Source organism: Halichoeres trimaculatus, unplaced genomic scaffold (genome assembly GCF_033239565.1).
Source record: "Halichoeres trimaculatus isolate MK-OKI-2021-1 unplaced genomic scaffold, fHalTri1.1 fHalTri1_scaffold_15, whole genome shotgun sequence".
NCBI classification, from domain to species: Eukaryota; Metazoa; Chordata; class Actinopteri; order Labriformes; family Labridae; genus Halichoeres; species Halichoeres trimaculatus.
This window is the reverse complement of record NW_027437193.1, coordinates 17270158-17515373: the sequence shown is the minus strand read 5'-3', so window position 1 is coordinate 17515373 and position 245216 is coordinate 17270158. Positions and strand designations below refer to the sequence as shown.

Genomic DNA, 245216 nt, shown 5'->3' with positions numbered 1-245216 from the left:
CCATAAGTCACTGTCTCAGACCACACTGCTAAGGAAAAAAATGACCACCTCTGCAGGTCTAAAAAAGTTGTAAAGTTAAAAGATTTTTAGAGTAATTGGGACATTTCATGTGAAGTTTCAGTCTGGACCAAAATACTGGAGTGCACAAGTACCTGTGCAGCTAGAAAGGGAAAAATCAGGCAGATTCCAAACAGCCCAGCAGCTCCTCCTCCTCACTGATGTAAATGAGGATCTATAAACCAAGCTTTCAAATCATGTCAGAGATTATTTATCTGCTGGAGAAGAAAGGATGCGCTCACAGCACCAAGGGATGCCAGCATTCTGATTGAACAGCAACATTTCAAACCACCCTTCCAGCACAGAGCTGGAAAGACGGATGATGACAGACAAATGAAGGATAAAGTGTTTGTGATGTACATGGAGCACTAATCCTCCGTCTAGACACAGACTGAGGGGTTGTAGGTCCTGACTTCACTGCCTCACTCTTTCCCGCTCCTCTCTCTCACTCTCTTTCTCTCTCCCGCTCTGCATGATGTCACCATGCACCAATGAGGTATGCTGGATGCTGTCTTTGTTTCTGTAACCAGTTTAAAATGACGAACTCATCCCTACATTTTCTCCATGCTCTCTTTTTACCACTGTCGCCTTTCTCTCTGAACCCCACAGGCCGACATATCCCTCCATGTTAACATAGCTCTCAATGTGATCCTTCCTGCAGCATTATTCTTTATACACACAGGTTTACACACACACACACACACACACACACACACACACACACACACACACACACACACACACACACACACACACACACACACACACACACACACACACACACTGACACCTCCAAGCTGCTTCTTGCTTTAACACATTTCCCTCCTGATGGACACTGAGCAGCTTCACTGGAGCAGACAAGTGCCTTGCTTAAGGGGACTTCAATTTTTAGATTAGGTCAGATGAAACTTTAATGATCCCTGCGGAGACGTCAGGTCATTAGAGCAGCAGAGGATAAGAATAGCTCAGAGTAGAGTGTTAGAGCAGAGCAGACTCACATTACAGCACACAAGAGGTCTTAAGGATGTCCACTGTTATACTGTAAACATTATACTTATATATAAAGCCACATGTTGAGGATTTTTATCAATACAGTGCTGGTTCTTAAGGCTAACATTTAGTTCTGCAGAAGCATCCTCAGTGGGGTGGAGCAAACAAGCTCATGCTAGAACAATGTGTGCAAGATTTAGTTTGCTATTGATGCCTCTGACTGTGGCATTTGAAAATAGCTTACAGTCGAGGGAACAAAGAGATTTCAACAAAGAGAAGCTGAAAGGAAGAGCGACGCAGATCAAGAGAGAGACAAATATAGACACCGCCAGAAGAGAGGGAGGAGAGAAAGCTCAGATCAACTGGGTTACAAACTTTTCCAAGCTTCCTTTTCTGTTTCTCCCTCCAGTAAAGGATCCATCCTAATATGAAACATGTGTGCATCTTTAACCTCATGTGTGAGATGAATATAAGCAACTGCAAGGCATTGATTTCTGTAATTCTGGCTTTTTAGTTGCATTTATTAAAACTATGTTAATATCCTGACTCAATGATGCTCTGGGAAGTAAAACTCAGCAGTGTAATCAGAGCCCTTTTAGGAGGAGCTGGAGCTTTGTTAAAGCATTGCTTTATTGAGGGGATAGGACAGTGGACAACGGTGGAATCAGGGAGTAGAGGAAATGGCCTGATTTTCAGCAACACACCAGTTGAATAAATCTGAGGCTTAATTCAGCTGTGAAGCCAAGCAGGAGTCAGTTTTAAATGGTTTTGTATGAGTCTAGTTGCTTGTTTGACAGAACCACGTCCCTGATGCAAGGTTATAATAGTTTTGGATTTGTCCTTATAGTTTAGTTTTAGTTAGTTTTGAAATTTTTTCCCCATTACAGTTTAGTTTTAATTAGTTTTAGGGCAGGCATTCTAGTTTTTATTTAGTTTTGATTTTTGCAACAAGGCTTAGTTTTAGTTTAGTTTTAGTTTAGTTTCAATGTAGTCTTAGTTTTTCATACCCTATTAACCAGGTGCAGGATTGAAAAAGGTCAGAGTAAATATTTTGTAATACTGTTTATTTTCCAGTCCAACCTAGTGCTCACTGCTCAGTCAATGCTGATACTGAACTGTTGGCTGCTGCCTCCATCACAAAAAATAATATGAACTTAATGTAAAAATATATATATATAAATTATATGAAAAATAATGTTAACCTAAATTACATGAAAATAATATAAACAAAAACTATATAAAACAATATAATATGAGCTTAAATCTTTAGAAACTTGGAATCTAACAAGACAGACAGACTTAAAAACAATTCAAGTTAGACTCACATGCCATTAAACCATTACAGATGCGCTGATTCATTGCTCCACCACGTTTTGTCGCAGCACAGCACACAGCCAGTCAGTGCAGTAAACAAGCACGTCCCAGTACGTCACTATGATGGTGCCGTACGGCGCTGACAACTGCCTAAACTGTCGTAAAATTGGTTGGGAAAATGTGTCTGATTAATTTGAATCCTAAAGGCTATTAACATTGTCAAAAACTAAAACTAAGGGCCTTTTCTCTATAATTTTAGTTAGTTTCAGTTAGTTTTGAGAACACATGATACAGTTTTAGTTTACTTATCGTTTTTGTTTTCTTTTCTAGTTTTCATTACTTTGAGTTAACTGCAATGTATTTTAAATTTTAGTGTTTTCGTTTTTAGTTTTGTTTTAGTTAACTATCATAACCTTGCTCTGATGCTGTGTAACACTAAAAAAAAAACAGAGAATGTGTTAAAACATAAACTGAGTGAAGCCATAATGTATAGTCTTCATTCATGTTGGGCTGTAAAACCTCAAACCTGTTAAGTCCTGGTCTGGCTCCGCTCATTATATCCGTTTGCCATTGTAGTCAAGCTAAATACGAACTGATTTTGACACAGTTTGTTTTATTTTGAAATTCATTGGGTGTTTTTAGGTAGTTTCTGATCAGGGTTTCCTGTCCCGCTCGATCTTCCCTACGCTGACTTTATGCGTCACAGCTCCGCGTCTAGCAAAAGGATGGGTGCGTATCACCTGCGACATGACGGACCAGCCACGCAGACGTACTACAATGGATCGGATCCAGTGTAAGTTGACTCATGACCTGAATGGAAACCTATCTGATCAATTTGCCGTGACAGAACCGAGACGCACTGTGTATTTCAGTCGTGACTGTGATATTTTCTGGGCTGCAGAGTGGTGCACTGGTTAGCGCTGAACAGCAAGAAGGTCATGGATAAGTAAAAGTAACTTACTAACTACTGCATGTAGATTGGAGTGAACATTATCACAAACAACTTAACCTGTGTTTTAGCCTGTGCTCTATCACTCTCTTGTTTAGCTTTTTCTGCTCTGACCTCAACTGTCCACCATTGCAACAAAATAAGTTAAAATTAACTTATTGACTATCTGAAACAAAGTGCTATGCTACAACCTATAACTAAATTTAGCTAGCTAACTAACCATGGTTAGTCAACAGGTAGGTACAAACTTCAGTGCAACTAGATGAACTGTTACAAAATTGAGAAGACACCACAACTTTAACAATTCGCCTCTTACCTGAAGAGCACAGTGCAAGTAACTGACGTTAAAGGAGCAGTGAGGAGTTGGACAGTAATCTTGAAAAAGTCTCCCTTCTAGATATATGTCTGATCGTAATTCACACTTTAAATGAGATCATCAGCGCCAATATTGCTGGTTACAGGTTAAATAAGGATAAATTGCTACTTCTTAGCTTCCTGATCGGGCCAACCAGGACTGGATTTCTTTACTGCATGACAAACCACGCTGGCTGGCAAAGTTAAGTAGTGAGAAGAGATAAAACACAGAGATCTGAGCTTTCCCTTTTAAAACAATTTCTATGACTAATTTTGTTGTGATGGTGGACACAGGAGCCAAAATGTCAGACGGAAAAGGACAGAAAAGCAGAAGAAAGCTTATCAGCCTTTAGCTAGGGCTGTATCACTCCACAACACTGGGGCTAAGCTGTTTGTTGATAACATACATTCCAACCCACAGTCAGCAGTTTATTCTGCAGTGGTCTGTTCAAACTTGAGAGTCTACCAAATGAAGAGTGAGGTTACATCAGCTCTGCTTGGTAGATGACTGGCAGGACATAACTAGAATTCAGTTAATAGAAAAGATATCTGGAAGGGATTCACTTTTTAGTTTTATAGCTGATGGAAAAACCTCTCCCATATAATCCAGGTATGATTTTAAAGATGTGAATTAGTGGTTTACATGGGCCAAATTTGCAGAAGTAAACACCTCTTTTACAACTAAAAGTGACAAGATTTACCTGTTTCTTTTGCATCATTTAACTTTCTCACATCCTGTCTAATGTTAGAGTTGTTGTATTGTTGTTATAATGCCGACTCATTCCAGTAGGTGGCGGTAATTAACCTAAACCTGCCACCCCGAACAGTGTAAGAGTCATGCATTGTTGGAAACAATATGCCAGGTAGACTGGTACCTTGCATACTGAGAAATTTTCTGGGATCAGCAGGACATCCAGGGATGTAAGGCATGCTGCAGATTTTGCAAGTTTGTGCATACTGCCCATTACATACTGAATTTTGGCCAAAATAGTTGGCACTACTGGTGTAGTAAGTGGTTTGGAAAACAGCCCAGATCTTTTTTTAAATACTACTTTTCTATGAGACAACTTTTCCCAGGATGCAAAGTGGCGAGGTAATGTATTTATTTTTAGTTGAGTTGTGCTGTTGTTTGAAACATGACAATCAAACCTTTTAAACTCAGTTTGTTGCTGCACAAGCGAGAGAAGCTTTACAAGGTGTAGTTTTGTGGCAGGCTTTATTTAGGGCTAGTCACAGCTTAACATGTAATGTTAGTGGTGTGGCCATACCAGTGCTCATCTACCAAGCAAAGAAAACTCTACCTCTTTATTTTATTGATAGACTTTCAAGTTTGAACAGACTACTGAAGAATAACTGCTGCACCGTTATCACAAACAGGCTCATGTGAGCTGATGAGCTCGTGTAAATATATGGACTATGATCAGGCATATATGTGTAAAAACCTAGAAGAAAACGTTGAAAACCTTGACAGGGATTTTAAATGTATCTCAGTATGATTACTTGTAACATGTACTTTATACAAACCCATTTCAAAACTGAAATATCCCTTTTAAGATTGTATTTATCAGTTCTGTATACTATTCATGCTGCCACAGCTTTCGATTGTTTTGTTGAAGGATAAAAGAACATCTATTCAGTATTCAAGACTTCCCTTTTGATGTCTCTTAACTCTTGAGGCTGTGCATGAGTGGCTCTATAATTAGGGATACATTCCAGGTGTACAAAAAGTGAAAAAATATCTCTTTTTTTCTGATTCTATTTGATTGCAAATTATATACATTGAATGTACTAAATTCATTAGTTTGCAAGCTCAAGCTCAAATAAATTCTTAAATATTTAGGTCTTAAAAAAATTGGAAGCATAATTTTGTCAACATGTTATGGACAAAAGTTGTGACTACTTTTTCAACATAAATCCATATTGTACTAAATGTAGAGTTGGATAACATTTCTATGCAAGAAGACGTGCCCTAGACATGTTCTTCTATACTTATGTCTCAGTTTGGCCAAAATTTAAAAGAATCATGTCACAAAAATCACATGTAACACAGTTGACAACACAAGGTAACATGACTGATGAACAATCGAAGTGCACCATCTACAGACAATCATTTTGATGAAATATTGATGAGGAGGAGTTAAACATGCCACACTTTCTTCATGGTTCCCACCAAAAAGGATATGACTTCAACTGATTTCAGTCATGTGACTTTGGAGCATACCAATGCTGATTGATGGGCCTTTTTTCATAGATAACATGGTTGACGCAAATTTCTCGGACACACACATAGTGAATTTATTTATCCATTCAAATTATTAAAATATTTCAACACACCTTTGTCATGTTTTAATGATTATTTTTTTAAAAAATGATACAGAAAATAATATTCACAAACATGTATTCTAGTGTTAACTTTGAAGAGCAAACTTGACATTTGAGAAATCGAACAGCACAAAGACTGCAAAGACTGCAAATTCCAATACATGTTTTGAATTTTTAGCTAAATAGATTATGAGACTTGATCACTTTTTGTATTAAATTAAAGTGAAAAATCACCCAAATGACCAACTGTAAAATTGGTCATTGCTTGAAATTAGTATTTTGTAAAATTGATAAGTATATCCCATGGACATGAAATGTACCCCTAATAATAGAATCACTCACATGTGTTTTTTTGGTGGTGTTCTTACTTTTTCCCTCTACATAATAATTCATAATTCTTGTTTGCTGAGCCTGAACATTTACATGAGCAGGAGCACATACTGGCCCACAAAGATACTGCTTTTCTTCTCCAGCTGCTGCTCTGTAAAACGTAGGCTATAACTCCACATGCAGTAATTCCTTCCATCGCCGGTGGGTGTCGCTGCTGGTACTGGTACCCAAAGCGTCTGTCGGTTTGTCTGGCGGGGATAGGGGGATGTTGTATTGTGAAGTAAAGGAGAGAGAGGGAGAGCACACACTGCCGCTCTTCCTCCCTCCTCCTCTCCCTCTGGTGTGTGCGCAGCGCCCCGGCCCGGCCGCTCCTTCCTCCCTCATTTCCTCCACACAGCTGGCTCTCTCCTCTCGGATGCTGGCTCGCCGTCTTCTCTCCCTCATACACACACACCGCGCTGGACCAAATACTTCGCAGGGTGGAGATGACTGACTACTACCTGCTTTGCATGGTCTGAATATCGGGGAATTCGCTCGTCGGAAAGGAGGGGAGTCAAGAGGGACAAACGGAGGCTCTCCATCCACCAGAGGGAATTTATTTTACAGTAAGCAGGCGCAATGTCATCTCAGTTTCCTCATTCCGCTCGTCTCTCACCTCCCATCTGTGTGAATGCTTGAAAAACGCCAGAATGAGACAGCCTGTTGGGAATATGGCTGTCTGATGTGTTTTCTTCGGAGTGTGTGCCAGATGTTTCGCGGTTTTATGTCAGTTAAATCCGAGGTGTGGTGAGAATTGTGTGTGTGTGTTTTTTTATTATGATGATGCGCTAAAGGGCTGTGGTGCGCTCGCGCTGAACTGAAAATGGACCCCCCCCCCATTCCAGCTAGACTCACCATCCATCCATCTATCCATCTATCAAGCAGAGGCCGGGGTGTGTGGGGGTCGGAGGAGGAGGAGGAGAAATAGGGGCTTGAGTGGGGGTTGGCAGATGTGAGAACGCTTCCAGATTAAGCGTAATTTGGGAATTTTGTTGTTGACAGCGGCGCATCGTTGCTGTCTTTGTGTTGCTGTTGCAGGGCGATGCGTGGACGATCAGGATTTTTGTTTCCCCCAGCCATCGTCAGGCATGTGAGCTGTGTGAAGAGCACCTTGCAGCCTCTGTGCAGCTCCAGCTCCGGCCTCAGCTTGCTGGGACGGCTCCATGTTGATCACTAAAAACACCACAGTGTGTTTCTTATCGCCTCCATGCTCGTTCTCCTCCTCACTGTACATTAATTAATCCCATTCATCCCATTGCAAAAATGAGAGGAGCTGTGTTTGAGCAGGGAGACTCATAGCAGTGCTAATTGTCTGTAGATTTCTGCTCTGTGACCTGGCAGAATTTTGGGCCTTGCATGTGCCAGCAGAATTAGCTCTCAACATAGCCTCACAGCGTTACTATGGGTTTATGACAGCTCATTTGAAGTTAATTCCTGTTTTTTTCTTATGAGCTTTGGTGCTGTAGATCACAAATCACTCCCAAGATGGAGGAGCTACCCAGCTTCAGTGAGAAGTTGAATGTGAGGGATGTTGAGGGGGGCAGGAAGGCGAGAGAAGGAGGGGGTCTGATTGGGCCGGCAAAGCAGATTACGTCCAACAGTGAAATATCTTATTAAGCTGGTTAACAAACAGCGGTCTGTTTGTGCATGAAGAGCATGGTGCGGCAGATGTTAATGACAAAGATCAGTGGATTTGGACTTGGGTTCTCGAAAATGTTCTGACTTATTTCAGCTTTCTTAATGATGTTTTCATTTACTAGGGTGGACAGCGGAAGGTTAATGGTTGTTGAGTCTGTTGTACGAAGGAGAGACCAACATCCCAGTTTCAAGATTAAGCACATCTCTTCATATAGTTTCTACAGTTTTTTGTATTTGTGTTTTCAGGCATGTGTTTGAAGTGTATTGGCAACCATTTGATGAGATAATGTTCATACGTATGCAGTTATTGTAAATATCACTTAAAGACAACACAACTCTCTTCCTTGTATGCTGATCAGAAAGCTACATCAAGCACATGACTAGCGTTGAGTTGTATGCAGAGGGAAACTAGTGGACACATTCAGGTAGGGATTAGCATGATTAGTAGATTTAACCATCAACTTTTTTCAATCTTGTTCATCCACAACATTTTTACCAGTTGTTTGTTTGTTCTGATTATTATTATTTTAGCATTGTAGGTCTGTAAAGTTGTTAATATTTTGTATGTGAGCTGGTTCAAGGCTTCTACCCTGATCCTGCAATGCTGTACTACCTGGATGTAAACAAGTGCAGATGATTAATGTCATCTTGTCTTAATCTATTAACAGAGTTGAAGTGGTTTTAGGGCTGGGCGATAGGGCCTAAAGATAATATCTTAGATTTTTTAATATTTTTTTTATTTTCCTACTTTCAAAGAGAACAGTACAAACAAATGACAGATATAACTCAAATCAAGTTTTCCTTTTATTTTATCAAAAACTTAACAAAAGTAACCCTTATTTCTGTCCTTGAATTAAAGTGCGAGCTGTTCTTTTCCTTTTAAATATTCTCTTTGTAGTTTGAAAGGAGACAGACTTGTTCACATTCACACTGAAGGCTGCACTGTTTTCAAAAACATTACTAGGAAATACACAATTACATTATTCAGTATCTTTAGCTTTAAACAATGCCACAACTAGCAGGGACACAAGTACGATTCACTCTGCTTTGCCGCGCTCTGAAGAGGTGGGCTATAGCAGGGTTTACTTCATGCACGAGCACAAGCATGCGGACAGCGTGTCATGATCCATGACATATGATCGCCGTGACTGCCCCTCTTGTCAATCATTTTGAACAATAGCAGGGTGTTAGAGGGCTTTGTCAGACCAAAACAACATAACATGAGCCAAAAAGTCACTAAAGATGTAGCAGTGTTATCTGTGTCTCATTGTGCTGACTCTGATGTGATCGTGCTTCGTGTAAACAGACTCTTCATGATGACATAGGCGGGCCATGCGTGTGATACCCGCTAAAGTATGGATCATATTTGAGTAGTGTGACCGCTGGTCGTACTCTCTAGTGAGGGGACAACATTGCAGGGGGCATTCGTTTTCAAGTATGGCATAGTTTGTATAGCCAGTTTGACTGCACCCTTAGTTTGTTGTGCTGCTGTCTAGGAGGACTAAAAAGAGGACTAAAGCTAGCTCAGCAAACATAAGCCAAACTTGGTGAACCGATTTCACGTGGTCAAATCAGATTCTCTGGCCTTATGTTTCGATATATATTAAATAAACTGTGCTCAGTTCTCACTTCTTACTTACTTTTCGATTTGGTAGTCAAATTTTTAATGACCCTTTGAAAAAAGGAACTAAGTTGCTTCAGAACATCACTAGAGCTAGCTTATATTTACAGCTAGTCAGAGAACTAACCCCTTATAGCATTTAAAAAAAAAGTTTTTGCTACTATTTAGTCCTAATGAAAATATTAGGATTTTAAAGTCTTTGTTTACTTAAAAACACACATATATGCCTGAGATTTGATTCAGGTTACACTTATGATGGAGACCTAACATTTCAGATTATTAGTGACATGCAGGAAGCATGCTAATAGTGTGATGCAGACTACTTCAGTCTTTTTTGTGTAAACTGGTCAAAATTAATCTTTGTTTTGTAATAAAAAGGCCAAATGATTTCAAAAACATTTACCTGTTTGGACTGTATAGATTGTTGTTTGTTTTGGGAACCAGGAACCTAACATTTTCTAGCCCCTAGCCGAAACAGCAGTGTTCCTAAAAAGAGCCCTTTGCTCATGTCGTGACTCGTCAACAAACCTAAAGACGGTCTCAGCTCTTGTCTCCGGTGTTCATTTGCTCTGCAGGAGTGAACACAAACAGTTTACCCACCACAGCTACATGTGCAACATCTCAAAGCAGAGCTTCAAACACCAAACACACAAACAGGTGAAACTGCCAGACAGTGTTTTCGTCACAGCACATTTAACTGATCAAAGAGCCGCTCCTCACAAACATGACTGCGTGTGTTCCTGTAACAGCCCAGGTAGCATTAGCACAGGAAGTCTTTACAGATAGATAGAGACCCCCACCCTGTCTTGCATACCCAAACCCTTCTCTCCATTTCTCTGCCTAATTGCCAATGATTCATGCTGCATGCTGGAGTGACCCCACAGCTTCGTCCCTGGTGAAAAGTCTGGAAAGTGATGCTCACCAGCGCGGTTCAGAGAAGTGTTAAGAGCGAGTTATCATCCATCTTTAAAGAGTCGCCTCGGCTTCTGCGGCCTCAACAGGCTTCATTAAGCTCTTACATTAAGGAGTTGATGTATGTGATGTGGACAAACACTTCATAAATTCTCACTGGGACAGGTACGAGACATGAATTACTACACCTACATCTTACCTTTAGTCTTTCTCCTGCTGTGGTTATTTACCCCCGGTCGAGTCAGATTAACCCTGACATTTCTGCACTAAAGTCACTCATTAGTATGTACATCAGTATTTATCTCATCCTGATGTTATTACTCTGACATTTTCTGAGAAATTTTACACCTTAAGGCAGTGGTTCCCAACCTTTTCCAACTCAGGGCCCACTTTTAAGTCTAAAGATTTTCGCTGCCCACCCCAACAATATGGGGGCTATACAATGCATCCTCAGAGCACCTTTTTTTTAGTGAAGATTAAACATAAAGGACTGAACTGACTACTGCTGTCCTGCTGCAAAGTGGTTCGTCCAATGGCAACAAAAGTTCCTCTAATACTTGAAGCAAAACAAACAAAAAATAATGAAAATAATTTTAAATATTTGAGTAATTTTTAAATGTTAAAACAGAGTTTTAGCCAGACTGTAAAAAAATGGACGTCATCTTGCTCATCTCAAAGTGAGGTGCCACAAAAACTGCTCCCCCTGTTGACTGGCTGCAGTATAGGTAAAAAAAATCTGGCTTCCCAACCATTCCAGCAGTGGTCAAACTTTAAAAAGTACTTTTCTTAGAAATGTTTCTCGCATCTGATTGCTGTGGTGACTCTTGAAAGAAAAAGAAATATTATTTTTGTCACCTGGCCCAACTCAGATTCTCCTAGAGTCCCTTATAGTCTCTACTGCACAGACTCTGGCTGCACAATGGCAGCACAGCTGGGGGGTATTTTGTCTTTAAAAAGTCAGTCATAAAAGGCAGAGCCATGCTGTCTGTTCTATGGTTTTAACATCCAAACTTTATTCTGTTTATTTTCAATTTTATTACACTCCCCTAACCATACACAAGAATCACTGCCTTATGAATCTTCAAAAACCCAAGCATTAGCGAGCATAGATAATAACTGTAATAGGTACTGATAAAGATAAATAAATAGCTTAAAGTATCTCTGTTTAGTAGTTTTGTAGGATGCAAACATATTAGTGGGACAATTTTTTCAGTTGGTCATCTATAAATCTCAGATTAAGTGTCAATTAAAAAAAATACTGATTAGCTTTGAACCCCCCCCCCCCCCTGCAGTTTGGATAGCAATATTCTGGTTTGATATTTTACAGCCACTACTCACACATGTGCTTCATAAAGTGACCAGAATAAGATGTGGGTGCCCACATGAACATTTCACCAGAATAAAACCATTCTGAAATGTGCAGAGTCATTCCCTTGCTTTCATGTACAGAAAATATCAAAAGAGAGTATTATTCAATTCATTATTCTATTCTAAGGCTATTTGTCTCAGTGGTTGGATTGTGTGACAGAGGCTGTTGTCCTCCAGGTGAGCGTCCTGGGTCTGATTCTGACCTGCTGCTTTTTTACCAACTCACACTCCCCAGTTTCTCGATCCATCCACAAACGTCTCTCATTGAGACATAAAAGCCACAGAATTGATTTTAATACAAAGATTAAGATTGCTCTGGGTTTTTCTATTATTTATTTATTAAACTGCCTACGTTGGTACTTGGTTAATTTGTTTTCTTGGCCTACAATCAAATGCTGGATACAAAGGATATGTGTGCAATGCTCTTGCTTGAACAGATTTTATCTAAAATCAAATTGAACAGAATCCCGGGGACAACCGTCCTTATCTGTTTTGTATCTGGCATGATGTAACACAATGACATCATTAAAAGATGTATAAAAGCAAGAAAAAATAAAAGAGACCTTAGCTCTGTGCTACAGAAAGAATGGATGCCCAGGCTATTGTTTTTATTTTGGATCAGTTTAATCTGGATTATGCAAACAACATTATCCCGTGTCCCTGAGAGAGGTCCATTTTCTTAAGTTCAGCTCAAAAGATCAAACAGAGTGGAAGGACAAAATGATAAAAACCATTATCATGAAAACATTATAAGCACTTTAAGGGATTTTTCAGGTTGATTTCCATTGTAGTGTTGTTTTTTAGGTTTGGCAGTAATTTTTATTGATATATAATTATATTTAACTCCAAACATGATTGATGATATTTTGGAAACAAAGCGATTACTTAAAAGAGTTTGCAGAGTACAAAAACAGAGCAGGTCATGCTGGTTTATATGACGATTAGGTGAATGCTAATCATGATTCACAGATTTATCTGAATCAGTCCCCAACAGCGAAACAAATTTGGACAATTTTTTTTAAACCATAGCATGCTCCTAGGTGAAATGAATGCACTTTAAAGTACTTGTGTTAATAACCATGAACAGTAATACTCTAACCTTAATCTAAAAACCCTCATTTAGCATTGACACTAGAGGTCGACCGATATGGGTTTTTTGGGGGCCGATGCCGATGCTTTCCAAATTTGGGCAGCCGATGCCGATATGCATAGCCGATTTTTCCAATTTGATATTCAGGCCGATTGTTAAATAAATATATATTTATCATATTTTTGTGAAACGCAGCAATTTCTGAGCAACTAAAAGAAATCTATTACAAGTCGTGTCCAGTCCTCTGAACATTTATTCAGCTTTCAAAACAATGACATATTTTGTCTGAGTAAACACACAATGTAACAAGCAGTAGTAAACATTCAAACTCTTCTTAAAATGTCAAAAAAGAAATTTAAACGTATTAATATAATTTGAACAAAAGTATGTAATGTATCCAAGTGGTTCCACAAATTTGAGGTGCTCATCTTTTTTGTGCCTGATCAAAAATTGTGTCATTTTATACAACGGATCAAAAATCGGCTTTTTAAAAGAATATATGGCCGATGGCCGATAGAGACAAATATCCAAATATCGGCCCGATATATCGGCCGGCCGATATATCGGTTTACCTCTAATTGACACCACCTTTATAGCAGTCCAGCCACTGGCTAGCATCCAAGACCCCCTGTAGTTTAAGGGTTTACATTTACAAACAAAATGTCATAAACTTTCTACCAGTGCAAGTACATCATCCAGAGTGGCAGCCGATCATTTTCAGTTCAACACAAAATTAATGTTACACTCAGTATGTTTACATGCAGTGATTAGCTTAGTCAGCACAATATTGGACTATTAAGATACATGTAAACAGCTTAGTTAGCCAGAGAATGGACTGTAGCCCTGTGGACACATGTGGTAATGTGATTGCTATCGGACTGTTTTTGGATTCAGCAGGACTTAGCAGGTCTTGGTATGCTTTGGTGTTCAGCGCCGTAGCTGCATTTGTCTTAGCAATCATTATTAGAATGTTGCTTCTTCTTTGGGTGAACCGAAATAAGCTTTGCTTATCAAAAAAGGACACAGCGCCACCTATTGAAGCAGCATGAGACATTCTTGGCCAGAAGTCAGAAGTTTTGTCATTTCTTCATGTTTACGCTGACAAGACAAGATTCCCCGCTGTGACTTTACTTTACCTCATTGAGCTATGACCTGAGTTGTACCGCTGTATGCACGCCAAAGTACTGACTGAGAGTTCACTCAGGCTTTCTTCAACATTACACATGCAATCCCCAGAATCTTTTTTTTGTAGTTTACCAAAATTATCAGCGTCTTGATTTTAACTTTTAAAATACAAAAGCACAAACCTTAGGTCAGGCTTCAAGATGATAGGAGAACAACTCCTTTAATGTGTCTGTTGAACAGAAGGCTAATTGATCATTTCTGATAGTATGATGGTTAATGGGAAATCACATCACTGAGGAGCTTTTACCACAAAAGGTAAAGATGAATTTTAGCTTGAGTCAAAATTGTTGATGCAAAGAAGATTGTTAGCTGTGCTTGATGAAAAACTGTAGATGAATAAATCTGTCTTATAAATCAAGCAGCTCAGCAGCCGTGAGAGCCAGGAGGTCATTGCAGCAGAAAGTGTTTTGCTCTCCTGATGGGCTGTTTTTCTAACATACACCAAGGCCTGCAGGTCACTGATTGGTCAGTGCTTCTTTAACTATTCAAGTATAAAAATCTGCAAACTTTACATGCTGAGTACAGTCTACATTTACATATCAATCTGTGGTGATCATAACTTAGAGAAATGATGACCAAACCTGTAAAAAGAATTGCTAAAATCTGCCTTATCCTCTGAGACTGCAGTAACTTTGTTGCAGTCATAGCTCCAAAATTGCATCACTAGCTAAGTTTACACATCAGCTTGCAGTGTGTGTGTTTTTTTTTTTAAATCAATAAGAAGGTGAAGCAATCAGTGCTTAACAGTGAGATGGATGTTTAATGTCCCGAATAACACAACATTAAAGCTAGTTTGATCACATGTGTCTTACCTGCCCATTGATTCATTCATCACCTTGAAGAGTATAGTGTAAAAAATCAGCAGTTAGTGCAGCAGGGCCCCAGTGTGTGCATTCATACCCTATGTAAAGTATACAAATACTTTATTAGTATGGAACATCATGACCCACTTTAGTAGCGGCATTAGCATGCTTTAGTAACTTCAAAGTTGTTTTCACAAGTGGTTATGCTATTTCATCTCACCCCTGCAGACCATATTACAGCTCATACAGAGAAAGCTGTTTATAAATGAGGAATTTATGATGCCCAAACTGATACTTCTGCTAATAATCTTGAGTATGTTAACAGCTAACACATTTGTAGAAATGGAAACTCTTTAATGATGTTTCATAAGATTATCGCCCCATCACTGAATAACAACCAGTGCTGCAATCAGTAATATTGAAATACCAGAAATATCTTCTGTGTTTCATGTCTTTGCTAAATCTTTTCCTCTAAAAACAGGGATAGTCCCATGTAAAGTGGATTGAAAATTAAGGACTAAGGCTTAAAAATAGATGTGTTTTGTGTCCAAGGCATTCCTACCTATTTGAATCACTCGTCTATTGTCCTAACCCGATAATCTCTGCTGATAACCTTGTTCAGAGCCAGAGACACAGGGAGAGAGGGAGAGAGAACGACTGTGTGTGTAGCCAGGTCATTGTATTCCAATCATGGCAGCATCTGATTCATATCACAGCTGGCGTCCCTGCCCCCACCTCCACCCACCCCCTCCCTCACTCAGTAGATGGAAAGATCCACCGCCTGGTCAACAAGCACTTTATTCCTTGAACCGTTAAGGGTGGATACTTAGTAGACGATGAAAACACAGGGCAAGTCACTGCTGCCAGGCACTGGTATGGGAACATGTTTTTGTTTTTTTGGCACCAACACAGTAAAAGACAGTTATCTCAAATAGTGTACATAACTGTGCTGTAAAAAAGGTGAATTTAGCAACACTTCAAACAGACAATAAACTGATGAGTCCAACAGAACAGATCAGGGTTGCAAACACGCATGCTGCTGAATAACTGCGTTCCCTTTGCGCAACAATATAATCCACCTCTATCCTGTTATAAAACCTCTTCGTAGGATTGAACTGTGTAACTTCACAGCGTGGGGTCATGATGGTTATGGAGTCCCTTAAGTCCAGCCCAATCTTGATGTCCCTGAAATAAAATGCCAGTCATCACATTTCTGAATCAACTCATTTGCAGATGATACTCTTACGTTGGGTTTGTCATATGTGGGTGTCGACAGCTAACCCTGGATTTCATCAATGAATACACGTTTTAAATATCAGAGAATCTCTGCACATTGCTCAACCCAGAGATTAAACCAGGCTTTTTTTCATGAGGGTACATGGTTCTGATGAACTGCAGCTCACTATGAATTGATTTTGTTGTATTACGCTGGATTTTCAGAGAGACGTTGAAAATATCTGTCAAAAAATCACTTCAGTTTGCTTTCCTGTAATCCTTCACCTATATCCCTTTGCTAATAACTTGTTTTTTATCCAACGTGCAATATGAATCTTTAGATAGTTTGGGAATTTTACCGGAGAACAATCTGAGATCTGACTTAAATGAGGATCAGCTGGAAAAAAAATGTAAACAACATCAAAATTCATCAGACATGGGTTGCTTAAGCTTAAAGTTCAATGTAAACTTAAACTATGACAGACATGGTCACTTCCCCGCCACAGTCTCTCATATGTTTTGACCTTTAACTACCACACTAATTAAATTCTATGTCTGGCATATTACTGGATGTCTTTGAGCAGACATCAGCAGCCTTATTAATTGACATATTTAGTGTCACTGTAGAAGGCTGGGAGCTACAAGGTAAGCGTTTGTATAACTATTAGCCATGCTTAGTCAATAAAAAGGCTTTAAACTAAAAAAAAACAAAACAAAACAACACTCAAATGTTTAGTCGTGTGTCCTGATTACAAAGGCTACAGCTCTCGAGGCCACAGGTGCCACCCTTGGCTTTTTGCTCATTCCCTTCTCTCCACCTTGTTCCTGATCCACTGTCCACTGTCCTATCTCAGAAAAACACAGGAGTGCTCTCGTGACACCACCCTCCACTGATTTCACTGCACAGACCAGTTGACAGGAGGGAAGCGTCCCTTAATCTCTAAACCCATCAGCTAATGAAACAAAGCCTCAAGGAGCCCGTGTTAGCAGTACGGGATTTTTGGGAGACTTTCTGTTCCATGTATTGCCATTGTGGATAGTTTGATGAGGTTATCATGGAGTTTATGTTGAGATACAGCTTCTAGTAGCAGATAGATCAGTTTAGAGACATGAGCTAAAGCTCAGTTGTACTCCAATGTCGTAAGAGTGCGTCATTGATTGAAATGAGGTGAACTGTGTTTGTCCATCAACTCTTACAGCTCTGTCCCCCTGTTTAAAACTGAAGCCACAAAAACATTAGTAGATAGCTACTTAAACTACATAAAGAAACTGGAAAGTTGCCTGTACATAAATCCCAGTCAGCAGTACACATTTTGTCGACACAAATACTCGTCTCCTTTCGTGACTTTACGACCAACATAAAACCACAATGGTTGAATGCTACTCAGCCAAACTGGCTGCTGAATCAGCTCTGGTTTGATGAGGATTTTAGAAGAAAGGAAGTGCCTGTGGTAAAGTTAGGATGAGCTGTTGGTCTTTATCAGTGCAAGAGTGTTTGCCTTATACTCAGTTTTAGTTTGTTTCTCACTCCATCAAGAGCTACTTGATCCTACTACAGCTGAATCTTGAGTGAATGAAGTCGTAAATTGTTGACCCATCGCTCTGTGCTCAGTATATTAATACTACAGTGCTGATCAGGAGCAAAAATCAGCTGGCAGAATGACCTTTGACCCTCTCTTCTCTGCAGTTTCTACTCGTGTGTTCGACTGGTCTGCTAATGGATGCTGACAAATAGCAGCTGCACTTTGCCTCCCAGTCTGAGGCGCTGAGTGCTTTACCCTCTTCATCCTCGGCCCTGAGAGGAGCGGGCGGCAGAACGGGAGCTGTGGAGAGGGTAATGGTTGTTTGTCGGACATGTCGTTTTGTCACTTGAGTTTTGTTCATTTCTCTCGATGGTTAAGTGTGCACTTGGCGGCAGGAAAACAGTGCTGTGAAGTCACTCTGAACCTATAGTTACTATGGAGATACGTTAAAGAGACACTGTGATCACTTTAAAAATGTTGTTTGGATCATTTTAAAGATGGAACCTATGCATGGAGCTATTCTGCTACACTAATGGAAACCACTACAGGTATAATCACAGCAGCACATCAGTTTTTTCAGAGTAGAATGTAAACAATAAGGATCTTTCAGCTCTGTGTGAAGCCAAGTTCAGGTCAGGGCTCATCATCAAGTCCACCATCCTCTCTGTGTCTGTCCCTCTGCAGCCAGGGAGCCAATAATACTCCTCCTAATCCACCTCTCACTGCATTGCTCACCCAATCAATCCCCCGCGGAGTGGGACGTTGCCAAGTTGCAGTTGCCAAGTTGTGGTTGCTGTGGTAACAGGGACTCTGGTTTTGCCGTGATGTCAGCCAGGTGCGTTCTGGCAGTTTGGGCTCTAACAAGGCCGACCCTTGTTGGGGATAATGAGCGAGACTCTGCTGTCAGGGCGATGACTCTTTCTGTGGACGCGACGAGGTCAGCGAGGGTCGACTCCCAATTATTTCTAAGAGAGAGACAGAGCAAGAGAGACCGGGGAGCTAGAGACGGGCTTGTATGAGTAGGTGGGGAGTTTTCTCCTTCTGGTTTGTTTGTTTGTTTGTGTGGACAATTGAACATATCCATCTGTCATCAATATGAGAAAGCAAACGAACTCTTGTGACAAGCAGCATACTGATGAGCATTTACGTTGAGTGCTCCTTTACAATCACTTATTCTCGTAACAACAGCAAATACCTTCATATCTGCTTCATTGAAACTGATGACTCTGAGGCCAAAGCATTCATATTTAAACAGTTTAAATGTTGACAAACACACTGTCTTTTATTTTTATAAGAAACGAGAAGAAAAAAAATGAGAGGCTGTCTTTTTAAAAACATTTTTAGTGTCTTTGTATTCATGGCATGGTTGTTCTAAACCTTTAAATTAACTTAAAAATTTCAGCATTGAACCCAAACCAGTTTGAATTCATGATAAAGGCTGAACGCTAAACTATGAAAAACTTAGGTGACACAATCACACTTTACATCTTCTCAATGCATTTTACTTGTCTAAAAAAATACACTGCAAAGAGTCGAAACTAAGCGGGTGTTTTTGTCTTGTTTCTAGTTAAGAATGTCTTGACAGACTTAAGTAAAAAAAATCAGTTAAACAATACAAATTTACTGTTTAGTGTACTTTGGTTAAGTCTATTGGTTTAATATACAGAGACAATGCACACTGATGAACATGTCCGTAAATATGCTGGTTTAGCCAAGTTGACTGATTTTCACTGTAGTCTCTCAGGCAGGTGACATGAGTACTACAATGAATAAAATGCATTAAAAAATAGAAAAAAACACTTTTATATCAACATTATCAAATGCAGTGTTAGTTTAAGTTTCTTAAAGGGATGGTTCAGTTTTTTTGAAGTGGGGTTGTATGAGCTCTATGTGACCACTAAGGACATTAGATACAGTAGAAAGTTGTCTCCTTTCCCTCACTAAGACAAACTGTAATCGCTGGTGACGAGGAAATAGGCGCTAACAGGGAGAGACGGTACCAAATTCAAAGGCTATTTTCTCTGCCTACAAGAACTAAAATCAAAAAGTAATACCATAGTTTAAGAGTACGCTACATAAAATATTTTTTAAGTGCATTAAGTCTTCGGAAATATAAACATTTATCCAGACCTAACTAACTGGTCATGTATCCTTCCGCGCAGCGCTAGTGTGCTCTGTCCCTCCTCCTCCTTTCAGCTGTAGGGAATGTAAACAAGCTATGCTTCGGGCGCCACTTGTAGCCTCGTGTAAGTTTGATCAAGTATCGTAATTCTTTTGTTTGTACTCTAAGGATTGTGAGGCAGCGTAGGAAATTCAAAATGAGTGACTATGACAGCGACGATGAAGTTTCATTCACTTTGGAACCAAAAGGATACCTGTATGAACCGGAGTACACAGAGGAGGAGCTGCTACAGATGGCGACTGAAAGGAATACAGAGGAAACATCCACAGACACTGGACATCAGTATACTATCTCCTATCTCCTCGTCACCATCGATTACAGTTTGTGTCTTACTGAGGGAGAGGAGACAACTTTTTACTGTATCTAATGTCCTTAGTGGTCACATAGAGCTCATACAACCCCACTTGAAAAATACTGAACTATCCCTTTAAATTGGGATATTGCCCACAATTTAAGAAACTAGATGTGTCAATTTTTTTCAACCGATTTACAGATTGATTTTTACTCACTAGAAGAAACCTAAGACTTATTTTTGGCCTCTAATACCTTAGTATGACTTTTTTCCTGGTGACTTATGTAAAGTCTAGGTGGTGATTTTTTTTTGTTTTAGAAGAAGTTGGTCCAAAAAAAAAGAAGAAGAAGAAAAAAGTGGATTCAAGGTCTGAATTTTTGTTTTTGAATCTTTGTGTTTTGTTTAACATGACTGCTTGTATCCCAATCCAAAGAGCAACACAAACCCTGCACCTGAGTCCTGAAAGAGCTCCTCTTTGGGTGTTTTCTGTGTGTAAAAATGACAAACTCCACCATTTCCCCCATTAAAAACATGCTTACAGCAGCAGTCCTCCACAGCCTGGACAAAAACACAAACGTTGGCGGCTCTGCCTTTAAATTGGTGTTGTGAAGTGCAGCCAGATGTCCACTTCTTTTAAGCACTCATAGTTTTGTTACATATCTTTTCATCATTCATTACTTTTCAACAGATCCTGAATGTATGTCGTATCAAGAGATGCAGCCGACTGCGGGGAGTCTTCTAAAAAGAAAAGGGTTAAACCACCTTGCTGCATGACGCTTCCCATTGCGTCTTAAGAAAAAAAAAAAAGACACCTGTTTTTGACACATAGAGTTTGCAATCCTGCCAGGACACTATTTGAGCTTAGCCTGAGGTTGTTATCATGGATGCAAGTACAGGATCACCTCCAAAGTCACCTAGAGTCATGCTATACACCCTTACTTGTCTCTTTTTGTCTTGAGTTGAGGAGTCCTTTAACTCAAAAGATCATTATCTCACAATATACTGCTCCTTTTGAAATGCATGCATTATTGTGTCCTAATGAGGGAGAAAAGCTCTCTAAGAGTAGCTGCTTGCTCTGCACAATAAATGAGGATGAGTTTTCAGTAGCGTCAGATTATGTCTGGTGGGTGATGGTGGTGGCTGCAGGAACATTTGTGATAGTGACTGCTTATAATGAAGCTAGAGTAGCACCATCTTCTTGGTAGAATACGGTAATGGCATAAATACCACTCACTGCATTCACCACTGGGATAACGTTGCACTAAAATACGTCGCAGCCTGGATGAATAGAAGAAGAAGAAGAAGAAGACAAAATGTTGAGTTAATTCTCATGCTTCTCTTCATCAGTGGTGCTGTGAAGGTGTTGTGTGAAGGGTCACTCTTAATAGTGGTTTTGCAGTGTTACTATAGAAGCTAAAAGAGCAATTGACTGTGATGTCTGTAAGGCTGCTTGTGACAAACCACCTACTCATGCAGTTCATTAACACGTGCTGTGCATATGCTGACAATAAGTGACACTGCTAAATGATGAAACTGTAAGTGTTAAAAGTAACATTCAAAAACAACTAAATCGAAGAGTGTAGATTTATCAATCCCTCTTAGTTTGCTCATGATCTGCTCATTTCTCTCCTTGGATTTCCTTTTTCATTTTAATACACTTAAAAGAAGTAACCTTCAGGTCTTGCAGACCTATGCACCTGCTCACTCGCTGCATTTTACTGCAGAAACTAGTTCGTTCTTTCACTTTGTGTGCCAGTATGTTAGGGTGACTTTGCATGCCCTTGTGTGTGTGTGTGTGTGTGTGTGTTTTTTTTGCATGTGTGCTGTGTGTGTGTGTGTTGTTGACGTGGTGGGCGTTGGAGCACTTGCTGCAGCCTCACAGCCGCTCTTTGTTCTCACCGGCGTTTACTGACTGCTACATGTAAGTGGGCTTTACATAATTACAAATGAGCTTCTTATCCATAATGATGCTGAGAGAGGACCATTATGTCCTGCAGAGCTTTTGGAGCTGTGAAGTTTTGTGGGGGGAGAAAAAAAAAAAGGCGGATTGTGGTGGTCAAACAGCTATTCATCACTTATCACCTTGATGGGAACAGTTCTGGCTCAGCTTTATTTAACTGCCTGTGGTCTCTGAGCATGGCAGCAGATGAATTCATACAGATTGTTCACACACAGTGGCAGAGAGAGAGACTTTTCATCTGGGTGTGAAAGTAATGGGTTTGCAGGCGACGTTTTTTTTTTTAAAGCGTGCTCCTTTGTGTGTCCACTTTAATAAAACAAAAGATTTTTTACTCCTAACAGAAAATAAATGCTGAAGCTACACTTGTTGGATCTTGTTTGATTTCTCTCAGTGATTGAAATTTGTAAACTCTTATTTTCATCTCTTCCAGCCTCCTTGGTGCTATTGTTTAGGTTTTTTCCAACCCTGTTAGTTGTTTCATTTCTGCTGACATGGGGGTTTGTGTGAGGTTTGGTGCAGACTGCACAGTGCCAGTGTAATCTTTTTGCTTCAGGCTGTGTCCTTGATTGTTTTCTGGCCAAAATCGCCTCCATTTATCCGACCTCAAATGCTCTTAAAGAGATTCCCTGGAGTGAACATTTAATAGGGAAGAAAAATATCTCTCAATCCTTAAGATATAAGAGAAGAATCTGAGTGGAGGCTATCTTTTCCATGTCTTGGGCCTTTTTTATTTCATAAGCAGTTTTAAACTTTAAAGGGCATTTCGTTGCTCTGAGCCGTCATTAATTGCTAACCTTATTGAAGCATTCGCTTGCTTGCAGGTTTTGCAGGAGTAGGTTTTGTGTGTATGCGTGTGTGTGTGTGTGTGTGTACGCGTGCATTAGAGGAAGTGGCGTCAGGCCAGAGCAGCCGAGCTTTGTCTGGCTTTAATGCCTCTTCATTCACTGTCCTCACATGCAGCCAGCGCCCTGACACCAACTAATCTCCTCTTTATCTTAAAGGTTTGCTCAGCACTTTGCTGTTCCATTCAGGCGGCTGCAAACCAAAGATTTCAGGCACCAGAGCGGCACTCTTCGTTGGCTGCTCCACTGTGTCCGTTGGTTGTCATTGTGCTCTTGGATAGGAAGGTTGGTGGATATCCAGACCGGCCTGAGGAGCGTTTTCAGACATGTGCAAACACATGATAATTATTATTGAGAATGGGATGTTTCTGTGCTTGAGAATATGTCTCTGTATGTGTGTGCCTTGCATATTCATGGTTCCCAGAGGATGAATCTGCTGCAACTATCTTAAGCCTATTTCCCATACAAGCTTCTGAAACTTTCTAGAAATTCTCAGGAACCAGGGACATTGTAATTCAGTATAAGTTTATACCCTTATCAGTATGAAGGTTTAAGTAAATAAGAGAGACTGGGTGTACTTCTGCTTGTGCTGACTTCTTCTTAATTTGGTTTTATTGGCGTTTGGCAACCGGCTTAATGGTGCATTGTAAAAATGAATAGAAATAATTCTTCATAAATTCCATACATCAGTTGTTTTCTTTTCCCAATATCAAATAATATTTTGAACAGTAAAGTCAACCTTTGCTTTTTTTAAATTTTCTCTCTTTTTTGTCCATAACTCTTAAACATCCTACACTCCATTAGTACATACTTCAGTGATTCTGGATGATTACAGTAATGATGGCTGCCTCATCTCTTGGATTCCTTCCCACCTTCCTCCTTGTACCAACTTCTTTTTGGGTGTTATAAAAGTGCCACCCAATATCACGATGTCCTGAAATTCTTGCCAAATTTTGTATGTTCTTTCCTCAATAATTGTTTTAGCCTCTGCTTTACTTTGTCCAATTTAGGATTCTACTATTTGCACCTTGAGTGCTGACTTTATGGATTTAAATGTGGAAATAGTGATGGAAACATTTTTTTTATTTTCTCCACGGCTCACAGGATATTTACGTTGCGACATGTTCATCCTTTTAACAATTAAAACAGTGAAACAAGGAACAAAGTAATATAACTGGTTTATTGAAAAAAATGACTTTAAGGGACTTTTGTTTTGGCTTAGAACAACATAGAAAACAAGAAAATTGACTTGGCCTTCAAGGGTAGGGGCTAGGACAGATGCCATTTAGATGCCCCCCTAATAAAATGTGAGGTAAAACACTAAATTAAGTAGTTTAAAGAGTAAAACATCCCAGCCTTACACATCGAGTCTGACTCCCCCTTGAGGCTTTTACTATGATTCTGAAAAGTAAAGTCAGAAACACTCAATCAGTCCGATAACTGGCTATCCTGTCAGCATCACCCAAAGGTCAACATTTCCACTTCTCCACCTCTCCAATAAAACATCTGATTCCATGAGTTCATGGTGTTCAGATTATCACTCATTTTCATTTGATTTCAGGACTTTAGCTGTAATTCCACCTTGGTATTGATACTTTGCGAGTGTGCCTATGTTCTCACAGCCCAATTTCCCACGTCATGTTTTTCCCGAATTATGGTTTTGTTTTTCAGACTTATGGAAATGAAATCAAATATTCAGCATTTGTAAGCTCTGCTACAGCTAAAACCCTTTTCAATCAGCCTATTTATTTTCTTGGTATAATTGTGATTGGGATAACTTCTTATCATTGGGAACATAGGGCCTAATTATCCATGGAAAAAAAAAATACAGTCTTGGAAAAGTGGAAACATGGGGCTGTGGGAACTCAGTGCTGACCCTGACATTTTTACGTTCGGTTAAAATATGTCAGAGGCTGACTTATAACTTATTTATAACTTGAACAACATATGGTGCTTGTGCACAGTGAGGTAGCTTTTGTTGTTAACTTTAACTCAGAGCTCCCACATGCTAAGTATAGCTTCCAGCCTTACAGAGCTACTAGCGCCACTGTAGCCTCGGATCAGACTAGGCCAGGATGGTGGGGATCATTTTTTCTTTGAGGGGACACACCTGTTGACAGAATGAAAGATGAAGTCTGCGTCTGTGTGAGTCCATTAGCTTTATGCACAGACAAATTGATTTTATTTCATCACAATACCCAGCATGAGATCATGGGTGAGCAAACATTGGGACCTTTTGTGCTTAAAGATAACAGGAGTCATGAGATTTGCTGGTCTGTCAAACAGCACCAGCAATTAGTGACCACTTGAATGTGCCGGGTCAAAGAAAACTCCCTTTTTAGATCCTGAATCTAAGTACATGATGTTTTTCTACTCCGGGGAGTTATCCACACGTGGAAACATTAGCAGAAGCAATTAGCTGGAAAGGTCTCGTAATGAGATATGTGGACTCAAAATAAGCCGGGTAAATAATGAGGATGTTGTTTCCGGTCACAGCCTGTGAAATTACACATGGATCATAAATTACGCCCACATGTTTGGAGCAGCACTCTAGGGTTTGGGATTAGTTTGGTTGCTGTCATTGATCAAACAACAACCTCAGATCAGATGAAAATGTTTAACCCCGAGTTTTGTCACATTTGGAAAACTTATTAGAGCCCATACTGAAGTTTTTGAAGTTTATATTTTAACGCCTGTTCATCTGGGATTTAAGTAAAGATCTGAGTATTTTAATCAGCTTTGATGTGCGAAAGAAAGAGAAGACTTTTTACACTTGGGAAATAGAACAAGATGGAAATGAAATGAAATCAAAGCAGCTTTTTATAGCCGTAGTGAATCAGCTATCGGACACTGCTCTCCCTCTCTTTCTGTCTGTCCGTCAGAAGTTTTATGCTGTTAATGTTTTTTATCACTAGACTCCATGGCTTTGGCAGTTTCTGATTTTAAACATCATGCTCTGCATCCTTTAACACGAACGTGAACGCGGCATGAGCTTGTGAACACAGCTCAAAGGAAATATTTTCTCTCAGACCTTTTAACGTTGACTAATGAGGATTTGTCAGGGAGAGCTGAGCGTCTGGCTGATGACTAAGCATTGTGTCTGACTAAGAAATGAGGAGACTTTGCAGTTTATTGGCTGAGGGTCAAATCCTTTGGAGATTTTCACTCAGCTGGCTAACATACTGCTCTCCATGTGCTCAAGTATCTGAGTTCAGGCGGGGAATTCCTTGTTTGCACTCCTCACGGCTGATCCAGTGAAACATCAGCGTGTCCTTACTTATCTCGGCCTTGGGGCTAAATTAATGAATCTCATTGATTTGTTGCAGGGAAATAACTCTGTGTCATCAGTTAACTCGCTCTGGGCTTAATTAATGGAAGCCATTGATCAGTCGATGATAAGCTGGATGGATGTGTATATGCCGAGCTGTATATAATCCTGCATGCAGAGGACTCCTGCTTTCTTCTTCCTGATCTGTACTCTGCATGAGGAGTCATGTAGCATTTACAGGTAATAGGAAAAAATGAAAACTTTTGTTTTATTTAGTATTATGTGTCAGCTTTATCCACAGACTTGCACGTTAAAACAGATAATTCAGAGTTTATTCATCTAAAAATAGCACTGCAGTAGATGTAATTTAAACTCTCAAAGTTGCATATTTTGTCGAGTGACAGAATAGAATGAATGGAACAGAGTGGAACTTTATTGTCATTGTAACAAGTACAACGAAACTGAAGTCACAGCAGCAATCAAGAGAACAAAAGTAAGAAAGTGTATAGAAAGTGCAAAAGGTCCATAAGAAAATAGATGATGACAGCTTGTCCATCATTCTCCAGATCAGCCAGCCTCCACCTCCACAGGGTCCAGGACTGAGCTTCTTCAGTCATGCCCCATCTCTGTCTCCTAGATCCTGTCTGCTCACAGCAGGTGAAGCTCTTCCAATGTGGGTCTGATGTTAGATCCGTTAGCCATGTCTGTGAATAGCATGATATAGCATGAAAAGCATGCTCTCTGGTATTCCCTCTGTTACTGGGTTAGTATGGCTAGCTCGTCCATCTTATTGGAGATAGATGGATGGAAGGACAGGTCCATGTAGTCACTTCTTAGCTCACACTTGAGAACCAGCACATCGTCCTCACCTCCTTCTCCTCACCTTGTGGGAAGACATCAGGCCTTACACCAGTTCGCATCAACACGCTACAGGCTGCTGACAGCTGAGTTTACATGTAAACAATGCAGCCATGGTTGCATGTGAGATCTCCAGACAAACACAGGAGAAAAAGTAGGAAAAAAAAACAGAAGCCACAAAAAGTTTGGTGTCCATGACCAACAAATGAGCCATACAAAGTAATGATCCACTCCAAATACAAAGATTACGAAAAAGAGATGAAAACATTACAAGAAACAGACAAAAAAGAGAGAGCAAACCACAAAGACCCCCCCAAGGCTGTAAACCTAGGTGAAACACTGTTAGGTCATGTGTATGCAGACATTTGTCCCTACAATGTCATGTCAATAGAGCCACAGAACAACGCAAAATCTAATTACTTAGGCTTCATACTGTCCCTCTGGTAGCTGCACTGGTGTTTTCATGTGCACACTCACACCTATGGGCTATTCAGAATCACCAAGTAACCTGATGAGCATGTTTTCAGACTGTGGGAGGACACCAGAGCACACAGAGAGAACCCACTAATGCATGAGGAGAGCATGCATACGACACAGAGAACCACCTTACCTGAACCAGGTTTCAAACTAGTGACCTTGATGTCCGCTAACTTCTGTGCCACTGTGCAGCCCATTGGTGTTTTAAAAAAACCTTATTTTAGCCTCTGCTTGAAATGCTTCTGTAGATGCTGTTTCTGTAAGACTCCCTGCTTCTCTGATTGGTCAGCCTTTTGGAGACCTCTCAGGGGTAGAGCTATGGGACGACCTCAGTGTTTGAGGCCCGCCCCACCAACGTGTCATAAAACAGTTAAGAGATTCTTATGAATGAATTCAGAAAGTCGCTTTTGGTAATGGATCATTTTGAACAGTTTATAGACAGATTCAGGGATTTCTATAAGATATGAATATTGTTACATGTTTAAAATAGGGGACAGCAGAATATCCCCTCTTTAAGGCTTATTTCGCAGTGAGAGATGTAAAGTAAATGGTCTTTAGGTGTTTGTCACAGATCCAGTTAAATCATTGACACATTTGGCTTAATACAACAGTTATTTTTGTATATTTCATAGCTTGATCATGTGTGGTTGTCAGGTCAGATGGAAACAGGAGGTGCTGCTGAAGGCTGCCATGCTCTGGGATGTTTTGCTCCACTCTCTGACGGGGTGTGTCCCGGTGTGAGGGCATCATCAGTGCTCCCTCTGTATCACATGCTTTCTTTGTCTCTGTGGTCATGTTTGCATGCTGATGTTTGAATTCAGAGCAAAGCATGCTGGGCTTACATTAGAATGGGCACCGACTGGTCCTTTGTTGCATGGAGGAAGAATAATGAGCGGTAGCTGAGGATCAGAAGAGTTTTCAGCTCATATATTTTGATTTTCTTCTTTAAATCTAGTTGTAGATAGATTACAGGCTAAAAGTTTCAAGTTTAAGTCCAAGAGTCAATATCTTTTTTTTAAACCTCACGTTAATGTGTTAATATGCATGTTGTTAAAGAAACTCCAGTTTGTGATTGCTAGATTTAGCTTAATTATGGAGGGTTTGTTAATTTTGCTCCCATGCAGCCTGAGGGGTTGGTTGATTGTTACTTCTTTTTAGAAAATAAATGTTCGATTGGAGCGCAAAATGAAGGATGCAGGTAATTAACGAGGTAATTTGACAGTTGGGTAAATAATGATTGGGAGCTGCTCTCAAACAAGCTTGTGTCAATTCTGCTTTCTATTCAAGTCTGAAGTCTGAACAGTAGCTTCAAGTGAAAGAATTTTGTTTTAAGGCTATTTTATCGCAGTAGAGTTTCTTATATGACTGAACATCTATTACTCTGCTTTTCACATGAAATTGCCTGACATTCTGAATTAAATCACCTGACTCATGAGACTCTTAAGGCCTGGGCCCAAAGGTGAAAAGGAGAGGAGTCGAAACGAGGTAAGGAGAGGAGAGGAGGAGAGATTATTAGATGGCAGTGAAGCGAGTGAGGAATTGGAAACAAGTGCAGCAGGAGGCAAGAAGAGGCTTTCTGTATGTACGCAGTGAGCATTCTTCACCAGTGACTGTGGGAGCCAGTGACACATGAAATATGAGAGACAGCAGCACTCTCCACTATTTATAGCCCCGCGAGAGAGAAAGGGAGAGACAGAGAAAGCAGCCACACCACATACACTCCGGGGCAGAGCTGGCATCATTTCTTCACTCACAGAGAATTTGCGCCCAAATTTCTGAGCTCACATGCAAGGCCAGTGCGTATCTGTGAGTGTAAAACTCCCTTTAATCGTGGAAGGCTGAGTCAGTCCGTTTGTTTTTTGTCTCACGGAGCTAAACAGATGCTCTGAGGGGGGGGAAGCGCTGGTTGTGGCTTTGTGTCATCGCTTTGTGATGATAAAAACCCATCTGTAGCTCTGCACTGTTTAGCACAAACTGCAAGAAATGTCTCAGCCCCGCTCGGGAAGTAACAGCTCGTCCTGTTCTGCTGCAGATAGGGATGAAAAGAAGCCAAAAGGGAGCCCAGTCAAAGTTGGCACGCAGCTTGAAGGATCTTTTTAGTCATGTTATCTTCTGTTTAGCTGCAACTTTGACCTGTGAGTAAGAATCAAAGAGGCAGCAGATCATCATTTGATGCTTTTGTAGAAGCATCTCAAGCTCTAGAAATAGGTAAATGCTGCTTTTGCTAGATTAATAAGGTCTGAGAGGTCACTGTGATCTCCTACAGTGCATCACTTTTGATGTAAGATGATTAAGATTGATGTGACCCAGAATTGCGTAACATGCTGGCACTGTCAGGCCAAAGAAGCATCAGAGCATCAGATAAAAATAACCAGAATTGAAGACTTTGACTTTGATTTGCGATGGGAGATAAAGAAATAGCATGGCCTACAAATCTCACATCAAAACGCCAACATTACAAAAGCCAGTCTCTTTGTTTTTCCTCGTAAAGCACACACTGCAGCCACATAAATCCTGAAAGCTGACATTTTGAGTGCTTTTAAGCAGCTTTCTTCTTGACATTTGATTTTTTTTTTCTCACAGTGTCCGTTCTTGCATCACGCTCTCCTAACCACAGTCCTCTCAGCTGTTTCAAGTTTCTGTTCTCATACTTGGACTGCAGCCATGGTCTTAAGGCATTTTCACCTCCCCATCCCTGCCCTCTGCAAACTATTTTTTCAGTGACGTGGTTTCTTCTGAGAAAAGCCCATCAAAGTCAGATGGATGTATTATGCATGGGGCTACAGTAGCTAGCCGGTGTGCCTGTAGTGCTCTGGGTGGTAATGGTGATGCTTGCAGTGCCGAGAATAGCAGCAGGAGGCCTTTGTACCGTGGGCTGAATCTCTCTCTGGTCAATTTTTTCCCTCCTTCACTGTATGTTCTGTTTAAATCATGCATGAGTGCAGTGCTATCATTGTGCAAACACAGAGCAGAGATGTCCACAGGCTATACTCACATTGAAGGAGAGTATTCTGCACACCGTGGAGCACACTTTCTGCATTTACTGAACTGTTTTCCGACATATATTCTCAGTTTATCTCTGCAAAATTTAGAGACCACAGTGAAGTATCATGGGGAATATTAGCATAGAAAATTAAATATGTTTAATGTTTAAATAGAATCAGCAATTTGAGATTGAGATGGTAAGGAGCTGGAAGAGCCTCACAAACATATTTAATGTCATAACTGGACAACTCTTTGGAGCTTGTTGTGATCTTTCAGTGTCAGTAGCTTTAGCGCCCCCTGTGGACAAGTTGACACCCCTTGACTCTTTTCTGACACTCACTGGAAACATTCAACTTGGACAACATGTTAAGAAAACAGCTTTATTTGTGAGGAGTCAGTAAGAATTTCAGATGAAACAAATTATTTACAACTGCAAAATAATAACTGGAAATCTCTGTTATATCGGTTTTATTGTTACAGTAATTATCTTTGACAAAAAAGAATAGAGGCTCAAAGTAATAAGAGAAATACAATATTAAACATGACTTCTTCCAGACATGAGAAACAAAAACTAGGGCTGCACGATTTGGGGAAAAGGTGCGATTTGCGATTAGGTGGACAATATTGTGATTGCGATTGTGCTTGCGATTTAATAAAAAAAGTTGTGTCATGATGAGTCTACAGACTTGCTTGGTTATCATGGAGAAAAATCTGAATTGCATGTGCTGACATTGCGATTGCGATAATCGTGCAGCCCTAACAAAAACCATTCAGTCTATTGTCATTGTCTTAATATTTCCGATCATCCTGTCCCACCTTGTATCTTGTATCATCTTTGAAATGCAGATATTCAGTTTGTGTCAGGTGCCTCATCTCTGTCCACATGCTGATGAGTTCATATTTATCATAGGAATGAAAGAATAAGAATATATCATGGTTTCCACTGAGGTGGACATTTTTCCTGGCCTCTCCAAACAGACAATGCAATCACATGAGTTTAATCCTGGGTGACAGGATTCCCAGGAAATCTGAACAAATCCATTTCTAGATTCCCTGGAAAGGTAATGATGGGGAAACAAAAACATCAAGTGGTATGGTAACATTGAAGCAGGCTGTGGTGCCACACTGTATACGTTAGGCTTGCTCATGCGGCGGTTGCCACTAGCTACCTACCTCAGCTGATGATGTCTGCAGCGAGTTCTGCCAGGGGGCGTTTTCAAAGACTTGGGAATGAAAGAGCAAAGTGCACGGTGTGTGACCAGGGGGGTCAACGTGGATGGATTGAGTAAACATTTACAATCTCAGCATAAAAAAGTTGCTTGAAAATCTGTGCATACATTTCTGTAAGCCATGTTTTCTTATTTATTTAACTTGTAGGCTTTGTGTTTAAAGGATAAGTTCGGTTTATACAGCTTTTACATTGTTTATAGAATGAAGTAGAACAAAATACTCACCAAGAAGGCTTTCCTGATCCAAGCAGTGCTTCGGGAGATATTTAGATCCAAAATCGTGCAGCGGACGTCCATATAATGGGATCCATCGGGGCATAGACAGCGCCGCTCCTAAAACTGCATTAATCGTCCAAAAACTCGTGTTTTTCACCAATATTCCATCATGGTCCGCTCCAAGTTAGTGCTCTGCTGCAGTCTGTCACTCCAGACAGCGCTGTGTGGCTGTACTGACCTCTGAACTGACAAAGACTTTGTTTACGATTATATTATACGGACGTCCGCTGCACAATTTTGGATCTAAATATCTCCCGAAGCACTGCTTGGATCAGGAAAGCCTTCTGAGTGAGTATTTTGTTCTACTTCATTCTATAAACAATGTAAAAGCTGTATGAAACAAACTTATCCTTTAAGAAAGAGAACTATGCCTGTCCTGCTCTAATAAAGAAATCTTTTGTTAACTACTAATCATAATTGTTAGCAAATTTTGTTAGTTTATACATTGGGGTTCTGAACAGTATTGCTAATGATTGCTTTATGCTGCTTATAGAAGATGAGTCGCAGACAACCTGTGTGGTATTTCATCATAATCATTGCAGCAGGTGTCACGCACGCAGCACACTTGATCATGCAGCACATTTGATCAGTGTAACAGACAGCTTCTCGATAGACATTGACTTTGCTCTTTTGTCCTAATAATACAAAGAAAAACATACAAAAAGGAGTTTGATATTTGGGAACACATAGACCTATTGGGTTTTTTCTGCTAGAAACAAAACCAACAAAAACATTGCTATTTCATGGGTCTTTTCCCAGAATCATCCATCTAATTACGGGGGGAAGTATTAAACCCTACTCTCATTCACACAGTTGGTATAAGAGGCAACAAATTTACAGATTAAAAACGGTTCATGTCATTTCTGGGATTAGAGCTCAGAGGCTCAGACTGGCAGAGGGTTGGATATATCTGAACTGATGCTTTGGGCTTTCTTCTTTATCCCTTCGGTAAATAGTTTTAGCTGAGGCAGTTTGAGGTTTGCCCCCTCTTTTACCTGCCATTCATCAAATTCTATAATGTTTAATAGGATATCAGTGCATGCTAACCTGCTAAACTAACATAATGCACCTTAACTGCATATTAATATGAATGGCATATCTCCATATCCAAAATGTAAAAGTGAAGTCAAAATAACCTTGAGCAATGACCTCTGAAATGTTATGCTTAGTGTTGACTTTGGACCCAAGGCGAGCCCAGAAGTGATCTGGCTGATGAAGCCTCTGACCTGACATCACTCACAATCCCTTAGGTTGGGAAAGTGTACAGCAGAACAAATGCTAGTGTTGACTTGAGTTAAATGACTCTGTTGGTGTTCTTATACAGTTTCTCCTCTCCTCTGATAGAAGTTTTCTGCCCGTGCCCAGCCTTGTCCTCAGAGCTGTTGGACAATCACCACTAAATTTCATTGAATGTTTTATGATGAAAGAGGCAGAGCTTATAGCCTTAATTGGTGGAGCTCTACTCTACTAGTTTTGGCTTTACTCTGAGGAAGCTGTTGTGCTGTCCATGTGTTTCTACAGTCTTTGTGCCAAGCATGTGATTATTGTTCATGTAAGCATGCTGGATTTCACATCAAATTTAGAGCTCCCTTTGCCTCACTACACTGCAGTCTTCTGGAGACGCTAGCATTCAGAGTAAAAGTGTGCTTATTGACACAGAATAACACAATTAAAGTGAAGAAGACTGGAACAAAAGGTCATTAGTATCAGCATTGTTTAGCTCACCATTCTGTTATCAGAAAGGACATATTGCTAACAGCTGTGAGTTCAGAGGAGGTCAGGAGCACAAGATCATTCAAAGCAACACAAATCAACAGTGAAACTAGCCTGCAGCATCTCTGGGAAAGAGGTGTACAAATGAAACAGAACAGAGGGATAAATAAAGTTTCTTTTTTTCCCTCTCTTGCTTATGAGGATTTGCACGTGCAGCTGCAGTGTAGCAAGCTGTGTTTACATAGTTTTCAGACAGATTGTGGACTGCACACAGGAAGTCTTTACTGTGGACAAGAGCAGAAAAAGCAGGTCATGTGGCAACAAATGGATAATTTGAAGAAACCAGAGAATGTCTGTGATGATAGCAACTCAAACTTTTTCAACGGGTTTTTAATAAGCAGCTGTAAAACCGTATGGTGCGGTGTGTATTTATCAGGATTCACCAGAACAGACTTGGTGGACATGGAACATAATGTTAGTTTCTACATATCGTTAGTGTAAAATGATACATAGTCTTTTTTATAACTTGGAATAAGCAATGAATGAGACTTTCTGGGTTTTCATTAACGTGAGTTCCCGTCTGTGTTTCCACAGCAGCAAAAAATGAACAAACTTTGAAATCCATGGTCAAATATTAAGTGCACGACTGTCTGAAATACACTGTTTGGAAAGCGATGGAAGTTGTTGCAAAAGGGGACAGAGTTAGGGTCATACCTATACAGAGTTTTACTAACAAGAAAGACAAACAAAGGAGTGTTTGATAAAGAATCTGACTTCATGATAATGGTTGATGTTTCCATTTATATACATTTAATCAACCAATCAAAAAATAGCATAAAATACAAACAAAATAAAGCAATGGCAAAAACCTGTTTGAAAATATTTTAGAGTAGAGACCAGTGCACACCTTTAAAAAATATCCATTGAGGAAGTTTAAAATAAAAAATATATATAATAAGCTGAAAATACAAAATAAAAATAAGAATGTAAATCATTTAAAAATAAATTTCTGTTTAAATAAAAATGGCAAGAACAGTATACCTTTGGGCTAATGACTTTAACATAAACTTCTTTTGTTTCCATAAGAACAAAAGCTACTTATTTAACAAGTTAACTTTCAATATAACTTCTAATTGTTTTTGTGCTTTGCTAGTGAAATATTACCATTCTGATTTAAGAAAAAATGTTTTAGTTTTAGAACTGAAAGCACGACTGAAATGATTACATGAAAGTGTTAGTGAGTCTATTTTTTTGGTAATTGGAATTTAAAAATGAGGATTGAAAATGAAAATTATTGGATTTTAATGAGACTGTTTTCTTTCTTATGGTCAGTAAAGGATAAAAAAATAATAATAATTGAATCAATTTTTATTTTTAAGTTCATGCAAAACTTTTATCATTCCTAGATAGAATCAAACGTGGCCCAATTTTATTTTATTTTATTTTATTTTATTTTATTTTATTTTATTTTATTTTATTTTATTTTATTTTTTACCAATTCTACCTGATTGGGTCGGTTGCAAGTGTGGAAGGAATGACAGGCAAGGTCCCAGGAAAGAGGTCTGCTCTGCAGGCGCTCTAGCTGGGCAGATCTCAGCTCAGCCTCTCTCTGCTGGAAGTCTGGATCATCTCTTACCTGTGCTATCTTTTTATTGTTTGTTGACCTACATCAGAGAGATGGTTAACCAATTCTTCTTCTGCAAGCCAAATGTCAATGTCCTCCTCATGACCAGCTTTTAAAACATGTCACTACTCCTCATCAGTCAGGCATCCACCTGATCCCCTAAGCTCAAACCAGCTGGAGGCAGTAATGGGCAAGTTATTATTGAAGAACATTCTATCACCTGATGTTTCAAAATAAAAGCTTTTGTAAATTTTAAACAATGGTTGGTACCACAGGACCTCAGTGGCCCCACAGCTGGTAGCAGTAGAATTGTTTTTCTTCTACCATTTTTCCTCAGCCACACGACTTTAAAGGACAAGGGACACAAAGCCTTCTCAGACGTGTAAGGCACTAATAGTTGAGTTTAGAGTCAGTTTTGTTTATTTCTCTTGATGTGTCTTGGGTATACCATTGTGGAAATGCTTGATCTAAACCTGTGAATTTCAAATCAGTTCTGTCCCTGCAAATAAAACTCTGTCTCTTTATTTTTTTTTAAACTCCACTGACAAACATGTAAACCCTCAGGAGTTTAATCCTAACAAACACTCTGACAGCTTTTCCCCCTAAAATGCTGCAGTTTGTCTAACACAGTTAACTTTGAAGTGTCCCGGCGTGTAACTTTCCCTCTCCAATCCTCTTGTTCACAAACAGCTTCGTCACGATGCAGAGTCTTCAGTGCATTCCTCTGTGGTGGAGGAAGGCAACGTACGTTTTAATTTGCCTTTGCAATGTGTTTATTGCCAGCGTTGTAACCTCTGCAATTAAGGCATGTGGTGAAGCCGCTCACGAAACACAGCTCACCCAAAGGATCAGTGGAAACATGTTTAATTCATGATGTCGATCGTATTTTTAGCTGCACCGGCTTGTTGTTTAGAGATAGGGATGCTGCATTTTAGTCGGGTTACTTTGTATTAAAGATGTGCCTCAGATGAACGGTTTATTTTTTTCATCTTCTAGCTTTGGTCCCGCTGCCTGCTGGGAGGCTGCACTGAAGGGTGGGGCCTCCAGAGATATAAATATCAAAACCAGAGTCTGCGTTAGAGTCACATTTACATCTTTTTAAAGTTAATACCTCTGAAAACTAAAACACCAAAATCCCTCCAACACTCAAAGCAGTGCTGCAGACATAAAACATAAAAAGTCTGGAGCTCTGAGTCACATGTCTCTGTTCATTAGAGTGGGTTTATTTTTAATATAAAGACTGAGTGTGCCTCGTTATAACTCAGAGTGGAAACAACTGATTGCATGATGACCAGAAGTCTGCTCAAAGCATGTTTAATAATACTCTGCTTATACCAGTGTGTGTGTGTGTGTGTGTGTGTGTGTGTGTGTGTGTTAAAGGCTGAGAGAGAGTGCTTCAAAGTACATGCAACAAAGCTGACTTACACTCACCACAGGTCATCACTAATGTGCTCTTATTGATGAACACACACACACACACACACACACACACACACACACACACACACACACACACACACACACACACACACACACACACACACACACACACACACACTGGCCTTGGGTAATCCAGAAGAGATGCTCCCAGTTATTGTTCTCCCATCAGTGAGCCAGCAGGGGTCTCCCATGTCAACTCAACACTCTCAGCCAATCACAGGGAAGCTCTCTAGCAGCTATGACAGATATAAGGAGAATTTGTGTTGAATTTTTATTGAAGTTTTGAAGTTTTATTAGTGAAATCTCTGTCTTGAAAAGTTTGTATTATTTTAATTAAGCAGCAAGTGGTGTGTTCTGCAAGTACACTTTGTGGTCAGAGTGTAAGAAAACAAGCTTTGCAGGTTTCATTCTACCATCATCGATATTGATCTGCTGCCCATGTAAACCACATCTGTTTAACCATTATTCCAGTTGTGCAGCTGAGAAGCAGTCCATATATTGACAAAATCAACCTTGTGTAAATGTCACGTTTAGGGACACCCAGTGTTTCTCCACCGACTGGCTCTCTCGACCGGTTAAAGGCTGGAGCTTGAGTCACAGAGAGAGTTATCAGAAGATTCATACTGTGCAAGCAGCCACTTCTTGCTGTGAGAAATGAAGCAATGCAGAAGTGTTAAAAACCACAGATCCTCAAGTGTCTCCCTGATGTCGACTCAGGAAACCACGTACACACCAAGCCAAAAAAACAGACTGACAACTTTTACAGCTAAATTTAACATATTAACAGCCTTCACTCTGGATATCTTCAGACATAAAGTTCACAAGTTTTTCCAATCAGAGGCACAGCTCGCTTGACTGACAGGTCTGGCACTCTGTAGCTGTTGGTGAGGCTCAAAGCCTGCGCCATTTCCAATATATGATTTACTTTGAAACTGCATTTCAGAAACAGGTCATTGACCTCTAGGATATTACATGCACGTATTAAAGAGTCTATGGTACTGTGCTGCTTTGAAGTGAGGTTGAATGTAAGCATATTTTAGGCTGTCTCTTCTAGGGAAATCGTGAAAACCTCTTGGCCCCACTCTTATTTTTTGAAGTGCTGCTTGACCCTGCCTTTCAGAACAGGCCAAAAATTTCACCCTTCAAATAAGTGAAATACTCTTGTTGTCTGAGAAATAAAAAGTTTTTCTGACTGATAATCATCAGTGGATTTCAGTATACATGGTCTTGCGGCTAGTCAGGTGGTGACCTCTGTAATTGCTGCATAAGTCAGGAGATAAAGGCAGAGTTCAAAAGTTTTGGAACCTTGATTTACCTCTTTCACAACAACATGTTGTGAAATAGTGACTAAAGATAAAGACAAAGAACAACTACCCAAAAAAGATCAAAACAGAGAAGATCATAGAGATACTGGGGTTATAGTTTTACAGTTGGCAGAGAGAAGGTTTTCAGTCCGGATATCGTTTCTTAAAGCAGAGCAGCTTCATCAATAACCTCATTCAGGTGTCATTGTGAGTTTGTTTTTTGATGGACTAGCAAGGTTTGTTGTTTTTGTAGTAACAGACAGCAACAGACTGAGCATTTAGTTTGGTAAACTAGGACCTTCCCTCGGTTGTACAGCTTTGTGTCTTTGAAGACATCCATTGCAACAGAAATAAGAGATAAATCTCTTTTATATCCTGATTTCCCTAGGCTCTCAAACATTTCCTGCTGTAGAATCAAACCAAAAATATGAAATAAGTTCTGTTAAGTTTTCCCACACTTAGTGAATGACCTTAAAAGATCCAACCTGAAGTATGAGCCTCAGATTCATCAATATTCCTCATCTCCCTCCGTCCAGGGATCAACACACATCCTGGGGATAAACCTGTGATGGAGATTTGCATTGATATGACAGCAGTTTTAAAAGTCTTTCCTCAGGGTTTCTGCTTTTGACAAGATCCTGAGCAGAGGTGAAATCAGGACAGCTGTAGGGCCATTCACTGACAACATTAGAAAAAAACATTATCATTGCTACAAGAATTTATGTATAGTTTTAAAACTAAATTATTGCCTTGTCTCCTGTGGACCTGCTCTCTCACTTATGTGATATCAAATTATCGCAACCTTCCGCAGCATTCCTCCAGAATTCGTTGTCTCTCACAATCATGACTTTAATTTGGATTCATTTTAACGTTACGCCTCATATTTATTAAAAACCGACACAGAGGAGGGTAAACATGCACCAAAGTCAAAGCGACCATCTCTGAGTCAACAGTTCAGTTAATTACTGGTTGTCCTGGTGATTGCTTTTAATTAGCACTGTGCCTGTAACCAAGGAGAGGTGGCACTGAGCCTGTTTCAACATTTCACACTCTGTACACAGATCAGTCATTAAGGTTAGCGATGTTGTGACAAGATGCTTTCTGATTTCATTTGACTCAGTCCCCAGCGGACTGACTCATTGTGCTGAGGTGAAGCTTCGCTGGCTGCAGAGACGCACTCACTGTCACCGAGGAGCATATGGCGTGTGTGTGTGTGTGTGTGTGTGTGTACTGATTCTTAAACTCCCCGACAGCTCTGAGATGAGAAAAGTGATAATTAAAACGGTTTAAAAGTGATAACAGAGTGTGGTGAAGGTCTTCACTGAGCAGTGTGGGCATATTTCGATATATACTTCCTCATGTACATTAAAGGCAGTGTGATGCTTTCCACATGAACGTGACACCTGGAAATGAGACGCATAAGATCCGCATGAGAGAACTCGTAAGGCTTTTATGCTTTTTAACACCCCACGCCACGTTCGTTGGTGACCATTCTCAAACTGAAGGGGGCGGTGTATCCCAAACCTGCTTCTACCAGAATAGTAAACGAGAGTTGAAGAAGTTTGGCTTTGTTTACAACACATTTTACATATCTGTCTCTTAGCTTTTTCCAGGTTATTATAGGGGTGGACTGTATACCCGTTTCATCATCATTGCCACAAAATGAAATTTGCTATACTGTAATTACAGCAGTAAAGCATTGGTACACATAATTTAGTCCAAGTAGTGGTTAATCTATGTAGGAGATTTATATCTCCTAACGTGAGAGGTCACGTTTCTGCCACAGTCATTCTGAAAAAACACCTTTAAGGCCAGTAGCACCGAGTCAGTGACGTGACAAAGTAAACACTTAGAAAGCAAAACAGCTGGTGTGCATGATGACTGCTCCCCTGTTTTAGAAACAGGTTGTACATCGCCACAGGTAAGTATCTTACAACCCTTTTTTAAACAAAAGTAGTGGCATCAGAATAAACATTTTGAAGCAAACTGAAACTGTATTTTGCAGACTATGAGCCGCTACATTTTTCACGTTTTGAACCCTGCAGTTTAAGCCATGGTATGTCTAAATTACGGATTTTTTACGGTCTAACGAGCTTCATAGCCTCGTAGCATCAAAACCAATACATTTCTTGATTGTTTTCATTGATAAAATACATGCCAACAAAAAATATGAGTTTTGCAGAGCTTTGGCAGAGTTTAGGCATAAATAGCCAGCCTACTCCAGTGTCAGGACAAAGTGGGCGCTGTCATGTCAGCAGGTGTTTCTGCTGATGGGAAAGGTACAACAAGTGTTGTGCTAGTTTGCTCTAAGTTTGGTTTCACTTTTTTTTTTACCAATACACATGTATCTACAAAATGCCTTTGATAGGCTCTTGCTCTGAGGATCGCCCACCCCTAGGTTCTCCTAACAGATTCCTCTCCACTCAGTTATGGTAATCTCATTGTGAAAAGTCCTACAGATGCCTGTATTTCTGCATTTTGACCACTTCCGCCATCTTGTCTGCACGTCTCTGTCCAGTAGGTCAGAAATATTCGAGTGTGCGTGGCACAGAAATTTTCCAGGTGAAAAGACTGCGCAATGTGGCCTAGGTGCGAAAATGACGTCATTCGTCCACACAAAGCAACCTACCTCTGAAGTGTGAAGCATAAATAAGCCTTAAGAGATTAGGGATAGGGATAGGGATTTGAGTGTTACTTGAGTATTGTTGCTAACCGTGTCCATTCCTTTATGAGCAGAGTGTACCCATCTTCTGACGTAGACTTCCAGGAGGATTAGCTCCATGTCACAAAGCTCAAAACATCTCAAACTGGTTTCTTGAGCATAACGATGAATTCACTGGACTCCAATGGCCTCCATGGTCACTGCACCTCAATCTGTGACAACCTGAGACAATCCCTGTGGTGGGGATTGTTATCATGGATGTTCAGCCCACAAATCTGCAGCAACTGTGAGATTCTAACATGTCAATATGGAGAAAAATCTTTGAGGAAATTTTCCAGCTCCTTGTTGAATCAAAGTCCCCAAGAATTAATTTAGTCCTGCAGACACAACTGGTATCAAGCCAGTACCTCATTGAGTGGCCAGTGAGTGTTAACTTGACATACAGCTGTAGTTGTAGTTCAGTGGCGATTGCTCTAAGACTGCAAGGGAAGCTCAGCTTCCCCAAAAATGTCCCCCCAAAAAGTGGTGATATGTACTGCTGTGTGTACTGCTAGAATTCCTTCATCTTTTGTTCAGAATCAGCTACCTATCACAGGTAACTGGCTCCACCTCCTTCTCATTCATCTCCGCAGCGTCTCAGCGCTTTATCACAGTCGGACGCTGAGCGTCTTCTGACTTCAGCGGGGAAGTGTAGAGTGGGTTGTTCCACTGTGGAAACTGGACGGTCATTGGATAAACACTGGGCTTTGTCCCGCCCTCGGACGCTCAGCGTCTCTGGGGGTCTATGAGGCAGTGGGCTGGCCTGGACACTGGGCTTATGCATAATGGTTGGATGATCTGCCTGAGGCCAAATCCCTTTTTGATTGACAGTGAAATGAGCCAGTCAGCCATCTTGAAGTATAACCCTCCACCTGGGCATCTTCTGAGTTCTACATTCAGTTGTTCCGAACTGATCCGGAGGCTTTATCGATCCCCAGCAAGTTTACCTTTCTAAAAAATGATGAGCGTGGTGTTAAAAGATACCCCCCTTTTCACCAATAAGCAGCTACAGCTACAGCTGTGGAGCTTCTCCCCCTGTCACTCACACTTACAGCCTGCAGGTGTAGAGAGGAGCTTCTCCTGTTGAAAGCGGCTCAAGTCTTACACTCGCAACACAGTGGGAAAAGGCCGTTTAAGCAGTCTAACTCTGCTGGCCATTGAGAGAACACTGGTAAAATCCTTAGACTCCTTGACTGACCAGCAGCCGTAACTGTTGTAGTTATAGGTGTAGTAGGGGACTGATGGTGGTGGTAGCTGTGATCATCTGTAATTCAACCTTTTTGCTAATACAAAAGTGATACCATTTGAAAAATGTTATTAACACGTGGATGTGTGATCAATCTTGTGAATGAAGGGTAAGAAAACTGGCCTAAATATAGTTGTTCAATCAAGTTGCATCGCTGTTGAAAAAAAAAATCCTTTTCACCATCTTGTCAGCTGTGACCTTGGGCTTCTTTAAAACCTTTTTTCTCACAGGGGAGGAAATGCTTAGTGGGAGTATTTCTAGCTCTTCTTTAGACCATGAGTCACAGCCACAGCCTGCTGCTCTCAATCCTCATGGAGTTAAGACAGGTGACACATCAGTGAGCACACCTTCAAGCAGAGAGAGCTGCAGTTATAGAGTTATGAGCCCCAGCTCCACTGGGCTTAAGTCAGACCAGCTCAACCCAAAGCCCTAAACTTACTGAAAAGATGCACTGAAATCCAGTAAAAGAGCTGTTGTGCTGTTGCTCTCTGTCATCAAACTTGGAAAACACTCATGTTCACCTGCCACATTTCACATTCATCGTAAACACTGCCTTTTTTCATGCTGTTGGTCGACACGCTTTTGTACTTTCACAGTAATCCCAAACAGTGAAACGTTGGCGCCTTCTTGTGTGATTTCTCATTGCATCTGATTGCACCTGATTGCACACTCTTAGACACACACACACACACACACACACACACACACACACACACACACACACACACAGACTGTCTCTCCCTTCCCACGGCAACACCGTCTCACCTATTTTACAACTGGTTGGCTCCACCACCACGCCTCTCTGACACTTAACTTGAAATAGAGGCGTTAGGAGGCGTTGGTATATCACCTTGAATTGGAAATGTGAAACGGACTAGTGACACCTGCTTTGACATGAGGAGGAGGCAGTGCCCTTTGAGTTAGTGGCCTCCTGTCACTGCTTTAGTACCAGAGCAGAACAGGCAAGATATCACTGCTGAAAGTCACAGATCTCTTTTATACGTCTCTTATTACCCAACAGTGGGTAGGAGGTTGGGAGAAATTCATCCACAATTGTAAGAAACCACCAGCATTTGGCAGGTTACAGACGCACCCCACTTTGGAAGTGGTGGAAGTGAATTTCCCTGTGGGCACTAAAGCCCTAAAAGTGTGCAGTAAAGACAAAACCTCTGTTTGTTTTCAAATAACAGTGTCACTAAATAGGTGGTGTAGCAGAATGTGAGGCTGATTTTTATATTCATATGTTGTGGATGCCCTCAAACAACAAGCTCTGCCCCTGACAGGCAACCAAAGGGCTGGCCAATCAGAGGAAAGGGGGTTTGTGGAGTGGGGAGCCTTAAAGAGGGGGTATTCTGCTTTCCCAAATTTTTTAACACTGATATAACGTAACAGTGATGGATATTCATACTTAGGGTCAGCATATACATATTCATATTTTGGAGAAATCCCTCAAACAACAAGCTCTGCCCCTGACAGGCATCCAAAAGGCTGGCCAGTCATAGGGAAGGGGGTTTGTGGAGTTGTAAGTCTTAAAGGGAAAGCAGCTGAAATGAAGAGTTTCAGAGGCCTAAAGTTTTTTAAAACATAAGTGAGAAAAATGGGGATTTTTCTTTTTAGCTGTAAATCATATTTTTTATTACTTTCAATAGTGCTCCATTTATTTATTTTAATTGCTAAGGCTTGATAATATATGTCACAGCTACAGTTACAAAAAGTCCACTCACAAAATAGCATAGAGCATATTTTACCTGATCTTTATACTGTTTTTTGTGATTTTGATTTTTGGTATCAGCTCCTCTTTAGTATTATATATATGTATTCCTTAATGCTTCAGAGCTTCTTGCGTACAGACAGAAGTAGAACAGAAGAAGCAGCCTTTGAAGCCTCTGGAGAGGTGTGTAGCTCCTTCTGTGGCATCACTCCTTAAAGAGCAGACTCAGATCAGAGAGCTAAACGAAATCCACTGCTGGATGTTTATTTTTGGCTGTGTGAAGTTTAAATTTAGGATGAATACACCTGAGACTTCAACTACATTACTGTGAAATCAGAAAACTCTGTAACAAGGTACAGTTTCCCTGCATGCTGTATGGTTCAGCCAAAATTTGATGAGTGGGTGTGCTTTATTTTTCAGTTTTGGGGGTTCTGCACAAATCGTGTTTTGAATGGGATTAAAAATTAGTTGATTCAAAGTTGGCTCATTTTTGGTGTTTGTTTAAGAAGATAATGGAAATAAATTAATGGAAAGAGAAAGTCATGCACACAGGGACAGATCTTTAAACCCAGTTTTACAGTTTTGGATTTATCGGCAAAAATAACCCTCTTACAGGATCTGCTTTCTTGTCAGATTGATTGGGGTTAGCTTTTAGAGCTATGATGCTGCAGAATGGCTATGAAAAAAAAACAAAAAAAACAAACAAAACAAAAAGGCCATTGGCCCAGTTTTGGGCCCACTTACCCCCTTACCACCTAAGTCACCATAGTTTCAGTTTTTTGATGCTTCAGACACTAATGTAAGGGTTTTTCCTGTTGTGTTTTTTTTCAGTTAAGACTGAGATACTTGGAAGTTGTTGTCTTTGAGTGTTCACACCAAGAGTTGTAAAGAGTTGATGAACAGAGAGACTGGGATGAGTGTAGCTGGTAGCCAAAATTTCCAGTTTGGATTGCATCTGTAGCGTTTGATGTGTTTCGTTGGCCAACCCGTTGTGCTCCACACACTTAAAAAAAAACCTGTCAGATTCACCAACATGCATGTAGCTTCACATTTTCAAAATCTGCCAAGATTTTTGAAAATCCTGTAGTGTGCCAGGCTTAAGTTGTGTTTTGTGTTCTTCTTTAATGCGCCTCTGACCTTGAAAAGCAGCGACTACAGAGGATGTGAAATGAACTTCTTCTTCCAGATACCCCAGTGCCCTCAAAATGTATTTCCAGCTCTCTCACTTTGATAATCATGCCTCTGCTCATGAATGCGTCTGTCTCTTTTTAATAGCTCCACCAAATCCTTCTGATTCACTGCTAATCTGGCTTCTCCCTCATGCTAATGAGGTCTTTGTAATCAGTGATGTAAGTATCAGTACATGAGGGCTTAGAGGTGAGCATTAGTTCACACCAGAACACATTAAGAATACACTAAAGTCAACACAGAGCTTAAAGTGAATGAACTTTACTTACACAAACAAAAGTGGAAGTCTGCAGTCCTGCTGGCTCTGCAGAGCCCTGTGTTTACTCGGTTTAATGTCCCACAGGACACAGAATCAAATCCCTGCACTGATCAAACCTCTGGATCGGTGGAATCTCACAGCTCTGGTTCTAAATGGAGAAAGTTTGTCGTGAGTGTGAGGAGGATGTCTTCAGTAAATTGACATAACCTGCTCTACAAATTTCATGGCTATGTGCCCATGAGAGTGTGAGACAGTGTGTGTCTTGTATACAGAGTTGGTATTTCGTCTGGCTGAGGCAGGAGAGGAGTGCTGGGGGTGTTTTAACAGAAACAGTTTGTCCTGGAGGGAGATAAGACAACTTCTAATATTGACTTCACATCATCTTCTGGGAACCATGCACTCACACATGGCTTTTCTTGTTGTGGTGAATGCATTTCTTGCAAATGAGCTCAGCTTTATAAAGGTATGGGAAACATGAACTAGAATTCTGAATGTAAATAGAGTGGAGTACAGGTGGATAGAGAGGGAACACAGGTACTCTGGCTGCCTCCTGTGGTTTGAGGAAATGCTTGTGTTCATTATTCACATTTATTAATAGGGTGAAAAAAGGGAATTTAGAGATAAACACCATCTCCTACTCAGGACCATGATGCTGGTTTCCCAGTGGTATGTTACTTTACCAGCAACCACTAGTCTTTAAAAATGAAGCAAATGCAGAAACATAATAAACTGCAGTTCATCAAGCGTCCACTTGAGGCTAGCTACCAATTTAAAAAATGATGATCTTTAAATCAACATAAACATGTGTAAAGCCGGTCTAAAAAGGCCGGCCTCAACTCCAAACTCTTGTCGACTGAAGTTAGGCTGTTGTTTGTCTTCTATTAAACTCCTGTGTCTATGCCCAAGTCTTGTGTGAATCTAAATTTCCTATTATGCTTGTTTGTCTCTTTATTTTGAAGTTTATTTTCAGCCTTGACTCAGAGAAATGATGTGGTTAACAAGTGGCAAACTCTGGCTGTGAGAAATGAAGCACAAGCAGAAGAGCTAAAAACGACAATACTTCGAGATTCTGCTAGAGACTGGCCTCAAAAATCACCACAAACCACAACCACAGACCACTTCAATCAGAGGCACAGTTCAACAGTCTGACAGACCTGTAGCTGTTAGTGAGGAGGCTCAAAGCCTGCCCCAATTTAAAAACGGCTTCCACCTAAACACCATATTTGATGCAAATAGGAGATGTCAGATGTTAAGTGTATTTATTCATATTATTATTCAGGTTGCTAGACACCAGCCTGTTGGCTATGGCTGCCCTCTGGAGCAGCTGTCTTTTCTTTGTCTGTTTCTTGTAATTTTTTTCGTCTCTTTTTCGTAATCTTTGTGTTTGAAGTGGATCATTACTTTGTATGGCTCATTTGTTGGTCATGGACACTAAACTTTTTGTGGCTTCAGTGATAATTTTACTACTTTTTCTCCTGTATTTATCTGGAGATCCTACATGTAACCATGGCTGCATTTACATGTGAACTCAGCTGTTAGCAGCCTGTAGCATGTCAATGCTAACTGGTGTAAGGCCTGATGTCTTCCCACAAGGTGGGGAGAAGGAGGTGAGAACAATGTGCTGTTTCACATGTGTGAGCTAAGAAGTGGAGACATGGACCTGTCCTTCCATCCATCGTTATTGGGAATGTGAGATCTATCTCCAATAAGATGGACGAGCTAGCTGTGCTAACCCAGCAACAGAGGGAATACCAAAGGACAGAGTAGCATCATGCTAACACCAGACACCAACGCCACATTGGAAGAGCTTGACCTGCTGTGAGCAGACAGGATCTAGGAGACAGAAACTGAACAGACTGCTGAAGTAGCTCAGTCCTGGACCCTGTGGAGGTGGAGGCTGGCTGAACTAGAGAATGATGGACAAGCTGTCATCATCTATTTTCTTATGGACCTTTTTGCACTTTCTATACACTTTCTTACTTTTGTTTCTTGATTGCTGCTGTGACTTCAATTTCGTTGTACTTGTTACAATGACAATAATGTTCTATTCTATCCTTATTATGCAGTCTATTGCAATTAAGAGCTACAGATTGAAGTCAAACTCAGACCACTGCCTTGAGATCTGTAGTCTTCAATATGAACGTCTGGGAAAGGGATGTGGTTGGACCGTGGTTGAAAATGTGATGATGTTGAGATGTATAGCAAATTTTGACTTAAGAGACACCGTCACTGCAGGCCATATTTATTGTTATTTAGACAGAGTACACATGTGCAGCTGGAGTTTGTTAGAATGAGGGTTTCCGGGAAGTTCTGCACCTGCCTCACTTTCATGTTGCAGATTGTTAATTTGGTGATTTTTGGCAGTTGTGCACGCAGCTAACACTACAGCCAAATTGTGCAGGCCCTGTTGTAGTAACAGGAGTAAGAGGTGTGGTCACTGTGAGCATGCAGTGCTAAAAAGCGCTGTGTGTGTTCACGTGCTTGTTTGAATATGTTTTTATGTGGAGCTCTTGCTGTGTGTTTTGCCACTTGTGCTTCCGCAATGTCAGAACACAATGTGAAACCACACACTGGGACACCAGCATTGCATGACATTACACTAAGATGTTACGGTGCTGATATGAACTTGCGTCTCAATAAGTGCCTCTTTATGAGTCAGCCTAGAGCTGGGAATGTATCCAGGGTAGCCCCACCTCTGATGGAGCAGGATGAGGCCAAATTTTAAAGAGTTGCCTCCTGTCATGGCTGAATTCAGTGCCGAGTCTTTCAGAATTATTTAGTGCATAATAAAATTTGGCCATCCTGATCCATGAGAAGCTTCTTCTCTGTCATCCTTCCAGTCTGTCGGACAGTCTGTATGTTTTTTTCTGTATCGTCCAGAGGGTGTTGTGTTGACTGTCTGCTGTCTACCATCTGCCTGTGTCCCAGTGAATGCAGCGTTGAAACATACATGAGATGGTATACTTGAGACGATATGGATGCACTTGATTTATAGTTGGATTGAAAAGGGCATCCCTGCTAAATGAAATGGAGCATCATAATCCTGTTATCTCAGTTATCTTGTTTTCATGACTGTTGTGAGCAACAAGGTTCACAACATCCGAATTTGCCAACATTTGTGCAGTTTTACACACATTCCTATTTCCAGCAGGTGTAGTTTGGGGGCTGGCCATGTTGTAAATTGTTATCATCATCCAGTATCATGCCCTCACAGCTCTAATTACTCAGCAGCAGACGAACTCCAACCATCTGAATCATTGAACCAACTGGAGATGAGTCAGTGATCTGGAAGCAGGCTTGTCTATGTTGAGGCCTCATACTGTGACTTCATTCGAGATGCTGATTCTTCGCTCCAGGTTTCCTGCTTTGGCTCCAGCAGCTTTCTTCAACTGAGAAGAAGGAAGCACCCTGTTGATAACAAAGCTCTCCCAGGCACAGAGACGATTTTAGCTTGTTCACTTGCGGCTGCTGTACGTTGATTGCCTCCTAGTCGAAGCCTGACGCTTTCGTTTTCTGTTCTGACACTTTGGATTAAATATAGCTCAGTGCTCTGCTGCTGCTAAATATGTCACAGGTCTGATCAGCCACATTAGCTGTGTTGTTTGTTTCATCAGAAGCCTGAGGGTTTGTCAGATCATAGCATCATAAAGTTCCTGTCATTCCTCAACACCTCCCAGAAGACTCTGCTTGGAGGCCTTATTCATGAAGGACAGAGTGGCAGGATTCACGCTGAACAGGTCAACAGCCTATCACAGAGAAAGGCATCCATTCACATGTACAGGTGGTTCAGAGCATCCAATCATGAAAACTGCGCACAGAAAGGCTTCTTCCCAGATGGGGAACTGAACCAGGAACCATCTTACTGGTAAACAAGTAGATAAGCTCAAGTTACAGAATAATGCACTTTAGTCTTTTTATCCATCTCGTTAGTAAAAAAAGAAATCTGTATTTCAAGTAGTTGGTAGAACATTTTCTTCTCTATATAATAGGGCTGGGCAACGATTAAAACTTTTAATTGTAACTAATCACATGATTTCCCTGATTAATCATAATTAATCGCATTGTGAAAGTGCCATAACATCTGTCATGCAAACACTAAATCAGTACTTGTTATACAGTAATAGTTAAATCACGTATTTAGTCCAAATCAAATTTACAAAATGTAAATACAAAATTAAAGCTTATTGCCACTGTCAGGGCATTAAAGTGATACTCCGGGATGGAACAAGTTGGGTCCTATCACAAGGTTTAGGGCAGAAATTACCCCTACAGCAGTGTTTTTGTGCAGCAGAAGCCCAGAGCGCTCGCACCAAACACCCCCTCCCTGCTCGTCAGACGGTTTCCTCTGCACTCAGACGGGGCCATATTTTACTTGACCAAAAACACAAATAAACGGACTCCCACCGAAAAACTCTGATATTGGTCTGCATTTACACTTTATTTAGAGAATTTTCAGCGCGTTACTTTCACACAAAACACCGCTAAATAAGGCTCTAGTTCTCATCGTGTCTCTTTATCCTGGCAGACTACCTGCGTTCGTTTATATCTGGCACGCCGTGCACGCAGACCGATACACTAAGCGGCAAGTGCCTTTAAGTTCCGTGGCGTTGCCCCTCTTCTCCATGCTTGTATTGGTTACTCATCGTGTTTTTCCGCCAATTTCACTACCGGTTCCACCGCGGTCAGCAACAGACATTTACAAAATAAAAGCATGTGAGCAACATGCACTAATGTGCGATAAAATATTCAACGGCGTTAATAGATTGACTAGTTAACGCAAAAATAACGCGTTAACTTGCCCAGCACTACTATATAAATAACAGGAGTAGGGACTGAAACTGAGCCTGGTATGGTTTGAAATCATCTACTCTAATGCTGTGCCTCAAATCAGATACTACTATTAGGATATTTACATAAAGTGCGTGAACAGGAGATGCTAACCACTCATCTCCACCAGATGCAACACAAGAGCGCACGGAATGAATCTGCTTTGTAAATCGGCCCCTTAAGCACAGCAGATAGGGGGACAAGGATGCAAAATTCTTGAATAACAGCCAGAACCCATTCTCAGTGAATTCATCATTCAAAATCCTGTCCTTCAGATTCTTTTGATTCCATGCTTGTCATCTGCTCTTCTTTCCCCCTCAACAATAAGCAATATGATGTGTGGCGATGTTTAAAATAAGTGAGAGGTTTCAGTGTCCCCACTATTTTTACTTTAGGTTCTCTATGGAAGGTATTTGATTGTATAATCAGTCTTTTTTTAACACACAAACATAATTCAGAGCATCATTAGCATATTTGCCCGAAATAGAAAAGCCATTTGAAATGAATACAATCATTAGGACTCGATTGAATGGTAATTTATGTTCACTGAATCAAGCATCCAGGCAGTGAAATAAAATGGCAGCAGCTCTCTTGAGTGGCTTGGCAACTGTCTCCCTGCAGTGTAACAGGCTTTGTGTTGAACATTTTTATTAAATAATGTGTGATGATTGAGGCCAGATGACTCTGAATGGTTTAAAATCAGAGCTGCTTTTCTCAAGTGACATTAAGAGGGATGCACACTGAACCAAAGAGGTACAGAAGATGTGTGTGTCTGTGTGTGTTTTTTGTGTGTGGCACTGAGTGTAGATATCCACTAGCATCTGGACGTTTACTGTGGACAGTTCTGGGTGATGGGTGATTAACCCTTAATGATGCTTGTAAGCCCATCTGCCATTATCTGCCAGTGACAGCTCTGTCAGGGACAATCCTTCACATTTAAAGCCCTGCATATGCTTCATCCACATTTTGGTTGAATGCTTCCTCTCTTGACTGTGTTCGGCTGCACAGAGTGTTCGACTGACAGCTCCTTCACTCTCCTTTTGGCTTTGATGCATCTACAAGGATGAACAAATTGCACCTTGATCATTCTTCACAGTACATGCAGTTCAGAGCCTTCGTGTAGTTCTCTGCTAAGATCCATCACTGTGTTACTTAAGCAGAGATATAAGCAGCAGCTAGCAGTGACTCGGCAGCCTAAATGGTTTGAATAAGGCTCGTCTGTTTGCGGCTGTGGAAAATGACATTGAAGTCAGAGATGGTAGAGAGATTTCATTACTAGTGTGGTGCTTCAATTTATACAGGAGGTCAGTTGTTTTATTGTTGTTGTATTTGCTCAGCTTGAGGGCTGGACTCTGGGTTGGTATGAGTGAGAAACACTGAATAGATTTTGTTGATCAAAGACAAACAAAAAGTATATTTAAAAAAATATTTGATGGTTCAGCATGTGTTTGTGTCTGCATGTTGATGTATTTGATCAAAAAAACCTCTGGTGAGCTTTGCTTTTGTGTACATAAGGATGAGGAGGTTAGCTTCGACTTTTTTTAGATTCAACACTGAAGAGTGTTTTTCCTGAACATAAAAGGAATACAGAATGTATATATCTGTCTGCAAGTTTTTTTTTTTTAATCTTTCTTTCTTTTATTCTGTATCGGGTTGTGAAAGTTCATTTTATTTGTTGACTTTGGCACATCACCACAGTGCTCCAGTGGAGATTGATTTGCCTTTGGAGCCAGACTAAGGTCGCTGTTAAAAAACTGGATTTGAATTCTTGGCTCTTTTAGTAAAACCTTGAAAAACAAGCTAACAAAACACTAAGGTGTCCAAAGTAGGGATGTTCAATACCGCTTTTTATGCAGACCGATAGCAGTACAAGTACTGCTTCTTGAGTACTCACCGCTACCGAGTACCGATACTCGGTAGCGGTACTCGGTAGCGGTGCGTCCCCAAATGGGTACTTTCTAATGTCAGGAAATAACTCACTGATACCAGATCAATGTGTAGAAAGAAATCTGGTCATGTTACTTCAGTTTGTCCACTGTGGAAAAAATAAAAGGAATTAAAGGACAGGAGGGGTCATACGCACAAAAAGTTGAGGGTGAAAATCGATGAAGTTGAAGATGAGGCATGAAGTCGAGCAACACAGTGTGATGGTTGAAAGAAAGACGATGTCATGGACTCTGTCACTGTCAAAGCAGAAAATCCCAGTCAGGTTTGCGTAGCTCTGTTAACTTTGTTTTACTTCATGATGAGCAGAACTCCTTGGTTCATTGTGAGTTTTAAGAGCTCAATTAGCTAACTTTTAGAGACTACAGGTTTAGATTTAACCTTTACTATGGAAACAGCTGAAACTGTTGCTGTAACAGACTTTATTCAGCAGAATTAATCATTTAAAATCAAATCAGTTTTAGATCAATATGAATTGAAACTAATCCTTTGTTAAATGAGACTCTGTGTATGAGAATTATTATTTACAATAACCTTTAAAATTATTTTCATTATTATTATTATTTATTTATTTAGAGTCATGGATTACCAGAGTTTATGTTGAGGTCCTCACTCCGTCATGATCTTGTCATGGACTCTATCATCCTGCAAACAGAGCTTTTTGCCCTCTTCAGGTCAGCATTCACAGTTTAGAGGATTTGACTCTGAACCTTTGGTGTGCTGTGTTTCATTTCCTTTGTCTTATTTACTTTTATCTTTTTTTAGACATCAAGGTTAAAAGAAAATCCCTCACACATCACTCGGCTCTGAGGGGTAAACAGATCTAAAGATACTCTGCTGCTCTGGTCTCCAGGACTTAGTAAATACTCAATGAGACACAGACAGTGCTAATTACATTGTTAATGCAAGTGTTGGAGTGTTGTTAATTTAGAAAGCTGAGTCGTGGGCACAGGGTCTAGACAAAGGGACAGATGACTGGTGAAGCCAAAACAAAACACTGCGGCAAGTTTTAATGAGGCGGCGGGGGACTGCCCGTCAAACACATAACAAACTATCACATCCCAGAAGGAGGACACACAAACAAACACACACGCACAAGAATGCTCCAGTGCTCTCTGCACACGCTCACACAAGTACACACAAGTACACACAACACATGCATGGAATAACATTTGTGCGTGGACATTGGCTGATTTTCAACTGATCAGTGATGAATTCTGTCTTCACCAACACATGCCTGTCTCAAACCTGACTGATGAGCTTAAAAGGTCAAAAGATTAAACTCAATATTCCCCGCGTCAGGCACGTCAATCAAGGCTGAATTTACAATGTAACAGCGACATCAGAGATTAGCGCTTCGAAATGTGGGGCTAAATACCCCCGCATTACGCCGCTGAAATATAGACGTAAAAATCCAAGATTATACATGAGTGAAATAAAGCCTTTAGGCCTAATCCATATTCAAAGTCTTGTCTGTATCTGGGCTCTGGGCTTCCATAACCTAGTTCTGACGGCTGTTATTGGGGAAAGCAGCTTTGTACTGGTCAGTTGTGTGATGAGGGCTTGGACACGGTCTGCTGAGCTGACCTATATTTGGCTGCCTGCCCTGTTTGTTCAGTCCAAACCAGAGCGGCTCTCTTGTGTTGCTCTATAGGCAAACTGGGCCGCAGGATACTCTACATAGTCTCTGATCCACTTCAAAGACCATATTTGAAGTATTTGTACGCATCTCTGTGAAGCTGATGGAGAGAAGTCGTTTAAACTGGAGTGTTTCAAAACTTTATTGACTGTCAGTGTGGAGGACTTTGAGCAGGACTGTATTGACAGCTTTCATTACCATGCACAAAACATTACTGCGAGTTAGATGCTTGGAAATAAAGGAAGGAAATGTTAACCAGAGGCAGAATAAAAAGTAAAATTTCGTGAAAACTCTATTAATATATTCAGCCCCATTTCCACTAAGTGGTCCGGTTTGGATCAGTACAGTTTGGTAGAGGTTGGATCTGGATGCTGATGGCCGCATCAGCTATGTAATAGCGTGATGGCATAGCAGCACGACACAGTGCACCCAGCTAAACGCGAAAAACACAACACAGTAAACAAAAAGCAACGATGGAAGAAAACCAGTAATTCATCTTCTTTGGGATTTCCATGTGGCCTTTTGTTACAAAGCCCTATCACGCTTTGTTTCAGAGAAGGCTGGTGCCATGAGGAGAAATACAGCAACTGCTGTTGCACAGAAGGTGACTATTCTTTTGACCAATCACCAGACTGCAGCGTTTCTAGCTCCACCTTTTGGGGTCGGATCAGTATGTCTGGCCTACCAACAGAAGGGTAGTCAAAGGAAAAGCCACAACCAAGATGAATCAAAATGAACCCTCTGTAGGGGTTAAATTATATATATGCACTTATATAAAGGAAAGAATAAAATTGAAAAGATAATATTACACACATTTGATTAGGTATATTCTCATATCAGCATGCTATCATGTTAAGTCACATTTCTTTCTCACTGATGTTAAAGCTCCTATGAGGATCTCTGTCTTTGTGTTTCCTGTCATCATAAATATTTGCGATGAAAAGTATGAAAAGGGGTTTTCCTTCACCATGCTGTGTTTCACTTTGTCTGACAGCTCCCTCCTCCATGTATTATTAAAAATAGCTCTTGTTCATGACGGCCTTGTTTGCATTTGCAGCTCATTCGGAAACACCATTGTTAGTTTCACTCTGCTCTATTTTCTGGCTTTCCTGCTAAACTGGTGTGTAAGTTACTTGGTTGTGATTGGTCGAAAGCCTTGGACAACCTCCTGACGGGGGTCATTAACTTTCACTAACACAAGCAATGCCAGAGGCAGACTGATCACACGTCATGTCTAATTAATTCACAGAAATTAAAGTTCCTCTTGCTGATTTTTCAGGGTGAACAATGTGGATATTTTTATGCTCATGCTCAGAGTTTAAAAATGTGTGTGATGTTTCTGAAGATGTGTGTAGAGTCACATGACCTACAAACTTTGACCAAGACTCCCATCAAAGACCTCTTGAGATATTAAGTGCACCCACTTAATGCCTGTCTTTGCACACAGCCTGTGGTGCTTCAGGGGGAGCTGTTTACTGTTGGGTTAGAATCAGTGGCGTTTTCTCCCGGGAGGCCAAGGGAAGCCATGCTTCCTCTCTTTTATCAGACTGCTGCTGGGTTTTAATGAAAACCCTCCTTTTTAACAGTTTCGAAAATTCTTCTGCGTTTCATCACTATCATCTCTTCCTTATTTCTCTCCTCTACTTATTGAGCATTTTGCGATGTGTAAAACAGCGCCCTCCTAAATGTTCTGTGGCGAATGCGTGGTGAAAATACGATACTGCACACTGTTGTCTACAAGGAGGCCAAGCCGAGTTGGCGTCCCTTGGTGAAAAAAAACAAAAATGATTAACCAATCAGATAAGGCTGGGGTCATGACACTGCTCACCTGTGATTGGCCAAGACTGTGTCAAAGGAAGCCACCCCGTCTTTGGCCTCAAACCAATCAAATCACAGTGTCGTCATCGTCAAGCCATTGAATGAAAGCACATTAGCAGTGTGCGGTTGGTTGTGTGTTTAAGTGGGCAGTTGAGTAAATTAATACGATGTTTAAGATAAGTCAAGAGGATAATGTACGTGTGCGAGTGAGTGACTGAGGGTGTGAGAGTGAAGGGGCGTGTGTGTTCAAAGTAAGTAAAACGAGCGCTCTCTGGGCGCTCCAACAGGTCGTTCCGTTACATGAAATAGCGATATACAAGCTGCAACATAGTCTTTTCTGTACCCCACTCCCTAAAAATCAAACAGATTCAGAGATACAGAGGCTTTGTCTCACTTGGCTTCTTCAAAAAAAATCCCCACACCACGCCACTGGTTAGAATATTTTTTTATCCTCTGGGGAACATGCTAGGCCATGATAGTCTGTTTGAAAGTCAATAAACTCCATCCAAGTCTGCATACAGGAACAGGAAATGCCACCAGAGAACAAACCAGCACTTTTGATAGCACCTTCAGCAAAGAGAAAAGAGGCGATGAGTTCAGCGTCCTTTCATAAAGCTCCAATATTTCACTCCTAAAACAGTGATTTCACAAACACTCAGTTGATATTGTTTGAACTTTTTCTGATTTTTCCTGAAGGTAAAGAAATGAGTTTTCACAAACCTCATTTTTTATCTTCTCTGATGTAATCTCACACTGCAGCTTGTGTTCCTGCTGCAGAACGATGTGTGTGTGTGTGTGTGCGTGTGTGTGTGTGTGTGTGTGTGTGTGTGTGTGTGTGTGTGTGTGTGTGTGTGTGTGTGTGTGAGTGAGACCCTGTACAAACATCATTGATGCAGGATGATCTGCAGTCAAGACCAAGTACAGACTAAAAGCAAATAAATTCATAAATGGACTTGACGCTTGAGTATCATGCACTGTATAAACTGTCACACTGTCAGGTCATGATGTGCAGGACAGCTTTGCTCAAACTAATTACTGTTTGCTGTCCACCAGGCAATTAAAAAGCAAAATGTCATGTCTTAAGAACATGATACTGCTGTTATCGTTACGTTTTTAAGTGCTTAATGAGAAACTGTCATGTAGCTGTGTCACTATTTCCTTCTCCATCTGATTGAGCATCATTGTGTCTATTTCTGGATGTATGACTCAGTCCGACTCCAGAAGGTGCCAATCAAAAGAAAGCTGTTCAAGAGTGAGCTGGTTTCAAACTTCTTATAAACAAGTGCCTTTGTCTCTGTTGTGTCTCAGTGATTCACTTATTTTATTTATTTATTTTTTTGTATGTGTCGAACCAGGGAAAAATTCAGGGCAAAGTTTCATTCAAAAGCGCACACTGCTGTTTTTCACTCCTCAGGGATGATTATCTAGCTTGTTTAAATGACCCCATAAAGTATCAGAGTGAAATTACTATAATTACGACTTGGTTACAGGAGTGACAGAGGAGGAGGAGCTAATTCATTGAATGTGTTTTCTGCACATTAAATTGTCTAACACAGCCAGTCCAGGTTTACATGGAAACATGAATATGTGGAGATAAAAAGTGCCAACACAAATTTAATCCTGCTTTAACGTGTATTTTTTTAGTGGATATCCAATATAAGCCGTGGAAATAGCTGCAGTGATAGGACCAGTTGCTTACTGATTAGATTCATCTTGTCTTCTTTGAAATCTTAATTGTCTTAGTGTTCTTTTTAGAGACAAAAAGGTATTTTTTACCTTGACATGTTTCGACGTACACGCTGCCATCTTCTTCAGAAGCTGTCATCCAGACAGCTGTGTGGTGTCTTTTTGTCAGCTGTTTCCGGTAGTAGCTGGTGGGACAATATCAGACCACTGCAAACGTGAAAACCACATAATGGACTGGGACAAATCAACAATAATCGGGTCAGAAAGCAACAAATACAAAAGATGGATAAAAGAAACAATAGAGATCAGAAAACGCTGAAAGGACACCATCATCAGGGATGAAGGAGCCTTCCAGCTCTTGCACACCTGGGACACACTTCCCCAGAGGCCGTCAGGCAACAGGGGGCGTAGCTGGCGGGACAGACCACATGATCAATCTGTCCCGCCAGCTACTACCAGAAACAGCTGACAAAAAAACACCGCAGAGCTGTCTGGATGACAGCTTCTGAAGAAGACGGCGAAACATGGCAAGGTAAAAAATACCTTTTTGTCTTTAAAAAGAACACTAAAACAATTAGGACCAGTTGCTATTTGGCTGTCTTAATGTTTTCATTTATGAAGCCACAACTTTGTTTGGACAAAGGACAAATTATTGCCATACCTTCACTTTATCTGGTAGCAACTCATCAATCACTAGATGCCATGCTATCTGTCACATCCTACTTTAAACTCTGCTTGCCTTCAATTACCGCCCTTCAAAATGACAACATTTTTAAAACAGAAAAACTTAAACTAGTGGATAGACACCAAAGTTTTTGCTTCATCAATCAATTAATTATTTAATTAACCCATTCATTGAATTATTCATTTGTAATGGAACCATGCACATAGTAAGACAGAAATGTTACCATCTGATGCACTCTACCATATTTAGCTTAAAGCTAGTTTACATCATAGACTGTAAAAAAAAGTGGACGTCTGTTTGCTCGCTCAAAGTGAGGTCTCCACTAAAACTGCTCCCCCTGGTGGCTGGCTGCAATATAGGTTCAGAAATCCGGCTTTCCAGCCATTCCAGGTGGGCTGTAGTCAAACTTTAAAAAATTAATACTCCTCATGGAAATGTTTCTCACATCCGATTGTTGTGGTGATTTGAAGATATCATTTGGCTGTCTTTTATCCAAGTCCTCTTTTTTCTGAAAAGTTTTGTTTTCATTAGTTATAAGAGGTTAAAAACAAGGCTTTATGTAACGTTTAACGATGATTGACAGCTGCCATTCCTGTGTATTTTTTCTGGGATTGTAAAATATATCAGGAGGTAGAGTCAGGAAGTGATTAAACTCTCAAAAGAAAAAAAACATTATTTTTGTCACCCAGCTCCACTCAGATTCTCCCAGAATCCCTCGTCTCTACTGCGCAGACTCTGTCTGCACAACTGCTACCAATGGCTGCGCCTGTGACGGGGGTATTTTGGCTTCAAAACCGTACATTGATAAATGGCAGAGCCACACTGTCCACTCTATATACAGTCTATGGTTTACATCTGCAGTCCCTTGGCAAATTATTTTTTTGACCACTGTAACCACCCCCCTGCTGGTCATAAGAGAGAATGCACTCAGGCTCTTCCACGGAGACCTTTTTTTCAAAGCTAAGAGTCTACGTTCTCTTTTGATAAATATTATAAATAACACAAAGACTAGATAAAGGTAAACATTTAAAAGACGGGGGAAGAGAATATTTTTCATCATTATCAATGACCAAAAGCCTCTTTGTATAAGAAAAGAAAAAAGATGAGCCTCATGGATTGTATTCTAGAGAGAAAGCATAATGGATTTACAGATGAGGATGAAGAGTTGTGATAATGAGTGATGACACTGTGAACAAAGTGACAAAGAGACAGAAGGAGGAGCAGTAAGGGATAGAGGCTTTGAGGAAGGATGTAAGTCTGCAGGGAGGTGCTATAGATTCAAGAGGAAGGTGTAGAGGGAGGATGTGAGACACATGCGAGCACATGATAAGCTAAGCTGGCGACTGAAAAACTCCAGGAAAGAAGGAAAGAAAAAAGGAGGATGACATGAAGAATGTGAAGCACGCAGCCGTGTCAGCGGGCCAGAGACGCAGTCGAGTGTGCACCTTGGAGAGGGAAGGTTGGGTGGGGATGCTGGGAGAGCTCAGGTGCACCGCAGCGTTGCAGGTTCAAATCTGAGCCGCTACGTTTCGGGTCATCCTCCTTCTGCCATCCTCCACTGCGTGCTGCCTAATAAAGCAGAAACCTGCTGAAAGATGAGGAGACAGTGAAATAGGTCAAGTGTGGAGAAGTGGGCGGAGGGAGGGGAGGAAAGGAGAGGAGAGCAAGTTTAGAGGCATAAAAGAGGAGGAGAGGGATGCAGACAGGGAGGAGGAAAAAGATGTAGTGTAAGTAGAAAGGTGGATGGTTATGAAAAATTTAGTTTGATTGGTAAAAAGGGAAGAACACTCTCCAAAATGGAAGATGAGCAAAGCCAGGTCAGCCATATTATCAGCCTTCAGTGACCACAGATTGTTGCCTAGCAGCCTGAAAGAGAGGTTTTTCTATGCTCCTCTTCCTTCTCCCATTTCTCCTCACACCGCCTCCTTCTCCATTTGTTTCTCTCTTTTCTCCTCACATCCCTGCCTTCTTTTTATTTTCTCTCCTGCCTCCCTCTTCTCCTTTCACCTTTTCCTCTCTTTTCTCCCTTCCACAAATATCCCTCCTCTCTGCCTCCCTCTTCAGTTTTTCCTCACTAAACCAGGGGAGGCCGGGACTGCCTCATGCACAAAAACTGTCCTCTTTTCGTGTGTGTGTGTGTGTGTGTGTGTGTGTGTGTGTGTGTGTGTGTGTGTGTGTGTGTGTGTGTGTGTGTGTGTGTGTGTGTGTGTGTGTGTGTGTGTGTGCATGTGGCAGATTCCTCATGACAAGCCTTTCATCAGTGTGTAAAGCTGGCTGATGCAGCTGTTACACCAGCTCTGTGCTGCTTCAGGATTACACGGCACATGAGAAACCCGTGTCCTCCAACGCTGCAGGTCCAGGACAGGATGACACATGGTATCAAGCATGCAAGTGTGTGTGTGTGTGTGTGTGTGTGTGTGTGTGTGTGTGTGTGTGTGTGTGTGTGTGTATGTATGTGTGTGTTTCTCAGAATCCACAGCTGGGTTTTTCTGGGAATGAAAGCCAACGTAAACCCAAATCCAGAGTGTCTAAGTTTGAAATTTCAAGACATCTGAACAGAACAGTTACTATCTAAAATTCTTTAAAAAAAGACTTTTTTTTTTTTTAACCAAATTTAAAGTTCAATATTAATAAAACTGGGTTTGCCACACAAAGGCAACCTTGAAAAGTCGAACTCTTAGCTGCAAAAAATGATTTTAAATTTTGTTTTCTGATATTATGCATAATCATTTTCCTCAAAAACCCAGTGACTCTTTGATGGGAGTTTCAAGCAAACTACTCAGAGGGTTTTCTTTTTCAAGCACCTGTTTTGTTCTTACATTATTGGATGAGGCTGACAATGCAAAGAGAAAAAAAAAATACAAGAGGAAATCAAGTCATTATTGATCATAATATCACGATGATGTGGCAAGAATGCTGTGAATGACAGAAACCAGACTGTTCAAAGCATCTTACATCAGTGTGCTAAGGGCTCTTATATTCAGGATGAGCAGCTAACGAAGAATCTGATAACTGTTAGCCCACAGCTCGTTTCTTCGTGTTCAGTGCTGTGTTTAGATTTCATGCAGGGCTGAACATGCTCAGGATTAATTACACCAAAATAAAAAGTCAAAGGCAGACTTTGTGTCTTTGGAAGAGAGGATTTAGCAGGAACCTCTAGTAAGAAATGGACTTGAGAATATGCACTTCCTCGAGCGCCCGTTTTTAGCAGATGTCTTCAGGCTGAAGAGCCTTTATTTAAAGTCTTGTTTTTACAACAGCATACATGTTTGTGACCATGTACAGAGAAGCAGTGTTGGTTTCTAAAGCTCATTTCTCTTTGAAAGACAACTGACAGATTTATTCAGTGTTTCCATTTATGGCTGGTTATCTGACAGTCTGGTGTGTTGTAATTGTTTAGCAGGATGCTTGAAGCCCACCTTGGCTCGACCTGTTTGCAGTGACGCTCAAATTGATGCAGAGCTCGTTTGATTCATCACTTCCTTTATCGCAGCTACTGCTGGTCCACTGGTTGGCTGCTTCAGATGTTGGGCTACATCACGACCTCTACTGCGACTACTGCCCATGTTATATATTGTTGATATAATGAACTGGCAGCCGGTGGTGGGGTGATGAGTTTAAAAAAGCTGTAAAATAGATTTGGTAGAGAAAAACAAATTTCAATTGTCCAATGAGTATGACCCATGTTCAGCCTAATCTGTAGTTTTGTTTGCGTTGTGACAGAAAAACCTGCCTTGGGAGGGGAGCAGGGTGTTCTTGCTTGTGTGGTGATCTCAGGATATTTTGCCATGGTATAACTGAGAATATTGACAGAGTCTGTTGTCTCATTATCAGTGTATCATTCGTTCATTCCATATCAGTTTTAGAAACCAAAATCGGGAAACAGATAATGACTTGTTATATTTCATTTCTCGTTTTCAAATCAAAAATTGGAAAACAAATAACAGCCTATTTTTCGCTGTTTTGATTTTGTTTTGAAATTTAAAACAGAGTATAAGAGAATGGAAATCTCATGGTATTTTTGTTCTATTCGTTTTTGGTTTGTATCATTTTCGATGTGTCGTGACCCATAACCTGTTGACTTTTGTCTCAGGGAGGCCAGTCTTTAACCGTGTGGATCTTGAAACCTGTTCAGAGATAGAAAAGGTGATATACAGTGAGTGACAAATACATAGACCACTATGGCCGCACTAAAACAATAGGCGGATGTTACTAAGCAGTAGTTCAAATCTGGTAAGACCCACACAGACATTTCAGAGACGTTGCAGGACATGGGTGTCCAGGCATGCTCTGCAATGAGTGTCAGACATTTCTGCATCAACAACCTCAGGTGGAAATGTCATGTTACTGATGCCTCCCTCCGTGTGACACGCTTCCCCTGTTTAAAAGCACGTACTCGTCCGCCAACCTTGACAAAAACGCGAACTAATTATAATTGTAAAACGTTAGCTATCATGCTGCTTGATTCACCCACCAATGGAAGTAGAGACTGACTGACCTTCCTGAAAAAAAAAGTCAAAAACTTCCGGGTCACAACACATCAAAAATGATACAAACCAAAAACAAATAGAACAAAAATCCCATGATAATTCTATTCTCTCATATTCTATGTTTAATTTGAAAACAAAATCAAAACAGGGAAAAATAGGCCGTTATCCGTTTTACGGTATGGGATTCTAAAACAGATATGGAATGAATAAATGATACACTGATATCTCATCATTCGACCTTTTTTACTTAAAGAAAGTGCCAAAGAGATGTCTGTTTTTACTCATTTTATTTGTCGTCTTTATTTTTCTGGCATCTTTACTTTGACATGGGCAAATATGCATCAAGTCTTGACAGCCAAGATGGTCAGAGGGTCTGGTTATTTTTCAAAATAAAAGACCCTGGGACTGAAATTTAGAACAAGGATAGTTAAAATCTAGAGTTATTTATTCTGTGCAGCACTATATACCTGCATCCAGTACTGGTTCACACTGATTTGTTAATGTTTATTGTTTTTTGTTTGTGCAAACTCAAGTCTTGACTCAAGTCAAAACAAAATGTGTTGATTCAAGAACCTTATTTACACTAGATTTCTTCTGTTGCCTAAAAACAACCAAATATAATTTCAGCAAGACATTCTGTGATGTTCTTTTGTTGTCATTAACAAACTGGATTTTAGTTTCTGCGGAGGCTGAATACACTCATCTATGACTGAAATATTCACTAAGGCACAAAATGTCAATTCATGTGCATGAAAAAAAAAATGGTTTGCAATACATTTCCCTTCTGTTTGAGTAACTTCTGCTAAAAGCCAAGGTACCCATCTGTTAGAGGAAGTTTTCTGGTCTCTTTCTTGAAAACTTGATGACACGTTTTAAATATTAAAGTCTTCAGTGGGCTTGTGGCTGAGAGCCATGGACAGCCGGCAGACCAGCTCACACACTGATGGTCTTTTTAATGAAACTGTTAGCATCAACATTATTAAATACTGCCAACCTTATGCTTTTAAAACGTCTTCGAAGAAATGCCATAATTGAAAACCCTTATCATGGAATACTACAGGAAAAAAAAGTGCTTTTCCAGCCATGCTCCTCTAAGTTTTATTTGTGAAACAGGAGCGTGTTTGTGTCTCTGGGAGTACATGGTTATGTGGACTCTGCTTGTATTGTGTTACTCTGTAAAGACTCAGGTACAAATTACTCAAGCGCATCGTAGCGACTAGATGCCAGATGTGCACCTTTTTTTGTAGAAATGAAAACACCCACCTGTGTTCTACAAGGACTTACTTTTCTAATATATCGACCTCTGGATTACCAAAAAAGTGTTGTTCTTGTATGCTTTTGTTTTTTTTTTGTTTTTTTTAACAATTCTCCTTTTTTTTTGTTTCAAAACATCCATTAATCGTCCTCCTTGTGAACAGTTTGGCACACGTGCTGCAGCTACAGCCTCAGGTGTATGACTTCCACTCTTTGGAGTCTGCAAACTTTCCTCGCTGACCCAGATTTCCAGTTCTAAAGATGTGTGCACGCACCTGACCAGGATGTGCCACTGACCTTTGCACAAATGCATGCTGGAAAAAGCTCCAGTTGCACACGAGCCTGCATATGAATACATGCAAGGGAAATGAAAATACAATGGAAATGAATTAATCAGTCATTACTAAAAGACTGAAGTGAAGAGTTAGGAGTCAAAATGTGATCAGAAAGCACCCTGTTTGTTATAATGTGCAGTGAGTGGCTGGTTATGCAAATTAGGATCCCATCAGGGTGACCTCGCCCTAACGAAACAAGAGTCTGACATTTTACATTTTACTGCAAGGTTGTGTTTGAATGCCTGCTTTTACTCTCCTCTTCTACCACCTACCTGTGTGTGTGTGTGTGTGTGTGTGTGTGTGTGTGTGTGTGTGGTCACATAAGATTGATGGCGAGTGTAGGTGTGACAGCCACTCAAACTAAACCTTGACATGTCAAAGTGTTTTGAACAATTATTAAAGAGTTGCATGTTTCCTTGTTTTCCAGGAGGTATGCCAGTGCCTGAGGTGGCGTCTGACACTGCCAGCGCTGCCGCCATGTTGAGCCCCGTCCTCAACGCCTCCAACGGAGACGGCTCCGAGTCTGAAACCACCTCCGCCATCCTTGCCTCGGTCAAGGAACAGGTTAGGACTGTCTGTAAATGCAAACGTAGATGTGGGTGTACGTCTGTGCAGCTCATGACGAGGTTCATCACCATTAATGAGACATGAACACCAGAAAACAGTGATGATTACTCCCCTCAGGTCTTCTCAGATGGTAACAAGGCGACAGGAAACACAGAAAACAGAAACAAATGATGGAATCATCTGAGCTAATGTGTCACACAAATGTCGCCACATTTTTATCTGTTAGCTGAGAGCCCGAGGCCACAGCCGCTCAGTGTAATTTTGGATCTGTTCTGATGTCGTGGGAGGCATGACTTCACTTCTGTCAGTCTCTGAGCAGATTTGTTGGAGGTACTTTTAGTGAGAAAGTAAAAAGACAAAGCCAAGACTCTCACTTTGTGTGGAAAGCTAACTTTAGGCTGTATGGCTAGACTTTGTGTTCTGTGCTAAATCTGCATTCATGAAGGATGAAATATGCATAACCCTGCTGGATGTAATCTGTTTTATTGCCTTTTATTTTTGATTCGTGGATTTTCTTTACTGTTTCGGCACAACTCAACCTAAAGACTGCACCTGATGGTTGCTGAGTTGTCTGGGCCTTATTTAATGTGTTTTGATAACAACATAATAAATATAAGCAACAGATTAATTTTAGAGAATAAATAGTAGTTATCAAAGTCAATATATAAACGGTACAGGCTTCCTCTTATCATGCCCTCCCTACTATATAAAACCAAGTATTAACAAGATGCTTCAAGCAATGCAGGTGACTGGCTGCTTCTATTAACATACATGTGAACTTTTAACAACAATTATAACTTGTTCTCATAATATCAAGACTTAATCCCCATAAGTTAGCATTATTTTTTAACATTACAACTTTTTCCTCAAAGTATGAGGACATTTTTCTTGTTAACATATTTACTCTGGGAATCTCTTCTTTTTTTGTCCAAAATGTGGCCGTAATCATCTATTGTTACAAATTTTAAAATTTCACCAAAGGTGCTCATACTTACTTGTTTCTCTTCCCTCAAACAGCCAAAATGCATCAGATGCCTCTCCAGCCCAGTTCAGCTCTGTCACAGCACCCGATCAGATAGGTTTCCATTCAAGTCATTGTGTTGACTCACACTGGATCCACTCCACTGCTAATCGGCTGTGTCCTTGCTTCGCCAGGTCGCATCAGATATGCAAACCCCCTTTTTTAGCTGGATGCTGTAGCTGCTGTGTCATGTTAAGAAAAAGCAGGCTGTGCGAGACAGGAAGTTGTGCATGGGAACCACATAAAAAAAAAATCCAGTGTCAAAAACAGCTCGTATTTAGCTTGACTACAACAAATGGATATAATGGGCTCTAATTTCGTAGACCAGACACAGGCGCAGGCGCGCCTTTAATCTGACATCAGATGTGACGGGACAATTAGTATAGATATAAATGTATATGCTGGTTCAGACGGTTATATTAAATAGCGATTACTGTGATTGTTTACTGCATTAAAATGTGCCTGACACTCTGGAAACCTGCCTCTGAGGCTTTGTTGACATGTACGCACATGTGCGCCTGTCACCAAATTACAGCTGCGGAGGGTGCGCTCCGCCTTGCGCCGAGGATAGACCAGGTTGGAGCTGGGGAGCTTTCAGCGCACTTTTTTGGCACAAAATTGTCACTGCGCCAACATGAATCTGCTGACACCTCCCCCTGGTGCGCCGTCAACTCCCCCTGGCCCGCAGTCACACCCATCTCTGCGCAGACGGTCTACCAAATTGTCAAATTGGAAGCGCACAGTGGTGTGCCGCACGAAATTAGCACTGCGCAGGCTGCGCCAGGCTTGCGCCCCCTGTGCTGCGCCACAAAATTAGAGCCCAATGAGTGCAGTCAGGTCAGGAGTCAACAGGTTTGAGGTTTTACAGCCCAACATGAATGAAGAGAGAGTCATCAATGGAGTGGGAAGTGAGGTAACTCCTCGACCTGTGGCTCCAGCTGATTGGTGCCCTGCAAGGAGCAGGATTCAACACGCAGCCCGTGTGAGTTGACAGAGTAGAGCTGGACTGCAGAGGCATCTGGTGATTTCCCGGCTTAATGCGTACCTGGAATTTAATTTCTCCACATGGCTCATTGAAGCAGGGTGACTGAACAGTACAGTCAGTTTCGCTGCTACAGTTAATTAATTTTGAAAAACCATCATGGCCATAATTTAACCATAATTCCAACTTTTTTTCTCCAGAATCGAATGAACAGAATAAATAGCATGATAGCAAACCCCCCAAAAGAAGTTTCTGTGTAAGACGCATTTGTAGATTTAGATTTCATCTTTCACACTCAAATGTCAGATTTATGAGGATTTAAGTCTTCGGCAATGTCTACAGCATATTGTTTGCTTCAATCCTAACTCTAAACCAGGGAACTAAGTTTATGAGAAGCAACAAATCTGACCTGTTCTGTTTGCTGAACAAAATCATAAAGTCATAACATGAATATTATTAATCTGTCTGCTAAATTTAGTGTTAATCCAACCAAAGGACATGCAGAAATTTAAATCTGTACAAAAGTGTTGAACAGATGGACTCCAAACCCACACTAGCACTGTGTTTTACTTCCATCAGCTTACTTTTACATGAGATTAGTACCAATTGACATTCAGTAAATATAGAAGAGATTAAACATAATGTTTCACTGAGATCTCATTATGTATTTAAACTGTTTACAGGTTTTATCGGGGCTACTGTGTGAGATTAATAAAGCTTTTTGTGTATACAGAGAAAAGACTTAAATCAGCATCTGTTAGTGCTTACTATGACCACTGTGAAGAGAAATGCCAGGGTTTGAAGTCTCTGAACGTATTGTTGAAAGTTAAATTGCATCATGGGTAATGTAGTTGCATGGTTTTGACATGTGAGAGGAACGCGCAGAATAAAAAATGACGATACATCTAGTCTTGGCATCAATTTTAAATCCTTTCTCAAAAAGTGCTCCTGCTATGCTGAATAAATGAGCAACTCTTTTAGCTCTATGGTCGACCGCAGTGCTGCGAATGTTGGCTCTGAATTGAAGATGATCCTGCTCCTGTGTGTGGTTGTGCATGTGTGGGTAGGCGGGGGCAGAGTCGAGTGGATACTTGACACTGTGGACGCTGTGTGTGTCCTTGAGTACAACAGGATGCGAGGAAATGTTCTCTGAGGCCGAGACGCTAAAGATAGACGGTGAAAATGCTGAGCGTTGAAGAATAATGGATTCTGCATGTTACAGAGTGAAAACCTCAGTTTGAGCTACTACAAAGTTCCGAAAGTCCATGTCTAGCCTAAGTGGGTCAGGTTAAGTTGGACAGACACGCACATGCTCACACACACGCGCATACACACATATGGTCCATGCAGGGCTCAGTAATGGCCTTCTGTTGAAAATGTGTAAAAAGAAAAAGTGAAGAATGGTGGGTGTGTCGGCTGCTCAGAGTGAAGACGAATGGTCCCCTCTACCTCCCTTCTTCATCCTCTAAAAGCTGGAGTCGTTTTATTTCACGCCCCTGCACCACAGTGAAGTTATTATATTTTTTAAGCCAGTCATTTGTCACTTCCTTTCACACTTGTTTCTGCTCTGTGTAATTTTTCAATATGTTTGGGCTCCTGCCAGTGTTTGTTGCCTGGCTGTACAAAGGCAGCAGCCTGCACACAGCTTCCTGTTCATTTGGCGTTATATAGACAAGGTCATACATGAGAGACCAAGAAAAGGCCTCACACACACTCAGATACACAGACGTGCTCGCATGCGGTCTAAAGACACACACACACTTGTGTACACGCTGCCAATCAGACTCTTTCGCCTCTGCTGACTCACACCAGGGGATCTCTGCTGATGTTTTTTCCCATTTCCTTCGACCCACATGAGATTGATTAGCCATTGGACGTTGTATTTATCACATCTGTCAGCTTTTGTCGTCATATCATTCATCATCTCTGCTGTCGACACATCTGCTGTAGGGGAAAGCAGTGTGAAGTACCCGCTCTGAAAGAGTTTCACGCCTGTGTGAGATGTGCCTCTTTGAGAAATCTGACATATTGTCAAGACTGAATGAAGGATAAAGTGAAAGCAGCTCACAGTATTGATTAGCTGCCGTTTGCTCATTGCCTGGTAACGTTTGACAATCAAGTCAGTCTATAAAAAATCAAAAACTTCAAAACATGTTTATCTATCTGAGGACAATGGTCTTAATCCTGTATAAAATGAAACCCTTAAGAAATGATCCCCAAAAGGTTTTTTTTACAGCCCTTAAAGTGCAGTGTGTTGAAGCGGGAATACAATATCTATATTTTCCAGTTGTCAGAATTTCACCATTAAAAACGTCTTTTTACACAGATTGTTGTGCAGCAAACACACCCTCCATTTTCATCTTCTGACCAGTGCATTTTAGATTTTTACACATCAGGGCCCTGACATGTTTGTTCTGTGCTGTAGAAACGTAATACTGCGACATGTTGCAACTGCTTCTTTTGTAGAAATAAAGCTCTTATCTTAAAACAACCAAAACAAAATTATCTTTATTCTTAGGTGGTAATATACCCACGTAAACATAGTTATAGTTATGATATTCCATGTCTACTTGGTCTGTTTAATCATTTTGTCTTAACTTGTGGTCTGTATACCACTAGTGGTCTGTCAATGCCCCCTAGTTACCCTCAATAACCATGAGTAAGTTGTGTTTTTTTTTCTAAATTAGATAAAAAGAAAGAAAAGAAAAATAAAAAAAAGGGGAAAAAAAAGGACAAGTTGGTTGGGACCAGTCAGAACAACATAGATTATTCCCATTAAGTTGGAGGATGATGGGTTAATAGGTCTACCTATATAAGCTGTGCTATTTGTAATACTGGCTGTTGTGTTAATGATACTTTTGAGGTTTGTGGGTAGAGGGAGAGATGGAGGGGAAAGGGGATTCACGTGTATGATGCAAGTTGAAACGCTATAGCACCTTGCAGGACTGCCAGACAACTGGAGTTGTAAGAATAAGGAGTTCCTGCGCTTCCCCCTTGATGAGCCTCTCCTCATTCATGTTGGGCTGTGAAACCTGTTTGCTGCACTCATTACGTTGGTTTGTTGTGATAGTCAAGCTAAAAGTGTTTTGACCATAGACTGTAAAAAAATGGACGTCTGCTTGCCTTGAAGTGAGGTCTCCACAAAAACTGCTCCCCACTGGCTGCAGTATAGTTTAAAAATCCAGCCATTCCAGATGTGCTGTGGTCAAACTTTAAAAAATTAAAACACTTTGTAGAAATGTTTCTCATCTCCAACTGTTGTAGTGATTTAAAGATATCATTTGGCTGTCCTATATTCAAGTCCTCTTTTTTCTGAAAATGTTTGTTTTCGTTAGTTATACAAGGTTAAAAATTAAGCTGTCCGTAGCGTTTAACGATGATTGACAGCTGCCGTTCTCTTTTATTTTTTTCGGAGATTGTAAAATATGTCGGGAGGTAGAGTCAAGAAGTGATTAGACTCTTGAAAGAAAAAAAAATACTTATTTTTGTCACCCAGCCCCACTCAGATTCTCCCAGCATCCCTCATCGTCTACTGCGCAGACTCTGTCTGCAATTGCTGCCAATGGCTGCGCCTGTGATTGGGGTATTTTGGCTTCAACACCATACAATGATAAATGGCGTAGCCACACTGTCCACTCTATATACAGTCTATGGTTTTGACACAATTTGTTTTATTTTGAAAGTCACTGACTCTTTTTAGGTTGTTTCCATGCATGACTTTCTGTCCTGCTCAATCTGCCCTATGGCGTACAGCAAAAATAGAACTGTTGCATATACTGTATGCTGCAACCTGCTGGAGCAGGGATGCAGCCAGGCCCTCAACGGACCAGATCCAGTGATCCAGCGTGAGTTGACACATTGACTTTAATGGGAAACCTATCTGACCCAAAAAATCAAACCAGAGACACAACATGTATGTTGCAATTTATTTATTATTTATTAATTATGCATCAATCTGCTATCTGGGCTGTTGTTCCAAGGCAATTTGGCTTGGTGCTTCATTAGTTATGTGTCCTCGATGGCGCTTTGTAAATTTAACTAATCACTACACACTGTTCCTTTAAGGTTCCCTTTCAGCTTCTTCATGAGTGTTTTGAAGTGATATAGCCTTTAACTGTGCTGACTTAAAAAGCATGAATGGTGTTCTTATTTTAGAGCACACTAAAACAAAAACAGTGGTATATATAGATTAAAAGTAGCCAGTGGAACTGATCTGAAAATACTGATGGGCTTATGCTGTTTCTGCAAAGCACTGTTTGAGCTGGGAATGTTTAAAACATGATAAATTGGTGCAATGAACTATAACCAACAAACTGTTCAAATCTACAAATCTTTACAGCTCTCCTAGTGACTTGCTGTGACTCAGTGTCCAAGTCAGTCATCTCATTATAAAAAGGTCAGGGATTTGATCCTGGGTTCTGCTGCCCACATACCCAAGATTATGAGACACTTATCTCCAAGCTGCCCAGTGCTGTGCCATCAGTTTGTAAATGGGATTACTTAAGACTGATGGTGCTTTCCGTAGCAGCCAAGCAGGAGAAATTTGTTTTTGAGCCTTTCTCCTTCATTTTTACAGATGGAACATAGGTCAAGCAAAAAAAAAAAAAAAAAAAAAAGATTTTCTGAAACATGATTGCTGTCATAACAGCTGGTTCATACTGACCCGATTTATGTGCGAAACAGTTCCTTTTGAGAAGATTTTGAGAAGTTTTTAAAGAGGATGTGATATCATGACTGACAATTTCATTGAGAAATTAGGTTTTTATTCCTCACTCGGTTAGCAGAAGAGTCATATAACTTTCCGTAACTTTGACTGTCTGTATCACATTGTAGGCATCTGCACTGCTGTAGATTTACTGAGAGGTCTTTGACGTTTCATTTTTAAGATAGTTGGTCAACAACTGCATCAACCAGCATCCACCATCATCACATCTGTGCATGTCTTGGCTCAAGAAGAGCTCTGTGTCAGTGCCCAATGACATGCTACTGAGGCCTCACTTCTTGTACTGGGATCGGGGTGAGCCGTCCATACATGACAGCAAACGACAAAGAGAGCAGCTTACTGTCCAGTTCTTTTTATTCCATGTATGGGAAATAGTAGCCTTCCTGGTTCAACCTTCACTCCTACCACGCTGGGAACATAACTTCCTGCTGTGTTCATTCACATCACAGTTTAACCTCTCACCAAGCAGAAAACATGAAAATACATTTAAGAGCGCTAAAATCCTAAATTAAATGGTGAAATTAATGAGAGGGTAACCTGCTGGCCACAGAGAAGATGGCTTGAAATTAACGACAACAAAAAGAAGTGTTTCTTAAAGCTAGAAATTTCGATGTACTGAAGCGTCTCTGCAGCTCCACTTCCACGTAATGATAATTAATGTGAATCATGGCGGAGCCGCTGGCTTTAATTGGCAGTGCAGCAGGAAGCAGTTCCTAGCAGGTCTGACCTACAACTCGTTTGAGGCCAAATTGAAAGCTGAGCTTTAATTAGGCTTACAGAAAAAAAACACCAATTCAACCTTTATTTTCTCTGTGCGCCTAATTAAACTTCTCCTCACCTAACACATCAGTCACATTTTAACGTAGCACTGGTACTTAAACACTCACTCTGTTTATGATTGGTGTAATGACATATGAGATGGTATAAAACAGCAGGATTAATAGCCTTTTTAAAAACAATCAGCTTTGCGCTAATTGTACTCGCCCTCGGATGATTCACGAGTTTTGTTTACTGCTGTTTTCTTCAGAAGCTCAATAATAATAACAGCTGCCATCAGCCTTTCCTCGATCTCCTGTCGTTCCTCTCTTTATTTATTAAGGATTAATTAAGATTTGCTTAGCAACGGATACCTCATTAAATCACCAAATATAGTTCCCCCCAAAGTTCACAGCAGTTAGATATTCATAAGAAGAGGTTTCAAAGTAGATCAAATATTTATTCTGTGTTACTTCTTATTCAAGAGGGCATGCAGAAAAAAGAGGAATATTTATGGGATGAAGGGGGACAGGAGGGATTTAGGGAGAAACTGTGTGTGTGTGTGTGTGTGTGTGTGTTCATGCTTTGTCTCCCCCTCTCTCTTTGCTCTGTCAGGCAAAGTGTTGGCATTTGAGAAAGTCTTTTACTTTTTGTTATTTCCAGATGAAGAAAGTCTCCAGGCCACAGCACAGTGGTAGAAATAGGACAAAACGTCTTATTTTAGCCTGGGAATGTTGCAGTTTGAGGAACCTGCGTGTTTGTCAGAGTAGTTTGTGAGCTGGTGAATAAAACTCACTTTTTTTATTTCTCTGCTGGTCAAATTCTCTATTTCCTCAAATCTTTTTCCTTTTTTTGGCAGGGGTAGAAAAATATACTGTACACAGCACTTTATATTGAGCGAAAAAAAACTGCCTCACATGACTTTTAATTGTTTAAGGTAAAAAAGAGAGGTCAAGGGCAACAAGTCTGCATTGTCACCAATGATTTGGTTTGCTCTGTGTTTCTGTTCATGCTTTAACAAGGTCTGACGATTTCTCCTTTTTAGATTAATTTTGTGTTCTTCTCTTTCAGTCCTTTCTTCCACTAATCCTGAACATTTGAGCTCAGAGTTTGTACTTTAAGGCAGATTATTCTGTTTTCATGAGATTTAAACCCCAGAAACATGGGTCTAAGATAAGGAACACATTTGAAATCCACACAATCCTTTGTATAATTCATACTTTGTTTTAGATAGTTTTAAAATTTGTCTTTGAAACCTGAGCTTTGTACCTTTTCTTGTTTGTAGGGTTCTTGTTGTTGCTGTGGTGCACAGGCTGTGTGAAAGCAAGGGTGAAATGAGGCACTGGTGCTCAGAAAATATTGGTTAACAGGGATTTGCCTTATTTTTAGCATTTTTAAAGGGTATTTGAAACATTCTGGATAAGCAACAGGCTGAAGGTAACCTACATACCATTAGAATTGCCAAATCTTTTGGTGCTGTGTCCATATTCTTGGTTTAATGCAGGGGTGGCCAACCAGTCAGAGACCAAGAGCCACAAAAATTACCGTGGTACTACAAAGAGCCACACCACACACGTGGTCTTACAAAACACATTTCCTCTTAAACATGAACAAAATGACATAAAATGAAAATCAATACATTTCTGATTCTCAAACCAAGATTTTTTGTCTTGTCATCTATCTATCTATCTATCTATCTATCTATCTATCTATCTATCTATCTATCTATCTATCTATCTATCTATCTATCTATCTATCTATCTATCTATCTATCTATCTATCTATCTATCTATCTATCTATCTAGCACATGAGAGATTGAGAGGATCACATGTAGAGAAGAGAAAATGAAACTTAAGTATCAATCTCATCACCTGAATATTGATCAATACTGGATCCCAATGTTGGATGAATGGATCAAAGAGCCACACACCGAAAGGCAAAAAAACACATGCGGCTCGCGAGCCACAGGTTGGCCACCCCTGGTATAATGGATAGCAGCTAGTAGCTAACTAGTAATGCTGCTTTGTATTGTGACGTAGCGCATGCCAACACACATTTGAAACATTTATGATATTGAAAAAAGGATTTACTCATGCATAATGACAATTATGCACTTCAGTCTTTAGTAACTCTTGTTACTGTTGGTCTAAAGAGGTTAGGGTCTTGAAAAGAAGGTGCACCTCAAAAAGAAATCAGCAAATCTGCTACAGTTTACTGCCAAAGGCTCAGAGAAGCCTTCTGCACCCTGAGGCAGTTTATGCTCTTCCAGACACATTTCCAATCCTGTCTCAGGATTTCTGGGTTTGCTCCAGGGGTAACCATTTGAATGTTAGCTGGGCCCTGCCACCCAGAGCCACCCCTCTGGACACATTCCTGCTCAATATCAGTTTTGGGTTTTTTTTCAATCAGGGATAAAACACATCCTGTTAAGACGAGGACTGAAACTCCTGGATCTACAGCTGCTGTCATTGAGAATGAGACAAATGTGAGCACTTTGGGTTGAACATTTAAGTAGTTTTGGTATCTGGAGAGCGCTAAATCTCCTTGATTCTGTCTTCTCCTGTTCAGCTTTCTCCTCGATCTCATTTCACCCGTCTTTCAGTGCTCCCCGGTCTCTATATTTCTATCACACTTCACCTATCTATGTTGACTTGTTTATCTCTGCCTTGGGAACAACTTTGTGGCTGGATTTAAAGAGTAATTCTCTAAAACTAGAGCCCCACATCGCAGCGGCCTCAGATATACAACCTGTGTGACATTTTCTTATTGAGCAGGTTCTCTTCTGAAGCAACCAAATGCCAGGCAGACACCACAGGGCTCAATTAGACCACTTTACACTGGAGAGAACCACACACACACACACACACACAGCGTCTGCAACTTTCTCTCTCCTTGCTCACCGCTGTCCTACAGTCATTTATTCTGCTTTACTAATTGCTTTAATGGTTTTTCAGGTTCCTCTATGCTGGTGGCTACTCATGGACTCTCCCTCTGTCTCCCTCTGTCTCCATTAAAAACGCTGTGAAAGGAGCTGAATCTCTCCTAATGCAATCAGTTGACAAGCACTTGATTGTAGAAGCTGCTCATTAAGACATAGTTAATTGTTGTCCTTTTACTCACTTGACAAGCAGGCTATGATTACTCCTTGTACACACATGCGCACACTCTTACCTGCACACACACACACACACACACTTGCACATTAGGGATGGGTACCGAATTAGGTACTTTTATAGATACCTGTTGAATTCTGTCAAAAGTACCGGGTATTGGTTCATGTAAAACCAAAAGGTACCATGTTTAGGTACCTAAATGCATCCTTGTGACTGAAAGACAGTGGTAGAGTAGGTAATTTTCCATGCTGGACATGAAAACAGCATTGCAAGGTTATATATTGAAGAATCAATATATTAAATGTAAAAAAAATAAGAGATTTGATTTTTAAACAAATTGATTTTTTTTAACCACATATACATGAAAAAAGTACAGAAAATTGGTACAGTTGAGTACTGGTACTGATTGCCAGGTACTGGGCATTGGTACCGTATCATTTCAAATATGAAAGGTACCCATCCCTATTACACATGAATGACACAGTGTTTTTGTTCAGCAGTGTTATGAGTGTAAGAATGTTCCTCAAAATTTTTATTCTCATGTAAAATTTCACTTGGAAATTTTAGTCTTTCACACTGAAGAAACATACTAAGGTTAGATTTGGACAATTAACAGAACATACTGAGATGAGCTCTTTCTAACCATAGACTATAAAACATGGACGTAACCAGCTACAGGGCGCGCGTCATTCACATGACCTAAGCTGTGTCTTTGATTGGATGATCAAATAATCCTTATAACTTCTAAACCACAGAGATAGAAAAAAAGTCACTCACCATAAAATGTGTGCCATTAGTGAAATCAATGCTTAAGACCCAAGCTGTTTTTTGAATCAGGCTGTAAATATGCTTTTTAATGCCATAAAAGTCTGTTTTCATGGCTGGATGTGTATGTGACTTCCTGTCTTTCTGCAGCCAGCCTCAAACGTATTCTTGATCAGCAGCAACTTTTAGGGCTTCCGCAAAGGCTTCATTTTTACTATCTGGATGTTGCCCCTTTGTTCTTACGCTATCACATTTCAGAGTAAGATGTGTATGCTTCATGTTTCATAGTATAATCTACCCTCAAACATATTTTCTGGAGTGCAGACTTCATAAAATGCTTTGATGTATTTAATTAAGTCGCTTGCATTAATTTCCTTCTTCACCATCATCTTTGAGACATGTTGATGTGAAGGCTGGAAAACAAGGCACTTTCTTGGCACAATTTAACAACTGCTTTTCAACAATGACTCTAAAAAAGGTTAATGTCAATTTTCTCTATACCTCTTAGAAGTCAAGCCCTTTCTAATTAAACCTCCCCAGAGGGTAAAATGTTGTTTTGTTTTAGACTTTTGCTATGTTGACTGATTGTTGAGTCTGATTTGACTTCAGTGGAGGGTGAGATTAGTGCCTAAACTTGATATATTGAGCTCAACCCTTTAAGCCCTGGCAGCTTTTTTGGTCCCTTTGCTCAGTAAATGACAGACCCATAATAAAATGAGTATAATCTTGGTATCAAGATAATGGGAACACTAGAAAAATGTATTTAGAGGTGTCAGGATTGGTATTTATGTCGCTGGCTCAGACTCAAGAATTTATTTTATGCCTTCTGGGGGTGCCTCCGGTCGTCCACAATACTTTTTTTGTTTGTTTGTTTGAATCTTTTTTACAGTTCTGTTTTTGTAAATGCTTTTCAAACTAGAAAATTGGATCCTTGACAATTTACTGCACAATGTCACAATTTCCCCTAGCCTTTTTTGTGGCTTTGTCGCATTTCAAAACCAGCATGAAATACAAAAGGACAGAAACGTTTCAATGAAGGAACAGTAAAATCTGTTCAAGGCCCATCCCTCCAACATGTCATTAATCAGTTAGTTGGTCCTTAAGTGATGACCTCATTATTCATCCATCAAGCCTCATGAAGATCTTTTTAGAATGGACTGTTTTGATCAGTTTACAGACAAACTTGTCATCAACTACAGGAGGTCTGGCCAGGGATCTTCACCCGATGCGAGTGTGATTCATAGTGAGGACGTACAAATTGTGGACTCCTACAAGTATCTTAGAACTGTATTTGACTCTGATCTGAAGTTTGTCAGAAACACAGAGTCTATAGTTAAACGAGGTCAACAGAGGATTCTCCTGTTGCAGAAGCTGACTTCTTTTAGTGTCTCTGAGGGCATCTTATCCTGCTTTAATCATTCCTTTACTGAAAGTCTTTTAACATTTTCTTTTATATGCTGGTTCAATGGATTGTCTGTTAAGGACAGAAACAGTCTGAATCAGATCGTTTAAGTCTGTTCCAAGATCATTGGAGTCCAGCTGATGGACTTGAGCTCCCTCTGGAAGAAATGTGTGGTCCAGAAAGCCAGAGGAATAATTGATCAGCCTGGCCACATCCTTGCATCAGACTTTTCTCTTATGCCCTCTGGGAGGCTCTTTTATGCACCCCCAAGAAAAACAAACAGATACTCTCATTCATTCATCCCTTCAGCTATCAGGCTGCTAAATGCTGAGCACTAAACTGAACTCCAGGGTTTAAGCTCACATGGATTGTTACTGTACGTCTTGTCATTGTCCTTATATTTATTATTTATTATTTATTCATTGCATGTTCTACTGTGGCACTGACAGGTGAAAGCGAAGATTGAATGTGTACGTGATCAGGGATGGTCACATTAGGCTGTGTATGCTTCCATTTGTTTGTTTCGTTTTAGATGATGTACTCAACAAGGCAAGGGTAACTGCAAACTGAATTGCTCTTCGGGGATTAATAAAGTTGTCTGAATCTGAAAAATTCTACAATATATGAATATGTAGAGGTTTGGAAATGTGAACATCTGGTATGAATGTCCAGCATTGTTACTTAATGTTTGAAATATGCAGAAACATAGTACCCACTCTTTGATATGAACTGTGTTATCAGCAGGCTGATGCAAATAAGGATGGCCCTAGGATGATGTCATACTCCTCTATCGTCATCAATTGATGACTCCCCAACATCCTTGCAAGGTTTTACTGACTGATTTCTATTTCAAAAGGAAGTTACATATTTCTATGCTGTAAATGATGGACGTTCACATATTGAAGCTCTGATGCAGAATATTTAGTCTGGTTGTACTGTAACAGACAATATTGCAGGCTCCCAGAGCTCTTCACTTGTGGATTCACAGCTGAAATTTAGGAAATAATGGTGACATTATCACAGTTTTTTTTCTGGCTAAGGATCCACTTTGTGGTTGTATTCCCAAGCTGAGTTGGATCCATCTTTACAAACAAACTGACCTTTATCTGCAGACTTTGTTACAACCAACCTTTAATGTCTAATTTGTTACTGGAGCAATATCCCATGAGGCAGTCTAATCTGTTTCCTATAAACACAAAGGTCTTATGGTAACATCAAAATGTGCACATACACACACACACACACACACACACACACACACACATGCTAGCATGCAGAGAGATGTGTGTTCAGAGCAGCAGTGTATTCACAGCTTCATCTGTAAGTTCATCGTTGTGCTCTGTCTGTTTTCAGCCAGACGCTCAGTTGTCGCCCGTCTTATCTCTGTGATTAAAGCTGCACTCAGTCAGTCATTCTGCAGCCAAACACACAAGTAAACTGAGCCGGTCCACATTTGAATAAAGAAATGACTGGAGGCTGCAGCTTTGCATGTGCAGCATGGATTTGTTAAGGGGTCCTTTCTAGACTGTGTCACTCTAAGAGTCGATGGAGTCAGATAAAGGAGAGCCATAGTGGATAGTAGTAGCACAAGCCGGAGTTCTTCACCTTCTTTGAGCTACAGAAAGAAACTGGAGAAAGCCATGGGTTGTGACTCTCAGTGTGATTGTTTTTGGGTAAGGCCTCACTGAACAAGCTTTTTTTTTTTTTTTAGCAATGTGACACTTCTCTTTCATGTATCACCTAAACTTTGTTCCTAGTTTATGTATTTTCTTAATGAATACATATTCTTGACTTCTGAACTCAGGGTCTAAGCTGGGATCCCCTGGTTACAATACATTTATACTTACTTGACAAATACCTCAGACTACCCAACATAAAATGACAGAAAACAAACTATGCCTGTGGTGTTAAGGAAATGACAAAACTAAAAACGTAGGCTGCTGTTGATGCTTGTCTGACTGGACTAGAAAATAATCATCCCAAGGCTATTGTTAGTTTTGATAATTCCACCTTTAGTTGTGTGTTATTTTGTTCAAGAAAACTAAGACCATGAACGGTGGTCAACTTTTGACGAGCTAAAAGAATTCAAAGAAGACTAAAATGTGTCCAAACTTAATTGAGTGTGTTTACAGTGTTGGGGCGCTCTACCCCCCCTTGAGAGTGAACTCAAAACCAGACTTTAGTGGTTATCACACACACATGCATGGCCTGCATCATCGTGAAGCGTCTGTTTACATGAAATGGGATCTCATCAGAGTAAGCACAATGAGGACACTGTCACACTGGCAAACTGTACCGTGCTTAAGCACGCTTCAGCCTTCATAACCGTGACCATAACCGTGCCGTGCTTGAGCACGTTTCACTTTGGCACACTTCAGGGAGGTGGGCTTCGGCACGGTTTACTTCATATACGAGCACAAGTACAACGATAGCGCATGTGATCCATGACGTATTATCGCCGCAAGCGCACCTCTTGACAATCATTTGAACAAAACAGGGGTGTTAGCGAGCTGTGTGGAACCAAAGCAACATAAAATCAAAAACTCTCTAAAGTTGTAGCAGTGCTCTCTGTGGCTGGTTTCCAAACTGCCTGCTACACTAGCAGTGCCTACCATTTTGGTTGAAAGTCAGCATGTAGTAGGTAGTATACGAAAACTTGCAAAATGTGCAGTATGAAATGATCAAAGAAAATTTCTCGGTATGCAGAGGACCAGTCTACCTGGAATATTGTTTCTCTCAATCCCTGCAAGTGGCCGGTTTTGGTGAATTACTGCCATCTACTGGAATGAGTCGGCGTTATAACTACAATACAACAACACTAACGTTATAGTCCTTGGGATAGAAGTGAAGTGATGTGAAAGAAACACAAGTAAATCTTGTTACTTTTAGTTATAAAAGAGGATTATACGGAGGTTTTTTTTTTTTTAATGAGCAGTAAAAATAAAAATCCCTTCCAGATTTATTTTCAGTTCACAATGTAACTTTTGGTGTAAGATTAAAAATCAAATATGACAATTCTGCTATGATATAATTGACAAAATAACTAAAATGTGAAGATCTACCCAATGTTTGTTTTGTACATTTATAATAAAGGCAAAATAAAATCCATTACCTGAAACTTATACTAAAGTAGTATACCGCAAAACAGACCCAAGAGAACAGTTATGCTAAAACAGTAGGCTGTATGCAGTGCCTACTACATACTACATTCAGTAGTAGTATGTAGTAGGCGGTTTGAAAAACAGCTAGTGTCTCATTGTGCTGACTCTGGTGAGATCGCACTTCATGACGCTTCACAATGATGTAGGTGGGCCATGCATGTGTGTGATACCCGCAAAAGTCTGGTTCATATTGGAGTAGTGTGACTGCTGGTTGTACTCTACAGCTAGGGAACGGCCCTGCAGGGGGGCATGGCGCAGTTAGGATGACCAGGGTGACCGTGGCTTCAAACAGTCAAGTTTTAGACACATTTTAGTCGTCTTTGACCTTTGATAGTTTTAGTCGACGAAAGCACAAAACATTTTAGTCTTGTTGATTTATCATAGTTAATTCATCTTAATCTGTTTATTTAATAACAAAAAGTGATCCATGAGATACAAACACACTCCTTCAAGCCATATTTGGGTTTCTCTGAGGCCTGTGTGTGTGTGTGTGTGTGTGTGTGTGTGTGTGTGTGTGTGTGTGCATGTGTGTGTGAAGGTATGACTCTACTGTTTTGAAAGTGTTTGTCTCCATCCATCTTCCGCCTCCCCCTCTCCTTTCAAAGTCCCCCTTTGCTTTCCAGTGATGTAGGCAGAGCGAGAGGGAGAAGAGGGGAGGAGAGGGAGGGGTGCAGATGGTCTGGTCAGAGCGAAAAGGAGAGAGAGGCAGAGAGAGGCAGAGATTGAGTGGCGAGCGGCGGGCTTTTTTGGCAGGGTCAGCCGGTGGGAGGGCCCATTGTGATGCAACGTTGCATAAATAATGCCACGGGGCTTCTAAATGCTCCGTTGCCATGGGGACCTTTGTGCCTGAGTGAGCACTGTGTGTGTGTGTGAGTGTGAGTGTATGTGTGTGTGTGTGTGTGTGTGTGTGTGTTGCATGTCCCCTGAGGAGGCAGAGAGAAAGAGGCAGAGACAGAGGGGCTGAGTTGCAGTCAGCTCAAGTGACACTTGTAGTCTCTCTCTCCCTCTCTCTCTCTCCCTGTGTGTGTGTGTGTGTGTGTGTGTGTATCGCTCGCTCTGTTTGAGTCAGGACAGATGAGTGTTTGGAGGACTGAGGGGGAACATTGTTGCTGCTTTTTGACCAGAGGGGAGAGAAGAAGAAGAGCGGGATAGTGTTTGACTCTGTGTGTCTCTGTGAAGTATGGTCCATGTGAAGGTATGTGTGCTCGCTGCCTCCTCTGTGTTTTCTTTTTTAGCCATTTTCTCTCTGTTTATGGTCACCATTGCATTCCATCAGGCCCGAGCCTTGTCCTCTGCAGTAACAGGTGTCCGCCTGTCAGCCCTGAATTGGAGGGAGCAGAGATGAGGGGAGAAAAGGGAGGGAGTGATGGCTTTTGTTTGCTTGTTTTCAGGAAGCCTTACATCTGAATTTCTCACAGCTCCTACATTCAGCTAAGTTAGTCAGCTTTCTGAGCTTCAGCTGCAGGGGCGCCTCACAAACAAACAAACAAACAATGAAAAGCAAAAAGTGTTTTGTCTCATCCTGCATCTGCTGTGGTGATGTTTCCCCCAACTCAGTTCGTCTCTCCTCTTGTTCTCACATCGGCTGATTAGATTGATTTGACTTTGCAGAATTGGAGAACGTGAAGTTGAGTTGTGTCGTGTTTCAGATGGTGCATTTTAACTCTGATTGATGGAGTTCTTGCAGCTGGTTGCCAGTTTGGGTGAAAGGATTACAGCTTTTATCTTCATTTGAACCTTAAAGCGATGAGATCGCAGCTCCTGAAAATCATCTCTGTGCTCCTTACAGATGATTGGCTGCTCTCTAAAACTTGAGCAAACACCATGATGATTGATCTCAGGCCAGTGTAAGCAGTTTTACTACATGGCTTTTATTTGTGTCCATTCCAAGCATGATTTATGATCAGCTCAGTAAATACAGCCAGCTCCGCACAGCTGAAACAGCCAGGTGATTTTTTATGACTATTTCTGTCAAGCAGCTATATTTTCATCCTTAGCGCCGAGTAAACATGACTATGTATCATCATGTTGACATGGTGTAAACAGGGAAGAGTCTGCATGTTGCACTCTCTGTTTAACAGCATTTACACTTGAGAGACTTAGCAGCAGCGTGTGTGTATGTGTGTGTGTCTGAGAGTGTGTGTGCAAGCATTACAGCATCTCACAACCTTTTCCACATTTAACGTTTTATGAGTGAACATATCTGCTGTTTGGCAGCCACTCAAAGCACTCAGCTGTGTCATGAAGTCAATGGGAAACTTTCCATAGCACTGTCATTGTAAGAGCATCGATAGACCCACATAATGTCACAGCAGCAGGTCTTATCGGCACATAAGTGTAGGCAGAATCAATGCAAATACATTTACACGTGCTTTTGCTCAAATGTGTGAAACTGCTCGTGCACATGTTGTAGACGTGTTTCTTGTGACCATATGTGTGTCCAGTTTGCAGGAATGGTGCATAATTGTTGTCAAATTTGCAATTTGATTAGTTAACTCAATTGCATTAGTGATTCATTAAAGTCAAATGGCATCATTATGTTGGAGAGCCTGAAGCAGCCGCAGGCATCATCAGCGTTAAAGCTCTCACAGTCTAGCACTCTGCTCCACATCAGTGCTCTGCTGCTCAAAATACACATTGCCTAATCACTATGAATTGAATTAAAGTTCAGTCTCAAACAGGAAATACATTGTTGTGTTCCATTTTTGAGCTATTATGACTTTTAAAACTACTGTAAAGTAAAGTGCAAACAGAGCAGTCTGACTTTTTATGAGTTTTTAATGACATTTAATCACTTTTTTTTTGGCTCTGTGAGGGTTTGCATGCACATTCACCATCTGAGCAGCAGCTTAGTTCAATGTGTTGTGAAGTCTCCGATAACCCTCATTAAGATGTCAGATGAGCGTAAGAGTAATAAATAAAGTCCATGATAAATAACTTCAGAGATACTTACAGGGAACCACTCGAGTCTAATTTTGTTGGAAACCATTCAAACTGGCATTTATAATGATCCATTCACCTTCAGATACCAAATTTAGACTTTTATTGCTTTTAGATGAGCTCCTCTGTATTCAAATGGTGTTTCAACAAAACTGATCCCATTAACTGTTCTGACATGACTGATCGTAACCTCATCAGCTTTCATTTCTGAGAAGTCTTCAGAAAACTGGTGTGAACTACTCAAAGATCTGAGCACTGCAGTGAAAATGAACCGTGTATTCTTTATTGGAGTTTTAAAGAATCACTTTTTTTCTTCTTGTTTATGTTTTGGTACAAATTGTTAAACCCAGTGAAGTGTAATGGGCTGTAATGAACGCAGCCGCTGCAGCAGACATAAACACTATAATCAGCTGTTGGTTTGTTGAGTTCAGGTAATTACTGGTTATTCATCCCTCTGTGAACTGCATTAGTTATTCACAAACACAATCAAAGAAGCACCAAAGGAACTGATTCATCCCTCACTTATCAGTAGACCAAGATAACTTGTCACTTTAACCAGTTTCCTCATTTTTTTTTAAATTTTACTTTAGTTCATATTTCTGCTGTGTGCACCTAGAGATGTAATATCTCCACTGAACATTAAGTCTGAATTTAATCCTTCATTGATACATACTGTGAAGTTTGTATTGTGTGACGGCTTCTATGATTCAGTTGATTTTAAAGAAACTGCTGCAACTGCTTCAGCTTCTTCCAGTGCAAAGACTTTTATATAGTGTTTCGTTGTCCCCCTTTGAGTCAACACTTTGTTGTAAATATTGTAAATAAGTAGTAAGTCTTTTTCCCTTTAGAGAGTCTGCTGACTAGAGCTTGGTTTATGCTTGATCAGTACACTAAGTCCAAGTGGCTTCATGCAGATTAATTACATCATTTTAGCATCCTCGCGTGGTCCTTGTCAAGTGTAGAACTTCTGCGTTGTGCACATCTGCATGGAAACACAGAGACGAACAAGAGCTCCTTGTGTCCAAAGTACAAAAAATACTGCCATTCATTTGATTCATCACGCAGAGATCACCATGAAAACTGTGTGATGAACAATTCCTGGGAAAAATAGTGGCCACACTCGCCAGGGAAGAAAAATTGGCAAAAAAAACCCTGTAAACAGTGTATACACCTTCTTCTACTCTAGTTTAAATCTGCATTAGACGTGAATTTGCACACTGCGCCCTGCAGGAATGGAATGGATGCTGCATGCGGTGTTAAAATGTTTCAAAGCCACACATTCTTTCATGCTGATTCTGCATGTCACATTTTGATGCCCTTGGTAGGTATAAGAAGAGACATATCTCAGGTTCAACAAAGAAACAGATTATCTTTGTATTTTTCCCACTGAAAATATTCACCAAATTTTTGACACTGAAATGTGAAGAAAGGCAGAATCAATTGTTTTTGATGCATGGCATGACAGAGGACTATGCAACAAATGGAAACCTGGAACAGAATTTTGGTAACGATCACATGACCTTACAGTGTATTTTATTGATGGTTTAGCTGGCACACATTAAAGAAATGTTTAACCAAGGTTTTTTTTCTTTATGAAATTAAAAAAAAAGTAGTTAACAAAATCAGTCCAGATAAATGTCATAATACCATACATTAAGCAAACATTAAGATTCATATCACTTATAATTATATGATTTACCTTCTTCAGTATGTTTTTTCTTTATCTATGAACTATTTGAGTTAAATTTACTTTAAAGTATTACAGGATACTTAAACCTCAATAAAAGAAAGAGGGACACACATAGTTTTGAGTTTTTGAGTTTTACAACATATATTCACAGGTCCTCTTTTTAGTCCACTCGCCCCATCCATCATGCATCAGCAACAATAACTGTTTCCCCCTCATAGATCGCCCTTTGATATGACAGGAATGAGTTGGGGATGGGGGAAATGGAAAGTTCACACTTGTTCAAACTCTCTGTTATTTATTTCCTATCTGAGTTTGGGTGGAAGCTTTGTAAATGAGGTCAGTTGTGAAACAATAGGAGTGTTTTTTGAATGCAAATGTGACCCCTTAAACCAGGGTGCCCTTTGAAATAACTTAAATACATGCTGCTTTACACTATCCTGCTAGTTTATGGTTTTGATTCCCATTATCTACAAAGAAGAGTGTGTGTTATCCATGGATTTTTTTAAGGTTTTAGAGTGAAAAAATACACTGCCTGGCCAAAAAAAAGTCACCACCATGAAAAAGGTCACGCACTCTAATATTTGGTTGGACCATCCTTAGCTTTGATTTCTGCATGCATTGGCTGTGGCATTGTTTCAGTAAGCTTCTGCAATGTCTGAAGATTTATTTCCATCCAGTGTTGCATTAATTTCTCATCAAGATCTTGTATTGATGATGGTAGAGACTGAACTATGTGCAAGGTTTTCTCCAGCACATCCCAAAGTCTTTCAATGGGGTTAAGGCCTGGACTCAGTGGTGGCCAATCTATGTATGAAAATGATGTCTCATACTCCCTGAACCACTCCTTCACAATTTGAGCCCAATGAATCCTGGCATTGTCATCTTGGGATATGGCTGTGCCATCAGTGAAGAAGAAATACATTGACTGAATAACCTGGTCATTCAGTACATTCAGGTAGTCAGCTGACCTCATTCTTTGAGCACAGACTGTTGCTGAACTTAGACCTGACCAACTGCAGCAACCCCAGATCAGAGCACTGCCCCCACAGGCTTGTACAGTCGGCGCTAGGCATGATGGGTGATGCCTTCATCTGCCCCTCTTCTTACCCTGATCACCCATCGCTCTGGTACAGAGTAAATCTGGACTTGCCAGACCACATGACCTTCTTCCATTGCTCCAGAGTCCAGTCTTTATGTTCCCTAGCAAATTGAACCCTTTTTTTCCAGTTAGCCTCACTGATTGCTGACTGACAGCGGTCAGACTCTACCATCATCAATGCAAGATCTTGAAAATGTATATTCCCATCCAGTGACAAAGAGAAGTGTTCTTTAAAATGAGCCCAAACTTTGTCTGTTTTCCAGTGGCACAGTAACAAATGTCACACTGGTGATAGCTTGAGTCCAGAGTCACATTTTTGCAACATATCAAACTCTTCTCTGTGAATATCTGGCAGTGTGAAACTGGCAGACAGGGTGTTATCTGGCCTGTTTTCCCCAGCACAGACGGCAGAGTCCATTTCACAACAATTAAAAATGTGACAGAGACAACGGCGCCAAAATTATGTTCAGGATGACTGTAAATGTGACAGTAAATAAGTAGACAGAATGTTTTGACAGATTTTGCCTCTCTCTTCTCTCTTCTCTTTTCCAGGAGTTGCAGTTCGAACGTCTGACCAGGGAGCTGGAAGCCGAACGACAGATTGTAGCCAGTCAGCTGGAGAGATGCAAGCTTGGCTCTGAGACTGGAAGCATGACTAGCATCAGGTGAGTGTGTGTGTTGTGTTTTGTGTGTTTTTCTCACACCAGTCAGATCTTTTTCTGTACGCTCTACCTGAGTGTGTGTATGTGTCAGCTGCACTGTTGCAGGTGACTGGCTTTACAGCAGGTCGCATTACGGGAACACTCCTTGATTTGTGTCCAAATGTTGTCTCAGTGGTTCAAACCAAAGTTCAAAAATCCTCTGGTTTTTCTTTGAGCATCAAAGGAAGACCTTGTCTCTTCATCCTTTTTGCTCTGCAGGAGCTTTTAAGTGGAGATGTAACATGTTTTCAAGGGGATGTGAGGAGTTTCTAAGTGATCTTAAAAAAGTTTCCCTTCAAGATGTATGCCTTATTGTAATCAACACTTTATAATGAGATTATCAGCATATATATGGGTTATATTGAAATGCTACTTCTTAGCTTCCTGATCAGGTTTAGCAAAACCAGACTGAATTACAGCTCATCTAAGTCTCTATAGCTGCATTACAATTACACCTAGAATTGCGCAAAACCTAAATATCTCAATAAAAACATAATATGGAAACACCAAAACTTTAAACCCCCCAAAAAACATTCTGGCAAAAAGCTTTTGTTCCATCTTGAGGTGGTTTTTTAAAAGTTTTCAATATTGATGGTTATCGCCAAAGTGCAGTGGGAACACCTTTTTTTGCAAAAAACACGTCATGTTGTCATAACAACGCACCTCTGTCACCTCCTTGTACATGTCCGCTGCCACACATATGGACTCCAGCGTTCATATTGTAACAGCTCTGCTGTTAATTTTGTGTTCAGTGCAGATGTTAGTGTTTTTGACCGTCAGCAGTGAAAGCATAAGAAAGGTTGTGAGCCGGTCAGATAGAGTGCAGCAGGAGGGAGGGGCAGAGTGGTTTTGCAGGCAACTGGAGATGGTTATTGTCATACAATGTTTTGTTCCTGCCTGTTTTGAGTTAGCAAAAAAATTGGTGAATAAAGAAAATAATGTTCATGAATCGTCATCATCATGACTGCAGCGTCTGCACAGACATTATGTATTATTTTACTCAACTTGCTTGCAGTTCTAGTTGTCATGAAAACACCAGCAAGGCTTAATTGTGCTTTATTAAAACTTCAGATGTAATGGAAACGCAGCTTATGACAACATCATGCCGACTCATGGAGTTAAAAAGTGAGAAGAGAGATCTTTGTTTTTCTCTGCTGAAAACATTTCTTGGATTAATGTTGGCTTAATGGTGGACACAGGAGCCTAATTGTCATGAGCGTGATGGAGCACTTGCAGCAGTTATTCTGCAGTGGTCTGTTCAAACCTGAGAGTCTATCAATAAAATGAAGAGTGAGGTTGTGTTAGCTCTGCTTGGTGAGGTTGGAGTTGGTAGATGACCACTGGTAGGACATAGTTCATTTACTTTACTTGTATATAGAAGACTTCTTTGTTAACCTGCTCCTGAAACCTTGCTAACCTTTACTTTTGTAACGTTATGGGATGTTACTCAAGGATAAATATAGAGTTCCAGAAGAAACAACGATTGGTGTCTGACTTAAAATACTGTAAACTTATATAGGTCTTATATATCCTTCTTTTGAGAAGCAGAAATGTCCCATTTACTTGAGGATTTACATTACAAGAGGAGTGTTATGACTACACCTCAGTAATTACCTTCTCTTTAAGGGAAAAGGACACTTCAGTGAGGCTTTAATCATTTTATTTTACACTTTTTTATATAAAAGTCTTTAAAAAGTGTAATAAAAGCTCAAAGATCAAACGTTGCAACCATGTTTTATGTACAAGGCCTGGGAGGAAGGATTTCATCTGTCTGAAACTCACCAACAGGATGCAGTTTATTGACTGGATGGAGCTACCCACCCGATGTTCTTAACTTCACACTACCTGTTTGTACTGAAGCACCTTTAAGCTCGGAGCTTAGAGCTGTAACATAACTTTGCAGCAGAACTATTTGAAGTTCAAAGAAACCTGATGTCAGACCAGGGCTTTGATGCTAACGGAGTCAAACTGACTCTGCTTTGATCAAGACGCTGAGTCATGATAAAATAATTTCACTGAGAAAGTATTTGATTCTTTTATCATCACGTAACATAACTAATCATAACCTTAAAAATCTGTGTGACATGCAGCAGGCTGCAAACACAGGTGTTATGTTCAACAAGATCATCAATAGATGGACAGAGAAACTGTGTGCAAAAGCTAATATGCAGTCTTTAAGATTTGTTCTTTAATTCACACAATGTTTTTCTCATATCAGGTGTATTGACCAGTGTACAGGAGTAATAGTTGATCAGAAGTGAAAGAATTTGTGAGCCTCTTCAGGGGCCGCATGCTTTGAAATATACACCTTTGTCACAATACCGAGTCTCTTATTACAAAGACTCCTTCAACTTTGTCCGACAAATTCTTTCCCGAGGCTAAGATGCATAAGCTACATCCTCACTTTGACCCAACATGTTCTGTGGGATTTTGGTCACCAGTTTTAATAAGACAAACTGCCATGCACTAATGTGATGTTTTTTTAGCACTTCTGTAGGGAGGTTGTATCTGGTTCTAAAACAGGCACATATATAAATACTGATGTCTCTGTATGACCTTAAAGTGTGAACAAGACAATCAACAAAAACAGTGACTGATTCTATTCAGTTATTTAAAAGTGTCTGAAACAAAAAGTGAGTGTAGGTGTCAGATCAAGCCGTAAAGTGCAGCCTTTTACACGTTACACGATGTCATAATCTCAATGATGACAGAATCATCTGTAAACAGAAAGCAGAATGACGTTTTGTTTTTTTTGTTAGAAACAAAGATTGGAACATTTACAGAATCACAAAATAATCTCAAAGGAGCTTGAAATATTATTTGTTAGGTTTGTATGTGATGCTGTGTTGGCAGATTAGAGGGGCAGTGCTATGTGACTCAAAGGTTGAGGATGAGAACAGTCAATGAGATAAATCATTTTAACTTAACCTGAGTGGACAAAGAGGCAGCTGTGGCTCAGTGGTTGAGTCATCTGTCATCTATTGGTTGTAAGGTTGGGTGTTCATCCCATATCCTGCCGTCCATATACATACCTATCATTGGGTAAACCACTTAACTTTGAGAATTTAGGATGTCAGGCAAGACTAGAGAAAGCGCTGTAATACAGTCCGTTTAACATTTATTTAAAGGCTGGGTCTATCATAAGAAGCCATCTCTGAATTGATATGAAGCTTAGGTCTTCCGTTTTTTTTTTTGCATTTATGTTTTTCGCTCTAGGGACTAAAAATACTCTGAGTGTGAAACTTTTCTTAGAATAGCTTGATCAGGTTTAGACTTACCATATTCCTTTTCTGAAGCTAACCTCATAGTATGGTGCTCAAACCTTCCCAAGGGACCTCTGCACATAATTTACTGCAAAAAAGCGCGTTGGTATTTGAGTACCAGAGATGAGAATCTACTTTTTCTCCATTTTGCGTTTACCAGGTGAGACATGACTTTCTGCTTTGCTGCCATGAACTCTAACCTGTTAAGCTTTTTGTTAAAGCATTTTCAAGATCAACATTTTCTGTAGCAGGAGAAAGAAATATAATATTCTCTTAGCAAAATATGCCAACTCTGTCAGCAGTATACTCCAGGTTGATCAAAGCTGCTTCTTTTCATAGTTTAAATGAATTTTGGCTCAGGTCTAACGGCACGACACAAATCCTCGGCTTTGCCAACATGCCGAATAATTGTCTATTAAAAACAACGATTGTGCAGCTGTCACTAGGATTCAGTGGTGTGTTCGAGGCCATCTTTCTCTTCGTGATGAGAGGAGGTAAACTGTAAACAATGTGCAGAGCTTGCTCCATTATCTGCTGCTGATTGAGTTTGGACCTGAGCCTCATCTCTGCTCTGAGCTCAAAGAACTCATTCTACACGCTCCATATGAGTCTCAATGTGAAGACAGCACTCCTGACACAATGCTGCTAATGCACTTAGGCTGCCACTCAGGACAATGTAACACGATTACAGCCTCGGTCTCCACTTCTCTGCCCGACTCCCTCACTCTCGTACACACGCATAAATAAATGCACACAATCCATCATCTTTTCTCTTCTCTGACTCTGTAAATCGAGCGGGGGATCCCATCCGTCTGGAGCTAATTACTCTTCTGCTGGTGTCGTAACTCTCGTTTCAATTTGAGGGGTGGACCAACAAAGAGTGGAGCGATGGCCTAAAACCGCTTCATTCACCAGTCTAATTAACTGGTGCATGCATTCAGATCCTCAGTGCTGTCACAGGGCTGCATTGAGGGTGCCCATTTTAAACAGCAGCCACATGGGAGATGAAGGAGGTGTGCAATCCGGAGGAGAAAAAGGAGCTCGTCCTGCACTTCATCACCATGTGGCACACGGAAGAAATACAGGCTGCCATGTTGCTTACTCCATTAGATGGGTGTATTATTTAGTGAAGAGCAGCTTGCCTGCTGAATTACACTCTTCGTCTTCCATTGCTTTTTATTGGCTGTCCACTTTGTTTGACTTGGCGGTAATTACCACACGGACAAATGACTCGGCGAAATACTCACGTCCACTGAGGCAATATGCTGGGGGGTTGTAGAGGCTGTCAGATTTATTGTCCAATTACGTCTGAAACATTAGTATCAGTGTTGTGCCGAATAGTTTTATTCATCACTGTTTGTCCTGGTAAACACAGTTGGAGGCGTTTATCGTCAGTTGCAACACTTCTGCAGAAATGTATCACTGTAGAAATCTCTGGCGAGATGCATCATTACTGTAGACAGAAATAAGCTAGAAGCTCCAACATATTTTAGCAACTTTGTTTAATTATTGTCTGTTGACATATTGTTTGAAGTTATTCTGATATTGAAAAAATGATTTGACTTTGAATAGACTGGCTTTCTTCTGTTTCTTCATCTCCTTTTTTGGGGTTTGTTAACACTAGCATAGCTAGATTAGCATGTCCTAGATGTGTTTTGTCTGATACATTTTATCTTCCTCAAAAAGTTATTTTAAACCATAAAATTTTATTTTACTTCTACATTTTGGCCTTGTGTGCGCCAGGTTGCTGGCTTACAGTTCTTCACAGTGCAGGTTTCAGCTCATATTTTATAACTGGCAAAAGCTTATTTCCAGACATTGTTCATTTTAGCAGAGCTGTTACCAGCCATTCAATCATAATACCTTTTTTCCCGTTCATATTTTATTAACGTTTTGCTTCAAACATCTTCACGGTATGCACTTGACATTGTCTGTGCATAATCTGATATCAAATGATCATATTAAGATTATTAATGTATGGATACTACAGAGTAGATACACCCATCTCTAGGAGATTTCTGCAACAGAAATAAATCTGTTCACTACCCGTATTTTCTGGAGCTCTAAGAACATGTCTAAGCCAAAGTTGTTTCTTCTTAGCTAGGGTTGCAGAAGGGTGGGAAATTTCCCGAAATTTTTCAAAAGCTTTCCAGAAACTTTCCATGGGGAGTTCAGCTTGGGAAATTTGGAAAAATTCTTGACTTTATGTCGTCCTTAGGTGGTGCCTTCAATGATCTTGTGCTGTGGGCATCAAGCATAGTGAACATAGGGAGTGTGGCCTTTATAGCCCTGCAGGAAGAAAAGTGATGCTATGTGGTTAAGGAATAGCATAGATATTTAAGTAAACTTGCATTAAATGTGGTTGTTTTAGGCAAATTTATGCTTTGTTATGCATTTCCTAACTATATTTAGATCCTTCATTTTAAATCCCCAGTTTATTCCCCTTATTCCCATTTTCCCATTCCTGTTTACTCCCATTAATTCTCTCATGAAAAATTTTGGACTTTGAAAATCCCCATAATTTTGCAAACCAATACTCAACTCATAGTTCTCCAAACAGGAAGAAATGATCAACTATTTTAACTCTCATTCAAAAGTTCATTTAACTTCTTTTTAAATGTCACATTAGTAATATCTTAAACAGAGTTCAGAATATGGCTGAACAATTAATCAAATTTAAACCGACATCCCAATGTAATAGAATGCAATTTTCAAATTGCAAAGGCTGCAATTTAAAAAACAAAGAAACAAAAAGAATTTAAAATTGCATTTACTTTAGTTTGTGTTTTGTTTCTGACAAGATATCAGTAAGATTTTTATACAGTTAATATTTACATTTATGTTCACATAGTGTTTATTTGGTGTGATACTCATAGAAGAGAGGATTCATACTAATTTTTATTTTATTGTTCATAATAGGCCTGTTGTTCTGCAGTGCTTTGTTCCTTTTTCTGATTTTATCTAAGGTAATTAATGATAATTTTATTACAGGTCTATAAGGTCTAAAGTTAAATCAACCAGTCAATATTCTACTGTAATTGTAATAGTTAAATAAAGGTATATGTTATTTGGACACATGACATGTAGACCTGGCATACAGGAAAAAATTGTTTGTGTGTTACACTATTCTTTGTTGTGTTGGTCATACTATAGAATGGTTTATTGCTTTTGTTAAGTGAATAATGTAGAAGATAAACACAACCCCCCCAAAAATCGCATGCTAAATTGCAATCACAATATTGGCCCAAAAAAACGGCAATTAGATCATTTTCCAAAATCGTTTAGCCCTAGTTCAGAATGTTGTGTTATCTACAAATGTTGAACTGCTCGGCCAGAAAGCATAATTTAATGTTACTTTGAATACTCTGTCACAGACTGTCCCAGAGGACCAGCTCTTGTTACCCCCTAAAAAACTCACAAGTTCAAAGGTCACAGCACATGAGAAACAACAACAGGACTATCATTGACAGGATGTATTCAGATTTGTTGGCTCATTATAAAAAAACAGCCTTCAATAAAAACAGTGAGAAATTGTCGAAGACATTCATTGGAAGGACAGAAGTTGTGAGTCCCATGCCTCATTTTTTCTGTAGGATTTAAATGACTTCCAGTTGACTTTAGTTGTCTTAAATAATCGGATGTGAAAAGCAGCAATGAAGTTATCAAAATAATGAACTGTGTCTCAGGATGGGCAGGGCAAGTCAGAGAAAGTTGAATTATGAATGAGAGTGACGTGCAGCGGGGGCTGGCGGCTTGGGAGTCTGCTCCTGTTGTGTGGTGGCGGATAAAGACTTTCAGAGGTGCTAATGAGACTCTCAGCTCTGCCTTTGTTTCCAGTTTTAATCAGTCACCACAGGTCACAGAGTCCGCCACCACATATGCTGCTGCTTTATCACTTCAAAAAGCACAAACCCGCTGTGTGACCCTGGCTGTGTGTGTGCTTGTGTGAGTGTGTGTGTGGTTCCATCAGTTGTACTGGGACAAATGCCTCATTCGTGCTACCATTTCAGTATATTAAAGCCCTTATCTGCTTGTCTGCATTGTGAAACAGGCACAATGGTGGGGCAGAGTTGTTCTGCCTCTGATTCTGGCTGTAACTCTTCAGCCAGCAGCTTGAACAGCACTGCATGTTAAAACATTTCTGAGTGTTAGTAAATAAAGTGCTCTTGCTGTGTCCATGTGCCATGCCTCCAGAAAGTTATATAATGGGACGTGAAATCAAATGTTAGGACCAAACTCTATGTAATACATGGATGCAGTATCTGCCAAATTTGACAATTTGGTAGACCGTCTGCGCAGAGATGGGTGTGACTGCGCACCAGGGGGAGTTGACGGCGCACCAGGGGAAGGTGTCGGCAGATTTATGCTGGCGCAGTGACAATTTCGTGCCAAAAAAGTGCGCTGAAAGCTCGCCAGCTCCAACCTGGTCTATCCTCGGCGCAAAGCGGAGCGCACCCTCCGCAGCTGTAATTTGGTGACAGGCGCACAATTGCCCACATGTCAACAAAGCCTCAGAGGCAGGTTTCCAGAGTGTCAGGCACATTTTAATACAATAAACAATCACAGCAATCACTATTCAATGTAAATGTCTGAACCAGCATGGCCATTTATATCTATATTAACTGTCCCGTCACATCTGATGTCAGATTAAAGCCGTTTGTGCCCCGCTGTTTGTTTGCCGATGTGCCCCGCTGTCCATTCTCCTGCAGCAGGGACAGCGGCTCTGACCGTCTCCGCTACCGAGTCTTTCCAGCACTCTCTCCGCGGTGCTGGTGATCACTCAGACCAATCAGACGCTGCGCCTCGGTCGCAGGGCATTTAAAGGCGAGGAGAGGCGCTCATTTGATTGGTGAAAACAGCGCTCGGCTGTGTTAAACCCACTCCTTCTCCTCCCTCTCTGCCATTTGCGCGGAGGGAGGCGTGGACGTGCAGCTCTACACTCCTTTGTGCCTTGACTGCGCCTCACTTGGCACTGCGGGAAACTTGCAATAAGCGCCGGTCACGCCCTGTCCGCACGGCGAAGGCCGGCGCAGAGCAGGTGTGCCTGCGCTTGCGCCTGGTCTACGAAATTAGAGCCCATTGACTTGAATGGAAACCTATCTGATCTGGTGCCGTGTCGGAGCGGAGCCAGACTGCAGGCACATCTGGTGTATTTTAGCTGTTTGTCACTTTAATGTTGTTCTCTCCTCTTTCAAATCCAAAATTCGAAGAACAAATTATCCCGCTAAACAAGTGCATCACATAATGTAACACCTTTTGTTAAGCACACAAAACGAGAGCTTTTCGTTTTTTAAGTTTGAGTTGCCCTTTCTCCCCAAAATGCTGCAATTTCCTCCAGTTTCTCTGCCTTTTACTTCTACAAGCCTTTGTCTTTATAGTTTTAGTTCAGTTTTTACATTGCATATAATTCCTCTCCCTCTGTTTTTCTGTCCTCCCTGGTCCAAACACATGGGCTGTCAGAGAAGTACAGTTCAGAGTTCCTATTTTGCCCCCTGAAGCGGTTTAGTTGTGTTTGGATGTATATACAAAAACACACTGTCCAGTCAGACACAGGCCGCACTCGGAGCAAAGTTTTAGAGCAATTTAAAAAACAACCCTGGAGCAGTTTGGTTGGCTCTGAACTCTCCCTGCTACATCTTGGGTTATTAGTCTCCAATATGAGTTTCCCTTTGATGATTTTGACCTTAAACTATAAGAAGGAATCGTGCTAGAAGCAAGGGAAGAATACTTCTGTTTTCTTTGCTGGTGCACCTCAGCCTGCAGTGTGTTTTTTTGCTCCCTGTTTCTTAATCGAATCATCCAAGTGAACGTCTTACAGCGAGCACAAACCCAGTTGATAAAGATGTCCGAGCGTTGGTGACACTGCGGTGGCCTCTCCACTCTGCTAGACAGGGACTAACCCCCCCCCCCCCCAACACACACACATGGCATGCTATTTGTCTTCCTCTTTTGGCTGTGCATATATACGACAGTTGTCTCATAATCAGATGCGCAGCTACATGCTTGTCTGGCTTCTGAGTATGCGTGTGTCTGTGTGTGTGCGTAAGCGTTGGCTGTAACCACAGCACCCGGCACGACCCACCACCACTTGTCTGGCGGGGAGAAAGCGACCCGTCTAGCGAGCCCAGCGAGGGCCCATTACCCAGAAGCTGTCAGGGCGCTCGGCTGCCAGCTTTAACTCGCAGCTCTGTGCCTCTCCCTCTCTCTGTATCACACACTCACTAATGGAGACGTCAGCAGCTTTTCTGAGAACTAGACCTTCATATTTAAAGAAAGTGAGAAACCATTTTCTGAGAAACACCCTGGTCTTTTGGTTCTGAAAGAAAAGCTATTTTTCATAGGGAGTCTGAAGCGTTCTTACAAAGTGCCAGTATGTGACCTGTAGAGTAATCTGACGTAGAGAAATGAGATCTAAAATCATATAAACAACACAATTAAAAGTAAAGTGACTCTAGTAAGTCAGGATATTTAAATGGTGTTGAACAAATAGATTTAATGTGTTAATCCAACTAAAACTATAGTTTTGAAAACAAGCTGTAGAGCGGACAAGAGTCCGTATACATGCCCAGCCATTAGAAATAAAAATGAACCATCAGTCATCTACCAATATGCATGAGCCAGGTTAACAGTCTGCACCTGTCTCACTTTCATGGTGCAGTTAGTCAATTGGCCTGTTTTTTTGGAGCTACCGCCACAGCCAAATGGGCCATACATAACGACTAAACGTGCCAACAGACCCAGGTTTTTAATGATGGACACACAACCAGTTAGCCTCTTGCTAACTTCTTTGTTTATTGTTTTGATACGTGATGTAATATGTAGGGATGTATGATACCACTTTTTATGCAGAACGATACCAGTACAAGTACTCCATCTTGAGTACTCACTGATACTGAGTACCGATACCACTAGCACTTTTGATACGTAAAATTTCAATTAACAATGACAGATCATTTTGATCAAAGACAGCACAGTCACTCTGCCATTAAGTCCAAATAAAACACAAACAACTCTGAGTTTAGAATAATTTTGATAAATATTGAAAAAAAGATATATTAAAAGTAAACAATAAAAATAACAACTGTCAGAGTGTAAGTATTTTTTAAGTAAACTAAAGTGCAAAATATAAAAAATGTAACTGTTTACTCTTCCTGGTTCATTCATATTGTCTGAAAAGGACCTGGCACACATTTGCTGTGTTGTTAAACCGCAGCAATTAGCAGCATCTAGTGGCAAGGTGGACTTGCTCGACGTAAGATTTTTTTGCTTAGAGTATCTGCTGCTTGTATCTGCAGCCTTCTCGAGTACTGATACCTTGAAAAAAGGCTGGTATAGGCCCGTATCAGGACATCCCTGGTAATATGTCAAGCTTGTGAAGGTTTATCAGTAACTAGCTCAAGAAGAACATACCCCAGCATCACAGGTGGAGGTGGACATAATTTCATCTTAATGTATATGGGAACAAGGACGGTGGTCCATTTAATTTACATGAGCAAACTGAAACTGAAGCTTGACTTCAATGCACATGTGAACGTATTGACTGATTTAGGTTAGACCAGTCTGGTCTATCCTCTCATTGAAAAAGACCAAAGACATCCAACAGTCAGAACTGGAAGAATAAAAAGTCACATATTTTGAAGAGATTATGGCACTCAGTCTCTTTAAATCTGTGGCTCTGGTTGTGGCTGCAACCTAGAAGAGACGCTAGCTACTCCTCTGTTTGCTTGCTTGCTAGTTTTTCATTGCTGTCGTATCTGACACTCTGCACATTACCTGTTGCACATCTCACACTGAACACCTGTACTAAACAATTCTGTAGTGAGCTTAAAGCATCTTGTAAACATGCTTTTAGCATCAATTTACTTTTTTAAGCAGGATCATCAGAGTAGAAAGTGAAAGCAGGCGCATAGAATGAGATTTAGGCCTTTTATGCTATAGCATGTTTTCTTTTTGTGTTGCATTCCTGAAAATTTCCTCAAGTTGTCCAGGAGGGCTGCATGTGCCAAATTCTGCTCACATGGCCCCTATCAGATGTTTTCCTAACAGCCTTGTACATGGTCTTGTACATGTAGTACAATTGTTCATGGTTAAATGGACCCCTCCAGCTTCTCTCCTCCTCACCTGTGAGGATGTGATGTGTGTACAGTGTTACTCCCTGCAGGGCAGTTAGAAATATCACCAGGTCTGATGTCGAGGCACATTTTTCCATTGATTTGTCTTTCTCAGAGTGTTGCCCTTCACGGTTTGGGTATAAGGTTGGTGAGGTGATGGCTGTCAGCTCAGGAAGATAAGGGTTTGAATTGTCTTAAGATCAGGGGTCTGCAACCCTTACTTTAGAAAGAGCCGTTTTGACTCCGCTCACGTGGAGGAAAGTCATTCGGGAGCCACAAAATCGACATTATCTTCACATTAAGACAAAAAAGTTTATAATCTGTTAAATAATTATATAAGCGTTTGTGTTAATAAAATTGTAAATGTGCTTTTTAATTTTTTTTTATTTTATTTTCAATAAATTTGCAAATTTAAGGAAAAAAAGAAATTTGTAATGTGATAGATTTAATAAATGTGCAAAATTTATGAAAATTCAATTTGTTAAATTTTTTTTGAAAAAAATTCATAAGATTGGAAAATAAAAAAATAAAAATAAATATGTGCAAGATTTTGCTATTTCAAAAAATTGCTGAAATGTAAAAAAAAAAAACCTGAACAATGCAATTTTAAAAATTTTGCTTAGTTTCGAATAATTGTAAAACTTTCTAAAATTGCAAAAAAAGGGGTATTTACATTGAAAAAAAAAATCAAAAAATTGTTAAATCTGCCCCAGAAATGGGGAATTCTTTTTCTTAATCTGCAAAAATCTCAAAAAATTGAAATTAAAAAAATCTCAAAAAATTGAGAAAAAAACACAAAAAATTAAAAGCTTTATTTCAAGGGGTGTATTTTAATAATATTTCAAAGCTGCAAGGAGCCACTGCAAAGGAGTCAAAGAGCCGCATGAGGCTCCAGAGCCACAGGTTGCAGACCCCTGCTTTAGATAAATGAGGGGAAAGGGGAAAGAAATCAGTGGTGGACAGTCTTCAGTGCCATTAGGGATGGCTCATAATGTTAACATTTTGAACAGTCAGGATGGTGCTAGATGAAAATGGTTTCCAAGCCACAGGTTGTAAGAAAAGAGGAAAAAAACATGCTGGCTATTGTTAGAGATGACAGACCACACATGCATTCATAAAGCTGTATCACAAAAAACAAACACTGACATAACGCTAAAGGGAGAATCAGTAATGCCAGTGAAGCAGATTTTATGTCAATGAGAGGATGTTATTCTCCTATAGGGCTTTGTTTTGTGTTTCTGATATCATTGAAGTAGCCTATCTTGGATTAGTGTCTTAAAAACAATGTCAGCTTCTGTCTAAAATGCCTCTTTCTACCTCTCCCTGCCTTTTCTGGAACTCAGCACTCCAAAAGCCTCTTCTATCAGCCATCCTATTAAATCATGTTCCTCTTTTTTGATAGAAAACTAAATTCAAAATAAATTATTAATGAAAACATTTTGGAAATCCTGTGTTTTTGACTCCAAAACTGACTCATTGAGTTGAATAATAAACTTTTTCTTTAGATTTAGTAATGGCTCATAGTTTCCTCTTCCACCATTCCCATGTCCACTGTTTGTAGTGAACCAGCCACTGAGACCAGCCGCTAGCGCCATCCAACACTTTGATCGCACCTAGTATTGAAATCCAGCATTTAAACCCAATTTGTGTTTGTGAAATGTGAAAAGTATGATAACACCTCTTTGATGTGTCCTCACTATCAGTAGCACTCACCTCACCTCAGCGGTGGCTAATCCTGCTGCCACACTAAAGGAGTGTCACAGGTGTCCCACTGAGAGTTTACTTTGGTGTCTACATCTGCAGTACACGCACACTGAAGTGTTGTGTGAGTCACTGTTGTGTCCTCTTCTCCATGGGGCTGTCAGAGCTGTGATCAGAGGACTCACATGATGAAATAAAAAATCTAGAGACCTAAATAAAGTAGATTATGATGGCATGATTGAATATTGCATGGGTCTATGTGTTTTTATCTGTTTTCTAACCCACTTGTGGCCCCGCATACATTAAATATGACATGTTATATAAGTTTGTCTTTGATAGCTTCAGTGATGAAACATACTTCATGGATTTCACACAGCATCTCAGCACAGTCACTTGTAAAGTAGGTCAATTACGCAACAGGGAAATTAATTTTGCACACTTAATGTTTGATGTTTCCAAACAACATTTTACAAGAAAGAGTCTGAGAGCCGGAGTGACGAGCGCGTTCGGCTGCATCCGACTGACTCATAAACGATGAACAATGAAGCTGCTAGCAGCCAGGAGAAATGCTGTAGAGTTGAATTCAGTTCAATTAAATTCAAAGATTCACTGACATGAAAGTTTCAGACATATTTTCACTTAAGCAGCAAATCAAAGACGTGTCTTCTCAAAGCTTTTCAATGAGAAAGAGAAATTATCCAGTTTGGTGACATTACTGTTGGATTTTGTGTAGTCACTTTTTCCCAGCTGAAACTAACGTCACTTATATTAAAATCTTTATTAAACGCAGATCATGTGGAGAGGCTGTCATTTAGCGTGAAACCACAGCATGCAGAGAAATGAAAACCTTTCACAGTACTGTGAGTCCTCTTAGGTGAATGAGGGGCAGAATCTTTAATGATGACAGTACAATCAGGAAACTCCTCGTCAAATTTATGATCAGAAACAGAAGGTGCTGTTCCTTTTAACAGCTCAATAAACCCAAATCAGCCTGCTACTTAATAACTTTGTCATTTTATTCAAATTACCTATAAAACATTTAAACAGATGACACCTTTCAGTGACTTTAGCTTTCAAACACGAAGAGATGAGTTTTATTATGCTGCCCACAAAATGCCAGTTAAAGTAATTTAGAGGAACATCTCCACTTTAGTTCAAGCACAGTCAGACATAATTCAGGTATTAATGGATGTTCTGATGCATGTAACATCTGCTCTGCAGGCTGCTTCACCTGATGCATCATTTTTCAGAAATTCATTATACTTATTCTTAAATTTTCTATTTTGTGAATATGACCACAACAATACAGGTACATTTAGTACTACTTGCAGTGCAGACTTATGAAGCTGTGTTAAACTCCCAAAAAAGAGACTGAAGTAGTTGTATCTGCTTGCAAAACTGATTCCAATTTAAATTTGGTCATTTTACTCTACTATCAGGATAATACATACTCATCAGGTTTTTGTATGTCTTGACAGACATTTTCAAATCAGTATTGAAATTAGATCTCCATGTTTTATCCCTTTTGTTTGACTAACTATTGTCTGAGTCTTGTGTAAGTGATTCCCAACTGATGGGATAGACAAGTGGTTTGTAATGGATTTCAATTAAACAGAATTCAAATTGAATAGAGATAAATTTTGGCGGGGCTGGATGTTTGTCTGAGTGTATGGACTTAAATTTGCACGTGGTTAAAAATCATGATCAGATGATGAAAATGCACTTTCAGGTTGGCTGACTGCTCCTCACTTGAACCGTTATTGAACACACTACAATCTAGATACACCATTGTGTTAATTTTAAGTCTCCCCAATCGGCACAGTTTCTGTGTTGGATTCTATAAATTTACCAAACTGATCTGTTTCAGCTACCCTGAAAAAAATTAAGTCTCAAATGTTTATGTCTTATTGTTAGTCAAAAACATGCTGAATTGACTTGGTATGAGCCACATTCACCTGACAAGAATTTACTTGTCAGGTTTCTCGAAACAAGAGTAATCTCTTAATTAGGGCTGGGCAGCGATTAAAACTTTTAATTGTAATTAATCGCATGATTTCCCTGATTAATCATAATTAATTGCGTTGTGAAAGTGCCATAACATCTGTCATGCAAACACTAAATCAGTACTTGTTATACAGTAATGGTTAAATCACATATTCAGTGCAAATCAAATTAACAAAATGTAAATACAAAATTAAAGCTTATTGCCACTGTCAGGGCATTAAAGTGATACTCCAGGATGGAACAAGTTGGGTCCTATCACAAGGTTTAGGGCAGAAATTACCCCTACAGCAGTGTTTTTGTGCAGCAGAAGCCCAGAGCGCTCGCACCAAACACCCCCTCCCTGTTCGTCAGACGGTTTCTTATGCACTCAGACAGGGCCATATTTTACTTGACCAAAAACACAAATAAACGGTCTCCCACCAAAAAATCTGAAATCGGTCTGCATTCACGCTTTATTTAGAGAGTTTTCAGCGCGTTACTTTCACACAAAAACACCGCTAAATAAGGCTCTAGTTCTCATCGTGTCTCTTCGTCCTGGCAGACTACCTGTGTTTGTTTATATCTGGCGTCGTGCCGTGCGCGCGGACTGATACACTAAGCGGCGAGCGCCTTTAAGTTCCGTGGCGTTGCCCCTCTTCTCCATGCTTGTTTTGGTTACTCATCGTGTTTTTCCGCCAATTTCACTTCCGGTTCCGCCGCGGTCAGCAACAGACATTTACAAAATAAAAGCATGTGAGCAACATGCACTAATGTTAATAGATTGACGGGTTAACGCCAAAATAATGCGTTAACTTGCCCAGCACTAAAAATAACTTTTCATATTCTAAAAATACATTGTTGAAATGTTGACTATTGACACAACATTTGGGCAAATTTTGAAATTGTGGGGTAAACTAGCTGCAGCTCTGATGAACTTGTTTGAAAAGTCACATTACTGTCCGTAAAGACGTCAGGGATTGGTGAGAAGGGCATTATGCTCTGTTTTTTGTTGTCAAGAAACGGTTTTGTCCCTTTGCAATCTTTGTAGTCCAGACCTTTGGTTGTAAACTCCGACTGCATTTCATAATGACACTTGAATCAATGATTAGAACTCTGCACGCCTACAGTGGAGGAGATTCAAAAGTGCTGGGTCCCAGTATGCTGGTGGGACCAGAAAGAGTTCAAGGAAATGTTGGTAAAATTGACAACACTGACTTGGCAGCATGGCAACAGTAGAGGAGGCTCTCAGAGAGCTGGACTATGAAAAAAATTGGGCGTGCGGGATGTGAATTTTTCACAAATGAAACATACCACAGAGCAATCAGAGGACAGTATCAGGCCTGGGAATGAGTATAATACCTCCTCTCTGTTATATTGTGTTTCTTGTGTTTTTGGTGGCGTAGTGGTTTACACTTTGGTCCCCCAGCAAGAAGTTTCTGGCTGGGCTGGGCTCTGTCTGGGTCACGTTAGCATCTTGTTATGCTTTACATGTGATCTCCTCCAGTCCAAAGACATCCTGGTTACTCTACGTTGTTTGTCCTTCTTATAAGTGAGTCTGGTTGTTTGTGTTTATATGAGTGTCTCAGCCCTGTGATTGACCAGCCAGGTGAACCCCACCTTTCACCCAATGACAGATGAGTGGCTCCAACCCTCCTGTAGCCCTGAACAGGAACTGTAAATACAACATGATACAGATACTGGTTCTTCCTCCTGCAGAGGTTTCCAGATACTCTTTGTAAGATTTAGTCTTTGTTCTAGTCTATTTTACATGTTTTTGTTTTTATTTTTTCTGTCTGGAAATATTAGAATCTATCCTCAATTATGTCCACAAACTTCATCATCCACAATCAGATTTCATGCTCCTCTCCAAATGCCAGTGCTCTGAACGATGGTGTCCTCATTGTGCATGCATGAAGCACACGCGCACACACACACTTCTGGATAAAGGCCACTACGGTCCCCAAATGTTGAGTACAGCCCGGGTCAAGCAGATGGTATTTGAAAAGTTGAAAAGACTCTGAAAAGTTTTGATAAAACTCAAAGAAAAGAGATAGGGGAAAACATTTGGACGCTGACACATCAAAATCTGATGAAACATCAGAGCCATGCTCTCATGAGTCAGTGAAAATAATTCATATTTCCCTCTGAGTGACATCAATATACTCATTTTACTCAGCACTTTATTCTCTTTTTTAATACATTGTGCATAATGACACAGTGTTGTTTCTCCTGATGAAAGCAATGAGGATTTTAATTTTTAAAGCTGCATTGATCCAGAGGAGGCTGGCTGCTTGATGATGACAGCAGTGGAATCAAGCAGGTTTTCTCCGTAATGATCGGGAAGCAAGAGGAAATAGCAAAGAAGATGAGAGCTACATTTTAAACACTGGAGCTGGGTGTGATCCATACTGAACTCTATGTATTGATCTCATGGAGGGAAATGTGGAGCAGAGGAAGAGGAGGGAGGGGAGAGAGAAGGTCAGTGATCTGTGCTGGGCTCTCCTTGCTCGGTTGGTAGCTAGATGGAGGAGAGAGAGGTGAATAAATGTCAGGCAGCTGATGTGAATGAGCTTCATCAGATGCAGGTTTGTAAAGTAGGATCATCTCTCAGAAAGATCCAGGTGTTGCTGTTTGTTTCAGTCTTAGCTACAAAGATATGCTGCCTCCTTTTATCTGGTGGCAAACTGGATGCAATTTCACACACTGTGATTCCACTTACAAGAGTGGAAGTAGAAAACTATTCAAACTACTTGTCTGTAATACCTGAGAGATTTTTTTTCTTTCCTTTCGCTCAAGCATTGTCCCATCACTTCATGGCACACATGACTGGACTGGCAGATGGACTGAGGACAGAGTGGTTGAACAAATGTGATTTATTTCATCTTAAAGAGGGGTACTGAGCTTTTTAGAATAGAATAGAATAGAAGAGAAGAGAACTTTATCGTCATTGTAACAAGTAAAACGAAATTGAAGTCACAGCAGCAATCAAGAAAACAAAAGCAAGAAAGTGTATAGAAAGTGCAAAAAGCTCCATAAGAAAATAGATGACGACAGCTTGTCCATCATTCTCCAGTTCAGCCAGCCTCCACCTCCACAGGGTCCAGGACTGAGCTTCTTCAGTCATGCTCCACCTCTGTCTCCTAGATCCTGTCTGCTCACAGCAGGTGAAGCTCTTCCAATGTGGCGTTGGTGTCTGATGTTAGCTCCGTTAGCCATGTCTGTGAATAGCATGATGCTACTCTACCCTCTGGTATTCCCTCTGTTGCTGGGTTAGCACAGCTAGCTCATCCATCTTATTGGAGATAGATCTCACGTTCCCAATAACGATGGATGGAAGGACAGGTCCATGTTGTCACTTCTTAGTTCACACCTGAGAACCAGCTCGTCATCCTCACCTCCTTCTCCTCACCTTGTGGGAAGACATCAGGCCTTACACCAATTAGCACTGACATGCTTCAGGCTGCTAACAGCTGAGTTCACATGTAAACAATGCAGCCATGGTTACATGCAGGATCTCCAAACAAACACAGGAGAAAAAGTATTAAAAATATCGCTGAAGCCACAAAAAGTTTGGTGTCCATGACCAACAAATGAACCAAACAAAGTAATGATCCACTCCAAATACAAATACAAAGATTACGAAAAAGAGATAAAAAAAGGATGAGAAACGGACAAAGAAGAGAGAGCTGCTGCAAAAGGCAGCCATAGCCAACAGGGCTGTATGCTTCATACTGTCCTGTGGTATGCCTGTAGTAGCTTTACAGGATTGACAGGTCAAACAAATCTCTGTTTCTAATACTGCTGATTTGGAAAACTCTAATTTCAGCCTCCGTCTGAAACCCTTTATTTAGGCTCCTGTCTCTTTAAGGCTACCTACTCCTCAAACCCCCCTGCCCTCTTATTGGTTAGCTCTTTGGGGGCCTGTCAGGGGCGGAGCTGTGAGCAAACCTTGATGTTTGAGGCCTGCCCCTCAGACATGTTCACTTGCCAGCTGGGAGATCCTTAAATGATGACCTCATAATTTCAGCATGTAACGTGAAGATCTGGTGAAGGTCTTGTGCTATTTTTAGAACAGACTATTTTGATCAGTTCACAGACAGATTCAAGGATTTCTTCAACATATGTACATGTAGAGGTTTGAAAATCTGCACACATTTAGTATGAACTTGCAGCACTGTCTATATTTATATCCATGTTAAAATATGAAAATGCTGAAAACTCCCTCTTTAAATTATTGCCTGTCATGTCATCCTTACTAGTAAAGCAGCTCTGGCTAAATATTTCCCTGTTGAACCAGCTGACCAAAGACAGAGGTTTGATATTAGTGACACATTATTAGTGTTAAGTGTTCTTTCTTCTATTGACTCCATTTTTAGTTTTCATGCTTTTTGTACTCTCATATGAAAGTAGTGTCACACACTGGAGGTGGATGTGTTTAACTGAGTATCGGCACAGCTGTGGCCGTCTGTGGCACTCAGCCTGCACCCTTGGGCTCATGATCACATCACAGCAGAGTTGATATCCAGTTCAACATAACTCCCTCTCATGCAATATTACTTAACTAAAAAACTTTGTTCTGCTGACACCCACCATGATCCAAACAGAAGTGAAGTCATAGACAGACATTATCTCTGGGAGGAAAGTTGGCTTCATCAGGAGTCCTTTGACGGAGAGCTAGCTGTCTGTGTTTGTGCATTTCGAGGTGGCCTTGCTAGCTTGTTACACCTACATTAAGGAAGGAATCATGAAAAGGCGCAGAAGCCCTTGAGATGTCAGTGAAAGTATTTGGTAGTCAGTTAAAAAACCCAACTCTTTAACTTAATGTTCATCTTTTTGTTTTGAATGACTTCATTTCTATTCTTGTTCCCAATTATAAAATGTGTTGGTGTTCTGCTTTGCAGTATTTTTTATGTTTACAAGGTCTGTCTGAGAAATTATCATATAATGAACACCAAGCAGCTCAATGTCAATGTGAAGACATCTGAATTCATTTTTAAACCCAGCTGAAATGTGCTCATGATATAATTTTTTATTGCTATAACAGTGTGGTCTGTAAGATAACAGCCTCTAGCTGAGCACTGACGTGTGGGCAGTGATTGAGAGGTCTAAAGCACGACTATTTCCAACCAAATGGTCTCATATATCTGCCTCCATTAGACTAAACTTCATTTAAAAAAAGATGAAGTCAATTTTTCACACTTCTCTCTGGAGCAGGTGTCTTTCATCACTTGTACTGAGGTAATCGTTCTCAGATGAAGTGTGATGTCCTTTTGCCAACTTCCATACTGCCACGGGAAAAAAATATTTCAAAAACAGAAATATTTTCAAAGCTAGAGTGGGAGAATTTTTTGCCTTTTTGGAATAAAAAAAGAGGAGGAAATAAGGTATAGGAGTGCGGAGGAAAGAGGGGACAGAGGATTGAAAAGAGGACAGAGAAGCAACATGGATGCAAGAGGGAGAGAGGAAGGGAATAAATAACAAGATGAGCCAGGAGGCAGAAAGAGGACCAAGGGGGGAGGGGGTCTCAGATGCATTCTCATGTTAAGCCCTTTTAACCTGCTACCCTGCAAACACACGCAAACACACACTGAGGGAGCATGAGTCACTCACAGACCCAGACACTACTAATAAGCCTAATATCCTCCACCGTCACAGACAGGCTCCGTCTGCCACACCCGGCTCACAATGTGTGTGTGTGTGCGTGTGTGTGTCTGTGCGTGTGTGCGTCCATGCCCTGGATCCCAGTGTTAGCACAGTCATCTGCGACTCTATTATTGATCTGCCAGCAGAACGGAGACAGAACTGTCACAGCTAAGCCCCAATGAAAACCTTCTTAGTCCACGAACACCTCATGCAAACACACACACACACACACACACACACACACACACACACACACACACACACACACATTTGGAGATTTTCACACAGACACAGAAACCAGAACTAAAACACGCAAATACATATTCATGCTGATTTAAAAGAAGCCCATGAGCATAGATACAAATTTCAGTTAGACTTGAAATAAACACAGTGCTAAGATGTTACTATGAGAACTATTTGTTTCAAGTGGGTTTTAGCTTCATCCTCATTTAGTAAAAAGCTTTATCTGTTTGGTATTTCGTCTTACGCTGGTTGTTCGTCTTCCTCCACGCTACATCCACTATTGTAGCCATTCAGGTTAGCTTCTTCCACTTGCTTATCAACATTCAACGTCACTTGTGCACTGGGAGCGCTGTGATTGGCTGATGTAACACGCTTACTCTTCACCCAGAAATGTCCTGATACAACCAAAACATCAATGTACAGGGAGAGGAGGTGTTGAGGCAGACGCAGACACTGAAACACATGTATAGAGGCCTAGGAGTGACAATTTAGCAAGATTACTGCTGTAAAGGCTGACATTTTATTTTTTAAGAAAACCTTGCAGATGCTACCTTTAAGCATGAATGACCCATGACTTTGGATTCCTGATGTTATATAAAACATAGATGTCAATAAAGCACAGTGCTCCTTTTCAGAACCAAGTATTTGTATTTGAATTCAGTGCTTCCTTTTATACTTTAATATGTGACAACTGTGACAGAGCTCTGTTTCCTCTTTATTAAAGCAAAACTCAAAAAACAACTCCTTTAATTGATTGGCTAAATGCTAGAGCTAGTCTCAGCAAAATGTATCCATGTGTCCACAGAAGATGCTTCGCTCTTAGCACCTCAGAGGCTTTTTTGGAAGATGAGCCTGAAGGAGAAAATCAAACACACTGGTGAGGTGTGCTGCTGATAGCAGAAACCTAATTAACTTCATTCCTTAAATGCAGTCATGACAGTTTGAAAGCAGGGCTCACCTGGGAGTCAGGTGCAGCAGCACAAACAGGACAGAGAGCACACCGGTCGGCCATCTTGGCTCCAAACTGATGTTTTCCTTAATTCAACTCTGGAAGTCCGCCATCTAGCAAAGTGGCTCGGCTGGACCCGATCAATGCTGATAAGGAGACCTGGCACAATGGTTCTGGTGGTGTGTGTGTGTGTGTGTGTGTGTGTGTGTGTGTGTGTGTGTGTGTGTGTGTGTGTGTGTGTGTGTGTGTGTGTGTGTGTGTGTGTGTGTACAGTATGTGTGTGCAACAGGCCAAGTCCAAATCCAACAAATTGATTTGACTTCTAGGTTGCTAGAGAGTGGATCGCACAGGCTTTGGCTTGTCAATCCGTGCAGGGAGAAAAAATACACACTCTGCACCTCGACTACAGGCCCGGCCACCCCAGCAGCTGGGCTGAACACACTGTTTTGGCACCGGGGCAGTGTCACGTATTGCTTTTCTAAGAGAGAGATCATCCAGGCAGCAGCTTAAGGGACACGAAATCCCTTTAGAAATTGTTTTTCATTGCAGCAGCTCAGGAAGGGTTTTCCTTAATTGATGTCCCTTCATGTCTTCTTCATTGCCTTTAAAGCTGCTGAATGCTTGTCTTGAAGTCATTAAAATGTTTATCCGTGCATCCTTTGAAATCAGAGTGAACATTTAGAAATGTAAACCAAAGAAGTGAGTTTATTAACAGCTTAATGTCGCCGATGTCCAAATTAGAAAATGTATTGTGAGCTGTCTCATCACTGGGGTCAGCAGTTGGGTACGATGGGTACCAAAGTCTCTGATCTTCTCTGAAAGATATCACCTCTGTTCTTATTGATGGCCCTGTATCATCAACTGTAATGAAACCAGGTGGTTATGTTGGTTATAATCCCAAATCCATGAGCAGGACTTCAGCATGGAACAGTTTAATCAGTGTGTTTACCATTTTAACATGTTGATGGTGTCTACTATAGCGTTAACAGGCAGATGAAATGTGAAGCACTCCTTCCAGTTTTATTTGATTTTACATGATTTGATCAGAGGGTACTAATGATACCTTTTCTGTCACACACAAAAAATGAAAAATATGCAGCATTTATGTCTTATTTGAAGAAAAGAAAAAAATACTAGATTTGATAGAAGCCAGATTGACCTGACAAGACTAGGAAAAATATATTCAAACATAAAAAATGCACCTTAAATATCTTAAAGAGTAAAAAAAATCTGCAAATAGTGATATAAAAAATGGTCTTGTTCCTATGAATTTATTTTTTTCTGATCCCATCAGGTTTTTCCCAAGTAATTCAGTCATCATTTTTATCTTTAGATATCTTAAAATCAAACATTTTTCTGGATTTTTCCAGGTGAAAGTGGCTCATATTAAGTCTAATAAAACATTTTTTGCTAAATCACTGTGACATAAACACTTGCTTGGATTTAAGATTAGCAGAGCTCTGTTATTTAAGGGGTTTTGACAAATTGGAATCCAACTTTTAACAGCCTGGTAATGAGTAAAACAAAAAGGTATAAAAGCTCAAACTAAACCTCTTTAGCTAAAACCAGACTGATTTGGCAGGTTTTTTTTTTTTACTCACCTGCTTTTGAGAATCACCTCTGAGCTAAGCTAACACAGGAGCTGTAATGTGACTTCTTCTAATGTTTATTTGCTTCCTGATACTTAGTGCCTGATTTTACCAACAGTTTTAAGCTTAAATACAATCAGTTCAGTCATAGTATTACAAAAACCCTTTCAGCTTGGATAACAGTTATACAGCAATGACTGAATACCATGAGGGAATTTCTTCCTCGAAACACATCTGGGAGACAATGGATGGTCTTGTGTTTGTGGTTTGGTATTCAAATGCCATTATTCATTCACAACAGTGAAACCCAAGCTAATGTATCCCTCACAGCGCTGAAGTACGCCCTGATTCACTACTTCATCACCAGGGGGACGACAGCCTGAGACGCAGTCATCATCGTAACTGAGTAGGGAAGAAGTAGGCCAAGTTGTTCAACAAGTGAGACATAGTAGCGATGCTGATGTTAAGATAATGGTTACTGGTGCAGCAGAGACGTTAAACTGCTAAAACGGGGAGATGTTGAGCCCCCAAAAAATCAATCAAAGAGACAAACCAAAAAAAATTAGATGTGTTTGTTTAATTACTAAAAATGAAAATCAGAGGTCTGTCAAATATCAGATCCGTGGTCGATCTGATAGACCGATTTTTAAGGTATTTAAATACAGAGACCGCAAACTCTACATTTAGACACATGAACATATTACACATATAACACAATATCATTCAAATGTGAAAGTTTGATTTTGTAACATTTGAAACAATATGAATCATTTTGGGATTTGGTCTTACAGAAGCCGTTTTCCTAAAATCACTCTTGAGAAGAAGGGGTTGTCTTGTGATCAGTGTTGTCTGATTTCTGGTCCAGTGTGGATTAGGGGCAGTGTTTTTAATACTTTTCAAAGCCAAACATTATAAACTGAAGCACTGAATTACATAATAAGAAGGCTATTGTGGATTTGTTGAAAACCAGATGAGAGAATTTGTTGAATAATTTATTCCAGCTGTCCATCATAAAACAAAACCTCAGCTCCTGCAGAAATAAGAAGCACTGCAGCCGTTTTAATAAATGCCCTCTGAGAAACAATCCCATCGGGAGGTTTTGTCTATTGACAGTTGCACTTATTTATAGCTCTTGACAGGCTCAATATTTTGGCCCTTGATAGCTGAAAAACGAGGGGAGGAGATGTGAAGAGCGCTGGCCCACTGAAGTCAGCACTCATCAGCTTTTGTTTGCTCGACGCCGGGCTGAAAAGATGACTGATCACGCTGCTCTGTGAAGTCCTGACGCACTGCTCCCTTACACCCTTTGTAGTCTAGATAAAGCTTCTTGTTTTTTTTAGTGTGAGTCAAAAGAATGCTGAAAAGCACCATGAGCGGGATGTGTCACAGCCAATCATTTCTGACATCATGATTGTGAGGAAATATTTCCGCTTGCTGTTTGTCTCGACTGATTGTCATAGCTGGAGAGTTTTTAGTAAATGAATAATTCATCTGCAGAGAAAGAAGGAAACAAAGCTACCTCTAGGAACAGGATCTATCTCTGGGCGGTTCTGGACAGAGCGGCTGGTTTCACACAGAGAACCAACATGTCTCCTTTCTTGTCTTGCGTTTAACTTCTGGCCTGGAGTCAAAATGGCCGCCTCCCACACTGGCAGACTAGGAAGTCAATCTGACCAATTTAGCGGGTCACAGGAGACTTCTGCTCCCCTCTGCCTTCCTCTCTCTCTCCCTCTCTGTCTAACCATTTGTTTGGAGCATGTGGACAGGCGAGCTGAGCTTCGTCCTGCTGTGCTTTAATCACTCGCTTCAAAGGCTCTTGTCTCTCTGTCTGGATGGCAGAGGGGAGGAAAACGAAGCTCTAGCTCCACCCCGGCTGAATTCCTGCACATCAGACCCAGACCAGAGTCCTATCTCCCTTCACCTTCACTGCCCCAGCTCCAGTTTGGCCCGGCTCACGCTGAGCTTTTTTATTAAAAAGCAACAGAATTTCAAGAAAATATATTATCAGCCACAGCCAGACACAGAGCTCTGCATTCAGTGTGCTGATTGCATCTGTCACAGCACTGCTGGCAAAAGAAGCATCCTGTTATTTGCATTTGCAGCTACACAGGGTTGAATATGAATTTCTTTTTCAGCTCCTTTTTTATGACACGTGTGCTTCAACTGACAGACCAATGTGTCATATAAATGTGACATGTGACTTTTACACACTAACAGCATGTGACAGACGTCTTGTTAAATGTGTTATCCCTCTTCTCTGAGGAGAGACCTTTGTAGGATTTGTTTTGGATCTTTCCCTTCTATTCAATCAATAAATCTATCCAGAAATTTACATTTTCTTTCTTTCTTTCTTCTTTTATATAGAGGAGATCATTACAGAAGTAATCTAAGGGATAAGAAGAATCTGATGCAGGTCTCAACTAAGATCTGTGTTTTATTGTTTGCAGAGACTAAATATTTATCCACCTTTGAGCAAGCACCCAGCAACAGTGCAGGAAAAGTTTCAAGGCATCCTTTGAAGAGGACATTTGGAGACTGATCACAGCCCACATAGTGTTATAAAAAGTTATTTTGTTTAAAAATGTTTTTTTTTTAAGTGGGGCTGACGTATGTTTCTCACTGTACAATGCGGTCTGGGAATAGTATCCCATGATTCTTTGAGCAACAATTCAGTCACAATGGCAGACACTCAATCTGACAGATAAATGATACTTATAAGTGATACTTATGTATCGCTCGCAATGTCAGTTAATTAGCTCACCAGTTACCAATTCCCCATGTGATGCAAGTTTATGGAAGTGAACAGCTTAAACGGGGAACCCTGGGAAGACCAGACCGTCTCATTCAGTTTGGCCTGTAGGGGTCTATACAGACTACATGGACTAGATCCTCCAAAGGATGCTTCCCCTGACACAGCTACAGCAAGAGAGAGATGCACAGAGATGAAAACAGAGCAATAACAACAGATTATAAAGCTATATGGCTACATTTCCAGTTTACATGAAACATTAACAATAAAAATTCAGTATAAGAGAATGAAGTGTTAAATATTTATGGCCCAAAATGTTGCTTGTAGTAGTTCAAGTCAAAGAGCACAGATATTACACCGCAAAAAAATAAATAAAATAAAATAAAAATAAAAGAAAAAGAAAATTTAAGCAAGTGGTTTTGTCTTGTTTTTAGGGGGAAAATAGTCTTATTATACTTGATATGATCCACCCTCAAGTTAAAAGTCCTGAAACAAGTCTTATTTCATGATATCAGAAGACAAAAATGGGGTCAAAATTGCTTGTAAAAGTAAAAAAAAATTCTGCCAGTGGGGCAATAAAAATGTGCTTTTTAACTTTCTTGTAACTAAATAATTTCTAAATCAAGAAACTCTTCTTTTACCCAATTGACAGATTATTTTTTTTACTCTTTACAAGAAATTCAGTCTGCTAATAACTTAAAATAAGACATTTTTCTGGATTGGTCAGGTGAACGTGGCTCATATTAAGTCTAAAAAGACATTTTTTTAACTGAAAATAAGACCAAAACACTTGATACAATTTCAGTTTTTTGCAGTGAAGAACTTACAAGTACAATTGTAGCAAAGCAAGTATGGCTGACAAATTGGTTGGTTTTCTTTATGTTTATTAATCAGTTAATTTATTTCATTTACAGGGACGTTGCATATCAACAAAAAATTCTGTAAATCTTCCAGTTAGCCAAGAGGTTAGGTTCCATTTGTAGTCCCTTCTCTTCTGTTTAACACTTAACCAAGAAAATAAGTTAAAGCCAACTCTCATTAGTAGACTTGAGAAGGCCACATCCTTAATTTAGAGAAGAAAAATACGGGAAAATGTAGACTTCAAGTAGGCCCAAAACCTAAAAAAGGGAGATTAAATAAAAAGATAGTATGTGTGAATTATATTCATGTTGAACAATCTATATCAATGACAAAACATAGTTGGGTCAGGATGGTCTGTTAAAAAATAAAACACACACCATATTGCCATTTTTTTCAAAGTTATTGGGTAAATTGACAAGGACTGATCATTTGTATGAAAATATTGATGTTGGCAGCCTTTGGATGCACCATGCTGGAGGTATTTTCTCCAATATTGTGCACTTTAGCAGCAAAGTTTTGGAGAAAATCCAGGGTTTAAAGGTTCTCCCTTAAGAACAACATAAATGCAAACAGTGCATGAATCCAAACCCTTGACTTGTTCAGAAGATGCCTTATGCATTGAGGTGATGAAATTATGAAGCAAAGGTAGGAAATATAAATCAAGCTCTAATTTTAAGTTTGTTAAAGTAGTTAACACAGGAGTGCATGGTGTTGGTCCCGCTTAAAGGTGCTCGAGTATGCCACGATTTGGATGACCGGTGTGACTGCGCCTTCAGTCTCTGAAACGGTCTTGCTCACAACAAAAGAAGCATCCAGAAACTTTGAAGAAAAGAAGAAAGGAAGGCTTGTTATGCCTTCCTCTTAAAGGCTCATTGCATTGCTGTAACATGTGCCTCTGAGACTTAAAGGTCATTTTTACACCATCACATAACAAAAAGCTGACATTTATCATGCACATCATGGCCATTCTGAGAGTATCACTCCTCAACACTCTCCTGAGACTGTTGACATTTCAACCTTTTGAATTCTCTCCTCTCCTGAGATAGAAGATACAGCCATGTCCCTGCACAAAGCAGCAACAGTTCGCTATTATTCCAACATAATGCATAATTAGATAAAACTGAGCTGACCTGGTAAGATAGAGCACGTAGTTACAGAGCACATAGGGGTCCTCCATCTTCCTGCTCAGGCTGTAATTAAAGGTCCACAATAGCTACTCGGGGATCTGCCTGGGCTTTCCCACTCGGCGTGCTGATGGACTGTCTGACTGCCACTGAAGCAGCCGGATAAAATTCATGCAAGATTATTTTCATCCCTACACTCAGTGTGTTGTTCCCTTCTGCTTGTTTCTTATGCATTTGTTTTCTCTGAGGATGTTTGTGGGTTCAAACTGTTTTTTCCTTTTTTTTTTTTTCAGATTGTCTTGTAACTCTCACTAGTGCTGTAAAGTATTGAGATGTAGAGCTGCATAAGGTGCATATTTAATATCACACACTTCATGTGGACTCATTCATGTCCACTGCCTGGTCTTCAATCAGCACCCTGATTAAAAAACTGTCAGTCTTAGATAACTTCTGACTTTCTGTGCCAAATTACAGGTGCTGACTGTATTGTTCCACTCATTTTAGAGTAACTACAACTGTTGTTAGCCTTGTTTGTACTCTTTTACTATGGTTGTATTGTTATCAACACTCCACCTTTCCCTTCACTCAGGCAGAAACTGCAAGGTGCTGATATCCACTCACTCCATATTCACCATAGAGCCAATATTTGTGGAGTAGCTTTAATGTTTTTTTTTTTTTTAATGAAACACTGTCATCAAATCAAATTAGAGGTCATGTAGAGGTCACCTCCAACAACACTTACTGTATGTCACATACTCAAAACTAATTTCAACCTCTATGAACTTGTAACTGACAACAAAATGTAGATCTTCACTGTGTCCTCGTGTTTGTGTCCTTATACCAGAAGGTAATGCATATTTTCACAACATTCATTGTTAACTCAATGTCTGCATCTCTGCATGTTCATATCCAGTTTTTGAAAAGGCAATATAAACCACACAGAGAAGCTCTGGCTGATTTTGGTCACATTTGCTGCTCAAGTGAGAATAAACAATGCAGCGTCATGTAAAGGTTGTAAAACAGCTCAAGCAGCATGTATTGCACCATCGGAAATTATCAACTTAATCTGCTTCAGTTGAATTATATTTTATGGTCACTTAACATAAACATAAAGCACCAGAGACACAACCTTGCTTACTTTTTCTTTGAATTATTGTACAATAAGTAAGTTTCATGTACTTTTTCATTTATTTTTTAAGGTGATTTGTTTTGGGCTTTTTATGGCTTTATCCAGTGAGGACTGAAAAGTGGAAACAGAAACAAACTGGGAAAAGAGAGGAAACCTAAGCCACCTGCCCTGAGTAGCATTTGTACATGGAGTGCGCAATCCAACGACAAGGCCAATTAAACCCATACATGTTGTAAGTTTCCATCAGAGTTTTTATCCAAGCAGTTGCGAGATACCTCCAAAATACTGAGTCGCTGTAATAATCTTCCTGTCATTTTTTACCAGAAATGCTCAAACCTATCAACTTTGATGAACACAGATGAGCATAAAAACACAAGTTCAATAGATCTGGACAATGAATCTGTCCTTCGACCATACCCAGTCTGAATTTTTGAGAGTGTGCCGGACTGATACTTGACACCAGGATTGGACTGGTGCGTTCCTAAACTTACCCACATACAGGAGACAAGGTTGGGTTGTGAGCTGCTAAAGAGAGATATGGGCTTTCTTAAAACCTGGGCAGAAATGAGTCCTAGTCATACTCACTGTTTTTTTTTTATAAACTATCATTCAGAATCCACAGTGTAACAGGCAACAGTAACCTCTAAATGAAGAAAATGTCACAAAAAAGTCTCTGAAGAAATCCTCTGAATATCTGCTCAATGTATAAAACTAAGAAAGAGATGGCATGCTTTACCCACCAAACACTCGTATAGACTCAAAGCTTACTCGTCCTATAGAGACATTTGTAGGTTCACTCTCACCCAGCACTGGAGGCGAGTGAATCTCAGCAGCCTGACTTAGTGTTTATGAGGCTTACATCCAGGCCGGTCGGTGTAGCTGCTGCTCCCACTGGGATCAGCCGGTGAATTATGGGTCTCTTTGAAGTCATTTCAACCTGAGATACTGCTCGTCCTCTGTTGCATTATGTGTCAGTATTCCTGACAGGCACGCTGCTATCATTCCCATAGAGAGGAGAAAAGTGAAATTTATACATTCGTCTCTGCGGCTGAGCTGGCTGCTTGCTATTTCACAGAGATGGGGATGTATACTCTCACAGAAAACCAGCTTCTATGGTTGTGAATGTCATATATGGAATCATGGCCTTGAACTTGATGTACATTTGCTGAAAGATAGTATGTGGAGTATCACAGCAGGCTCTTACGTATTGATGTTTTCCTGTCCAGAGAGTAACCAAACAAAATGTGAGCAGTCCAGGCTGTAGCAAATTAAGCATGTGGCATGAAGACAGAAACTGCCAAAGCAAAGGATGTCAATATTTTAAGGTAAACAATCTCTGAAGGTAAACAATACTGTTTCACAAAAATCATTTCAGGGGAGGTCTCCATTTTTTCAAATTTCAGGTTATGAATTTTGCATATGTCTTGGCAAGGCTGAGTGAGTGACAGGAGGCTTAACTGAAGCTGTAAGCCAGGAGGCTGAGAGCCCAGCACAACTCCTCTCTGTCTCTGTGAGGTCAAAGGATAGTTTGCTGCTGCAGAAATATTTATCCTCATTCATGTGCACTTCCTTGTGCAGCTTTGCTGTAAGCACACCTTTGAATATAAATGAGAAAAATCTCAAATTACATTGTAATTATTATTTTTACCACCAATGGTTCAAGTTACTTTGTGAGGATCAGAAGCTCTCAGAGATTCTTTCACCAGCTCTGCTGCTGTTGCCTGGATTGCAGGACAGGATGCTGTTCCTCTTTCCACTTTTTGAGATGTTAAGTTCCTCAGACATTCAATGTCATTGTTTCTTAATTCTCAAAAAGAAAACATTTGTTCCTTAATGTTAGCAGGACTAGGGGTGAATTAAGCTCTTTTGGATTAATCTGTTGTGATGTTCCCAAACTTTTCAGCCAGTGACCCCCAAAACAGTGCTGTCAGAGACCTTAAATCATTTAAAGAAAAAGCAAAAGATGCTTAATTTAGCTAATCAGTTGAAAACTAGGCTACCTTTGTGTAGACACTATGATTCATTTATATTTTCTAAATAATTTGTACATTATATTGAATTTGCTTTGGTCTGATAGTGCAAAAACAGTTAAAAAATACTAGAGGTGTCTCAGTCCAATATTGATATCGGATATCGGTCCGATTTCAGCAAAAAAAACAAGTATCGGTATCGTATCGGGATGCATCTAAAATCTCCGATATAAGCACTCAGATATAAGCAGTTTCTGTTACCCATTGGTTAATAATAAACGGGTCAGTTTTTCCTCATACCTACTGTTACTGACTACTGTTTTTTTTGTTTGAATAATATCACTTAATCAAGCCTTTTCTAACATGACAGACATACTACAAAATAAGTGATAAAAGTATGCATGTTTAATGCTGATATCGTATCGGATTAATATCGGTATCGGCCAATACTCAATGCTGCAGTATCGGTATCGTATCGAAAGTGAAAATGTAATATCGGGACATCCCTAAAAAATACAGATAACATAAATATAAAAAATGTTAGAAATATAAAATAAGACTTTGCTCTACGGAGTGTGAAAAAAAAAGAAATGTATACATGAATTAGATAAACATGTGGACAAAATGACAGTTTGTGAAGTCAGTTGGAGATTGTGCATACCAGTGCAAACGAGCTTTTCTGCATTAATGTGTAATGTAAAGCATCTCTGGGAGAGGGAGCCAGGGGTCCAGTTGCAGATGGGACTATAGAAACCGTTTCTGTAGCGTTAAGTTTTGGTCCTGAGGGGCCACAGCCTCCTGCCTGAGGCAAGTGTTTTAAAGAGTTTTTGTCCAGGTGGGAGCGGTCAGCCGCATTCCCCCCTGCTCGCCTCAGGGTCCTGGAGGTGTACAGGTCCAGGAGTGATGGGAGACAGCAGCCAATCACCTTCTCCAATGAGCGATTAATACACTACATACTGCCCTTGTCTTTGGAAGCAGCACACCAGATGGTGATGGACTTAAGGACCCTAAGGTTCCTCTGTTGCCACTAACATTGTCATTATCATGGCTCAGTCATTTTGGTAACAGATAATGTCTATGTTTGTTCATATTTTTACAGTATTGGATAAAATCTACAATCATAAATAGTCTTTTAGTTTGGCAGGCAATTCACAAACCCTCAGGGGAGCGCAACCACTGAATAATAGATTCTGGTAATGTTCCTCTATACCAGTCCCATTCCATCAGGTGTCTTTTTTTGCTATTGTTTGTTTAAATCATTGCCCTGTGATCACAAAGGCGCAGCTTTCATTTGATGTTAAGATTGAGTTCTGGTGTCATTTTGTTGTTGTCAGTGAACTTGGTTACATAACAGTTAATGTTTGTGTCAAGTGACAGCGGTTTTTTCTTGGGGAGAATTAAACAGACAGGATATTCAGGAGGCTTTCGAGACAAAAGAAAGTATTCTTTTAAAAGGAGAAAACTGTGAGGTGACACTTTTATGGTAGGTTGGGTTTTATTGAGATTACTTTTCAGAAGTGCAGCTTCAGGAATAAAAAGTAAAACTCAGATAGAGATGTGTACGAGTAAAGCAGGAAGGCATAAATGTTGCATATGGTGACCTACGATGAATGTTTGAATCAAATGTTTGCATAAAACAAGTCTGAGGAGTTCAAAGGTTATTCACTTTGTTTAAAGTGAGTTTTCTATGTGAAATCAGTAAAGTGGAGGGAATTAAGAAGCTAACAGTGCTTCAGCTTTTGAATGTAAATTAACTTCCTCACAGCTTTGTTATGACAGGGTGGCTCCGTTATCTTTAAGTTCATCCTAAAAGAAAGGAGGGCTCTGTGGTCAGCACAGACAGCAGATGATATGCAAGTTATCAAAATAGATGGTGTTGAGAATGTGTTTGGTGGGTATAATGACAGGGTTTTCAAACTATCTCTGGCATTCGCTCTTAAGGACTCCACACTACTCATTGGATTTAGAGGCACTCTCCCTCTCTGTCACTCTCATCTCATTTTTTCTCTTTGTCACTACTGGCCCCTCCTCTCCCACGTTTCCAAATCCTCTGTAGCTTTTCCTTTCCTCTTATCTCCCATCTCTCAGTGCAGCAGAGCAGTGATCAAGAGGAGGTAGTCAGAGAGCTATGGTTTGATCTGTGACCTTACCTGTGTTTCTCTGGGAAAATCACCAAATGACCAAATTGAGCTCTCAGAAGCAGCTGAAAATATCAGATCAGAGCATATGATGGGAGCTGATCATTATTTGAAATTACTGAGCATTATGCCTCTCATCTTTTCTTTTATCTGACAGAAAATAGCAGCCTTAACAAGTGGTGCTTTCTACTGAAAGTGTCGTAACTGGGCTCAAGTATGGCAATAAATGGCTCCTGCCCACCTTGGTGTTTTTAGACAAATTACATCTCCAATTGTGTCTTTATCTTGGTGTATATATTTCCAGTAATAGTCAAGGTGATATTGGAGTCTTAAAATGGCAGAGAGGATTCAGAAGAGGGGGTATTTGTCAGACAGACTGATGAGCCACATTTAGAGTCTGGTATCATCACAGATTCCTCTGAATGATGGAGCTCCAGGAAACTTTGAAACACAGATTCTTTCAAGACTCAGCTGCAACTTCATATACAACTTTATTCATTGTTACATTATGTCCTCTCAATACACTCTAGCCTTTTTTAAAAACTCTTTTATTTTCATGTTGCAGGTGAGATGATACTCTTCAGGTGGAAAACAACTGTTCATTTTTCCACTTATTAACCAGCTACCACTTAAAGATATGGGCTGAGAATGTCTTTGAAGATGATTTTACTGACTCAACAAAGATTTATTTGTGCAGCTCAAAAACAGTATCTCATTTTTCTTGGTTTTTGTTATTTTCTTTTTATTAAACCCGTCTTGTAACTCTGCCAAAGCCCATACTGTGTTGTTATCTGTGGTTGCTGCATGTCTGTTTTAAGCAATTTGGTCAGCATCTCTATGACTTTGCTCCTTGTGTGCTTAAGCATCCCAACTGTGTTGTTTAACGAAAACATAAATCAGAACCATTTCTGTTTAATCTCATCTCTGCTGGTTACCGGTCAGCTGGTAACCACCAACCTTAAGTTCTCTGCAGGCCCAAGCAACACAGGAAATGAACAGATATCAGCTGTCAAGATACTTTGCCATCTTTTGTTCACTAATTTAAACTTGGCCTGAAGTCATAGGGGAGTGGTTAATTGGAGGATCTGGAGACTTCCAGGTGGGATGGTCAGATTTGGGGCTGCGAGGGCTGTCGTCTATGAAATATTGAAATATACCACAGAAGCTGCTAACAGTGTCCCTGGACCACCTGCACTGGCAGCTCATAGGTCATGATCAGAAGTGGGCCGGCCTGAGACATGAGCCTCCAGGGCTGAAAATGGGTACCACTCAAGGCCTGTTGAACACCCCAATGTTTTACAATGAAACAGATATAATGTCGAAAAATTCTGAAATATTTGGTCTTTTAGAATTTAATAATCAATGCCCCAAAGATTTATTTATATAAAACTTCAAAATGTTGTAAGCTTTGATATAAGCTCTCACTGACATTTTTATCTTATAAAGTGACACAAATTGTGGCTTAAAGGTCCCATATTGTGCAAAAATCTTTTAGTGAAATTTGTGGGTCTTTGGCTTTCCTCCCAGCCCACAAAATGTGATATTTATTGACAAAACCTGTACTTTTTTTGACCAATCAGGAGCAATTCAGACCTGATTGGTCCACCCGAGCAGATATTTCTCCAGCAGCGGGGAGGAGAATGCCAAAGTTGAAGAGCCATCACTGCTCTTTTTTTGGCTGTAAACAGCCACATAGTTCCATCAAGCTTCCCATCTGAGGAGAAGACAAGACTAAGTGGCTAGTTCATTTATCAAGGAAATGTGCCAGCTACACTCAGTAAAACTGTGCATGTGTGTGCTAGTCACTTCATGGCCGACTGCTTTTCAAACTTTGGACAGTACAACAGAAAGCTAGCGAAGAGACTGGTCCTGAATCCAGGCTCGTTACCAACCATCCGCCAACAAAGGTGTGAATGAGCTTCTTTCATCCTGTTGCACATGAAAAGGTTTAGTTATTTATTTATTTATTTTACTGCATTTTTCCTGAATTTTGAAAGCCAGCCTTTCCACCCCATAGAGATAGCTTGAGGCATCTAGAGACACAATATTGCTCAACCATTCAAGGCCTTTATACTTGAGCTTGGGGATTATGTAAGTTTTTTTTTTTTTTTAATTTTGTGCCGCTGAGGATGAGTTAAATAAAATAATAACAAAGAAAGCTCTGACCCCCTTTTTTAGTCTAATGACCTGAGTTGCACATTTTTGACATTTGAACACAAAAACTAGAGTTGATCTCAGTGCACACATCAATGCACTGTCTTGTTTACACACAGCAAAGTCACACTCCCAGCTGCCCACACATGCACACACAACATTATATCATTAGTGGTGATGAAGTGCCGTGCCACGCCGTGACCTGCAGCAGGCGAGTTGATCACGCTGTCAATTAGTTCTCTCTCGGTCCACTAATTATCCTGTCACATCCTGCCGGCGTGTCGTGGAGGTTCGATGGGAAAACAACACCAGCTCCCTGTTTCCTGGGTTAACAGGTCAATGAGCCGTTTCAGATACCGAAGGCCTGATTAGTCGTACCTGGTGGCCTGGAAGAGGAGGGGGTGGGGGGTTGCTTGTGTGGGTGGAGGAGAGAGAAGGGAGGAGGAAGATGAAGGCTTCAGCTCAGGCAGACACCCCCTAGCCTTTCTTTCAACGGTGATGGCTGAATTTGGCATTTGGTGTAGACATTCCTGCTGCCCTAAGGATGAATGTTAAGGACTGTCAAGAAATACACTTATTTTCAGAAAAGAAATAAGCACATTTTTTGTTATCAGCAGTTTCCTAGAGACCACAGAGCTGGTTAAGAGGTTTTTAATACAGTTTTCATTTCAGGATAGTAATACAGACATGTAGGTTGAGGTGAGAAGAGAGGTGGGCAGGTGGTGACAGGCTCAGAGGATGAACCGTGTCTCTTGGGCTTAAAATATTAGACAAGTGAATGAGGTGGATCCTGGAGCCCAGGGGAAATATATCAGTAGATTCTTAATACACCAAAAAACATCAATCTTCTTCCTCAGTCTTTGTAGTCTTTTGTTGCTCACTGACAGACTGAAAGAATTAAAAGAATACGGTTTTGGGGGGTGACAGGTTCAGAGATCCTGGGTCTGTTTGATCAAGCTAATGTCACACTCCAAACATGTAGTGTGACTTAAATAACAGAGGCTGAGTTTCAGACTAAAGACAAGAGATAGATTTTCATTGACAGGTTACACCAGGTTTAGATTCCACGATAAATAAGTCTCTTTTTGGAGGGAGACAGTTTGGACTGTTGGTGGATAGAGGCTGAACCTTCGGTCCGTTTCCTGCACGCCACACTCTCCTCTGGAGTTTAACCTTTGTTGCTCATTCTGTCTGGAGACAAAAAGGCATTTTTATTTCTTTGTCTCATTTTTTTTTTGCCTTTTTTGAGAGATAAAATGGTGAACAGATGGGGTGAAATGCAATGAAGGAAAGGTTGTCCACTTCAAAGACTGTGTCCTCTATACATTTCACACATGGTTGAATTTTCCAGGCTAAACCTTTGTTTTAACATACAGTTATCTTTATTCTTAAGTAGGTCTGCTCTAAACTTCATTTTCTTTAAACTTTATTTTGCTTCTTCTGCACAAACTGTCTCTATTCTCCAATTCTCTCTTCCTGTCTTGTCTGTTCTGTTCTGTTCACTTTTGATCGCTCTCATTATTGGAACAAACTTTTTTATTTCCCCTGAGTGCAGACAAAAATCTGAACCCTCCGGTCTGTTTTGTATTCCAACTCCAGCCTGAGTGAATGTACCCACTTGACGATAACACCACTTGGTTTCTTTCCCAACTGTTTCCAACCTGGTTTCTAGCCCAGCACTCAGTTCGCATTTAGTTTTACCAACATCACACCCTTGGCCCTTGTAAATAACACACTCACCTCCTTTCAGGCATTTATAGAGAGCAGAGGCAACATTTTGACTACAGTTGATGCAGAAAGAGACATCGAGAACCAGTTTGCTGGCCTTTAAGAAAACAGTGACTCAGACTCCGTCATCAGTCCTGTCTGGACTCAGATAATAATCCCTTTCATCCTGCATGTCTGATATAAACATATTCCATCCTTGAGACGCAGTTCAGCCCCTCACTGCTCCCTCGCTCAGCATGATGCATTTGTGTCCATATCCCTTTTATATATATATATATATATATATATATATATATATATATATATATATATATATATATATATATATAAAATATATCCTCTGTGTGTGTGTGTGTGTGTGTGTGTGTGTGTGTGTGTGTGTGTATATACGTGCACAGGTAGAGGTGTTTTGTTTGGTATAATAACGCCTGATAAATGAGGAGTCTGCCCTGCTGACAGAGGGTCCCATTAACATGTACCGCTTGGCTCCCCTTGCAATCCTTCACACACACACACACACAAACACACACACACACACACACACACACACACACACACACACACACACACACACACACACACACACACACAGAATGGGGGTAATCAATGGGATGATTTAATAGCATCTGTTGGGTGTCCGCAGGGAGTGAACAACATTCATCGCTTTGTGAATCTACGGAAGCTTTGTGCAACAGATACAGAGGTTTTAGGCGTAAAATGTTGCACGCTTTGAAATAAATGCTGCAAAATTATTAAAAAGGAAAATATATTAACTCTTCATGCATCCACCAGCAGGTGCTTGAATATACCTGTCTTTCACATCCAACATCCAGCTAACAATCAGTTATCATTTGATGTCATCCCATTTGTTGTGGTTTCACTTAAACCACTGCTTACTCTCATAGACAGTAAAAAAAATGGACATCATCTTGCTCGGCTCGAAGTAAGGTCTCCACAAAAACTGCTCCCCCCAGTGGCTGGCTGCAGTATAGGCTAAAAAATCTGGCTCTCCAGTCATTCCAGATGGGCTGTGGTCAAACTGTAAAAAATTAATACACCTCGTAGAAATGTTTCTCACGTTTAATTGTTGTGGTGATTTTGAGATATCATTTGGCTGTCTTGTATTCAAGTCCTCTTTTTTCTAAAAAGTTTCATTTTCATTAGTTATACAAGGTTAAAAACAAGGCTTTATGTAACGTTTAAAGATGATTGACGGCTACTGTTTTTGTGTATTTTTTCGGGGATGTTAAAATATGTCGGGAGGTGGAGTCATGAAGTGATTAGACTCTCAAAAGAAAAAAAAATATATTATTTTTGTCACCCAGCTCCACTCAGATTCTTCCAGAATCCCTCATCGCCTCTAATGCGCAGACTCTGGCTGCTATTGCTGCCAGTGGCTTTGCCTGTGACGGGGGTATTTTGGCTTCAAAACCGTACAATGATAAATGGCGGAGCCACACTGTCCACTCTATATACAGTCTATGGTTACTCTGCTCAACACCCCCATTGCTGCTACTATGGCACTGCACTGTTTGGTCTGTATCGATAAGAAATTTGCAGACATAGACAAAAGAATTCAGACAATTGGCATGTATTGGGGCATAAATGAGACCTAAAGATTTTGAAAAAAAAAAAAAAAAACACTGATTCTACTCTTAAGCCAACCCTTTACACATGTTTTGTGTTTGGAAATATCAAGAACATGGAAACTTTACTGTTGAGTACACAGGCCATTAGGCATTAGCAAGACTGTTGATCTCCTGTCTTCTCTGGTTCTGATTATCTGCACTGATTTGTGCCTGTGGTCAACTTACTATTAAACACACTGGCCTGTGTTTTAATGGAGATGGCAATATTTTTAAATTATATTTTACCATTGATGACTGTAAGCAGTTGGGCTGAACAGACTGTGTAATGGTTACTCTAAGAAGTCATCATAATTACAGACAGCAGATCACTTAACTGCTATAAAACTTGGGTCATGTTGAAATCAAGTGCCTATCGCTGGACTGTAAATATAAAGCCCATGCAGAAGTGTTAAAAAACTGCTGTTCACTGAGGGCCTGCTTGAGGCTGACTGCAGAAACACAGGAAACTACAACACCAAGCTAAAAATGCTGACTTTTACAGCACTGATAAACATGTTTACAGCTTTGTCTGAATAGTTCATTACTACAGCACACACTGTGAAGATGTGAAGTTCTCAACTATTGACTTTTGAAGTTATTAAACTTCAAAGTTTTGCCCATATAAGGGCATGGCTCACTTGACTGGCAGCTAGGCACCCTATAGCTGTTCGCAAAGAGGGTAAAGACCTGCCTCTTTGCGTTAACCTAACTGGAGCAAAGATGGGTTGAGTTCAGCATTTTCAATATGGTGGGCTTTAAAACTGCATCAGAAACAAATGAGTGGCGTCACAGTGTCTATGTCCATATTTTGTACCGTCTATAATTATATAGCTTTACACAACAAAAAGTAATGACTTAACATCTACAAAAACAACAAACAGAAGGTAGAAGTTAGAAGAGGAGGTCATGTTTACAGGTTTTATTGAAAGACCCAGTGAGATTGAAACTGAAGCTGCAAAAGAGATGACGAGTAACAGGAGTGAGAATCTCTGTCCAGGTATCAGGACCAGATGATTCATTACAACTCAACAGCTGATTTTCACAGTGAGCGATATTTAAGAAACAGAAATTTCATCATTCAGCATTTTCCCTGGTCTTTCGACAGCTTGAGTTCATCTGGATAATTCTGCTGCAGTTTAAAAACTCTGTAAAAGATGAACACCAGAGATTGTTATAAAACTTTGCAAATAAGTTTTCAGCCTTTTCCCCCTTTTTCTATAATGATGCAGCTGATACAAGAAACTTTGGGATTCAGATGAGAGAACATGAGTCAGCCTGGGATAGACTGATGATTCATACAGTCGACCCTCTACAGTTCTTCTACATTGCATCATATCAGAGCTTAGCTTATACTTAACATACTGCGAAAATAATGGTGAGAATAACAATGAGAAAAAGTAAGGATTCAGAGAGTGTCAGGACTGTTAGCTGTTTTAGAAACCTATCAGCCAGTTTTACAAGAATGAACATACATATGACAAATAAAAACCCCTGATGTAGGAGTAAAGCCTGTGGTGGGGTAATGATTCAAGGTAAATCAAACAGGGATGAACATACAGTTTGTCAGAGCTCCTTCTATAAAATAATAAAAAGTACTCTTTTAAAGCTTTTGATGTGTGTTATATAAAACCTGAGAAATTTAGTGATAAATAAATAAGTTACGAATGTGAAATAAGATTCAAAAAGCCTGCTTACCTTATCTTTGTCTCCATGATTCTCCGCCTCTGCATCACAGTGAAAAGTTTTTTCAGCTTCAGTGGAAACCTGCAGCATATGGCATCAGTCCAGTAAGATAATTAAACATGTGCACAGAACCAGAGTTAACTCTAATTAAAATAAAGCCAACAGTTTCTATTACACCTCACTGACGAGTGTTTAAAACTAAAACGTTGCTCTGTGTGTTAGAGTGGTGTGTGGTTTATGACACAGCAGTAGCTCTGATTCTACTCGTACTGAGACGTGTGTGTACACAGTGAATACAGATAAGTGCCAAAAGTACCGAGACCAAAACTTTTTCTCTGAGGTGTTTTGATGCACACTCTCATAATTCATCCCATGCCTGAAAATGTTGTTGCCCTCACTGATGGGAGTGTATGAAATGCAGTGTGTATTGTGTGGCCCTCACACAGCAGCACATCAGTTCATGTGTCCGTGTGGATATTTTTCTTTCCAGTGTTGTTTTGACACGCCGTCACTTTTTTATTACTCCTCCCAGACTTTTTTCTCCAGCTTAATGTGAACTGATGTTTCCTCTGTCCAAGCAGCCTCTCGCTGTCCTTTGAAAAATGTGTCTATCTCAGAGCCCCCGTGCTCTCTGAAATCTTTCCGGTGACAGGACAAGGCTATTTTCTGATAAAATTCCTCTGTCTCAGAGAAAATTAACAAACAGCCTTGATTCTTAGACAACAACATATCTGGAGGGAATGTTTTTTTTGTGTTTGAAAAGTTTCTGTTCTCAAGGTCTCAAAGGAATTTACACAACTTCTTTTTGTTCGTGAGGCTTCAGCAAGCCTGGAAAAAGCTACAACTGGAGATGAAATATTTCAGTTGATGATGGAGGGAAACAAGTGTCTTCATACTAGTGCTTTTTCATGTCTGGTTCATTAAAAGGGATGAACAAATATTGAAGGGATAACAACAAGTCAAAGTGCACCACTCAACATGACAAAGCAGTGTTTTTGTTTTTTCTTCATATGTTTTTAACCGTTTTTCTTCTTCTCTTGTGTTTCTCTTACAGTTCAGCAGATGAGAAGTTTCGCTGGAACAACCAAGGTAATATTTCCTCTTAATTGCTCTCAGTGCATTTTTTCTGCTCCTCTATTGTTTTCCTTCCAGCACACTGCATACCGCTGACTCTGCTTATTACAGCAGTCACCACTGTAACAATCCCCCATCATGCACCAGTAATGTTATTGATGCAGTCCTGTGCTGGAACTATTGTTACTGTAGTAAAAATGCTCGATCAAAGTCAAAGTGTGTGTTTAAAAAGGCGTACGGCAACAGGAAAGAGCCATCTCTCAAACTCTCTCTTAGGACGATCAGCTACAGCCACAGGTTCACACAGCGTTAACAAAAATCTCAGTGTAGTTTACCTATCATCCATCCATCCATCCATCCATCCATCCATCCATCCATCCATCCATCCATCCATCCATCCATCCATCCATCCATCCATCCATCTATCCATCCATCCATCCATCTGTCCATTAATTCTTTTATCAGCCATCTATTCATCAGACTATCTAGCCATTTATCATTCATCCATCCATCTATCCATCCATCTGTTTATTTATTTACACTCTATCTATCCATCCATTTAACCATTTATCGGTTTAGAATAGAATAGAATAGAATAGAACTTTATTGTCATTGTAACAAGAGCAACGAAATTGAAGTAACAGCAGCAATCAAGAAAACAAAAGTAAGAAAGTGTATAGAAAGTGCAAAAAGGTCCACAAGAAAATAGATGATGACAGCTTGTCCATCATTCTCCAGTTCAGCCAGCCTCCACCTCCACAGGGTCCAGGACTGAGCTTCTTCAGTCATGCTCCATCTCTGTCTCCTAGATCCTGTCTGCTAAGCAGCAGGTGAAGCTCTTCCAATGTGGCGTTGGTGTCTGATGTTAGCTCCGTTAGCCATGTCTGTAAATAGCATGATACTACTCTGCCCTCTGCTATTCCCTCTGTTGCTGGGTTAGCATGGTTAGCTCGTCCATCTTATTGGAGATAGATCTTACGTTCCCAATAACGATGGATGGAAGGACAGGTCCATGTCGTCACTTCTTAGCTCACACCTGAGAACCAGCACATTGCCCTCACCTCCTTCTCCTCACCTTCTGGGAAGACATCAGGCCTTACACCAGTTGGCATTGACATGCTACAGGCTGCTAACAGCTGAGTTCACATGTAAATGCAGCCATGGTTTCATGTAAGATCTCCAGATAAACACAGGGGAAAAAGTAGTAAAAATATTGCTGAAGCCACAAAAAGTTTGGTGTCCATGACCAACAATGAGCCATTCAAAGTAATGATCCACTCCAAATACAAAGATTACAAAAAAGAGACGACAAAAATTACAAGAAACGGACAAAGAAGAGAGAGCTGCTGCAAAAGGCAGTCATAGCCAGGCAGCACCTGGCAACCAATCCATTATCCACCTATCTAACCTATCCATTATCCACCTATCTAACCTATCCATTATCCACCCATCCATTTATCAGTTTGTTTGATTTTTGATTTTGATTTATTTGAGGTCCTTCTGAAGACTCAAAATGCAGTTGCTCTTTCATTTGAATTTGTTGGTTACTGGTTTAATTTCTAAAACTGAAAACTGTAGACAGCTTGTTGAGAAAAAACCCAAAAGCTATGTCTCCTAAGGTAGAGAAGTCTGGTTGGTTGGTGATACAGACTGAAGGTATACTCTGATTCAGGAAGGTACTTAGTTGGAGAAACACGTCCAAAGTTCGATTGATCTCTTTCTGTCTTTGCCTGTAAGGTAGCTCTCTTTGAGCTGTTGAGGTTACATTGATTATCTGAGTTCAGGATTGGTGACCCCTGCCAACAAAGAGCTGACCGAAGGCGTGCAGTCAGAACTGGTCACACTGTGACCGTGTGGTGTGGGCTGTGGTCCACTTCCATCTGTGCATTTCTGAACAAAACTCACTGTGTGCCTACAGTGAAAACCTTTACAGGCTCCTGTTGGACTTTTTGATCCCTTTATCATTCACAAACCATTTAAAAATAAAATAACTTAAAAAAAAAAAACATACACTCTGCAACAGGCAGCTTTAGAAATGAGTTTCAGTTCATGTGTGTGTGAGAGAAGTAAATCCAGAGAAATGCCTCTGACTGCACAGGAAACCTTTCACTAAAAGCATCGACACCATCAGTCTGCTGTTGTGTCCACCCGAGTCAATAAAAATCAGCCTCCTAAATCCTCCCACTAAAACCTCTGCTATTACTGTCCCTCTCCCTCCTTCCTGATAAGAGATTTATGTTGCTCCTAAGACTCATTTGTAAGGTTTTATCCTCTCTGAGTTGAAGACTTTGGACATGTTATCAGTCTCTCTGACAGACTAACGGTCTGGTGTCAGAGTACATGAAGACGCCTCAGAGACCTAAAACCACCAAAAACATTGGATTGGACATTGGATCAGCAGGTTCTTTTTCTTTATCTTGAATTCATTTTTATTTATGTGATTTATTTGAAAAAAAAAAGTTAAGATGTGTGTAAATAGGCTAAGTTGGCAAAAACTGATCAAAGTTGTGACGGCTGAATGGACATCCTTGCAAAGCTGCAAGTGTCTTGAAAGCTCTTTACTTACTTAGAGGTGGGGTCAGCCCACAGTAGATGAGGCTCATGTCAGGTTCAGGAAATCATGGCTACAGGAAGTTTAGACTTTTGAGTCAGTGTAAGTCACATTTCCTCTTGCCTTTCCTCCTCTTCTCTATTTATCTGGTACAGAGCTCTGCAGGAGCCTTATTTTTCAATCACTCATCTTTTTCAATTTTGGTTTAGTGGAAGAAGAGTGGTGATCACTGATTGTATCTTTTTACAGCATTATCACAAGTGTTAGCTAATGTACCGTGCATCATTACCAAAGACTTTTAGTTGAACTAAAAACCAAAATGGCTCTTTCCATGTACAGTGCTAAAAACAAGAAGGCGTGAACTTATATTAAAGTATGCAAAACAAAGACTCTCAGTCACTATGGACCAGTTATTTATTTCAAAAATAATATCTTAGTCTTGGAATTTATGGCCAGTAAAATTAGCCTAAGTCTGGATTTACATGTTCAACAGAAAATCATGAATGCTGCACTAGTTGCTCCAATCTTGTGTTTACAGTAACCCTCTCAACAACTCCTGCAGGGCTTTGATACTCCTTTTTAATGTGCATTATTTTCTCCTGTCTGTTTTCTTTTTGTTGTGTAAATAGACGGGCAGAAGGACATAGAAGAGGAGCTGACGACAGGTTTGGAGCTGGTGGACTCCTGCATCCGCTCCCTCCAGGAGTCCGGCATCTTGGACTCCCAGGACACCACAGACAGTAAGGACTTCTTCTTGTCTTTGTTGGGTCCAAAGGATAGTCCAGAGAAGAAAAAAAGGTAAAATGAAAACAAAGACAAGCAGGTATTGATATTTTGGCTTAATAACGTGATGAATGTGTGAGGATCTACAAAGTACTGCTTTTAAAAAGCAGACACCATGCCCACATAATCCTTCAGAGAAATATCAGATTAATAAAAGAGTGTGGTCAGTCAGATAATTAGTAAAAGAAGACAATGAGGCCCTTTTCATAAAATGTAATCAAGCTGTTAAAATCCTCATCTAATCAGAGAAGGTACTTATTCTGATTAGAAAAGATGAGGATGATATTTCATTTGATTAATCACATTTCTCTGAAGTGCTACTTGTCAAAAAAAGATCATTTTAAGTAAAAGACTGGCTCATAAAAATAGTGATTCATGAAATCTTCACCACTCCCTCACAGTTTGCCCAGCAGGATTACGTCTTTCACAGGCTCTTTTTCTAAAGACAAGATTCTCTTTTCTGTTGGTGACACACTCTTTTGTCTGTCACGTCATGGTGAATATTCATGCTTTTGATATCTGCTCGGTTTATACCAAATATACTTTGAAAGTCTTTCCATAAATCCTCTTTTTTCTGTGCTCCAGAAAACTTTTCACAAGTTTAGGCCGCCACAAACTGAGATTTCAGAAGACAAGACAAGGCGGCTTTATTTGTACAGCACATTTCAAACATAGACACAATTCAAAGCGCTTCACATAGAAAGAAGAAAAGCTTCAGAGTGACATTTAAAACAATGAAAAAGAAAGACAAATACAGAAGCTACTTTAAACCTAACACTGAACAGAGCAAATCAACAGTAATACTGATCTCTTTCCTGCTGGTAACATTTGTGTTTGTTCGGGGGGCAGAATAGGGTACGAGATATTAGAAAAAAGTGCCTGTACACATCCTGCAGACTTCGAGAGATGTCAACATTTTTCAGAAGCTTTTTCAATTTAACAAGTAAAAGCTGTGCCAATGTCTACTGACCTTGCTTTTTTATTCACAGTAACTTCTGAGATGAGTTTGTAGCTTTTCACATGCTAAATACTTAGTTACATTCAGTCAGGCGTTTATTTATTCATTTTGTAGATAACTGATTAACAGCCCTGCTGCGGCTTTAACAGAAAGAAGAAGAATCCGGTGGTTACTCTCAGTGTTTTTTGTTTGTTGTTGTTTTTTTTGGATAATCTTTTACATTAAACAAAGACTCATTTATTAACACAAATAAGTGCCCATGCCCAACAGTGTTTTTTGCACTGACATCTATTCACTATCAATGCAATCCATTCCAGGCTTACTGACCTCAGTATCAGCTGTGTTTTGACCCTTTGCATTGAATCAACTTTTCTGAAACACTCAATCTAATGTCACTTTTCCATCTCCAACCAAACAAAATCAAGAAAGGACCCCCTGTCATTAACTTTTTCTCAAAGTGTGGAAGAGTTTCATTCTGTAATAAAACAAACCATCTTTGTATTTTTTAAGAGCTGCTGCTAATGCTACAAGTTAAAGAGAAACAGAAGTGCCAGTTAACAGCAGTGAGAAGCGCTGTAATATAGAGACCCTGGCCATCTTAAGTGCAAAAACGGCAATTAGTGGAAACAGGCCCTTAAGCAATCTCTTATGAAAAGATATTGACGCAAACAAAACTCCAGTACATTGTGTGTCCATTTGAGTCAGATTCTAACAGCCAAGAAAATTTCCTTTGGTCTCAAATTAACACTCCAACTTCCAAGGCAGGTATTTTGACTGCTTTCAAAATTTGCAACATCTTGTTGTAATAAATCCTTTGCACCAGTAAGACCCTGACTTTTCCTTAATGTGCGTATATTTTATTCTAACATAGTTTTATCATTAAAATTTCAAAGCACTGAAGAGATCTGAGTATTACTACCTAAATGACTACAGCAGTCAGATTGACTGCATGCTATGTACAGGGGGTGTCATACTTCAGTATTTGCTGCATTTTCCCGCTCTTTCTTCTGCTCGATTGTTTTTTTTTTCTTATCATTTTTATTTTTTTTAATGCACTGTGAATCGTAAATCTATTCAAAGCTTCAATCAAACCCAAAAAGTGGCATAAATGACAACTAGATGAAGAATCGACGGATATGGAGGCTTCAGCCCTGCTTCAGAGCCTTGAGAAAGATTCTGATGGAGGAGCAGGTTCAGAGAATGATGTCTCTTGATGTTTGGAAGAAGGTTCATCTAGCTCTTATTCGTTATAATTTCCTTCTTGTGCCCTGATGTGTTTCTTAACTTTCTATTAATTCATTCTGAGATCTTTATTGACTATCCAAATTATATGCAAATTATGTCTGAGCAGTCAAAATGACTGCTATGGTCATTCTACCGTTGCAAAATTCTGATAGGCTGAGTGTTAAAACACTCATTTTTACAACAGGAAACAAAAAGACACATCTGCATGCTATAGAGGGATTATTTGTTTATCAACAATGGCGGATATGCGCGCAACTTGGGTGCAGAAGCACCCAAGTTAAATAAGCAAAGTGAAATCTGTATTTTGAGTATCAGCAGGTATTATTGCTTGTTTGCAGTCAAACCTGGTTAACTGAGGTTGGATAAAGAATACACATTTTATTACACACACACAGACGTCGCTGGTGTATCAGTGTGAAGTGCGACCCTGTTAACTGGTGACTCTCAGCCGTTAATGGCATAGGTAAATCACATAGGTTTATCACGGCTGCCATTAGCATGGTCGCTATTAACGCCGAAACACCGGTTGCACTGTAACGGTCGAAACTTGACAGGAGTTGCCTCTATTGTGTAGTATTGTTTTTGACAGCTGTCAACTTGTCTAAATGAATGGAGCTAAATGCTGCTTCTGCGGTCGAGATGTGTGCACATCTTTATAACGACGTAGACTGTTAATTCTATAGTAAGTCTAAGAATTGTGCATCGATTTATATCATTAGTGGTGCAGCTAAATGACTGACTGGTGGGTGTCCCAGAGCTGTCGGCTAGGAGACCAAAAGCCAAGCAGCATCCCTGGTCTGAAAATATGAGACAGTACGGAAGTGCATAAACCTGCTGAAGTCACATACACACCAAGCCAAAAAAGGAGCGTTTTCACCACAGAAAAAAACCTATTTATAGCTTGGTACAAAAGGTCTCTGAATGGGGAGTGAATTTTTTTCTAATTCCGGAGTTTGGATGATAATAGGATTGCAAGTTCACCAATCCAAAGAAATGTCAAACTTTTCTAGTTCAGCCAAACACAGAGGTCTCACAGTACTGATCATTTCAGATTAGTTTGAATAGCTTTGAGAATCTCATTGCATTTAAATACCAAGCTTGCAATATTTACAGTGCTGTTATCACTGGTTTTCAATCTCACAGGTATGAAATAGAGGAAAGGTTTGAACTCTGAACCACAGGTAACAAGCTGAAGAAGAGCAGCATGATGTCTTTATCAACCTGTGTAAAACAGGTAAAACCACGGACTACAGGAAACCTTTTAGTCTCTTAAAAAGTAGCTCCTAGGACTAGAAGTTTCTGTTATTTTTGGCAGAAGTGCAGCTTAAGTGTAGCTTTAAAGTGGCTGGCAGAAATAGTCACTGGAGAAGTTTTCACAGAGGCTGCTTTGCTGTATTATTTCTGGAGTTCAAAGCATTTGTTTTTAGGAGCTCTCAGAGAGATCCTGAACATCTCCCCGTGCCTCTCTGCTCCACTCATCTTGTTTCATTAGGTCCCGGGGATGATCCCCACGTCTTTTGTACAGTCGACCCCAGGGGAGGGAGGTAGCTGTCAGGAGACATGCAGAGTCGTGCCAGTAGTTTGATATGCTAATCCGTCCTCACCAAGGTGTCAGCTGGCCTGCTGTTCACAGTGCAGGGAGGAGAGGCACACACACACATACACACACACATACACACATGCATGAGCTGTGTGTGCACATAAACAAGCATGCATATATAACAACACATGAAGCATAAATCATCATCAGTCATGAAGAAAAACAAGGAAGTGTATCTGCTCTCATGCTTGGTGGGCTGGTTTATGCACAAGTCTGCAACACTAACAGACACACACATGCACGGAAATGATGGAACAGTAATTTTGTTTGATGTTTTTGAAGCTTAAATAACGGTTACGTAAGAGAACACCTGACAAATCTAAAAAAAGAAACGTAAAACAAATAAAAAGAGCCAGCGGGGGACAGATGGGGAGAGGCAAAAATATGATGGGAGAAATAGAAAGTCAACATGTCAAACCCACTGGATGATTAGCTCACTGCTGCCATTGGGAGGCTGTGGAGGGATGAAACAATCAACAGTTGACTGAATCAGGAATCGAAATTAAAGATTTTCAACCGCAGAGCTCAGATTGTCTTTAATAACAACCTCACACTGTTAGAGTCTCAGCTGGAATAAATTAACAGTTCCTGTGTAGAAAAGAGAAGCCTGGTCTCGTCCTCCTTTGTTTAAAATCAAGGAGCCATTGTTTAAGAAATTACTGAGGGTGCTTGGTGATAAAACTGTCACCATCTGCCATCCGACGGTCAATTTGTTGTTGTTAAATTACCACAAAGAAAAATAAAAACGGTATACGCACTCAAACTAAGCTCATGCAGGAGACTTCATGTTATTCTGTGTGTGTTTGCAGTCATCATGGACAGTGCATGCAGCTGTGTGTATTTCCAGGCTGTGGGTATGTATGTGTGTGTGTGTGTGTGTGTGTGTGTGTCTTCAGCAAGTCTCCAAAAATAGAAACATGATGAAATATTCAAATGTGTCAATAGAGAAGGATGGCCTTGACGTGGGAGAAAAGCCACTCAACTCTTTTGCGTGTGTGAATGACAGAAGAGGAGATTACTGAGCCCCAGCAGGTCTGCAGGGTCAGACGGTCTATGACTATATTTCATGCATGCAGGTATAAGGAGGGTGTGTGTGTGTGTGTGAAAGGGAGAGTGTTAAGTTGACTCTGAAAAGATATTAAAATGTGCAGGCAGAGGCTTCCTTTTTGGCACCCCATTACTGTCTTTCTAATAAACTAATACATCCCCATCTTTTTACTGCACAAACACACACACACACACACACACACACCCTCACCATCAGATGGATTCAGTAGAGCCTTCAGTGTTTGCCATCTGACTGATAATGTATTTATGAACCCCCCTCACTCCCCTAAAGGCTCCACTAGCCATATGAAGCACACCTAAAGTGGCAAACAAAAACTGTGGAAAACATCCTCTGGCTTTGTGCACACACACATCTGTCGGTGTGTGATGTGTGTGTGTGAATCCATCTGGAACAGGCCTGCCATGCAAACACTTAAGCTGAATTATGAGTTGTTGTTCGTCTGCGTGTACATTTGACTATTCTAGACACAGAGTCCTTGACCTAGTAAACTCAGCCAGCACCCTTAGTTTAATATCAAGTTTTAAATAATTCACAATCACCAGCTTCACCGCCTACAGGAGACATCGGCGCTGCTTTAAGTGACTTTTCACTTTGGTTGAGCTTTATTTTTCCAACCCTCTCATCCAGAGCGACTCCATTTTGCCGTCAGCTGCTGATTCTATCCGTCCCACTCTGTTGATGTTGACCGCTGGCACGCTACGATTTTTCATCTTCTCTTGTTTAAAAATCACAAACAAGTGATGTTTCTTCTTGTGCCTCTCTTGGTTTGTTTCTGCCACTGCCAGCAGAAAAAAAGTGACATCAGCGGAGATTAAAGGCACAGTGGCTGTTGACGGAGGACGGCTCAACAACTCCTCTGAGAGCACAAATACTGAGAACTGGGAATTTATCGGTCTATTTGGAGCTGATATAATGTAGAGAAGTTATTTTCCAGTGCAGTGGGTTGTTTGCCAGAAAAGCAAACAGATGTGACAGCTTCAAAAATGACTAGAGTTCACTTTCTATCTGCTACATCAACATTGGACTGGGGGAAATTGTGTTTATAGGACCATTAAAAAGTTTAATGTCTGTAATTAAAGTTGTTAGTAAGGCACGTCTCTGCAATCATTGCCAGAAATAAATGAATCAAGGCTGCATCAACACTTTATGATGACTTTAATAGGAGGGATGGGAGAGTTTTGGCACTTACACATCATGTCCTCCTCTGTCCACGTTTAATCATTCAATTATAATCATTTTAAACTTTTATGGAGCCACAGAGGTATATTTACAGATTACAATTGGTAAAATGCCTTGTTTGCTCTGCAGGTATGAACAATGTCTAAATCCAGTGCCTGCAAACAGCATCAGAGCACAGAGGGACTATTTTCCTCGTTTTATACTGGCTGCATATGCGGCTGAAGCATGGCTTCATTTTTGTTTTCATCTCTGTACGCATTTGAATGGATTAGAGCTCTCAGATCATTGGCATGAGACACATATCTCAAACGCATGTCTCGCACGCCACAAGTCTCGAGGTAAGGAGGTCTTTGCCAAAGTGTCTCTTGGCTCTTGGCTAAAATAGAAACTTGCATGACCTTGTAACAGCGGTCGTTACACCTACATCTGAAGAACATCTTCAAGTGATGGAATATAAAGGGTGGTAACGCATCCTATAGGCTTTTCAAAGTAAAAGTCTGTTAATTTTCTTCTTTTTTTTTTTTTTTACTAATTGCTTGTTTTCTGATCTTTCCAGCAATGTTTTTTTTCTTCTTCTTCCTCTTATAAAAATAATGGAGAAGCTTATCAGGCAGGTCATGGGTGCCACAATAACGCAGTGACGTGTTATGAATTGTATTTCTGTTTGTGCATCTCTGCTTGCCCTGTCTGTATACTGTGGTTCGTTTAGTTCATTTTCATTCAAGACTCTGTGAGGACTTCATAGGTGATTTTAAAATAGTCTAATTTTTGTATATTTGCATGTTCATAATCCACAACTGAAAAGTAGATTGTGAAACTTTATTTCTAAATGTAATTTCTCAGTATCCAAGTCCAGGTCGCAATTTCTTGCAAGAGCCCAAAGTGATTAATGCCAGACCTGAAGTCCTTTTGTTGACACTATAGTGTCTAGAAAAGTTTCGCATTGAGTAGTGAGTTCACCAAGTAAGGATAAAATCAAGGTCTGACCTTTTTCCTGAAGAGAGGGTTTTCTGAGGACACTCTAAACAGACAGTCTGCTCACCTTCTGGACACTGAACTACGTCACAAACTGGGTTTCCAAAGTTTAATTGTTGTCACCTTTCAAACAATAGCTGCATGTAACTACAAATAACTACATTACCTTTTACCTTGTGGCTTTGCATCCTTGGATAAGTTGTCTTGAAGAAAATCAAAAATAGTTTTAGAAAAAAACCCCACTTTCTATTTATTTGCTTCAAGAACAAATGCATGCCTTATTGCATTCTAGTGATAGTGGGTGAAGATAGTGCTAATGGGAAATGGAGTCTTTATTTCAGAAAAATGCTGTTGATTCTTGCAATCAACGCCAAATAGATAGTCCTCACAGCACCTTAATTAATTACAATTTTAAGTCCTGCACACCCCTCTTACCCTTTTCTTGACAAACTTCAACATGTGGGATACCAATAAATATAATACATTCACTAACAAAACTAGTAAAGCATTCAGAGAGCGCAGACCTCCACCAAGCATATTGTGATTGTCAGGCAACACTTCAGTCCTACTTTAATGTTATACTCCCTTTCAGCAGACTGTTGCTACAGTTTGGTGTTAGTTGCAGGTTTGTATGATAATTTGTAACCTGACAGTGTGAAAAATTATGATGACCCAGTACATATTTCATATTCCAGATCTTAGTATCCAGAATATTGCCAGGATCTGGATCATACTTTTACATCTGTCATAAATTATGGCGACCTTGTCTTGAATTGTTTTGCAAAGCAATCCAACGATTTATTGTGGAGTTATATGGCCCTATCTCATAATGATAAAGAATCCTTAAAAAAAATCCTGGATCCAGACGGTGATCCGGATCACCTTCAATATTGAATCTCTTCTTCCTTATCCCATTTTGAACATTTCCTGAACATTTCATCAAGATCTGTTAGTTACTTTTTGAGTTGTGTTGTTCACAGACAAACAAACGGACAAACTCTCCCCCAAAACCTTCATAGCAACAGGGCCAATGCATTTAAACCTACACCTGTTCACAGATTTTGTCTCATTTACAGAAGTTTGGCAGCCCAAAAGCTGCACCATGTTCTTGAATAAGGCTCACAACATCCACTACTGCAAAATAACACACAAAAAATCATATTCAGTGTAAGACTTGAGGGAAAAACATGTTTGATACCTGTTTTTTAAGTGTTTGGTTTGGCACACCTTTGTTAACATCCCCAAGGTGAATCATTGAGGAATTCACTATAGGTGTTGTAAGACTTAAGTGAGAGGTTGAAAGTGAAATGAAGTGTACAAAGTGTTCTCAGAGATGCTTTTGTTTCATGCCAGTGTTCCGTGATTTACATAAAGCCTCTTTGTTATGTTTGGTGTGCCACAGTCGATGCATGGTTGCATGTTTACACTCCTAATGAAATGATCCATGTGCAAATCTCAAGACGGCAAAAAGCCTCAGGCAGTGTGTAAAATTAGAGATGAAGGGTTTTATCACATTAAGCTTTGGCAGCATGTTTGTGTATGTTATCGTCATCTAAAGCGAATCTACAGTGAATCACTTACGGTCTCATCCATAACTGATTGTGCAGTTTAGTTTCCACAAAGTGAGACGTGAAAATTTCACGGCAATCAGAGATAATGCACCCAGAGAAAATACATCACATCTCGTTACAGTGATGTATTCTGAGACATCTTAGACATTTGAAAAGTTAATTTGACGTTACAGATTCATGAACTGAGAGTTAGCGCTGACTAACAGACTGGTCTGATGGCTGACCAGCTGCTGGCTTGATAGCAGAGACTGCAAGACTGTCCAGCTGGAGCCTGAAGGATGCATCTAAAGCTTGGATGTGGAAAGGGAAGAGTTGTGGGAATAAAAGCGGCTTTTATGAAAGGTGTTATGAAGCAGTTTATGAGTTAATCTCGTCTTTAATCTTCTCTCAGCAGACAGATTATATTACAGAGTTTAGAAGGCATGTAATGAGCCAGAGACTCAGCTCAGCCACCAGATATGTTTCACAAAATAAGAAACATAACCACACAATCCACTGAAGAAAGAAAGTTTGGTGGCTTTTGTTTCGTTCTCAGTCAAAGTGAGATCAACATTTGCTAAAAGCCAGCATGCGTGTTTAAAGAAATGCTAAAGGGCAAAATGAGCTGCATGTCTGGATCTATTTTTGCCGCCACAGATGGACAGACAGTGCTAATGACTTCTTTGTTTCATCTGACAGCATCAACAACTCCACTGAGTGCTCAGAGGATCACTCAGTCCCCCTCCAGGTCAGCAAGCCACAGAATTTGTTCAACTGTGGGAGACGAATCAACAAACCCAGACATCCATCTCTTTGTTGAGATGTTATTAGACGTCACAGATGCTGCGCCGCTTTATTCCCTCTGAGGACAACCTTCTGTCGTGCCAGACATTCATTAATGTTTCCAACACCTCATGTCTGTCTGTTTGGGTTATTTATCAGCTTCAGAGTCTGCTAGAATAACAAAACAGAGCAGAGAGCTGCAAATTCATTTCCACATCCGTCGAAGATTGGTGGAAGTCATAGCTGGTTAACCACTCAAAGGGAAATTTCCAATATTTCTGACCTCTGTCCGACTGGAACCTCTTTCACACATGCGCTCAGATCCTGAAAATTTCAAGACTGTGTCCAGTGTGTTTACGAGAATTTCTGCTAACAAAGGTGGTCTAATCATTGTTTTCTACCACAGGAATACAAACCTCAGAACAATCACCTTTACCCTTCGACACAGTGCAGAAACATCCTCCTGCTATTATGGATGCATTTTTAAGGAAAAGTCCAGAAAACGTCAAGACTTCTGAAAATTGTCTGAACTTCATGTGTGAACAGGACTAAAGTGAAGAGTGAAATATTTAAAAAGAAAAACAAGCAGGTGTTTCCTTGGTCCTTTTGTCACTAAGGTGCAGTTAAGAACAGCAGCAGAATCTCTGCTCCTTGCTGAACTAGTGCTGCCGCATGACATTGTAAACAGACTTGGCAGCTTGTGTGTCTACTCTCTGCCTGGTTATGTTTGAAAAATGAACTATGCCTGAGTAAATGTTCAGCTGTGTTTATTTCAGCTTGAGCATGATGCCAAAAGCAACGCTACAGAGACCTTAAGCTGAAGCTGGCTGCACACAGTGCATCCTGGATCTACCAGGGTGGGTTAGCTCCAAATGCAGGAGAAGTAGACGTTTAGTGTGCAGTGAGTTACTATGGTTAAAGTGTCTGTCTCAGAGCTGACTGAAACTCTCTGCTCCTTTGTTTTGTGATCTTTTAGGTCTTGGTCTGACAGAGCAGGTCCAGCACAATCTTCATTTCAGATGAAGCTAAAGTTTTTGACATTTCGTCAAGATTCTGTAACAAAGTTCTGCTGTCACATCACAGCTCTACTTTTCTATTTAATCCTGTGATGGACAAATATAACCATGAGATGTGATTTGATATGATATGACACTTCAAAACATGACACATGTGATGCGATGTGATGTGATATCATTCAATAATATACAGTGCTTTTGGCAAACTTGTTCTCACAAAGCAGTTATAAAAAAAAGACCTTTTTGCAGGAAGTTGGTTTGAATTTACCTGATATTCTTCATTCTCATTTTGACCAGTGTTTCAGAATTTGCATCCCAGAGAATTTGTATGAATCAGACCCTTCTCAACACATGGGCGAGGTGGTTGGTTGGCCTGGTGCCCCCCTGCAAGTTTAGGGGTCCTCAAAGATTAGAAGAAAAAAAATAAAAAAAATATTTATTGTTTTTCATTCATTCATCTTATTTATTTATTTATTTTTTATTATATTATATTATATTATATTATATTATATTATATTATATTATATTATATTATATTATATTATATTATATTATATTTTTCAATAACTTTTAGTAATTTTTTTAAACATTTAATTTTATTTAATTTTATTTTTTATCTATGGTTATTGATAAAAGGCAGCATGCAAGGGGCCCCAGTGCACAGATTACTGCAGGGGCCTGTGATGTTCTTAAGTTGGCTCTGGTACAGATAACATAAATTATCAAAGAATAACATTGCCCTGTTATAGTGGGGAGGGGGGACTTGCGAATATAGCAATAAACAGTGAAAGTTTCATGCCTTCAGGCTAACAGGCCTTCTGATTTTCTGATTAAAGGGCCTTCTGACAGTAAGGTTGGCCTCAACAATATGACATGAGAGGACATGATTTGATAAGATAAGATAAGAGATGACTTAGTGGGATAAGGTACAAAGAAATAGGAAACAAGTCCACATGATATAATAGAATGGGGAAGAGACACGGTGTAATATGATACTATAAAAAATGATACGACATGACACTTCATGAGAAGACACGTCAGTCTGCACTAGGAAATAATGGAGCATGACACAACACAATCCTATACCATTTTTTGGCTCTCTTTAGATAACTTGGTTTTTAATTTAAATGCTGCACATACCCACCTCCTTTGTTAAAACCCAGTTTGTAGTCATAGATTTAAAAAAAAATGACAAAGAGATGTCCCCAAAAATATGAGCAAAATATTTAAAAAATTATCCATAACATATCAAGTCTGCATTAAACAACCCTTGTTGGAGAAAAAAAGTCTAAACGGTTTTCACTGTTATATTTTATGACAGTGAAAACAAGGATAACTTGAAGGATCAATGATAAAACTCTTGTACTTGCATACTTCTGTAAAGAAAACATTAAAATACACTCTGAAGGGACAAATTTTATTACCATGGTGGCATACATAGATACACTCAGATGTTCATCTTGCTGAATAATACAGAAAACCTGAGTGCTGAGTGCTAAAAAGACAGGTAAGAGAGAGAGGGAGGGAGGGCTTTAAATGGGGGTCAGGAACAGGTTGAGATTTCAGGGTCACAGAGCATGAGGGAAAAAGAGTGCAGAGAGGCTGAACATCAGAGTTAAAAGCAAATGGTTGTAACAAAAAGAAAGAGGACATGAATTTGTAGTTTATTATTCTTTCACTTTTAGTCTACTCCTTTCTTCTCTTTGATTCAGATGCTGTCAGAAACAAAAATAATCACGCAAACTCATTTTCCTCTTTAAATCAATACATTGTGTAACATGAAGAAAGGAAAAGGGGTTGTAAAACACTTTCAAGGCCATGGACAGAAGGGTGCTGTCTTAAAGATGAGCTGATACAGAAGTGATTGACAGACGTAAAACAAAACCATCAGGTGTCTCCTGACAAAAAATCTCAAAGTTCAGTTCAAACTGGACATCACTTTATCTCCACACCTCATTGTTAAATATTCTCTTTCTGTCTCCATCAGGACAAGGACTCCTGTCCCAAAGTGCTCTACAGCTCAACAACCAGGATGCCTATGCAGCAGCCGGTTACCACAGCAACCAGGGGCTGACACTCGGGGAGTCAGTTGGCGGTCGTGGCGGGCAGATTGGAGGAGCAGTTCACATCTACAACCAGGTATGCTAAATCCACACATTAACCTACTTTAACCTTTGAACCACGTCAGGTCAGGTCTGATGAAGTCAACACGTATGAGTGAAATCTGAGATATCATCATAGAAGTTTCCCAAAGCCTGTCTAATACTGTACATAAAGTATATTAGACTCATTCCATGGGGGCTGTTTTTGTCTTGTTGCAAGGTGTCATGTCACAAACTCTTAATGTATTAAGGAAAGACTTGTTTCAGGGTCACCCTGCTGGACGGGGCTTACATGTTAAAAGCAGATTTGGGATCATTGGACTAGAGTGTGAACATGTTTTACAGCTGAAAGCTGATAATTTATTCCTGAAAGTGTTGGACAAAATTTCTTCCTGTTAGAATCTATTGCTGTTCTTTGTGTGACATTTGTTTTGCTGCTTTCTCTGCCAGATTCTCCTGTTTGAGATTTTTATCTCTGTAAAAATGTTCCTAGATAAAAGGTATTTTATTTTCTGTGGCAGATATTAAGCACTGGGTTTGGGTTAGGGTTATAGAGGTATGAGTTAACCTTGCATAGTCACCATTAAGTCCTCTCAAGTAAGCCATATATCTGTGCTGTGATGAAACACACAAAGAGTCCATAGTGAGATGCTTGAAAGAGGTCAGAAAAGGCAGTGCAGGTGGGGAAGACTGTTAGGTGAGCCTGTATGCTCTACCTCCCCTAACTGCCTCATTTCAATGCAGGGAGGTTGTAGAAAGGATACAGGACTTAGAGGAGGAACCTGTAGAGAGTTGTAAGAGAGAGGACAGGGAAAGAAGAGCTTTGACAAGGCACCTGCCAGGGTTGGGCCTCAAACTCTACCTCCCTGCTGGTCTTACCCCCAATTTAATGAGGGAAGAGAGAGGAAAGGAGATGAACTGTTTTCTTTTCTCCGACTTCTCCTTTTGATGTTATTTCCCCATCTTTTTTTTCTCTACGTACTAATTTTGTGCTAGTTTGTCTGAAGTCTGTCTTTTGCCGACTCAGTCCACACACTTCCTCTTGAACAAATTTCAGCGTCTACATTGGGCTGACCCTGTATGGGCTGCCAGTTGCCAAATATAAAACAGATAACAGAGCGTTGAGTTGCTTACCTTTCTGAGTGTAGTTGTTGTTAAGGTTTTCAGAGACCAAGAATTCTATTTCCTCCTCTTATTTCAAATCAGACGATCAAAAATAGGGGAGACTGGGGACAGTTGCAACACTTTTTACATTACTCTCAGTTACTCAGAGAATATTTGGACTAGTCTCACCTACATCTGTCTGCTAAATGGCCATACCATTTAAAGATGGCTACATATAACATATTAATCAGAATATTTTTGAATAGAGGAATTCAGACGTAGCAATTGACCCCAAACCTGGGGACAGTTGCAACACAGATCAGGGATGGTTGCAACATATAAAAAAAAAAAAACATTAATTTTTCACTAATTATCCTCAGTGTTTTGTCTAAATGGGACAAATACTAATGTTATGACCCAGAGTGGGCTCAAATTCAATTTTTTTTTTCTGTACAGCTTTAAGGTATTTAATTTGTTTTGTTTTGTTTAAAACATGGGCCTACCTTGAGTCAATGTGCAGATATTACTGAAGCTATAAAACTCAATATTGCATTTAGGGACAAAAAGAATGGAATAATTTGCAACATTATTTTTTTAAGCAGTGCTTGCAAGATTATTTTTTTTTCTTGTGGAACCTGAACAATGTGGTGTGGCATATGTCAAAGGTCTTGGCCACTGCCCTCGCTGATTTGCCCTCAACTGTAATAATATCTGAGGCTTGTTCCAAAATACTGAGGGGAACCCCTCTGTTAGTGACTCTCTTCCTCACTCTTTGCATACTGAAAATAAACAGAATACAATTTCACTATTTAGATGATTCATTCACTCTATGACAAGTTTATATGACACATACAACATACAACAATAACTAATTGCTCATTTTTGCTTAATAAGTTATGTAGGAAATTATTCTGTTTATCATCAGTGTTAGTTTCTCCATATGATTGCCTGTTCTGTTCATCATGAGCAATAAAATATATTTATTTTGCCTATTTTGAACTAAAAATCTTAAAAAATATGGTTGTGTGGTCTCTTCTAATATGACTATCCTAATAGCATGGGGACAGTTGCAACAGTTGCAACTGTCCCCATGGTACCAGTCATGACAAAACGCCATGTGCTAGTTAGCCACATTGACATTGACACATGCTCACCATGTCATTTAACAGTCAACAAACAGTAATTCAAACTAGATAGGTTTGGATTCATTCATACATAAGGTCAGGACAGTATGACAAAAAAAACAGCTCATGAAAAAAGCTACTTTCATACCTCCAAAACAACTTTACTTGATAGAAGCAGGACCAGATGCTCAATATGGTCTCTCTCTTCTTGGTGGGTAGAGGGTCTAACTGAGCATGTGCAGTGTGAGTGTCATCACTCTAGCATGTTTTTGATTAGAGAAATAAGGCTTGTTGCAACCGTCCTTTGTTGCAACAGTCCCCAGTCTCCCCTACTTTTATCCATACTAAAGCATACACTGACTGTTAAATGCACTGCTGCTGTGCCAATGAGCCAAGCAACTGTCAATAAGTGTCATCAGCTGCTCCCACACAGTCCAACACATCAGAATGAGTCTTTTTTTATACCAAGGCTTTTGATTAATGGCAATCATATAAATGTCACCCACACGTTAGTGGATGCTTAATGAGACTGCAAACTTTGTTGGGTGACTTCTTTGAATCCAAGACATATTTCCAGAAGCTTTAAGATGATGAGGCTCTTTTTACTTCATCTTTATCTCTCTGTTTTCCTTAACAACTCCCTCCACCACTTACATTTCCTTTCACACTTTACTTTCTGTCTCTTTTCTCTCTTTATTTACACATCGTTCGTTCTACATGTTTGTATTCCCTCTGTTCTGATTTTACTTGTACTGACTTTGGCACTCGTTCCTGTTTTCCCTCTTCCTCTTTCCTCTTCTTGCTTCATTTTCATATTCACTATTACCATTCTGTCCCCCTCTGCCCCCCTCTCTATCCTCTCTATCCTCTCCAGGTGACATCCAGCCGTGCAGCTGCCCAGTTAGCAGGGACAGACTCCCCCTCTCAGTCCCAGAGAGACTCATTTGCCCAGCAGGTCCATGGCAGCGCCTTCTTACCCGCTGAGGGTGGATCTGCACCTGTTGGACCATCCATGTATTACTCCTGCGCCACTTTGCCTGCACAGGTACAAATCCCCCAGCAGATTACTTTGATGTTGAAGTTGTGGTCTGACAGATGCTCTCTCTTCCCCTCCCAGTAGTACACTATCCTTCACACTGCTGTAGCTCTGGAAAAAAAAAAGAAGTTTAAGAGCAACAATGGGCCTTTTTTATTGATTCTATCATTCCTAAGACATCTAGGGAGCACTTCAGCGTATCTCCAGGTTTCACATACCCACTGTGTGGCTCCCCAAAGTTAATTCACTGCTCCTTTGCAGAGGCAGAAAGCTATGACTCTGATTCATGACAAGCACAACTGAGCCTGGTGTCAAACCAGGGCTATGGCATGAAAAACAACAAGATATCCCAAATTCTAGCTGTACCCCTTCAAAATGTCAGTAACTGTGCATTTGATTGATTGATTTGTTTAATTTGTTCCTAACTGAAAAACCAGTGTAAAAGTTATTGAAACACAAGAGCGAACAAAATGGAACAAAAGAATTCCTCATTCTGAAATCAGTGATTAAAGATTTGCTTAACATTAAATTAACAAGCTTGCTTTTCTATTTAGTAGATTTAATCTGTTGAATAAGGGCCCGTGAAAAAAAAGTAAATATGTTGGGATGAGCTCAACAACTTAAGGTTTATAAAATTGTGACATTATGAAAATTTAAAGTTAATTGTTTTTAGAAAGTTTACCAATATGATAAGCTGTAGAAAGCAAAAATGAGATTTGAGGAAAATAGTCTCTGAGGAGGCAGAGGAGGAAATAGATCTGATCAACAGTTAAGGACTGGTCATTTGAGTTTTTGTGAAGGTTAATAGTGTGTGCCCCATTAATTCATTGCATGAATGTGTGCCTTTTAGAGACACCTCAAACTGACTGAATTTTGTTCAGAAGCTGTTACTTCACATATCCAAGGTTCCTGGTTTGAATCTGGGCCTTTCGGTGTGAAGTTTACTTTTACTTGCTGTGCCTGCCTTAGTTCACTCTTTGTACTCCTGTCTCTCCCTACAGTCAGAAAAAATGTCCATTAGGACAAATGACCTGAGGTGTTGGTGTTTAATGTCAGTCTACATGTTAGCCCTGTGATGTGGGGTTTTAGAAGGCTGTGTCAGACAAAAACATCTTGACATTAGCCAAAAAGAAACAAAATTTGTCTCCAAGTCCTCTGTGTCCTCTACTGTACTGCCTCTGTTGAGACCCAGATGCGATGATATGTACAAAAGGCAATCCTTCTTAAGTCTGGTTCATATTGTAGTGTGACTGCGGCTGTATAGGCAAGGGAAATGGCGCTGCATGGAACAAACCGTGCTTAAGTATGGCACCGTAAAGATGGCCAGTGTCGCCCTGATACCCCTTTTCCACCAAGCTGGTTCCAGGGCTGGTTCAGAGCTAGAGCCAGACTTAGCACCAGTTCTTTGGTTTTCCACAGACTAAGCACCAGTTGCTGGCTCTCAAAACTGGTGCTTGGCAAGCACCAACTTTTTGCTGGGCCAGCAGAAAGAACCACATTACATTACATCAGAGGCTACAGGCTTATGTCAGGGGGGCGTGATTATTGACCAACCCTAGCAGAGTAAAAACACAGAAGAGCAGCACTTTTAAAAAGACAAGTTTGGGGTTAGCAAAACAACAAAAGAAGAAGATAAGTTAAGGTTGGCCCCTGTAAGTGGAAAAGTAAACGGTTCTTAACTGGTTCGCTCTCGAACCAACTGCGAACCGGCTCTAGCACCAGCACTAGCACCAGTCCTGGAACCAGCTTGGTGGAAAAGGGGTATGAGAAACCCTTGTTACGGCTCCTGTCCAAAACACTTTGTTCTAGCTGCTGTCTCTTTAAGGCTCCCTGCTCCACAAACCCCCTCCCTCTGATTGGCCAGCCCTCTGTCGAAGGCAGAGCTATTGGCAGACTTTGGTATTTAAGGCTCTGCTTTCCAACGTGTCTTTAACCAGTTGTGATGACTTAATTATTTCAGGGAGTCTTGTGAAGATCTTGTGCTATTTTGAAAATGGACAATTTGATCAGTTTACAGACATATTCAGAAATTTCTGCAACGTATGAATATGTCGAGGTTTGATAAACAGCACACGTTTAGTCTGAACAACCATACAGCTGAAAAGGTTTTCTGATTGTGTCTGTCTTCTTTAAGACAGATTTGATGGATTTTAACACACTTGTTGTTGTTGTTGTTTGTAGCCTGGTTATAAGACAGAATGTGATGGATGCATCCCATTTACAGACAGCTCATGTTTATTCAGTGTTTATTCCCCTGCATCTCCTTTCTCTGTGGAGCCTCCACTTTTAAATAAAGGGACAAAAATATTGTACTACACAAAGAGAAGAAGCTAGCCTGGAAGGATTTCTTTATTCCCGTTCACTGACTTTTCAAAGAAGGAAATTATGCACAATCCTGAGAACAAAATGCCAGGGGGAGTAGACAGCCCACTGCAGAGGAAAAAAGAAGACATCTTATTATGACAGAGTTTCTTGGCTTGTTCTCAGCCTTTGGCCATGGCTAGCTTGATCAATCAATGAGACTGTTCACTAAAAAGCTAGTAGTCCAGCAGATTATGAGCCTCCATGTATCCTGCCTCCAGGAAAGAACTTATTTTTAGCTGTGTTGACAAAAAAAAAATCTGTGAACTAAATTAATCCTGCTGGAGTTTTGTGTACTGACCAAACAAAGTGAACTCAACCTCACAGATATTAATTTTGACCTGGATTACTTTAAACCTCTCCACTCTTTTGGCTGAGCTACCCTACCTTCAAAGAAAGAATCTAATTTGTAGCCGGTTGAGGCTTTATGAACCACAAACATTGGACAGCTCTGTGCAAACTGCTCTGGTGGTCAAACTGTGCTGACGCCTCATTTTGCGTTTAATGCTATCATGGTGGCAATTGAAGAAATAGCTTTTCTTGCATCTTCTTTGCAATTAGTTTTTACAAATGGTTTCTGCAAGCAGGTACATGAACGCTCGGGTCAGCAGAGCAGCCACACTGGAGTATTTAATGCTGGCCTTTGGTGGTGATTTATTTTGTTATTGCTTCTTTAGCTGCTTTAAATTCTGGGCTCTGAATAAATGATTTTAAAAATGCTGTGTAATCCTTCCTTTGAATTTGTTCAAACAGATGTACTGCCGTGATTCAAGCGTATCAAAAAAAAATCTGCAGCATCCGCACTTCAACAAATCTGGCCCAGGCTTGTCTATTTTAATGAAGTCTTTAAAAGCATACCTTTAGTTCTTTTACTGCAAGACTTGGAAAATATTTCCTCATCTCTTTTCTTCAGTTGGAACAAATTGGGAATGAATGTGAAAAATTGGGAAGGAACTTAATTTGGCGGCTCATTTGCCCGCAGTAACATTTCAAGTTCATTTGGTTCTAAAAGTTCAGTCATCCCTTCGTGTTTGGTCTGATGGCTCCGAGCTCTTCATCAGGATGTTATCGCAGATTAGAGTCTCTGCTCTCTGGTTATCCTGCTCCAGGGGGAGTTGTTCATCTCTCTGAAAATAATGATAGGAGTAAGAAGAAAAGATGAATATTTAAAGTGAGTGACATCCTCCTTTAATGAAGTACATCGCTTCTGTTACAGCGTGTGAGCTCCCCTCAGCAGGCCGTGGGATCTCCTACCAAGCTGCAGCGCCTTGGATCAGCGTCCTCTGACATGCCCAGCTACGCCACGCTGCAGAGGGTGTCCTCGCCTAAACACTCGCCCAGCCGACTTGCCAAGTCCTACAGGTCAGTCCAAATGCTATGTGTCAAAGAGAAAGACTTATTCATAGAGATAAAGTGAACAGGGTTTCACCAGGTGGTTACATCTCTACGCAACATCTGTTTGATGTAATTGCCTCATCTTTATTTACTCAAGTCATCTTTGCTCCTAACGCTCTGCTGCTGTAGCATTGTACTTATTTGATCTTTATATGACAAGATCAAAATACCCTCAAGTGAAAGTAGTGCCATAAAATGCAGTAAAATAGTACAAATAAATAAACAACACTCCTGTTAATTACTTGGTAACTTGATAAACATTAATTGATAAGCATCTTAGTTTTTGCATTTGTTGAAGTTTTGAATGACTTGGATTTCATTCTTTATGTATCCAGTTTAGACATTTCTTTGGCATTAACGTGGCTTTTATTTAAAACAAAAAATATATATTTTTTCCCCACCTGACTTCACAGCAGACAAACAAAAATCTTTGTTATAGATGTGCACAACTTGTTGTCTTTTAGTCGTTGATGAAGAACCTGAAGCACAGTTTTGATTGTGCAATCAAACCCCACAGAGTTAAACTCTTATTAAAGGAGCAGATTGCTGGTGGGCCAGTCAGTGTAAACTCCCGCTGTGTAGCCAAATGTTCTTCAAAGTCACAAAACTTCATCTGAAATTCTTGTGGAGATCCCAAGGTCCCCAAAGATATTAGAAGAAAGTTAAATGTGTCTGAGAAATTTGGCTTGTTGTATGCAAAGTGTCAATCGTTTAGTTGCGATTTCCTGTTTCTGCCCACACAGAAATCACCCCAAGTGAATAGATCCTTGCATTGTTAGAGGCAGACTCTGTTAAATTCAACTCCATAAACTGTTTGAACAGGCAGCAAGTAGTTTTCTTTGCATTCAGTAAAGTCAAGTTCTTTTTGTTATTTAAATCTATTTTACAATACAAGTGAGTAGAGAAGAAATCAGTCCTTCAGAAATTGCAAGGAAAGTCTGTCATCTGAATATCTTGCTCTGTCCTCTCTTCTTATCCTGCAGCACCTCATCACCCATCAACATGGTGGCCTCTGGTGCTGCTGGCTCCTCCTCCCCACTCCCCATGGCGGCCTCCCCCGGTGGAAACCACTCCTCGTCGCCCATCCACCAGCTGAGCTCGGTGGTGGGCAGCTACGCCACTCTGTCACCCACCAAGAGAATGCTGCATCACATCGGGGCAGATACTTACAAGATCTCCCATGAGCTGTACGCCAACGCAACCCTGCAAAGGCCTGGAAGCCTGGCAGGAAGAGGTCAGGACTGCTTTATTTTACACTGTAGTTTTGTGAGATGTTGTGTCACTGTGACCAGATTCAGATTTCTGTTGGATTTTTACAGAGGAGTTACTTCACAAGCACTCTCATAGACTGTGTCATTGCTGCGATTAATTTCTTTTTTTTACCATTATATAATCTGTTCTGTGGTGTTATGAATTTTTACTTTGCTTCAGGCTCCAATATCAGGTTTGTTAGGAAGAGTCATGATGTTAATTCACGATAGTTGAGCTCATATGAGCCCATCTCTCATGCCTGTCTAATTGGTATTCATCAGCAGGATTGAAAAGAAAACACATGATCAGATATCTGATTAAATTTGCCAGAGGTTTGATCCAAAATTTATTACATTATAAATGTTCTCATGAATTTTTCAAACAATTTTTAAATTAGATTGAGTGTCTCTCCCAAAAAGTAGCTTGAAGTGCCAGACGTTCCCTTTGTTCCTGGCTCTAAGGAATGGATTGGTGGTTTTTAAATGTTTGTTTGATGAACTTGGAATAAAACAGATTTGAGTGGGGAACCATTTTAGCTCACTTGGTAGATCAGACGCCTCATATGGAGGCTGTAGTCCTTCCTATACAGGTCAGAGGATCACCGTCTGATCACAGCAGTAACTACTGCCCCCCGTAGCTTCTCTCAAGCTGCCCTATCAAAATAATAATTGTTATTATAATAAAAAAAATAGTTTTGTTGTCAGTAATGATAATAACAAGAAAGCCAAGTATTAAAATCAACCAAATACAACTTATTTATAACTGTTGCTTGGTTTTGATCTCAAGTAGTGAAAAGCTTATTTTTAAACTTTGTTGGCAAACATACAACGCACACATTGGCCAGAAACACACACACAAGCTCAATCAGCTTCCTGAAGAAATGCACAAATAGAGGGATTTGAGTGTGAGGTTTCAGACAAGCAGTCCCAACCTCAATGACTGTCACCTTAACGGTGCCCAAGAAGTGAGCTGGTTCCCCACAGACTGAGCTTTTGTACCCTTTACCCCGACATGATATGAACAATGATTTGATGATATGGAATAACGTATGATAAGCATTTCTTGTTAGATAAACCAAATTACAAACCAAACACTTGACAATAGCAATGTTTTAATAGACGCCATGTTTTTACACATAACATGACAATGGCTTGATAATATAGTGGAGAAAGAATTTGACTACTTCCCACTTATAGAATAGAGTAGAATAGAATAGAACTTTATTGTTATTGTAACAAGTTCAACGAAATTAAAGACATAGCAGCAATCAAGAAAACAAAGTAAGAAAGTGTATAGAAAGTGCAAAAAGGTCCACAAGAAAATAGATGACGACAGCCCAGCCACCACTCTCCAGCCCAGCCAGTCTCCACCTCCAAAGGGTCCAGGACTGAGCTTCTTCAGCAGTCTGTTCAGTCTCTGTCTCCTGGATCCTGTCTGCCCACAGCAGGCGAAGCTCCTTCAATGTGGCACCGGCGACCGTTCTCAGCTCCGTCAGCCGCAGACCAGGCCTTACACCAGTTAGCATTGACATGCTACAGGCTGCTAACAGCTGAGTTCACATGTAAACAATGCAGCCACGGTTACGTGTAAGATCTCCAGAGAAACACAGGAGAAAAAGTAGTAAAAAAATCACTGAAGCCACAAAAAGTTTGGTGTCCATGACCAACAAATGAACCATACAAAGTAGTGATCCACTCCAAATACAAAGATTACGAAAAAAGAGATGAAAAAATTACAAGAAATGGACAAAGCAGAAAGAGAGAAGAGCGCCTGGCAACACATTGATAAAGCAAGGCAAAATTGTAATGATGGCTCTAAGCTGGAATTTTTTTTTTTAACTAATTTATTTTTGTGTTGTTATGCTAAAACAAAGTTGGTACACCAATGTGTCAAAACAATGCAATTTTGTGAAAACAACAATAAATTTGTTTTCCTAGAAGTAAATTGAGTGAATTGATAACTCTTCCCTAATTAATTTTCTGGGACTGTTTAAATTCTGTCGCTGTAGTTTCAAGTTGTTCTGTTTTTCATAATTATCACAAATACACAGAATGGTAGATGTAAACAAGAAGGCTCAGAGATGTTTTAAAAAGAACATTTTCATAAACCCTTATGAAAAAGAAAACCTCCCACCATGAAGGAAAGAAGAGGCCAAGACACTTTCATATCTAACTTTTTCCCATAGTGAGGAATAAGTTTAACAGCTGATGAGTGTAAACAACAGGCTTGAGTAAAAAGGTCATGGAATCACACTCCATCAGCCTTTTTTGTTGGAGACTTTAATGCGGAGTAATATGGTCTTTTGACAGTTATACATGAGAATTCTGACTTCTAAACCATTGTGAATATGTGTGATTGTTCAGCATTTCACACTCTGCGATCCTCAAGAATCACTCATCTCTATCTCTTCTGTGATTTTAGGCTCCAGAGGTTCGTACAGCAGCCAGCACAGCCACCTGGGCTCTGAACTCCGACCCCTGCAGTCCCCTGAACACCACATCGACCCCATCTACGAGGACCGAGTCTACACTAAACCTAACCTTAGAGGACAAGGTGAGCTGAGGGGGATAAACAGGCTGCAGGAATAAATACAGTAGCTGAAGGGTTATTTATTTCAGGTGAAGAGAGGGATCACAGATCTATCTCAGAGGGCTGGGGGAGTAGATCCTGAGCAGAGAGCAAACATTTCATGCACTGTTTCACTTAAAGGGTTCACACTATTGTCACCAATCATCACTAACAGCAGGATGGTTTTACAACTGAAGTATCCAAATCAGTGTTAGAGATGGTCTGTTGGAGACAAAGTGATGTGGAAGGCAGGAAATAAGAAGAAAGGAAAGATGATTTTGGTGGAAAGTGAGACCATGTTTGAAGAAGCCAAAAGTTATAAATAGCTGCAGCAGCACCTGGACCGTCTATATTTAAAAACCAGCGAGAGGAAGCAGACGTCACATGATGCTCTGAAAAAAGTGATGGTTCAAAGTCAAACTGTCCGGCATGCTGAAAGATATAACAAAAGAAGAAAACAGAGTTTAATATGAGAGAAGTGTGATTTTAAAGTGTTGTTTCTGCTGTGGACACAAGAGAGACTTTCTTGTCCCATCTGATTACTTTGCACTGTTTACCAAATCAGGTGGGCAAATCCAATTGGGGTCTCAATGGCAATTTGTCTCCCAGTCACAGTCTGTTAACTAATTAGTTTTCTAGGCTGAGAATTAATCTCAATTAATCCCATGGGCGTGAGCTCGGGCGCTTTGAAATCAAAGCAAATCAACCGTGTCCTAAAATGATGTCGACGCTACACCGCTGGTTCGGTCATCAGAACCAAAAATGTTGTCACATGGAGAGACCCACACAGGCAGGAGATATAAAGGAGAAAAATCCAGAAGATTTTCTCCAGTATGACAGAGTTACTCCAATAATTAGGAGATTTGAGGTCATTTTTGTCGCGCTGCCTCACCTCTCGCTCTGATAAGCTACTTTGATGCATGGAGAGAACTCAATCTTCACCTACAGCTGCGAGTCTCAGGATCTGAGTCACGACAGCATCACTCCGTCAAATTCTCTCTCTTCTTTTCTTTTTAAATTTAGTATCTGCTCTGTAATTATTTTTTCCTTTTTTGTGTGAATCAAAGTAGTTGTTGGAGCCTGCCTGTGCTTCAAGGTCAGTTCAAATAGTTTCAAGATAATAAAGAGAGTTGGAAACAAGCAGACAACACTTTACACTCCACTTCACATCACAGGTGAATTTCCCCAGGCCTTGTGAGGGTCCCTGCTGTTCTACAGCACACACACACACACACACTTATGCACACACTGACCCAGCTCACCTCCCTCTGAGCGTGCCACTGTAAGTGCGTTGACTACCATGCCCAAGTGGTTTTTGAAATGCTGTTAAACAAGAAAACAATTCAGTTCTCAGTTTGAGTCTGACAGAGGACATCTGTAGGGTTCAGGTTTTATGAAGTTCTCATGTTGACCCGTATAGGGCTAGATTATATGACAATTTTTTTCAGATCAAACTAAAGATGCAATGAAATTTACAATGTATTTTTTTCAATCTTAATAATAATAATAATAATAATAATAATAATAATAATAATAATAATAATAATAATAATAATGATAATAATAATAATAGTAATAATAATAATAATAATAATAAAAATCGGTTTACATGTCAATTTCTGCAGCTGAGTCAGAAAATCTTTGCTAGATACTGTAGCTGTATGGGTATTATATATATTTATATAAAAAGCAATAAGTAATGCATGTCTCTGTCTATCTGTAGCAATGAGGTGTAAAAAATGCTTGCGCTAAAGTTGGCTACTTATTATCAGGCATTTGTGGTTTGAAGTGATCGTTTGCTTCCTGTAGACGAACACCTGTCTACCACTTGGCCGCATGCTCCTGTTTAAGAAGTCGAAATAACTAGAATCGTGTCGCTGCCTTCTAGAAAACTTTGCAGCTGACTGTTTTTTTCAAGGTCTGACAAAAAAACAAACCATCCCCAAATAACTGACCAGACTGTGGCGCTGTCATTTTTTGGGAAATTAAAGCCCCTTTTCCACCAAGCAGTTCAGTAGGGCACACATTTGTGGCGTTCCTTATTGACTCCTGGGACAGGTCCCCAAATTAAAGACACCCTTAGACCCTCCTGATAGGCCTGTCATTCTGTCCCAGAGGAAACCAGCCTTGCCCAAGCCACGCAGGAGGCAGAATGTATTTTCAGTGGGCTTATCGAGAAGACAGGACAGAGTGAGGGACAGGTAACTAGGAAAGAGACTAGGAAAAGTTGTGCAGAAAAGGGCAACAGGTTGGATTAGACCTCTGGTTAATATTAACTACTATAGCCTCTGTCCACAGGGGGCGCTTCTCAAACACTAGGCCAAACAAGCGCACCAACCTTTTAAGTTGTACATTCATGTGCTGCCTGTGGTGTCAGTCATTTTTTTTTCTCTGTTTGCTTTCACTGTTTGATCGTCTGTTTTTGTTCAAATCAAACTTTTGTTTTTCTTTCATTTGAAGTCCTCTACCTGTGGAGTTGTAAGTTTTAAATCTGTCAGCTCTGTTCTTTAATTATTGTTTTCTGTTGTAACTTTTTTTCTTCCTTTTCTTTTTTTTTTTCTTCTGTTCTGTTTCCATTGATGGTGTTGTTGCTTTTGCCCATCCTGTTTGTGTATGTGTGTGTGTGGACGTGCCTCCTTGTGTTGGTACATGTCTTTGCTCTCTTCTTCCTTTACTCCCTTGCCTTTCTTGGGCCACATCAAACCCAGTGGTGAACCAGTTATACCAAGAGGTCCTCAACTATCTGCTTTTTCCCTACGCTCCTCTTCCTGCTTTAGCCCCGTCCTCCCCTGGTGTCGACCCAATCCCCTTGCAGCGAACGGGAAGCCAGAGTGCTACAGCCACATTTCAGAGAGGCAGCTTCGCCACAGGAAGCGGGGCTGCTGACTACGCCAACCCGTACCGCACTCTGCAGTTTTGCCCGTCCACAGAGTCGCCTTACAGCAAGTCGGGCACCACCCTGCCTCCTGAAGCTGCCCTGGGCCGGTCCCCTTCTGTGGACAGCATCCAAAAGGACCCAAGGTGAGGAAGAACTAGACTTGTGTATTGAAACCAGCTTTGGCTTGTTGATGAAGCCCTCTGTACTGCTCCCTTTCCACTTTCACTGATCTTACTGAGGGCCAGATTCACCAAAGTCAGTATATCAATAAAAAAAATGTGAAAAGGGTCAACAGCGTCAGCTTTAAAGCCTCTGAAAACCTGGCTAAAGATGTGAAAAAAGGAGTCTTACCAATCTCTGAGATTTCAGAAGAAATACCTTAAAGTCATGAGAAAAGCCAGGGTGAATAAAACCAGCTCATGCATACCTTTCTGAAGACTGAGGAGGCAGTAAGCCATATCTTATTGGCACTGATCTGTATCGGCACATGGCACAGTCGGTGTAGTGCACCCCCTAACATAATATTTAAATCAACGCAGTCAGAAGTAGAGGAGGAGGAAGCACAAGTCCTGCAGTATGAAAATATTAACTTTAGGTGGTCAACACCTTGGATATCAGGAGCTGTGTCCCACATGCGGGGCTGCTTCTCTGGAAATAAGCTACCAAAGACAAATTACAGCAGCGTGTTGAAGACTGTCTGATAGGATGCATCAAGTCACATCTCTGTAGTCCAACATAACCTGTCATTCTTTGTGCACCAATTAAAAAAAAAGATGGCAGACCCTAAAGCAGTTGAGCAATGCGACTTTGTAAATGAGCACGTAGTTTCAATCCTTTGACTTAGCATGTGCTACAGATGGTTAGAAACAGAAAGATATATTGAAACTTGGAATTACCTGTGAAATATTGATGGTGATTAAAATTATATGATGCTAGCTTTGTTGGTGTGTTAGCTAGCTAGCAATAGGGCAGTTCTGGAATAATGGCAGGTACAGCTGGTGTTGTGAACAGAAAAGTCTCTGTACACCAGAATGTCTTACTTCCTTTCCTTATGTCCTTATGCATATTACGCAAACGGGGTCATTAGTCAATACGTACTTTTATTTAAGGCCCATTTTTAGCATTAGCCTCATGCACGGCTGCCAAAAAGTTATCCAATTCAGGTGCAGAATCTCATATTTCCAATGAACTTCCTGGAAAACTCCAACAAATTCAAATTGTGCATGCGTACTCTGCATAAACATCGATAAGATAAAAGAAATTGTGTCTCCTGGATATAAATTTTGACATTTTCATACTTTTCCAAAGGATTAATTCAGTGCGTCAATATCCCTTCTTTTCCTCATATTTTGTCTTAAACAGTTACACTTGAGCAGGATGTCTGTAATTTTGAATGAAGACTGTCAGTGAGTTCAGCAATGTCAAGATTCTGCGCAAATGTGTAGCACATCAAGTTTAATTGATTTATTCACCCAATTGCCAGAAAGCTACAAAGATTTAGCGCTCAGTGAACGGATTAATCCGTTACCCACAACCAATTTTTTCAGACTCATGCCATCTTCCCCTGCTGGGCACTTTTCCTAAAGTCAACCAGCACTTTACAATATTTATCTGCTAGATAGTTTATTAAGGTTCTTCAGAAGCCTAACTATGACTTGATAAGTCAAGAAACAGCTACAGACTTCCTCTCTGCATTTTAAAGGGATAGGTCAGTTTTTTTGAAGTGGGGTTGTATGAGCTCTATGTGACCACTAAGGACATTAGATACAGTAGAAAGTTGTCTCCTCTCCCTCAGTAAGACACAAACTGTAATCGATGGTGACGAGGAGATAGGCGCTAACAGGGAGGGACGGTACCAAATTCAAAGGCTATTTTCTCTGCCTACAAGAACTAAAATCAAAAAGTAATACCACAGTTTAAGAGTACGCTACATAAAATATTTTTTAAGTGCATTAAGTCTTCGGAAATATAAACATTTATCTGGACCTAACTAACTGGTTATGTGTCCTTCTGCGTCCCCCCTCCTCCTTTCAGCTGTAGGGAATGTAAACAAGCTATGCTTCGGGCACCAGTTGTAGCCTCGTGTAAGTTTGATCAAGTATCGTAATTCTTTTGTTTGTACTCTAAGGATTGTGAGGCAGCGTGGGAAATTCAAAATGAGTGACTATGACAGCGACGATGAAGTTCCATTCACTTTGGAACCAAAAGGATACCTGTATGAACCGGAGCACACAGAGCTGCTACAGATGGAGACTGAAAGGAATACAGAGGAAACATCCACAGGCCGTGTCTGTGGATGTTTCCTCTGTATTCCTTTCAGTCACCATCTGTAGCAGCTCTTCTTCTGTGTACTCAATGACAGTGGTCATTGTAATACAAAGGAAACAGTTTATTGTATGGATAAAAGAGGAACTAAATGTAGCCTTATACACCGAATGTTTCGGCAAAAGTTACAAAATCTCACAAATTCAAACCCAAAAGTTGGAAAGCAAATAGAGGTGGAACTACTTATCTCAAAGTAGATTCAAAATGAGTTTCTAATCCTTTTGAAATGCTACTATCATGCTCCTGACCTGTAGTTAGAGGGAAAGAGTGGTTAGTGTTTCCAGAGGCTTTAACAGTGGAGAAAAGCTTAATTGCACCCTGAGCATCACAGTAGTAATGTGGTGACACAAAACAGTTTGTTTCACCTCGGCAGATAATTGACTGTCAGGATTTGACAGTTCAGTGCTGCAGGGCTGGCTGAATCTGGGCTTTAGTATGAGACACACATCACGCCACATCTTTCACTGTCCTCTGGTTTGCCTACTGATTGGACCCGTTCACACTGCCATACGAGTGCCTGCACACACCTCTAGGCCAGATTTAAAAGTTTGACACAGCTGTTAGAGAGTAAGTGCCCCTCTGTCAGTGACACTCAGTTACACTCTGTGCAGAAGGTAGACACAGGTTTTGTGAAAAGTACACAAAGTCTGCTTTTAGTGCTACAAGAGCTCGGTGTACGAGTGTGGGCGTGTGAGAGTGAGGACGAGAAAGACACTGACAGATAACAATGGCTAACAGAGAGAGACAGCTTAATAGATGTTTTATCAGTCTTTTGTCCCACTTACATCAGGTCTCAGGTACTATTCTTATTGTGTCTCAGGTTTTTTCCTTGTTAGCTTTTTCTCTTTGACTAATGACTGCACAGACGTGGTGCCATGAAAAGAAGCTGCCTAATTAATGCTGAGGTATCTCCCTTTGTGACATTTCAGCTCAGGTGTTAAGCAGGAAGTATTCAGCTTAGATATTTATGTAATTTTTCAACAGTCTTTTATTTTTAATGAGTGAGCCACTTTCTGCTAAAATGCTCATTAACATTTGGAAGCTTAAGAGCGTTCCTCTGAGTTGTCAGGACGGGTGACTGTTGTTGATGCCATTGCTTTGTGCTCCACTCATTCGTCTGAGTGTTTTTTTCTCTTTGCACATCACACTCACATTGTCTGTTCAATCTGTAGCTCCAGCTTCATTGTTACACATCTGCATTGCCACATGTGAAGGACTGACTTGTGATGCATGACATTTTGCTTATTCTTCACGACACGCACAACCAGACATCAGTTTATGCACGGACTAAACAAGGCAGTGCCGTCTGTGTAGCTTGTTGACCATGTTGTGTTAAAGGGAGGGTCCGCTAAGATGATAATTTCACGATTTATCTGATCCATCAGAGCTGAAAGTCTTTTTCTTATCTTGAACTTCTTAGTAAAACATTTTGTAGCATTTTGAGTGAGACTTGTCTCCATAAAAAGATCCTCCAATAAATTCCTGTCTCTTGTGCACATTTCAGACACTTAGACCCCAATTCATGTGACCATACCAGGGACACAAAGGGAAACTTTTAATCACTCTGAAATAGAGTAATATCCTGCTAATTAACTAGGTTATAGCTGAGTCATGTTAACATGAGCAAGTGTTTCTCAAAAAGTCAGAAATGCTGCAGTTTAAGTGGACAATTCCCTACTGTACAGTCTGTGTACAGGTGCACCAGTTGACAAAGCTTAACTTGAGGTAAAGTTGTGAACCCAAATACTTAATGAATCACACTGAAGTTTACCACTACAAAGTGTACTCTCAATTCAAACATTTCAACCTCAGTTGTTAAGCTTATTGCATTCACTTCAAAATAAAAAAAAATGTCTGAATTAACAAGTTACCGTTACTTTAAACTCCCATTCAGACCAGCTCAAATTTTTAACCCGCTGGCTATCAAGGTCTGTCAATGTCTGAGGATGAGAGAAGATAATGCCTCTGGATGCCAACTTTTAGGTTACTCTGTGGTATTGAGATCAACATCCATCCAAGACTTCTTTCCGTGATACATTTACATGAGCACTTTAACAATATTTTTGTAACTTCTTGGTCCATTTCTTCTCCCACTGCAGTGCCTGTTCATGTTGTTCAACTACCTGAAGGTCGCAATTCAACAGTTGACACACACTCTACCCTACTTTGGCCTTATGGACCTGAAAAAGAAATCTGGTTTCTTCTGATTAACTTCCAATTTAAAGGAACTGTGAAGATTTTCTAAGTGATCTTGAAAAGGCTCCCTTCTAGATATATGCCTGATTGTAATGCATAATTTGAAATAGGATTATCAGCACCAAAGCAAGTTATTTCTGAATGCTTTTTCTCAGCTACCCATACAGGTTGGCCAGGATTGATTCACAACGCTAAAGTTACACAGATGATACTGTTATTAGTTTGTCCATGAAGTGCTGGCATATTTGGCAGAAGGTCTCTGGATCAGTTGAGTCAATATGGTCTGTTACATGAATAAAGGATGTGCATTTTAGATCTTTTAGATTCAGATTGCATCACGGTGACTTAAAAGACAGACGGTTGCTGAAAACCCTGGATACCAACAGAGTTCAACTGATGCCGCAAGAAAATTCTTAAATTGAAAAAAAAAAAAAAAAAAAACATAGTTACAAGACAAATGTCTTGTTAGTTAAAAACAAAAAAAGATGCAAGTGAATGCAATATGCCTTCAAAGTTTGCTGATATTTTCAGAGTTTTTATGGGATTTTATTCACCAAAACATACATTTGAGATGTAGCACAGATAATAAAAATGTAATTAATGGCAAAAAAGACTCCATGAAATTGTTTCATTTTGATTTGATTTTAAATAACTCTGATTTATTATAATGTTTTGCAAGGAAAAAGTCATTTCCAAAAATATAAACAAGGATTTGTTGCATCTAGTTTAAATTAAACCCACACATGACAGGCGTAGCAGCTTAGCTTGTTAGTAAAATTGCTGCATAGTTATTCTGGTAAAAGTCCTGCTTTCCAGAGATAAAGTGAGTCACTTTCAGTCAAACAAAGAACAAAAATAAATAAGTGAATTCTTCCTGATTGATTCAGTCAGCCATGCTTAGACAATGGTTTTGTTTATCTTTTCAGAATGGAGGCTGCAGATACAAGGATCACGTTTTTATACGAGCCTTCTGTGTACAAACTCAGGTCACTTGAGACATGAAGAAAAATGTCACCTTTCTGTCTGAAAACATCCTGTTGATTGGATCTCCTGAAAACACCTTAATGATTGAATCCATGAGAATCATCATGACAGAAAAATCCAGATTTTTAATCAAGTTCCCAGAAGACGACAGTTTTCCTTTGTATAATCCTATGACCCTCTCTTTACCCAACATATCCACCATCTTCACCTCCTGCTTTACGTGCATGTCGTCACTCCGCCCACCTCCACCGCCATCGCTTGTTTACTAAATGCTGAGAGAGAAAGACGAGTTTAGTGGCTACATTTTGATTTCTATTCACTAATCTTCACTAATATGAGTAATTTCTTTGCCAGAAAGCCAACAAAAACCTCTCTCCTGTTTCTCTCTGCCTGTCCCCCTCGATAGGTACGACCCAGAATTCCTTGTGTGGAATCAAAATCAAGCCGAGCAAAGAATGACAAAGTAATCCAACCATTTATTTATACATATATTCATTCTGTCTATCTACCTTTGTCTCATTCACTAAATCTGTCCATCTTTTCTATATGACACCAATATCTGACACAGCTGCTAATGTTACAAGCAGCATGGTATATCCCATTCGTACTGTCACTCATTTTACACTTATAAATCACAGATCACTTTTATTTAAGTTTTATGTTTTGGATTAATAGGAGACACAATAAGGACTTTGCATCACTTTAAATAATTATGTGAAATGTCATCATCCTTGTCCTAATAACAAAGAATAAAACACAAGTTAATTTAAAATTCCAAAATCAATTTATGATTTTTACAATAAAATTCAGCTTTGATCACCTAATTTGAATCTCCACCAATATGGCTCACCAGATGTATTTATTTTTTGAGTGTAGATATTTCTCATTCTCTCCTTTGGCTGTTCATCTTTTCATCCATACCTACACCCATTTTTCTATTTGTGGTTTTTATTCTGTCTGTCTTCTGTTCGTCCGTCTGTCTTGGTGAAGTCTTCTCATGCTGCCTTGTGGTGTGTGGTCATGTTGCTTGCTGAACCTTCATTCTGGGATCTGATATTTTGCAGTGTCATGATATTCTCATCCCCACCAAAGGGTGTACTCTCCAAAATGTCAAGCATTTTGACTGACAACAGTAATTCTGCTCCCATTCCTCCTGATAGCCAATATATTTACTGCAGATTGAACTGAAAGGTTTATTTCTTCATGTGACTCTTTGAGGCAATTTAAGCTTGGTATTCCCCTCTAAATATACGGGGAGTTGATCTGTGTGTTTTGCAGCCTTGGGGATGTTTTGTTACTTTTCATGTATCTTTGTTGGAGTTCGGATGGATGTTGCATTCATAAGCTCCACCTTCTATCAAAGTAAAAGACAAGAGAGTGGTGGAAAAAAACTTTTTAGATGTGCACAAAATTATGCATAATCTCAAATTTATCATGACATATCTGTTGAACAATCTTTTTTGTGTTTCAAAAGGTATGGCTTCATTAAACAAATACATGTATATGTATTTTTTTTCTATTTTTTACAAGAAAACTAACAAAACTAAACTCTTGTCAGTTCTCAAATATACAGACTTTTATAGACATGAAGCATGGCATAATTTTATTTATATTTTTATTATTATTTTTTTATTACAAATGCAGCCTTTATTTGTAGATCACTGGTACCAAAATGACCCAATAATCCATGCCTTTTCTCGGATTTCATTTATTTGGGCTGTGATTATACTAAAAGAAACTGCACTTGAAAACCTAAGAGTGATTATAAATGCTATATTTTAAAAATGCATGTGGGGTCTGAAAACATTTTCCACCACTTTACATGGGACACCAGTGATTATTTTGACCAGAATCTGAACAAAGTGAAACAAGACTCCTCCTAAAATGGTGTCTGACCCTAACTATGTTCTGCACTACCTTGAATGAAAAGGTTTCAGTTACACTTCATTTGAACTTCCAACAGTAAGAGATGGAATCACAGACAGCATACTTCTCTCCATGGATTGATTTGATATGTGTGATGGTGATTCTGAGCACTTAATTATATATTTTAGCTGTTACATGTTGCTGTAGATCATACAATATTAGTTAAAGGATAAAAAGAGAACAGATAACGACAAGTTGCATGGGAGATGAGCAGTGACTTCAGAAATGTTGTAACGATTCCGTTCAGCAAGCATCACAGGGATTATGTTCTGAATCTTTTCGATGTGTAGTTACATGTGGGAAGAGGTGCATGTAGGGCTATGTGCATGGGTTTCTGTTTTGAAAAACACAACTGCAGTGTAGGCTACACCCAAATTAGTTGCAATGTTTAAACCAGGCCTTAGAGAGCTCTCTGAGCTGATTTTATATTCCAGAGTGAGCCATGTTCCACCTGTTGAAAGTGAGGGAGCCAGGCTTTATGAAATATGCTTTTAATCTGTTGGCTTCACTTTTGTAGAACTGTCACATTGTTCACCTTTTCATGTTGTATAACCAACTGGGATTTCAAGTAACTTAAAGTGATACTTCGGGATGGAACAAGTTGGGTCCTATCACAAGGTTTAGGGCAGAAATTACCCCTACAGCAGTGTTTTTGTGCAGCAGAAGCCCAAAGCGCACGCACCAAACACCCCCTCCTTGCTCGTCTAACGGTGTCCTCTGCACTCAGACGGGGCCAATTTTTACTAGACCAAAAACACAAATAAACGGACTCCCACCGAAAAAATCTGATATCGGTCTGCATTCACGCTTTATTTAGATAATTTTCAGCGCGTTACTATCACACAAAAACACCACTAAATAAGGCGCTACCTCCGCTGCAGAGCCACAGCTGGCTACGAGGCGCTCACCGCTTAGTGTATCAGTCCGTGCGCGGCGTGCCAGATATAAACAAACGCAGGTAGTCTGCCAGGACGAATTATGCAATAACAACGTAAAGACGAGTGATTATGAGAGCGAGGACGACCTGCCGTTCACTTTGAATAAAGCGTGAATGCAGACCGATATCAGATTTTTTCGGTGGGAGTCCGTTTATTTGTGTTTTTGGTCAAGTAAAATATGGCCCTGCCTGAGTGCAGAGGAAAGAGGAGCAGGGAGGGGGTGTTTGGTGTGAGCGCTCTGGGCTTCTGCTGCACAAAAACACTGCTGTAGGGGTAATTTCTGCCCTAAACCTTGTGATAGGACCCAACTTGTTCCATCCCGGAGTATCACTTTAACAGTACCAGCAACCATAGCGCAGATTAACTGCCACAGTCCAATATATTTGTTCTTACATTCTTAAAATTAGCTTTTACTTGCTAGCAGAGACAAAATGATAACTTGTAATACTAAAGGTTCGTAACTCTCGCCAGAAAACTAGCATTGATATCTTAAGTAATGGAACAGGCAGGAGGTGAGAGATTACAAACTAGTGGGGTCAGCTTTAACCTCAGGTTTGAGAAGAATACGATGTTTGCTTACAAAAAGTGACCTGTCAGTGTCCAAGTAGAAGACAAACCTCAACATTGGCTAAATCCATAGATTGTGCATTAAAACAGATGCCACAAGTATGAATGAATTATGATGCCAGAAAGTTTAGGGCTCCCTCTACTGACTGTCTGCAGTGTGGATTTTAAACCCACCCTCCCCCATGTTAGCAAATGAAACTTAGGTCAAAGTATACAGTTAAGATACATGTGTAATATTTGTCTTGTCTCAATGCTCATAAGTGTGGCTGTGCTTGAACAGTTAGTGCCAGCTGACTGATACTCAGTCACACGTGTAGAATGACTTTGTTTTTTCTGTCACTTGTGGTTTCCACCTTTTCTAATTAAGTGCTGCCGTGCAAACTTCGACAGAAAAAATAGACCCAGAGGTGATGATTTTCTGACAAGCGTATGCTCACAGCCTGCTTTCTGAGGACAACACCATAACATCTTGTTTCCTCAGAGGTTCAAGCATCAATGTAACCCCCTGATTGAGATTTAGTCCTTTATGGTGTGAAAAGTAGCTGTTTCCATTTAGTACTGGTGTCGTCTGCAGCAGAAGGGTAAAAAAGTCCCAACTGAAAAGGTGTTAAAACCAAAGCCTCTCCCTGAAGCCACCTTTATCCTGTAACAATCCCGAAACAAATATCTCTTAGCTGATTTTTAAAAACACACACTGGGACAGTCTGGCAACTTAAGGCCTAGTTACTGTGGATACAGCTTCTAATGTACTCCAACGCATTTCCTCCTTCAGGCTGCCGGTGATTTATGAAAGCTTTTCTGCCAACACAAGAAAGATTTGTGCCAGACAGAATATGACCTGATCATAAAAGTGCCTCATTTTATTTCATGCTCATAAGCACAGTGAGAATCTCTGATCCATATTTACTAACAGGGCTTATATGGGCACCGTAGGGTGTGTGTGTGTGTGTGTGTGTGTGTGTGTGTGTGTGTGTGTGTGTGTGTGTGTGTGTGTGTGTGTGTGTGTGTTTCTCAGCTCTGCCTGACTTCTCCTGACCTTTCCTTCATCTCTCTCAGCCTCAGTGGGCCAGTCAGTCAGCCATGCCATTATACCCTGAAAAATACACATACTGTCAGGATATCTCACACACTGTGAGAATATTACACACACACACACACACACACACACACACACACACACACACACACACACACACACACACACACACACACACACACACATACACACACACACACACACACACACACACACATTTTCTCCTTCCATCTTTTTCTTCAGTCTTCTTTCTTTTCTCACTTTGACATGCTCTATGGGGAAAAAGATGCTTCATATCACACACTGTGTAAATGTAAGTTGTGTTGGTTTTATATATGTCCAATGAATCAGCTGTTCAGTTTTTCTAGTGCAGGGAAGACATAGGGCCAGAAGAGTTACCAGTGCTTCAGATAAACAAGTCAATAACAATAACTATAACCAAGAACTGCAGGCTGAACAGGTCAACAGTGTTTGCAGGGATACAAAACTTCAGTGATGCATATTACAACTAACGAGTCAAAAATGGAAATGTAACTCTTGGTCTAGCAATTTTCTAAGATGGCATATAAGAGCCACCAAGAGTTGATGGTCTGGATTAGGTCTGGATTTGGTCTGGATTATGTCCTGATTGGGTTAAGTTTGGAAACTTCTGAACTAGTTTAGGATTTGGTTCGGACTGGGTGGCAAGATCAGGTCCAGATCGTGCTCAATCTGGACGTCTGAAATATGTTCAAATTTGGTCCAGTCTGGGACGTCCAGGTAAGGTCCTGATTGGGTCCGGATTTGGTAAGGAGTGGACATCTGGATAAGGTCCAGATTCAGTTCAGAACAGATGTCCTGATTAAGTTCGGACCAGATTAAGTCTAGATTAGGTCATGTTGGGGTTCAGTGTAGACATCCAGATTAGGTTCAGATTGTGTGTGGACTAGATGTCCAAATTAGGTTTCAGATTGGGTCCTGAGTGGGGATCCTGATTAGGTCCGGGTCAGGTTAGGACTGAACAAATCCAGATTAGGTCCTAATACAGTCTAGACCAGTCTGGACTGGAAGAAAGTCTGGTTGGGTTTGGCTGGAACGTCTGGATTGGGCTCAGACCCGAATGACCGGATTAGATCCGGATTGGGTTGAGACCTATCTTCTGGATAAGGTCTGGGTTTGGTTCGGACCACGTATCTGGATTAGTTCAGGATTGGGTTTTAAACGGGCAGCCTGGAAGACTGGATTAGGTTCAGATTTTGGTTTCAGACAGGATGTCCAAATTGGGTTTGGTCTGGATGTCCAGATTAGGTTAGGATTGGGATCGGTCCAGACGTCCGAATTAAGGCAGGATTAGGTTCAGACCGGATGTCCAGATTGGGTTCGGCCCAGATGTCTGGATCAAGTCCAGATTTGGTTCAGACTTGATGTCCAGATTAGGTTTGGATTGGGTTTAGTCCAAATGTCTGGATTGGGTCCCGGTTGTGTCAGGTCTGTACGCCTGGATTAGGTCAGGATTGGTCTTATGTGGTGGGATGAGAAAGTGAGTGGTTCAGCAGGGGTCTCAGAATGGCTTTACATCTTATTTTGTGCAGGATCAAGTGGAGTTTAGTGAAAATGACTACACAAAAGTCAGGGTTACCTACTTGTCTGTATTCCTGTCTATGTGGCTCATCAAATACACTTCCATAAAGTTACAGCTATCAGTGGCAGTGCTGCACTGATACACACATGCATATAAGAAAATGACACAGCTCCCATAGTTTCAAATCCACCTTCTTCACTGAAGTCATGAGTTACTGGAAATCCTCCAAACCAACACAGCAAAGAGCATCCTCTGCAGCCTGCAGCTCCCTGAAACATTATTCACTCATAGTTTATTTACTCACTCTGATTGTTGGTTTGTTTGTATCTGATACTGGAATGTTTTGGTTGTGGGTGAGAGCATTGGAGTCAGTACACAGACTCTGTCTCTCTCTCTTACATGCCTGAAGAAATAGTGAGGTGAGATAACTCACCTGGCTGCTCGGGAACAATGAGTGGATTGACAGTTCTCAGTACTTTGTCCCAGTCCACTGAGTAACCAAATTACACACTAGGTTCTCCTCCAGGGTTTCAAAATCTCACAGAAGATACACAGACACACACGTGTAAACACATACATGCACACACATATCTGTGTCTTTCTTTTGTGAGCTGAAAACTGACTCATGACTCATGAGGATCGGTGACAGACACACAAGGCTAAAGAAATGTAAGCAGATGAATTTGGTAAGGTTTGCTTTTGAAAGATAAGGGCTTAGAAGCACGTTTAATTTGAACTGGGGCTCTAACACAAGGTAGGGTGGCTGGGTTATCCATGCAAATGTATTGCGTTATTGCTCAGGCACAAACATTCATATTCTGCACCAGTTGGCTATGTATTGTGTTGACAGCAAAAGAGCTACAGGTTTCACACAGCTACCTCTGTGGAAATGAGGTCACAAACACACAGGCACAAGATACAGCAGACCGGCCATGATACAGTAAATTAAACAAACAGAAAAACTATAGGAGACATTTTCATGATGGCTCATGGGGTGGCCTATAAGATTTCAAAGATAAGTCAGTGCAAATGATTCTTTTGGAAATTTAGCAGACAGATTCTGAAAGTTAGAATATGCAACTCATTAAGCAGGTAAAGATTTTTCTTCTTTGAAAAGTACTGTACACATGGAGTGATTGCAGTACAATTACAGATTACAATGATTTGATTCACCTTTCATCCATTTTTCCAGCATCTGGGCTATGTTGGAGCGAAGGCTTGGTGTAAATCACATGATTAATCAAAACCAACTGAACATAGCTCAGTTACAGAAGGTAAAATGTTGTTACTGTTGGATAAGCCACAGTACAAGCTGACATTTACCTGGAGAGGCCCAAAAGCACTCGGTGCATTTCAGCAGAGATGTAAAAAGACTACTTGTCAGCACTCCATGTCCATGTGTGTCTATGTCAGAGTGTGTGTCTGTCCCAGGGTGTGTATGTGTCTATCCCAGAGTGTATGTGTGTGTCTGTCACAGCGAGTGTGTCAGTCACAGTGAGTGTGTCTGTCACAGTGAACAGCAGTAGGAGGTGAGCAGACAGCCTGAACTAACCAACTGATGGCAAACTGTGTCACATGTTGTCTTCCTGGATATAAATAATTACTCCGAATGCTAATATGACACACCAAATATAGCGGGGTGTAATCCCCAGGCGAAGTCTGTGTGGCAAACACTTAATGTCATCCATCATAAGGCAGACATAAGCCTGATGAGTGGGAAGCTTTTTGCTAACACTTCTGCAACATGAAGACCCTTATAGATGAGCTCCCCCTGGTGACTGGCTGCAATATAGATCTTTAACCTGCATCCTTCATATTAAAAGACAGAACATAGAGTAGGAGCCATATTTAATTTTTCTTTATCTTAATTAAACTTGTAATTAATTTTTCTGTGCACCCTCCTTAGGCAGAAGGGCACGCCTTCAAGTCAGAGTGCAGTACACCTGGGGGTGAAAGGCGAACACAGCTGACACTGTCATTGACCACAGGCTTAGTTGTTGTCTTTTTATACCTGGGTTTAAGTCATTAGGGTCCAAAAACAAAGTTTGTTTTAATTTATTTTTGGAACTAAATATCGATTTACTTTTTGATGAAGTCTGCACATTTGATGAACTGTTTCTGTTTTCCTGAAGGAATAAAAACAAAGAAGGTTATAGGACAGACCTGATTTTTAAGTTTTTGCTTCTTTAATAGGTAAAAAAAATGAATATATGTAAAATACATGTTGTCAGTTCTTCTCATAATGATTTATGAGCAAGTGTTCATGTTTGGTTGTCAGCTCTGTTTATAGAGAGTAGAGCAGAGAAGGAAACGCTGAGAGTAAGAAAGGCTTTGACGAGAGCTGAAGTCCCTTCTTTCCAGCAACATGAGTCTGCTTCAGATCAACACAGGCTTCGTATGTTTTGGTCAGACTCTATATAATTTGTGGACGTGGTCTTGTTAGTTTCTGATACAGTTTTGAATTCCACTGTCTCTGGATGCCACAATGCTGAACTCAACCTAGCTTTGTTCAAGTTTGAACAGTGTTGCCACAGTTACTTTAAAAAAAGTAATCTGATTACTAGTTACTGATTACTCCTTTAAAAAGTAACTTAGTTACTTTACTGACTACTTGATTTTAAAAGTAACTTAATCAGATTACAAGTTACTTTGTTAGTTGCTTTCAGCAGCTGCCAGCAACACCTGCAGCTGCATATATTGCAATATTTTATTTATATTATTTTCTTTTAAAATTCTTCTTTTTTTTTGGTCTAGTTTGGTTTTTATCACTTTCATTTTTCTTACAGCTGCAGTCTATTGAGCCTGTATTTGTAGTACAACAGCAAAAATAAATGTTGCTGGAGTGCGGGCTCACATAATCCTCATTACCCTTCTCTAAAAAGTCTGGGCACGCCCCTGCTTACCACCGGGTGCCCTGTTGTAGCCTACGTTATGTTGCTCTGCTCCTCAGCAGATGGATTTGTGCTAAACAGAGGGTTCAGCTCTTGGAATAGAGGGAGTTACAATGAAAGACGGGACTCACCTTTCCCCAGGTAAAAATCAAACAACTTCTCAAGCGTTTATGGCCGCAGTGCGCTGATCTCTCTCTGATTGATTCCTAAATGTTTGAGTCAAATATCTTAAGCAAACTGCCACTGCAGAGTGAACAACGAACCATAATATTATCATCTTTAGCTGACACAAACTCAAAACAGCGACTGTGTTTCCAGCTAGAAAACTAACATCTCTCCTTTCCCTTCTCTGTTTACCTTTGTGTCTCTGGCTGCTATTACTTGTGAGTTGTCCTCATGCTGAAAACGTGATGAACATGCGACTCCCGTCAATCCCCGAGACACAAGAAAAAAGCATTTCGATTTTAATACATGAAAAATGTAAAGAAAAGTAACGCACAGTTAGTTGAATAAGTAACCTAATCTGATTACTGGTTTGGTAATAGTAACGCGTTAGATTACTTGTTACTGAAAAAGGTGGTGAAATCAGAGTAACGCGTTACTTAGTAGTGTGTTAACGCACGGTAATAACCGGCATCACTGAGATTGAATGTGGTAAAGAGGCAGAGCTTTAGCCTCATTGCAGACAGATACAGGCTGCCCATCTTATTAAACTCATAATTTGAATATCTCAAAAATAGTGTGTTATTAAAAAAAATAACACCTACACATTGCGTGCTGATGGAGAAATTATCGAATCAGACCCAAGACGTTTTTAAACCAGGTTGTAAAAATGTTCATTTCTGCTGACTGTATGTGATATCAGGTGTTTCTGCAGCCAGCTAAAAGTAGACTCTCAAAGAAATGCAGTTTTTTTAGCATTCCCGTATGGGCTTCATTTTTATTTATTTAAGTATGTGTGACATCATTTCTCCACCTCTAAAGCCAGACCACTTGTTTTTAACACCTTGGTTTCACAAGTGCAATATGTCAGCTTGGCTTTACTTTCTGCAGCAGGATAGAGATGAACATACAAATAATCTGCACCTCCTGCTGCGAGCCTTTTATGTATTAGGAGAAAACACAAAAAAGTGCCTTAAACTGGAAAATTTTCTCAAACTCACCAGAAGGAGGCGACACTGGTGACACAAGAATTCTGACTGTATAGATTCAGAGAAGAATGACTAAACGTTATACTTAGCACCTCAAGAAAGCCTATTTTGACTGAGTTTCAGGAGTCAATGATCCTACCATACACAAAACCAACAACAGGCTGAAGAAGGTCAAAATACATCATATTTATACATTCATCAATTTAAAAGACCATATATTAGTGAATGTCAAGAAAAGCAAATGCCCTCAGGGTCAATGATGTTGACAGAGGAATTGATCTCTGCTGGTTAACGCAGCCTCAGTTCAACAGCTCCTCTCAATCACTTAAAGCTAATGTAATTGGTTTAGTGCATTATGAATGCAGAATTAAGGCCATATATGAATTGATTATGTTGTGAGAAGCTGGTCATTTCCCCAGTGAATTTGCTGCTGGAGATTAAGGCCACAAATTTCATGAATGGTCAGAAAGAAACAAACTTTTACACTTGTTTTAATTAGATTCACTCCAGGTTCATGAATCCATTCATGCCCACTCTGTATGCTTGCTATTTACTGCATCACTTTTCACTTTCAGCAGGGCTTTCCTCTGCTTAAGAACTGTAGTGTGACATTCAAACATGTTGCATTTTCTCTTTCTGTTTATAAAAAAAAAAAAAAAAAACTCCATCACTTAACGGTGCAAACATTCCCTGAGCGAACACTTTGCCCCAAGTTCACAGATGGCTCCACGGTATTTGCTCAGCCTCCTGTGAAGTTGTCGCACAGTGTTTGGGACTGGGAGCGCCCAATCCTCCTGTGTTCCCTTGGCACTGAAGTGTGCACACGCACACACACACAAACACACACACACACACACACACACACACACACAAACACACACACACACACACACACACACACACACACATAGTGAAGTAGTAATAAAATAAAGAGAGATGCTGCGTGTAAAGTAGAACAGCTCGGGGCTGGAATCAGTGAATGAAAGAGTTGTTATAGTACAGCTTTCTGAAGCTGAACACACACAGGAGAGATGACATAAAGAGTCTTCATTTGATATAAAATCTCTGCGACTGAAGGTAATTTTTTCAGGAGAGTGAATCTGTTGTAGATTTAGATTTATTTTGGGGACTTTTTCCAAACAGCAGAATACAACACAACATGTCGACTTTATTTTCAGGCTGTTTCAGCATTCTGTGTGCAAGTGGAGCAATGAAACGCATGTCGAATATTTATATTTGTTCGCTGTGTGTGTGTGTGTGTGTGTGTGTGTGTGTGTGTGTGTGTGTGTGTGTGTGTGTGTGTGTGTGTGTGTGTGTGTGTGTGTGTGTGTTTGTGCGCGCCTTTGGAGCTTAAAGGCCTGAGGTCCTGGGTTGAGTTTGATCCGCTGTGATGTTTTACTCTCTCTTTAGGGTCACAAGTGTTCCAGGCCCTGGCTCTATCTGTCATTGTGTGTGTGTGTGTGTGTGTGTGTGTGTGTGTGTGTGTGTGTGTGTGTGTGTGTGTGTGTGTGTGTGTGTGTGTGTGTGTGTGTGTGTGTGTGTGTGTGTGTGTGTGTGTGTGTGTGTGTGTGTGTGTGTTTTGTTTCTCACCTCTTAGTGGCTCCTGTCATCTCCAAATGTGTGTGTCTTGAACTGTTTGGTCTTGTTGTGGTGTTCTGAAATGCACTTGTGTAATGTCTCTTTGTGTGTCATATATTTTGTGCCTGCAGGCCAAAAACAGTGAGTCCGTGTCGCTCCATTCACCAAGTGTTTAAAGCCTGTTCACACACACACACAGTACATCATATTTAGTGTTGTGTTTTGTTTTTTCCTTTGAGTACTTTAATAGTTTTCATGCGGGGCCTAAATGTCAGCTAAGATTGAGGTATTGCAGGAGAAAACATGCAGATTGATGATGGATTGAGAAGGATTTTTTTCATATTATGATTATAGGAAAGTGCTTTCAAAAAGTGTGCTGGGTTTTACCTTTGTCCTTTGATTTTAAATAAATAAGTGAATGAATCAAAAGATCAATGTTTGTGAGAAGGTCAGTGAGTCTCATGTTGGTATCCATAGGTTTCCTTTTGTCGTTCTAGTTTTACCTGTCAGTGTTAAATCAGTTTTCATTGTCTATCATTTCCTGACAAGAGGAAGGGATATTTGCCTCTTGGAGCAGACCTTACAGCAGCTCCACTGTTGTCAGTGAAGTTTTTTTTTCTTTGGGATATATAAAAACCTGGTCAAAATTTTCAGACCAGTTGAAAAAATGCACAAATTTTCACTCTGAAGTGTTGGATCTTGGAGAAATGGGAGTGAAACAAAAAAAATTGGGTAAGGATTTTTTTTTCCTTTTTTTGTTTTTGCATCTTGAGCTTGACTTAGGCCCCATTTACATGGAGACTTCCGCAACGATTCTTCCTTTGCGTTTTCAAAAGCCACCCGCGTTTACATGAGGACAGCGTGAAAACGATCCGCGTTCATACGACTCCAGGAGGACAAGTCACTTCTTCTGTTCTTTCTTTTTCCGATGTTTTGTTGTGTGAGACGGTCGGCAATCCAACCATAATGCGCATTACCGCCAACTACTGGCTCAACTGGAAATGTGGCTGAGCGCGGAGCCTTCACCTGAAACTGCGAGTGCGCATGCGGTGGCGTCAGCGTTTCACCCTGAGACGCTCCGCTCTGTGTTTACACGAAGCTGGATGGAGGAGCGGATTCAGATCTTTCCACTCTGGGGAGCGTTTTTAAAAGTTTGCGTTTTCACTGAAAACGCAACGTGGTCTCGTCTAAACGGAAGGCCAAAACGCAACGAAATGTTAGCGGATGTTATCGACCGTTTTCGGCGTCATGTAAACGGGGCCTTAGAACCTTTTGAGGAGACAGTGCTTAATGTAAATTCTTGCTATTTTTAACAGATCTTAGATCAGGTGTGTGCATCTGCAATAAAAACTGTTGCTCTGCTTTAGCTCGCTTTAAAAAATCCTTCTTGTTTAACTTTCCCGGAGCTGTTCTGTTGTCCATCTTGTGCTTCATAAGCACATTCACATTTAAGCAGCTTCTGCCATCAGTGTAAGAAGACTGTAACATGCAATATGAAAGTACAGTGAGTAGTTCAGAGACTACAGCACATGCTCTGAGTACAGTACATTCATTCCATTTAGTCTAAGCCCCCTTTACACGACGATGTTTCATCTAAAAACGCTAAAATGCAGTGAAAAAAGTCTGTGTTTACATGGAAACGCCAAGGGACTGAAAGCACTGTAGTAAGCATGCCAGGCTTGTAGGTGGTGCTATAACGGTCTTGTCGAGAAGCAGCTTTTGAGAGATCCCCACCAAAGTAGAGTTGAGCCGGTCATCTGGTGTATTGGGGAATACTAAGTGCAAAAGTGGAGGAACAGATGCACATTTTGTATGAGGACAGTCAGCAGATTCAGGATTGAGCAGCACAAGCACAACACGGTAGTTCACGACGATCGTAGCAATGGTACTGTTGTCGTGTCGTATGCGCTTGCGCGAAGTGGAGTGTGACATCAGCATTTCCACTGAAAACGCTGGCTTTCTGTTTACACGGCAACAGTGTCTGCAGCATTTCAGAAAAATCTCAGTTTGCGTTGAGCAGTGACAGCTGCGTTTTAGGTCAGCTGAAACGCCATTTCCGTGCAAACACGAGGGTGAAACGCAACAAAACATTTGCGTTTCACCCTAAAACCGTTGTCATATAAATGGCCCCTAAAGTGGACACTCAGTGAAATGCAGTTTTTCACACTTCCAGTAGGTGGTGACGCATTGAGTCTTAAAAAGGTCAGATTGGGGGAAACTGGATAGGGTATGGCCTTCTCTTCAGGGGATCTGTTGGATCAGAAAAAAAAAATCCAAGTTCAAACCAAAGTTTGAATTGCTAACTTTTACTTCTGTCAAAGATATTTGTAAATAATGCTTCCATGTGGTGTTTAATGCCATTAACAGCTAATTAGCTACTGATATGTCGACTCAGATTCGTACTCAGAAAGGTTGATCCACCCCGTTCACCAAACATGGATGCGGTTTCAAAATAACTTCATTACAGAGCACAAAAAGAGTGGGTGTGAGGGCTGAAAAGGAGGCCTCACAGACCAAAGGCCATACCATCTACCAATCTATTAGGCTTCAAGAATTTGGTGCATCAGAAACAGTTTAATATGAGTCATATAGTTTACTGATTCTTCTTGTTTTTAAGTTTCTTACCCATATTGTTTATTTACTGAATGATGAAATATCTTCTCCCTGACATCCAGTGGGTGGAAGAAGATTATAAATATTTATTTCAAACTCCATGAAAAGTCTGCAGACTGCATATTGGTTTGCATATTTCAAGGTTTCCTTTAAAATCAGAACAGCAGCCAAAGTGTTGCACTGCCTTCAAACAAAATGAAGTAAAATTTATCAGAAGTTGAAACAAAAAACACTAAAACAGTGACATGTTCTTGACAATGAAAATAATGATTTTTCATTTCACACACTATTGGACTTCAAATCACAAACATGGTGTTTTATTCAATTTACACTCTGTGCTGTATGTCTAATATGTTGAACACTTATCTGCAGAGTAACAGCAACCAATTGCTGTCACATATCTGCAGACAAATGATTCATTAAAGCTTTCCAATTCACCATATGATGACATCATTTCCTGAAGGTGTCTGATAAGTGAAGCTGGAAGGTTTACAGGTTATTACAGCTGCTTTAAGGCCGCTTTAATCTGCTGGTGTCTGCATGCTGATGTCAGTGAATGTTTAGACACACATACAAGCACACGCACACACACACAAGCATGCCCTTACAACGTTTGATGTTTTATCAGCCAATTAACCGACAAGGTGACCCAAACAAGGTTATGTCATCTCTGATCATATTTATTGAGGATATGTGTGCGTGTGTTTGTGCATAACTACATTACAAATCTGTCTGGGGAGCAGAGGCTTTGAAAGGGAGAGACTCGGAGAATTATTAAAGAGAGTAAGGATTTCAGGTGAGAGGAAAAAAAACACTCTTTGAAAAAATATTCTCTCCTCTTTTTGCAAACCTCGCTTTTTTTTTTTTTCCAGCACTTGGATTGTGCAGGCAGTCGATTATGAAACTTAAAGACAAAAGCTTTCTAATCCTGGTACTCCAGCATTTTCCCTTTGACAATGAGGTTTGTATGTGACATTAGTGTGTGTGTCCCTAGAGTGCAGGGTTTATGCTTTGAAATGCACACCCAGTTGCAGCCAGTGTGTTTTTGTGTCTGTGTCTGTGCAAACTTGGCTTAAATCATTCCTGTTTTTGGCGTTGGTATGTTGCTCATAAGATACATCATCGATGAGCAGTCTTTATATGAGAGCAGGGCAAACAAGGTGTCAAGATGTAGCAAAAACATACAAAAAATGTTATAAGATTAAAATTAAAATGTGAACAGCTTTCAAAGAGAATCTAGTCCTGTAACTGGAGCAAAACCAAATTGATACCCAGTGATCCATTTTAAGGATATAAATAAAACTTAAAATCAAACTGTGGGAATAGGATCTCATCTCAAACCAAAAGAAAAAGAAATTCCCTCTCTATCTTTTTTTAATGAGCTAGTGTTGCTGCAGGCTACAGATTATCTACACTGATCGCCCGTCCTCCTCTCCTCTCACTCTGTGACTTCATTCTCTCATATCACATCTCTCACATTAATTGTCTTAGAGGGTTTTTTTTCCGCACACATTTCCAGGGTTACCGAGCTCAGTGTCCCTGTGTGTGATCTTATGTGTGTGTTTGAGCGTGTGTGTGTGCTTTAAGCACCGCTTCAGGCTAAAGCACCAGCAGACCCTCCAACATCTTAAAACTAAGGCAGCTCCGGCAGTTAGAAGAAGAAAGGAGGCATCAGAACGGTATTAAGCTCTGACAGTGGATCCAAGATGGCTGCTGTTGTCTGAGACGTGCCTTTGATCACAGAGAGAAAAACTGTTCATGCAAGACAAGGTCTCCTCATGTGGAGCGCCAAGTAAACAATATGTGCCAGCTGATTAAAACCAGGCAACCGATGCAGTCAGCGTCACCTCATAGTTGAGGTAGAGGCGTTTTTGTGGAGGAAAATAATCTCTTTCTTCAACCTGCAAAAATGCAAACAGGAAAACTTTAAACTCAATAAGCATTCATATCCTTCACTGAGTCATCAATGACATTTAAAAAAGAGTGCGACATGAATAAACTCAACAGAATAAGAGCGAAATGATGCTTGAAAATAAGAACAGGCTGGGCGAATAATCCCACTCACAGAACCCACAGATAATGAGTTTAACACAACATAATGTTATTAACGCTAAATAGATAAGCTCAATTTAATGAATCTCAATCAGCTGATGATTATGATTGTTGTAGACAATGAGCTTTGAGACAGAGGGGTTTACTCACAGTTTAGACTAAAAGTGTGGTCTGTAGTTCTCTTGCATTTTAATTATAGTTTTACCTCTGGTAAAGTTTGCACACTGTTTTTTTTAAGGCTAGTCTTCAAGTCACTCGTGTGCTGTCTACAGTCTTACAAATGTATGAGTTTTAGATCCCATAGGTGGCAAAGTTCATCCCACTACTGGTTGTCTTGCCACCACAAATTTATCCTCCCCAACTATTTGATTTTTTTTTAACAGATGAAACTTAAATTTTAGAAATTCTAGTTTATTTGTGACAGAGAGGAATACTTAATGGCTCTTCATTCATTCTCAGAAGGCCAGTTATTCCAAAAATCTGCTGACCCCTTAGTCAGCAGGTAGTTAAAAGTCTTCATTCCGATTACATTTTTGCTTTATTTTGTGTTAAGTTTTTGATTTATGATTCATGTTTTCAGAAAGTTAAAGCTATCTTTTATTGATGTTATTCTTATTTTTTTCTACTATAATAAGATGACGGTCATTCATGTTATCTGTACCAGAGCCATCTTATCAACATCACAGTCCCCCAGGCAAATCAGGCATGCCCACTTTTGTCAACGACTGTGAGGCCCGACTGTGAGAGTCGTTGGGGCAGGTGGGCCCAGGGCAACTGCCCATGTGCTAAGATGACTCTGATCTGTAAAAATTTTATAGGGTGCAAATTCTCTGAGATAGTGGTTCAGATGAGAATGAAAAATGACAACTAAATCCAAACTAATCTTCTGACTAACAGGCCTTCTGATTTTCTGACAAACTAGCCTTTTGGCTAATCGGCTTTTTGACAATAAAGTGGGCTCCGCAAGTCGAATGTATCGTTTAAAGGTTGACGACTGTATCTGTATTGGAGAAGAAGGAAAAAAAATCTGTGGAAGACCCAGGACAGATACACTATGTATACACAACATAGAATCATCCATCCAGTACAAATATCATAATGTTTATAGTAGAAGCTGCATTGTAATACATGAACATTCTCATGACACTATGTATGAATAGAATAGAATAGAATAGAATAGAATAGAATAGAATAGAATAGAATAGAATAGAATAGAATAGAAAAAAAAATCCCCGAGAGGAAATTCAGGACGTATGTATGTATGTATGTATGTATGTATGTATGTATGTATGTATGTATGTATGTATGTATGTATGTATGTATGTATGTATGTATGTATGTGTGTATGTATGTATGTATAGTGGATGGATAGATGGTAAAACTCTGTTAGGGAGAAGTTTTGAAAACCTGGTTTCCTCTGTTTGTTATGTTTTGTTTTGTTTGTTTTTAACATATAAACCAGACTTGAACTCATCTCAAAGATTTGACAAAATGCTGTCACAGGTGAAGATTTATTTATCTATTTGTTAATTTTATTTATTTATTAATTGCTCTCTAAAAAAATAGGGATCCACAGTACAGTTCTAAGTTTTATCTCGCAGACACTTTCATTTAAAGAGACATACAACACAAGCAAGAATCTAGAAAGAAGGGAAACATTAGTGCAACAAAGTGCTACAAGTTATTTGGCTGCAGGTGCTGCCATGAAGTGCAAAAACATTTTTCTTTTCCCCCCATGTAGAATAATGTAGATGAACTAAACCCATCATTCAATGATCAGTGCTAAATATTGACCAAAAGCTGGTACCGAGACCTTCTGACTTATTGTACCCCCAAGGACAAAGGGGAGAAGGGTCAGCTTAAGTGCCTAAGTGTTCCCTGAACAGATGAGTTTTCAGACATCTGTTAAAAGAAGACTCTGACAGACTCTGCAGATCATATAGTTAGGTAATTCATTCCACCATTTGGCCACAACAGAGGAGAGGAGTCGTCTGGCTAGTGATTTGGAGCCACGCTGGGAGTCTTTCACAAGCAAAGCGTAGTGGGCAAGAAAGAGTGTAGACCTGGATGAGGGATCCCAGTTCCCAGGCAGGGGGCTGTTCTTGTCACTGTTTTGTAAACCAGAAGAAGAGCTTTGAATTTGATTCGGGCTGGTTAAGAACTAGACAGGCTGCTGTGTTCTGGATCATCTGCAAAGGTTTAAATGTTCACACAGGGAGGCCTGCTAGAAGAGACTTGCAGTAGTCGATGCGTGAAATCACAAGGCCCTGTACCAGAAGCTGTGTGGCCTGTTGTGTCAGGTAGGGTCTGATCCTCCTGATGTTATAGAGGGCATATCGACACAATCGAGCAATCCAGGCCTCATGAACCTTTAAGGTCATCAATCATGACGCCTAGATTTCTGGCAGAGTTTGTGGCACAAGTTGATTGGAATCAAGCAGGACATTGATCTGTGGTCAAACCCAAAGGGCATCATGGAAAGACAGTATTAACAATTTTAATACGAAATATTCATATATATAAGGACAGATTTTTTTTTTCAGTCATCACAAGTCTTCAAGTTATTTTTATAAATGGCTATTTGTCTTCTGTCTCTGTAATCGTTCTCATCCTTCTTTCTGTCTGTCTTTATGAAACCTCTGGTGAGCTCTTGAAATCAAGGTTTTAGTGGAACATCAAGTTGCCTGCATTTTCACCGCTCTCATTCATCTACACAAAAATACTCAAAAAGGTACACTCATGTGTCTCTGTTCAAATGAAAACATTCTGTATTTCTCTCTGTGTGTGTTTCTCTGTAGGGAGTTTGGCTGGAGGGATCCAGAGCTGCCTGAGGTGATCCAGATGTTGCAGCATCAGTTCCCATCAGTCCAATCCAACGCTGCTGCTTACCTCCAGCACCTCTGCTTTGGAGACAACAAGATCAAATCAGAGGTGCACACACACTCACACACACACACACACAGACACAGACACAGACACAGAGTCAAGCGCATGCTTGATTTATAAACTCAGCTTGAAATGCCCTTAATTCATCCTGTTGCTCATAAACACACTCATGGTAAAACAAGTAGGCTTTATGTCGGCTCTTTTTTAGAGTTTGAGTTGCAAGGGATGTGTGAGGGTACCAGACAGTTTTTTTCTTCCTTATATTTTTAATCATTTTGAAAATGAGTATGGATGTGACCTTACTGTTTTCTGGAGCTGCAGTGGTTTTAGTTATTTCGAGTTTCCTCATTAAACGCTACCTATTTTAGACACCTTCCTTAAACCTTAACACGGCTCTGTAGATGTAATTCATCTTCCTGTCCTTCACAGCTGTCACTGCTCAATGTCCCAAAGAAAATCGTTTCATTTCTCTCTTTTAAAGTTAACTCAGCTCAGCTTGGTTCAACAGTAATAATCCCCATTGAAACGATGGATTGGAGGGCAAACAAAGTTCTTCGAACAGCAAACAGTTTTAAAAACAGAAGGAAAAAACAAGAAGGAATTGCAGTCGTATTAAGAGCAATGTGTTCACAAACATATAATCGTCTTAAAGACTTCCTTTCGCCTTTTTGAAAAATGTGACAACTGTGACATGAAGGCTGCAGTTAAAGAAGGAAAAAGAGAAAGGGTACAATGTTGATTCACAATGCTGTGATAATTGACTGCACATCTGAATGTACAATCTAATTAATCTTATAACTAATTATCGCTAACGACCCATTAGCTAACCAACTCTCTACTTCAGGCTGCTGCTGACAACAAAATGTAAACATGTCCATAAAGTTTTGCTGCTCTGTGCATGTGGTGGCTAAAGTTTCTTAAATTTTACTCAGTTTTTATGTTCCTAAAAACCACTTCAGGACAGAAAAAACAAGACTACGCGTGTTTATGGGTTAACAACGGTAGAAACGGTGTGTCACCTCTGCCCTTTAATAAACAGACAAATGGAACTGAAAGTATTACAGCGTCTTTCATTCAATCAAAGAAAATTACGTCATCACTCACGACTGACACATGTCAACTAAGACACCAGATTAAAGTTAACTTTTCTCTTATACTCATCTCTTATATCTTTTCAGCATCAATTTAGGTGAAACAAATGTGGATTAAATGCAAACTACAAACACAACTACCACATACCACCTGATAACAGTGAATAGAAAAAGGCAGTAACTGTGCAGTTGGCTCTTGTTTTGTGTCTGTTTGTAGAGATGAGCTGTCAGCACATCAACTCTCTGTAGTGTGAAGCTTCACTTTGCCCATATTGTTAATTTTTACTTAGAGCTCACACCTGTCCCCAAACAAATGAGGCACTGGATGGGAACTCAAGAAAGTGTTTCTGTTGTTTCCATAGGAAGCAGTGTGCTTCACCTTTTACCATGCTTTGACAGAGGAAACAAAGGGAACACCCTTTGTGGTCTTGAAATGAACCTGCATCAAAGCCACAGAAAGCTGTTGGTCTTGTTTCAGAGGAAGAGATGTGTATTTTGCATGCTAACTTAATTTCCTCAACAACAGCAGGACAAGTGAGAAGTTTCTCTCCTTTTATCTAAATAACCACACTCCTGTGTCCTCAGCTATGGTTTATATGGCTAAAAACAGAAATCCTGCAGGGGGGGACTTGGCACAACCTCTCACTGTGGATGCCCTCTCACTCCTTCCTCACCCTCTCTGTCTGCAGATCCGGCGGCAGGGTGGCATCCAGCTGCTGGTCGACTTGTTGGATCACAGAATGACGGATGTGCACCGCAGCGCCTGCGGAGCCTTAAGGAACCTGGTGTATGGCAAAGCCAATGACGACAACAAGATCGCTCTGAAGAACTGTGGAGGAATACCAGCACTGGTCCGACTGCTGCGAAAAACCACAGATGTAGAGATCAGAGAGCTGCTTACAGGTAAGAAAACATCAAAAAAAGAGATCAAAGATTATCTTTGGTTTTTACCCCATTAACTAATGGAGTGATAAGAGCAACTGGAGCTGCACTGATTTTTACACCCATCCTCTATGACCTGACTGCTCCCTATATGGCAGCATATTTAAGCTGCAAGATCTCCCCTTCTCTGCTCATTCATTGCATTACTGTCTCAACAGAGCTGCACTCAGTTTCCAGCCCCACCACCTCCCCTTCATTCTTCCATAGGCTTTATCCAGCTGTTTAATATATTACCTCATCACTCCTCAGATTTCTGCATGTAAGATAGATCAGCAGGGAGTGATGGGGTCAGAGCCCAGAGCCAGACACAAACAATGTTCTGATAGTGCAATAAATATTTCAAACAGCTCAACATGAGATGTCTGACTGAGCTGAAGGTCACCTTGAAGGTTCCCAAAGGGAGTGGGACTTTTATTTTGTTGATTTGCTTTTGTTTTTGGGTCTCTCTGAGGGACAAGGTTGAAATTGCCTTCCTGTTTCCACAAGAACCAAGTCCACTGCGTATGGTTGTGGTAGTGCCGTTTGTTGTCATCAAGTGAAGCTGACAGCCCTGAATGCAGCGGTCCAGCTCAGTGTTTGGTACCAGTAACCATTTTAATTGAGGTTGCTCCATTTACCACTGCTTATAATTTTTCCTAAACTGAAGTCTCACTTAATTGTGTTCCTGCACCCAACCACCGTATTAGTTAGTCACCCTGTCACACACACACACAAGCTGTGAGGGCTGGTGTGCCAGATGTTTAGCCTGGACCCAAAAGCAAACGAAGAATCAGAGGGAGCCCTTTGACAAGTGTCTTTATTTTAAAGGGGGGGGGGTGGATGAAGGGTCCCGAGTTCAAGAGGAGGTGTTTAGGAGCGTGGTGAGAGGCTCGAGGATGAGGCTGGTGAGAATACAGAAAGATAGTGTGGCAACGTGGCAGAGGCTGGGTGGTTGCACTGGAGGCTTGAGGAGGCGAGGAGGACAGTGAAGATTAGTTGTGGGTAAAACTTCAAAAAAGATACTTGAACATCTCAAAGTGCCAAAATACACTGAAGAACACTAATTTTGAGGTTGTAGGGGGGGGGATGTGCCTCATGCGGCTCATGCGGCACACAAAGGGTTAAATCGTTTTCCACTTTGTCACTGCCTCCCAAATACGTCTTTTAGACCAGTCTGTATGTTGGACAGGAAAAGAAAGGTTGAAGGCTTAATCACCCAACTATTATCACCTGAGGACAACAGTCCCTCCTCTTAGGCAACTTCTAATGAATGCAAAACACAATTTAAATATTATAGTAATAATAACAAAAAAAAAGAATACAACTGAGGCACTCTGTGGTAGAGCAGTGAATTTTTATATTAATAGAAGGAGCAGGCAGACAATGTGTTTTTATACACAGGGTCATAGGTCGTAGTTCTGATTTAGTGATCCTGGTATAGAGGTTTTGTCTTCAGCAAATAACTTTTTACTTTAGGAAACCTTTCATTAGACCAGCCTGTTTTTTTAAATCATAGCTTGGTGGATTGTTTTGTTAACACCAAGTTAAACTCCTCAATGCTTCAAAGCCATCACTGTGTGAATATGTGAGCTGTCAATCTGCTCATGTTTAGTTAGTATTTGTATAATGCAAAGTTTAATGCAGTTATTTGAGCTTGTTTATCGTCTGTCACATGGCTTAAGTAGTATCCACAGCAGCTGTTTTAGTCCAGTTAGCACAATCAATGTGCAAACTGAGATCTGACTTGTAACTCACTGCAAAATAATTAAAAAGATTTAGATTAGTTTCATAAACAGCTTTTTCTAGACGTATAAAATTTCTTGACCGATGCAATGCTGCAACTCATTGCCAGCCAGCAGTGCTCCCTTGAACTGCTTTCACCGGAAAATGACTAAGAGATTGATACCACTCAATTTTTTAAACTTACCCATGTTCACAATCCTCTGAGGTTTTGTTCCAATCCTGGAGCCAAACGAGAAAATTGTATTTCTCTTTCCTGTGCCCACACACATGAAACATTTACACCTCCAGCCTGTCAGGAGCCCGATATTTAACATGAGATGTGTCAGAAACTCATATTATGGTTACAACTTCTCATGATCATGAAGATCTCAGTCTGAAGTCTGAGCACACTCCTTATTGATCACAACAAGGAGCCCTGACCACTTTAGCAACTTAATGCATTTAGTCATCAAAAAAAGTAAATATCCAGTGAGAAAGTCAACCATAAGTGAAGCAACTATACGTTACATCTAAGGTCTACAGAGCACCATCTCAGAACGCACAACTTGTCGAACCTTAAGGCAGATAGACTACAGCAGCAGAAGACCACACCAGGTGCCACTCCTGTCAGTGAAGAACAGGAAACTGAGGCTACGATTCACACAGGCTCACCAAAACTGGACCAAAGAAGACTGAAAAAAACTGTCTGGTCTGATGAGTCTGGACTTCTACTCCACATCCAGAGTTTGGAGAAAATAACATGAAGGCAAGGATCCATCCTGCTTTGGGTCAACACTTCAGGCTGCTGAAGGGATATTTTCTTGGCACACTTTGGGCCCCTTCGTACCACTTGAGCATGGTTTAAAGTCCACAGCCTACCTGAGTGTTGCTGACTATGTCCATCCCTTTATGAGCACAGTGTACCCATCTTCTGGTGGCTACTTCCAACAGGATAACGCTCCATATCACAAAGCTCAGATCATCTCAAACTGGTTTCTTGAGCATGATGATAAGTTTCCTGGACTCCAATGACCTCCACAGTCCCCAGATCCCAATCCAGTAGAGCACCTTCAGGGTATGGTGGAATGGGAGAGTCTCATCGTGGATGTTCAGCCCAGAAATCTGCAGCAACTGTGTGATGCTATCATGTTAACGTGGAGCAAAGTTTTAGTGGAGTATTTCCAGCACCTTGTTGAATCTAGGCCACTAAGGATTAAGATATTTTTTTAGTTTGACCCGTGTTCAATCTTTTATAATGGAGGAAGTGACCTATGACCTGTACTTCAGCCAGTCACTAGAGGGAGCTCCAAATGATTTGGCTTAACTTTTGGAAAGCTGTCATGAATCCATTGTCTGAAGTCCACATGCACGCCTGACACATGTGGCTCTGACTCAGCAGTTACACCCAAACTTCTCATCTGTCCTTGAAAACTCCCCTTAAACAAACCATCCTAGTGTCCCACCAGGGCTGTCCTTGGGTCTTTATCTGCCCCCTAATTATTTACAGCTGCGCTCTGCATCAGGGTGACACAGGATCCTGGTGAGGGACAAACATTCAGAGCATTATTTGTGTTAATAAGAGACAGTCATGAATACCTAAATGATCCAAATGGTTTCCCAGCGCAGGCAAACCTTATCAGGAGAGTGAAATTGAGAGGAGCCGAGTATGACCCATGTGTGCTTCTTGTGTACATGTTAATACGAGTGTGTGGTGTGTTTGAAAAGGACGAGCAGAGATAGAAATAAAAGGGGTTTTGTATGCTGCTGGAGTCTTAAAGAAGATTACCATATAAATTAGAGCAGCAATTCAAGGCACGGAGCACAGAAATCCCTCCTGTCACAAATTAATCAGCTGAACGACCGACCGGACGCAGACAGACCTCTCTCTCAAAGACCCAGAGGAAATAACTCTCCCTCTCACTGGTTCTCAGCCTCTCTTATCCCACTGTGGTTGTGTTTTTCGTAATTGGTCTCTCCCTCTCCTCCTGTCTCTCTCCTGTCCTCTTTGCCTTTCTCTGTCTCCACTTTTTCACTCCATCGCTCTCTTGCTAACCCTCTCGACCATACACTCTTTCTCTCTGGTGAGCATTTTGAATCAGGATCGCAGTGGGAAGTCGAGCTGCCTGCCTCCATAGAGCAGCAGATTCAGCTACACACACTTAAACCTGCACCACAAACACACACTCGCTCATGCTTTCAGTTTGCTTGACGGCACAAAAAGTCACAAACAAGGTCGTTGGCTCCCGCCTTCAGTTTCTCTTCCTTATCATCTATCAGATATGAAAACGATTATTTAGAGGAAATTAAGCTGGTCAAGAGGTCAGATATTGACTCCTCCTCTGCAGTCGATCCAGCATTCATTAGAACTAAGAAAACTCTGAAATTATTTTAAATTATATTTCATAAACTATTATAAAATCTATAATAAAAGTTGGTTTTTATGATAATTTGTTTCCTGACAGTGTTAAAAATTATGATGACCCAGAACATATTTCATATTTCAGATCTTAGAATCCAGAATATTGACAGGATCTGGATCGTACTTTTACATCCATCAGAAACCATCGTGACCTTGTCTTGTATTCTTTTGCAAAGCAATCCGACCATTTATCGTGGAGTTATACACATATGGTGAAAACGGCCCTATCTCACAATGATAAAGAATCCTTTAAAAAAATCCTGGATCCAGACGGTGATCCAGATCACCTCCAAAACTGAATCACTTCTTCATTATCCCATTTTGAACATTTCCTTAAACTCACAGATGTGACATCCTCTATTATCTACTTGTCAAATATTGTATTTCCACTCACTGCTGAAGTATACTTCTTTTCTCTTGCTCGTTAAAATTACTCTAAGATAGCAGCAAAGTTGTTTAGTTGTTGTTTTCTTTCATAGTTTTGTAAAATTTACTTAAATATCGACTTGGTGCTGGATGCAGCTGTGAGTTTCATCCAGTTCGTAGTCTCTGAGATGGTACTTAAGAGGTCACAGGCTGGAAAGTTTCCAAAACCCTGCCCAGGGCGGTTGGTGCTTTTCAAAGAATTAATGCAAATCCATCCAATCCCTGCACTTTATTTGGGATCAACACCACTGATTTTTTGTATTTTCTTTTTTTTCTTTGCATTTTTCCCTTTATTTGATGTGGAAAACTGGAAAGGGCAGCCTCATTTGTAGACTGATTCTGTTTTTAAAAGCCTTTTAAATAGGGATGCACGATATTGGATTTTTACCGATATCCGATATGCCGATATATCGAAACCCCTTTTGGCTGATACCGATACTGATAATCACAAGTTTGTTGTAAAGAAAACTAAGTCTATCCTGTACTGGAATTTATATGTTTCTCTTATTGTGACAGTCTTATTTGTTTAAGAAACACACATAAAACAAGACAAAACACATTTCATTTTACCTTAAATAAGAAATGTATTATTTTTTCAAACTCAAGACATTCAGTATTGAAATACAGAAAAATAATTTCTTTAGATCGCATGAACTTTAAATGTACAATGCATTTTTAAACATAACCAAGTTGCATTTGATTATTTTAGAGCTACTGTAACAACCTGGTGACAGACACAGAGCTCTGCAGTGCAAATAAATGAAGTGCTACATTTTATTTAGGGAGCTTATTTTTCAGATGGAAAATAATAATAATCCTAACTGAACAGCACCTTATCGGCTGTGCCTATCGGCAGAAATTTTCATATCTGCAGATACCGATAAACGTGTTTTTAAGCTTTTACCAGCCGATACCGATATTGTGCCAATAATATCGTGCATCCCTACTTTTAAACTTTCAGTCATTATGAAATGAGCAATGAAATAATTTAGGTGTAAATAATGCATTGGAATTTTGTTTTACTTTATCTTGTAGAGATCGCTATATTTTTATCATTTTTATTTTACTCATTAGAACTTTATTTTTGTATTTTTTCATTTTTTCTCTTTCCATGAATTGTCCTGGTATAAATGTCATCATACCTCGACTTTTTAGATACACATGACTGAATGAGGAGGAATTAGGACTGTATAAATTAGACAGTGAGATGTCCAAATGGTGAGTGCAAAGTGACAGATGAGTGAAAATATGTTGCAAATAAAGAAGAGAAAAAATGATTGTGGAGACAGACAGAGAAAGCCAGCGTACTCATTTCCCCTCCCTCTTTACAGCAGAGCGTTCATAACCTCCTGCTGCCTCTCATGATGTAAGGCTGAAGCAATGAGCCTCCTTCATCTGTCACTCCTCGCTGAGTGTGTGTGTGTGTGTGTGTGTGTGTGTGTGTGTGTGCATGTGTGTCACTGTCAGTCCTTGGCTTCTTGAATCTTTAGTGTGTGCAGTGTGTGTGTTTGACTGTGTATTGCGTGTTTAAGTGTGTATTGTGTGTTTGAGCTGGTTCGTGCTTCAGATCACAGATAACCTCCTCCTGCCTCTCACCTCAGGGAGATGATGTCATTCAGCCTAAAGAGCTGCTGGCAAACAGCTGACTTTACTCAACGTACAGAGAAGTCATCTTTTTCCTGCAGCTTAACCGCGGCTTCATGTGTCATTTATAATTTCAAGCAATAACAAATAAACAAATCATGGTTGCTAAAAGGTAAGGTTCTCCTCAGGGATACTCTGTATGAATTTATTTTGATCAGTACTTACAATGACCTCCTCCTGATAGCTGAAGACATGAGATCTGATTGGTTTATTTTTAACATTTTTTTTGGTGTATGCACACCCAAAGGTAGGGCAGGCCAAGATGAATAAAAGAATGTATCTACATATTAATATTCTATAATTACCTATTCTGAAATTAGTTTCATCAACACATACACAAGAAACGTTTCAGTCTTCATCAAGCTGCTCCACTGTCAAAATAAGTTTACTCACTGGGCTAAAATCAGAAGTCCGGTGGTCTTCAGAAAAGGTTATAAGAGTGGGTATTCTGCTTTCCTTTATTTCAAACATCGATTCAAGTAACAATCCTACGCACGTCACACAAAGGTCTGCTCATAGCTCCACCCTCCTCCAGAGGGCTGGCCATTCAGAGAGAAGGGGGTTTGTGGAGCAAGGAGCCTTAAAGAGACAGCAGCTAAATAAAGTGTTACATACAGAGGCTGATATAAAGGTCTTCTCTGAAACTGTGAGATTTTTTTTAGCTGTAAATAATGTAAAGCTACTGCAGGGGTCAAATCTAATGGGGTTTAGCTTTGATTCATAGTACTTCATGTCTTTTTAGCAGATATTATTGTTATTATAAAAGCTCCTTGATAATTTTCTCTCTTTATCTTTTATTTCTAAATCCAAAATGGAAAAAGGAGTAATCTTTAACAAGGTGCCTTGTTCTACTCATTCAGAGAGCTTTAAGTCTAGATTGTATCATCTGTCCCTGCAGCTGTTGGGATTAGGTCAAGCTGCATGCCATCACCTGATAAAAAGTCGTATATTCTTTTTCACCCGCTGCAGCTACGTTTGTCTTCAGTTTAGTTATTTCCTCTGGCTTGGTGTTCACCCCCTGTCTCCCTATTCTTCAGGTGTATTGTGGAACCTGTCATCATGCGACGCCTTGAAGATGCCCATCATCCAGGATGCTCTGGCTGTGCTGACAAACGCTGTGATCATCCCACACTCAGGCTGGGACACCTCCCCTCACACACAGGAGGACCGCAAGCTGCACCTACACTCTTCACAGGTTCTCCGCAACGCCACAGGCTGCCTCCGGTCAGTGCTGCTTCTTATGAGTCTTTATATAAACCAAATAACAGTGTGAAGGTGTGAATCCAAAGATGAAAAGCGTTTCAGAAGAGTAATTACACAGTCATTTCTGTCACTTAACTGGGATGTTTTGCTGCTCTGTCACACTCGCTCTGTAATACGTCTCTTTTGGTTCAGTGTTATTTTTAGATGGTATTGTGTGATATTTTTATCCCTGATCAGATAGAGAGCAGACAGACTGAGCTGTGTTTAAGATGACTCATCACTTGGCTTTGGGAGTGTTGTGGCTTCTCTTTCTCTCCTGAGACTTGACGCTTCTTACACTGAGCAGTCTGGAGGAAGTGGCTCTGTGTTACGTCTGTGAGCTGGGCTCCAGCATGTTGGATATTTAAGAATACAAACAGTATCAAACATTCAGGGGCTAAGTAAGAGGAGAGTGGTTGTTGTGCAGTAAATAATTTCTTGATGGATAGATAATCAAATTTACGCCATAAGTATTTCAGTGTAGAGTCTGACTGCTAGATATCACTAAATGTACACTGTCCCTTTAAGGCCTGGAGGCGGCAGTCGATACAGTACTGGGTTGTAATAATTGGTTTTGGATAGGAAACTTCATGCCTTAGGGGGATGCATCAAATCTCTGATCCGAATCAGTCACCAGTCGTAATGTGACAGAGCATTTTGCAGAATCAATCTCTGCTTTTCCTAATTGAGGGAGGCGGTTCATTTAAATGTGATGCACATTTATGGGACTGTATTGACTAAAAGTCTGCAGTCACCCTAGTGAAAAGTAACCAATGTCCCATGTTTTTTTTATTAAAGAAGAGTGGGTTTTACAAATTTGTATACTGACAAGTAATCTGAGAAAAAGGTACAGATGTGACATTTGATATGTTATGTTTATATGCCCGATAGTTTTTTGTTTCCAATCTGATTATAAGTGGTCCTAAATACCCACCCAGTGTGATGGATATGTCTGCAGCTGTCACAGTCATACAGGTTAACAGTAAAATAATTTTTTTCATATTTGGGAATTTAAGCGTCTTCACGTCAGTTTGACTTCATAAAATAACAATGTCAAAATTCAGCTAACACAGCACTGACAATGGAGTTTTTCTCCCTCAGTAGCTAACACGGTGTGTGTTGATGTGGTGAATATATTGTGGAGATCGAAGGATGAGAGACGGTACACTTTCATTGAGCTGGTTTTCACATTTAACTTCTGCAAATTGAAGAAAGTACAACAACAGCTTCCAGTGAGACTGAGCTACTTAATGTTTAATGATGCAAATTGCTGTCGTGAGTAAGACAATTTTACCCTCTAACTTAGAAAGATCAAGAAATACTGGAGTAACCAAACGGCAACGTCTGGTCCAAGAATATGAGACAATGCGGAAGTGCTAAAATTTGCTGTTTCTCGAGTGTTTGCTTGAGGCTGGCTCCAGAAGTACCGGAAGTCACATACACACAAAGACAAAAACATCATCTGTCTGAATCACTAAGTTCACTATCAGCACACACTTTTTTCTAACTCAGCGGTTCAGAGGATATTAAGATCAGAGGCGCAGGTCAGGTCACGTGACTGATGGGCACCCTATAGCTGTACCGAAAGCCCTCGCCACTTCCAATATGGCTGCAATTCCCGTTTCGCTTCATTTTCTGTTTCAGAAACAGACAGGTGACGTCGGGGAGACTAAGTCCATGTTTTATACAGTCTATGGTCGTAACCAGGTCTGGACAGCAGTCGCTTGACATGCACCTCCTCCTTTTTGTAACTACACATCATACCATCTAAGACCACAAACCCTGTGTTTCCTTATTTCCACTGAGGCCCTCTTTGTATCCTTTCTTGTAGTAGTTGCTGTCAACTAGTATCAGTGTCAATATAACATAAATACGAGCAGAAAAAGAAGCCGGACCAGAAAGAGGAATTCTGACTCCCATACAGACCACAGACCTGGTGATCCCTGATCAGACACATTAACATAGAAGTATGTGACACTCTTGACTGCTACAGTCCCTACAGCATAGAGTCAAAAGAGAACTATAAACCGTTAGCGTTACTTTGGATACCTCCTGAGAGGTGGAGGCCCATGGGAGATTAGATTGTTATAGCCCCCCCTGGAGGATGCTTCTTTTATTACTGACACAAAGAACAAGTGGGAGAATGTAGGAAGCAACGGTTATATCAACTTTCATCTGTGAACCAAGCATAAAAGAGCCTTTACTACTGTGTCTGTATGTGTGTGTGTGTATGTGTTGCTTGAGATAGCTTTGTGTGAATCAGCTCCCTGAACCCAAAGAGCCAATTCATCTTTCTCATGCCTCGTTAGGGAATGCTGAGAGTCTGATAAAAGATTGAATATTTTGTGGCGGGTGTGGTTTATTGTCGGCCACCTGCTCTCTCACTTTCTCTCCATCTCTCATTATTGTCCTTGCTCTCTCATTACCTCTCCTACCCTCCTTCCCTCTCGTTCTTCTCGTTCACATTGTCTGGCCTTCACTTTGTATTATTTCTCCTCTTCTTCTATCTCCATCATATAGCCCTCATATTCCTTTCTTCTCCTGTCTTGCTCTTTCTCTGCCTCAGTGTCTCTTACACACACCTTCTGCCTCTGCTTACTCACTGCTTTTTTTAATGTGTGTGCCTGTGTGTGTGTGTGTGCGTGTATGTGTGTGTGTGTGTGCGCCAGAGCCATAATATCATAATTCCATGCCAGCAAACAGAGAGTGTTAAAACCTCTGCTGCTACGAGTCTCAGAATGAATCATCATCAAGTTGAATGCACAAATTCAGCATGTGCTAGGTGTGTGTGTTTGTGTGTTTGTTCATCTGTTTTTATAAGCTGCACGCACAAGCTGAGAAATTAAAAAAAAAAAACAACGCTCCAAAGTTTGAAAGGCATCAACGAATGTTGTACAATTCACTTTTTTAAAAAGAGATTCAAAGGTTGGTGCTGCTCAAGCTTCAACCTGTTTTTTACTTCTGCGTCAACTCTGAGCTGTAGCATCCAAAGCAGCACTACATACTTGTGCGTAGTGGTGTACATGTTATTTTGTCATCACCAAAGACTTTAAAATATACTGACGTCATCTCTGTGAAGTCACCCATCTGTTTCTAATTCAGAGTTTTGAAACTGGTCAGCAGTCACCATGTTGGACTTACTGACTTAACCTTAACCTCCTTACTAACAGCAACAATGTGCCTGCTGTCAGTTGAGTCAGCCTCTGATGATGCAAAATTCATAGTATTAATATTAATTAAAATACTTAGATTTAAAAAAATTCCTCCCCTGTACATCATTTGATAGCTTTTATTGAATGAGTGTTGGGTGATAATCAAGCTGTCATCTCTGGTTTGTTAAGCGCCCACTTGAGGCTGGCACCAGAAGTTTACAAACCACATACACACCAAGCTAAAAAAAGACGATTTTTACAGCATTAATAAATATGTTGACAGCCTGGCTAATGAAACATCTTGGGTCTGAACAACCCAAAAAAGTTGCCTGACATGACTGACAGGTTAGCACACTGTAGCTTTCTGCAAAGAGGCTAAATGTGCAGTTCTTTTCTCATCCAAATTTGTTATAAATATGGCTCGCATCAGCAATGGGCTTCAAAATCTGTACCAGAAAAAAACAGGAGAATTTATAGAGCCAGCATCAATGTATTTCACAGTCTAAGGTGTGAATACAGTCTTCAGTGCTTCAGGAGCTTGTCTCAAGTGGGAACTTGAGGAACTGCAGATTTTACACATCTGCTTGCCTTTATTTCTTATGTTCAGAGGTGGCTACTTGATATTAACGTTTTTGCATAGTGTGATTTTTAAGCTTATGAATCTGTTGCTTAGTTTCATTTTGGAGGTGGTGCAAGTTATGCTACGTACATTAGCTATTAGACAAGACACTTTGACTGTTCCCTACTTATATACTGCTTTTATAAAAAGAAATCCATCAACCATGAGTTTCTTTTTTTTTCTCGCTGAGCTAACAACTCAAATCACTGGTATGTCTCATCAGTTTTCCCCACTGAACGGGATGCTGGGTGGATGTTGTGGTGTTTGTTGTGCAGCAGTGAGGAATCTCAAAACTTGCTCGTAACCTAAATTTTAGCTCCCAACTCTTTCAAGCACCCACAAAAATACATTTCCTAACATCTTTTCCTTTAGAAAAGGTGTAAGACTCTAACTATAACATAAAAGCAGCCAATGAAGCTATAAAATGTTGGCTATAAATGCACTTCAAGGAGCTTTGGCAGCTTGGTGTTGTTCCTCACTGACTCTGAGGTTACAGGCATCTCCCAGCCATCTTTAATAAGCTGACATTTAAAGGGCGTTACACTCAGACTTTGTCACACACACACACACAGGAAAACACACATGACTGTGACACGTACAAAATGCACATGTGCTCTCATTCTAATAAAGTCATAACAGGGTTAAGGATCTTTGTATTATTCATTAGAATAATGTAAAACTTTTGAAAAAACACAGTGATCTGTTTTACGGCTGTTTATTAATGAGGCCTGTGTGTATGTTCGGTGTGTGTATGTGTGTTTAACAGGAATGTGAGTTCTGCAGGCGAGGAGGCCCGGAGGAGGATGAGGGAGTGTGAGGGCCTGACAGACGCACTGCTCTACGTCATTCAGACCGCCCTGGGGAGCAGTGAGATTGACAGCAAGGTAACTCTCTTACACACATACACATACACACAACTATTCTCAGCTTACACACACACACACACACACACATACACATGCAACACACGCAATCTGTCAGCCTGGGGGTCAAAGGCTCACACACAAGAAAAAAGGTATCACCTGTGCGTGTGTGTGTTTGTGCATCGTCGTGTGTCCTGGAACTCAAATATTTGTTGTTCTTTCTGCTTTAAAACATGTGCATCAACATGATTAACATGCTAATTTCCTTTTTTAATTTGCATATATTTATATGAGTTATATGTTAATGTGTTTTATCTGTGTCTTTGCAGACTGGATGTTTGCACCGTATATATGCAAATTTGTATAGGTGCTTTTCCTGTGGCTGGCATGGGGATGTTTGTATACTGCATACTGTTAGAGTTAAGGGTTTAGTAAGCTTTTGTTTGTCATGAATGTTCTACTTGAAAAAAAAAAGAAAAAGAAAAACACTAGATTTTGACACTTTGAGAAAAACCTTAAAGAAATGCACACTCACAGATCAACATTATGTCGACCCACTTCCTAGATTTTGACATTTTTCACTCATGATAATGCTTTTATGTCCCAAAAATTGACTCATTATAAGCTAATTTTTCTACCAAGACCTTTACTCTGTTTTATCCACTTTTCTTATTGTTATTGTTTGAGTCTTGCATACAACCCCAATAGCCTTTAATAGCACTCATTAGAGCCACTGTGTAACTGTGCCTTATGCAAGTCACCATTTATGTGTGTGTCTGTGTGGCAGTGCATGCAAGAGCATTGCATACTTGCATGTGTGCTTGTGTGAGTGCATGCATGCGTGTGTGTGTGTGTGTGTGTGTGTGTGTGTGTGTGTGTGTGTGTGTGTGTGTGTGTGTGTGTGTGTGTGTGTGTGTGTGTGTGTGTGTGTGTGTGTGTGTTTTGGTTGAGGGGTTTTAATCTGTAAAAATCCCTCACAAGATGAAAGTCTGACACTGTTGACTTCACAGCAACTCACACTCATGTTTGTGTGTGTTTGTGTGTGTGTGTGTTTGTGTGTGTATGAGACTGAATTATGTATATTGTATGTTGTGTGTGTGTGTACCCATGTAGATTGTATGCCTTTTGCAATACATAGTCTCACACCAGCCTGTGATGCACAGTACGTGCGTGTCCATGTGTGATTTGGTGTGTCTGCGTGTGAGCTCGTCTGCAGTCGGATTTCTTCATGCTCCGTTTGTTTGATCTTCTTTGGTCTTTCCTCTTCTTTTTTCCTTTCATCAGACCGTGGAGAACTGTGTGTGCATCTTGAGGAACTTGTCGTACCGTTTGGCTGCAGAGACGTCTAACAGCCAGCAGGGGGGGTCGGAGGAGCTGGACGGTCTGCTGTGTGACACTGGAGGGAAGGACGCTGAGAGTTCTGGATGCTGGGGCAAGAAGAAGAAGAAGAAGAAGGGACATGACCAGGTAAGAGGACAGAGGATAGAAAGATGATGATTTCTGACAGCCTCAGTGAGGAGTTATAAAACTAACTGATATTCCAGCTGATGTCTCTACATGACGTAAAAGAATAAACAAGAGCATCAAAGAGATGAACGATTCTTTCTCCACAGTCATCTTTATTAACTCTGAAGGTTTTTGTCAGTTGAAATCATGATCAGCACGCTGCCTGAACAGACATTGTGCTTCGTTTTCACAGCAAATATTCTCTGTGTGTCATATATTCTGCTGGCTCTTTTAATACTTCCTGTGAATGGCACGATATGTACGTCCCTGTAACATCTCACCCTCAGTATGAATGTATCAGAAATGTAACGGTGGGAGCAAGCGGTCCTACCACTGTGCTGTCATCAGAAGTGGTAAACAGAGGTGTTACAGGGGCGAGACAGGATCACTGCGAGCTCGTAGAGCAGGCAGGTTGAGACAAGTCTGTGTGAATGTGAAGCTCCTGCTGTGGGTTAACCTGTCGTGCTTCTGTTGCGGGGTCAGGATGAGTGCAAAGTTGTTAACAAGCAGGAATCTTGAGCAGAACCAGAGTCATGTTAGAATAAACCAGTCCAGATAATTAAGGCTAAAAATGTGTGTTATCCTAATCTGCAGTTATTGCTGTGATTTTTTTAAAGGCATTCTAAATGACCTTGACATAGTCCCACTTTTATACATTGGCCTATTGATAATCTGAAATCCAAAATGAGATTATCAGTGCAGAAATTGGTCATTTCTAATTATTTATCCATGTCTGTTTTTGAGCTTTACCCAAAGAACAAAAATCAAATTCTATCAATAAAATGAAGATCCAGGTTAAGTTAGCTCTGCTTGGTGAGGTTGGAGTTGGTAGATGAGCTCTGGTAGGACATGACCAGGATTCATTTATGTCTCAGACCACCGAACTGTGAGTAAAGGCCTTTGCACACTGAGTCTGTTTTTTTTTGTTTTGTTCTTTTTCTGAAATTGACACATTAAAAAATTAATTCCATCATCTGTTTTGTTAATCATGTTTTCACTGATGCTAAAGCCTTCAAAATTTTTCAAAACAATTTTTATCAAATAGGTTTGATTTTCTGCATTTTTTTTTGTTGTTTTTAATTTTCACTTTTCTCCAGGTCATTTCAAGGACTGTTTGACTATTCAGACGCTGTAGGCTAATTGCAACATCAACATCATATTTAATTAATTTAGCTAGCAGATTAAATTATCATAGACCAAAATTTCGGGGAGATCAGCCGACACATTTTTCTGTAATTTTGATTTGTTTAAATAATGAAGACTTGTGTGGGTGTATCTGAGTGCCAGAGTACGTGTGACTGACAGCCGCTAATAAGGATCGATTGTGTGATACTGCTTGATGGTTCCATTTTTTGTGTTTTGAATTTTCTTTTTTTTTTTCCCCAATACTTTTATTGCCGTGCCGTCACATGCACACATTTTATATGTAAAAATAATATTGAAATTAAAATCAAACTTATGATGAAAAGAAAATAAATGTACTTTTTCTGTTCAATCCAAGCCTATATTTCTGGCTTCAATAATGATCAAATAAGGTTCCTAGAGCTGGATAAACTTTCTCCTTTTGCCTTTTGCAATGTACGTTAGTCTTTCCAAGCCAGGACAAGTTCCTCTGTCCACATCCTCAAGGAAGGGGTATCCATACTCTTCCAACTTAGTGCGAATTTTCACAATTAATAGAAAAATGAACGCATCAGATTCAGTGTACAAGGTGTCTTTGCGTGACATGTTTTTTGTTTTTGGACTATGGATTAGGGCTGTCATTTTAACGCGTTAATTAGATTAATTAATTACACTGCAAATTAACGCGTTATAAAAATTAACGCAGATTAATCTGGATCCTAAAACTGGGGGGGGGGGTTCAAAAACGCACTTATTTTCAAATGTCTGGCATTTACAAACTGTTTTTCCTATTCAAAAGCTCTAAAAAAAGTGGTTAGTGATTAGTAGTGATTCTCAAATTTCCAACGGTCCATGAATGTATCAAAAAAAAATGTAACAGAAGCAAAAAACGTCCAAAAAAATCAAATAAGCTTATCTTAGGTGCAGGACTGTGTAGATATTGTAAAGATAGAACCATTACACTTTTTTCATGTGTTCCTTATGCCTCAGGGTACCTAAAAATGTGTTGTATATATTCCCACCTTATTTTTTACATGTTTTTTAATGTAATTTAATGTAATTTTAATGTCCTGGAATTCAAATTCTTTATTTTGGGACCTTAAACAGATATGAGATTAAAATGCAATTAATTAGATTAATTAATTACAAATCCTGTAATTAATTAGATTATTTTTTTAATCGCCTGACAGCACTACTATGGATTCAAAAAGCCCATCTAAATATATTGGACTCAGTGTGCAAAGGCCTAAACACTTGAAAATCTGCTCACCTTCTAGACACTAAACTGCACAACAAACTGAGTTTACAAAGTTTGTTTGTTGTGAGGTTTCAAACAAAAGCTCTACTAACTACAAATAAATACATTATTTGTTGCTTTGCATTCTGGGAAAAGTCGTCTTGAACAAAGAAAAACTGTGTTAAAAAGAAGACCTGCTCTCCATTCATTCACTTCAGAACTAATGGAAAAATACAGATTATGGCCACAGGTGTCACTGCTAACAACACATAAAGGATAGTCGGTGCTCCTTTTAGCCATTTGACTGTCACTGAAGAAAAATTATAAGTTACAGGACAGGGCATTTTTGATGGAATCAAAACCAACACCAGTCTTTACTTAACATAAACTATCACTAGTTTATATCCATTGAACTGAGTGAACAGGGTTAGGACAATATCCCAGTCATAGTGTGTTTAACTTTACATTAGTTTACTACCTGTTTATTTCATCAGAACAGGTGTTGTTTTTTTAAACAACGGAATTCAGCATTTTGTTCTTTAATGCGTCTCCATGCTGTGCTGCTAGTTCAGAAGTATTTGCTCATATTTCCTGCTGGTTAACACTACCTCTGCTCTCCAATGAATATTTATGAATGCACCGCAGCTTTCTTTGAAATTCATGATGTTGGAGTCAGAGTTGTTTCTCTTTTGGGCAAATAAATTTCACCTTCCACCTGGATTATTTTGATTCTCTAGAACAAGATGACTCATTTTCACACGTGTCGAGAATGGTTTCATGATGTGATACAAATATGTGTCATCTGAATCCTACGTTCAGCAGCACATCAGTCACAAACACACCATGGTTTTAACACAAGAAGACAGGAGATCAAAGCTGCTCCTATAAAGATTTAGCCATGTTGACTGGCTGCGCTGAGTGGATAGGAGGCAGTTTTGGCATTTCTTTCAGGATTTCCAGAGTCCGTCCATCTGTGGCAAAAGGGTGAATTTCATCTTCTGTTCAGTTAAAAAATTAGCACCCTCTCAGCTGTAGATATGGCAGAAACTAAACAGCTGCTTTCGAGCAGCTTTAACCTCTTGTCATGCTAATGAGCAATCAGCAGCGCATTCTGGTGGAGTGGAAGACATCTTTTTACGACTTCTGGTGAGGCTGCGGGGTCTGAAAACCCAACACTTCCGGTGGATCAGAGTGGGTGAATTGCTCATTAGCCCTTCTTGTATTTTTTTCTCTTTCTCTTTCTTGTTAAATTTGAGGAAAAAGTAGAGTGAAGCTTCAAAATGAGCCAGGCCTCTGACATCTAACGTGTGGTGAATCCAGGCAGAACAGTGGAGGTGAAAGATCTCAAACCTAACTCTGACACCAGATTGTACGATGACAAATCATAACCTCTCCATCACAATGATAAGTAACCCCTCTTCTCTTCTCTTTATCTGTCTGACTCCACTCCACTGCAGCTGTGGGTGATTACCATGAAGTAGCGATTTGGAAGCTTATTGAAGAGAGCAAAACTCTATCAACTGCAGGGTAATTAGAGCAGAGAGGAGGAGAGGAAAGGAGGAGAGGATATGTTGGTGCAGAGGAGATATTGAGATAGAGTGAGGGAAGTTGGAGTAGAGAGGAGGAGTGAAAATACAAAAAGACAGATGAAGACAGCAGTTTTGATTCTTGTGATGAAAATTATAATAAAAATTGTTCATTAAGGAGCTTTTTTTCCATGATGAAGTCAGCACAATGGTGAGCTAAAATACATCACTGATAATATTAACTCTAGAGAGCATAAGTTTCATTTTCTTTAACATAACGACAAGGGGGAAATATACAGCACATTCCAGCACATTTGGCATATTGATGTCTTGAATTTAGCTTGGTTTTTGAGTATTTTGATTAAAAAAGGAGGTTTATGTGTTAAGGTAAGGATGGTGGTGCTAGCTCTGCTGACATTAGCGATCTTCAAACTCATTACCTGTAGATGTACTTACCTGTAGACTCTGTGGTTCCTTGTTTAGCTGTGTTTTACTACATCTGGTCTTGCCACAATAATTTTTTTTTGTTTGGTTAAAAGATGAGGACAGAGGTCGCTTTAGCAAGATAGGTTAGGGATAATGTATAGTTAGCAGGTAGTCACTCCCAAAAGAGTGTGACAGGAAGGAACCCTGATTCAAAGCTTATATCCCGGCTTATAACTTAAGATAAAAACAAGTTGAAAAAAACATTAATGAAAAGATTATCTTGTGGAATTAAATTATTTGTGAATACAGTTTGTTTAAAAAAAAAAAAAGTCCCAGTGATTTGACCGCAGTCAACGTTTCACAATAATACACATAATGCATATCACATAATACATACATTTAACATACCTTTTATATTCTAAGTGAAAATTTATTAAAACATAAATAATGCCTCACAACATGTGTAAAAAAATGGAGGTATTTCTTTGCTCAAAAATGTTTCTCTTGAGCAAAAATTATAATACAATAATGCCTCAAAATCTTAGTTAAAGTCTAACTAACTGATGTTACAACTTTAAACACCACTGCTATCATCATCACTGCTCATGGTTTAAGTTTCTTTGTATCCATTTTTTCTGACCTGAACTACAGTCATTTTTTGGATTTCTGGTAAGGACCCTGTTTGACAATGCTTCATGAGCATGCTAACCAGTTCTTGTATTTTGCATTGCTAGCTTACACGTCATAGCTAGCTTACTAATACTATACTTAATGCATTATTCAGTATCAATATATCTTACCCTCAATCAAAATATTAACAGTGATTTTGAAAAAATGAGTCTTTTTCAAAACCAGTGCCAGGATTTATATTTATGTTTTATTTATTTGTTTTTATTAAGGCATATGCTAAATGGTAACACCCCCCCCCCAAAAAAAATAAATAAATAAATAAATAAATAAATAAATAATAATAATAATAATAATAATAATAATAATAATAATAATAATAATAATAATAATAATAATAATATAAATAAAAAATTAATTAATTAATTAATTAATTTAAAAAAAACCTCTGTGGTAATTTTTTCAGATTTCTTATTTGAGCTTTCCTCTATGCTTGATGGCACAGGCGTCAATGAGTTGATGATCAAAACTTGTGCCTGAGCTAATTTCTTCATTAGTAATTTTAATCATTAATTTAAGAGTAACCAGCAACCCAGGTTTCAGAAGGAGCTGCAATAGGAAGGTATTTTATCAAAGAAAACAAAAGAGTAAAATAAAAGAAGATGGATCCAGTGCATCGTTTTGCTTAATAGCTTCAGTTTAAAACACTCAGATGTCAGAGCCACATCTGTGTGGATATTATTGCAGTGTCATGGAGAAATGTCCTATGTGTATGATTTAATATTTGCATGGTAATTGCTGATGCACTGCATGAATTTGTGTGTGTGTGTGTGTGTGTGTGTGTGTGTGTGTGTGTGTGTGTGTGTGTGTGTGTGTGTGTGTGTGTGTGTGTGTGTGTGTGTGTGTGTGTGTGTGTGTGTGTGTGTGTTTTCAATGCCTCACTAAGGCAGCTGGAAATGTCAGATTTCAATTACAGAGGAGACAGAAAAAACAGAATGCACAAATAGATGAATGCCATCTTATTTATGCACTGTTTCTGAATAGTAAATCTCTTTCCCTCCTCACCCTGCTCCTGCCTGAGGGGACCATGCTGGCACCCCGTTGCTGTCAAACCTCTTCTCACACTGAATTCAAAATGCTTTTCTATTCTAAATTGTGTCTCATCTTCCGCAGTGGGATGGCGTCGGCCCATTTCCAGACTTGGCGGAGCCCCCAAAAGGCATCCAGATGTTATGGCACCCCACCATCGTCAAGCCTTACCTCACTCTGCTGTCTGAATGCTCCAACCCAGACACCCTGGAGGGAGCAGCTGGAGCACTGCAGAACCTGGCTGCTGGCAGCTGGAAGGTAAGGACTGTGCTGCGATACCTGAGATACTAAGGAGCATCTGCAGGAGTGGATTGAAAATCCAAAAACAGATTGTGGGCAAAACAACAGTAAAGCCTGACAGCCTGCAGTATTCCTGTTATGTTCTGCTTTGAGAGAGGAAACCTCATTTGCTTAACATTTACTATAGTTATAAACACGTAGATGCCACTTTCAGGCTTGTCAGATGGGTCTACACTGATACTAACTTGGGGAGGGGCTCTTCACCATCTGATCTTATGTTAAAACACAGCTGAGGTGACTAGAATGAATACTTCAGAGCAGGTTTGAATGTTTCAGTGACATAAAAAACAAAACTAAGCACAAGTGAGAAATGTTTCCATTAACACTTTGAATGTAGTATGCTATATAATAATTGCACATGGAACAAGTAGACAAAATATGACTTCTACATATAGGACTCATATCATCTTACTGTGACTTTCTGTAGATGATATAGCAATTTGGTTTTGAAAAACTGCAAATGTAATTAATTTGCCAATAAATTCTAATATTTTAAGTGTGTTTTGATATTAACAGATTTCAGACATTAGTGCTTGAAAAGTAATTTATTTAAAGAGTTGCAAACATTTTGAGTTCAGATAAGTGCATGAATAATAGCTCACTGGTCCTGTCTCTGCACAGTGGTCAGTGTATATCCGTGCTGCGGTGCGTAAGGAGAAAGGTCTCCCCATCCTGGTGGAGCTGCTGAGGATAGACAACGACCGTGTGGTTTGTGCTGTGGCCACCGCCCTCAGAAACATGGCTCTGGACATCAGGAACAAGGAGCTCATAGGTGAGTTTGAATTCCAAAACAGACCTGCTGCACAGTCTGGAAGAAATGTGGGGTTAAAAAACAAACTAAACAATTTATAACTAATATTTAATTACACACCGATATAAAGTCACAATGCTGGATGTCCATTCTATGTTATGTTATGTTGTACACATTCAGGTTCCTGTCTATAAATTGCTCTAAATGGTCCATTCTAAAAAATAGTATAAGACCTTCATGAGACCTGATCATTCAGATCACATAAGGATCTCCCAACTAATTCATGACACGTTAGAAAGAAGGGCCTCAAACACCAAGGTCTGCCCATAGAGCCACCCCCTGCCAGGCCCCCATATGGCTAGCCAATCAGAATAAAGGGGGTTTATGGAGCAGGGAGACTTAAAGAGACAGCACCTAAAACTAAGTGTTCCAGATAGAGGTTGAAAAAAGGTTTCCAAAACACCAGGAAGAGCAAAAAATTAGGATTCTTTTAAGACTGTATTTTATTTAATGTTACTACGACGGTACCAGTGGAACAGTACAAATCTTAAGAAAAAAAGGTGCGATACCCCCTTTTTCAATAAGTATAGTGTTAGTTACAAGGTAAAAGATTGAGTGTGGTGGCTTTAAATCGAAAGAATCTTGTTAAGCAGATAATTTCCTTGTGGATTTGGCTGCATAAGATTTTTTGGGGGGGATTTTGATATTCAGTTATTCATAGTTTCCTCCTTTTAACAGATGTTTCTAATTGCTGTGGCTGATTGTTTGATGCTTGATTTTTATTCAGAGGCTGAGTGATGTCTGGAGCAAACTCTGCTTTTCTGCCCATCCCCATAGCAACAACCTCCTGCCTCCCTTCACTTTGTCTATGTGCTTGAGCCTCTGAGCTTAGCAGAGTGTGCGTGAACGTATCCCTCTGCATGCATACAGTCAGGGGTTTGTGATTTCAGTGTACGAGTGTCCAGCTAGCTCAGAGCGTGGATATTTAGTCAGGACCAATTGTCTCCTTTTTGTCTGTGTTTTGTTAACATGAACAAACAGCATTAGAGACACATCAAACTGTGTTGCTTCCTCTGAGCTTTGAGCTGTAGAGATCAGTGCTCACTGCACAAACAGATCCACTATGAGCTCTCTGTTCTTTCAGAGCTGCAGGGAAACTGACTGGTTTGAGAGTTTCTCAGCGTTGAGAAGTGATAACAGAATTACTACCCATACTTCTGGTATGTGAAAAAAGTCGTGATTAATCTGTTTAACATCAGTTGTTCTTTGTCTTTATAATTAAAAAAAACCTTAGATTATCTAAAGAGACTGATAATTCAAGATCTAGACTGAAAATCTCAGTTTGTAATTTAGGGGTTTTGGCCCTTTTCACCAAATTTGTTCACATTTTTGCCACTGTCTCTGCAGCATTACTCGTTCAACTAAAATTCAAAACATTTTAAACTGCCACTGCCTTTGTGTTGAGCGTTGCAGAGCAGGAAAGATGATAGTTGCTACATTTATTTTTTTATTCTGCAATGAATAGTTTCATGTATTGTTGCTGTTAAATTTGCTGCTCTTGCTTGTTATTTTTGATCTAATTTGCTTTCTATTTTCCTGTTTGGCTTTAATCAGTGTTGGCATGGCAATGAACATCCCTTGAAGTCACATTTTAAACCTCACACAGAGCTCTGGGTGTGTGCTGAGGTTTCTATTAAACAGTGTGGTTCACAGCTCATTATTTTGAAACATAGGAGAACTCGGAGGACAAAGAGCAGATGATTTTACAGGCTGTATGGCAGTTGTGGTGTGTTCTTAACTCTCTTCCTTTTGAAATGATTGATGACTTTGATTTCTCCTCTGATTTTTGTTTCATTTCACCATTACCATCATCACTCTAAGTTACAGGCATTGATTTCACCCCCTGATGGTGTAACTTTATGCTAAATGTAGATAAAGGATATCGGCTTTACTTAGTATCACCCGCTGAAGTAACTTGGTTGTATTGTTCATAACAGTGTGGTGTTAGTTAATCAATAGGAGTTCATGACGGTTATCTTCAGTCAGTGACCTGATCAGATGCATTTGCGCATTAGAATAGAATAGAACTTTATTGTCATTGTAACAAGTTCAACAAAATTGAAGTTAAAGCAACAATCAAGAAAACAAAAGTAAGAAAGTGCATAGAAAGTGCAAAAAGGTCCATAAGAGAACCAGCACGACATCCTCACCTCCTTCTTCTCACCTTGTGGGAAGACATCAGGCCTTACACCGGTTAGCACTGACATGCTACAGGCTGCTAACAACCAAGTTCACTTGTAAACAATGCAGCCATGGTTACATGTAGGATCTCCAGACAAACGCAGGAAAAAAGTAGTAAAAATATTGCTGAAACCACAAAAAGTTTGGTGTCCATAACCAACAAATGAGCCATACAAAGTAATGATCCACTCCAAATACAAAGATTAAGAAAAAGAGACGGAAAATTACAAGAAACGGACAAAGAAGAGAGAGCTGCTGCAAAAGGCAGCCATAGCCAACAGGGCAGAGCCTAGCAAGAGGTTGTAGCCAGAGGCTACAAAGTAATAAATACCTGCTTTGAAAGTAATGGTTTTGGCCAGAAAAAGTGTAAACATAGTTTTAGAAAGAACTTTTTGGTTGGTTTGAACGTTACGCTGTGCTTCTATGGATTTGAAGTTGCTCCCCTCAGTCTCTACCAAACTCCTTTTTCTGACCCACAGGTAAATATGCCATGAGGGATTTGGTGCACCGTTTGCCTGGAGGCAGCAACAACAACAACACCAGCGGAGGAGGCAGCAATGCCAGTGTCCTCGTTGGAAAGACCATGTCAGACGACACCATCACGGCTATCTGCTGCGCGCTGCACGAGGTCATCACTAAGAACATGGAGAATACCAAGGCGCTGAGGGACGCCGGTGGCATTGAGAAGCTCATTGGCATCGCTAGGAGCAAAGGAGACAAGTAAGACGAATGGAAAGATTATGGAAATATATTTTTTTATTATCATTTAATTATTTTAGTCAATTTCAGTTCATTTTCAATTGAAAATTTTTGTTTGTGAGTTTTCATTTTAGCTGGGGTTACCTTGCATGGTAAACTTGATGCAACAGCAGGTGCATGTTTGCATTCAGCTGTAATCAGAATCTAAACATGGCTGAAATTATGCAGGTTTTTTTCAGAACTGTAAACTGAAGCTGTTTAATTGCAACAACAAAAAAATAGAATCTTGATGATTCCAGGCATTATGCAGCGTTTATAGAAAAAAACCTTACAGACACACACCAAGCAGGGACACAGGCTCCTAGTGTCACTAGTGTCACCTCATCTCTGAATGTGCAGCAGTGCTGCAGATAATCTGTGTTTAATTGTCTCCATATTTTTGAATGTTTATTCTGGGATGAACACATATTAATGCTAATCAGGCTGCCTGCTGTTCTATAAGAGGGATACATTAGATTATTTGCTCATTAGCAAAGCAAAGAGTAAGCAGGTGTCACAGCGTGACGCATGATTTATGTGGGAGAAGAGAGGAATATTTAGAAATGAAGATGAGGAGGATGATTTGTAGACAGTTAAGTCACCAACAAAGTCTGTAAGGCCCGATATGTACTTCTGGGTTGAAGCTAAGAAATAGCGTGGACCATCGGGTCATGTAGCCCTGTGCCTACAGAGACACCTGTGAATGTGGCCTGACATGCATCACGTGCAAAATGTAACTACATGTCAAACGGTGCAGGAAGAAAGACTGGTTGGTCCATAAGTAACATCATATTTCCTGTATTTTTTGTTTTTCTTTTACTTCGAGGAATTTTCTTTCATTGAATGTAAAGTTGTTATGTAGTTAGATCACCATGATACCGCTAAGGGCCTCTTGTAGTAAACATATTATGAACCAGGCAACAGCATTATCCACAGAAAAATGAAGCAGACATTCAGTTATAGTATGTTGTTTTGGTTCAGTTGCCAATGGATACAAGAATAACCAAGCAGAAATCAGTATCTGGTGCTCATTATGGTATATACCACTATTCTATGACCAGTACAGAAGTAAAACCCAGGCACAAAGACGTTTTCTTTGAGTTAGAAGAACAGAGGGAGAACCAGTTGACTTGTATTTTTCTGCAATGAAAGAAAACAGGAATTGAGGAGATCATGCAGCAGAGACACAGTGCTGACGCAGGAGGGGTGAAAGTAAAGATTTAGAGATGCTGTGAGCTGGTTTGAGATGTGAGTCAGCAGTCAAAACAGAAAACAGAATGTAAGGTCAAAAAAGTTTGGCCTGGCTGTCTACCTGCACAGCACTCTTACATTTAGTTTGGCATTATTTGGACAGCCAACAGACAGGAAACATGGGACAAACAACACAAAAAGACAAGAGGGACGACCTGCCTGGTTAAAATGTGTGTGTCTGATGAAACTTTACATGTCCGGCAAAAATGTATTCTGACCTGGTGGTTATGCAAATTATTGTCCTACAGGATGAACAAGGGATGGAAACTTGAGGGGTCTTTTTCACTTGTACGCAATTCTGATTTATACAACCAACTTCTCATGATACATTATCCTGCTTATTATGTGTGCTTTATTTCAGTGGCAACTAAAGACCAGAATAAGATGAAACACAGTACAGTTGTAAAAAGAAATAATTTGAATTAATGTTCTTGCCAGCTATGCTGTCGATGCCTGGATTGCAGGACAGGGTGTTGTTTCATTTTCCTCCATCAAAGAAAGCTGGGGTCTAATAGCTCTTCAGGCTGCTCTCACACCTATGTCATTATAACTCAGCCTGAAACTGACACTGATGATTTTGCAGCAGTATTTAAAGATTCAGAACGGTGGCTGAAAGTAAGATTTTTGCCACAGTGTCAACAGGGGTATTTGAAATGTGTCAGACTCTTTTCCGAATGTTGATTTAATATACAGTTCATCCGGATAGTGCTTTACTTTTTCCACAGCTTGTCATGTTACAGCTATATTCCAAAATGGAATAAATTTCCTTAAAAAAATCCACACAAAACCCACTATAATGACAATGCAATTCTTTTTTTTTACTTTATTGCCAATTTATTAAAATTAAAAAAAAAAGCCTCAAGTCTTTTGAATATAATGCCACAGGCTTGGCTCACCTATCTTTGGACAGTTTGGCCCATTCCTCTGTGCAGCACCTCTCAAGCTCCACCAGGTTGGATGGGGAGCGTCAGTGCACAGTGGTCATTCATCTTTCCCTCAATCCTGATTGGCCTCCCAATTCCTGCTGCTAAAAACCATCCCCACAGCATGATACTGCCACCACCATGCTTCACTGTACAGATGGTATCATCCAGGTGATGAGCAGTGTGTGGATTCCTCAAAACATGGCGCCGAGCATCACGCAAAAGACTTCAATCTTTGTCTCATCAGAGCAGAGAATTTTCTTTCTCATGGTTTGAGAACCCTTCAGGTGCCTTTTGGCAAGCTAAAGGCAGGCTTCAATGTGCCTTTTACTAAGGATTGGCTTCTGTCTGGTCAGTCTACCGTACAGGCCTGATTGGTGGATTGCTTCAGAGATGGTTGTTCTTCTGGAAGATTCTCCTCTTTCCCCAGAGGACTGCTGCTGCTCTGACAGTGTAACCATGGGGTTCTCAGTCACCTCCCTGATCGATGCCTTCTCCCCCAATCACTCAGTTTAGATGGGGGAAAAGCTCTAGGAAGAGTCCTGGTGGTTCTGAACTTCTTCCATTGGAGGATGATACTTGCTGTGCTCATTAGGACCTTCAAAGCAGCAGAAATTTTTCTGTACCTCAGATTTATGCCTCAACACAATCCTGTCGTAGACAGTCACCTTGACTCCATGCTTGGTTTGTGCTCTGACATGCACTGTCACCTGTAGGACCTTATGTAGACGTGCGTGTCAGTGAAAACAGGATACAACTGAGCTCAATTTTGAGCTTTGTGGCAAAGGCTGTGAATACTCATGTACATTTGGTGTCTTAGTTATTTATTTTTGATAAATTACTGTTGTTGTGGAAAGTAAACCTACAGAATCAGGATTTTAAGACAGCCAGACAGCATGAACGGATAACAAACCAAGGAAAATCAATCTTAGCTCTTAGCTAGTATAGCTATTAACTAGCTATAACACCTATCATAGGTTTGCATTAGCTCTTATGGTGGCTGGTTTTGTAGCTGCTTTTTGTTTTTGTTTTTTGTTTGTTTTTAAAAGAATAGTTCTCATTTTTGTGATAAGAACATTATTTATTTTCATGGTATATCTTTTTGCTTATTCAATGCAATGAGTTTATAAATCTGTTGAAAAACAACCATTCCTTTTTTTTGTCAGAGGACACTTTTTAATTTCTTCACATCAGTGTTCAGGCAGGATATCCAACCACATGATTAGAAACATTTTTTTTCACACATGGCTCCAAGAAACAAAGTCTAATTTCTGAGGTGATGATAAGACCATGTGAGCTAATAACAACCACAGTCATTAGTCAGCTGAGTCAAACCTGGAAGAAGCAAAGTGAAATATTAGCTGATCAATCAAACGACAACGACAAAGCAATTATATCATCCAGCTAACTGAAGCACCATATTTTCATCTTCATCCTTGTTCAGATTATTTTTAGAGACAGATGGTTTGACGTCTCTGCCCTTTACCAATTTATGCATCATGACGTGTTTTTTATGTTTTTTTTAGCTACAACAATCAGGAAACAAATGACAGAAAAGCTTTATTCTGCATGTGTCTTTTCTCTCTGCTGAATTCCCAGACATAGTCCCAAAGTGGTGAAAGCAGCATCTCAAGTGTTGAACAGCATGTGGCAATACAGAGACCTCCGCAGCCTCTACAAGAAGGTAAAGTCTGCACATCTGCCAGGGTTAACAGAGGAAATATCATTCATTCTTGTACTTTATGTAATTTCAGGGAACAAACTATTCATGGCATCATCAAGAGACATTTCTTTCGCTGTCTGGTTCCTCCTTTTCATGTTATATTCTGTCTTTTCTCATCTCTTCAGGATGGCTACTCTCAGTACCATTTTGTGGGCTCTTCCTCCACAATAGAGAGAGACAGACAGCGACCTTATTCTTCCTCTCGTACGCCGTCCATCTCTCCTGTGCGGACCTCACCCAACAATCGATCAGGTGGGTCCACCCCTCCTCTTTCTTGTCTTCTCTTTTGTCCTCTATCACTCTTTTTATCAGCTCAGTCCGGTCAAACAGGCACAGCCCCAACACAGCTGTCAGGAGGATCCTCAGAGCACCTTTAAAAAGGTTTATTCACCTGGTTACACTGTGGTGATGAGATTAGGTGGGAGTGGGAGAAGAAATGTCTGCTGCTACCTCAGAACTTACGGTTGGTAGTTTGAAAATGTTACCTTATTGACGCCTTCTGTTTTAAAGGCGCAGATGTCTGCTCCAAGAGTCCTCGTCCTACTTTATTAGTTATATCCTCAGTGCTGGTAGCACAGTGATTTTCAGTCATTATTTTGTCTAGTGTACACAGAACAGTGAGTCAGAGCCCTCTCATTACTTTTTCATTTGAAATTGCAGCGGGAATGTGCAATAAATGCAGCATTAGTGAATTGATATAACCCTCACGTCTTCATGGGAACATCGTTTACGCACTGCTGCAAGACGGACTCTTTGAATTATATGAATAAATTATAACACAGTGAATTATTTCTGCTCCAAAACATCTCCCAGTTTGGCAAGTTTTTTAAAGTCTGGGACATTTTACATTTATAGGAGCTGAAAATAAGTTTTGGGCTTTTCCGTAGAGGTTTCCTCCAACCAAGAAAACATTCAAGAGGAAGCAACTTCAACACAGTTTTACACAGCAACATTCCAACTACAGTTAATGTCGACTCATTTTGTGCTCCCATATTCTAAACACAGATATGGAGTAACAGTGCTGGATGTTAATGCTAAATGTATGCTGATTTTCAAACCACTACATGTCTATATGTTGTAGAAATCCCTGTATGTGTTTGTAAACTGATCAAAAGAATCTATGATGACATCTTCACACGATCCTTTTAAGACCTGTTAAAATTAGATGGTCATCATATCAGGGTGTCCTAGGTGGTTTGTGATATATGAGATGGGGGCGGGCCTCAAACACCAAGGTCTACCCATAATCTGTCCCCAACAAGTATATATAGTATGAAAAGCACTGCCTTAATATTTTTTTTTTTCAGCTCACTGTTTTGCTATATTTAATATATATATGTATATATATATATATATATATATATATATATATATATATATATATATATATATATATATATATATATATATATATATATATATATATATATATATATATAGCAAAACAGTGAGATGAAAAAAAACACTGAGGCAGTGCTTTTCATACCTTTTTCAGAAAACATATTAGTGCAGTAAATAATTGACAAAACAGACAAGATAAATATGGAGGGGTCACCTCAGGCTAATAAATGTATCAATAAAGCTCTTTCTATACACATGATTTTATGTATACCACACTAATCAGATACGTGGTGCTCGAAGCATGTCAAACCCATAACAAGCAGTGCATTTCAGACGTGAAACCTGTCATTTAGTTGTGACATCTGAGACCAAAACGAATCAGCCATAGTTTTTTGGTGACATAAAACTGCGCAATTCTGCATCATGTCATGTGAACACTATCCTCAATGTGCATTTCTTAAAAATCAGTCTTAAAAAAATTGCTTGATTGAACTTTGTTTCACTGGATGATTAATTGAAGGGGAACACACTGATCAGCCATTGTTAGAATTGCAATAAATTTGAAATTACAACCTATGAAAGCATTTAAACAGAACCTCATATGCTCTGAGGGGGGGGAAATCACCGCAGCTGGATTTATGAGGCTGTCAGCTGACATTTATAAGATGATCAACACTCTCATCTTTGATTCTATTTTCTCAGTTTATAACAGTGTGAGCAGAAAGAACAGCAAGGCGTGTTTGCTTCTGTCACTTCTGAGGATATTTTCACACAAACGAAGCCTCCTGTTGTGTGTAAAGCCTTTGAAATGTGTATGTTTTTGATCAGTGATCCGCCGAAGACAATTGACCAAGTGGGTGTTGGTGTTACAACAGACTGGTAATATTAACAAATAATTGATGAGTGTATGAATCAATGCTAACTGTGTTGTGAGAGCAGAAAGAGACAAAGAGGCAGATGCAGCTGCATAAACAGACAGGGAGCATGCGTCACAGCCGGCAGCTCCACTGCTGATAATGATTTCAATATTAGAGCGACTACTACCGAACCACATGGCACTGAATCAATATCCAGGGTTTCTGCAATATGGCTACATCTAGCTCATTATCTCTGAAATGATCCCACAGCCTCCCTCAGCCCTGTTTTTCCTCCCAACTGTGGGTTTGTGTTTAGCATCAATGATAGTTTTACCATCTGGATTAAGAAGTTGTAATGCAAGAAGGAGATTAATCTGCCTGTGGGAGTTAGAGGTGGTAAAAAAGATGCCTGTAGTAAAGAAGGGAGAGGAGAGAAAGAGGAGAGGATGACTCAGTGTTTACCCCTGAAATTAAACCTGAGTCTGAAAGCTTCATTTGCAAACAGCATTTATGGTAAGAAGAAATACACACTGAAAGAAAAACAACCCTTAAAAGATTAGAACACACAGTTTTTCAATCACACATCATTGTTGTGAACTCGTGAATCTGAGGACGTGTTAGTGATAGACTGAGGCTTAAAGGTGTACCTTGTTTGTGTGTGTGAATGTGTGTGTTTTTTTCTTTTGTGTAGCGAGTGCCCCTGCTTCCCCCCGAGAGATGATGGCGTTGAAGGAGAGGAAGGCAGACTACGAGTCGACTGGCAATGCCAGTTACCATGGCAACAAGGGCGAGCACACATCCCGGAAGGATGCCATGACGGGTAGGGATCCCAAACTGCACGTGTGACACCAAAACTCAGCCATTCGATAGAGTCAAGTGTTTCAATCTTAGTTCATACACGTCCAGAGAAAATCAACATGATTCATTTCTGCTGAAACAAGTGAAGTCAAGGGACAGTTTATGAGCGTCAAAACCATGCTCCTGAAGAAAGTTACATCCCTCAACAAGACACAAAATAAAACTTTCAAACTCTTCCTGTGACGTATGTTAAACTTTTGGGGGATTTGATTATTAAGCAGATACTATTTTCTAAACAAAATCAGCATTTTTGTTTTTTTAAAAATATCCACTGACTTTTAATTGACTCTGACCAATGAGGTAGCTTTTCGTGAAAATCAGTTTATTTTATATCAGTTCAAGTATTTCAGTCATTGTTTTTTGAATAAGGTGTTTCATTTAACTCATGTTGCTCTCTGACTGCTTTTTTGTCAGAAACAGCGAGTTCAAAGCTCTGCTGAAGAATCATTAATCAATGTTTGGTCTTAATTTAAAAACTAGAAAAGCACTTAGAGAGCGCATACCTCCGCCAAGCATATTGTGATTGTCACGCAACACTTAAGTCCTACTTTAATGTTATACTTCCTTTCAGCAGACTGTCTGCTACAATTTAGTGTTAATTGCAGGTTTGTATGATAATTTGTTACCTGACAGTGTGAAAATTATGATGACCTAGTACATTTTTCATATTGCAGATCTTAGTATCCAGAATATTGCCAGGATCTGGATCGTACTTTTACATCTGTCAGAAATTACCATGACCTTGTCTTGTATTGTTTTGCAAAGTAATCCGACCATTAATCATGCCGTTATATACACATCCCACAATGATAAAGGATCCCTTAAAAAAATCCTGGATCCAGACAGTGATCCAGATCAACTCCAAACTTTAATCACGTCTTCCTTATTCCATTTTGAGCATTCCCTGAAAATTTCATCAAGATCTGTTTGTTACTTTTTGAGTTATGTTGTTCACAGACAAACAAACAGACAGACAAACTCTCCCCAAAACACAACCTCCTTGGCGGAGGTAAAGAGTGTTTGGATCTACCCACAGTCTTCTGTCTGTTAAGGGATTCAGCAAACATCAATCTAAAGTCCTCGTACTTTTTCTCTCTGCAGGTCAAATGTCTGGTGGATCCTCTACGCTGCTCAGAGGAGCCTATGTGTCGCCAACTGATGACCTAAAGTATAATCAGGTACAGAATGTTTAATCCTGGATTCAAAGTGAGCGTAATCATGTACAAAACTGCTGCATAAAAGATGATTTTAATCCCTGTGTGTAGAGCACTTAAAACGCCTGATCCAAGGGGTTTTACAAGAAGAGCAAACAATGCATACAAACAAGAAGTTAAAGGCTATAAAAATATTATTAGCTTATTAGCTAATAAGGATTAGCTTTTAACTAAAATAGGTTTTGGGGATTTGAAACACATGAAAAGGCCTCTCGTTAAGATCTCAGGCAGGCTAAAAGTCAGATTTTGTCGCATGGAACGATGTATTGCCCCAACAGGGGGCATCAGAGGTCTTTTTTTTCTGCTAAGAATCTAAGTGTCATCGGCATAAACTGAAATTACATTTTCAGATATTGTGATCATTTCTAAAGATGTGATGATGTCCTCCTTGGGGAGCTGTAATGAGGCTTTGCCACAACTTTTCTCCCTTGAAAAATAAACATTTAATGTTTGCTTCATACTTAAGCTGAAATATACATTCGGAAACATAGTTTCTCTTAATGAAGCCAAGTGAAGATAAAACCAAAGTGTGTGAATATAAGGAAAATCAATAGGTAGATGGATAAAAACAAATTGACTGATAAGCTGGATGGTCTCTTGCAACTTCTTTTGTACAAGACATTAACTCCGGATTAATTTGTCTTGTACAGTATTATTCTGAATGTAAATGTGTGTGTTTACTTGGTTATATGTTCTTGAGGCTGAGCTAAATACATCCTTCAGCAGCTGTTGCTTTGATACTGCTCAGCTTTATGTTTAAACAATTGCTTCAAAGTACTCTTAACATGATGACACCATCTATGGCGTAAGTTAAACAACGCTGTCAGTCATAGCTGTCTCATCTTCAGTGTAGAAGGTGTGGAAACAGTTGCTACGTAACCTGAGAGATATGTCACATCTTCACATGCCCTGTGGTACTTAGATGAAAAGTGAACCTCTGATTTAAGTAAAGAACCAATCAGCAAAGACAGGCACATAAACAGATGTTCACAGAGGGTGAAGGTGAACACACTCATGTGATAAACACCTGACTGTCGATACATCTCTTCAACTTCTTCCCCATCAGTGCATCCCTCCAAGAGACGGACTGCTGCACTGTCACCACATAAAACTGAAGATGGGGATAAAACAGTGCAGCAAAACTATTCCCTTTATTGCACTGGAATATAATAGTGACACAGATGGGGAATAAATTACTGTGGGGTCCAAAGAGGTTGCTGTAAACTCCTATAGAGTCTCATTCAGCTTTATGGGAACAGTGCAGTGATTTGATCCCAGAGTCTTCTTTGTTGCCAGTAAATTCTTTAGCATTACTTATCTTTCCCACTGGCAGCACAAAATGTGGCTGGTTTTATCTTTTAACTTATGAGCTGGCAGGCTCTCAGACAAGTACTCAAAATGGACACGAAGAAGAAGAAGAAGAAGAAGAAGTAGCAATAACCCAGGACTGATCAGGTCTGTTTGTGCTACAGGCTGACAGAGCAAATGAAATTTGACTTCACATCTGTGAAGATGACTAACTTTAGATAATAACAAATTGCTAGTTGTAAGAAGACATCAATAACTGAATACCATAATTTAAATAATTTAAGTGGAAGAAGAGTTCTGATTTTCTGAAGCTTTGTGATAAACAAGTGACATAGATCCTAAACCAAAGAATGAAGATGTAAAAATGGCCCACAACTTTTAGTTACCATGATCAAAAATTAGCTGAAATACTGAGCTAATTTGATTAATTGATTTGTAATGTTATTTTCTATGCCTCAAAAAAGTACCATCCCTCTTAGCTGTGTTTTCCCCAACACGCTCTTAAAGCAGGACACTCAGCAGCTGATCTAGGAAGTGTGTCTTCAACATTCCCTACAGCCAGACTGTTTAGTCCCTCTGGATTACAGCTTGTGAAGCTGGTGGTGATGTCAAATCAAACCTTGTTTAGATATTTGAATAGAATAGAATAGAATAGAATAGAGTAGAATGTGCTTTATTAATCCCCAAAGGTAAATTCAGAGTCACAACAGCAAAATAAAAATATATAGCCCCTTTTCGTAGCATGTTGCTACTCTGCCGACTGGTATTTCCTCTGGTGCTGGGTTTAGCACAGCTAGCTTATCCTTCTTATTGGAGATAGATCTTACTTTCCCCTTAATGATGGGTGGAAGTACTCGTCATTGTTGTCTCTTCTTTGCTCACACTACAGTACCAGCCCCTCATCCTCACCTCATTCTCCTCAGATCACAGGGAAACATCAGGCCTGGCACTAGTTAGCATTGACATGCTACAAGCTGTTAACAGCTGATGTCATGTTCAAACAATGTGACCATTGGTTCCATGTAGGGTCTCCAAACAAACACAGGAACACACAAAATATAAATAAATATATTTAAAAAATTTAAATGAAAAAAGGATGAAGTAGTTTCGCTTTACTCTGCTGAGCTAACATGATCTGCATCTCCAGTCTATCTGGCAGCTAGCTTGAAAAAAGTGTGTTTTTGATCAGGTGCTATGTAAGATTACAGTATTCTTCTTGGCAGTGGACAAAGTGGACTGTCCTGGATATGGACTATAACTCACCTTAGGTACATTCTTATCTTTGCCCTTGGAGAGAGAAAGTTATCGCTGGTGTTTCTGTTAAAGAACCCATCATAACGTTGGTTATAACAGTCAGAGTGTCTTTCATGGTTTAATACTCTGAAAATGTTTCCCTTTTCTTGCATCCATAGTTCCCTTTTTTATTATTTAAGTCTAGCAAATGTATCTCACTTTATGATGTTAGGGTCTTAGGCATGATGGTTGAAGTTTTGTTTCAATCTGAATGTGTTCTCTTTCTACAGATCTCCTCTCAAGGCCTGCCTTCAGAGCCCTACCCTCCTTTCCAAAACCCTCCCCCCACTGACGGCAGCAACTACGAAGACCAGGCTTTCTACGAGAACCAGGTTCACACAGTAGGGCGCCCCCCGCAGGGTGACCTCAACATGCACCTGCAGGGTCTCAAGTCCACCGGAAACTATGTAGACTTCTATTCAGCCTCACGGCCCTACAGCGAGCTCAACTATGAGACGAGCCACTATCCTGCCTCACCAGACTCCTGGGTCTGAGAGGAGGTGAAGGTGGGGATAAGGAGGAAGAGGAGAGGAATAGAGAAGAGTTAAGTTTCAAATTGGGGGAGACACAATGAGAAGACAGTTTCCCTCCCTCCTCATCCTCCCCTGTAGTTCCTGAGTAGCATCATAGGTAGCAGGACAGTGGAGGGGGAAGATGGAGTGCAGCTGGAGAGACATGAGGAGAAAATCTGAGACATTTCACTCCTTTTAGAGACATCCAAGTGAGGAAGGAGAGGGGATAAGGAAAGAACGGAAGGAAACAGAGGAGCGGCCATGCATGTGCATGCACACCACCAACAAAACCAACAGACACATTATCTTTCTGTGTTTAGTTTGTGATCAATAACAGAAAGAGCCCCTGCACCTGGAGGCCTCTGGATACCGAATGAAAGAGAGAAGGATGAAATGAAAGAGAACATGAAGGAAAAGTGGAAAAAGAGGGAATGTGAAGAGGAAGAAGGACAAAGAAAGAGGAAAAAGGATTTGGGATGAAAGGTTTTTGATTTTGGATGGAGAAACCTGTACATATGTGGTATAGAAACATGGCTTTTAGTAACGTGAAGCACAAGAAACAGAGCTGTAGGACATGTAGGACGTCTATCACTAACTTTTGTTTCTCTCTTTGGCTCTACGGCTTCAGCGTGATGTTTCCTCCTCTGGGCGAAGAACGCGTCAGGACTTAGTCATTTGTAACAGCTTTTATTTTTCTTTCTCTTTGGTTGTGTTTCTACTTTTTTAATTCTCGATTCTGGTTGTATAGTATTTGATGTACACTGTACATTTACGGAGATGCATTGTGTACTGTACATTGCACTATTTTCTGTGTCATGTCAGGCCTTTTGCCATTGGGTCAACCTCACTTTCTCACAAACTTTTCAGCTTATACACATAGAAAAACACACAATAGCTGCACTTAGACTTTCCAAATTCATATCACAGCTACATACAGATGCTAACGTGTTGCTAACATGTTGCTAATGTGAACGGCTGGTATGAATTGGTTGTTGAATCTTTAGTTTTGGTAGGTCACGGTGCTCCTAATACTGCCCTACAGATGGTTTTCACTGAATAGCTGAGCAGCATTTTCCATTTTAAAGTTATTTTATAGGCTAGCTCTCCTTATTCATTAACACCTCAAACCTCTTTTTTTCCCCATGAGCCCCTCTGTTGAGTGAACTTATTGTGTATATAACCGTGCCAAACAAGGGTTACTTCCCCTCTGCTGAGGCAGGAAGGTGCGTAAGGGGCGTGTTTAAGGGTCCAAGTTCAGCCGACGCTCTCAGCTGAACATCCTTACGGTTCTAACGATGCCAGTTTGTAAATGCTTTGGTTTTTTAAACTGTGTTTTACTGGGATGAAACTGTCTTACTGCACCGGGACTTGGGGGAGAAAAACACAAAAAGAAAACTAAAAAAGAACAAAAAGAAAACCATGGAGGGACTGTGAGCAGGCGGAGCATCACTTCCTCTAAAGCTGTACAAATTTAGTTGATTTCTGTGTTGTAAAATAATTAATGTTTGAGGTACAAAAAAAACTTTTCTGAGAGATGGGTGGCAATTCTAACTTCATGGTAGACAAACTGTTAATAGAGTACGGATATATATTATATAAATATAAATATATACTTTTTATGTGCAGATGTGGATGTCACTTATAGCAGCAACATTATGGAAAAAGACTTGTAAAAAAAACAGCTACATGTAGGAATTTTGTTCACATTATTTTCTGGTCAACACACTAAATTGTCGATTTTGTGTAGTAATGTTGTTGCTATGTGGAGTAGAGTAGACCAGGGCCCAGGATCCACGTTGTCACTTAGGCAGTTTAAAAAGGTGCTACATCCGTGAGAAGTATTTCCAACATGTCTGTATTTTAACCATGCACAAAATGTTTGTTCCCTCTGCAGCGATTACAGATGATTATCAGGTTTAACCGTTTAAAACCACCTTAGAGAAGAGCTCCCTGTGCATGAAAACTCTCAATTCTTACAATTGGTCTCACTTTACTAAACCGCTAAAATGCACCCACCAATGCATGAGTATTTGTAGTCAGTAAACCTGAGAGTAGATGGTGTTTTATTCTGATTGTTTTGTTTATTTTAATGAGAGGAGAGAGGAAGACTTCATCGTGACACACGAGAACAGACCCTGGTTCTCCCTACCCACCGTTGTTTTAGAAATCCCACAAACTGACCCATAATGCAACAGTCCCCACACAGACAAACACTGGATGAAAAGCAGAAGTACTGTATTTGTTAGTGAGCATCTGGAAACTGACAACGTTATGTATGTCCTTGTGATCCTTAGGCAGAAAAAAACTGACTATAAGACCTGTATGGAGATATAACGTCGGTAACTTTTTTTGTTGCTAGACCAAATGTGTTTTAAAAAGAGAATTGTGAATCTTTCTATTGCCTCAAACAGATTGCAACTGCTCCAAAAATATAAACGGACCATCGAAGAACCTCTGACTGTGGGACTCTTTTGTTCAATTGCCAAAAAAGTGTCTTTTTCTGTGTCTTTTGCTGATGTTTACTATTTTGCAAAACAATCGAACACTGTGCAGTCTTTGGGGACTCAAACCATCAGCTCTAGTTTTACGTCTTTTTGTCCTTGCACACCTTGCTTTTCATTTTTTTAAGTATAGTTTGCAGATTTACTGACAGAGGTTAGTGAATGAGATGTCTCTGCAGTTTTTCAGTCTGCCAGTTCTTGTTTTTGGTTTCTTTTGAAGCTTTTTTCTAACCTCTCCTGGACGGTGAGTTCAAGGGCACTCCAACATCTGGAAATTCATCACCAGTTGCCAGAAAGCAAAAGACAAATGTTTGAAAGACGACCAAATAGGCCTGAGACCAAATCAGAGCTGAGTCAAAAGACAGAGCAGCTTCTGTTCAATATTTAAAGTTCTGTAGATCAAGAAAAGTTTGGAATATATAAACTGTGAAGGTCAGTTAGTGAGTCTGTGCAAAGTGGTCTCGTTGAGTCCATAACTATCAAAAGGCTTTGCTTAACTACTGCAAGGGTCATTTGCAGGATGAAATACTGGATTAGTGAGAGCTACATATCTGTTAAAAAAATGCACTTTGGAAGCCTTTACACAGGAAAAGAGACTCACAGAGATGTTTACATTTTAGACTTTAAGATAATTTAGTCATCCTTACCACCACATTTAATATTTCACGTGTCACCAGGAACTGAAGAAAATCTAATTTTATCTACCAACCATCAAAGTGTTACTCCTATTTCACATTTTGGTAAAGCCTGACTAGTGTTGCATAACTGAGATCAACACTAAATGTTGAATTTAAAGGGCAAGTCCGTTTTTTTGACATCTGGACCTTATTTATAGGTGTGTGCATGCTCATATACTCACTCAGACAAACATCGTGCAGCTCGGAGTCCTTCAGAAGTTATTTAGATCCAACCGATTTTAGCCGCACTTAGCGGGGGCCACGGCAAGGGAGCTTCAGCGCGGGACATAATCTCTGCAAAATCGCTCCTTTCTGCTATATTTTTTCATCGCTTTATCGATCCCCAGCGAGTTTACTTTTCTGAAAAACGACGAGCATTGTGTTTAAAGATTCTCTCCCTTTTCACCAATAAGCAGCTACAGCTACAGCTGCGGAGCTTCTCCCCCTGTCACTCACACTTGCAGCCTGTCGTAGTCTCACGCAGCAGCTCCAGCTGCTAGCAAGCTGGCACGGAGGGTAGAAATTATGTTTACATAAATTAACAAATTTATGATGTAGGCCAGAAAAAAAAATGAGCTTACCCTCCTTGACTGACCAGGAGCAGCCACTGTCACATACATAGCTCTAAGCTAATGTTCCTATACTGTATGACTAAGTAAGGTGACTTTAAAACTTTCTATTAGAAAAATACAAAAAGAATCACTAAGATAGTGTGAGGTGTGCATCTGGCAATGCAAATTAGAATCCTGCTCACCCTGTTGAGCTCCTACCACCAGTTTATTTTACAATATCCTGCTGACGAACTAGCTACCAATTAATTAACATAAACACAACATTGTTTTTATATGATAATTAACCAGTTTAAATGGGTATAATTTAGTAACTTCAAAGTGATCTGTTTGCTCAGCTATGAAATATTTCCCCTAATTCCCAGGTTGGTAACGCTTCAGTGATGGTGGATTCTTATCACCTACCTTGTGGGGTAAATGCACATCAGTCTGAACATTTCCTCTGAAGGTGATGTTAGAAAAGGTGAACCAGACTCCTGCAGGAACACTCATGTTTACATTTCTGTCCTTATTCAGTTCTGTCCTCCGGGCTTTGCAGTTCACACTTTAAACCCTGAATGAGAAAAATGAGAAAAATGAGAAAATGAGATTCTTCCACCAGCTTTAGATTACAAGAACACAATGCTCCTACATCTGTTCAAGCTGACTGCTGTTATATACTGACAGAGGCACTATTGTTGTTGCCATGGTGTGTACAACAGGTAAAGACAGCGGACATCAGATTGATTTGATTCAGTTTGTGATCAGGATGTACCTGTTTGATTTGCAAATTTAAAATAACTCCAGGTGAAAATGGTAAAACTGTCAGAACAACCCTCAGTGTTCTGTTCTGTAAAAAAAAAAAAAAAAAAAGCTTCACCTGCAAATTTTTTTTTCTTATCTGAATGAGTGTGTGTTTGTGTGTAGCTGTAAATTCATGCATTTATCTTTAGCCACATGCAGCCACCCTGACATGTGCAGGGTCATGAGTGCTCTCTGGTGGTCATCAGAGAAGCTGCACCTCAGGTCAGGGTGGCGGCCATTTTAGTCAGAGTACACAGACTCCACATGCTGGGACATCATCTCTGGAAGGTCTGGGTTTGGTCTCACCTTCATGTGATAAAACACTCCACTGCGTAAGTACAAAGTATGGGCAGCCACAATTACAGCTCTAGATGAGGTGAACTCTGAGTGTATGGAAACTCAGCCACAGCCCGAAGAGTTTGTTTCGCACACCTGTGGTTCATAGCGTCATGCTGGGGTGTCCAAATGCTGGTTTGATTCTACTGTCATCTTTGCTTGCTCTTAAACCCTTGCTGTACCAGCTTTGTGTTCCTCCTGATGTTTTGAGACAACAATGAGAAGGTCAGTTGTCCACAATTTTGTTTGTTTTCAAATTCTGTTGTGTCCCCTGTCACAATAGGGGACACAAGGGCCTCACCGAAATAAGATTATTTAAATACTACAAGACAAGTTAAAGTTGATGGTATGCATGGGTCAGGTTAACACCCAACAGAGCATTCAAAATCATGGCAGTAGACTCCATCATTACAGGTGCTGCAGGATTACCACACTCGAGTTGCTGTTCTTAAGATGGTGAACGTTGTGCTCATGTACAAGACAAAATATGCAAAGAGCACAGATATTTAGAGATCAACTGGATCCTTAGGTAAGGTATGACAATGTCAAGATATACAGCCAATTTAGTATTAGGAGATACATGTTCATGTTTATCTCTGTTTATATAGACTATGCATGGGCAATTAGACATTTTTGGATAGTGTTTTTTTCCAGGAAAATGACATCCTGCACCTGCCTTGCTTGAATGAGCCTTGCTTGCAACTAATTAACTGGACAAGTTTTGGCAGTTGTGCATGCGGCTAACACTAAACCCCAAATGGGTTATTTCATAATAGTACGGTATGACTCATGTTTCTGTTAGTGAAATGACTGGACATGCATACGGGCCCTGGTCTAAACTCAATAGCAAGCTGTGCAAATGTTAGAAATGGCAAACCAATTTTTCAGTTGTTATTGATAGTGTTGGAGCTCCGTGATGCTAGCTGTGCTAACAAGTTAGCCAGCAAGTTTTTCATTGCTAGGGCTGATTGTCTCAGTTCAGTTCCCTTTCTGAATTTGGACGCTGATGGGGAGGTCAAGAAATCTCTTACAGAATAATAATAATAATAATAACAATAAAAAGTATTAACCATTTTTCTTTTCATTCATTTTAGTTAAATATTTTAAAAAAATAGGTGTTACATTTTATATGAAACCATGCAAACAACCATTTCCTCGTCACCATAAGACCCCTTGTTGACTAAGCCAGGAAAACAACTGTCAGCGGTGAAAGATCCATTTGGGAAACACATCAAGAACAGCACTTTTGTTTTGTTTTGTTCATTTCTGTCTGTTTTTTGGATTGGCCTATGAGTGCTCTCCCACAGCAGGGGGTCACCAATCTCTGGACTAAAGGATTGAGAGGAACTTCATAAGATGATTCATGTTCCACATTTCAGTGCAGGCCGCGGTCTGCTCTTCTGATCTTTCCCTTTGAAATAGCATAAAGTCTGCCTGTAGACTCAAAATATGACTTTATTCTTATAAACTGAAACATTAGTCTTACAGTAAATTAATGCTTTTTCTCATTCTTTACAAGTTTTTCTTCTCCTACAACATGGCTCTGATACATTGTGGTATGGAGAAAATTAACAGCAACAATCCATTACACAATTGGGTACAAACGAAATAAATAACCTTCAAGTATGAATGACCAGAGATGATGTAACATCAACACAGGGAATTTGGCATTTACAAATAGTTGTGCTTCACTTTAAATGCCACTCTTGAAGTGTCTCTTCAGCATTATTTGTTTTAGATACACTCTTCATCAGTTTTCTATTCCAGTGCAAAAGAAAGAGAAAGAAAAAAATCACCCAAGTTGTAATCAGTTTTTTCATTCTGTTTAGCAACATTTGAGACACAGTTTTTGGCAGAAACACGAAGAGATCCAGTCGTCCAGCGCACAGTAGTCCAGTTCGGTCCCAGAGTTAGAAAAATCAAGAGTGAAAGCAGAGTGCAGAGCCTGGTGATTCAGTGTGAGCTAGCATCAAGTCTGTTTGGGAAAACTTGTAACTTAATGTTAAAGAAATATTTTGGTTTGTACTAACAAAAAAGAGTTTGTGCCTTAGTTAAAATCATGAAGCAATATTTTCATTACTGCTTGTTACGTCTTTGACAATGTAAATTCAATCCCCTTTGCCTCCACTAGAGGGCATTTAATGTAATACGTTTTAGGTACATTTTAAAATATCTCAGTCAATTCAAATTTATATTTAAATCCAAATATTAACCAATAGGCTATATATATATATATATATATATATATATATATATATATATATATATATATATATATATATATATATATATATATATATATATATATATATATATATATATATATATATATATATATATATATATATATATTTCATGTGTTTTCAGTCATAGCTGGATGAATTTATTCTTGTTTGTAATGCATGATTGAAGAAGACATGTAGCCGTACAGGAGCAAAAAAATGCTGCCCCTTCTATTTTTCTTGGGTGCAGGTTCCATCCAGCAGCAGACAAGAGCAGAAGAAAACCATGTGTGATTATTTTGGAAGTGATGGAGTCACAGCGCAGCACTGAGCTGTTTATTTTTGGCTCTGCCTTTCAAACTCCCCACAAAGCCCTCACAAAGCCTGTGTGAGCTGGCCCCTCAGCTCAGCTGTCAAACACCGCTCATAAGCCTCCTTGCAGATACCTGTTGTACTGTGTGTGTCACTGTAAAATGGCTCCTTGGCTTCCTCCTGCGTGCTCAGCGAGTCTCTCCCATAGCAATCTGCTGCAGGAGCCAGCAACCGATCTGGATTTGGCTGTGACTGAGCTCTTCTCTCCATCCTGTGAAATCTGTGCGACTGGCTGTCACCTTGCTGCCTTTTCAAGCTCCATCCTTCCTCTCCTGATACTTCTTCCAACTCTCCCTTGACTGTGTGTGTGTGTGTGTGTGTGTGTGTGTGTGTGTGTGTGTGTGTGTGTGTGTGTGTGTGTGTGTGTGTGTGTGTGTGTGTGTCTGTGTGTGTGTGTGTGTGTGTGTGTGTGTGTGTGTGTGTGTGTGTTCTGAGTTTAAAAAATTTGCTTCTAACCATCCTAGAAATAATTTAAGAAGAGCAGTGATAATCCTCCATAAATTACAGTCAGTGTTTAGCATGTAGTAGCTTGCAGTTTTATTCCTTTATTCCTACATACCTTTTTAACCTCACTGCAGCTCAATTTAAGCCCCACAGAAGAACAACAAGTAATACAAGGCAACCAAACCAGCAATGAAAGCAACCTCAGCAACAAATGGTAACTTTCAGAAGGCCAAAGGTCAAATCTTTTGGTCAATTTTCCAAGATTTAAGCACGGAGCGTTGTAAGCTCTGTGTTGCAGTAAATGTTTTTAAAGGGTCATTTGCTGCTCTCTGTGAGCACACAGCTTCAGCTCCCCTCATCTCCTGCGTGTTGGAGGTAGCAGCCTCTGCCTGTCCTCCTCCTGCCTCCTCTCCACTCTCTTCATCTTATAGTTCCACTTTGGGATCTGCAGCTGGTTGTGGTTACTGTTGCGTCTGAGTTTGTCAGGGATGAAGCTCGGGCTTGGTGCCTTGCAGAGTCTCACTTTGGGCACCACAATGCCCGGCCGCACGCTGCTTCTCCTCAGCATGTTCAGAGGGAGCAGACTCGCCCGTCTGAGAGCCACCGAGGATGCTGCGGCCACGTCGCTCAGCAGCTGCGGCTGGAGGCTGGCCCTGCGGTCCCTCACTTTGGGGATGAGGAGAACCCGTGAGTTCTGGAAAAACCTCTTGTAGTTGTTCAGTCTGTCGGGGCCCAGACGCTTCAGCTCAGCCACACGATGCCTCCTCAGGATCTCTGGCACAGCATACCGGCGCTTCCCGATGCACGGCGGGCTGCCAGGACACACAGTGCGGCAAGCTGTGGCCATTGCAGGGCTGGAGAGACAGGTGGTGACCCGCACCATATGATCAAAAACACCATCGTCCACTGCGTTCACCTTGTTGCTGATGAAAAACCTGTAAGGGCAGCAGGCTAGGAAGTTGAGCAAACGCCTCCAGCAGGACTTAGGTTCCTGAGCCTGGGACACCAGCTCCTGCACAACAACAAACAACATTTTACAGAAATGAACTAGAAAAATACTACTTTTCAATACTTGTAGTGAATTTTCCTCTGAGGTATTGGGAGCATTGTGTGGTGCATTCAATAAAAGGCAGCAGTCATGATGAATTCATTCACCTCCAGCAGGGGCCACTCCAGGGAGAAGGAGTCACAGAACTGCTCAGCACAGGGCTTCGCCATCAGACGATACATCAGGTTGGCTGTCTCGTATCGACCGGTGAAGAGAGCCCATTCCCTGGGAGTCATCTTGCGGCCGTTGTCCCGTGCCTGAATGTCTCCCCCTGGAGAAAGAAAGAGTTTACAAGTCCAGTCCATTCGGGGTATGTGGTTGTGGATTGGTCATGGCTGCTTTAATGTGTTTTACCGTTCAGCATGAGAGCCCTGACACACTCAGCTCGGCCCTGCATGGCAGCCTTCATCAGAGCTGTGAAACCATGACAGTTCCTCCTCTCGATGTCAAGCCCGGGGAAGTAGTTGAGCAGGTAATTGGAAATGAATATATGACCTGTAAACAAAAGAGGACAGTTTGATAAATACCTGACGTTGGAGACAGCCTAGAAGGTATCTCTCACTGTGCTGCCATTTCAGCAACCCTTGTCAACGAAGAGGTTAAGCTACTGACATCACTTTATTGAACTTATCCTGGATTTATTTAAACTACGTTCTTAATCTTTTGTCACATGCATTAATAGTGAAACACTTTTAGTTTTCTTGGTACAAATGGCTCAGTTAGGCACAGACCTGTGGTCAGCTGTGGTAAAAATAAAAATAACCTAAACATTTCTGATATCCTATAATTCTTTTCAACAACTTAGAGCCATCAGAGTCAATTAATGTCTGTTTTATTATCATTTAAAACTTCTCGGCAGGTTAAACTTGACTTGGCGACTTTTGTTGTAAAATATTTCAGTGTGCACATGCTGCTTTGTGGTTCAGTTACACTGCAAAACAAAAAGAAAATCTTCATTAGTGATGGGAATTGAAAACCGGTTCCTGTTGAGAATCAATAAGAAATGTTTCAATCCATTGATATCGTTGGCTTTTGTGCTTAAATTCCCTTATCAATTCTTTACATTGTGCTGGAGCCACCGGGCCTTACGTCGACTCGTCTGCTGCAGCTATCTTAGCTTAGCAGTTAGATAACGTTTCCCAAGAAAACTCTGATTCAGGATTTTCATCTTGAAGTTTTACTGAACTGACTTCATAAAGAAATGCACATTACTCTCTCTCAGGAGAATCATATTTAGTACATTCGAAATGGGATAAATCACCTCATTTACCACAATAACAAAATAGGGGAAGCTTGAAGCTAACGTATATGGGAAACTGCATTGATATGCTGGCAGTTAGCATACATCAGTATAACTTCAGCTTCAGAATAGAATTTCATAACATATCACATCAACTCTTTGTGAAAAATACTGAGAATTTCAAATGTCAAAAGCTAACAGGCTCATGACTAGCTGACTTCATAACTACGGAAAGCTTCCAAACAACTTAAACCATTGCTATAACCACTTTAAGACACTAGATGGCCTACTTGAATAGTTAAAATATAACAACACAGTACATCAACGTCACATTGTGTTCCTGTTTCTGTATAATTATGCCCAGAAATATCCAGACTCAGGGACCAATTACATTTTATTCACTTACAGTATAAACTCAAGTACATGTTGTTGACAGAGAATACCTGTAAAGCTACTTTTTGTACCAAGAAAACTCACAACAGGAATTGATAAGGGAATTGATGAAGAATCAGATCAATAAGCAGAATCAATAAGGTCATCGGTATTGACAAAATCCTATCAATTCCCATCCCTAATCTTCGTCGATGTCTTATTTCTAGGTCTTATCAGACTTAGTGTCAGTCACATTCTCCTGACAAGTTGAGAAAAAGGTCTTCATTTGAGATGTTGATATTTAAAAATGAGGTCTGAATAGCTAAATGTGAGTAAAAATATGGAATAAAAACAAAAAAAAGACATTGGATTGGAGTGGATTTTTAAGGAATCACAAATTGTGTCACCTCTCTACACCACCTGGGGAGCTCAGTGGTAGAGCCAATTGTCTATCAATCATAAGGCGGTTTAGTTTGGTCTGTCTTGGTATGGCGTGCACTTAATGGCATTTCTATTGATCGCAAGGACAGGTCCACAAATTACCGACCTGTATCGTCTCACTTTTTGGTACCCTTCTGTTGGGGTGCCAGACATACCGTTCCTACCCCAGGAGGTGGAGCTAGAAACTCCTATCTGAGTTTTGTTTTCTCAGTCTATTTAGTATTCAGTGTCGAGTTTTAGAGCCAATAAGCAAATGGCATGTTGATGAATGAATAGCATGCAGACAAGCTGCCGCGTTAGTCTTAGAATAGGATAGATCACAGATCAGATGAACCCATTCACACCACAGTCAAACACTGATGGTGAGAGCTGCTGTGCAAAGAGCCCATCAGTATTCACTAATCCCATTCACACACACTCGTGGCTCAGTCACTGAGGACAGTTTGGGGTTAAGTGTCTTGCCCAGGGACACTTCGGCATGTGGACAGCAGGACCTGAGATCAACCCTGACCTTTGGACCTTCTAACTGAGACGACCAGCTCCACCACTCAGAAAGAAACCTATAGATACTGTCAAGAACATATCCTACCTCCCTGAAATGGTTTTACTTTAAAAAATTAAATAAGAAATAGTTACATCAGTATTTTTCAGTTGGTGCATAACCAACACTTTGAACTCGTACTGTAAAATCAAAACTGACTAAAATTAAAAATTGAAATTGAATAAATTACTTATTTAAGAAGACAAATGAGTCATGCCTGAAGGGAAATTATGATTAGCTGCATTAAAAAGTGTTTGTTTTGTCTGTTAAATCAGCCACTAAAATCTGTCATTTTGAATCAAGCACTGGCAAACACTACTTTAGAAATGCCAACTCGACCTAAGGTGTGACCAGGTGGAGCTCAGACAGGCTTGGAGCTGGCCCTGTGAACCTCAACAGACGGAATCAGAAACACGGTCAAAAGAAGATGGATTGATTATTTTTAGATGTCTCAACCCTTCTAACCTTCAGTGAAAAGTTTTAGTTCTCTGTCTGACCCCTCTCTGCTACAGTCCTGTGGACCTAGAGTCCAGCTCACCTGCTCCCCTGAGATGTAGCAGAGCACTTTGTCACGAGCGTGGATCGATACTTCTTTTAATGAAGCAGAAAATGAAGAGCAGTCTGCAGCTATTCATCAAAGACCACAGAGAGCCATTCATCATCGTTAGCAGATGAGAGGCCGGGCACCACGCCTGATACATGTGGCTGCATCACTATGAAATTACTTACCGTGGTAATTTCTAATGCCAGCAAATAACAGTGATTCCTGCGGCTGGAAGCACCAGACCTCATCAAATGCTCTGTGCTTTAATGTGGACCAATTTCAAAGCTCAATTCTCGGCAATCAAATGTATACCACTGTAAATTGTGCATCAAAGGGAGCGTGGGAGAGAGGGTTTAATTATGCAAAGCAACATGTTGAACTGGGAGACAGCTTTGGAATGAGCTGATAGATATATAATAAGGAGGAATATGTGAGGTTAAAAGACAGACAGAAAAATGTGACTGAGCTGTAATGTTATACTTCAAATAATTTCTCATTTGAAGTATAACATTACAGCTCAGTCACATATTGTCCAGCTCATCCTGGACAATATGTACCTTTAATGATTATTGTTGTAATGACAAAACCTCCGCAGAATGGAATAGATAAGAATGCACAAAAGCAAACAGGACTTACTATCTGTTATCCCTTCAACAGCAAACAGAAGCTTCATATTTACAGCACAAACACAAAAGACATCTCCTCAAAAACTCAGCAAAGTTCTCTCATATGTGGACCAGCAATGTGAACTTACCTGCTTGTGCTGCAGTTATGAGAGCTGTGTTTCCCTCGTTGTCCTGCCAGTTAACATCCAGATACGGACACTGAGAGAGGGCGATGACCACATCCACGTAACCATGGTAACATGCCACAATCAGACCAGACTGAAACACAAAAACAAGAATGCTTTAGCTCCTTTTCTGTTTACTGCTGATTGATTTTTAACCTTTGAAACACTTGAATAGTTCCTGGTGGCTCCAGGAGGGACTCTTAGTGGTTTGCAGCCAAGAAAGGGAAAAAGCATTATGAATAGTTGCAGAATAAAATAGGTCAACTTTTTCTGCCTTAAATAGAAATGATTGTTTTTCAAAGGTTGAATTAGACTTATATGGGCTAATTTTAAACTGTTAACTCAGACTATGTAAGTCCCAAACTCAGCCTTTCATTGTTTGAAACACAATTGTTCACACTGGCTTGATTTGCTCTTTTGATAAAACTACATTGCAATTACACAGAAGAGGGTAACAGACAAGATGAGAGGGGTAAATGACGATCTAAAGCACATCTTTATGTCACACTTAAAAGGACATAAAAAGGACTTAAAAAACATAAAAAGGAAACTGGCTGTTTTTTGCGTTTTCTTTTTTCTCTTTTTTTAAGCAAAAAACTGACTGACAAAGATTAACAGGTAATCTATTAATCTGCATTCACATTTCAACCAGTTAGCGGCGGAACATGATGAGAAAGAGAAAACAAATCAGATGAACGAGTCAGCCATGCTACAGTAATATTAAACAAGTACGACTCAAGTACTGTAGTAAAGACTATTTTAGTTGATCTTGGTTTCCTGTCTTCTAGACATCCTATTAATTTTGACGTTAATGTCCTGCAGCCTGATCACACAGGAAGAGATGAAATGATCACAACCTCTCAGAGAAACTAACTATGTTGTTGTGTTTAAATGATGTGCCTGCATTAAGAAAAGTTAAATCGCATGTCAGAAGGAAGGAAGTCTTTTTTTATTCTTGTGGTATTGAACAATAGATCGGGGATATTTCAGTATTTTTGCAGTGGGGTATGAGCATAGACTGTATAAAACATGGACGCAGTCTTTGTGACGTCAACCATCTGTTTCTTATACTATGAAATGAAGCCAATCAGCAGACGCAGCCACATTGGATATGACGCCTGCTTTGAGCTTCCTTTCAAACACCAACAGGGCACCCGTCAGTCATGTGAGCTAATGTGTGTCTCTGATTGGACAATCAAATAATCCTAACAACTTCTAAACCATAGGGTTAGAAAAAAATTGCCCCACCGTACAATGCGTGCTGATAGTGAAATTAGCGTTTCAGATCCAAGCCATTTTGGAACCAGGCCACTTTTTAATGCTGTAAAAGTCTGTTTGTACGGATGGATATGTGCGTGAGTTCCAGTCTTTCTGCAGCCAGCCTCAACTGGATTCTCAATGAACTGCAACTTTTAGCACTTCCGCATAGGCTTCACTTTTCTAAACCAGATGTTGCCCTGGTATGAGTGTCACTAATAGTAACACATAATGGTCAAAAAAAGGTCTCTTTAATAAGAAACTGCTGTAACTGAACAGCTGTTAAGTCTGGCTTCTTAGAAACATAAATACAACCATACTAAACTATGAGTGAGTCTAACAACGATAATGCCCTACCATTTACTGCTGACACACACTGACACCTTCACAAGCTGGAGTGACTCAGAGCCCTTCAGACACTGGAGAGCAGGACAGATCCCAAGACACCATGAACGTGTCTAGACCAAAAGCCTAAAGTTCCTCTGGACCAGTTCATGTAGTCATGTAGTCAGTCTGTGGCAACACTTCTCACTGACCAGAGACCACTGCTGTCTTGCACACCAAAGTTGTTGTTTTTTTTTGTTTTTGTTTTGTTTTTTTAAGTTTTTAGGAAATTAAAGTTAATTCAGAAACTCAAAGATTCAAATCTAAGAGTGTAGTAAGAGTTAACATTGTTTTTTTAATTGTGTAATAACAATCTATGGTTAACATTATACACACTCAAATTACACTGTTTAAGCTGTTGAAGAAGACTGAGATAAAATAACAAAAGTTACTGGCATTACTGTGTCCAGCTTCCTTTTGTGCAATGGAAGGAAGAAGACGTGCTGTTTATTCTTAGTTAAAAAGAAGTAGTTTTTATTTGCATTCTGATGAATATCTAAATACCACACATGGTACCCTATAAATCAGTATGGCAGTAGTACTTGGTTTGATCCTGGTTTATAGAGGGATTATTTGTTCATCAGCAACGCTGGATGCGCGCGCAATTGGGTGCAGAAGCACTGCGGAGTATAATAGTTTGTCAACTGACGTGGATGAGCTAACCAAACAGATTTTAAAACTACATATCATCACTTATATGGATGGTAAACCAGGTTTGTGAAATAGCAGTGAGTGGATAGAAGAGATCAGCAATTGGACAGATATTAGATGGACAGACATTTTTAGCTGAGAAATCCGGCATGTACCCAGAGAGTAATATAAACGCACGTTGCTCAATGCTCATGACTGTGACATACCAGGATGGAAACATGTGTCAATAAATCAGAAACCCTCCCAGACCAAAAAAGAGCACACAGACTGCTGAGTCTGAGACAAGGTTTGTAATTAAAGAACCAGAAAACTACGCCCAGACAACTGCACCAAATCAGATAACAACGGCACGTTCAATTATTACCTGAAGACGTCGCTGGTGTTTCAGTGTAAAGTGTGACCCTGTTAACTGGTGACTCTCAGCCGTTAATCACTGATACTGTTGGCTGAGAGTCACCAGTTCGCGTGGTCGCTATTAACTCCAAAACACCCATTGCTTTGTGACGGTCAAAACTTGATAGACATTGCCTCTGTTGTATAGTATCATTTCTAAAAACTAACCACAGAACAAGTGTACATTTTTAAGCTGATAACAGGATGACTTCATTGTTTAAAAATCGCGAACTCGTCTGAATGAATGGAGCCAAACGCTGCTTCTGTGGTAAAGATGCGTGCGCAACTTTACGATGATGTGGACTGATAATCCCTCTATATGGACCATAGACTGTATAAAACATGGATGTAGTCTCCCTGGCGTCACCCATGTGTTTCTGAAACTGAAAATGAAGCGTGTGGCTATAGTGGCCATATTGGTAGTGGCAAGGGCTTTGCGTACTGAGCTGTGCCTCTGATTGGGCAAGCTCACAATCTTAATATCCTCTAAACGACTGAGTTAGAAAAAAATTCACCCTCGAACAGTCTGTGCCGATAGTAAAATTAGCAATTCAGACAGGAGACATTTTTTGAACCAGGCTGTAAATAGGTTAATCTCTGCTTTGAAAACTGTTTTTTTTTTTTTTTGGCTTGGTGTGTATGTGACTTTGGGTACCTCCACAGCCAGCCTTAAGCAGAAACTCAAGAAACAGCAGATTTTAGCACTTCTGCATTGTCTCATATTCTTAGACCAGAGGTTGCACTTGATATGGACACACTTTATTCACATGTGTGGAGATGGTTCGAGCCATCAAAAAAGGACCGTGACTGTTCTATTTTCTGAGTGAGCGACCAGAGAGGAGCTGTGTAACAGTGAAGTTTAAAATTATATCCACAATGAATCAACCTATAATACACTGGCAAGAAGCTCACTATCTAGACTACATGTGCAGAGGAGGAGGAGGAGGAGGAGGAGGAGGAGAGACTGAAAGTGGGGCTGCTCATCACCACAAGTAAGAGCTGGAGCATGCTCTTTAGGCTATTTAAAAATCACCTGTCAGGTACCTCCACAGCTACATATAACCTCATTGTGTGGAAACACAGTGTTTATCTATTTATCTAGTCCATTCAATGGCTCTATTTGGCAGCAACACTGAATGTATAGCTTTGATAACTTGGCATTTGCTAACCCCTGGCTCTTCTCCAGCTCCACCTTCTTATCCAATTATGGTAACTTATAGCTCCAGAATACAAACATGGCAAAGGCCAAAATACACAAGGACTTATAAAGGCGGCTTGCAGTAGGTGAAGTCACAGGGGCCTCCTCTGCTTTTATACACAGACAGATGCTGGAGGAAACTTGGTAAGATGCTGAGGTACTTGACAATCATTAGTGCATAAAGACCAGGGTGGACATTCACAATCCTGATAAGGGATACTATGAGGCTGGAAGTGAACCCAGGGTCTCCAGTCTTGATCAGTGCTTGCCCACGTGAAAGGAATGGTGTTTGCAGCATCTAACCAATCACAAACATGGAGAGACCAGCCCACTTTACCTTGGAGCAGCAGACATTTATTCTTCTAAACATGAAGAATTCAAACTCATCATCCAGACCAAAAGCAACACTGTTGCTGCAGTAAAAGCCAGCAAAGGATGCCGGCAGAAAATTGCCAACAATACCTTAATTTATGAGATTAATATTAACTCATTGGGCACAGACGTTTCAGGCAGATTGCTCCCTCAGTGCCCTTCCATTGGTTTATATTCCCATATATATTATTAATATAATACATTAATAATGTTAATTTCTCACCATGAAGCTGTGAGTAGTTGTGAGTTCCATAAATCCATGTTTCTGCAGCTACTATTAACCTTATTATTTCAGATGCAACACTAGTGGGAACAAGTCAAGAGCAAGTACAAAAACAGCCTTCAAAGCAGTCAGTGACAAAGCTTTGTTGACACAAGTGGCTCTGTCCATCCAATGAAAATCTGTATCTTTGGTACAGGATGTCATCAGGGACATCAAAATGATTGCATCTTTTCCTAAAACACTTCATTTTCCAAGCGCTCCTCTCACAGTCTCATCAACATCGACAGGATCTTCTGAACAGCTAACCTCCCAAGCAGCTTAGCTGTTCAGCATAACTTACCATGGTGATTCACCCAAAGAAGTGATCCAGCATCCAGGGATGGCAACCCCAGGGTTAACCCTGAAGTTATCCCACTGATAGGAGAAAATCCAGCTTCACAGTACAAGTCTGGTCTGTAATTTAACAATATTCTCAGCTTCCACCCCAAAGAGGAAACCCTTGATGCTGAAACTTAATGTTTTGTTAGCTCCTCCTCAAGCTAACAAATGAGCCACTGACTGGACTTTAGCTGTGATAACTTGGTGTTTCTCAACCCTCTGTCTCTTTTCCTGAACCAGCCGCTCTTAAGTTATTGCCATGTCTGACCCCAGAAAACCCACATGAACATGACCACAGTGCAGGACTTTGTGCTTCAAAGAGGCCATCTATTTCATTGATCACTTCTACTGATATCTTACACAGAGAAGAGCACCTTGGTTGCTGATGGTTATTAAAAAAAATCAGGTTTTAAGAACTTTGCATTATTATTTGGGATAAAAATAAAAAAAAAGGTGAGTGGATCACCCTAGGATGCCACTCTAATAGGAACAATTACCAAAGATTATTCAACCCCTTAATCATTTGAATCTTTTGTGCTAGAGATTTTTTTTTTAATTTCATTTTTTTTTTAATTTCATAACGAACAATGAGCCCATCGATTCCACTCAGTTACACTGAATCCCTTAACACCATCCCTGGTGTCCTCACCAAAAAAGTGAGTTCAGTACCTGTCTGGACCACTCTGCTCGGTTTCAGCCCTGGAGGCATGGTGTATCGCTTTCCCAGCTCTCAGGTCAATGTCTTAAGAAGCCCTTAAAAGGCTGAGCCCTGAGGGCAAGCTGCTTTTTGACACACTCACTGGGCAGTTACAGCCTCCCATCTGTCACTGAGGGCTTAACCAACTGCTCTCAACCCTCCTTTAGGGTTTGACCTTCAGTGGCTCACCTGAGTTCAGGACTTGATCCAGGCTCAGTTTGCCTGAGCTGAAATCCTGATGTGACTGCTGGTGAGAAAAACAATGGAGTTCAGACAGGGTGAGCCTGAGTTTTATCCCCCCCTGTTTCTTGAATGTTACGTAGAAGAACAGGTCCTGGTTTATGGATCTGTCGTGACTGATTATGGGGTTTTGTTGCATGTGGAGTTTTTTGTTGCACTGTGGCTCTGTGGTGTGAATATTGAGTGTAAATGTGTGTAAGTAAGAAATGTGCACTTCATCTGTAGTTTTACCTACTCTGTTTTTTTTTCTTATTATTCTTAGGTTTATCCATACTTTCACACACAAGCCAACCACACAACACCCTCTATAGATGAAACTTCCTTGTAGGGAATCTGGACATTTTTATTGTTCTATGGTTTTATGGATAAGTACCACAGCAGCCCCCACTGTTTACAGTCAGCAATATGAGTTACAGTAGGACTATTTGGTGTACTCCAGTGCACATCAGCAGCATTTCTAATATTACCTCCTAAGTGTTCTGGGACTTTTTCATGGGCATATTCTGGGACTTTTTACAAGCTGCTAGTACACTTTGCTGTCCTCTCCTGCTTGTTACTTCAAAAAAAAAAAAAAAAAAAAAAAAGCACCTAGCTTACATTCCTCATGACCCACTATGTGACACTTGGGTCATTTTGTAGGTGTTACAAATATGCTTATATCCTCTGTTTTGACTGGGGAGTGATGGCAAGTCTCTAAAGTTTACATTAGTTAATGACAGTCTGAGAAAAGAGAAGACAATTGCACTATTGGTCTTGCTCAAGAAGCAACATCTGGTTTAGAAAAATGAAGCCTACGCAAAAGTGCTAAAAGTTGCAGTTCCTTGAGTAGTCATTATGAAAACTACGTACACAACAAGCAAACAAACAAAAACACAGAATTTTTACATTAAGCATTGAAATACCATCTTGGGTCTGAAATGCTAATTTCACTATCTGCACACAGTGTGCAGTTCTAAATCTTCTAAAGTCAGTGGTTTAAAAATATTAAGATTGACAGTTTTTCCAATCAGAGGCGCAGCTGATCTCACATGACTGACAGGGGCCCTATAGTTGTTAAAAAGGAAGCTCACAGCCTGTGTCGTATCCAATACTGCCCCCACCAATGATTGGCTTCATTACTCTGCGTCAGGAGCAGACATGTGACACAGCTGTGGCTACATCAATATTTTATTCAGTCTATAGTCTTTCTCTTAAAGAGCACAAAAAGTTTTTTTTTTTAACCCAGTATCCGACAGTGGCCAGTCCACATGCTGTTCTGACTTTGATCTGAATAAAGAGCCCTGTAGATACTGAGGTGTTTCAAATCTCAATACTTCAGTGTCAACATTTAAGTCATTTTGATTGACATCTCATTTGACCAATTGTATCACTCTATGGTCTTTCTAGAACCAATAATACCCACCGAGCGTGATGTGGTGTGAATGTTTGTGTTTTTCTGTTTTACAAAATTGTCTGGGTCTATGTATATTATCAAAAGGGGGGAGCCTGCTGACAAAGTTGACACTGTAATATTGAGATGTTAAACATCTGCCAGAATCTACAAGGCTCTGTATTCAAATCTAAGTCAAACAGACCGAAGGGGCGGACCGTTGCCGGTTAAGGAGTTAACTTTGGAGTTTAGATCATAATACTCATCATGCAAAATCCTGGCCCAGCAATGCACAAACCAATATTCAGTGTTAATTGTGGTTGCTGTTTCAGATTTACTCTTTTGAAAATAAAACCTGTTAGTTTTGGTCACATTTTAGTCTTGGTGACCATATAGTTTAAGTCAGTGTAAATTGTGTCTTTCCTTTAGTCAAAAGGTTCTCACGATATCTTGTGTGATATCTTTGAGCAATAACTCAGCCTGGGGATTCCTCCCAGTGTAAAGCTGCTGTGCTGTCCTGCTGATCAACTTAGTGAGGAAGTGAGTGAGCTATAGAAGAATGAGCCTTTATACATGTCGAATACAAAGAAAACATTCTCTCTGTGGACACTATGGCTCTATTTTTAATCTCTCGACTCTGATAAACTGTAATGATGGTCTTTAAATGCACCTGCAGTGACAGGTGCACTGGACAGTTTGCTGCTCTCTGCTCGGACTGCTTCTTTATCTTTGATGATTAGGGAGTTGAACCAAACTTCCTCACGTCTCACTAGTTTTGTCTAGCAGATCAAAAATGGGATAAATTGAGCTTAAACATTAAGCTATCAATGCTAAACAGCACCAAAAACAAAACAAAAAACAACAGACGTCAGAAGCCCTGGGAACCTGCACCCTAAACACACCTGTTTCAGGTAAGCAACCAAGCTAACATTAACCTCTCAGCTGACTGGATGAGTCTGCTACAGGAATGTATTTAACACACAGCCGGAGAAAATATAATGGATTTTGAATGTCTAACAACCCATTAGTAACATTTTTCTGTCTCATCTTGTTAATTGCCAAAAATAAAGGTTCATCAGTTTTTATTTTATTTTCTTTAGTTGATTATAAAGCTTGTTTACTTCATAGCAAAGTGGGTTGTTGACAAACATTTATCATCATTATTTTCCTTAACAAAATTGACACTGCTGACTTACACCATGGTGGAAATGTTGAAATGCAGGTTCTGCTCAAACACACACACGAACCCCATGGAAATGGGTTAATGGTTAATTCTGTAACCTGGTGAAGGTCAGAGAGCATCCTTTGGTTTTCAGTGGAAGCTCTGACTGTGGAACAAATCATAGTCTTTGGTGGTTTCTGTGAAAACCAGGAGCAGAAATCAGCCACTTGATAAAAATGGATAGAAACCAGACACCTACTCTTCTGTTCCTGTCCGTCTCCTTCACTTCCTCCTCAGTCACTCCTTGTCTTATCATGATCTTTACGATGATAGGGTTGTTGTTGCAACAGGCCTTAAAGAAGGAAATAGGCTCGGGGCTTTCAGGGCTTGGTGGGCGGAACATGTGGGACCTGAAGTCGTCTGAATCTGGGGGATAGAAAGAGTCATCTGAGCTGATGCTGCGGGTATCCGAGCGATCAGGCAGGGACTCAAAGTCCAGTTCCTCAAACTCCTGGTAGACATCGTCCTCATCTTCCCAATAGTTCCTTGAGTAATCAGCTTCAAAGAGCTCATCATTGTCCTCACAGAGCTCTTCATGGCTGTCTTCATCAACACTAGTGAGGGACAAAACAGGCTTATCCATAGCCACGGTGCTGGTCCTAAAGTCAGTCCCATCCGGTCCAATGCCAATGGGCACTCCATTCTCTCGAACCTTTGAACCTTCACCTTGTTCCTCTGTTATCAACACCATTTAAACCCTCCCCTGCCCCAACAGACTCCTCCAATTATTGTCTAGAGGAGCCCAGAGCCCATGTCCCCCAGCCTGCTGTGATATGTTGTCTCATCCTCCCTGAGACAAGGTCGCTGTATGATAGACTTTTATCTGTCTCTTCCCAAGAGAATCTGGTCAGTAGAGGTCAGAGGGGCGGGTATGGCACCACCATCATCAGCTTCTGCCTTCTATCTTTAACCATCATTGGATATGTCTGCTCAGGATGCCGTCGGGGTTAGGAATTTCCATAACTTCCAATGACAGGTCATGAAGAAAGGTCTGATGAAATGCATGGTCAGGGTTTCCATGATCTGAGGAGTGTTTAAAAGTCCTTGTCCTTTTCCATGTGACTCTTGGTGAAGCCTCGTCTATCCCATCGTTTAATCGCGTCATCAGAGCCCAGACGGCAGCTTGACTCCCTGAAATCCTGCACGCCCGATCAGAATTTAAAAGCTAAAACTTTCCTCCTGTGAAGCAGAAGAAGTGTCAGTGGTCTTGGCTGGAAACTGCCACCAGTAACAGCTCTCAGAAACTAATCCCATGTTTCCCAGTAGAGAAACACGGGCTTCCTCTGATGATGGCAAGCAATGGGATGAGACATTCTCTCGAACTGACGCATGATAATCCCTTTAGTCGCTCTCTCTCTCTCTGGCTCGAGCTGTACTGTGGCTTTCCCCTCCCCTGTGACAGGAGACTTTGAATGTCCTCAGTTGGAGCACAATGGAGAGTAAAATTAAATGACACAGGCCAATGTTGGTACTTTTAAAACCCTTGTCAGGTAGTTTCTTAAGGTGTTTTATAAAAATAATCCAAAGAAAAAAATGTATTACTTATACTTAACACAGAGCACACAACATTAACTCATCACATGTAGATCTGATATCTCCTTGACTGTTTACAGTACCTTTCTTCAGGCAAAGATAGTTTTATGTGAGAATTAATGTCATCAGTTCAGCTGGTCAGGATGTCTCCAACCCCCCACGGGTTTTTCCTGTGCTCAACACTTCCAGCTTCAATTGGATTTCTACGCCATGTGACTTCATTTGTGTTCAAGGCAGAGAGAGAACTGGGATAACCCTAACTCAAAAGTTCATGTCGCCTTCCCCGGGGTCTGAAAATACGTTTCTATTTCAAGCTGCGAGCTGCCTATTTATTAGTAAATAACTTCTGGGAGGGGATAACACAGAGACCAAAGAATGAACCTGTTAAACTGAACATGTCACGGCGTACTCAGTGACCATGAAGGGATGAAGTCATTTAGATATAACATTATTCAAACAACTTGTTGAAACTACATAAACATACTACATTTAGGAATACGGGTTACAATAAGGGAATGTCTCACGGATCTTAAACAATGGCACAAGACATATTAGAAGTGCAAACACTAATATGTGTAATTTGTGTTCTTTACATGCCCCTGTGTGCATGTGTGTTTGTGTGTGTGTACATTTTTGTACAAAATAGGGTACTGATATGTTGGGTCAGTTAATTTCACCCTTTTGTGTGGTCCAAATCCAAATACATCTTTTTTTTTTTGCTAAATATCTTCTTTCTTTTCTTTTTTTTTTGCACTCTTGGTTTTTATTTTTCTTCCTTAATCATTATGAAAGCCGCTCTGTCCTGCCGGGGACTACAGATGAAAACAAGCTTTATGGCTAAGTCCTGCATATAAAAATAGATACTACATTTGTTATTTGTTTTTTAATATACACTGTCTGTTTAAACAAATTACACACGTGTACACTCCAGGTAAAAGTGTTAGAAACCTCAATATTTACACTTTTTTCTTGAAATTTAGGCAGTTAGTCTAATGAAAAGCTTGAAATTGTACAAAGGTAAATGGTGAACTGCCAGTGGTCAAGAAAGAAGGGAAAGTTACCCAAAACTAAAAAAATTATGAACACATCTGAATCCTAAAAAGGCCCTTTAACAACTTCAAGCTGCAGTGGAGATTGATCAGCCCTTTGTAAGCTGTTGCTTTTCTAATTCCTACAGGTTCCCCAAGTTTTCTTGATTCCTTCAAACCATCCATGTGTGTATGAACCATAGACTGTAAAAAAAAAAAAAAAAAAAAAAAAAAACAACGTCATCTTGCTCGGCTTGAAGGGAGGTCTCCACAAAAACTGCTCCCCCTGGTGGCTGGCTGCAGTATTGGTTAAAAAATCCAGCTCTCCAGCCATTCCAGATGGGCTGTGGTCAAACTGAAAAAAGTTAATACTTCTCGTAGAAATGTTTCTCACGTTTGATTATTGTGGTGATTTGAAGATAACATTTAGCTGTCTTGTATTCAAGTCCTCTTTTTCTGAAAAGTTTCGTTTTCATAAGTTATAGGAGGTTAAAAATGAGGTTTTACGTCACATTTAACAATGATTGACAGCTGCCGTTCTAGTGTATTTTGGGGGGGGATTGTAAGATATGTTGGGAGGTAGAGTCAAGAAGCGATAGGGCTCTCAAAACAAAAAAATATATATTATCTTTGTCACCCAGCTCCTCTCAGATTCTCCCAGAATCCCTCATCATCTCTTCTGCGCAGACTCTGACTGGAATTGCTGCCAATGGCTGCACCTGTGAAGGGGGTATTTTGGCTTCAAAACCGTACAATGATAAATGGCGGAGCCACACTGTCCACTCTATATACAGTCTATGGTATGAACGCAGGGCTGAACACACCCTGGGACCAGATCCGCATTGGTGAGGGGGGACTCACCTAGGGGACTAGGAACTCTGACAGAAAGGTCTGGCAGACCCAAAGACAAAACAGAATCACAAGACCAGTTTCTGAGAGTCAACAGCTCTCACTAAAAAAGAGTCAGAAGAAGAAAAAGAGGCTTGCCTTGGCCAGCAGACACCGCTAACGAACCACTGAAGATTGGAATTTGAAACATTTGCCTCATTACGCAGGACTTTTGTACACCGACGAGTAGGGAAAGGATGATTCCTCAGTGTGGGACATCAAATGTAACCATGGAGAAGGAAGCATGGTGGTTTGGGGCCTTTTTGCTGGATCTAGGGGATAAGACTTGTATAGCGTGAGAGGCACCCAGAACCAAAAACGGCTACCGCAGTATTCTGCTGCCCCCGCCATACGGTACCCTCTGGAATGAGCCCTGTCGGTCAGGAATTCTTCACGCAAGCAAGAAAATGAGTCCAAACATCAGTCAGGGCCACAAAACAGAACATTGGAATTGGGTAATTGCTTGCAATCAATTATATTGTCTTGAAATTAGTTCAAGTCTTTGCAGTAGTTCTAATTTTATTACTATTATTGTTATTATTTTGTCTGTACTGTTTCCAAGGATGTAAATATTTATCTACTTCATTATTGAGCACAGTCTGAGGTCATGAACTGAGCGGCTGACCTGAGCCTACCCGTGGAGTCTTTCCAGGTATTTTGTGTTACCTGATATGGATAATGTTTGTCACATGAGGACACGGTTCACGCTGAGTAAACATGTTTTCAGACACAGAATCATGGGTCT

The 245216-nt window shown here is 40.1% G+C and overlaps 2 protein-coding genes across 7 annotated transcripts; one reads left to right on the top strand and one right to left on the bottom strand.

Annotated features, from left to right (window-relative positions):
• The first annotated feature begins 6584 nt into the window (after positions 1-6584).
• On the top strand, positions 6585-222209 carry ctnnd2b (catenin (cadherin-associated protein), delta 2b). Of its 6 annotated transcripts, XM_074688269.1 has the most exons (26): positions 6585-6921; positions 17875-18021; positions 64371-64507; positions 86716-86828; positions 128565-128599; positions 131765-131875; positions 144281-144432; positions 147498-147668; positions 151237-151382; positions 152399-152649; positions 155088-155219; positions 158012-158255; positions 164024-164080; positions 182729-182861; positions 184597-184810; positions 192077-192263; positions 196819-196936; positions 198200-198382; positions 204533-204706; positions 205370-205520; positions 208220-208460; positions 212243-212336; positions 212501-212627; positions 215265-215393; positions 216533-216609; positions 219477-222209. In XM_074688269.1, exons 3-26 carry the CDS (start codon positions 64376-64378, stop codon positions 219738-219740), a joined length of 3636 nt encoding a protein of 1211 aa, XP_074544370.1. In that variant the 5' UTR covers positions 6585-6921; positions 17875-18021; positions 64371-64375; the 3' UTR covers positions 219741-222209. The 6 variants fall into 6 exon arrangements, with proteins under 6 accessions (XP_074544370.1, XP_074544371.1, XP_074544369.1 ...); XM_074688270.1 differs by lacking the exon at positions 17875-18021 and having other exon boundaries at positions 212252-212336; XM_074688268.1 differs by lacking the exon at positions 17875-18021.
• A 5783-nt stretch (positions 222210-227992) lies between these two features.
• On the bottom strand, positions 227993-241713 carry ankrd33bb (ankyrin repeat domain 33Bb). Its single transcript, XM_074689361.1, has 5 exons — positions 241222-241713; positions 232603-232732; positions 229065-229205; positions 228818-228981; positions 227993-228674 (listed from the first exon to the last, which is right to left on the bottom strand). Exons 1-5 carry the CDS (start codon positions 241711-241713, stop codon positions 228018-228020), a joined length of 1584 nt encoding a protein of 527 aa, XP_074545462.1. The 3' UTR covers positions 227993-228017.
• Positions 241714-245216: the final 3503 nt, after the last annotated feature.

Bases quoted from the DNA above. Each gene is read 5' to 3' on its own strand.
- ctnnd2b (XM_074688268.1), top strand. From the start codon at position 64,376: ATGCCAGTGCCTGAGGTGGCGTCTGACACTGCCAGCGCTGCCGCCATG. The intron at 147,669-151,236 runs GTACAAATCCCC...CTTCTGTTACAG, and splicing joins GCGCCACTTTGCCTGCACAG to CGTGTGAGCTCCCCTCAGCA. The intron at 158,256-164,023 runs GTGAGGAAGAAC...CCCCCTCGATAG, and splicing joins AGCATCCAAAAGGACCCAAG to GTACGACCCAGAATTCCTTG.
- ankrd33bb (XM_074689361.1), bottom strand. From the start codon at position 241,713: ATGGTGTTGATAACAGAGGAACAAGGTGAAGGTTCAAAGGTTCGAGAG. The intron at 232,733-241,221 runs GTAGGTGTCTGG...TTTGTGTTTCAG, and splicing joins AGACGGACAGGAACAGAAGA to TCTGGTCTGATTGTGGCATG. The intron at 229,206-232,602 runs GTAAGTTCACAT...TTTTGTTTACAG, and splicing joins CATAACTGCAGCACAAGCAG to GTCATATATTCATTTCCAAT.